The 288,358-nt window shown below is 36.3% G+C and overlaps 2 protein-coding genes across 5 annotated transcripts; both read left to right on the top strand.

The window, feature by feature from the left end:
- Nucleotides 1–1,796: 1,796 nt before the first annotated feature.
- RAB3IP (RAB3A interacting protein) lies at nucleotides 1,797–54,633 on the top strand. Of its 4 annotated transcripts, none has more exons than XM_074226125.1 (12): nucleotides 1,797–2,000; nucleotides 22,983–23,066; nucleotides 25,588–25,857; nucleotides 26,192–26,450; nucleotides 37,314–37,409; nucleotides 40,176–40,253; nucleotides 40,811–41,014; nucleotides 44,660–44,788; nucleotides 46,027–46,139; nucleotides 52,301–52,400; nucleotides 52,496–52,565; nucleotides 54,275–54,633. In XM_074226125.1, exons 2-12 carry the CDS (start codon nucleotides 23,056–23,058, stop codon nucleotides 54,355–54,357), a joined length of 1,413 nt encoding a protein of 470 aa, XP_074082226.1. In that variant the 5' UTR covers nucleotides 1,797–2,000; nucleotides 22,983–23,055; the 3' UTR covers nucleotides 54,358–54,633. The 4 variants fall into 4 exon arrangements, 3 of the variants coding, with proteins under 3 accessions (XP_074082226.1, XP_074082227.1, XP_074082228.1); XR_012476154.1 differs by lacking the exon at nucleotides 1,797–2,000 and adding an exon at nucleotides 52,998–53,095 and having other exon boundaries at nucleotides 54,275–54,361; XM_074226126.1 differs by lacking the exon at nucleotides 22,983–23,066.
- Nucleotides 54,634–63,796: 9,163 nt separating this feature from the next.
- On the top strand, nucleotides 63,797–237,239 carry MYRFL (myelin regulatory factor like). Its single transcript, XM_074221048.1, has 25 exons — nucleotides 63,797–63,842; nucleotides 86,916–87,006; nucleotides 107,265–107,332; nucleotides 107,430–107,658; nucleotides 109,174–109,268; nucleotides 115,457–115,613; nucleotides 120,780–120,975; nucleotides 122,917–122,993; nucleotides 126,326–126,436; nucleotides 128,817–128,907; nucleotides 143,460–143,660; nucleotides 152,793–152,901; nucleotides 156,605–156,714; nucleotides 175,626–175,789; nucleotides 178,237–178,301; nucleotides 183,360–183,432; nucleotides 185,836–185,907; nucleotides 185,990–186,042; nucleotides 186,147–186,335; nucleotides 210,466–210,528; nucleotides 211,657–211,744; nucleotides 215,528–215,602; nucleotides 224,067–224,187; nucleotides 236,943–237,017; nucleotides 237,153–237,239. The coding sequence occupies exons 1-25, from the start codon at nucleotides 63,797–63,799 to the stop codon at nucleotides 237,237–237,239; spliced, it is 2,706 nt and encodes a 901-aa protein (XP_074077149.1).
- The last annotated feature ends 51,119 nt before the right edge of the window (nucleotides 237,240–288,358 follow it).

The following is a 288,358-nucleotide window of genomic DNA, read 5'->3' on the forward strand; positions in this document are numbered from 1 at the left end:
CTAACTCAAATTGAATTTGTAGTCCACTAAAATCTTTAATTTTTCCTGTTTCTTAGTCTGTGTTTTTTGTTTTGTCCTGCTTATTTTATATTTTAATCTCAAGTGGAGGATGCTATGTTTGTTAGTATTACATTTCACTTTTTACAGATTCAGAGTTGGAAGGGAACTCAGAGACTAGTCTAACTCATATCTCATCAACAATCTCCTCTATTGCAGATCCCCACCAACCTGGTCATCTTGGTAAAGATCCCTAAAGTAAAAAATAAAAGGTTGTCTGGTTAGTTTGGGCTCATTATCCCAGCCTGATCCCAAGCACCAATAGGTAAGCACTAATAGGTACTCAATAAGAGTGTTTCCTTGAATGACAACAAAATGAATCATGACTTCTCATTATCAGATTGCTAGGATGCCAAGTGGAGAGGAGGAATCATTGCTGCATACCTTTCTAATGGGTTAGGCTGATGGTAGGTGACTTGGAGTGGCCCCCAGACAGAACCCTGTTCTGGAATGTTTACCATTTCCTGTACACCTACGGTGTCCATATTACATATTTATAAATATATATATGGCTATACATATACATATGTTTTTTATTTATTATATATAAAACATTCACATGTGAGAGAACTACTATAACAATTTCTACATAGCAAGGCTGGGACTGATTTTTTTTGTTGTCCTTGTATCTTCAGTACCCAGGAAAGGTATTTAATAAATGTTTTTGATTGTTAATTTGTAGTTTGCTTATTTAGTGTTGGTTGAATTGAATTGCCTCACATTCCAAGGTAGTGTGTCACCCATACATGTACACATTATTGTATATGAGTCATATTAGCTAAATGTGAACCTTGTCAGATGCTAGATGAAGTGGCTGAAATGGTTGGCTTCTGAGGTCCCTTTCAGTTGTAGATCTATGTATGATCCTGTATAACTATAATATTCTTTTTTTTTTTAGGTTTTTGCAAGGCAATGAGGTTAAGTGGCTTGCCCAAGGCCACACAGCTAGGTAATTTAAGTGTTTGAGGTCGGATTTGAGCTTGGGTACTCCTGACTCCAGGGCTGGTGCTCTATCCACTGCATCACCTAGCCGCCCCTATAATATTCTTAATAGCACATCTGAGGCACATAAATTAAGTGTGAAGGTTGGCTTAGATAGCATCTGGAAAACAGACTAATTTTTTTCCCTTTGTATTCTTGATTTTTGGCATGGTGTCTGTCACCAAGTTTTTTTAATTATTTATTTTGCTCTGAACTTATGGGGGAAGACAATTGTGCACAACACTGGAAATCTATTATGTATGATTTGTTATTGCTTTTAAATAAATAATAAAGATATTGTGTCACTTTTTTCTTTTCTGAATTCTTTTTTTGTTTGTTTTTTTTGCAAGGCAATGGGGCTAAGTGGCTTGCCCGAGGCCACGCAGCTGGGTAATTATTAAGTGTTCGACATTGGATCTGAACCCTTCTTCCCGCTTGCTCACAGGCCACAGACTACGGCGGCCCCGGGTGCCCGGCCTCTGGGTCCCGCCGGCCCCCTCCGAGGCTTCCCGCCTCGCGGTCCGGACGAGAGGAGCTTTCAAGGAAAGAGTCACCTGCGGGCGCGTTGGCGCTCCCGGGCCGGCCGGGCCGCTCTGCGCAGACTCGCGCCGGTTCCCGGGGAAACCAGCCCAAGCTCCAGGCAGCCGGGGCCCGGGGAGCCCGCGGGGGGCGCCAGGGGGCGCCAGGCCCTGCCGCCGGCGGGAGCCCGGGCGGGGCGGGGCGGGGCGGGGCGGGGCGGGGGGCGCTCCGTCCCTCCCGCCGGCCCCGGGCCCGCGGCGCAGGCGCAGTGCCCGGCTCCTCCGACTGCTCGGGCTGCTCCCCCGGCGCAGTGCGCCGAGCTGGGCCGGAGGCGGCGCGGCGAGGGCCGGGGGCGGCCGGCCTCCACTCTCCCTGTGCCTGCGGCCCGCGGGCGGCCGGGCTCCAGGCGGGCGAGGGATCCCTCGGCCGGAGGTTTCGGGCAGGTGAGTGTCAGCCCCGGCCCCGCCGCGCCCCTCGGAGCGGCCTCCTGGCCCCCCCCCAGGGAAGTTGCGGGGCGCGGGGGGGGGCAGCTGCGAACCCCCCGGGACGGGGGAGGGGGAGGAGGTCCCGCGCTGCGGCCCCTCCCCGACACCCGGGAGTTACCTGAAAGTGCCCCCGGGCGGCGTGGAGGAGGGGCAGGACCCGCCCTCGGCCGGACCCCGGGCATGGGCCCGCGCGCAGCCGGGAGGGCCCCGGGGCAGCGGGGGCACCCGGGTCCGAGGCGGCCGGCGTGGGCCACGCCGGGCCGGGGCAGACCGGGCACCGCCTCCGTGTGCCCGCGACGAGCCCTGAACTGGTCAGTTTGGTCCGAGGCGGCTGGCATTGGTCACTACGACCACCCCCTCGGTACAGCCGAGGAGACTTGAACTTGGCAGTTTGTGTGGGAGGCCGGCTTGAATCGTCCCGATATGCCAGAGCTGGGACTTCAACTCTGCTTTTTCTGACTTTTTTTTTTAAATGATCAGTTCTTTATTAATGGGAACTTTTTATTCTGAGTTCCATTTCGCTTTAGAGTTTTGAGCAGACTGCTATAATAAAACTCTGTACGAAGACCAAAAGTGATAGGTAAACATAAGAACCCTGGGAATAAGAAATATACACCACCAATATCAGAGATTTGCTTTTGAGGGGCAGCTAGGTGGCATAGTGTAGAGAGCACCAGCCCCGGAGTCAGGAGCACCTGAGTTCAAATCCAGCCTCAGACACTCAATCATTACCTAGCTGTGTGGCCTTGGGCAAGCCACTTAACCCCATTGTCTTGCAAAAAAACCTAAAAAAAAAAGAATTTACTTTTGAAAACAGATAAGTTATTCAAAAAATTTCCTTCCCTTAAAGCAAGAAATTTTTCTGCAATATGCAACCTCTCAACCCTACTACTCAATGCAGCCTAGTCTGTCAGCGTGTGTATGCTTTAGATGAAAAGAGTTTATTAGTATATGTTCATGGTAGTTTCTCCATATGGGAACTTTATTTGTGGCATATTTATTTATTTAGTGCTGTCTTTTTGAGAGTTCCAGTTAATGGGCAAGACAAAGTCACTAAGGTTTAGAGGTGACTCTTGAGGTTTCAATGAATCAGATTTCTGGTGGGAATAAGAATAGGGGGAAAAATAAAGCTTTTAACTGAGGACACTTTACTGAGTGAGAGAAGAGAGTAAAAGGGAGAATCTTGGACACAAAATTTAACTTACCCCTGATGTGTCTTTGTACAATTTGTAAATGAGAATTGTAGAATAGCTTATTGTTTTCTTTTTCCATGGAGTGTGACTTATGAAATTTAATCAGGATCTCTGAGTCCTTGAAGAAGGCAATATTATTTTGGAGGAAATTTAGCAATTGTCATTTATTTCTAGGCTGTCTGTATTGATTGCTTCCTTTTCTGATTGTCACCCTTCTATGGAAAATGGTTATATCATTTTTAGAAAGATAATGAGATGTTCCGAACTCCTGGGTGGCTAAATACTTGTTTTCTCAAGGTGCACCTTTGTTTTCCTTTTTTATTTTGTTCTTTTTTTCCTTGTAATTTAAGTTTAAAAAATTTTTAAATTAATTTAACTTTAATTTTAGTTATTTTTAATGATGACTTATTTCCAAATTCAAGGAGAAAATAGCCTGAGTTTGGAGAGGAGGCAAAGTAAACAATTGTTGCTCTTAATATAATACCAGTTTCATAATATCTTGTTATGGTAACACTTGTTAGTTAACTGTACTGTGCATGTCAATGTTGTTTGGGTGACATTTGTTCCATCTCAGAAATAATAATGTGATATGATGAATTTATAATTATCATTGTAATAATTATACAATATTCAGTATTTGAATTCCTCTAGCAGATAAAAAACTCCTTGTTCTTGTTTTTGGTTATACTAAAAAACAAATATTGACATGCTCCTTTTTGTAGAAAAATTTTCTGGTATAGATCCATATGTTTATTTTATTACCTGAGTTTTATCACATGGTAGCTAATATTTTAAGGAAAAAGAAGTTCATCATAGCTGTTATGTGATCAGTAAATAATTGACATTGTAGTTCCAAATTACTTTTTACATTTTATTACAAAAAAACTTAGTTTGAACAGTGTTTGAGATAACTGCTTTTTAGAAATCAGTGGATTTCTTCTTAGATTCTACAATAATTTGTAAATCAATGTCCTCAATTCAGTTGCTACCTCTACTTTAGTTATGAGAGTTTCAGTGCTGAATTGATTTTAGTTTATAGGATTTAGAGCTGGAAGAGACCTTGGAGACAGTTTAGTTCAGGTCTTTTATTTTGTAGTACAAGAAAAGTGAGGCCCAGAGAGACAGAGGTAGGTAGATAGATAGATGTTCGCAATCATTGGCAGGTGGTTAAAGCAAGAGTTGGAACTGAAACCAGGTCTTTTGAGGAGAAACCCTATACATCTACGTATCTAAATCTTCCTTTGCCCTGTAATCCTCACACACATTTTTACACTGGCAAAAGGAATATTATTTGGATCTGTCCTTTTCATCCTATGTGATTCTTATGTAAATCTTATGTGATTCTTGGTGTAAATTCTCCATGGAAGAGCTATCCATTGTGCTAGAGATAATTCCTCTTTAAATATATATATGTATGTATGTATATATATATATATATCTATCATTAATTCCATTGTTGTTCTAGGATTGCCCATATTTTTCAGTTGTCAGTACATAGGGCACATCTCCAATACCAGTCACATAATAAACAGGCATTATTAAACATGTTCTGTATACTAGGCACTGTGCTACTTACTAGGGAAAAAAAACAAAAATGAAACAACCCACTAAGGAACTTAACACTATTTTGGGAGAGACATTTACATATACGATTATGGACGACTTACTCACAAAATAAATACAAGGAAGTTTTGGTTTTTTCTTTTTTTGGTGGGGGCGAATTTACCTGTCATCTTTAAATGGTTTCTGTCTGGTATAAAAATATATATACAAACCAGATAGCCCCTGCTCTCAATGAGCTTAATTCTATTTTATTGAGAAAGTACCTAAAGATGAACCTGATGGGGGAGAGAGGGATGAAGAGCATGTCCTGAAAGTGTGGTTCTTGGGTAGATCAGGTCTGCCTTCACCTCTCAGAGCCAGTCCCGCGGTTTTGGTTAGGAAGTCATTAGTGCTACATTTCCCCTCATACCTATCATATGTCTTTCCATGGCCCTTTGTGTGATCTGCAATTTAAGTATTTTGAGATTCTGAATTTCATCATTAGTAGCCATATTATGTTACTAGGAGAATATAAATGTTAAATGACTTTAAATCAGAAGTTCTTCACCTGAGGTCTTGGCTAGATCTCAGGGTATCAGTGAACTTGTATGGAAAAAGTAATCGAGTCTTTATTTAAGTATAATTGGTTTCTTTTATAAGTCTATGTATTTTATGCATTTAAAAATATCATTGTGAGGTGTTTATAATGCTTTTCCAGACTGCTAAAATGTTCTATGACAGCAAAAAAGGTTAGCAGACCTATTTTATATTAATGTCAAACTTAACATCGTAGGAGTTACCCTAGGCTCATTTCCTCTCTTCTCCCCTACCCCCCATATTTAAGCCATCGCCAAGACTGCCGACTTCACCTTTGCAACATCTCCTATATATGCCACCTTCTCTCCTCTGTGCTTGCTCTCTAGTGCTAGTACTCATCACCTCACATTTGGACTATCAAGAGTCTGTTGATGTGTCTATCTGCTTCAGATCTCTCCACACTCAAGCCAATTCTCCATTTAGCTGCCGAAGTGATTTTCCTAAAACACAGGTCTGATCTTGTCATCTTCAATTGAATTAATATTTTATTTTTCCAGTTACATGTTATGAATTCAGCATTCATCCACATGCATATATACATATTTATAAGTTACATAATTTCCTTCCACCCTCCCTTCCCACCCCTTTCCCTGAGCAGCAAATATTATGGTGAACATTGTACACATACATTTGTGTTTAATATGTTTATAGATTAATCGTTTTCTGTATGAGAAATTAGAACTAAGGGAGAAAAAACCATGAGATAAAGAAAGACATAAGAAAAATTTTTAAAAAGTGAACATGGTGTCCATTCAGATTCTATAGTTTTGTTTTTCTTCTTCTGGAAGAAATTGTCCATAACAGGGTTGTCCTAACTTTGAAGTACTGAGAGGAGTGGCATTCATCAAGGTTGATCAACTCCCAGTGTTGTTGTTAATGTGTACAATGTTCTCCTTGGTTCTGCTCCCTTCACTCAACATCAATTCCTGTAATTCTTTCCATAGTTCTGTCACCTTTTATTCAACAAACTCCAGTTGGCTTCCTTTTGCTTCCAGGATCAAATATAAAAGCCCTTTATAACCTAGTTACCTCCTACCTTTCCAGTCGTCTTCCTCTTTACTCCTTGAAGAATACTCTTCACTGTGTGCTGATCTCCATGGTCTCTCAAATTTTTTACCTTGTAAACCTTTCCTCACCCCTCTTATTTCCAGTGCCTTTCCTTCTTATCCTGTATAGAGTTTGCTTTGTATAAATTTGTTTGTATATTATCCCCCCATTAAATTTTGACCTCCTGGAGGCAGAGACTACCTTACCTCTTTTTTGTAGCAGGATGTCTTACACTTAGCAACTATATCTTAGGGGGGGTAAAAACTGAGAAATAGTAAAAAAAAAATTCATATGCTGATAGATTTTCCCTCCTGAACAATAATTTATATTTATATAGTGCTTCAAGGCTTACATAATACTTTTTTGCAATTAGTTTATGAGGTAGGTCAAAATTGTAATAATAGCTCCATTTTATAGATGACAAACTGAGACTCAGTTTAAATGACTTGTCCCGGATTTACACAGCCCTTGTCAGTAGTAACTCTCAAACCCAGATCTCTGACTACTAATAAATGTAATTTCTTTTATGGTGCTACCTTGAATGTTTGCTGAAATTATGAGTCTGCTAGTAGGCATTCAAAAACTTATAAATTGTTAAAGTACAAATTAACTTTAGATAATTTAATTTTGCAGCATTTTTGAGAAGCAGAATTCAAGGAAAAAGAATATATGCTTCAAAATTTTTTGTGTTAGAATTGGAATCCTGGCATATGTAAAATAAATACCTTTTGTACAACTGAAAACTGATTTTTTGAAAAACTAAATAAAAAACTTGGACTAAAACTATGAAAGTTTGTAATTAAAAGGTAAAAATCAGTTAGAATCTTGAGTATCATTTTATAAAATTTAGCCATATTATATTTGTAAATAGTATAAATCCTATAAAATTTTGCCTTCTCTCTACCCCACTCTCAAACAAAATACATAAAAGTACATGCTTTCTTTTATCAGCCCTGAATTTGTTCTAGCATTTTGTTCTGCTTAATAAGCATTTGAAAGGAAGTTCTTTGCTTACAGAGTACAACTTTTGCCTTAAATTTATGAAAGCATTTCCATTAGCAAAGATGAAGGCTTTTTTCACTTATCACTTTAATGGGACAACTCCTAAAAGATATTAGTGTAAATATATAAATAATCTGTTTCATAGGAAAATTGAAGAAGAATTAAACAAATTACAGGAAGTTTCTTAATTGGTCACAATTTAGGTTAGAATTCAGTTTATAGGTTGCCTTTATTTTAGATTTACTACTTCTGTGAACTAACCTTCAGTTTATAAATTGCCTTTCTTTGAGTTTGACACTTTGAGAATAGTGAGTGGCATCATATACATTTTTTGCATCTGAAAGTATATTTATATTTTAAAGAGGTGGAAGGTTGGATATTGTGTATGATAAAGGTACACATCTGACAAGGATCCCGTGAACATTTGGAGACTGGATTGATTCTGATCTAGCTCCAGGACCGCAGGTAAATTTAATAATTAAATACTTTGTTTAAGGTACTGTGCTAGGAAATATTCTGCCCTCGGAGTTTATGTTTCATTGGATCTGGATAAGTCCTTATGTTTTGGTTTGCTGTTTGCAAGATCAGATTATTTATTTTCCATCTCAAGGAGAGAATTTGGTGACTGATTCAGAGTATTGCTTCCCTGGCAAAATTGGACCAGTAATCAAAAGACCTGACTGCAAATGCCAATTCTATTACTTATTAACATGTTGTAGGGCTTTGGAGAAAAAAACCTGATCCTGAACCAGTTTCCTGATCTCTAAAATGAGGAATAGATTAATATCCACACAGTGTTGTGAGTATAAATTTAATAATATATGTGAAATTTCTTTGTTAAGTGTAAAATAATTTGCAGGGACTTACCCACTGTAGAGTGAGAGAAGTGATTCACACTCTTTAATACAAGTAGCAAGATCCTTTGTTGCTGTGATACTTACATTGGGTGAGAATGACTCTGAGTTTCAATATCAGTCAGATTTGTAAAATAAATGTTAACATTCTCCAGACACACTTCTGTTGCATCATTCAATCACAGATGTAAAATGGGTGCAAGTCAAGTTTAGCAGTCCCTTTGAGCTTTAAGCTTTGGTAACACTTTGAGGATCCACACTCTTGCACCTTTAACAGGAAGTAAGTAGGAGAGGGCAGGGGGGAGTGATACCAGAAGTAGTATTGAATTTCTTGTCCCCTCTTTGACCAGGTTATTAAAGAGACTGGATTAGTAACAAGTAAGGCATCTGATAGATACTGATCTAACAGGACAAATCAGGTAAAGGAGCTTTGGAGTATGACCTCTTGGGGTGGAGAGAAGTTTCAACTTCAGGGGTCCAACTTCTGACCCTTGGGGCTCAGCAGAGGACTATACACACCTCAGGCAAACTTTATGAGGACTCCAGGAAGGCAGAAAAGAACTTCTATCCAGCCTATGACTGTAGTACTCTGGCTTTGAGTTTGTGGGAGAGTATGTCACAGACTTTTGGGGCAGAATTTTTGGTTCAGAAGATTCTTGTTCTAACTTTGCTACCTAGCTAATCCTATCTATGATCTTCAGACTTAGAAATTTAAACATGGGAGAAACAATGAAATTCAACATAGATAAAATAATGCTTTAAAGAAAATATTCTTTATTCTGAAATAAAGTAGGTATCTGCAAAACAAAGAGGATATTAGGTTAAAAGACAAATTGGTTAAGCTATTTGTAGTTTGACCTGTTGTAGGAAAATGTTGATGTTTGAGGTGTGTTTTGGGGAGTGCCTCTTTGGCAGATGCAGGAACATCAGGAGTGCTGAGGGAAAGAACAAACAAGGATATCCATTTAAATGATAAATATATGATTTAATGAGACAGATAGGGACTGATCTAGGATTTCATTCCAGCAACCACTGGAACTTCTCTGAAAGTTTTACAGTGACTTGGAGCTCTCTGAGAGCTTGGGCCTCTTGCCCAGACATCCACAACCAGGAGGTGTTGGAAGATGAAATTTCAACCCAGGTTTTCTTGACTTGGAGGTCAGCTTCCTTGCTCCTGTGCTATGTATATTGTTTTTCTAGCATGCAGTATAATAAGCAAAGAATAATCATAAGTTTATTTGAAATTACAAATACTTTGAGAATACTTTTACCTTTGAAAAAGAAGTTACATTGTAATCAGAAGCTGTGAATGGCTCTCTTGAACTCTTATGATTAACTATACCTAATTAAATATCAGTATGGTCACCAGCTTAGCTTGCCTTTCTAGAGCAGATTAGAAATGGGACTTGTCAAAGTTTTCAGGGTGAGCAGTAGTGGGATCAGACCATGAATATTCCTTGAACTTTCAACAGGAGTGAGACTGATCTAAAACATTCTTTCTTGATTTTGCTAAACACTCAGGCTATGGTATCACTTTCTTGTTGTACCTCCTTTACTACCAAATTCTTAGAAAGAATAATTTGTAACTGGATCGATTTCATTGTTCATTTACTTCCTCATCATCCTTTTACAATTTGACTTTCATTTCTACTACTCTTCTGAAATGGTTCTTTTCAAAGATAGTAAGGATCTCCTAATTAAAGGCAATTAGAAGTGAAATGGGTTTTAGAGTTATGATAGGATGGTAGAATTAAGGTTGGAAATGATTTCAGAGGTCATTGAGATATAAGATCATAGATGTGAGTTAGCATCTATATGGTGCTTTACTGAAAGTTTGTAAAGTACTTGTATTGTTTTATTCTCACAAGGATCCTTGTGAAAAAGGTGCTTTTATTATCCCCATTTTATAGATGAGGAAATGGAAGCAGACAAGTTAAATGACTTGCCCAATTAAATGGAAGACTCCTGTGGGCCTGTAGATACACATGGCTAATAAATGTGATAAGATTTGAACTTGAGTCTTCCTGACTCCATGACTGGAATTTGAAAACAGGTCTTTGTTCTTTCCATTGTGCTATGCTGTCATAACTTAGGTCCTGTTAAGTGGGTAAAGCAAGGATTTTTAGGCTCATTTTACAGACTAGGAAACAGACCCAGAGTGTTCATTGACAAGACCAGAGCCCCCCAGTGAATGAGAAACACAGCTGGGCCAGGTCTCCTGATTCTGGTCTACCTGCCCAATTGACAGAGTAAGAGGGGCAACCTGGGAGGACAGACCAAAGCTGTCTTCTTATATTGTGCTAAACGGATTTTCTCTGGTTTTTTTGATCATCCATGATATTTCTCAAGCACCTGTCACTTAAATAGGATGAAAGAAAGGAACGTTTATTTATTCATTCATTCATTCATTCATTCATTCATTCATTTATTTAATTATTTGCAAGGCAATGGGGTTCAGTGGCTTGCCCAAGGCCACACAGCTAGGTAATTATTAAGTGTCTGAGGCTGATTTTGAACTCAGGTACTCCTGACTCCAGGGCTATTCACTGCACCACCTAGCCGCCCCAGAGCATTTATAATACAAATGAAAAAGAAAGGCAGTTCTTGCTCTCAGGGGGCTTGTGGTCTAATTGGAGTGCTTCAGTTCCAATTCAGATGAAAGCCCCCTTCAGGTGATGCATGGTAAGACTGCATAGATTTTGGATGCCACACCACTTGACAGTGACTTGGACTTTGGAGAAGACTTTCTCTGGCAGTCCTTCATTATCTGTGACTGCAGAGTAGAGTATGAAGGTCACAACTACTTCACATTTCCACTTGACTTGGAAAGGCAGAGTTGGGGGCTGATACTATCAGAATTTGGAACAAGGTGGTCGTTGTGGTTGTTTTCCTAATACCTGCTGCCCCTGATAGTTTTTCTTTTGTCTTTAGCAATACTTTAATCTGCTGGCTCTCTGAGGTTTATTTGAGTTGGTTTTTTTTTACCCCTTGTTACCTCTAAAGTATGGAAGTCCCCTGATTCTCTGTGCTCGACTCTCTTCTCTCTACATTGTTACCTTTGGTGATCTTGGTGATCTTGGGAGATTTCCAGAGGTTCATTTTTCACCAATGTGCACATAATTATCAAAACTATGTATGTAGCCTTAAACTCTCCTAAACTTTTTTCTTCCAGAAGTTTTCTCTTGACCTTCTACCTGATTTTTTCCCACTAGTATCTCAAACTTAGAGGGTCAAAATTTGAACTCATCACCATCTTCCTCATAACTTGCTTCTCAAATGAACAATATACTTAGATGGTCTACCAGAACCGTGCCAGGAAATGGAATCACTTTTATTTGAATTGTCTTAGGAAGATTCTGAAGATTACCTGGCAGGATAAGATACCAAAAACCAAAGTCTTTTCTTGAACTAATGAGCAACTATTCTAACTCTATTACAGAGAGCAAATTCTGATGTGTTGGCCATGATGTTCAAATGCTAAATGTATACTTGCCAAAAAGACTTTTATGGATAACTTATATAGGGCAAGTATTTACCTAGTGATCAAAAAAAGCAATACAAGAACACTCTAAGTTCTGTCTTAAGAACTTGGAATTGATTATATGACCCTACCACAGCATGGCATACCCTCATCAGAGAAGGTTGCTGTGCTCTATGAACAAAACAGAATTGTAGTAGTGCAGAAGAAACAAATATATTATTTGAGAATGTTCACATGAACTATTTGTGCCTGACAGTAGTAGAGCATTCCAAGCTAGTATTGGCCCATCAGCCAAGCCCTGTAACTTGACTCCCACATAGTGATGTTAATTTGGTATTCTTTGAAGATGAAGACCAACAACTGACCAACCAGCTAACCTCTTATAAAACATATCTATTTTAAAATCGACAACCAACAAGCATGAACAAAGGACAGGGGAAAAAAAGATTGGGTAGGAACCACAAATCTATTATCTATAACTTTTTTAAAAAGGTGGCTCAGTGGATGGAGCACTAGTCCTGAAATCAGGAGGACCTGAATTCAAATTTGACCTCAGACACTTAATACTTCCTTAACTGTGTAACCTTGGGCAAGTCACTTAACTCCATTGCCTTGCAAAAACAAATAAATATAAAAAATATGTATTTAATATGATAATATATATATCTCTAAACTTTGGACTGCATGCTTTCAGAGATTTAAAAATGTTTTGTTAATGTGCTTTCTTTTTTTGTATCCTCCACTGACTTCATTTAATTGAATCAGCTTTTATTAGCATGCCCAGGTTTCTTTGCATGTGTCCCATTCCTTCTTAGATCATGATGTTATTTCATTGCATTTATATGCCATAATTTGTTCAACAATTCCCCAGTTGTTACCCATTTTGCTGTAAAGAATATGTGTCTTGGAGAAGCAAATGGCAATTCACTCTAGTAGTCTGCCAAGAAAACCCCATAGAGAATTTGGTCCATGGATTTATGAAGAGTTGATCATGACTGACAACTGAGCAGTAGTCACAAATATGCAGCTTAGTGATTATTGGGTCTAGTTCCAAATTGCTTGTCATAGCTTCCCTAGAAGGGCATTAGTATTCTTGAGTTCCCCCAGCCCCTCCAACAGTTGTGATTTTCCTTTTTTATCATCTTTGTTAGGATCCTGGGTATGAAGTTGAACATCAGATTGCTTAATATGCGTTTCTCTTGTTAGTAATGTAGACCATTTTTTTAATGTGACTATTGATAACTTGCATTTCTTCTTTTGAAAACCATTCACTTCTTTTGAAAATTCATCTATTGGAGAAGAGCTCATTTTCTAATCTGTTTTATAATTTTATATAACTTGGATTTCACACTTTTATCAGAGAATTTTGATGCAAAGATTTCCTTCCCAGTCAATTCCAAGGGAGGAATAAATAAATTAATCTTAATTGCAATGGTTTTGTTTATACAAAAGTATTTCAATTTTGTGAAATCAAAGTTATCCATTAATTTTTAAAAATTTTCTTAAATTATCTTGATAGTAGGGATTGTATTCAAAACCCCAAGTCCAGCATAGAACCTTGAACATAGTAGGTACTTCATAAATAGGTGTTGAGTGATCTTTATTTCCTGCTTGTTTAGACATTGGCACTGCACTGTCACCAGCTGGGACCTGGCTCTGTGCCCTTACTGAGATCCTCTGGCTTGGGTGCCATTTCCTGGAGGCCTCTTTGGGTTCAGGCCTTCTTGGCAGGGCCTAAACCAGAGCCCCACACAGATTTAGGCCATATGGAGGAGTTGACTTTATTATTCATTGCTTCATCTGCCCTTCTTTTACATCTTTGATGAGGACACAGGAGAGCTGGGTTTGTCTGTAGCTTTTCCTATTACCATCTTTATGGGAAGTCCGACAGATTTTTACTTGATATACAGTATATCAGAAATGTGACTAATGCGACCATTATCTATATTTTATTAAGTAGGTGTTGTTTTACCAGTTATTACTAGGAACCTTGTAAGTAAATGTAAGTAAAGTAAATGTGAAGCAACAGTTATATAGAGATGGGAATAATGGAAGAAAAAGAGAAAAATTGCAGAAAAGGATACAAAAAAGAGAAAAATTGCAGAAAAGGATACAAAAGGAAGAAAGGGAAGTACTGGTAACTTTACTTGGCCACAGAGCTCAGTCTCAGTTTCTCATTTGAAAAATAAGATGAAAACCATAAAGTACAAGAGTTGTTTTTGAACAAATCTTCATTTGTCTGGGGAAGATGAATTTTTTTTAACCTTTTATTATATCTACTTTTTTGGTTACTTTAGGGTATATAAAAATCAATTTTATTCTTTTTTTAAATGTTTTTGCAAGGCAAATGGGGTTAAGTGGCTTGCCCAAGGCCACACAGCTAGGTAATTATTAAATGTCTGAGACTGGATTTGAACTTAGGTACTCCTGACTCTAGGGCTGGTGCTTTATCCACTGCACCACCTAGCTGCTCCCTAAAAATCAATTTTATAAGAATAAAAACCTTAAATTCTTTTTAAAAATTAAATTATTTTATATAAAACATACATGAAAAACATTTTGTGTAAAAGCACATAAATGTTGTTATATAATTTGATTTATAACACTATATAATCTTTTGAGAAATTATAAGCAAATCCCAAAAGGTCATTCATTTCAGTAACTCTGGTTCATGATTCTTTATACACATGTCAAGCAAGTGTTGAAGATTTAGTTAAGGAATCAGCTATGAAGCATGGAAATTACTACTAGATGCTTAATATTTCATAATGCTCAAATATGAAGCATATGTAAAATCATCCAAGAAATATTTGCTGATGAACTTCAAAAGAAAATTATATAATTGTTATGAATGAAAAGAAAAGCCTGCTAGAGTGAAAGAAAATTGTACATTTTATTCACGAACCTTGCAAGATACACCTTCCAAGTATGGGTACTTCACCTAGGCGTGAAGCATGAATTAGTCTTCAAAGTCAGGTAATTTGTGGTCTTAAGAAACTCTTTTCCCTCCCTCTTGGATGTTCATAGGCTCTCAGAGTTTGAGTTACAATCTAAGAGGTCCACCCATTCCATGACATGCCCCTAATATGACCCCCCCCCCCCCACATTATCTGGTGCATGATATGCTAAAGAACCCCAGTCATCACAGGGGTGTGTGTGGGTTAATACTCAATTACCTAATTGCAAACTAGGTCAAGATCTCTAGGTCACTGGACCAGTTGAGAATCCGTTTGGGGTTTGGTATCTCTGGAATGGGATTAGGAAAACTTCCAGTCTTGTGATTGACTGGGCCATTCCCCCTTTGTAATGGATTCCCTAAGGGCTCCCCTCCACACCCAGTGAAGACCACCCTACATTTCTCTTAATAACAAATCAAGTTTGTTTTTTTTTTAAGAATTTACTATATGGGTGGACCCTGTGCTAGATTCTAAATGGACAAAGAACAGAAGTGATACAGTCCATGTATTCAAGAAATTTACTTTTTTTATTTAAAATTTTTTATTTTTTTAACATCAAATAAAATGAGTATTTGCATATACATTGTAATGATGACAGGGTAACTGAGAAAGAACTTAAATATCAGAGTTTGCATAGGTGAAAAATTTATAGATTGACCCTGGAGATGTGAAAGCTCAGACTTTAATTCACAGACCTTCAAAGTTTACATATATTACAGACCATAAATGGTTCACAGATTAAACTTCTTCTGGAGAATAGGCTTCTTAAGGTCAGGTTGAAAAACCAGAATGGGTAAAAGGAAAGGAATAGGAAAACAGCCTTAAGGAATGAGTGGATTTAGATCTGTACTGGTCAGCATGGAGGGGAATGTGGGCCAAATTTTTATACTGGTGCCTACTTGTGCAGGGAGGAGTTAGGGGGAAAGGGGGTCAAAGAGTGACACCTCTCTACTGGGTTCAAGTATCCACTTTGGAAGACTGAGAATCAGGAATGTGGAGGAGGGATAGAGGGATGGACTGAAGTTGCACTTATCTTGGCAAATTTACATTTAACAATGGATAGTTACATTGAATTTACATTTAAAAGGAAACCTTTGCAGAAAATTTGAGTGAGAGGCTCACAGAAAGTATTAGGTAAGCACAGGCAATATTTCCTTAATATTAAAAAGCTTGCAAATATTTCTCCTTCAATAATAGAATAGAAAAAGAGAGTTGCATTTGAAACTCCTTGTTCTGTCATAGACAGCTTTCCTTTTAGTTTTATAATTTTACCTAATAGCTTTCAAAGACAAGCCTTCTGCTTGTCTGCTATTTTCTGACCTTCAAAAAGTTTCAGTGATCCTCTTACTTTTTTGCCTTTTTTTCATTCTTTGCTATCTTATGTCTTTCTCCCCATGAATTCATATTCTGAACTCTTTTGGGTGGCAAATGAAAAGAAAAATAAACTCCTTATGACAAATATGCATGGTTAAGCCAAATAAGTTCCCATATTGACTCTGTCTGGGTATGTTTTTTCTGTCTTGAATTCATCACCTCTCTGTCAACAGATAGGTAAACATACTGGTTGTAATCAGAATTCTATAGTCTTTCAAAGTTGTTTCCAAAGTGAGCCTGTTTTCTCACAACCCATCTAACAATTGTCATTTTATATTTTTAGTATGTCTTCCAAATCTGATGGTTCTAAAGTAGAAACTTAGAATTGCTTTAATTTGCATTTCCTCTAATTATTAGTGAGTTTGAGCATTTTTAAAAAATGCTTGTTGATAAACTGGATTTCTTACTTTATAGTATTCTTGAATCGTGCACTGGTTCTTGTTTTTATATATTTTAATTAATTTCTTACATGTCTTGTATATGAGACCCTTATCAGAGAAACTTGTTTTTTTTAAAGTATTCTTTTTTATTAAAGATTTTATTTGAGTTTTACAATTTTTCTCCCAATCTTACTTCCCTCCCCCACCCCACCCCACCCCCACAGAAAGCATTCTTGTCAGTCTTTATTTTGTTTTCATGTTGAGTGTGATGAGAGAAATCACATCCTTAAGGAAGAAACAAAAAGTATAAGAGATAACAAGATCAGACAATAAGATATCTGGGTTTTTCCCTCCTAAATTTAAGGGAATAGTCCTTGAACTTTGTTCAAACTCCACGGCTCCTTATCTGGATACAGATGGTATTCTCCATTGCAGAAAACTCAAAATTGTCCCTGGTTGTTGCACTTTATGGAACGAACAAGTCCATCAAGGTTGAACATCACCCCCATGTTAGGGTATACAGTGTTTTTCTGGTTCTGCTCATCTCACTCAGCATCAGTTCATGCAGATCCCTCCAGGCTTCCCTGAATCCCCATCCCCTCTGGTTTCTAATAGAACAATAGTGTTCGATGATATACATATACCGCATTTTGCTAAGCCATTCCCCAATTGAAGGACATTTACTTAATTTCCAATTCTTTGTCACCACAAACAGGGCTGCTTTGAATATTTTTGTACAAGTGATGTTTTTACCCTTTTTTTTCATCATCTCTTCAGAGTATTGACCCAGTAGTGGTATTGTTGGATCAAAAGATATGCTCATTTTTGTTGCCCTTTGGGTGTAGTTCCAAATTTATCTCCAGAAAGGTTGGATGAGGTCACAGCTCCACCAACAGTGTAATAGTGTCCCAGATTTCCCACAATAATGATCATTATCCTTTCTGGTCATATTGGCCAGTCTGAGAGGTGTGAGGTGGTACCTCAGAGAAGCTGTAGTTTGCATTTCTCTAATAATTAATGATTTAGAGCAATTTTTCATTTGACTATGGATTGCTTTGATCTTATCTATAAATTGCCTTTGCATATCCTTTGACCATTTGTCAATTGGGGAATGGCTTTTTTTTAAATATGACTCAGTTCTCTGTATATTTCAGAAATGAGTCCTTTGTCTGAATCATTAATTGTAAAGATTGTTTCCCAATTTACTACATTTCTTTTGATGTTGGTTACAGTGGTTTTATCTGTTCAAAAACTTTTAAATTTAATATAATCAAAATCATCTAGTTTGTTTTTGGTGATGTTCTCCATCTCAGAGAAACTTATTGCAAAGCTTTTTTTCCCTTAGTTATTTCCTTTCTAATTTTAACTTTATTGGTTTTGTTTGTGCAGAAACTTATAATCAAAATTGCCCATGTTATTTTCTGTGATCTTCTCTATCCTGTTTTATCATAAACTTTTTTTCCTTTTCATAGACCCAAAAGTAATTTCTTCCTTATTCCCCTAATTTGTTTTTAATCTTTCTCATTTATCCATTTGAAGTTTTCATTGATGTATGGATACTAAGACAAGACTGCTTTGAAGTTTGTTTTCAGTTTACTTTTGAAATGTAATAGTCTAGACCAGGCCTCAGATTGCCAAGGACCACATTTGGGAGATACATCAGAAAGATTAAGAAAATAAAGTTCCTCAAAAACAACCAATAAGCATTTCTGACAGTATGTGAAGTATTCTATACCCATATCCCACACCTCCCCAACTTCTGTAATTAAGGGAAATGAGTTAAATTTTCTCGTCATTAGAATTAAATAGCATTGCTTAATTTTATTTTTCCTTTTTTTTAACATTGATGTAGTTGTATATATGTAATTTTTTGGTTCTGTTTATTTCACTGTATAAATTTATATGTCTTCCTTTATTTCTCAGAATTCTTTTTTTTTTTTTTGCAAGGCAAATGGGGTGAAGTGAAGTGGCTTGCCCAAGGTCACACAGCTAGGTAATTATTAAGTGTCTGAGACCGGATTTGAACCCGGGTACTCCTGACTCCAGTGTTGGTGCTTTATCTACTGGGCCACCTAGCCACCTCCCAGAATTCTTAATACATATATATTTTCTTATAATGCAGTAATATATGCAAAATATATTCCTATTCATATTTATAATAGTAAAAATTAAGAATTCTAAGAAAAACATCTACATTACATTAATTTAATGTTTTAATTTGGATTAGCTTAAATATTAAATTTATTTAAATTTTTAAATAAAAAATATTTTTAAGGCAATTTAAAGGTCATATTTTGTGATGGTGGTTATATTAGTATACTATGGAAAAATATCTGTCAACTACTTATGATGTTCATGGATTTAATTTTTTAAAATTTATTTAAGGCAATGAGGTTAAGTGACTTGCCCAAGGTCATACAGCCAGGCAGTTATTCAGTGTCTGAGATCACATTTGAATTCAAGTCCTCCTGACACCAGGGTCAGTGCTCTATACACTACGTTGATTATTTTTTCAGGTTTATTTTATATCTTTCTAAATTGCTGAAGATATCAATTCTTATTTAATTCTGAGTGACTTGTTAGGGTTCTTTAAACCATTATGCTTTCAGAAAAAAGCAACTTTGTTTTCTTCTTTTTTATCTTTATTCTTATTTTGTACAAATGATTTTTTATATACATTACTAAACTATTGTTGTTTAAGAGTAAGCATAATGCCCCCTCCCCCCAAGAAAATATAGACCCACATAAGCGATAAAGTTAAGGGGAGAGGAAAAAATTAAAATAACAATAACAACAACAACAATAATAATAATAGATATAGTCAGGTAGCACAGTGGATGGAGCACCGGCCCTGGAGCCAGGAGCACCCGAGCCCAAATCCGGCCCCAGACACCCAACAATCACCCGGCTGTGTGACCCCATGCAAGCCACCCCAACCCCATTGCCCTACAAAAACCAAAAAAAAAAAAAAAGACCCAAAATCAAATAATAGTAATAATAATAATAGTAGGGGGCGGCTGGGTGGAAGACAGATCACTGGCCCTTGAGCCAGAGCACCCAGGTCCAAATCTGGCCTCAGACACCCAACAATCACCCAAGGTGTGTGGCCCCAGGCAAGCCACCTAGTCCCTTTTGCCCGGCAAGACCCCCCAGAAAATAATAATAATAATAATAATAATAATAATAATAATAATGCTTCAGTCTGTGTTCCAACACCACCAGCTCTGTCACGGGTGGATCACATTCTTTAGGATAAGTCCATCACAAAAGTTACTTCCATATTTTTCCACCACTGTCATTGCTGATCTCTCCATTCATACTTCTCTACTACTATGAACTATATTTTTTCTCTCCTTTCACTCTGACTCTGCTGTAGGGTATCTGAGTGGTGCAGCAGACAGATCCCTGGCCCTGGGTCCAAGAGGCCCTGAGCCCACATACCACCCCTTACCCAGCATCCACCCGGCCCTATGGTCCTGGACAGGCCATCCAATCCCAGCCCCTTGCAAGAAGTAAAAAAGAAAATGTGTTATATCTGACCACTCTTCCCCCATGGTCCATTCTCTCCTCCGTCATTCACATCCCCCCTTTCCCCCTGTCCTCCCCACTCTCCTCTTACTCCAGATGCCTATACCCCATTGAGTATATATGCTGTTTCCTCTCCTAGCCACTTCTGATGAGAGCGAAGATTCCCTCATTCCCCCCCTTCGCCTTCCCCCCTTCCATATCATTGAAATAGCTCATTGTAATAAAGAAAATCTTATTATATGAAATATCTTAGCCTATTCCTCCTCTCCTTTTTTCTTTCTCCCATTACATTTCCCTTTTATCTATTGACTCCATTTTTATACCGCAATATATCTTCAAATTCTTCAAATTCAGCTTTCTCCTGTGCTTCACCTATAAAAGCTCCTTCTACCTGCTCTATTAACTGAGAAGGTTCATATGAGTATTTATTATCAGTGTCATTTTTCTGTACAGGAATACATGCATTTCATCATCATTAAGTCCCTCATATTTTTCCCTTCTCCTCCCATCTCTATGCTTTACCTGAGTCCTGTATCTGAAGATCAAACCTTCAGCTCTGGCCATTCCAACAGGAACATTTGAAATTCTCCTGGTTCATTGAAAGTCCATCTTTTCCCTGGAAGAGGACGTTCAGTTTTGCTGGATGTTTTCTTCTTGACATACTTTATTTACATTTCTTTTTCTTGTTTTACTGCTATAGCAATGCTGGGGGTGAAGGTAGGAAGGATTATTAGGAAAGGTTCATGTAGAAGATGGTGCCTGAGAGCTATAGTTTAAAGAGAGGGACATTCTCTGAGACCTTTAGAGTTCAGTGCAATTTGGCAGAGAGATGGAAGATGGAGCAGTGGATAGGAAAAGTTCCAATGAATTAGGAAGATACATTCTTTAAAAAAAGATGGCCTTAGTAATTACAGACAACCAACTTAACATCAATAGCAGGAAAAAAAAAAAGAGTTCAATGAGAAAATAGCCAGCTGGAATCTGAATAGTAAACCATGCCAGATGAATTTAATTTCTTCTTGTCTTCCATAACCTACTGGTTCCCAATTTCAGAAAGGTTAGACTTAATGGCGTTACACATATCTTGGAGGAAGCAACATCAGTCTATTAGAGAACTTCTAGCTTATTTTTGTTTTTTGTTTTTTTTTTTTGCAAGGCAAATGGGGTTAAGTGGCTTGCCCAAGGCCACACAGCTAGGCGTGTCTGTCTGAGACCAGATTTGAACCCAGTTATTCCTGACTCCAGGGCCAGTGCTTTATCCATTGTGCCACCTAGCCACTCCTATTAGAGAACTTCTAAGAGTTGGAAGGGGTTAAAGGTATTATCTAATCCAACCCCCTTGTTTTATAAATAAAGATAACTGAAGTCCTGAAAATTGAAGTGATTTCCAGAATCACACAAAGATTAATTGGCAAAGTCCGACTTTAAAATTCAGAAATGATGTGGACATGCCACTTAATTTCTTTTTAACTTTTTTAAATTAAATTTTATTTTCATTTCTGAATTTTCTCCTTCCCCTTTATTTTTACTTTTGAATCATATCCCCTCCCACCCACAGATGAGGCAAGAAAAAGAAAACACATTACCAATATGAATAGCAATATATTATTAGGTGTGTCCAATAAAAAAGAGAAGATAATATTCATCAATATGTCATCTATGTTCTTTGCCTATCTTTCTGAATGAAGGTGGATAGGATTGTGAATCTTCTGAAACTGTGGTTGTTCACTGTGTGGATCAAAATTATTACATCTTTCAAAGGTGGTTATCTCTACAATATTGTTAATGGTTCTGCTCAATTTTAGTTTGTCTAAGTCTTCCTAAATTTTTCTAAAACCATCTGTATCATCTTGTCTTCTGTCACAGTAGCATAACATTACAATATAAAGTAGTATATATTCATATATTAAAACGTGCTTAACCATTCCTAGCTGATCAATACAACATGCTGGATACATAGTAGGTACTCAATAAAAGTTTATTGACTGACTGACTGAGGTAGACACACAGAGCAGATGGACCAGAGGGAATTAAAAAACCAGCTTCACAAATTAGGGTGAGGTTTAGAATGATTACTTACTGAACGAGGAAGGATATCGTGGTAAACTTTTGGGACAAAAACCTAGTAACATAAATAGCAGGGAAATATGACTAAAAGATCCTAAGAATTGTAGTTGAACAAAACAAAACTGAATGGTTTCACAAACTAGTGCCTACATAATTCCCTTGTGACAAATGTCCGACTTACTAATACTTTATCTACTAATATGTACATTCAAACATCCCATTACAGATTACCTTTTCCCAAGGATTCTTGGTTCTTCCCTCAGCTCTTAGATTGACAGGTTTAGCTGGTCACATGGGAGTAGACTACTATTCCAAATGTGGACCCTCTAGATGTCTAGGAAGCACATATAAGCAAACCATTAAAACTTTATTGGGGGGGGGCGGCTAGGTGGCATAGTGGATAAAGCACCTCAAATCCGATCTCAGAATCTTAATAATTACCTAGCTGTGTGGCCTTGGGCAAGCCACTTAACCCAGTTCGCCTTGCAAAAACCTAAAAAAAAACCCAAAAAACCCTTTTTTGGGGGGGTGGCTAGGTGGACCAGTAGTGGATAGAGCACTGGCCTTGGAGTCAGGAGTACCTGAGTTCAAATCTGACCTCAGACACTTCATAATTGCCTAGGGCAAATCACTCAACCCCACTGCCTTGCAAAAAACAAACAAACCAAAACTTTTTCAGGGTTCATTATATGAAAACCATATTATCTTTTTTTTATCAGAATAGTTCACAAAGCTGTACATATAGTACATCTCAATAAATAAATGGTGGTCAATTTGGATTGATCAGTAATAATATCAATATGTTCTGGCAGGATTCTTTGTACATATATAGTTTCAAAATAATGATCTGATTCTTTTTCATAACATTTTAAGTACAGTGAGAAAACTATGGAGTCTTTGTTTTGTTTCCCTTTCCAGGGCAGAAGAAAGGCGTTCTGGGCTGGATTTAATAAAAGGAACCTATTATCTGAAGGGTCATGGGAATGGTCTGATGGAACTCCAGTAAGTCTTTCCTAAAAGGAAAATAGGTGATTTAGGACATTAATTTGAAACAGGTGGTACTCAAGCCTCCTGGTATATAAGTGAACATCAGAGTAACTGTATATTGACCAGCCACAGCCAAACCTCCCATGACCCATATCCCTGTTTTGTGGGTTAGATTTAGGGAGCTCCAGGTCTGTGGTTTTTATATTGACTTTGAAAACTACAAATTAACACTAACTGTATTGTATTTTTATTTATCTTGTTAAACACTTCTCATTGCTTTTAATCTGGTTCTTAGGCAAATTTTGACTTCTGCTGTTGACTAATCTTAATGTATTTGTTGGTATTAGGGAGATCAGGGAACTTTATTTATCCCAGTAGGGCCTTCACCAGTCTTTGGAGCTACCTTTTGAAAATCTCAAGGAACATCAGAATTTGTAGTGAAATCATTAAATCATGTCTTCTATTAATGATCTCTTTGCAAGATTTGAAAAATAGAGCTGTTTCCTGGCCATTGACATCCATCTTCAGATATTTGAAGGACTGTCTTGCTTTGATTGACCATAGACAGCCTAGTAGTGGGTGGAAGATGAAGAGGCTTCCTGACAGACAAAGTTAAAAGTGAATCAGGCTACCTCAGGACACAGAGGTTGATTTCTTATTCACTTGGGTTGATTAAAGTAAGGCTTCTTGTTGAGAATGTTTCAGAGGAATTTTTTTTTTTTTAGGTTTTTGCAAGGTAAATGGGGTTAAGTGACTTGCTCGAGGCCACACAGCTAGGTAATTATTAAGTATCTGAGGTCGAATTTGAACTCAGGTACCCCTGACTCAAGGGCCAGTGCTGTATCCACTGCGCCACCTAGTCGCCCCCAGAGGAAATTCTTATTGAGAACCCAGTTGAATTGTGGTCTTTGAGATCTTTTCCAAGTCAAGATAGTCTTTTCTTTTCCCTCAAGGTATGAGCACACAATCTGTGAAAGCCTTCTTTCTTTGTTCAGAATCCCTAAAGCAGTTTCTCACTTGGTGTGTGTGGAGGGGATGAGGTAGATGCATTCTCTTTAATTTTCTCCCTGTGCTTTCTAGTGCTTACTTTATTTTGAAAAATTAAATGGGAATGATATGGTAGAGTGAAACGTACACTGAAGTAGAAGTGAGGAGACTGGGGTGGGCATACCTTTGCCCCTGTACACCCTTGCTTACTTCCTTTTTACCTTCATTTATAAAACTCCCTGTAAAGTAAGGTAACTGAACTGTTTTAGGAGCCATTCCAATTTTAGCATCCTATGATGCCCCAATAAAATATATTTGATTCTAAAACTTGTGATCTGGCACACTGGAAGCAACCTCAAGAGCTGGCTAAAAACATCCTTATTTTGCCAATAAGAAAACAAAGGCCCAGGAGTTTAAGTGACTTGTCCAAGGTCATACAAGAGTTAAGTATCCCAGTGGGATTTGATCCCAGTTCTTCAGATTCCAGAACCATTGAGTATTCTTTGCACCTTATGTTGCAGGCTCATATTTCTGTTGTTTAGAACTAGGAAAACTCTGGTTTGATTTCATGGTATACAACAATTTATTGTTTGTGGAATGAAAGTAAAAAAACAAAACAAAACAACTTTTAGTCAAGCTTCTCTGTTCTTAATTTATGCAAATACTGTGACTTTTCATGTTAGGGATACTTAAGGTTATTTAAAAGCAAAAACAAATTCTCAAATTACAGTGTAATATAAATAAGAATTTATGGTAGTTTCTCTCATTTTTTAGTTTGGACTATTATTAATTGTTAGAAATGCTATATATAAAATCCAAAATGAGTTAATGAACTAATCTTTTTTTTCATTGTTAAGGAACTATTTATTTTTGTAGTTATTATTAATTTGAATTTTTTTGAGACACTGAAATGACTTCCTTAGAAAATTCCCCTGTCTGCCCTTTTCTAATTTTGATTCTTCCTCTTTTCTACTATTGCACGTTTACTGCCTATTTGTATGCCTATAATACGAGGAACCTTTGATGTACCTAAATAAAAAAAGACATAGCGTTCCCACCATGATCTTGAGAAGTGAGAATCTAAAATTTGTTGAATAGCAGTACTATTATTTTTTTACTTTGGATCTTTATGTGAAAAACTTGTGATACACTCTTTAGTTTTCAGGAAGAATTTCAGGAATTAAAAAATTTTGGGTTTGGATAGCAGTTTTATTTTGCAGATGGTGAAACACTCATATGATAGTTTAATTGAGTTGGCCAAAGTCATAAATGACCTTGTATATGACATATTTGACAAGGTAGTATTCTTCCATGTATCTCTGTTTATTCCATTATTTGTATTCAATATTGAATTGTTTTAGTAGGAAAATGTATTGCCCTCTCAGGTTATTGTTGATTCAAAAAATGAGAAATCTTGGTTTTTATTTTTTTTATCCTTTGTATTTAAATACTAAGCCATTGTCTGTTCCTATATTTGTTTAATCTTTAGTATTTTATCCAGGTAAAAATGTATTTATCTTAATGCTAACTACCTGCTTCTTTTTTTTAGGGTATTATATAATGAAGCATTTACTATGGCTAATGACCCCTTGGAAGGTTTCCATGAAGTAAACCTAGCTTCCCCTACATCACCAGATCTTCTTAGTGTCTACGAGCCAGCAACTCAGGAGCAAACTACCTCACCAAGTGTTATCTACCGACCATATCCTCTGTGTTCACCACCTGTTCAGCCTAACAACTTAAATGTGTCTGACCTTCCTACACAACCTGTTTATTCATCTCCCAGACATTTGAATTGTGGAGAAATATCAGGCATTAGGTAGGTCGATAAAAATACTTTTTTATTTTAGGATAAAATATAGGCACAGTCTTGAAGTATTCATTTTTGAGTTGCATTATCTAAAGCAGTAGTGTCAAACAAATGGAATATTGGGGCACATATTGATTAAGAAAAACAAAAATTAATATCTGTTTTTACTATCACATTTTAATCTGGTTCTGCAGCAAACTTTGATGCAGTTCTAAAGAATAGAGAATTCTGTTTGTAATTTTACAAAAATACTAGCCAAATTCTAGTGATTCTGTGTTTTATATGCTCAAAAGGTGAAATCCTGATACTTTTGTGTATTAAATCATATATTTTTCCTTTGCAGTATCCATATTGCAGACTCAGTCCCTTGTTCTGCTGCTGGAGTCTCAGCTGGTTTAGCTAAACCACTGTCCAAAAAGGACAGCAACAATGCCGAGAGAGAGTTTTTACAGGATGCTACTATTACAGAGATTTCTGATGGCAATGATGACTTTTTTGGATTGAGTACTGATAGTCTGTCTCGTTTACGGAGCCCATCTGTTCTAGAAGTAAGGGAAAAGGGTTATGAAAGATTAAAAGAAGAACTTGCAAAAGCTCAGAGGGTAAGGAAAAAATAATTTTTTCCCCCCTTAGATACAACACTCAATTATTTATGTTGATGAATGTGGAACAATGTGGTAGATTTTTTTCATAGAGATCAATATTGTCTTTTACTTATCCATTATCTTTTACTTGGTGGTGTTGTTTGTGAGGCCCTCAAACCAGCTTTATCTGTCAGAACTGAATGTTACAGAAAGATTGATTGATTGAATAAATAAATATTCATGTGCTGTGAGCTTAGTCGATCAGAGAATTGTAGGAATCATTTAGTTTCTTAGATCTGCAGTATTTTTTAAAGTTATAACATTTTCCTTGTTCAGAATATTTTGATTTTTTTTTAGAATTTGACCACAGCAACTTTTCCTTAATAATCTACTTCCATTTACTTTTACTTTTTAAGATTCTTCTGTGTTATAAGAAAACACTTTGTTCTTTAATTGCTATCCATATTTTATAATTATGTGAGATTTCTATAAATTGTCACCCTAGTTTTCATTCATGATCAGATTTAATATGCTATTAAATTTTGTCCATTTTGCATTTTCTCCATTTAGTAGTTTCTTTCCTCATTGGACATTAATTTCTTTTACTTTGATTTTAGCTTTTTTCCCTATATTTCTTTCAGATATCTATGAGATAGTTTTTATTGATATTTTGTAAATGGTAGAAAGATCATTGGACTGCGAATCCAAACATCTGACTTCTACTCCTGACTTTGTTGCTAAGGATTTGTTTGAACTTAGGAGAGAAGTCATTGAAACTCTGAACCTTTGACTATTCTAAAACTCTCAAATCATGGATTAATTTTGATCTCTGTCAGGAAAAGGAAGGTCCTGTGCTGGTTAAATTAAATCAACCCATCATTTAGGTCCATCTACCCACTTTTATTGGGGACAATACAATGATGAGATTACTAGTCACAACCCTACTATATATCTAACATTAATGTTCCTGTCCATAGCATTTCTAATTTTTATCAGTAGTTTTTCCTAAATTGATTTTTTTAAGTATGGGGATGGAGGGAATATTTTTTAAAATTATAGAATCACAGCATCCTAAGTTTGAGAGATAATCGAGTCCAACCTGTTATCTGATTGGGAAAACAAATCTCTATATGTGTTTTTTCCTCTGGATCTAAACATACTAATTTTTTATTGTTTTTTGAATTTTACAATTTTTCCTCCAATCTTGCTCCCCCCCCACAGAAGGCAGTCTGATAGTCTTCACATTGTTTCCTTGCCATACATTGATCAAAATTGAATGTGTTGAGAGAGAAATCATATCCTTTAGGAAAAAATAAAATATAAGAGATAGCAAAATTTCATAATAAGATACCCCTTTTTAAAAATTAAAGGTAGTAGTCTTTGGTCTTTGTTTAAACTCCACAATTCTTTCTTTGAATACAGATACCCTAAAATTGTCCCTTGATTGTTGCACTGATGGAATGAGCAAGTCCATTAAGATTGATCATCAACCCCATGTTGCTGTTAGGATGTACAGTGTTATGGTTCTGTTCATCTTGCTCAGCATCAGTTCATGCAAATCCCTCCAGGCTTCTGAATTCCTGAATTCCCTCCTGGTTACTAATAGAATAACAGTGTTCTGTGACATCCATAGACCACAATTTGTTCAGCCATTCTCCAATTGATGGGCATTCACTCAATTTCTAATTCTTTGCCACTGCAAACAGGGCTGGTAATTAATATTTTTGTACAAGTGATAAACATACTAATTTTTAATAATAACATTTGTGTTAATACTTTCTAAAGTTTATGCTTTACTTATTTGAGCCTCACAACAATGCTGTGAGGTAAGAATTCTTATTCTCAAATAAAATTTAAAGAAAAAAGTTTATTATTCCAATTTTACCAACAAGGAAACTGAATCTTTGAGATTAACTGTCTTGCCCCAGTCATTCACCTGAGTGTCAGGTAGGATTTGACTCTTGGTCTTCCAGCCTCCAAGCCCAGGACTCTCCTTTGCCATTCTGTTTTCCTTCAACTTTTCACCCTCCTGATGAGGGTGACATTCAAATTTCACAGTCTTCTACCTAAAAGGTGACTTAAGTCAGAGAGCATATGAGTCCAGATATCTCTGGTCAGAGCAAAACTTAATCGAATTTATACAACCCTTATTTTGCTCATTTTTTTTTTGATGAGGGACAAGATATTAGAATTTTTGGCCTATTGCCATGACATTGTGGAATAATACCGAGTTTGTAGTCTTCTAAATCCCGCAGATCTATTAGCACCTCTCCTTACGTGGTTGATTTTTAACTTAGCTATAGGACTTAATTTACAATGGTCCTAATTGCAGTTCATCTCCTTAGATTTGGCCTGTCATTATAGGTCATCAGGATGATTTTAGATCTTGCCTCTGTAATTCACCTGATAATTATCTTCCACTCCCACTTTTGTGTCATCTGCATGTTTGATAAACATGTGCCTCCATCTAAGAACTGTCTTGACTCGTGACCTCCTACTTGTTTGGCATGAATCTATTTATTAATCACTACTTTTTGGATGTGATCATTCAAGCAGTTATGATTCTAATTAACTTTAACATCAACTAGCCCCATCTGTCCATCTTATCTACAAAGCTTTGCTGAATTAGAGATTTGACATATCAGTGGCATGCCCTTGATCTAACAATGTATTGGGAAAAAAAGGTTTGTTTGATAAAATCTATTAATGATGAATTCTTGGTCAACTCACTGTTTTTGTTCTGTCTTCCCAGTCTATATGTTATTCTCTTTGACCAAGAAAGTGGAAGCAAAAAAAAAAACAGTTGAGTAACCATGTTCTCCCTCTCCAACATGTTAGCATTGTCCCATTCACCTAAACTGCTACTTTATTGTCTTCTGTGATCTTTGCCTGCTTTTTCCCACCTCCCTCATAACCTTTTCCAATAACCTAAACTCTTTGGGTTGTCTTTAATAGCTTTGGATCATTCTGAATATAACCCATTCTCACACTGTTCTCAGAGAACCATGCTGCTCTTTGATGTTTATTGTTAGTTATCTGCTATGCTATCCAAAAGTCTTTCATTCTTATGTTGAAATGATGTCCTACACAGTCTTAATTAGCTTGTTAAAACATGAAAACATCACTCATGCTCTCAAAATCTTTTTTTTTCTTGTTCTGGCTCATTGATCCATCGATAACAACTGAGGACTGCACAAGTGAAAATAAAATAATGCAAATTATTTTTATTTTCCCCCTTCTATGACATGGAAATATATTTATATCACTATTTTAAAACATTGAGAATAAAAATTATAAATTTTTCAGCTAGTAATTAAAAACTGAGATATACTTTTATGACCTAATGACCAGGTGAGGTAGAAAGAAATATTTATCAAATATTTATTGAATGCTTGCTGTGTATAAATCACTGTGTTACATCAGTGTGAGTTGTAGAATGGATAAAAATAAGCAAAGGACATTGTTTTTGTCCTGCTTAATATAACTAATGCTTTAGAAGAACAAAGGAAAAAGAGAGAACAGGAAATAGGAGAGGAGAAGAAAAAGGGAGCTGCTGGGATGAGAGAAAAAAAAAACTTTGGAAATAGCACAAAAAAAGGGAGTGATGTTGAAAGGAATAGATCATACCCAGAAAGATATGTAGTAAGAGGCCAAACATTTCCTCCATCCTAAATTTGAGATGAAAATGAACATAGATATTTTTCTTATTAAAATTTTCCCCTACTCTGTAACCTCCAAGCTCCTTTTTTGTTTAGCCTCCTCTATCCTGTCATAAGTTCCATTTCCATTCTTCTCTCCAGCTTCCTTTCTTTTCCAATTGACCTTCTTAAACCTCTTTGCACTATCTAATTAGAATCTTCTTTCTGAAATTTTTCTTTTTAAAGGATTTAGCACTGAAAAAGACTATGATCACTTAGTCTTGCCATTCATTTAAAAATATCAGGTTTAATGATTGTGCAAAGTCACATAGTACAAATATCAGGAGAATTTGAACCCAAGTTTTCTGAGTTTTCTTCTTCTTCATTGACCTTACTGTGAACCACACAGGCTCCATATGAATTGTACTCATGTCTGAGACTTACTAGGTAATACTACTTTTGTTTCCCTTCAAGGAAGGGACAGCTAATGAAAACAGATGAAGTTGAAGATCTAATATGACCTAGGGGTTAGAGATTTCCTACATTTTTATGAATTGGGGGACTTAAAATTATTATTCATTTATGTGAATAACTATTTTAAATTAACTGTCTCTATCAAAATATGACCAATTTCTGTTAAGAGGTAGCCTTTCACCTTACCATAGTAAACCTCTGCCCATGTTCAGATGATCCCATCCTGTCCCATCTATTCTAGCTTATTGCCCTCTCCAACATCCCAACTTGTTCTTTTATTGTCAAATCTTTTCTCGTGTGCTGATTGCCTCCCTGTTGCCTGTAAACAGACCCATGTTTCCCTCATCCTCAAAAATCACTCACTTGATTTGGCTATTACCCATGACTCTTGTCCCATATCTCTTTTTTTGTGGCTAAACTCCTTGAGAAGGCTATTTTTAATAGATGCCTCCACTTTTCTTCTCAACCCTTTTTGACTCTACATTCTGACTTCTGACCTTACTCTCCAACTAAATTACTCTCTCCAGAGTTACCAATGATCAAATGATATTTTATTCAGCCCCGTACCCTTCTTGACACGTGTGCAGCCTTTGTCACTGTCCATCACCCTTATATTGGCACTGTATAGGTGAAGAGTAGGGACAAGGAAAAGACCCTAGGCCCCCTGGACACAATGTGTGATGTGGTTTCTAATTGAGCCCAAAGCAGAAGGGGTGGGGGTGGGAAGAATGACATCTCCTCCCCTGACCCTTGACTCCAAGGGATCAGTGTTGCCACACAAATACCCTTCTCCCCTCAGTGATGCCAGGCTCTTAATTCCTGTGAAAACAACTTTCAGGTACTTTGAGAAACTCTATAGTCCTTAGGCTTTTCCTTTGAGAAAGGAGGCTTGATTCCCCCCCCCCCCCCCTTCCTTGTTGTTTTGGTTTGGGGAAAGTAAGTACAAGACAGGTAGTTAATCTATCAGAACTTTATAAAATGTTTATTTGTTAGATTGAAACAAGATATATTTGAAAGAATCAAAAAATGATTATTTCTTGAATGTTTATGAATTATGCCACCTCACTGGGAAAGACATTCAAAAAATATAATGCTGAACTTGCCTAAGTCAGTGGCGAATTTTGCCAGACACTCTCCAGTAGGTTTTTTGAGAAGTATTAGCTATTATCCTGTGGCCAGAGTATTAGGGTTGGGCTCTCTGGAGACAGTAGTATTAAATGGCTCTCCTCTTCAAAAGCTATTCCAAGAACCTGAAGGAAGCAGTGTACAACTTCCCCTGAGTTCACAAGCTGCTAAAATGAGGGTGCTGGACCAGCTTCAGAGCCTTTGCTGTAATGATTTTCAGCAGCAATAAGTAAAGTTAGTGACGGGATAGGTTTGGGGCAAAGGAGATTAGATAAATATAAATTCTTTTGGGACACACTGAGTTTGGTATACCTAAGGGATATTCAGGGGGAGGTGTCCAGTTAGCTGTTAGTTAGAAGTGAATTTGGAAGAGAAATTAGGGTTCTCTCCATATAGAGTGTAGTCATCTACATTTTTACTTGGCTGTTTACTTGTAAAGATCATGCCTGTTAAAGAACATGAGTATTAGGGTAGAGAATAGACCTTTTACTTTTTATGCTAGTTAGAATCTCTGGTAGGTACAAGAGTGACATTGAGCATAACACTATAACTTTTGAAAAACAAATCATTGGAAGAAATGTGAAGCACAAATCTTGAGACTTTAGGGTAAATTGACCTTTTTTTAAAAAAAACTATCAGTGGAGATGTTAGGGACTGTGTTGGTTTTGTGCTATAAAAGATATTCATTTATATTGAATGATATCCAGAGGAGAGGGTAAAGTAAAAGCTATCTTCCAGTTGTTCATGTGGCATTAAAAATTGGTGGGGGGAAGGTTTCAAAAGGAGATTATTCTCTTATTTTCTGATATTTAATTCCTTCAATGCTATTTTAACCCACATGAAATTTATTTAGAAGTCATTGATATTATTCAATAGACAACCTTGATTAATTTTTTTGTTAAAGGGACATTTTGGTACAATGGCAAAAAGTTCTGGCTCTGGAATCAGGAGAGTAGCTTCATATCCTGTGCCTAACACTACCAGGGAGTCTCTCCTCAACCTGTTGGTTCAGAAGAGTATTTGAGGAGAAACAGGTCTTTACTTACAATGCATTTTGAACATGAAAAAAGAAATTATGATCTTCTGCTTGTTCAGAGTAGTGAGACATTTTGTCATATCTCTCTTCTTTGGATACCAGCTTTCTCTGTATAATTTACGAAGTTAGGTTTCAGGTATTTTGGTGGTATTCTTTCCATTTACATTGTTGTAATAATCATTGTACATGTATATTGTTTTTCTGGCATTGCTTACTTTGCATAAATTCATGCTTTTTATTTATCAAATTCATTGTTTCTTGTGATACAGTAATATTGCATATCATTCATGTATCACAATTTATTTAGCCTTTCCACAATGGATGAAAACCTCCTTTGTAGTTCTTTACTATCAAAAAAAGACTTTACTACCATACAGAGTAGTATTTTGTCCTTCTTATGACTAGTGTGACTTTGATAAATATATTTGTATAAATATTTTCATGTATATTGATATTTTAGTCACTTTACTTGCATAATTTCAAGTTGCTTTTTTTTTGAATGGTTGTGCCCATTTATGGTTCTATCAACAATGTATTAGTGTTCCTTTCAAAGCCCCTTTAACACTGACTGATATTCATGATATTTGTTATATGACACTGGTATATAACCGTACATTTAAAGATTTCTATTGAGATATTCCCTTTTTTTTAAGGAGGATACAAAGTACCTATTACTAGGGATATTTAAAAAGAAAGATAAATGAAGAGTGGCTCTCTTTGAAGTCATCCTTACTTTGATAGATAAGTCAAGGATATTCTTTTTTTTTAAGGGTATTCTTAGTAAGATATTTTTGACCTTGAATATTTTCTACTAAGTAGGCACTGAGTTCTCAGCAGTGACCAGAGTGTCCTGGTTGAGAAATGGTGTATTTTGGTGAACTCTGTGAACCCCTAGAGATGGGCAGTGTCTGCAGTCATAACAATCACAAAGTTACCATATGTGCCCTCTGATCCTTTATGACATTTCTCCCCATTTGTTATTGTTCAGTCATTCAGTGTGGTGGACTCTTCATGACCTGCTGTTCATGTAGTTTTCTTGGCAAGGATGCTGGAATGACTTGCCATTTCCTTCTTTAGTGGAATAAGGCAAATAGAGGTTAAGTGGCTTGCCTAGGGTCACACAGCTATGAAGTATCTGAGACCGAATTTGAACTTGGATCTTCCTGATGCCAGACCCAGCACTCTATCCACTGAGCCATCTAGCTGCCTCTCTTTCTCTCCCCCGACCCCCAATATCGTCCCACAGATCTTCTATCGAGGCTCTGCCCAAGACAGCAGAGGGCCTTCCATAGTTCTTTTACTATTTTGCAGATGCCAGTGCAACACAAAGGCTGTATGCTCAACACTCAGTATTAGAGCTTGCACCATTATTGAGTATCACAGCTGAAAGACCTTTGTTCAAATTCTTGCTTTGTATTTCTAATGACTTGTGTGTTTTTGATCACGTAACCTTGCATCTTTATCATTTACAAAATGATGGAGTCAAATTAGATGACAGTTGAGGTCTCTGCCAATTTTAAATCTATGTTTCTCTGACCATGGGAAATTTGCCTTCAGTCATTAGCTCTGCTCCCTGCTGCTCTTGTGACACATACCTTTCTTTAGACCTTTTGGATTATTTGCAATTTTGAAGACTTAGGCATTCTCTTGTTCACAACCAGAGTATCCTGGATTAGAGGTGGCATCCAGAGAGATTGAATGTCTTGTCCAAAGAGGGGCCAGCATCTGAGCCCAGCTTCTTCCAACTGCATTGGCCATTTACTTATTGATACCTCTGAAGCCTAATTGGAGTGTATGAGTAGCTTGTGCTGAAGCCAAACTGTGTGAAAGTAGCTTCTTCAGGGGACCTAATGGAGTCTTCTCTTCCTTTTTATGTCTAATTCCTTTGGATGACCTATTGGTTAACTCTGTCTAAGATGCACAGATTGCTTCACTAATTCCACAGCAGTTGTTTTGACACTTTTCTTTCACAGAACAGTGCTCTTTGTTGTGAGAAAACACAGTGCACAGGCTTTTAAATTTGGTAGAGTTAGGAGACTTGAGTTTGAAAAGTTTTTTGAGGGGGTTAAGTGACTTGCCCAAAGTCACACAGCTAGATAATTATTGTGTTTGAGGCTGGATTTGAACTCAGGTCCTCCTGAATCCAGGGCCAGTGCTCTATCCACTGCATCACGTGACTGTCCCCACAAAGTTTTAATTCAATAAACTTATCTTTTTTTATTGCATTTTTTTTTATTAATTCACAGTCTGGTTAAACAAAATTATTTACAAATTTTCTTTTTTATATGTAATATTTTTAAGATTTGGTAGTTCACAGCTCATCTAAAGAAACTTGCTGTGAGAACCATTCTTCCTGAGGCTTTGTGTCCAGCTACTTACATTTGAACGATGAATTCCCATGTTTCTCCTGTGTAGATCTGAGTGGGCTCAGCTCTTGAACATCTGCTGGATTTTATTGGAAGAGAAGTTTTTCTTTAACTGTTCACATGTTCAGTGCTGTTAGAAGGATGTCTATAGGATTTAGGGAAAGAACTTAGCCATCAAACAAGAATCTTTGTTTTGAACTTTACATAGAATGTCAGCTGAGTACTAGCAGGGCCTTAATGAATATGAACATATTTCCCCTTTTAATACTTACTTAATGATGCTGATCAGCAGATGATTGAACAGAGTCATTTTAGTTGTTACATTTGGCAATCATCTTATGTGATTTTAATGTACATGGAGGGAATATCTTTTCTGATGAGCCTTTAAGACTCCATTTTGCCCTTGAGGTAATTCAATACACATAGTGGGATCTTAGATTCACTATTGTTCTTATTCACTTATGTGATAATAATGATATGAAAAATAGACTTTAAAATGCTTATCTGTTATATTCTCATTACTCCAGAGATAGTTCATTCTCATGATTGCTATTGTTACTTTAAATCAATGGTTTTGTTCTGTTTTTTGTTTGGGACCCCTTCATGCCTTTTAAAATTATGTTGTCCTCACCATGAATTTTTTTATATGTGCATTTGGTTAGTTCTTACCCCTTTTCTTGGCATAATCTTCTGTGCTATGATCCTATTCTCCCCCCCCCCCCACCGATAAACAGATTTTATTTACTGCTCTATTTGCCTCCAATTTTTTTTAATTTAACTTTTTTTCCCAATGCATGTAAAGATATCTATCATTATTCATTTTTTTGTGAGATTTTGACTTCCACATATACTCCCTCCCTCCTTTCCTATCCCCTTTCCAAAATGGCAAGTAATCTGATATAGGTTATACATGTATAACTGTGTTATTTCCGTATTAGTAAGGTTGTGAAAGAAAAAATGAAAATAGTATGCATTGGTCTGCACTCAGACTCCATAGTTCTTTCTCTGGATGTAGATGGCATTCTCCATCACAACATTTTTGGAATTGATTGATCACTGCATTGTTGAGAAGAGCCAAGTCTGTCATAGATCATTAGGAAATGTTGCTGATACTGTTACTGTTACAGTGTTCTGGTTCTGTTCACTTCATTCACCATCAGGTCTTTCCAGGTTTTCTGAAATCTGCCTGCACATCATTTCTTAGAGAATAATAGTACTTCATCATATCCATATCCCATAACTTGTTCATTCATTCACCAATTTATGGGCATCCCTCAATTTCCAGTTCTTTGACATCACTAAAAGAAATGCTATAAATATTTTTGTACATGTGGGGAAACCTTTTGTATGATCTCTTTGGGCTAGAGAACTAATAGTGGTATCGCTGGATTGAAGAGTATGTAGAGTTTTATAGTCCTATGGGTGTAGTTCCACATTGCTTTCTAGAATGACTGGATGAGTCACAATATCACCAACAATGAATTTGTGTCCCAGTTTTCCCACATCTCCAACACTGATCATTTTCCTTTCTGTCATCTTAGTCAATCTGAAAGGTGTGAGGTGATACTTCAGAGTTGTTTTAATTTGCATTTCTCTAATCTGTAGTGATTTAGTATGAAGGTTCTGCTCTTATTGTTCATAAGAATAGGGAGAATACCCTTGAGCAAGTCTATTTAACATTGAATTTCCTTTACCATTACATTCATTGAGAATAAGTGGTTTAGTTGTACCTCATGCCAGCCATGTAGTTTGTTTAATCTTTTTTCCATACAGTGGTGCTTTTAAGACCCTTGGGTTAAAAATTGTTAGTCAGTGCTCTACCTCTACACTCTCTGATATTAGCATCTTCTGATTCTATCCCTGCAAACATTCCTGGAGGCTGAGCCTTTTTTTTTTTTTTTTTTTGCTTTTTGGTGAGTTTTGCTATTCTCTACTTTTCCCTTTTCCTTCTTCCCATATTATTACCCAGGGATCAGCCAGATTCAAGCAGCAAATCTGCTATGAATTCAATTTAGTCTTTGGACAAATGTCATGGAATCTGCTTACCAGTCTTTTCAGCTTTAGGAACTTGTGCTCTGATATTAGAACCTTTGAGAAGCTTCAGTAAAATCTACCTCCACATTGTGAGGAGGTGCAGCAGATATCTTCAGCAGAGAAAGTAAGGGGAAATGTCAGAATTTTATAAGATTATCTTAAGTTCAATTTCATTTGTAAGCCTACTAAACTCTCATATTTTTCATAGGAACTGAAACTTAAAGATGAAGAATGTGAGAGACTTTCAAAAGTACGAGATCAACTGGGACAAGAATTAGAAGAACTCACAGCTAGTCTGTTTGAGGTTAGCCACTTTTTAGTTACTCTGTAAAAGAATATGCATATTCTTTTGGTTGTGATGTATTTTTTTTTGGTAAAAATTTGCTCAGGATGTGAATGTTAATTTACAGTGGAAATAGATTATTTTTTATTGACTATTCAAAACTATAATGTAACCTGGTATATTTCTGCACCTAGAAGACTTGTAGCTCCATCTGGATATACTCTCTCTGATGCTGCAAGTCACCATCCTTAGCTCATTAGTAGACCATAGCAAGTTGCTGTGATCAAATAATCTATCGCCTCTTGCTCAGCCTTCTAGTAATGAACATTTAAGGGCTTAGCCAGCTTGGTGCTCAGATAACACATGTCTACTATGTTGCCACGCTCATATTTGTCACCTTTACAAGTTAGGCAACACTGGTATAGCCTTTGGGAAGCTCAGGAACAACTCCAGGCCATCCTATTAGAGAGACCTGTTAGTATTTCCATGGAAGGTTAGCATATCACAAGGTTGATCTTCATGAGTAAAGTAGATGACTTCTAGTCACCTGACATAAAATATCTTCTTCATTAACATGATGCAGTTATTTGGATTCACAGCATTAGAACTGGAGGAGAAAGCATTAGGTACAAAACTAGGTCACTAACAAGCCTAGATTTCTCTCTAGTGTATGAATTTATAGATCTTGTCATAAAACACGGTATCGCTAAGATTTGGCTGGCTTTAAGAGTTGGACACAGTGTCTTTCTAGGCACAGAAGTATACAATTTGTAAGAAAGCAATGAGACAGTTTTAAAATAGAGAACCTTAAGCTATCTTTTATTATACTAACAAATCCTTGCAAAAGGCAAGAAGCAGGTAAACTAAGTAAATGGAAAGGGAGAGGTTTACAGTGAGATCTGAGACCAGCAAGACATACAAAAAAGAACAGGCATAAAACTACTATGTAAAAGAAAGTTATAATTTTGAAAAAAGTTATCAAAGCCAATTCTATAGTTGCCTCCTATAAATACTAAAGAAAAAAACAAATTGGAGTTATGTAATGTTAGGAAATTAAATTTGGAATATAAGCAAACTGACTTAAATGAAGGAATTGTCAGTCATACCACCTTTTTTCTAGTTGTGTAAGGGTATTGTGTAACTATATGTGAGATGATGTTGCAGAAAAGCAGGCCTTCCCTATTTCTAAGTTTTCTAGAGTGATCCAGACAGGTGTCCATGGCAGATAAATAACAACAAATTAACTCTATGATTGTTTTATATGTTTCTTGTCAATGACACTCTCTTAAGTTATTTTTATCATGTATTACTTATATGTATATTTGTAAATTTGTAATATTATTTCTGTTATTAAGAAAATAGTATCTAAAACACAAATGAATATATATTAAAAATAGATTTTCATAGTTTTTTTAGTGGTCTCCTTTATTTTTTCTCTTGCTTGGAGACTTTTGATGTCTTTTCATTTTTAAAAATTAGATCAATGAATTCTTTAAATGTATTATCAGGTATCTTGCATATGTACCTTATTTAAGTACTTATATACTTTATTGATTCTATCAGTAAGTTTGATGAATAGTAAATTTCCTCAATTTTTAGATGGTTGTGAATAATGTACTTGAATGTTGATTCTAAATCTTGAATTTAAATATTGATCCATATATGTACTTTAATTAGACTTGTTTTGTTTTTTAAAGACTAGCTTTTGGTCTTAACCTACCTGGTGTGTGTGTGTGTGTGTGTGTGTGTGTGTGTGTGTGTACGTGTATACATATATAAACATACAAAAGCAGAGATCTAGGACTAAAAAAGACAAGGTGCTGTAATATACATCCTATACTTTCTTTAAAGGTTAAATAGTATTTTGAATTTGCATATTTCTTTATTTTTTTATCTATTCAGGAAATATTTATTGAATGCCTATTGTGTGCATCACATTATTATTTTGTCCTTATAATATCCTTCTGAGGTATATAGAACAGGTACTATGATTTTACAGGTGAAGAAACTGAAGCTTAGAGAGTTTAATTGACTTGTCCCTGGTCTCACGCCTGGTTAGTGGCAATGCTAGGACCACACTCGAGGTCTTCTTACTTTTAATGTAAGTACACCAAAGAAAGGGAGCAAATTAGTTATTTATCTGTGGTACTAATACAAGAAGACCCTTTAATAAACTAAAATGTCTTAGGTTCCAATGCACAAAACACAAAGTAGCTTCATATAGAATTTCCTGATCTTTTAGATCTTAAAATGCTAAGTAAGACCTTTTAAAGAGACTCACATCTATAAATTACATCCTTATTCACATGTTTATGTCTTTACATTTTCTTTGTGCATGTATTTGCCTATGTTTCCCATCAGTGAAAACTAATTGCAAGTGATATAACTGCAAAATTGACACTTGGGCCATAATGTATAGTATACATTCTCATTCTTAACATTTATTCAGTTAATTAAATTGATCCCATAAGTTTTTGCGTCTGTTTATTATACTTTTACCTTATTGTTTTTGTTAGATGTACAAGTTGATATATTTATTTTTAAAGGACATCCTATTTCATGATCAGAAATGATTCCCAATATTATGTAATTGCACATTAATTCCAAAAGTTGGCATAATACCTTCTTTCCAGTATATACCCTTTTAATATTTAGTGGCTTTATCATACCATAGTTGGCATTTGGTTTTTACCTATCTTTAAGGCAAAAATAACTTTAAAAGTTTTTTAAAAGTGAAATATTAAGAATTTTTTATTCCAAAATTTGCACTATATTAACATTTTGTAGGAAGCTCATAAAATGGTGAGAGAAGCTAATATCAAGCAGGCAACAGCTGAAAAACAATTAAAAGAAGCACAGGGAAAGGTAAGTTTTTACTGTATGTAATAGAAAAATAATAGAAGTTACTCAAGCATTTTAAGAGTAAATGTTACTCTTTTTTAGAATTATTTAATATATTTTATATATCATCTAAAGGGATTAAATAATCAGTTTTTGTCATAGTATCTTCTATTAATAAATAGGACTGTTTACATTTATTGAAAACATATTATATGCAAAGGCACTGTTGATATTTGATACTTGAAAACAGATCACTTAAGACAGGCAGCATCCTTTTTATTTTGAGATGAATTGGAACTGATCTTGAGCTTTTGATTTGAATCTTTAGAAATGAAACCAAATTTTAGTTTTCTTTTAAAAAGTGATATTTTTCCATTTAGATTTGAATTTTGAAAATCTGAATGGCAGTTGTATCTAAGCCAGAAAAAAACCAAAAAAACAAAAAAGGATTTATTTCCCTCTACTGCTTTGAAAGAAGTATGAAAAAAAATAATTACCTATCCTTGGAGATATGAGGTATATCTATATTTGTCAAAAAAAAGTAATTAGTAGATAAGTAATTGTATTGCACTTTTTCCAAGATTGATGTACTTCAAGCAGAAGTTGCTGCCTTAAAGACACTTGTGTTATCCACTTCTCCAACATCACCAATTCAAGAGCTTCCGCCAAGTGGAAAGGCTCCTTTTAAAAAGGGACATGCAAGAAATAAAAGTACAAGCAGTGCTATGAGTAGCAGTCATCAGGACCTCAGTGTGATGCAGCCTATTGTAAAAGACTGCAAAGAGGTAACTCGTCAAGGACTGTACCCCCTTTGATGCTTACTAATTTTCATCACTGAGATGTCACTTAGGCTTTTTGTCAACAAATTCTTTGGTACAAAATACAGTATATATACGTATATATGTATACGTATATATACGTTATATATACGTATACATACGTATACACACACACACACACACACACACACACACACACATGAGGCTTTATGTAGAGCTGACTTCTTTCAGGGATTCTCCAGTCCCCTTCTTTTCTGGCTGACATTGGAATACCAACTGGAATCTTGGTAAGTTTTTGCATCTTTCTATTTCATTTAGGGAAGATCTTTATATTGTTTGTGTTATGTAAATGAAATTTTCTTGGAGGATAGTAATTTTTTTGCTAGAATAAAGTCTGAAAATGAAAAAGATTTGAACTGTTTTTTAAAAGTTTATTTTTTGAATGATACTTTATTTTTTCCAATTATACATAAAGATATTTTTCTCACTCATTTTTTTGTAGGCTTTCGAGTTCTACATTTTTCTGCCATTCTCTCTTCCCTCTCCACTTCCCAAGACAATGAGTAATCTGATATAGGATATACTTGCATAATTACACTTAACATACTTCAGTATTAGTCATATTGTGAAAGAAGAATCAGAAGTAAAGGGGGAAAACACCATGCAAAAGAAAGAAAAACATAAAACAAGTTTTAGAAACTGAAGGTCTGCAGTCAAACTCCATAGTTTTTCTCTGGATGTGGATGGCATTTTTCTCTTACAAAAGATTTGCAGAATTAACATTTTTTACCTCAGCAAGGTTTAATGATTTACAGTTTGAATTTTTCTAAAAATTGGTGAGATGTAGAACTTTTTTTAATCAGTGTTTAGGACTCTGGAATTAGAACCTAGGACCTAGATTGGAGCTGTTATTCTTACATTACTTGTCACAACCGTGCCTAGAAAATAGTAGGTGATTTTGTCATTGTGTTGTGATGTATTTTTGAAGATAATGAGCTTATTTGAGTAAAATTTATTTATAAACATTGAAGTTGTGAGGTTATTTACAGATTACATATTGTTGAAAAGCATGACTCCAATGTGTCTAAATAAACCAATCCATTATTTTAAGCAGCCTCTCTATATCTCTTAAAGTCACAAATTAAGTTTTTGAATTCAGTCCTTAGTGTAGGAGTAAGGTTACCCCTTATTCAGTTAAGTTTGTAAGCAGAGGCTTGTAGTTAAATAATCAAAGCTGGTGTGATTTCATTTCATTGGACAATGTTTTAGGTGGGGAAAGGGTGTCACTAATTAGGGGGAAATTATCTTTTAAAAAATGACAATAGAAAATGTTCTTTGAAAAGTCATCATTTGGGCAAATCTAAGTATGGCATAAAATTTAGAGTATGAAAATAAATGTTTTATAGAATTTGTTGCATTGGTTTCTGCTGCCCATTTAAGAGATTGTTTTAAATTTGTTGCTCATAATTTTATTATATTTAGACTATATTTTCCATTTTGTGACGTATTAACTAATTCATAGTTCTGGGAACATTTGCATTCTTCTTACTGATTTTTATGTTTGAATATACATTTTTTTCTCCCATTGTACCACGTAATATTCTAGGTTATCTTTAAGTACCATTGTTTAAGTGCATTTGTAAAGTTTTATTTTTATCTTTTGAATGCTTTGAAATGTACGATGGGACTATTACATATTATAATTAAAAATAATAATAAATAAAAACTTTATTTAGCCATACATGCTGTTTTACAAAATTGTAAAAAATGTATTAACCAAAGGAAATTAAATTTGACTTGACTTAGTATCTAGAATAAGTAATAGCCAAAACTTTTCCCTGTCCACAGGAAATTGTAATCACACTTGAATTATGGCTTTAATGGAAACACATCTGCAAGATGAAAGGGCCCTGGCTTTTCTTATGTTCAGACCACTTAGTTGAAAGCTTTTGAGGTGCTGTATAACCTCACAGAATTTGTAAATGACTCCTTAATCCAAAACTTTCTCCAAATTAGTGGTGCCTGAAAGGGTTTTTTGTTATTGATGTTGTTTTTTAAATAAAACACATTTACAAGTATTTTTCTCTACATTTTAAACCTAATTCTGCTCCTTCTTGTGGTTTGGAGTATCTTCTGGGTCTTTGAAAGCTTAACTAGTGGTATACATACTCTATAGGCTCTACTGTTCTCAAATGATTTCAATATACTGACTCAGCAATAAGTTATTGTTATAGGAAAAACTTTGCTAAATTTCAGAAACCTCTTTTATCAGAAACTCATAACACGGGTTGTGGGAGTTGGTCATAGCAATTTGTGGAACACTCTACTAAGGCATGAAGTGTTGCCATATGTGTTGGTAAAGAGTAGCTCCCATCAGTGAAATTATGAAACTTGAAATGTTGAAAGAAGCATCATATAATCTGGAGAAATAGGAATGAAGAAAAAAAAACGTTGATCATCATTTTAGAGCTTGAAAGAATGTAGAAAATCATGTCGTTATTGAAATATCTGGTAGGTACAATCAGCCTTCAATTATCTGCATGGCTTACCTGTAGTTCAGGTGAACAAGTCTCAAAGCTAGTATGTTCCTGATGGTGTTCTTAGTATTCTGAGCAGCATGGGAAAAGCCACAGTGTGAGAGAGAACCCTGCTTCTAGGGTCAGGAGAAGGAGACTTAAATTCATTCTGCCTCTGGCAGCTTACTGCTTTTGTGACCTTGGGTGAAAAGTCACTTAATTTCTCTGGGTTTTTTAGAGTTCTCCTTTGTAAATAACAAGGTTTATCTGTGTGGACCTTCAAAGTCCTTTCCAGCTCGGAATTTGTTATTCTAGGGACAGGCTATGATATATGTCATGGGTGGAGAGTTCTGGTTCTTTGTTGTTAAATGATGAGTTGAGGTTGAGGTAGTCTGAACAATTTTTTTCAAAACACAAGCTAGATAACATCTATTAGTTTTGGAAGAAGAACTGAAAAAAGAACTGTAAAAAAGCTAATTATTACTGATAATGCCAAATGGAAATTACTAGGAGTGACTATGACATAATGGAGCCTAAATAAACAGCAGAAATACAGTTGAAAATTCAAATGAGTAATCACACTTATTTAAAAAACATTGCTGTTGCTCAAACTATTTTCATTGATATCTTCTTTGGAATGGTCTTCAGTATCGACAAAGAAATAAATTCCATTTATAGGAATATCTCTATTTAGTCATTTATTGTAATAATCTACATTAATATATTCTCTAAAGCTTGCAAGATATACTTTAAATACATTACACAACCCACATTATTAGCTAGGTGTGGTTCTTAATTAATTTTGACTGTGTCCAAAACCAGTTAAATTGCCAAAGAGCATAAATGTGACATTTAAAACATTCAGAAAAATGGAGTAGAAGATGTGAAGGCAGTCCCTATGGAAGGCTTCCAAAAATACTTGGTGTAATTGCAGAAATCTTGAATAAATATATATCTGAAATTATTAAAATTACTTGTTTATTATGGTATGGGTACATTTGTGAAATTATTTTTGCTGTTTTATATTCATGCCTCATAATGTTGGTAATGAAAAGTTGTTAGATGCTTTGGATTTACTTATAAGTAGATATAATTGAGGGTTTTGTTAAAAATATTTTCTGAATTTGTTTATTAGGCTGATTTATCTCTGTATAATGAGTTCAGATCTTGGAAGGATGAACCTACAATGGACCGGACATGCCCCTTCTTAGACAAGATTTATCAGGAAGATATATTTCCATGCTTAACCTTTTCTAAAAGTGAGGTAAAAAATTTTTTTTAAGTTTGAGTACATGGATACGTTATACAACTATAGTATTGTTTAGGATTGTTTTTGTGTTTTCCACATTTTTAAAATATATTATTTGTGTAAAACACATTTTTAATATAGATAGCTTTAAAATGTTATGTATTTGTTTATAAAATTCTCTGGACTCTATTCTGTCATACAGGTCTTCCCTTCCCTATCTCTCTACTTTCCTCACAGCATTATGGTAAATTCTGAATACTTGAACTCCTGACCCTCTTACTAATCTTGAGCAGATGGCCCTTTGAATTGAAATATGTATTTGAGCGATGAAATGTTAAATGTGAAATGGGAACTAGATTAATGCCTGAGATATAGTCCTAGAGAAATGCTCAATTTTTATGCTCACACATCATCATCAAAAACCTTGATATAAGACCAAGAGGCTTGCTTAGGTTATTAAAAATAAAATAGAGATACCAACTACCTCCTAGGCCTCTTGAGGATTTTGTGGGATAAGGAATGTGAAAGTTTTTCAGATATATAAAGAAGTATATGAATGTGAGTGATAAGGATCTTTTATGCTTGAAGCTTTTGCAGTGTCCAATTACAAATAACTGCTAACATGTAATCATGGCAGCTCTCTGCAGGAGCTATGGTCCAATCCCTCTTCTTCCCACTTCTCCTCCTGATCAAAAGGGTCTATATAGTAAGAATTTAAGAGTCAGAAAATAGGGCCCATTGTTGTTAGAAATTTAAAGAAATTATAATCTTATATTTTGTCAGTTTCCTAGATGAAGAGTTATGTGACTGTACCCATCTCTTCTTGACATTATTTTGTTCTGTGCTATATGATTATCTCTTTTTAGAATCTTGTGATCAAATATTAAAGCAGAAAATATGTAATAAAAAACAAAGGTCCTATTGACATTTAAAAGGAAAAATTTTAATCCTACAGATTTGAATCAAGAAGATAAGTCTGTGCCATATCTGGAATGAATAAATTACCTTAATCTGAAAAAAAGCTTGTTGAATTAATCAGTAAACATAGTTAAGCACCAAACTGTTGTACATACTATTTTAAGTTTTGAGATAAAAATACAGAAAAGAGCTTACCAGGGAGCTTACATTCTAGCTGTGGTTGTCACATTTCTTTTCCTTGCTTAGGACCAGTGACACAATTTGGGGGCTTGAATTTTAAAGTAGCTACATATCATGAAATGTTGATATTTCTCTATGGATTTTTTTTTTTTAAGTTGGCTTCAGCTGTTCTGGAGGCTGTGGAAAACAATACCCTAAGCATTGAACCAGTGGGACTGCAACCTATTCGATTTGTAAAAGCTTCTGCAGTTGAATGTGGCGGACCAAAGTATGTTAGTCTAGTTATATAGATTGTGAAAAATATTGAATGCTTTTTAATATTAGTATTTAATATGGGAGGATTTCATGTTATTCCTTCAAAATGAACCCTAGAAGCCCAAGGACTCCATTATCCTCAAATCAGCATAGAAATGTATATTATCAATATACATTATTATCAATTATCAATATATCGTAATAGTTTTATTCCTTAATATCATGAATACATGAAGAATTCCTGCTGTGTTAAATAGCAGAGCCATAACTAATACAAAGAGAATGGGGCTTTGGTCCAAGGCAGTGAAGAAAAACTTCCTCCTTTCATTGAGGAAATACTATTTCCTTACTATTGTAGCTACCATATCCACACCTTGCATGGGAATCCTCTGCTGGCCTGTACCATACGGCGCCATCATGTCCATGTTGTCCCTTCCAGGGACCTGTCATTAAAGTGTTCTTCTTGGGGACTTCCTCTTTTTCACTCCCTTAACCCCCCCCCCAGTAGAGATAAGGCTCAGACTGTGGGAGATGACTGTCATCTTTCCCAACATGACTGCTCCCAATATTGTTTGTGTTTACCATTATTGTTCCTTTTCTCTCTCTCATCCCTAATTATATTTGCCTCATGTTGCCTGTTAGAGTTTTACTAAATATGATTCCTGCTGAATCATAGAATATTAGGGCTTGAAGGAACCAGAAGTCACCTTGTCAAAAGTCTCATTTCATATTAGGGTATCATACAATGTGAAGAGAAAGCTTTCCCTGGTTTTTACTATATGGAAGGGAAATGTCCACCCCAAAGCTTACATAATCATGGTCTTTCCATGCGGGATCAGGGATAGAAACAGAAATTTACAATATCACTGAAAGTAGCTTCTTCTGCTCCTATGTCACCTTTTTATAGGGTTGGGAAAGCCATTGGGGAAAAAAATTGCATTTGATTTTTTAAGTCCAGTCCAGCTTAGGACAGCAGACCTGAAGTAGGAGCAGATTTTTCCCCTGTTGTAGGACACATTTTCTAGACAGAAGAAAGAAATTAGGTGTGTCAAAACAATGATGGGAGCTTTATTTTAAAATTTAATATGCGTATAATTTGTCATGGTAGTATTTTGTTGATTGCTCATCGAGGCATTCATTTGTATTTATGAGCTTCACTTCCACTTGAAGCCAGATGCTCAGTCTGATATTCGTCTAATGCCACTTTAGTTCAAATCTTGAACATGGGGGGATATTTACCCCATTTAATAAACACTAGAGAATTTTAAATTGGGCTTAATATTTCCAGTTCTCTTTCATACCTTAAAATTTCACATATCATAATTATTACTGTGTTATAATTTAGTTTACCTCTTCAGGGATCCCTGTAGGTCACACACATTAGGAAACTGCACACTAAATTATCTGTGTTGTATTTTATTTTTATTTATTTTGCAAATCAATCCCAAGTGCATTTTAATTTGATTGGGGCCACATGGGAGCAGCTTAGTTGGACATCTCTGCTCCTGGATATATTATGCAAATACTATAATCCAAAATAGCAGCAGAGTTACCAGTCAGAATTTAATTTTTATTATATTATTACAATAAAAATCATAGAATGTTTGAACCAGAAGTTTAGAAATCATCTGGTCAACTCTTTTGGTTTTTTTGTTTTTTGTTTTTTTAGTTTTTGCAAGGCAATGGGGTTAAGTGGCTTGCCCAAGGCCACACAGCTAGGTAATTATTAAGTGCCTGAGGTTGGATTTGAACTCACATACTCCTGACTCCAGGGCCAGTGCTCTATCCACTCAACCACATAGCCTCCCCAGGTCAACTCTTTAATTTTACAAATGAGAAAACTGAGGTTAGGACTCAAGTAGGAAAGCCAGGATTTGAGTCCAGGTCTTCTAACCTCATGTACTCAACCCAGATACGTTTTCATCAATAATGTGCTTGGATTGAGACTTTAAAAGATTTGAGAGATTGGAATTTGAATGTGTAATGTATATAAGCCCCTATAACAGGTACTTTAAGACATAAGAAAGATGAGGTCTCTGTTCTCAAATTTTCAGAAATCTAGATGCCAAGCTAGGTGGTGCTCATGCACAGGGAATGATGATACAATAAAGCAAATAATTAATAAACCGGTCCCTCAAAGTCCTCCAATTTAGGCTGCCTCCAGCATGAGCCTTCACTCCATACTTGATCCAGTTTGTCTGCTTTGTTCCCTAAAGAGATCACTCATGCTTTTATTTGTTGTTTTTAAACATTCTATGCAATTTAGACTTCTTTGTCTATACTTCATGGACAATGATATTAGAGACATATTAGTGGTGATCCTGTCTGTAATAGAGAAAAGAGTTTGTTATAATAATTTTTGCATATCTTTTCCATTTTTCTTTTGTATTTAGTACTTTTTCATTTTTATCCCTGAATACCCCTGAAATGACATAGCTTAGTCAGATATCTTGCTTTCTTTAGACTGATTTTACTCTTCACTGATTCACTCAGTTTTATGAGACTGAGCCATTCATAACTATCTGTCTACTTTCTTTGTAAGATTTAACACATGACTTCATAGTCTGGCCCAGTGTTGCCTTTGGCAGCTATCTCTGTCCATTTGCAAGTCAGATGTTTGCTGACTAAAAGCTTTTTCTTCATTCTTTTGGTCTCCTTGTAGCAGGTAATTTACAATGGTTTAATGAATGTTTGTTAATGACAAGTAACTGTGATTCTTTAGTATCCTCTGCCTCCTTTTCCTCTCCTTGGCTACCATTACTGCAGAAACAGAAGGTCCAGAGCACAGGACCAGGACCATTTTGTGTTTTTCTTTGTTGGATGGATTGCCTTTGCCAAAAAAAAAAAAAAAAAAAAAAAAGCCCATTAAAAGGTAGGTGATGTAGGTGATGAACCTTTCCATGATTAGCAAGACTGGTCCTCAGTCTGTTCACAGATTGTACTTATAGCTTTTCCAATATGGAAGAACCTGCTTGAGGTTGCCAAGCCTTTGCTGTCATAGGCTTTGAGAAGCCAGGATCACCTTCCCTGCCTATTGATGCAGCAAACTAGGATTTCTATGGTATTACCTACAATAGTATTTTATATCTTCATATCCAGAGTACCCCAGGACTGTGAAAACATCAAATACTAGACAAGAGTTTTTTCTATCTTTAGGGAAACAAATGGAAAAATGCTCTTATCTAAAGTAAGATTAATTTGGAAGGTGATTATTCATATTACATGAATAATTACATTATTCATATTTTCAAAAAGATAACAATGCAAAACCCCTTTATAATCTATTTGAAAATTTAGGGATTCTTGTAATTAAGTAAAAGCCCTTAAAAGTGGACTTGGACTAGGGATAGAGGAAAGGAATATGCTGGAAAATATAGATAATATGAAAATAGTTGTATTCAATCCAATATAAGGGCATTGAGAAATCAACTTATTTTACTAGATATTTAAAGAGAGGATGTGAAAAAATATCTTCTATCTTATTGGTTCTTAAAAAAGTGACCAAGAAAACAATAGGTGGCACAGTGGATAGAGCACTGGCCCTGGAGTCAGGAGTACCTGAGTTCAAATCCAACCTCAGAGACTTAATAATTACTTAGCTGTGTGGCCTTGGGCAGGCCACTTAACTCCACTGCCTTGCAAAAAAAAAAAGAAGTAAAAGAAAACAGCAACAACTGCTCTCCCACTGATCCACAATCTTTATGAGGGTCTTGTATGCATGGATTGAAGATATCTTTATTAAGCGGATTTGTAGGGAGAAAACAAAAATATTCAACAACTGATTACATTTTTGCTATTACCCTTTGTTGATGGCAAAAAAAGGCATTCAATTTAGATGAAATGGCTTCTTAGGAGTTCTTTTAGAAAAAAAAGTTATTTCCCATGTTTCTGTGGAAGATGTCATAACTCAAATAGTCCATATTCAGAGACATCCAGGAATAAACATCAAGTGAGGTATAAAATTGGTAGAATTATGCTCACCCATTATATTTACCACTGTGGTGGAGGCAATCTAGCAGAGAGTCCAGGTCAGAGAAGAATTGCCAGCATGTGAGCAAGACTTCTTGTTGCTCCTGATTGGGGATGACATTGTATTGATTGCATTAGGCCTCACAATATTTCAGAACTTTCTTAGAAGAGATCTGTAATCACTCACAGGAATTTGCTGTGTCCATTCACACAATGAAAGATTCTGTGAATGAAAAATGTCTCTTGCCCAGATGTCAGCATAAACTTGGATAGATAACTACAGAGATTGTTTATATATTTTGGGACAGACAATATGGATAGGCAGTGCCCTGAACCCAGATTTGAAAAGGATGGAGAGAGAAAGGCTAGATTTCTTTTAGGAAATAGCAAAACACTTTTACTAACCTCAGCAAAGGCCCATCTTTTTAATACCAAGATTTTAATGTTGTGACTCTATGACAGCAAGATATGGATTAGTCCTGCCTCCAAAAACCTAAGGGTGAGCATCATACCAATGAGAGTGGGCTGCAGTATAATTATTATTCAGGAACTCTGAAATTAGAAGAGATCCAAAAGATGTCATCAAAGAAAGGCATAATAGGCTAGCCACATAGTGAGGGATCAACTCTTTTGATGTTGGAAAGAAGGAAGACCTCCCAACACACTGGGTGGATTCCATGCAATGAACTTTAGGGAGCTATGGATGGAGCAGGCATGGATGGCCTGTGATCTGTGTCATTTTGGGGAGCACCCAATTTGATGGATTCATAAATCCATTTGAGTTTGTTGTGTACCCTTTGGAATAACCAAGAAAGTGTTTGCGCATGTGTGTTTGTGTGTGTGTGTGTGTGTGTGTGTGTCTATAGTTCAGTGTCTTTTTTCCTTATAATTTGAAATATCAGTACTTACAACTTTGGCTGTTTAATATTATTTATTGAGAGGAAACTTGTTATAGTGGAGAGAGTGAATGAAAGATTTGGAAGTGAGACCTGGTTTTGAATTCCTCCCCAGACATCAACCAGCTATGTGAACTTGGCAAGTCATTTAACTTCTCTCAGATTCAGTTTCCTTAACTGTAAAAATGATGTTAGTGGCACCTGCTACACAGAATTATTGTAATAATTAGATGAGATAATATGCAAACCTTAAAATCCTATAGAAATGTTAGCTTCTCTTACTGTCATCATATGGCTATACTTCTGTAGACTAGCCATGATGATAAAAGTATCCTCAAAATTAAAGTTGTAGGATTTTTGGTGTTATAATCGTTAGGGTACATATAATTTCTTTGCAATTATTTTAAAAAACAGTCTTTAAAACTACACCCTAATAATTTAGACCCTTAAATGAAATGTCAGCTAATTTATCTTTACCATCACCAAAATCCTATCTTGAATTTCTGCTGATTGATTCTCATTCTCTCTCTCTCTCTCTCTCTCTCTCTCTCTCTCTCTCTCTCTCTCTATATATATATATATATATATATATATATATATATATGTTTTTGCAAGGCAAATGGGGTTAAGTGACTTGCCCAAGGCCACACAGCTAGGTAATTAAGTGTCTGAGGCTAGATTTGAACTCAGGTACTCCTGACTCCAGGGCCGGTGCTCTATCCACTGCACCACCTAGCCGCTTTGATTAATTGTATTTTAACAAATATTGGAATCATGGTCAATTTTTCATGTTAAAAAGGAGAATGTTGTACCCCAGATCTAAGTACTGTCCTGTTTTTCTCTTTGTTTATCTCTCATTTTTGCCCTATAGGCAGCTCTCCTCTAATACTTATCATCCAGATGGAAATCTTTTTGTAGCCAGTTGCTAGCATTTTTAATTCATTTCTAGATGTGATAGAATTGAACTCCCCACAGCATTCCTTCCCCCGAGGCCAAGCATGCCACCTGTATTCTACTTCTTAACTGTAGAGCATCACCTGCCAATTAGCATTAGAGATCACATTAGTATGGAGTCTAACCAAACACTTTAAACAATACAGATCTCGCTGTTTTAATTCAGTGTTCTTGGGGTGGAGATTGTTACAAATATTAAAAAAAATACACAATTAGAAAATTATTGTTATGTTGGGTTTCAGAAACTTGCCCCAACATTGTTATATCCCACATTGTTCTGCTCTCATTTCTGTGAGGGATGGAGAGTCTAGATACTTTCAACACTACATAACTTAAATGTGTAATTGTTTTACAGGAAATGTGCTCTCAGTGGTCAGAGTAAATCATGCAAACACAGGATTAAATTAGGAGACTCGAGCAACTACTACTACATTTCTCCTTTTTGCAGATACAGGGTATGTAATTGGTCATAACTTTTTTCCAAGCTTACCTTCTATGTAAATGCACATATAGCATGTTGACCTTTTGTGACATTTTATTTTGGCTTTAGATCACATCAGTGTGTAACTTTTTTACATACATTCGCTATATCCAGCAAGGACTTGTGAAACAACAGGATGGTAAGTTCCGACCTTAGAAAATGCTTGCATTTCACTAGGCTTCAAAAACTTGGAATGTATTTTTATTACTAGCCATAATGTCAAAACAAGAAGGAATACTGATATTGGCATTTTCTTGTGTTACTCAAATGATAATAAACTAATCTATAAGTTAGGAATTAAGTGGATAGTTTTTTTATTGTTTTGTTTTTCTTGGTATGAGTGTTTATTCATCTCATCTTAATTATCCTGCCTCCAGACAGGAGCAGTTTTCTCTTCAGTGATGTGGTAAGTCAGTGTATGTGAGGGGAGTACACAGCCCATTGAACTTCTACCTCTGAAGGAATAGAGCAGAAGTTAGAAGTAGTCAGATTTGTTTTAATTGGTGAGAAACCATGAGAGAGCTAACAATACATTTTTTTCCATATTTTCTACTTACATGTATGAAATTAGTAAAGCCATTGTGAGGACAGTACTGAATGGAATAAAGATTACTGTTTTCTAAATCAGGAGAGATGTGCAGATGATATACCTGGGGGAACCAAATTCAAGCAAGTGTCTTAATTTTTAATATAGTTTACTTGATAATTAGCAATTAATAATTTTCAGGTTATTCAAGTTTCAAACTAAAAAATTGAATATGGTCTCAAAGCCCAAGAGAAGTCTTATGAATTGGACATCAGCTCATAGCAGATGTTGGACTAGAGTAGTGTATCAACATTTCCAGGGCCATATTAATTTTATAGTGGGTAAAATGCAATTTTTATGAACCTTTTACCTGTTCATTTTTCACTGCAGACAGAAAATCTTCCTTTTCTTGAAATAGAGGTTCATCCAGATGAACCAAGTTCATTCTAATATTCTGTGAAACAAAACACGTTAGTTCAAAACTAAACTATCCTCTCCTTTGTTTAGGTGTTTTAATATGTTTTTTCCTATACAGATAGAATTGTAATTCTAATATGTAAATAATGTGGGGAATTCTCAGATTAAAAGCTTGTATTTTGTATTGGTATACTTGAGTTTCTGTATAATAGATTATGTAACACTATTGTCAGACACCTGTTCATAGAACTAGATCATCAAAGACATTTTATTTTATTTTTTTGCAAGGCAATGGGGTTAAGTGGCTTGCCCAGTGCCACATGGCTAGGTAATTATTAAGTGTCTGAGACCAGATTTGAACCAGGTATTCCTGACTCCAGGGCCAGTGCTTTATCCACTGTGCCACCTAGTCACCCCATCATCAAAGACATTTTAAAGACTTTTTCTAAGTTGAAAAACAAAATACAAAGCAAGATATAAGGATTAGATAAGTTCTTATATAATTGAGCATTCATTGTAATTATTGATGATGACAGCATTTATATCACAAATTATATTGATGTCTCCTTCCTCATGGAACAAAGTAACTTTTAATATATGTAATACCACAAAACAAGCATAGCATTAATTTCTGATGAAATTGGATTACATTTAAAAATATTATGGCATATCTACTATACTAAGTATTTTTCAATGTTGGCTGCAACCATTACAAAATAAATTTAAATAAAGAATAATTTTTAATGAAGAAGAGAAACATGTTTATTCAGATTTCTTGTGTACAGACCTTAGTGATGGGAATTACACTAAGCCTTTGGTTTTAAATGTGCTTCAATGAAAAATTAAATGATAATTTAGAATGATCTTTCTTTAATAATTTATGTCTTTTTTTCTCTTATGTGCAGTTGACCAGATGTTTTGGGAAGTTATGCAATTGAGAAAAGAAATGTCTTTGGCAAAACTGGGATATTTCAAGGAGGAACTTTAATTCTCTATGTGAATATGCATGAACTTCACTGGATAACTGAAATGGCTGAATTTTTTTATGGTCATGATATTTATTTCCAAGGAGATGGGTCCAAGATCTTTTATCCTCTTTTGCAAAACACTAAGGAGTACTGTGAATTGTATCAAACTGACACAATGCTGTGTACGCTTATGTAAAACTTTAGTTGAACACCTAAGATGAAGACTTGCAGGTTTACTTGTGATTGTAATTTATAGTTGCAAAAAGCAAATCTAATTAAATAAATGTTAGATTGAAGATGTGTGTTTGCTTTCTCTTCTAGTTCTTCAATGCCACATGAAGGGGCAGTTCATTATTTTAGAATTTCAGATCTCTGACACTTGAAGAAATTTTTTTGTTTAAAATGCTAAATTACTTGATGTATTTTGAACTTTCACTATCTGTTTATCAATGATTTTTCTATGAACCAATTATGGAAGATTAGCTAGTTTTGAATTTTACAAATCAGTCAATGAAAGTGTACTTCATTACCCTGGAAGATACAGGAGAATGTTACAGGTGGGCCAAGTCTTCACAGAACTTGTGGTTTAAGTAGGGAGACAATCCAGTAAATATGGAAGTTAGATAATAAAAGACTAGAAGTACCCAAGTGGGATTGATGAATGGGAATTGTTAAGGTTTGGAATTCCTTCATAGAAAAGGTGGAACTGGGGCAGGATCGAAGAGCCAGAGAAATGGAAAAAATGAAAAATAGCAGGAATTGGAATGGAACATAATAAAAAAAAGGTAGCTTGAGTCATACCGAAGGGACTTTTTTAGTGAAATAATTAAAAAAATTTTTTTAATGTTTTTAAAGGTTGAGTGAGACCAAATTATAGATTACTTTGAATGTGAGGCTGTGACATTTTCATTTGATGTAGTAGAAAATAGCAATTAACTGATGTCAGGTTGTTTTGGCCATCCAGTTTAATTGCTTCCTTAAGCAAGAATTCTTTTTGTAAATGATTTGACAGATGACTTTTCCCATCTGAGCACCTCCTATGATGGGGAAGGTCACTACTCTTTGACTGTGGAAGGACTTTAGTTATCAGTTTTTTCTTATATTGAGTAATGCTAGATCAGGTACACACAAAGTTGTAGCTCTTCCTAGTAATGGTTCACCAAATATTTGAAGAGAACTCTTGTGTCTTCACTAATATCTTTCACTCAGATGAAACATTCCTACTTCCTGAAGCCATTCCTCCTATAACATGCTGTCTCAGTTTGCCATCTGGGATTCATTTTGATTTCTCAATGACCTTAATGTATCTAGAGAGATGTGATGTGACCAGTGAAGAATATAATGAGATTATTAGTTTTTTAAAAGGGGCACAATACTTTTATAAGGTTGTCTCAGATTGTTTTTAAGCAATGAAAATTATGCTTTAGGAAAATATTAATTATAACTAATATTTTGATAGTATCTTAAGGTTTACAAAAACATTTTACTTATGATAGCTCATATACTTCTCACAACTGGTAAGGAGCTGGTATCCTATTTGATGGATAAGGAATACTGAGGCTATGAGTTCAGGTAACTTTAACAGGGTCTCCCAGCAAGTAAAGACCTGAAGCAGGATTTAAATTCTGGTCTATCCTGTCTCCAAGACCAGCATCTATCCATCTTGCCAGTATCTGCTTCCTAATCTGGCAGGACAGGATATGCAGTGTAGTTCAAAGGGAAAATAAGGCTTTGAAGTTTACACTGTATTATTTAAAAACCAGTGAAAATAAGCAGTTACAGATGTTACAGATAAAGAAGCTGAAATCCAGGGGTTAATTTACCAAGACAGTTAGATGGCTAGTCAGGATTTGAATTCAGATTATCTGGATTCTGGTTGTCTTGAAGGCAGACCAACTAAGAGATAGTGACATGAATGGAGAAAATGGGATCAAATTTGAGAGACAGAATGAAGACTCAAAATGATTTTATAATTGGTCAGACAAAGGATAAAAGAGAGGAAAGAGGAATTCTAAGGTCTATTCTGAATCAGAACAGCCCACAATGCTCCCTAGTTTGACTAGATTTAAATGTGATTAGAACCTGCTTAACCAAAACAGTAAAACAGATAATACTTACATATGATTTGCTAAAGCAATATATGGAATTTGGTTTATTGGCCCTTGTTTCCATTTGAGTTTTAACAGCACTGGTGTAGATAACTGCCATCTAAATGGGGGGACCAGGAAAGGGAGCTGGATTTGGGGAAGTAGGAGAGAAAATGATGTGTTTGACATGATAGGAAATCAAGGTGGAGGTCGAAGGTTTAGAGCAACTGGCCTAGTGTCAGGAAGCCCCAAGATATCATCTCAACTCAGATAGCACTAGTTAGCTGTGTAACCCATTGGCAAGTCACTTAGCTTCCAGGGTCAGGATAAAATGAAACAGTATTCTAAAGAAACTAGCACAGTCCAGCTACACAGGAGATCGTCTTGTGTAATCAGACAATGAAGGTAGCTAAATTTGACCCAGAGATTCCAGAGGCAGATACCCTACCCAACAAGGTCAAAATCAGAAAGCTAGGTCTTCTATGCATCAAAGTGCTAATGACCTAGAAACAGAAGCAAAATAGATAGAAGCCCATAGACTGGGGAAGTGCTAAGCAAATTGTGGTCTCTGTGACCCTGGGCAAGTCTACCTCTATTTTCTCAACTGCAAAATGAAGAATTTGCATTTCTAAGATCCCTTTAAATTCTAAATTCATGATCCTAAGATTCTTCTGCATCATAAAAAAAAATCTGAATTCTGAAAAATTCATCTGAATGGAAAGAGAAGTCTAAAATAACAATATACAACGAAATGAAAGAACTCTAGAAGACAAAACAAAATTGAAAACCAGGAATTCTTACATCCAACAGGGGGAGTATGAGAAATTGTATCTTATATTACGCATCAGTGAATGGTTTGTGGTATGTGACTGCTGAAGTTTCTGTGTCCTTTGACAAGTAGAGGGACAGGACCCCCTATGGTAAAATTTTGGAAACATTAAAAGTCACAAAGAACTAGAAGGCAGGAAAGAGTTGAGATTTGTCTCACTGGAGGTAACATCTCACATTGGGAATCACAGATCTAAGCATTTGAAGATAAATTTCCATATGAAATTGCTATAACTGTTAAGACCCGTTACTGTATCTAGTGATCTTTTCTCTTCCATCCATCTCACATTTTTTGGCATCAAAAATTCATTTAAATAGGCCACCTTGGAATTATTACACATTTTTAGTCTCTATATTTTATGACTATACTTTGTTTTGTACTGATTATGAATTTTATTCTAAGAAATAAATTGTTCAACTGTTCAGAAATAACTTATTTTTTAAATTAGATTTTATTTTAAATTAGATTTTATTTTATTTTTAAAAATTTAAATATTGATTTGTTTTTCCAACTACCTGAAAATGAGAGTTTTTACCAGTCTTTTTTTTTTTTGGCAAGGTTTTGAGTTTTACAATTTTTCTCCCTCCCCTTCCCTCTCTCCTCCCCCTGACAGAAAGCAATCCGATATAATCTCCATATTTATAATCTTGCTAAACAGATCAATATTGAACATGTTGTGAGAGAAGAATCAGATCCAAACAGAAGAAAGGAAACATTAGAAAAAAATAATACATAGAGAACTTTTAAAAATTGAAGAGGATACGCTTTGCTCTTCATTTAAACTCCACCATTCCTTCTCTGGATATGGATGGTATTTTCCATCACGTCTTTGAAAATTGTCTTTGATCTAGTACTGCTAAAATGAATAAGTTCATCATGGTTGATCATCACCTCACATTATTGTTAATGTGTAAAATGTTCTTGCATCAATTCATGCAAGAATTTCCAGGCTTTTCTGAAATCCTGTCCTTCATGATTTCTTTAGGTATTTTTTTTGTTTTTGTTTTTTTAGGTTTTTGCAAGGCAAATGGGGTTAAGTGGCTTCCCCAAGGCCACACAGCTAGGTAATCCTTCATGATTTCTTATAGAACAATAGTATTCCACACATATGTATAATTTATTCAGCCCCCCAATTAATGAGCATCCCCTCAATTTCCAATTCTTTGTTACTTCAAAAAGAGCTGCTTTGAATATTCTGGAAGACTTTGTGCTCCCTTACTGGGTGGGGACTGTTTTTATGTTTTTGTTTGGACCTGGTGAGCATTTAATAAATGCTTGTTGGTTGATTGATTGATTTCTTACTCCCAGATCATGTTTGTCAGTATTTTCTTCGTTAATTTCACCTACATTTATCTTTTTTTTTAGGTTTTTGCAAGGCAAATGGGGTTAAGTGGCTTGCCCAAGGCCATACAGCTAGGTAATTATTAAGTGTCAGACCGGATTTGAACCCAGGTACTCCTGGCTCCAAGGCCAGTGCTTTATCCACTACGCCACCTAGCCGCCCCACAAAGAAGTAGTTTTTTGGGTTTTTTTTAGATTTTTTTTCCCCCAAGGCAATGGGGTTAAGGGGCTTGCCCAAGGCCACCCAGTTAGGTAATTATTAAGTGTCTGAGGCCGGATTTGAACTCAGGTATTCCTGACTCTAAGGCCAGTGCTCTATCCGCTGTGCCACCTAGCCACCCCTACATTTATCTCTTTTATGAAAAGTATAGGTTTTCTCTATCACTTTATTTTCTGCAATAGGTACATAAGCTTAAGTGATTTTTGTCTCAGCAAATATTTATCATGAGCCCTGCAGTATGAGATGATCACTTATTCCATGAAATAATATTTCTTCATGTAAAAACCAACTCTGTCAAGCCAACTCCTTTATTTGCATCCTCTAGGGAAAACTCTTCCATTTAGCTGCAACTTACTGATAGCCTCCTCTCATTTATAGCAAGAATGTTAAAACTAATCCTATGCAGTTTCCTCCATTCATGGCCAGGAGGTTGTCATTGAACATATATAATACCAACAGCTAAGTTAATGTTTACAGAGTCTAGAAAGTGGTTATTAAAAACTATTGGCCCTGTTTTCTGCCTCTTTGTCACCACTACTAAAAAATTGGAAGGGATATAAAGTCATTTACAATATTGTCTGTTTCATGAGTTGCCATGGCCAAAGAATTCATTACCCAAGTAGCCTTGGAAAGCAGGTAGGGTCTTTTGCTGGGACCATATTCAAACTTTTAAGAGCATTTTCTTTTTTAGGTTTTTTGCAAGGCAAATGGGGTTAAGTGTCTTGCCCAAGGCCACACAGCTAGGTAATTATAAGTGTTTGAGACCGGATTTGAACCCAGGTACTCCTGACTCCAGGGCTAGTGCTTTATCCACTGCGCCACCTAGCTGCCCCTTTTAATAGCATTTTTAAAGAAATCCTGCCAGAGTGTTTGTTTTCGTAATATAGTTTTTGAGAACCTACCTCTACCTCTGTCACCACTCTGATGTATCAGAGTAGGATTTTGTAAAGTATTAATCTTTGTAGAGTAATAATCTATTTATTAAGTGTATTAGGTTTACCTCAACTGCACCCAAGAGGCAATAGAGAGGAGCATGATGGGTTTGAGTAGGCAGCAACACCTTATAAATTGGCTTCCACTGGTATCTCCAGTGTCAGGAGATCTAGAACAAGACCCTCGCTACATTGGGTGGGCTCTTTACAGAGGATTTACATATGACAAATTAAAATTACTGAAGAGCATGCATAGATGAGTTGTGCAATCTTCCCTTGATTTGGTTATTCATGGGTTGACCATTGATAATTAAATGATAATTTGTGCAGGTTTGCATCATAAAAAAATCACAGATGATGTGCATTTAAAAAAATTGGTTATATGTAAATCTTGTATATTAATCCATTTTATTTATTAGCATAACTATATACATGAATTCAGTTAAATGTTAAGTTTCAGTGCTCTAAAGAATTATGCACTCTCTCTTTGTCTACCATCCAGACTCAGTCACATAATTTGAACTATAGCCATCATTGTATCTCATACTCTTCATAAAAGAAAATTTGTGAAATAGTAGCTGCAGCTACATCAGAGGCTGAAGACTGCATAGGGTGCAAAACTAATCTATAATCTGTAGAAACTGCAAAAAAATAAATTTATGTGACAGCTAGATGGCGTAGTGGAGAACTGGCCCAGGAGTCAGAGGACTCGAGTTCAAATGTGGCCTTAGACATACCTAGCTACGTGACCTTGGGCAAGTCACTTAACCCCACTGCCTTGCAAAAAAAAAACCCAAAATTTTTTTATGGTTGCAGTGTATTGTTTTACTTGTTTTTTAACTGTTAAATATAATCAGAAGTCATTTTCAGTTTTTCCACATTTGTAGGGATCTTGTTCTTGTAAAACCTGTCAATGATGAGGAATGACTACTCTTAGAGTATAAAGATTGATGAGATAAATTCCAAAGGACTCATGATAAACATGCTGTCCACCTTTTAAGAGAGACCTGGTGGATTCAGAGTACAGACTAAAACATCTTATTTTCCTTTCTTTATCCTTTCTTTTTCTCTTCCCCCCATTATCTTCATCTAGAGGAACAAAAGGTCAAGAAATTCAAGGGGAATAATTTTTAAAAAGTGATTAGGAAGAGCCCAAAATATATGAGTTTTCAAATTATGTTAGCAGTAATTATTGAAATTAATACTAGGTGAAAAAAATGCAAAAATGGATCAGGTTAGAAATACAAAATCCAGAAGTAATGAAGAGTACTAATAAATCAGCAAAGCCTACTGATAAAATTTGAAAGCAACCTACTCAAAATTAGTTTTAGACCAGCATCTCATAGTATATACCATAATAAACTCAAATGCCTATGTATCCTAGATGGAAAAAGATATGTCATGAAGATCTTAAAGGAGCAGAGAAGGAGTAATCTTTCTCAACTATGGACAGAGGAAGAGTTCTTTCACCAAACAAGGGACAAAGAGGATCACAGAAAATAAACAATTTTGCTAAATAAAATAAAAAATCTGTAAAAAATTTCAGCTAACATTAGAAGGAAAATAGTTTCCTGGGGGGAAAATCTATGTTGCAACATTTTCTGAAATCTCAGATATAAAGAGAACTGAACAAGAGCTATTCCACAAAAGATAAAAGGACATCAACAGTCTCAAAAAAGGAAAAAAATTATCGAGTTATATGGAAAAAAAAGTCTAAAGATTACAGGTTCAAGTCACTAAAAATGAAAAAGGACAAGAACTCTGATATTCCACCTTATAACTATCAAATTGGCAAAGATCACAAAAATGGAAAATGACAATTGTTGAAAGGGATAAAAGAGAATAGATGACAAGAGAGTTGTAAAGTAGATTAACTTCTGGAAAACAACTTGGAAGTGTGGTTCATCAATCACTAAATTGTGCATGCTTTTTGACCAGGTGATATCATGGTGGAATAGATGTGTATCCATATACTCACATATACATACACCCTATATCTCCATTTGGAAGTAAAAGAAAGATCCTATTTTGGGTTTTTCTTGCCAAAGAAATTGCTGAGATTAATTCCAAAAGACTCGTACTGGATACTGGATACTGAAGTAGTTTGCCATTTTCTTCTCCAGCTCATCTTTCAGATGAGGAAACAGGTCAAACAGGGTTAAATGACTTGCCAAGGGTCACACAGCTAGTAAGTATTTATACCTGAACTCAAGAAGATGAATCTTTCTGAATCCAAGCCCAGAACCCTATCCATTGTGCCACCTAGCTCCCCCCAGCATGTGCATATATACATACATACATCTATATACATATATATACATATAATTATATATAGTTATATATATCTATACAAAAATAGTCATAGTAACACTTTTGTTATAACAAGGAACTGAACATCAAACAGAACCCCTCAACTGGGATTAGTGGAAGAAATTTGGCATATTAATATGATGAAATATTGTACCATAAGAAATGACAAAGGGATGGATTCAGAGACAGAAATACCTGTAACTAACTAGTGCAATTTTAAATGAGTAGAAATAAAACAACTTTGAAGGACTTCAGTACTTTGGTGATTGGGGTGATGAACCAAGACTTTAGGGACAACCAAAAATGATGTATTTTTCCTACCTCTTGACAGTGAAGTGGTTGGCTACAGGTATAATATGATATCTGTTTTTGGACATGGACAATATGTGAATTTTTTACTTGATCAAATGAACATGTTACAAGGTAACATGTTGCATCATGGGGGCAAGGGGAATGATAAGTAATGCCATTGAACCATTTTGAAAAAGAAGAGAGGAGGAGGAGTTATAAAGAGGGGCCATTGACAAGTGGGGTAGTCTTGAAGGTAATGATCTGAACTTAGGATATATATTTTAAAATACCAGGTTTTATATCACGAGAAAATAAAAAAGATTTTGTGTCTGGGGTGGGGGGATGTCCTTTGTGTAAGGGAAATTACCTGGGCTTTTATTGGGAAATGTCTGTTTTGTGAAAGCAAAATGATGTTTTTTAAAAAAGAAATTTTTATATCCATTAAATTTCAGATTTATAACAACTCATATTTAATAGCATTTTCTAATATAGAAAGTGTTTTCCTCACAACAAACATGAGGCTATTGGACAGTAAGATTTTTGAACTTCACATTTTATAGTTTAATAAGAACAATTTTTTCTTAAATGGAAGAAGCAGCAACAGAGACTCAGATATTTGTCCTAGAACTATTAAAACTCCACAATCCTGTCTCATTATAGCTATTTATTTGTCTTGTAAAGAACTCCATATATGATAACTAGTTCAGTACAACCCTGTGATGTAGAGACCATTATTATCTCTACTTTATAAATGAGGAAACTGAGATCTCTCTCTCTCTCTCTCTCTCTCTCTCTCTCTCTCTCTTTTCATGACCCGGTGCCCAGAGTCACACAGCTAGTAAATGTTTGAAATCAGATTTGAATTCAGATCATCCTGACTCCAGGGCTTTCTCCACTGTGCCACCTAGATGCCCCAAGGGCATTTCTTAACTATAGTATTCTGACCTCAGTATTTGACAGAAATGAGTCACAGTCACTGCTTCCTGCTCTCTTGAAATGGGCCCCTCCTCTGTCTTAACTTTACCATGTTTTGTTGTTTTAGAATTATAAATATCCTGTTCTAGAATGAGGGAGGAGATAAGACTACATATTTATTGCCTATCTATATAACTGCATGTGTCACTGAGGCCAAAGGTCCTTAAAACAAAGAAGACATGCAGAATAGAATATTTTCTGTATTAAGAGTGGAAGATGGATTTGCTCCTGCTTCCTTCCTCCACCTGGTAACTTTTGCTTAACACTTTGCAATGTATCCTGCTTCTTAGAGCAGGACGGGTTAAGATCATATGTCTCTTTACAGGACCAGTCATTAATTTGAAGATCTTCACTTCTTTAGAACAATATGAGTCTTTTTCAAGTTTCCTGGTAGACCTCCAACAGATGGAGGACAATAGTCCAACTTTCTAAAGTTTGACGCTGTTTCATTTGGCCAAAATCTGTGTTCTCATCATGGATGTGGTGGGAGAGAATGACGCCTTGCAGCAATTCTTTGAAGGTAAGAAAGCTTCCAGTTTACAGCAGGGAATAAGAGATTTCCAGCAGGGAAGATGACTAATCCCCCAGCTCAGTTTATAATTTTATTTAAATATTTTCTTCAACAAACACCTTGGAAGAAGTGTCCATGTCAAGGGAATTCTGAGAATGGATGCTTGGTAGGAAGAAATTGTCTTGTGAGAAAAAGAACAGCATAAATAGAATTCTTGAATGTTCTAGATTGCAGTTGAAGAGATGCAGCTGAAGTTATTGAATCAGAGGTTTCAGAACTGAAAAGAAACTCAAACATTTTGATCTAATAATTTCTCGAGGGGGCGGAGCCAAGATGGTGACAAGAAGGGATCCAGTCTTAGGCGCTCTCTGACAAAACTTGAAACTAAGGACTCTAACTAAACTTTCGAGAGACAGAACCCACAAAGGGACCCAGAGAGGCAGTTCTCTAATAATTTCTCATTTAGCAGATCATGAAATTGAGGATAAACCAGTTTTCCATAATTTTCTGCTGTGTGTGTGTGTGTATGTGTAACATATAGACCCATACTTAATTTTTACATTTTATATATGAAAATGTTCACTTGAGAATATAGGCACATAATATACTTAAAATACATGTGTATGTATATATATAATATATGTCATATGCTGCAGGTATATTGAATATATTTGTATAATATGTTCAGAGCTATGCACATAATATACCCACAGTAGAAGTATGTTATCTACATTTTATATATGTAGCCATATATAATATATATATATTATAAATAAATACATATATATTCAGTTTACTTGATCACTGAAGTATGGCATAGTAGATGGAAAACTATCCTCAGAATTGGGAAGACTTGAGATCAGATACTGTATTTGAAAATCAGCTTTGTTTCCCTACCCCCAAGTTTCTTTATCTTTTCGTACCCTAGGTAATTCTCTAAGATGTGCTCAACAAGATCCATAAACTTTATAACCAGATTCTTTTTCTTAGTCCTGTGATTTTGTCTTAGTGTTTGACTTAATGTTTCTTGTCTTGTGGAAACATTAACTTTTGTTTTATCCATTGTCATTTTCAAGAAACTTTTAGTTTTCCTTCAAATCTCTCATTTCTTTTCAAATTATTTTTCTCTAGTGTTATTTAATTTGTGTTATCACTTAAAAATTCTGTAGTGCACTTAATCATCCAACTAAGAAAATTATTGGTGAATGGAACATAAGCATGGGAACAATTAATAATAGCTGGCAATTATATTGTGCTGGTTTTCGAAGAATCAGAAGAACTAGAGACCAAACTATTAACATTCAATGTATTATGGAGAAAGCAAGGGAGTTCCAGTAAGCACCTACTTTACATCAGGTGTTATGGTAAACTCTTTTTTTTTTTTGCAACTTATAAAGTTGCCAAGACAGAGAAGTGATTTTCTTAGTCTTCCATAGCCAGTATTATGGTAACCATGGGACTTGAACTCAAATCTTCATGTTTCTGAGACCTGATCATTCTTCATCCCCCCATAGCTGCCTTTCCATAGTTCTAGGTAGATATATTTAAATAAGTGTGCTTTAAAGAATTTAATTGGAGAGATTTATTTCCTGAAGATTGAAGGTATCTACTTTGAGGTAGTATATGGTGACTTCACATGTGAAGATACTGGACTTTTTCAATGCTTAGTTTCTCTTGCAGTGGATTGATGAGCCTCTAGATTATGGTCACAGAAGTATGTCACTAACACTTGAGTCGACTTCAAGCTCCAAATGCAATTTTTTTTAAAGAACTAGAAGATATTTTCAAGAAGCCAAATAAAATAAAAAAACCTTTATCTGAATAAAATCAAAGCTACTATGGAAGCTTAGGAAATGCTAAGAGCATTGAAAGAAAGCACCATTGGGGCAGCTTGGTTGTGCAGTAGATAGAGCACCTGCCTTGGAGTCAGGAGTACCTGAGTTCAAATACGTCCTCAGACACTTAATAATTACCTGACTGTGTGGCTTTGGGCAAGCCACTTAACCCCATTGCCTTGCAAAAACCAAAAAAAAAAAAAAAAAAGGAAAAGAAAAAGAAAAAAAGAAAGAAACCACCATTGCCTGGGAAAAGACCAACCTTTGGGAAGCCAGCTACCATATTAGGTATTCTTCATATACTCTGTCTTCAAATGCCGTAGAGCAGATCTTGTCTTTTGTCACAAAGTAGATACCTGCCTTATGGCCCTATTCCTTCCATCCAGGGATTGCATAGATTTCTCAGTGGAATCAGGAAAGTGATAGTGCCCATTGCCTGAAAGCATTGAACAAAAACATTTGGGCAACTTCCTTTTATGCCTAGAGCTCTCTCATAGTTACTTGAGACATTAACTTGAAGAATTTAGCTGGGAAGTAATTAAAAACCAGGCTGCCTTGGCAGACAGTATCACATACAAAAAAATTACTGACTTGGAGCTTCTGCAATCTCTTTGTCTTTCATGCTTCATATCCCAGGGTATAGTAATTTAATTGGACTTTAATGTTTTGTCATAACAAGAACATTCTGGCCTCATGTTCATTGTGGATATTCTATAATTCAGACCATCAGAGGTCTGGCCTAAATGTTCCTAGTGGATGTTCTATATTTCAGACCATCAAAGGTCATTGCTCTCTCCTGGGAGTCTTGAAACTCAGCCATCTCCAACAGTCTATTCTATTCTATTCTATTCTATTCTATTCTATTCTATTCTATTCTATTCTATTCTATTCTATTCTATTCTATTCTATTCTATTCTATTCTATTCTTAAATTCTCCTGGGAAGGAGACTCAGTTGCCATCTTTGATAATTTAAACCTTTGAACCCCTATGTTTAAGAACCTTATGCTGATGTGGATAGCATGTCAAACATGTCATCAGCAGGTTCAGTCCTTTGGTCATTTCTGACTCTTCATGACTACTTCAGCCATAGCATTCCAGTGTGTTCTTTACAAAGTTATTGAAATGATTTTCCATTTCTTTCTCCAGTAGATTAAGAAAGGTTAAGTGACTTGTCAAGGTTCACACAGCTAGCATCTGAGGCTGGTTTTGAACTCAGGTCTCTCTTACTCCAGACCCGGCACTCTATCCACTGAACCAGCTAACTTTCTATCATCAGTAAGACCTAAGTTCAAATTCCATCTTTGACCTTTACTATCTGTGTGACCAAGTGCATCACTTAACAACTCTGGGTCTTAGTTCCTCAACTATTAATGTGAATAATAGAACCTATAGTACCTATTCCTGGAGTTGTATGAGGATTAAAGGAGATGATAATATACATAATTTCACCAAAGATTTAACAACTTAAAGCTGACCTAAACCATTTGGAACAATGTGTATATAAGGATTTTTGCAAAATTAATGTGCTCTCTTTTTAAAACTTGTTTTATGTTTTTTCTTTTTCTCATATTTTTCTCTTTTACTTCTGTTTCTTCTTTCACAACTTGATTATATGAAAATATGTCAAACATGATTGTACATGTATAATGGGAAGAGGAGGGAAGAGAGGGAGGGAGAAAAATGTGAAACTTAAAAGTTTACAAAAGGATGAATGTAGAAAACTATCTTTTCATGTAACTGAAAAATAAAATAACATTCATAAATTAATGTGATATGTATTAGTCATTATTATTGAGTCTTGGAAGTTTTAGGCTGGATGTATAAGTTTAGTTTGCTCTCTGACTTTGAAAAAGATGACAACTTCCTGATTCCTGCTAGGGGTATATGCTCATTTATTCTCTTTTAGACTAACGATCTTAAGATCATAGATTTAGGGCTGGAAGGGACTTCTCCAGCAATCGAGCTCAGCCCTCACATTTTACAGATGAGGAAGATCAAGGTCATTGAGATTAAGTGACTTACCCAAGCTTACACAATTAACATGCATTAGAAGTGGGGCTTGAAGCCTGGAAATCAAACAAACAAGAATGGATTTAGATAGCCAGATCTGGATAGGAACAGGGGAAGGAAAGGTAAGGGAATAAACATATATTAGGTAGCTACCATGTCCCAGATAACTTCACAAATATCATGTCATTTGTTTTTTTACTGTGTTGTAGGTGATATTGTTATCCTTATTTTGTAGTTGAAGAGGATGAAGTTAAATGATTTACCCAAGGTCTCATGGTTACTAAGTGTTCAGCTCTGGTCCCAACCGAAGGGCTTTGGGATGATACAGTAATCCTTTATTGTTCCCTTTGACTCTGGAGAGATCTGGACCTGATGAGTGACCAAACCCATTTAGAAGAGGACAAGAAGAATTGAGAAATAACAACCTTATCCCTCTTTTGAACACCTTTTTTCAGTTGGGGGGAAAGAGATTCTCTCCAATTCTGCTCCCCAGCAGCAGCTATGGTATCTTAGATGGGAGTGAGAACATGTATTGGCCTGGAAAATGTGACCCCTAAGACTGGACCTCAGTTCTTGGTGGGCTCTTCTGTTTTGTGTTTCTTTCTCTGAGCACACAGGGCCAAAGGTCAATACTAAGAAGCCTTGACCTAGCAAGCTTAAGAGTTTGGGAGTTCCAGAATCAGGAGCAGACTGCAAATAAACACCCCCACCCCCACACCCCCATGAAAATTCTGCAGCTTAAGGGCTAAAACCCAAGCTTTGAACTGGGCCTATGAAGTAGTCAGTTGTACAGTGAATTATGAATACCAGACCTGGAGTCAGGACCACTCATTTTCCTGAGTTCAAATCCAGCCTCACATACTTACTAGCTGTGTGGCAAGTCACTTAACCAGCTTTGATTAACCTCTTGAAACAAAGTCTGTCAAGTAAACCATGGGATTCTAGAATTAATCTTAATCCTATTTGCTTCAATTTCTTCTTCTGTTAAAAAAAAAGAAAAAAGAGTTTAGAGAAGAAAATGGCAGACCATTCTGCCATTTCTGCAAGAAAACCCTATTGTCAGACACAAGTGAAATGACTGAACAACTACAACAAATGTTCTGGCTTACTAGACAGTCTGGAGTTATGAGATACATAGGCAGCCTAAGTCAGAGATGACTATAAAAATACTACCACAATTCCAACATGTACTTCATGTTTTAATTATTTTTTATTCATCACAGATCATTATCTTACTTCACTAAAACCACAGGATGGATTCCTGGCAGAGGAATCAACCCTGGCTGACAAACTGACCTTTCTGAAAGACAAAGAAATGCCTTCTTAAAGTTGAATTTTGATAACTTTTTCATCTGTACTTTATGGATGAGATCAAGCCAGATCTAGTGCTGCAGAGTGCCTCAGAGGTTACCTTATCCAACTCTTTCACTTTACAGATGAGTAAAACAATGGTGTGCAAAGAACTGACTTTTCGGGGTAGCTAGGTGGCGTAGTGGATAAAGCACCGGCCCTGGAATCAGAAGTACCTGGGTTCAAATCTGATCTCAGACACTTAATAATGACCTACCTGTGTGGCCTTGGGCAAGCCACTTAACCCCATTTGCCTTGCAAAAAAACCAAAACAAACAAAAAAAGAACTGACTTTTCCAAGGAAGAAGGGATAGTGACAGGGGTTGTATATCATCAGTCAATACTTCTTTTGGGCACACTTAGATTTCTTTTCTGTTTTAAGCATTTCTTTCATGGTGGAGGAAATAGTTGTCCTATATCTTCTATCTATTACTTTGTATAGAGTTCCTTTTTCTAGAAGGGACCCTATTAATCCACCTTAGATACAAGTCAAACCAAGACTTTACTTAAGATATTCTGTTGTAGGGGCAGCTAGGTGGTGCAATGGATAGAGCACAGATCCTGGAGTCAGGAGGACCTGAGTTCAAATTTGACCTTAGACACATGATAATGTCCTAGCTGTGTGACCTTGGGCAAGTCACTTAACCCCACTGCCTTGCAAAAACTAAAAAAAGAATAAAAATATTAAATAATAAGATATTCTGTTGTAATAAAGAGGAGCAAAATAAATTATGTAGGAGAAGAGCCTGAACTTCTCTTTTTAAAGAAGTCAGAGCCTCTCAAGACTAAATTTGGGTTCACTTGAACTAGAGTCAAGGCTCTTTGGCTCTGGTTTCCAAATGATATTGACTCTCTGTTATGCTAGATCTAGTATTTAAAAGTCCAGCAAAAGCTCCAAATTCTTACTTTTCTTTATTTTAAAACAAGAATGAATGCAGGAAGCATCCCTGTTTTTGTGCTCTTCTTTTGAAAGACATATTCTCTCTCTCAGTAGTTGTAACCTGACTTTTATAAATTGACATTAATTTCAGCACCTTTATAATCATAAAATCTCTTTATAGCCTGTAGTTGCCAAGCAATAAAGGACAAAGTACTGAATCTTTACTTTCCTGACCAAAAAAAAAAAGGGTTCCTTTTCTCCATTTTGGTCTTGAAGTAATTAGTTTCTAGAAAAGTCAAAGGATTAAGATTAATTCCAGAATCCCATGGTTTATTTGCCAGACTTTGTTACAAGAGGTTAATCAAAGCTGGAAGGAATAGGTTTATGGTCTTAATCTGATGACCTCATCATTCTAGAGTACTTTGGTCCTATTGTCGAATAAATCTGAAGTTTTGAACAGAAATAAACTTCAGGGAGAGAGAGTATTGTTCTTTTTTTCTTGAGTACAGTGATTTGGAATTTCAACCTCCATTTCTCCCCCCCCCCTTTTTATTTAGTCCCTCATTTACATGTTTTTAATTTTGGTTTTCTAAAATTTTGAGTTCCAAATTATTTCTCTCTCTCCTGTGTCCCCATCTCCACAATTTAATATAAATTATATTATATATTATATTGTATATTATATTAATATAAATCATACATGTGCAGTCATACAAAATGTATTTACAGATTAATCATATTCATAAAGAAAACAAGGAAATTAAAGAAAGTTTTAAAAAATTATCTTTTATCTCTATTCAGACTATAAATTCTTTCTCTAGAAATGGATAGTATTTTTCATCATAAGTTCTGAGAAGTTAGCTGAGAAGAGCTAAGTTATTCATAGTTGATTATAATATATTATATATTATTATATATTATATATTATAATATATCATAGTTGATTATAATATAATATACTGTTACTGTGTGCAATGCTCTCCAGGTTTTGCTCAATTTACTTTACATCACTTCAAATTTTTCTTAAAGCATTCTTCTTTGTCATTTCTTTTAGTATAATATTATTCCATCACAATCATATGCATAACTTGTTCAGCTAATCTCCAATTCATGGACAATCCTAATAAATATTTTTGTATAAATAATTCCTTTTATTTTTATCTCCTTGAGATGCAGACCTTGTAGTGTTATTTCTGGGTCAAAGTGTACTCTTTGGATAAAGTTCCAAATTATCCTCCAAAATGGTTGGTTTAATTCACAACAACACCATCATTGCATTAATGGCTCCATTTCCCCACATCCTCTTCAACAGTTGTCATTTTCCTTTTCTGTCATATTAGCTAATATGCTAGGTATGAGATGGTATCTCAGTTATTTTAATTTTCATTTCTCTGATCAATAGTTATTTATAGCATTTTTTACAACTATAGATAGCTTTGATTTCTTCTTCTGAAAACTGTTCATATCTGTTGTTGATTTATCAATTACAGAATAATTTATATTCTTATAAATTTGACTTTGATCTCTATATATTTGAGAAATGTGACCTTTAGAGAAAATTGCAGTAAATCTCCTCTTATCCCCTCCCCACTTTCCTGCTTTCCTTCTAATCTTGGCAGAATTGTTTTTGTTTGTATGCAAACTTTTTAATTTAATGTAATCAAAATTATCCATTTTGCATCCAGTTCTCTATATCTCTTGTTTGGTCATAAATTGTTCCCTCATCTGTAGATCTGACAGGTAAAAATTTCTATGCTCCCCTAATGTGTTTGTGATATTATCCTGTATGTTTAAATCATATACCCATTTGACCTTGTCTTGATATATGGTGTGAGATGCTCGTCTGCTTCTCGTTTCTGCCAAACTACTTTCTAGTACTTCCTGTCAATATTTTAGAGAGTTCTTGTACCAAAAATTTGGATCTTTGGGTTTATCAAACACTAAATTATTATGGCCATTTACTACAATCTATTGTGTACCTAATCTATTGCACTGATTCACCACTCTATTTCTTAGTCAGTACCGGATTATTTTGATGATCACTGCTTTTATAATACTGCATGAGATTTGGTACTAGTAGCCTATTTTTTTTTTTTTGCAAGGCAAACGGGGTTAAGTGGCTTGCCCAAGGCCACACAGCTAGGTAATTATTAAGTGTCTGAGACCAGATTTGAACCCAGGTACTCCTGACTCCAAGGCCGGTGCTTTATCCACTACGCCATCTAGCCACCCACATTTTTTCTTCTTCTTTGATTCTCTTGATATTCTTCCAGATTAATTTTGTTATTTTTTTCTTGCAATGTAAAATAATTTTTGATAGTTTGATTAGTATAGCATTAAATGAATAAATTAATTTAGGTAAAATTGTCATTTTTATATTGACTTGGCATATCCATGAGCAATTAATATTTTTGATTGTTTAGATCTGATTTTACTTGCATGAAAAATCAACCTCCCTTCAGAAAAACTGAACTATAAGAAGTAACTAAATAATTGTAAGCACCTCTTTTTCAGTCAAGTATTTAATGAGAAAAGTCAAGGGTGGCTTTAAAATAGATTGAAACATTTTGCCTTTGACTGTCAAACATGTCACTCATCTATAGAGTGTCAGTTTGGGAAGAAATGAATTCTGAGGGATAAATTAAATTCTTTACTCGTTGAAATGGTACTCAAAGAAATACTCAACTTCTCTCTGAGGAACAAATCAATTAGTTACTTGTTACTGCAATCAATTCAAGAAAAGTGAACAAATTAACATTGGACCATCAGAAACATTTTGCTCAGTCTACAAATTTTCTCAAACTTGTGGGACTCTCGTAAAACTCCCCAAAGACTGTAAGAACAACTTTATTTTTATTTGATTTGCAAATTCTACATTCATAAATCTCAAATATTGAGTAAACAGAATAAGGGGTTCTATTCCTCTAGTTCTGGGTCTCCATTGTATTCCTTTTTCCTCTCTATATATACCATTTGTAGTGGAGCTTTTGTTGACATAGACTCACTGATCTTCCCACTCTCTCTGAATACACCCTCTTTATAACTTGTAGTGATAATTATTAATTTTTTATGGACCCTTGTGATTTCAGGGGACTTAGGAGCTCCCAAAATTAAAATCTCTCATCAATATAGATTCTCATCAATTCTCATCAATTCAACTGCCTTAGTTGCCTGAGACATTGAAAGGACCAGTATGTGTCAGGGACTTGAACTCTGGTCCTGTTGATATAAAGGTCAGTTTTCTATCTCCTACACAAAGACATAGACACACATACATGCACACACATAATACATCACACACCACCACTAATACTGGCACCACTCTGTACCTCTCATTTTAGTAATAGTTAATATTTATGAGCCATTTTTAAGATTTGCAAAGTGTTTTTCATACATATTTCATTTTTCACAACAATCCAGAGGCAATATTTCCTCCATTTTACAGATGAGGAAACTGAGGCTTACCCTTGGTTATAATAGGTCAATGTCAGAAACAGCATTAGAACACAGGTCCTCTTGACCTTAATTCAAGGGTTGTTCCTCTTTCCACAATACCCCTCTATCATATGGAGTTGATTGAGATTCATGGAGATAAAGGGACAATATATCTGGTGGGATTTGAAACCATGTCTTCCTGATTCCATCTGAATCTAACCCCTCTGGACACTACATTACTCTTCTTCCCTCTCTCTTACAAATATTTTTAAAAAGAAAATGTGGAGAAATGTTCTTTTTTTAAAAATTGAATTAAAAGTTACTTTCTAACTTTCTAGTCACTCTAAAAATAGATCTGTTGATATCATTTAAGAGGCTTTAACAGTCTAAAGAGACAAAAAGGACTCCTATAAGTTGTCCCTTGCAAAGTCCATGAGTTAACCTCTAGCCTCAGTTTTTTTCCTATGGTTACCCTCTTGAAAGACATTTTCTTGTGTTTCCGTATATAAACATAGGGTTCAAATCTGGAGCTATTTAAAGAAATATGCCTTTTGAAAGTAATCAGATATAAAATTTAATGTGTTAGGAACATTGATTAAATAAATATTGTATCCATATGTTCCAAAGAATATTTTGGGATCTATAGATATATAGCATTTTCATAAAGGAAGGACAGATATATACCTTCTGTGACCAGAAACTTGTCAACAATGTTATGGTGAGTGATTGTTGAATTAATGTTAGTGCAGAGCCAACCTCTATTCCTCTTCCTGTGTCACAGGAGCTAATAATTAGGAAAACCCTTAGGTGTGGAGGAAAGGTAATCATTACCTAGGACAGTGGAAGAAGAATGGTTGAGTTGGTAAAAGAACAGTAAGGAATCAAAAATCCAGGTCAGGCTGGTTACCTGGATGATTGAGATCCAAGGGGCTAAGAGAGGGAGGTTGTCAGTCAAGGATTCACACCTATGGGAACCTAGGGGGAAACCTATGGGAGCTGTAGGAAATTAGGAAATCCAAAGAATATTCGGGAATTGGGTGGTTTTTTCCAATTCAACAAAATTTTCTATACTTTTGATATTATTTATTAGTGTGGAAACTTATAAACTGAATCCCTTGTTATCTGCTGGGCAATGGATGAATATACATATTTAAGCTCACATGATCACTAATTTTTACATTTATTTTCTTTGCAATTAATTCTTAATCCCAGTCCTCCAATAATATTTTATCACTTTTTCCTTTAACTAGCAACACTGACTAAAATATTAGAAATGACATGTAAGGGGCGGCTAGGTGGCGTAGTGGATAAAGCACTGGCCCTGGAGTCAGGAGTACCTGGATTCAAATCCGATCTCAGACACTTAATAATTACCTAGCTGTGTGGCCTTGGGCAAGCCACTTAACCCCGTTTGCCTTGCAAAAACCTAAAAAAAAAAAAGAAATGGCATGTAAGATTTATTCGTGATCTGATTATTGAGTTGTTTCAGTCATATCTGATTCCCCATAATCCCATTTGGGGTTTTCTTAGCAGAGATACTAGAGTGGTTTGCCATTTCTTTTCCCAGATCATTTTGCAGATGAGGAAACTGAAGTACACAGAGTTAGGTAATTTGCCCAAGATTTCATAGCTAGTATGAGGACAGATTTGAACTTGAGGCTTCCTGACTGATAAGATAAAGAGGTTAGTAAAACAAAGGAAAGAAGTGACTTGCCAAAGATTATGTGTGTGTGTGTATGTGTAAATAATTATATGTGCAAATATATGTACTAAGTGGCAGTGCTGAGACACAAACCCAAATCTGCTTTTCCAGTATAGTGCTTTTCCTTTATTCCATATTTCTCCACTAAAAAAAAATTGAAGGACAAGTAGTGAAAGTGATCTATCATTTAATTCATATTTTGATTTAGCTCCTTCCTAACTGGGAAAATAATATGTAGAAAATGAATTGTTGCAGAAATTCTTTATGTCTTAAATTCTAATGTTAAGCATTTGCTGCCCTGTGGCAAAATAAAATAAATCTTCTGGAATTGTAACTTTTCATCTGAGACTTGGATTTAATCAAAAGATCTAGGTTTGAATCTTGGTTTCACTACTTTACTACTTGCACAAGTCACTCTCCCTCTAGGCTTAAATTCCTTTGCTATAAAATAAGGAAGTGGGAATATAGGTCTTTTTTCAGTTCTAAATCCTTTGAAGTTATGAAGACAGTGAGATATATTTCAGAGAGGGAAGGGGGAAGACAGTAATTATAGTTGCATGGGGGCAATACATCTCAGTTGAATGGAAACTAGTATGTTTGATTTGGGAACTTGATTTTTATCTTTTGTTAGGACTTGGGAGGCTAGGGGGTTAAGATGGTGAATCACCACTTTGGAAAGTTCCATTAAAACATCTCATTGCAAAGGTGACAGCTGGGGAGGGGAATTATTGATTTTCATTCTGCAGAGTATTTACAGTGCCAGGAAATAGGTAGATGGCTGGCATATGACCTAGCACTTGGAGAGCAGCCTTACTGCTGAGGTTTGTGGATAGAATTGTGGTGAATAGATTACCTTATTGGGTGTGAGAAGATTAAGTGAGAGCTGGAGACTCCACACCCTCTACTTTACCTTCCTTATATATTGGATCTAAGTAGGTTCTCAAAGTCCAAGAGGTTTGTTAACTGCTCCTGCTACTTTTGCATGTGAAAGGAAGGCTTCTAGAACAAATGATTTGAGGTGGCAGGAAATTGGCTAGGAACACTTCCTCAGAAGCCTTTCCTTCCCTCCTCCCCCTCCTTCCTCCCTTCCCTCCTTCCTCCCTTTCTCCATTTCTCCCTTCTTTTCATTCCCTTCTCTCTGCCCACATAGGGTATCACACTTGTAGATTTCTTTTTAAGGACCATTCCTTAAACCCAAATAACTTTATTTCACATTGATTGGCCAATAATAAGGTCCAGACCAAGCCCCACTTGGCCACTCACTGGTTCAGCCCTGATTGGCTTGGAATGAACATAAAAAAGTTGTTTCTATTCTGGCCAGAAACCACAAGGTCTTCCCTTCTTAGACTGATTTTTCTTTTGACTAGATAAAAGGCCAGTCTTTGCCTCAATTCTTTCTTATCTAGCCTCAGTGTCTGATTGGGCATGGCCTCAGGCAACCTCAGATCTGTTAACAACCTTAGCTTAGAAAGACCAAGGTCTCCCACTGCATCCAGGGCCATTTCCAATTATCCTGATTTTTAACTGGCTTCTGGCCTCATCTAGCTCTGGAGGAAAAGGTGAGGCTGGTGACTTTGCACAGCCCTCCCTCACTTATATTCAATTCGCATGCTTGCCATGGCATTAACTTCCTGACATCACGGTCCTTTTTGAGAACAACAACACCTCCCCCCATTGCAGACCCAGATGATTTTGTAGACGGGAGGAGTTAAGATTCACATAGCTTTTTGTTCTTTATTAGCATGGAGCCCCCTCAAAAATGTCTTGAAAAGGAAACACAAGTGGAAAATCAAGGGCTCCCTGAAGTTAAAAGGAGTTATCTAACTCTAAATCAAATAGACCTTAAACCTTTTCATGTGACGAAGTCAGTAGAAAAGACAAATCAAGTCTACAACTATCTGGCTGGGCTAGGCTCCAAAATATCTTTTTATTTAAGGTTGACACTAGGAATTGTAAAAGAAGGAAAGAAGAAGGGAGGGAAGAAAAAGAGGATAGGAAAAAGGGAAAGAGAGGAGGGTTAATGTGTTATAGTTACTTGCCTTACTGATAGTTTTTATCATCTAACTGACTAGACATATTGATAGGAACTTTTGAACTGTGTTTTGATGCCAAACAACAGTAAGAGTAGCAACAATATAGCCATAGCTGAATCAAGAAGAGAAATTATATTATACTTAAAGGCTTCTTGGATAATAAAACAACATCAGTATTTAGTATATATGCACTGAGTAACATGGTAAGTAAATATATGAAAGACAAATCAATGAAATTAAAGGAGAATCAGACATTAATAACTAATTAATAATAATCAATTAGACATTAATAGTTGGAGACCTCAAAGTGACCCTTTCAGATGGAAAAAAACCCAAAACAATAAATTAAGAACCTTGGAAAATTTAAATCGAACAAGCTCTCCTTCTCTCTCATTGGAGAAAGTTTAAGGCAGATATTGCAAAGATCCTCCACCATTTAAGAAGGATTCTCAAGGCATTCACCTCGACCTCGACTTAAAAAAAAATCTTCAGAAACTCATCAGTTGGAAAGATAAACTCAATGTCTTCATCACTACATGCTCCTGGGGTCCTCCCTCCCTTGCTAGAGAGGGTGAAAGGTGAAATATTAGAGAAATCCTCCAAGATCCTCCACCATTTAAAGATGCCAGGGCACTTTACCTTAGCATTTTGAACTTCCTGATCCAGAAATGGATCATTCTACAAAATGACATCAACTCTGTAACTCATCCCTCCTTGGATCATTTCCTACTCTGCCACAAGATTTTTATAATACTGGATACCGTTTAGATTCTCTTTCAGTTTCTTTTAATGTGTTATCTTCCCCCCCTTTGAGAGTTCCTTGAGGAGAGAGAGACTATCTGATGTATTTCTTTGTATCTCCGTCACCTAATGTATTTTTACATGTGTTCTACCTATGTAATATATCCCATATTTCAAAAATAATTTATATACTTATATGTATTTATATGTATAATATTATATATTTTTTATTTGTATATATGCTGAACATGAGAGCTTTACAAAAATTAAACTACAAATGCTCCCTCAACGCTGTAATAATGACAGGGATCATAATTAAGTCAGAGGATATGGGAGTGGTTTTATTAAGTTTTGATTATCTTAAAGAAGAAAAGGCAAATCTTGGGGGGAGAGGGAAAGGGAGAGGAAGAGTGAGTGAAATAATTTCCCATAATTGGGGTATACAAGTAGCAGACTATACAACAAGGAGGAAAAGTTGGGGAGAACAGTTGAAACTTGAACCTTACCTTTAATAGAATGTTTTTGAAGGAGGTAGAGGCAGAGCAGATAAAGTACTGGTCCTGGAGTCAGGTAGAATCCTCTTCCTGAATTCAAATATGACCTCAGACACTATTTATGTGACCCTGGACAAGTCACTTAAATTTGTCTGCCTTATTTTCCTCATTTGTAAAGTGATCTGGAGAAGGAAATGACAAATCACTCTTCTATCGCTAAGAAAACCCCAAATGGGGTTAAGAACAGTTGAACTTAACTGAAAAAATGACTGAACAAGAATACATATATACATAGACTTGAGTAGAGAAATATATTCCACTTAATAGAGAAATTAGAGATTATGAGGAGAGGGAACAGGGAGAGTAAGAAGTAGGGTATATTTAAGGAGGGTTTGGTAATAAAACTAACTGAGAAGGGGGCATTATGACTTGGGTTTTTTTTCAATATTTAATATTTATTCTCATTTTGTACAAATAATGTTTTTTATACATTAATAAAATATTCTTGTTTGAGTCAACAAAATACCCCTCCCCCTAAAAATATAGATTCACTTGAATGATAAAGTAAAGGGGAGAGAAAAAAATTAAAATTAATAAAAATAATAATAATAATTGTAGGTATGGACAGGTGGCTCAATGGACAGAGTACCAGCCCTGGAGCCAGGAGCACCTGAACCCATATCCGGCCCCATACACCCAACAATCACCCAGCCATGTGACATGCAAGCCACCCCAACCCCACTGCCCTGCAAAAACCCCCCAAAAGAAAAAAAAGACCCAAAATAAAATAAAATAGTAATAATAGTAGGGGTGACTGCGTGGCAGACAGAGCATTGACCCTTGAGCCAGGAGCACCTGGGTCCCAATCCGGCCTCAGACACCCAAAGATCACCCTGCTATGCAGTCCCAGGCAAGCCACCCAGCCCCATTTGCCCTGCACCTGCCCCCCCCAAATAATAATAATAAAAAATGTGCTTGAGTCTTTGTTCCAACACAAATAACTCTGTCGCGGGTGGATCATATTCTTTATGATAAGTCCATGGCAAAAATTACTTCCATATTTTTCCACCATTGTCATTGCTGATCACAACTCCCTCCTTTCTTATTTCTCCACTACCATGTACTATATTTTCTCTCTCCTTTCACTCTGACTCTGCTGTAGGATAGCTGAGTGGTGTAGCAGACAGATCCCTGGCCCTGGGGCCAAGAGGCCCTGAGCCCCCCTACCACCCCTTAGGCCCAGCATCCACCTGGCCCTATGGTCCCGGACAGGCCATCCAATCCCAGCCCCTTGCAAGAAGTGAAAAAGAAAATGTGTTATATCTGACCACTCTCTCCCCATGGTCCATCCTCTCCTCCATCACTCACATCCCCCCCCTTCCCCCTGTTCCCCCTTCTTACTCCAGATGTCTATACCCCATTGAGTATATATCCTGTTTCCTCTCCTAGCCACCCTTGATGAGAGCGAAGATTCCCTCATTCCCCCTTGCCTTCCCCCCTTCCATATCATTGCAATAGCTCATTGTAATACAGAAAAATCTTATTATATGAAATATCTTGGCCTATTCCCCCTATCCTTTTTCTTTCTCCCATTACATTTCCCTTTTTTTCTATTGACTCCATTTTTACACCATATTTTATCTTCAAATTCAGCTTTTTCCTGTGCTTCAACTATAAAAGCTCTTTCTACCTGCTCCATTGACTGAGAAGGCTCATATGAGTATTATCAGTATCATTTTTCTATGCAGGAATACATGCAGTTCATCATCATTAAGTCCCTCATATTTTCCCCTTCTCCTCCAATCTCTATGCTTCACCTGAGTCCTGTATTTGAAGATCAAACCTTCTGTTCAGCTCTGGCCATTCCAACAGGAACATTTAAAATTCCCCTGGTTCATTGAAAGTCCATCTTTTTCCCCTGGAAGAGGACATTCATTTTTGCTGGGTAGTTGATTCTCAGTTGAATTCCAAGCTCTTCTGCCTTCCAGAATATTATATTCCAAGCCCTACGAGCTTTTAAGGCATTTGCTGCTAAGTCCTGTGTGATCCTGACTGCAGCTCCATGATATTTGAATTGTGTCCTTCTGGCTGCTTGTAATATTTTCTCTTTGACTTGGGAGTTCTGGAACTTGGCTATAATACTCATGAGGGTTGGTTTTTTGGGGATCTCTTTCTCGGGGAGATCGGTGGATTCTCTCCATTTCTATTTTGCCCTCTGCTTCTAGGATATCAGGGAAATTTTCCTGTAGTAATTCTTTTTAAAATGATGTCAAGGCTCTTTTCCTGATCATGACTTTCAGGTATTCCAATAATTTTTAAATTATCTTTCCTAAGTCTGTTTTCCATATCAGTTGTTTTTTCAATGAGATGTTTCACATTTTCTTCTAATTTTTCATTTTTTTGTTTTTGAAGTAATGAGTCCTGATATCTTATAAATTCATCAATCTCCCTGAATTCTATTCTTTGTCTGAAGGATTTGTTTTCCTCAGAGTTTTCTTATCTCTTTTTGCTTTTTAAAGCATTCTTCTCCTCAATAACTTTTTGAACTGTTTTATCCATTTGACCTAAGCTGGTTTTTAGCGTGTTATTTTCTTCAGCATTTTTCTGGATTTCCTCGACTAGGCTGCTGACTTCATTTTCATGTTTTTCCTGCATCTCTCTCATTTCTTTTCCCACTTTTTCTTCTAACTCCCTCATTTGATTTTCAAAGTCTTTTTTGAGCTCTGTCATGGCCTGATCCCAATTTCTGTTTTTCTTGGAGTCTTTAGATGCAGGAGCTTGTGCTTCCTCATCTTCAGACTGAGTATATTGATCCTTCTTAGGATCATAGATAATGTATTTCTCAATGGTGTTCCTCTTTTTTCTCTGCTTGCTTATTTTCCCAGCCTAAGCCTGTTTTGGGGGTACTTCCTGAGTTTTTGGGACACTCCCACAAGGATCTCAGTGTGTGAGGCTCTGTCCTCCCTCCTGGTCTGTGAATGACAATATGTGCCCTCCTCTGCCACAGGGCTGAGGGGGGGGGGCCCTTGCTATTCTATGGGGGGGGCCTAGACTGTGATCAGGATCTGAATGTGTTCAGAGCCCCAGAGTCCTATTCCAGGGGCAGAGCTCTGCAGTCTCTCTCTCTCTTCACTCCCCTCTCTGAGTTCAATGCGCTCAAGCCCTGGGGGCTCCTGCTTACCAGCTCCACCTGCTTCTGTTTCCTGGATCTGGAATGTGGTGGCCATGCTGCTCGCTGTGTGCCCTGAGGGCTGGATGTCAAGTTCTGGCTCTGGCAGAGGTCCCCCCCTGTTCCTCCAGGTTGTGCCTGCTGGTCCCTGGGGTATAGCTCAGGAAACTCCCCTGTTGCTGTGAGCCCGGGGCTCCCAGTGCCCTGGGGCTGCCTCTGCGAGGCTGAAGTTCTTTCACTCTGGTGGGCCACCCCTCTGGCGGGCTGCCCCTCTGACCCCGGGGAGCAGAGCCTTTCTGCTCTTTTCCAGGTTACCTTGAGTAGGAGAACTGCTTCACTGGGTCCATCTGTGGGTTCTGTCTCTGGAAAATTTAGTTAAAGTCTTTACTTTCAAAGATTTGTGAGAGCGCCTAAGACATGATCCAATCTTGTCAACATCTTGGCTTAGCCCCCCCCCCCCCCCCCCCCCCCCCATGACTTGGGTTTTAAAACAAAATAAGGAAACTTTAAGAATATATGGCTGGAGAGAAAAGAATAAAAGCAGGAGAGTGGAACCAAATTGTATTAAGCATAGTGCCCTGATGGCAAACACATTTTCCTCTCTTATTACCATCTTTTTTGCTTAGAAATAAAGAGAGGAAAAAAGTATAAGGGAATGGATTGGAGGGAAATGCAAAATTAATGGACATAATTGTAAATGTGAATGAGATAAATTTGCTCATAAAACAGAAGATGATAGCAAAATGTATTAGGAATAAGAATCCACCAATATGTTTGTATAAGAAATACACTTGAAATATAAAGATTCATATAGAGATAAGGGTTAGAGCAAAATATGAAATGATAGAGATATGTCAGACAAGTCAATAGCAAAAAAGAGACTTGTTTAAATAAAATAGGAAATTATGTTATGCTGAAACATATCGTTAGCAGTGCTTATCATATGAGACATGAATGGCAGAGTGGTTAGATACCTAAAAAAAAAGTTAAATGAGCTAAAGGGAAAACATACAATGCATTTTTAATAGTAGAGGATGGGAACCTTATTTATCTTTTCAGACATAGACAAATCTAACTAAAACCACATTTAAAATTAGTTTAGGTCCCTAATAGAATTTTAGAAAAGTTAAACTATAGACTCCTATTTATTATTGAATGGGAGTAGAAATGGATATACATATTTCTCTGAAGTATTTTGTACCTTTACACAAATTGGTTGTGTATTTTAGAGCATAAAAACCTCACAAACAACTGCATAAAGATAGGAATATTTAAATGAATCTTTTACTGACTACAGTGAATGAATGTATTATTATTAGTAAAGATCCGCTGAAGAAATGATTAAAAATCATCTGGAAACTAAATAGTTTAATCCTAACAAATGGTACATTCAAACAACAAATCATAGAGATAACAGATAATTTTACTAATGATAATAACAAAAATGACACAACATACCCCAAATTTTAGGATATATTTGAACTAGTTCTTAGGGAAAATTTATGCCTCTAAATACCTTCAATAGGAAAGAAAGACTACATAAATGAATTGTGCATGAGACTAGAAAATTAAAAAAGCGGCAAATTTAAAAACCTCATTTGAGCAAAAAAATAGTATCCTGAAAAATCTAAAAAGAAATGAACAAAAATGAAAGTTTAAAGAACTCATTAAATTAATAATTAAACTAGAGTTTAGTTTAAAATTATGATTAAATAAACCAATAGGTAATTTGATGTAAAAAAGGAAAATAGTATGAAAGAGGAAAACATTTATTTATTTTTTTATTTTTTGCAAGGCAATGGGGTTAAGTGGCTTGCCCAAGCTCACACAGCTAGGTAATTATTAAGTGTCTGAGGACAGATCTGAACTCAGGCACTCCTGACTCCAGGGCCAGTGCTCTATCCACTGCACCACCTAGCCACCAGAAAACATTTTAAAAAATAGTTTTATTTAGTTGTTTTTCCTACAACATGCAGCAGTAGTTTTCACCAACCATTTTTTTACAAGGTTTTGAGTTTTACATTTCCCCCCTCCCTCTTTTCGTTCTCCCCTCCCTCTGATAGAAAGCAATCTCATAAAGGCCAAAGAAGAAAATTTATAACAAATAAATAAAGGTAATTTTTAGGACTAATTTGCCAATTATATGCCAATAAAATTGACAACCTAAATAAAATGGCTGCATAGTTATACAAATATAAAATGCACAGATAACCACAACAAGAAATAGAGACTTAATCTCAGAAAAGGAAATTGAACAAATGATAAATGAATTTCCAAAACCAAAAAAAACAACCAAGACCAGATGGTTTTACTAGTGAATTTTGCTTAAAATTCTAAGAAAAACTGATTGCAAAATTACATGAACTGCTTGAAAAAAAGGAAAAGAAAGGGTCATATCAAATTTATTCTATGACATCAATATGGTCTTGATATCTAAAGAGGAGAGAGTCAAAACAAAGAAAATTATAGAATACTATCCCTAATGGACACTGATACAAATATTTTAAATAAGGTATTTAGAATGATTAAAGTATTTCTTAATTATTAACACATATAATCAAGTTGGATTTGTATCAAGAATTCAGGATTACTTTAACAGAAGGAAAACTATTGCAGTGATAGATGAGATTACATGCAAAAACAAAAATTATATCATTAAATGTGGGGAAAGTTTTTGATAAAACATAGCATCTATTTCTGTTAGAATAGAACTATCTTTAATTTGATAAGTAGTACATATCTGAAACCAAGAGCTGTCATTTTGTATAATGCAGATAAGCCAAAGGCCTTTCCAAGAAGATCAGGGATAAATCAATCATGTAATAAAGTAATCAAGAGAAAAACTAAAACAAGAGGATAAACATATGCAAAAGGTAATCCAAATTTTTACTTTTTTTAGATATTTACTTAGAAAATTCTAGAGCTTCAACTAAAGAATAATTGAAGTAATAACTTCAGCAAAGTTGCTGTTTATAATTCCACATAAAATCTTTAGCATTTTCTATGTTACCAACAAACTCCAACAGAAAGTGATAGAAAAATATACTATACTTAAAATAACTATAGGATATATAAAATGCTTTAGAATTTTACCTGCTAAGATACAAAGGAACTATAAAAGTACAAGAAAAGCTCTCTTTATGCAAAAATCAGATCCAAGTAATTGAAGATGTAAATAGCCCATGAGTAGGTTGAAATTAGTATCTAAATTAATTTATTTATTAAGGACCTTAACAATCAAACTATCAAATGATTATTTTAAAAAGTCAGAAATAATTTTGTGTTGATTTTAGTTGTTTCCAACTCTTCTTGACCCCATATGGAATTTTCTTGGTGAAAACACTTGAATGGTTTGCCATTTTCTTTTCCAGCTCAATTTACAGATAAGGAAACTGAGGTATTTAAGGTTAAGTGACTTACCCAGGGTCACACAACTAGTAAATGTCTGAGGCCGGATTTGAATTCAAGAAGAAGCATCTTCCTGACTCCAGGTCCAGGACTACTTAGTTGCTCAGAAATAAATTAGCAAAGTTTATTTGGAGGAATTAACTAGGTGGCAGAGTGGATAGAGCAATGGCCTGGAGTCAGGAGGACCCCTGTTCAAATCCAGCCTCAGACACTTAATACTTACCTAACTGTGTGACCTCAGGCAAGTCATTTAATCCCATTACCTTGTAAAAACCAAAAAAACCCCCCAAAAGCAAGACACTCCAGGGAAAATAATGGGGGGAAAAGTGGAAAGGAAGCGGATCTAGCAGTTCTAGATTTCAAATTTTACTACAAAGATAAATATTGGAATTATTTATTACTAGTTATGATATAGAAAGATTAATCAGTAGAACAAATTAGGTATATAAACAAGCAAAGAAGCATAATAGTCTTGTGTTTAATAAACCTCCAAAGTCACTACTGGACTATATTTCTGAGAAAACTGAAAAGCATTCTGGCAGAAACTATATATGGTATATGTCTCTCTCTCTCTCACCATATTCCTAAGATAAACTCTAAATGAATATATGTATTTGAATACTGTGGTCATTTCATTGGTCAGTGTTCTTTTACTTTCATTAAATGAAATGATGTTGGGCTTGTTCCAAAAGTATAACTGAAGTTTTTTTTAATCTCCTTATCATGTTCTCTCTTAATGTCTATCAATTTTCATCAGTGTAAATTTGTAGGACAGTGTCTTCTTATGGCAATGCCTTATGGCAGTCTTGGGGTAAAAAACCTCATGTTTTATTAGGATTCCTTCTAAATTTATAATGGTCAACTTCATAGTTCTAAAAGTGTAAACTAACAGTTCAAATCCAATCTCAGAGACTTACTAGCTGTGTGACCCTGGGCAAGTTACTTAACCCTGTTTGCCTCAGTTTCCTCATTTGTAAAATGAGCTGAAGAAGTAAATGACAGATCATTCCAGGATCTTTGCCAAGAAAACCCCAAATGGAATCATGAAGAGTCAGATATGATTGAAAAGACAATGAATTACTAGGTGGTAATCTAAGGGTTTTGCACCATGAGATCAAACTTAGAAGGTGCTAAAAGTATTTCTAGTCAGTCAATAAATATTTATTAAGCGCCCACTATATGTTAGGCACTATACCATGCACCTGGGATGTAAAAAGAAGTGAAAAGTTCCTCAGTGCTTGAGAGAGCTAGGACAACCCTGGGAAACCTGTTATGGAAAATGGTATCCTCGTCCAGATGAAGAAAAACAAAACAAAACAAAACAAAACAAAACAAAACAAAACAGAAAACAAAAGAATCTGAATGAACACTATGTTCACTTTTTAAAAATTTCTCTTATGCTTTTCCTCCTTATCTCATGGTTTTCTTTCTTTTCCCTTAGTCCTAATTCCTCATACAGAAAATAACTAATGTAAACATATTAACCAGAAATGTATAGGTACAATGTTCACCAGACAGTTCGATGCTGAGGGGTGGGGGGGGTGGGAAGAGAGGGTGGAAGGAAATTATGCAATTTACAAATATGCATATGCATGTGGGTGAATGTTGAAAAACTTTTGTAGCATGTAAGTGAAAACAAAATAAAATCTCAACTGGGAAAAAATAGAGATGAAAGACAAGGAACCCTCAAGGAATATAAAGTAACAACAAAGCTTAGTGTTTGGATGTGTTGTTAAGTCATTCAGTAGTGTCAGACTCTTTGTGATCCCATTTGGGGTTTTCTTGGCAGAGATCCTGAAGTGGTTCATCATTTCCTTCTCCAGCTCATTTTACATTTGAGGAAACTGAGGCAGACAGGGTGAAGTGACTTGCTCAGGGACACACAGCTAGTAGGCATCTGAGGTCAGATTTGAACTCAGGAAGCTGCTGCCCTTCCCAGTGGAGTGGAATCTCCACTACAGTCCAACTCCTCCTGTTTGTTACAACTTTTGCTGGAATCCTTCTGTCTTTGCTTGGTTTTTCAGCTCATGGAACTAATGAACCTCTGGGGAACCCAGTACTGGATACACATCTGCTGGAAGAGTTCCTGAGAAGTGATTTTGATTTGGGAGACTTGTGAGTAGTAGATGCCATTCTGACTCGTTACCTTTGGACCTCTGGGGGTTGTGGGGGGTGTAGGGTCTGTCTGTACAATTGGCACAAAAACTACTCCTAATGTCCCCCCAAGGGATTCCAGTACTACAGAATCTTCTACCTTTCTGTAAACAGAGCTTACTTATATGTTCAATCAGTTGCGGGAATATTGACCTTGGGTTTTATTTAAATGATTAAATTCACAGAAGGGAGTTGTATAATCTTGGATTTTAAGGATGGCTTATTTTCCCAAGGATCAGGAAATCATTGCATCTTCGTTTTTGAAACTTTGCCACATAACTTCAAATTGATAGTGTCTGACACATATTAAGAACATAATGAATGTTTATTGATTCTTAACTGATTTTTAAATGAGGAATTAGGTTTCTCTCTCACAAGAAATAATTCTTTGTTCTTTTATTCCATTTTCTAATTCCCCACCCTGGCCCCTAAATCAAATCTTAATGATGCCTTTATTGAGGTAGGGGTAGAAAAATTTCAAAATGTTCTAATTCACTTCAAACACACACACACACACACACACACACACACACACACACACACACACACACCTGTGTCTTTAATACTAATTTCCTTTTTGAAAATACTGAATAAATCACTTTTTATAAAATTTAGGACTATAATGAAATTGTATTAGATACAATTTTAGGAACCATGAATCCACTGAAAACCTTATCCTTAAATGGATTCCTAAGTAGTAATCTTGCTACCTAGAATACAATCTACAACATTCATCTGGGAAAGACCTTGAGCCAAAAGCCCTAGGGGGAGGAGGGAAGATATCAGGATAGATGAGGCTGCTGTCAGGGAAGCAGATAGAGTAGAAAAGGTTTCAGTAGATTATTAGATTATAATATATATGTATATACATTATAATAGATATAATAATTATAATTATAATAATAATCTTATATAAATCACAATTACAATATAAATCATATGTTAGCTAACTCTTCTTGCTTCCTGAGTTATAATCTTAGTTGGTTCTTCCCTTTGAAGCAATGCAAATCCACTAAGTGCTTTCTAAATTTTGGCAACCCAGGACAAAGGTCCATTTGCCCTGCTTAGTGCCTTTTACCTAGTTCATCCTATGACTCACCAAAAATTATATATGTAGTCTAGCTTATCTAGACTCCATAGTATTTCCAGTCATCTGAGAACAGTATTTAGATACATGTGATATCCTTGAATTAGGGATGACTCTCAGGCATACATGTCTTATTTAATTAGGTTTTAGCTGAATGTGGAATCAGCCACTTACTTGGAAAATTAGTAAAAGGAAAAAGTGACCACTTCTTGGAAATCTTCAAACCATACAGAAATTATACCTGGCACCTTAGTAAATTCCAGGGATGCATTTTTGGTTTATTATTACTGGAATTCTGGGGTCTTCTATACTCTTGGTGAAGAAATACCTAAAACCTCAATTGTGCAGGATTTTACTTGCTGGAACTTGTACCTCATGCTCTCAAATCATTTGCTGACTTCCAGCTGTCATACCTGATTGACTTATGGCCTCAGTTTTCTTATTTTTTTGACTGCTCATCTGTAGCAACGGGGGTAAGTAGATGCCTTCCATCAGAGGCAAATTACAAAGTAAAATGAAGGAATTCTTGTCAGGAAATGGAAGGGCTTGAAAGCACAGATATTGTTTTCACCTTTTTTTTTTTTTAATTCAACATCAGATCTTTGGAAGAGAAAGCAAGAGATAGGAAATGAACCACTATCTAAGTAAATGATTTTGAAGAGTCAGGTTTGGTTTTCTTTATTAGAGACTAAAATGGCAAATGGTAAGCCAAGGGCTGAATTTCATGGTCCCCTGGATCTCAGTCTGTAAACATGGAGGAGAAAGTTTGTGTCCTCAATTAGCAAGAGATTTATAGGTGCCTGTCACAGCAGATGAGTGTGATGTCTCAACAAGCTTGAAGGAAATAAAGACAGGGCTAGTTTCAGTACAATGGTTTAGCTAGAGAAACCACAGATGAAGCAGTGGACTTGTCCAAGCACAAAGCCAAGATTCCAGTGAGAAGGAAGAGACCAGATCCAAGAAGCTGCTTAGGTTGGTTCCTCACTCTGACATTTGCTTTGTGTCTATGGATCAAATGAGATCCTGACTGTATAAAAAGGCAAATAGGAATATTAGCTGCTAGGATTATTATTATTATTATTATTATTACCTAACTTGTCTCAGTTTTTGATTCCACAATTATAGTTGAGCATAAAGTCTGGCAGGTTTTCCCAAGTTTGAAAGGCTGTGAGTGTAGACTGATAGATGGAATGTCCATTGTCTGAGGACTGCCTCTAATAAGTTTGGAGAGGCTTACCATCAGGTAGGTAGTAAGTAGTATGATGGATTAGTTTGGTCACAACATTTCTTAAAGTCCAGTTATTGAAAGTGGTAGGAAGAGCTCAGCAATATTATAATTATGCACGTGCTTTTTAAAGTTTGAGTGTTTTTTTTCCTCTGGATTGTATATACTTATAAGATGTAATTTCATAGATTTGGGGGGGGGATATTTTGTACCGACTATTCTTACTATTATTGATGTTCAGTCATTTTTTTCAGTCATGTTCAACTCTTTGTGACCGCATTTGGGGCTTTTTTGGTTAAAATACTGGAGTGGTTTGCCATTTCCTTTTCCAGCTCATTTAGAGATGAGAAAACTGAGGCAAACAGTGATTTGATCAGGATCACACAGTGACCAAGTATCTCAGGTCAGATTTGAACTCATAAAGATAAATCTTCCTGACTCTAGGTTCAACCTTAGGCAGTATACTACCTCATTAACCAAAGTACTTTAAAATGTATTATATTCTTTTTTTTTTTAAGGTTTTTGCAAGGCAATGGGGTTAAGTGGCTTGCACAAGGCCACACAGCTAGGTAATTAAGTGTCTGAGGTCAGATTTGAACTCAGGTACTCCTGACTCCAGGACCAGTGCTCTATCAGGACCAGTGCTCTATCTACTATGCCACCTAGCCACCCCCCCAAAATGTAATATATTCTTGACTTGATTTGAGGATAAATTTATCTCTTAGTTTCTATTTTTTTTAACTGCTTCAAGCCTATGGAATATAGGTTTTTATTGTAAGGCAGGGTTTGTTCCCATTAGTTCTTAGTGGGGGCAATTATGCCTGAAGGATTCTTAAAATATGCTATAGTAATTAAAAAAAGTGCTGAGCCAGAGGACCTGTATTCAAATCCTGACTATACCCAACCTTCATGACCCTGGGCAATTCAATTTGGCTTTTTTCAGCTAAGTGTCCTCATCTGTAATATGAAGGAATTGAATTTTGATGGACTTGGATGGTAACTAGATAGTATAGTAGATAGAATGTGAGACTTGGAGTCAGGAAGGCTCATCTTCCTGAGTTCAAATCTGTCCTCAGACACTCAATAGCTATATGACCCTGGGCAATAAACTTTACCCTGTTTGTCTCAGTTTCCTCACCTATAAAATGAGCTGGAGAAGGAAATGACAAACCACTTCAATCTCTCAGCCAAGAAAACCCCAAATGGGGTCACAGTTGAGTGTGACTTAAGCTCCTGAATACAGTAATAACCAAGTGTACTTCATTTCTAAATCTATGATCCCATGATTTATCCAAAAGGTTGCTCACTCTTTTTCTTGTTCTTTTTGTGGCATTAGGAGTGGAACTGAAGGAATTTCAAGAGAGTTAAGTAATTCCAATATTTATCTACCAGCTTTCATAACTGACCTGGGTCACAATTCACAAAGATTGTTAGAGTTCAGGGTCATAGAAACAGATACTTGGGCTAGGATCAGATAATCTGTACTTCATTTTGATAACATTTGTCAACGTAGACTATTAGAATAGCAATAAAAATCAAGGGGAGCAGAGCAAAAATGTGTGCAGTCCTGAATGGAAGTTGATAACAGGAGGACTATACAGTTCAATGACCCTGCTCCACCCCACAGCAACATCATTTTTTAAAGCAGAAAGGCAGTTTGAACTGGAATAAATTAAACATATGTGATATCTGCTTGTTCATGACATCCAAGAAACAGAGCTAAGCTGGAACCCCAGAAAAAAAAGATTCATTTTGAGATTCTACAGGCAGATTTTTCAGGGCTCTAAGATTTTTAAAAATATAATTAGTGATCCTCTAAGTCATATTATTTTTCTCTTGTGAACTAATATACAAGATATGGCTTGGGGTCATGAGCTTAGTTTAATCCCTACTGCATTTTTCCTTTGAATATCACAATCATCTTCTTTCGTTATTATTCAGAGTATGGTGTCTCTTTGTATCATCTCCATCCTAAAAGAGTTTTCTCTTTCTTAGGTCTATGCAGTCTCATTGCCTCATTATCTGTTGAAAGTTTATGACTATAATAAAAATATTACTTATCCAAGGGATGAACAATATTTTGAGTCATTACCAACTATTAATATCTTAGGTGAAGATTATTTAGACCAGCAGGTTCTTGAACATCTTGGTGTTAGGACTTCTTTATTCTCTTGAAAATATTGAGGATCCTGAAAGAGCTTTTTTTAAAAAAAATTATTTCATTTTCAATTCAGGGAACAAAACAAGCGTTTCTATAATACATTATGATAAAAAGATGATTGTACATGAAACTATAAATCTACTATGTGCAACATGTTATTCCCTCTAAATAATGCAGCAGAATTATCATGCAATTTTTTTCTTTGTTTTTTATCTCCTTGCCCTATAGATGACTACCATTAGATACGCACACTCAAATGTATGTATATATACATATATGTAAAATAATTCTAGAGATACTTCTATTTATCTGTTTATTCTTGGAATGCAGATGGTGTTTTTTTTCACATATACTTTATTTTTAATTTGAATATTATGATGGTCAAAATAGCTTAGTTGCTCAGTCGTTCTTAAAACACTGTTGATCTTGGTTCTGCTCATTTTGTTCTTTGTTATTTCATGCAAGTCTCTTTATGTTTTCCTAAGATCACTGAGTTCACTATTTCCTATACTATAGTAGTATTTCATGACAACCATATATCACAGCTTGTTCAACCATTACCCAATTAATGGAGATCCCTGTGATTTCCATTTCTTTGCCACTACAAAGAGAACTTCTATAAATATCCCATTCACATTCAAAATTATAATTACTATTTGTGAATTTTTCTCTATCTTATTTTTAACTACCACTTTCTTTCTTAACCTCTCTTTTTTGGCCTCTTTTTGCTCTTTACCTTAACTTCTCTTTCCACCCCAGCCCCCCACTTCATCCATTCTTCCAAGAGTTCCCCCATCCCCTCCCCAAATCTCCCTAATCTCAAGCTACATATTTCTCTAAAAAGTCCTTCCCCAACTCTGTTCTCAAATTTTCTTACTTCTCTTCATGTTCACAAGGCTTCTATACTTTTCCAGATATGCATGTTGTTTCCTCTTCAACTGACAGTTCAGTGTAAGCTTTCATTACTAGCCCTTCAGTCCCTCTTGCTTCCTCTGTATTAGTCCTTCCTTTTACACCCCATTTTTATAATATAATGTTTTTACTTTTTCCTACCCAATTTTGTTTTTTAGAATCACCCCATCATATACTTTTCTAGCTTTTATTTATGGAGTTATATCTATTGATATTCACTGTATCATATTTTAAAACATACATTTTAAAAATGTTTATTAATTCATTTAAAATAAAAATATATTAACTGTAAATATAAATAACATTTTATGAAAATATTATATTCTAATAACATTTAGAGAGAAGAATGGCATTTTTTTTTGCAAATCTCTTAGATGTCTGATTTAATAGAAGACAGCTGGAATGTCATATCTATTTCTTTTTTCAATCTGTTGAGATATGTTGTTGTGGTTGAAGAAATTCAGCCTCACACAGATATGTAATTAGGAAAGGGAAGAGTATTTTTTATAGGCATGAACTGACTTAGTACTATTATGAAAATAGTCTTGACCTCATAGACCCCCCCCAAAAGGCTTTCAGGGACCCCCAGACTTCTGAATTGGACTAATTGAAAACTGCTGAATTGGACTAATTGAACCTGACAAAATGAGAAACAGGATGGATGAATTTTTATGAGGAAAGAAGAGAACTTCAGGAAAGATATAATCCAGGATATGGTTATAATGGATTTGGATCAGGAGAATACTATTTTGCTACTAGTAGAGAACGCTAAAGATTGAAAAGGGAAAAATCTCCACCATTTTACCTCCCTGTGAAGTTGCACCCTTCCTTTAGACCATGGTGTTAACCTGAGATCCATTAACTTATTAAATATATATATATATATATATATATATATATATATATATATATATATATATATATATATGTGTGTGTGTGTGTGTGTGTGTGTGTGTGTGTGTGTAATATAGAAATATATATGTTTGAGAATTATTTAATATAATTAGTTTCTTTTGTAGTTCTGAATGTTTAGTTTATACAATTAAAGAACTCCAAGAATGATTTCAAGGGATTGCAAAAGGTCCATGACACAGAAAATGTAAAGAATTTCTGCTTTAAACATTGTAAACATCCAAGCAATTCTCTATGGCCAGTAGATACAGGAACTGTAATAGGTACTTGCGATATTTAACTAAAAGACAGAAGAGAGTAAGAGACATAACTGCAAAATGGAAGAGAGGGTTTGGACTATGCTTAACCAAAAAGCAAAGTGATAATTAGTGCAGGAAAACTTCCCCCCGGTATAATGGATTTTAGGTATGCCAAATTTTGAGGGCACTGAAGTTAGCAGAGTTTAAGCTTTAATTAGTAAAAATAATTAGTTGCATTGGAATCTTCCACATGGCAGGTTATTTATTTTTTTAAGATGCCTTACTTTCCCTACTTACAATTGAGGGTATTGTCCTGAATACCATTTGTTTCAGGTGCAAAAATTCCTAGTTATTGCATTGCCAGAAGGTTACCATCTGTGAGACACAGATTAGGCTTGGTAGTGGGAGCAAGACCAGGAAGTCAGGAACAAGTGAAATGGGCTTCTGGTTTTCTTTTGTGTATCAACTAGACCTCAAGCTTGGCTTTAAGAGTTTAGAATATTCTTGTTCTAGGTTTTAGATTCTCATTATCAGTGATGTATTTCAGATCCTAGACCTTTAAGTAAAAGACTGATAGAGAAATAGAAAATAAGAGAAGCAATTAATGTGGGTAGTTCTTTGAGAAACTTATTTTAGGTTTCTGGACCCATAAGACTTTTTAGGTCTATAGTAAAGGGTTGACTGATGAGCAAAGAAATTCTGGCTTAAAACACAGTGCTTGATTCGTTTCTCAATTTATTTAGACATAATCACATATAGAGTCTTAAAGTTTGAATTTCTTAGGCTCTTCAACACCCCCTTTTCTTATATTGACTAGAGAGCGTATTATTTTTAGCCATTAAAAAAGTTGAACAAAATAATTTTAGAACATAAAAGTGCCAGGTGTTTTGAGGATTGAGAAATAGATTGTATCAAATCTCAAAACTTGATTGAAAGTCTAATCCATAAGGTTCTTTTCTCTGTTATCTTCAATTTTCCCCTCTGTCACTAATACTGTTGTAGTTTCCTTTCATTTTTCTACTTTGTATCTTCATTTCCTATGTTTATATTTCTTTTCTTTCTTTTAGTTTTTTTTTTTGTGTGTGTGTGTGTGTGTGTGTGCAAGGCAATGGGGTTAAGTGGCTTGCCCAAGGCCACACAGCCAGGTAATTATTAAGTGTCTGAGGTCACATTTGAACTCAGGTACTCCTGACTCCAGGGCAGGTGCTCTATCCATTGTACTAGCTGCCCCTCTTTCTTCCTTCTTTCTTTCTTTCTTTCTTTCTTTCTTTCTTTCTTTCTTTCTTTCTTTCTTTCTTTCTTTCTTTCTTTCTTTCTTTCTTTCTTTCTTTCTTTCTTTCTTTCTTTCTTTCTTTCCCTCCCTCCTTCCCTTCCCTTCCCTTCCCTTCCCTTCCCTTCCCTTCCCTTCCCTTCCCTTCCCTTCCCTTCCCTTCCCTTCCCTTCCCTTCCCTTCCCTTCCCTTCCCTTCCCTTCCCTTCCCTTCCCTTCCCTTCCCTTCCCTTCCCTTCCCTTCCCTTCCCTTCCCTTTCCTTTTTTTATCATTTTCCAATGACTCATCCTACTGTAGTAGATGCCCCTAGGTAAAAATTAAGTCCAATCAAGCAAAGTAAATTTGTAATACCTAAAATGATAGTTCTTTAAAATATATGCATCATTTTGCATACCATTTATCTTTAATTTTTTTAGAAATTAAAATTTAAAATATTTTTAACAATACTAAATAAAATGAGAATAACAAAAAAGATGTTTGTACATAAATTTATAATCTATTATATAACTTTCTTTTTTATCATTTTAAAAATTCTGACTTTTAATACTCAATGAAATATTCATTTCCATATGTAGAGCAAAACAAAAAATAATGAATTTGTATTATATGCAACTTTTTTCTTTTAAATATATAATAAATTCAATATAATTTTCAAAACTATCCAACTCACTTAAATTTTTTTCTTAAACTTCTTTTTGTTCTCTTTTGTACATCATAAAAGTTACTTTAATGACTTTTTCTCCTCTCTTCTCTTTTTCTATTACTCATTTGCCTCTTCCTTAGATCTTCCAATCCACTGGGGAAAAAAAGATATGTATATTCAAGAAAAATAAAACCCCATATTGTTCATGTCTGAAAATAGAGTCTGTCACTTCTCTGGTAGGAGGTAAATGGTATGTTTCATCATTGATCATTTGAAATTGGGGTTGGCTATTCATGAACACAATTTTTTTTTTTAGGTTTTTGCTAGGCAATGGGGTGTCTTGCCCAAGGCCACACAGCTAGGTAATTATTAAGTGTCTGAGGTCACATTTGAACTCAGGTCCTCCTGAATCCAGGGCTGGTGCTCTATCTACTATGTCATCTAGCCACTCCAATTCTTAAGACTTTTAAAGTTTTTTCTTTAACATATTTTATTTTATAAATTATCCTCTTATTTCCTTTTACTTTATTCTTCATCACTTCACATAAAACTTCCTAGATTTTGCTGAAATCATGCTTTTCATCATTTCTTATGACAAAATAATGTTGTATTCCATTTATGTAAAATAATTTGTTCAGGTATTACCTGGTTGATTGGTCTCTACTTTCACTGTTCAAAACTATAAAAAATAATGCCATAAATAAAAATATGAGTAAGTATGATATATATATATATGTATATATATCTTCATCTTTTACTGGCTTGGGGCATATGTCCAGAAAGGATTTCATTGGCTTAAAAATGTATACATATATATCTATATATAGACATGTGCATATATTAGTGAATTTTTAAATATTATTCCAAATGGCTGGACCAATTCATAATTCCACCAATAACAACTGGTGTTGAAGAATTCCTTACATTTGCACTTCTCTACCTATTATCATTTTCACCTTTTGTGGCATTTACTAATCTGATGGGTGTGAAGTGACACCTCAAAGAGGTTTTCATTTGCATTTCATTTATTAATGATTTGGGGCATTCTTTCATGAAGTTGCTCATAGATGGCATTTTTTTCTTTTGAAAAGCTCTTTGCTTCATTTCTTTTCTCAAGAAGCTCTTCAAAGTCTGGAATTTAATCTTTTGAATATTATATGCTATTCCAGAAATGTCTAGCAGAGGGCTAGATAGTCAATGATCAATGAGTGTGAACTCCAAGTGCCATCTTTAGCAATATCTACTAAATAAAGTCATCTAAACAACAACAGTAGGGGACTTTGCATGGCACTTGACAGTTTGAAAAACACTTTATATAAATTTTATCTTTTGAATTTCATACAACCTTGTTATTTGGATATTATTTGTTATTAATTATTCCCATATTGCAGATGAGGAAAAAGTCTCAAGGCTATTGAGTGACTTTTCCATAGTCACCCAGCTTGTAAACAGCAAGATCTAAATTCCAATTTTCCTGGCCTCACATATGAAAAAGCTGCTCTATATCATATTTTAGGTTTCTGTATATGTGTGTATGTACATGTGGGCATGTGTGTACAAACTTTTTATAGCTGAGGTAATGTCTAATATTTAGACCCACAAAGAAACATTTTTTTTGCAAGGCAATGGGGTTAAGTGGCTTATCCAAGGCCACACAGCTAGGTAATTATTAAGTGTCTGAGACCAAATTTGAACCCAGGTACTCCTGACTCTAGGGCTGGTGCTTTATTCACTATGCCACCTAGCTGCCCCTACACAAAGAATCATTTAACAAAGCTCCTCACCAATTCTTCAACTCCCTTATACTTGAACAGCTGGATATTACCATAGATAGAGCACTTCATTTGGAATCAGGAAGACCTGAGTTCAAATCCAGACTCAGATACTTATGAGCTGTTTGACTAAATCACTACTTGTTTGCCTCAATTTCCTCATCTGTAAATTGGGGCCAATAATAGCAATCACCTATCAGGGTCATTGAGAGGACCAGATGAGATAATATTTGTAAAGTTTTTAGCACAAAACCTGTTTATGTAAATACATAAATATAGGTGCTGGATAAATGTTTATTATTTTTATTAGATTATCATTGTCATCACTGGGATGATACTCTATCCTATGCTACTCTTCATAAAGTGACTCTGATCATCACACTTAACCAACTATGTGTATTTTTGCCAGAGTAACTCTCTATTTTTTTCCCTTAGTGGTGTATAAAACCCCCAACCCATTCCATCAACCTCAAGTATCTAAAAATTTTTTATTGATATTTTCTTTTCACATATACATGTTATGAAAGTTTTTCAACATTCACCCATATGCATATGTATATTTTTAAGTTACGAAATTTTCTTCCACCCTCCCTTCCCACCCCCCCTTCCCTTCAGCAGTGGTCAGGTTAACATTGTTCATACATATATAAACATGTTTACAGATCAGTCATTATTATTATGAGGAATTAGGATTAAGGGAAAGAGATACATAAGAGATTTTTTTTTATAAACTTTTCATCAGATTCTGAAGGGTTTTTTATTTCATTTTTAAAAAATTTTGTTTTGTTTTGTTTTTCTTCCTTTGAATGGAGATAGCATTGTCCATAGCTGGTCTAACATGGTTGTCCTAGCTCTCTGGACTGCTGAGAAGTGCTGCTTCCATAAAGGTTGCTCATCCCACAATGTCGTTAATGTGTAGAATGTTCTCTTGGCTCTTCTTCCTTCATTCAGTATCAGATCCCATAAGTCATTCCATGCTTCTCTATAGTCCAACCATTTATGATTTCTTATAGAACAATAATATTCCATAATATTTCTATACCATAACATGTGCAACCATTTCCCAATTGATGGGCTTCCTTTCAATTTCCAATTCTTTGCCACTACAAAATGATACAATGTGAATATTTTGGAACATGTGGGAAATGTCCCATTTTTTATGATTTCTTCTGAATATAGACCTAGAATTACAATTTATGTGTCAAAGAGTATGAACAGTTTTATTTCTCTTTGGGCATAGTTCCATATTGCTCTCCAGAATGGGTAATCCATTCACAACTCTACCAGCGATGCATCAATGTTCCAATCCTCCCATAGACTCTCCAATATTGATCATTTTCCCTTTTTTTTCATCTTTTCCAATCTGATAGGTGTGAGGTGATACCTCAGAGTTGTTTTAATTAGCATTTCTCTAATTAATAATGATTTGTAGCATTTTTTCATATGATACTATGTACCTTTAATTTCTTCATTTGAAAACTGTCTTTATATCCTTTGACCATTTATCAATTGGGGAATGACTTGCAACCTTATAAATTTGATGCAGATCTCTATGTATTTTAGAAATGAGACCTTTATCAGAACTCCTAGCTGTGAAGATTGTTTACAAGCTTTCTGCTTTCCTTATGATTTTGGCAGCATTGGTTTTATTAGTGCAAAAACTTTTAAATTTAATATAGTCAAAGTCATTCATTTTGCAGTTTATAATGTACTCTACTTTTTTTTAGTCATAAATTTGGTAGCCAAGTATTTATTGAAACCCAGGTAGTCAGCCAGTGATGGTTAGAATATTGGCTCTACTTTTGTATTTGTAGCTCTAGAATCTAGCACCCAGTAGGCCATTAATGCATGATGGATTGATTGGTATCTTCTCATAACACATCAAGCAATTAGGGAATAAACAGAACAGTATACAATTAAGCCCTAATTGTACTGACCAAAAACATTAGAAAGGGAGTGATTACTCTGAAGACAGAAAAGAAGGTAAAGATGAATATAGAACTGAGTCTGGATAAGTTAAGATAGATAGGATGTTGGTAGAAACAAAAAGACCAGCTACCACAAGGAGAATACTGCTTTTCCTCCCCATGGAAAGTTGGATTATGCAGAGATAGGCAAGAGTGGAATGAGTGGAAATTAATTCATTAAGACTATGAATTCCACTATGAGGTGGAATAGCTAGGTGGTGCAATAGATAGAGCCACTAGCCTTGGAGTCAGGACTGAGTTCAAATGTGACCTCAGGTACTTACTAGCTGTGGTACCCTGGGCAAGTCACTGATTGACTCACAAAAATAAAAAAACAAAATAAACCAAAAGGAATCTTCTAATTTTTCATTCTTTTGGTTTTGAAGGATTGTATCTTGATTTCTCATAAAAACAGCAGCCTCCCTCAGTTCCATTCTACATCTGAAGGATTGGTTTTCCTCAGAGAGCTTTCTTATCTCTTTTTTCCATCTGTCCAATTCTGCTTTTTTTTTTGGAAGGCAATGGGGTTAAGTGGCTTGCCCAAGGCCACACAGCTAGGTAATTATTAAGTGTATGAGGCCGGATTTGAACTCAGGTACTCCTGACTCCAGGGCTCATGCTCTATCCACTGTGCCACCTAGCCACCCCTCAATTCAGCTTTTTGAAGCATTCTTCTCCTCAATAACTTTTATGAACTGTTTTATCCATTTGACCTATGCTGGTTTTTAACATGTTATTTTCTTCAGCATTTTTTTGGATCTCCTTGACTATACTGCTGACTTCTTTTTCATGTTTTTCCTGCATCTCTCTCATTTCTTTTCTCAATTTTTCTTCTATCTTCCTCACATGATTTTCAAAGCCTTTTTTGAGCTTTGTCATAGCCTGAGCCCAATTTTTGTTTTTCTTTAGATGCAGGAGCTTCTACTTCCTCATCTTCAGAATGAGTATTTTGATCCTTCTTGGGATCAGAGGCAAAGTATTTCTCAATGGTGTTCCTCTTTTTTCTCAGCTTACTCATTTCTCCAGCCTGTGCCTGGTTTTGGGGTGCTTCCTGAACTTTTGAGTATTATTGGGACAACCCCCCACCAGCATCTCAGTGTGTGAAGCTCTGTCTTTCCTCCTTGTCTGTGAATGACCACAAGTACTCCCCTCTGCCATAGGGCTGAGGTGGGGGGGGTCCCTGCTGCTCTATGGGGGGGCCTAGATTGTGATCAGGATCTGAATGTGGTCAGAGCCCCAGAGTCCTGCTTCAGGGACAGAGGAAAGACCCTACCTAGGTTCAGCATTCATTCCTGGGGGCTCCTGCTTCTGGTTCCTGGATCTGGGATGCTCACTGAGTGCCCTGAGGGCTGGGCTTCACTGTGCTTGCTCTGGCAGAGGTCTCCCTGCTGATCCCCCAAGTTTTGCCAGGTGCTCCCTGGGGTGTAGATCAGGAGACCTCCCCCCCCCATGAGCTCCCAGTGCCCTGAGGCTGCTTCCAGGAGGCTGAAGTTCCTTCTCTCTGGTGGACTGCCCCTCTAACCCCATTGAGCAGAGCTTTTCTGCTATTTTCCAGGTTACCTTGGGCTGGAGAACTGCCTGACTGGATCCCTCTGTGGGTTCTGTCTCTCGAAAATTTAGTTAGAGTCGTTACTTTATAAGTTTGGAGAGAGAGCACCTATGAGATGATCCTCTCCTGTCATCATCTTGGCTCTGCCCCCCTAAAAGGCATCTAAGGAGAGAATTCCCTTAGAAGAAATACTGATAATTTTGGAATTTATTCTATTCTAATAATCTGTTCTAGAAATCTAGGAATTTAAGGGGTATTTTTTTTTAGGTTTTTTGCAAGGCAATGGGGTTAAGTGGCTTGCCCAAGGCCACACAGCTAGGTAATTATTAAGAGTCTGAGGTCAGATTTGAACTCAGGTCCTCCTGACTCCAGGGCCAGTGCTCTATCCACTGCACCACCTAGCCTTCCCCTTAAGGGGTCTTTTATAAGAGTCAGTGTAATCAAGTGTGTAACAGGACTTTATTACTTCACATTTTTTAAAAAAAATTTTATTTATTTTGAGTTTTACAATTTTCCCCCTAATCTTACTTCCCCTCCCCGCCCCAGAAGGCAATTTGTCAGTCTTTACATTATTTCCATGATATATATATTGATCCAAATTGAGTGTGATGGGAGAGAAATCATATCTTTAAGGAAGAAAAATAAAGTAAAAGAGATAGGAAGACCAGACAATAAGATATCAGGGTTTTTTTCCCCCTAAATTTAAGGTAATAGTCCTTGGTTTTTGTTCAAACTCCACAGTTGTTTCTCTGGATATAGATGGTATTCTCCATCACAGATAGCCCCAAATTGTCCCTGATTGTTGCACTGATGGAATGAGAGAGTCTATCAAGGTGGATCATTGCCCCCATGTTGCTGTTAGGGTGTACAGTGTTTTTCTGGTTCTGCTCATCTCACTCTATTACCTCACATTTTAACTCACACAAGAAGGCTCAAGATTGAAAATGATATACCCAGGAAAAGGACATGGGGGAAATAGTACAAAAGAAGTGTGTTGACAAAGAATACAACTAAATTTCAGTCTTTAGTGGACAACCACTGGGTGTAATGGTCTTTAGACACAGTTGAAATTGGAATAGGAGTCAATTATGGTCTTTTGGAGAGGCTACATTAATATTTGACTGAGGATTTTCCAGTTCCCTCACTGATAAAATGTCTGAGCCTTTAGTTTCTCAGCTTGCTGAGGCAATCAAGAACCAAGGATTTTATTCATTTATTTAGGAACCTCTAGTTGTCTTTGTACCTCTGAGATGCAAGGTGTATATCAGACAAAATCTTAGAATGTAAAAACATGAGGCATGGAAGTTTCCAGTAAATGGTAGGATGAAGGCCATTAGGCAGGGGAAGGGGACATGCCCAAAGTAAGCTTGTCCCATGTGAACCTTATGGGTGTCAAGGTTAGGGAATGCAGAACAGACACTGGACCTATGATTTTATAGATATAGAAAATTCCTTCATGAGGAAGTTCATTCTGTCGATGCAAATCATTATCTTGCCTGAAATTTATGGTCCTAGATAGTTCCTGGAACATTGAGAGGTTAAGTAACTTTGGTCAGAATCAGAGTCAATATATGTGGGACTGAAAGTCAGATTTTTTTGGCTCTGTGGAGCTCTTTGTTCCCTTGGAGGTAAGGAAAACTCAAAAGAAAGTATGTTCAGTAGCATATTCAAATATATTCAAATACCAGGAACCTATCTTTCAACTTAAACTAGGCAATAAAAGTCAACTAAGATCCTCTTGTACTCCACCCCCCCCACCCTCCTTCTTTTGTTTCTTCAGACTGTTAGAAGGAAGATTCTTAAGATCAGGTCCTCCAGAGACAGCATGTGCAAGCTGACAAAAGCAATCTGTGTGTATCTGCATGTGTATGGGATGCCACTGTAAGATGAAGAACTTAGGGGAGATTTGTGCCAATTGGTAGCCACTTTCCCAATTACTCTATTCTTCTGCCAGGAGATGCCTGTCCCCAATCCTTTTTTAAAATTTTTTTTATTTAAGGCAATGGGGTTAAGTGACTTGCCCAAGGCCACACAGCTAGGCAATTATTAAGTGTCTGAGGTCAGATTTGAACTCAGGTCCTTTGGACTCTAGGGTCATTGCTCTATCTACTACACCACCTGGCTGCCACCTAGCTGCTCCCCCCTTCTTATAACTCCCTTAGAACTTGAACTGAAGATAGAGATGGTCATTCAAGGAATAAGTGACTCAATGATGTCACTTTTTTTTCTAGAGTCAAAGAAAACAGAAGAGATGTCAATGGGTGGACATTCCTTTTGTCCAATGGACATAAGCTTGGCATGAGGAATAAAAGCAAACTGGTGAACATTAGTGAGATTCTCAAAATCATGGCTGTGAGGCTGCATTGAAAAACTAACTTAAGAACTTCTAGCATGTGGGACTTAAGATAAATTTTTGTAGTGGTAAATAATTGGAAACAAAGTAAATCCATTGTGAGATAGCTAAACAAATTGTGACAGGCACAAGAAGGTAATGGAATGTTACTTCATTGTGAGGAACAAAAAATATGAATATAGAGAAACTTGGGGTGACTTAGATGAACTAATATAATATAATGCAATAGAACTAGGAATAACAATTTAAAGTGACTTGTTCATTCATTTCAGTTGTGTCTTGACAGAGATAATGGAGTGGTGTGCCATTTCCTTCTTCAGTTCATTTTACTGAAGAGGAAACTGAGACAAACAAGTTCACACAGTCAATAAGTATCTGAGGTCAGATTTGAACTAGGGTCCTTCTGACTCCAGAGCTGGTGTTCTATAAATTGCACCACCCTGAGCCCCATGGTTAAGAAGGACATTGATAACTGGAGAGTATCCAGAGAAGAGCAACTAGAATGGCGAAAGGCTTTGCATCCAGTCATATAAGGACTAATTGAAAGAACTGGGAATATCTAGCCCAAAGAATAGTCTTGGGGTGGTGGTGAGTTGTTACATAATGATTATATATAGGGGCAGCTAGGTGGTGTAGTAGATAGAGCCCCAGCCCTGTAGTCAGGAGGACCTGAGCTCAAATCCAGCCTCAGACACTTAATACTTAGCTATGCGACTTCGGGTAACTCACTTAAACTCTGTTGCCTTGCAAAAGCAAACAAACAAATTAAAAAAACATGATAGTTCTGTACAAATATTTGAAAGGTAGTCAGTGTGGAGGCCTGAGAATACAGAACCAGGAACAAGGGGTAGAAATTTCAATTTGATGTCATGCAAGATTTTCTGACATTTAGAGTTATGCAAAAAGTGTAATGGAATGCCTCCAGAAGAGACCCTCAAAAGGAATGATGACACTTGGGAATGTTATAGTGAAGATTCTATTTGGCTAAGAATTAGACTAATAGATCATTGAAGTCTCTTACAACTCTATGAGTCTATGGATTGGAAAATTTTACAGATGTGAAGAATAAGACTCTAAGAGTTTAAACAAAACCTACAAGGTCTGAGACAGAATTGGCACTTGAGTCTCCTCAACGTGAAGCCTAGCATCTCATCCTCACTGCCGTGTTGTTTCTCCACATTGAATTTGAAATGCTTATAATTGGGTATGCTTGACCAGATGGAGCTCAGGACAGAAACTAGAGATGGAGAAAGAAATCTGCGAGTCATTGGCAGAGAAATTATAAATTCATAGTAGTTACCATTTGATAGATTCTAGGGAGAAAAGTGATAAAGTAAAATGTCTGAAAGAATATTTACAGTTACAAGGCATGCTATAAATTAGGTAGGGAAAAGAGGGGCAGCTAGGTGGTTCAGTGTATAGAGTGCCAGTCTGGTGGTCAGGTAGACCCATCAGCCTGAGTTCAAATCTGGTCTCAAATGCTAATTAGCTGTGTAGCCCTGAGCAAGTCATTTCACCCTGTTTCCTTCAGTTTGCTCATATGTAAAGTGAAATAGAGAAGGAAATGGCAAACCATTCTACTATTTTTTACTCAAATAGGGTCAGGAAGAATTGGACACAACAACAACTAAATAAGAAAGAATCAACATGGCAACATGATCCAAAAAGAGTACCTTGTTTAAGGCCCCAAATAGAAAACAAGAATAGGTTCTGAAGGTCAAAATCAAAAATTCATGAGATCTGGGTTTCTAGGCAAGAAAACATGGTATAAGTCCAGGAACAAGGAGGTCAAAGACAAGATAGGACCAAACAGAAGAGCATTAGGAAGAGAGGAGGGCAGTGCTCCATACAGATAAATATGTTGGGGGACGCCCATGAATTTGGGAATGGCTAAACAAATTATGGCACATGAATACTATGGATTATTATTGTTCTATAAGAAACCATAAATGGTCAGACTCTAGAGAAGTGTGGATTGACTTATGGGATCTGATGTTGAGTGAAGGGAGTAGAACCAAGAGAACAATGTAAACATTAACAACATTGTGAGATGAATAACCTTGCTGGAAGCAGCTCCTCTCAGCAGTCCAGAGATCTAGGACAACTGTAGCTGACTGGCTATGGACTATATTATCCCCATCCAGAGGAAGAAAAACAAAACAAAACAAAGCAAAACACACACACACACACACACACACACACACACACACAAACAACCCTCTAGAATCTGATAAAGGCTTTATAAAAATTATCTCATGCATTTCTTTCCCTTAATCCTAATTCCTCATACTGAAAATAACTAATACTAATCTGTAAATATATTTATCAAAATATGTATATACAATGCTAACTTGACTGCTTGCCGCTAAGGGGAGGGGATGGGAAGGGAGAGAGGAAGGAAATTTTGTGACTTGAAAATATGCATGTGCAAAGGGATGAGAATAAATAAATTTTTAAAAAAATAAAAAAGGTAAGTATGTGGGTAGATAGAGCTTAAAATTGAACTAATAATTTTGGGGGCACCCTGTACAAGCAAAAGAGACAGTCCATAACTTCAAGGTACTTACATTTTAATGGGGGAAGACAACATGTAAAATAAAATTTATGAAATGATGGTTCAGTCTAGATATTCATCAATCAGAAGAGAGGGCTTCAGGACTTAGAGGCATCTCCAGTATGATCATGGAAGGGGATGGAAAAATCTGGAGACGTAGACGTGGAGTTGGGAATGTAAGGCAACACCATTCTATATCTAAGGAGCATTAGTCAACTTCCCTCTAACTGTACTACTAGCCATCCCCAACCAAGCAGAAGACAATTGTGGGCTCTCCCAGAAGGGCAATGGAGACCCCTTAGAGATCTCATCTTATCTCACCTTTTTTGAGATAGATTCCATTCATCCTGATTGGTTTTTGGAGGTGACAAATAGAAGTATTATGACCTGACTCTTGTCAATGACCTGAGAATCACTACAATTGGTGTTGTTCCTATTTCTAACAAAGTTTGAACACCATTTTGTTGTGTGGTTTTTAAAAATATTTATTTTTTTCCAACTATACACAACAGTAGTTTTTACCAATCATTTTTTGCCAGGTTTGAGTTTTGCATTTTTCTCCTTCCTTCTCTTCCCTTGATAGAAAGCAATCTGATAAGCTCTATATTTATAAACGTGGTAAGCATAGTTCTATAGTGATCATGTTGTGAGAGAAGAATCAAATCCAAATGGAAGAAAACAATAAAAAGAAAAAATAATAATATATAAGACAACTTTAAAAATTGAAGTTAATAAGCTATTGTCTTCATTTAAACTCCACAGTTCCTTCTCTGGATATGGATGGTATTTTCCATCACAAGTCTTTCAAAATTGTTGGGGGCAGCTAGCTGGTGCAGAGGATCCTGGAGTCAGGAGAACCTGAGTTCAAATCTGACTCAAACACTTAATAATTGCCTAGCTGTGTGATCTTGAGTGTCACTTAATCCCATTGCCTTAAATAAATAAAAATTTAAAAATATTAATCAAAATTGGCTTTTGTTATTGTATTAGTGAAATAAAAAAGTCTATCATAGTTGATCATCATCCCATATTGTTATTAGTGTGTATAATGTTCTTATAGTTGAATGCCACTTTAGATCTTGGGGACTGGGGTGGAGAAAGCATTTAGGAATGGGTCAAAAGTAAGGTCACCCTGGGGTGAAGCAGCTTCTAGTCTACCATCTCATGCCCTTCTAATTTAACTCTTTATTCTTGCTAATATAATAGGAGTTTGAGAACTGAATTATCCTAGGATTTATAATTCCTAGGGATTAGCATTTCTTTATATCCCATATACTCACTAGACCCTAAATTCAGTTGTTACTAACTGCAGACAGAATATAAATACTGTCAGCACCCTCTAAATTCCAACACCCTAGGGAAAACCTCTGTCTTCCTCATCCTGGTTAAGCATTCTTTTTAATTATATTTATTAAGTCCTACTATTTTTTGAGGTACTATGTTGTATGCTAGGAACACAAAGGTCAAAATGAGAACATCGTTGTCATCGGAGAACATGTATATTATTTCAAGAAGAGGTGGCACCTTAGTGAAGAAAGAGATGGGGAAAAAATAAATCCTGTGTCTGTTCCCTAGGCAGAGCCAGTTACCTGACACTCCACCTTACTCTGGATCAGATCCCAGCTCTCCTCCCCAGGTCAAAGGTGAGTGAAATCTATTTGTTGAAATTTTACTATCATGGTTCTTTTTTAATGGATGCTAGATTGTGAGAAATTGTATCTTATTTATTCTTTCTTGCAGGTGCTGATGCTAGACCTCTTGCTTTGTTACAGCATTCCACACCTGGAAAGATACTTCCTAACCCATCTGAGAATATATATGAAGTGAACTCCTCTGGGTATCCTTCCTGTAGGTTTGATGACTGTTGCCTGAAGATCAATACCCCTGTGGCTCCTTGGGATCAACCCTCATCCTCCCATTCAGCCTCAAATTTTTCTTATGCTCAACCAAGACTACACCACAGCCCACGGTAAATGGCCTGATAATTTTTATATTAGGCTTAATAGCAGAAACAATCCCCAAAGTTATTGTGATTCTTAAAAGTAGTGACTCTAGAATTGAGTATCATAAGCTCCTCTGGGAGATGCTGAGGGACCCTTTCTAGGAAGAATGTCTTTAAGTGAATCAAATAAAATACATAGCTTTACAAAATAAATAAATTATACTGAAATGAAGTTATCAAAACATGTGGAAAAGTCAAGCTTGTAGACTCTACAGGGTTTGTGAGTAGATTTCAGGGGTTCATGAAACTGAATGGGAAAATATTTTATTTTCATTAATCTTAATTGAAATTTTGAGTAGATATAATTCAGGGAAGGAGTTTCTATTTCAATATAATTGTTTTCCTTTGTAATTAAACTTTTTTTCTTTTGTTCACTTAAAAGCATTGTTCTGAGAAAGGGGTCCAGAGAGATCCTTCACACACATAAAAGGATAAGAATCCCTGGTTCAGAAAAATAATGGGTGTAAACCTTGCCAGAAGATGGCACTGTTGAGACATTTATGAGACATTGCATTAGTCCATTGTTCTTGGCTGTAAGAATGTTTAAATAGAAGTCTCAATAAAACCCCAAAGGTCTCTAATTGAATGAAGATGTAAAAGGTTAGAAAAATATAGGGGGATTCTGGATGCCCAGGGAAGCATTGTTTATTTGGCTTTAGCCAGGATGCTTTAGGGATTCAAAAAACTAAAATCTAACCAAGGAACAAAAAAGCAACCCTCTTGAAAAAGCAATTAATTTTAAACATTGAATTATACTTGTCCCCATCCTTTTTTTTTTAAAGTTCTAAAATAGAAATTCTTAATCAGAGGGTCTATGAATGTTCTTTAAAAATTAAATTACCATATTTCAATATGATTGGTTTACTTTTTAGTCCCATGTGTTTAATTATATTCATTTAAAAACAGTATTCTAAGAAGGGACCCACAGGCTTTTCTGATTTGCCCATCACACAAGAAATATTAAGAATCTCAGTCTATAGGATGATAATAAGATTAAAAGAATCAGAAATGATACTCATACTTTTGATGAGGAAGTGATTATCTGCAAACATAGTTAATTAAACAACACTGAGATTATGTCCATATCTTTCTCTAAGTGAGCTCTGGGAACTTGCAGTGCCTTCTCAGATTACTTTTTTACAGCATTATACATATATAATATATATATTATATATATACATACACATAAGTGTGACCTACATGAACACAATGGACACATGTTATGAACATATACATGATGGATTTATATATATATATGTGTGTGTGTGTATATTTATGTGTGTATATATCTATACACATTCATATCTATCTATTTATATTTCTATTTCCTTTCTGGAAAAGAGATAGAGAGCATGAGGGGTCAGGGTTAAATGGAAATTGCAATTAGGTGTTGAGATTAGACCTGACTAATTAAACTTGATTTGATAAAACACGAATGGAGTAAAAGAAAAAAGACTAATGTTTGCACTGTTTTCATGTCAGGGTCTTACCACCACCAACTAAAAAGAGAAAGCATTCTCAGATGCAAGAAGAGGAGGAGGAGAACTGCCTGTTGTGGACTAGAGACTACAAAACAAGTGAGCAAAATACAGATGAGAAAAGAACTCCTCAGTCTTAGTAAATACACAGGTCCTTTTTCCTGCTATTGGAAGATGCTTCTGTTCTTGGCAATGAGGTGCACCTATGTGCTTTTGTCTGTTAGAAGTAATGTTTTCATGCATAATCTTAGACAGGGTCATTTGCTTTTCCAGGAAGTGCTATTGTTCTTTGAGTTCCTTCTCCCCCTCTAATATGGGGGCAAACCTCAGAGCCTGTGTTTGAATAGACAGTCATTATCAGGGGTTGGGAGATGGAGCCCAGGTTCTTCTGGCCTGAGGTGACCAGAACAGGATAAAACTTGCTATTCAGTTTGTCCCTAGTAGATGGCAGGAAGACTTTTCAGTTCCTTTTCCTCTCTTTAGTATTTGGCCTAAATCACTAAATTCCCAAGATCTATTTTTATCATAATAAAGCAATTCATAAGGAATACAGAATTCCTGTATAGAAGCCAACATCTATCACCTTCCTTACTCCTGCTGGTTGAGGGAATGCTGGGCTTGAAGTTGGAAAGATGGTTCAAATCCCAATGCTCACCAACTAGGTGGCTTAATCTTTTTCAATCTCAGTTTATTTGACTATAAAATGGGGTTAATAGTGACTGAATCACTTACCTCATAGAATTGTAATAGAGATAATGTATTCAAAATATTATCTGAATCTCAGTTGTTTTAAAAACAATAACAAGAATTTTGTATTTACAGAACTGGTAAAATTAGAGCTATTTAGTTTAATGCAATAATAAATCCTGAAGCAGGAGTTCTTAATGTGGGGTTTGGAAAATTGTCTTAAGAATATTTTGGTAAGGATTTAAACAATTTTATATAAACAGGCAATTGATCTTATATACATATGACTAATATTTTTAACAATACATGATCATATAATTATATTGTGTGTTTTTATATATATATATATATATAAATCTATATTTACATATACACATACAAAGTGATATACAGATATTATAAACCTATATACTTTGGCAGCTAGGTGGCATAGTGTGCTAGGACCAAAGTCAAGAAGACTCATATTCCTGAGTTCAAATGTGACTTTATGGATATACTAGTTGTGTGACCCTGGGCAAATCACTTAACCTTGTTTGCCTCATCTGTAAAATAAGCTGGAGAAAGAAAGGGACAACTTCTTTAATACCCTTGCCAAGAAAACCACAAATGGGATCATGAAATGTTGGATATGACCAAATAATAACAAAAGTAGGAATGAACTGCCTTGGTCATGTCCCACCTCACTAGGGATCTTTACAAAGGGGTAGAATTAATAGGGTTGTCATAAAGGAGAATTCCTATTTAGGTAATAATAATAATAATAATAATAATAATATCAATATCAATATACCACTTTAAGGTTGACATATATTAACTCTTTTGATTAAACATGTGAGGTAGATTTTATTATTATCTCCATTTTACAGGTGGGAATGAGATTCAGAGATTAAGTGCATTCTCATTAGAATGTACACTCCTCGAAGGCAGCTAGGTGGAACAATGGTTAGAGAACCAACCTTGGAGTCAGGGGGACTTGAGTTCAAATGTAATCTCATACACTTGATACCTATTAGGTGTATGACCTTGGGCAAGTCACTTAACCTCATTTCCTTGCAACCCCTCCATAAGCTCCTTCCTTCTCTTCTTCCCTTCTTTTCTCTTTCTTTCTCCATCCCTTTGTCCCTCTTCCCTTCCTTCCTTCCTTCCTTCCTTCCTTCCTTCCTTCCTTCCTTCCTTCCTTCCTTCCTATAGCTAGCAAGTGTCTGAAGTAGTATTCCCACTGAGGTCTTCCTCCTTCCTTCTGTATTGTACTATTTAGCTGCCTCACTACCAACTGGACTAAGGAGACCAACCTTCTCAAGGTCACATAGCAAACTGGTGGCAGAGCTGAGACTAGAGCCCTAGTCTGGTATTTTCCATCATCTGATGCTATATTCAGTTTATTAAGGGATTTCCTTCCCTCTCCCTCATCCCCACCCTCATGAAAATATAGTTCTGATTTTAAAATAGAAGTCTACAGAATTCTCTTTAGAGGCAGATTAGCAGAAATGAATCCATTCCATTAAACTAGTAATACTTATTCTATTATTATAATAGTAATACTATAATAGTAACTACTGTAGAAATACTATATTTTATTGCTAAACAGTAGGAAATGCCAGTTTTTTAAGGCAGAGGCCTGTTGTTCAGACAGGGAGTGAGGAGCGTGAGAAATCCAGTCCCATCCCATTGGCCTGGGTGTGACCAGACCAGACTGGTCTTGGTCATCCCTCCACAAGACTTCCCTTTCTGCTAGCCAATTTTTGTAGTTCAGGGACAGGATACTCAGACTTTACATATTACACACACGACCCCCTCTGCTCCTCCTGATTAATAGCTCATTCTTTCCATAGTGTCCTGGGACCTGCCCCTCCCTCCTCTCTCCTCTCTCTCCTACCACCCCATTGCTTTTCATAGTCTCTAGAGGCCTAGAAGTTTCATAGCCAACAGGAAATCCTGAGTTACCTCGTTGGAAGTCTTCTTTAAATGTCTGCTCCAGGTCACTGAAAAGGTCTCCGAGGATAATTGCTACCCGAAAACAATGGGAATACTAAAATGAGCAGGTCAGGTGTTCAGATTCTAAAGAAAGACAGACAGAAAAGAAAAGAAACTGAGCAACTAAGACCTGTCTCTTCTTTTGATGGCCCTTTTGTTGGCGATGTGGGAGAATTTACATATGTGGGCGAACTGTGGTACATTTTTCCAGTCTGAAACCTAGAGAGGCAAAGGAGAGGGAAGGGGTGCCTAGGGAGAGTGCAGCCTTTGTCACCATGGGAAGGAAGAGCCCCAGGCAAGCACCTGGTGATCTATTTTTTAAAAATTACATTCAGAGAGGAAGCTTCAGTGATCTGCTGTTGTAGAACAATGTCCTATGCCAGGCTCACTGAATGTCCCAAGGTTCACAATTGTTAGGTGGAATGGCAGCTGAAACATTCATTCCTGAAGGACCAGGTGGAGGTGGAGGGGTTGTAGGAAACAGGGGACCTAGCATGTTTGTTTTTTTAAATTTTTAAAATTTTATATTATCACAATAATCATGTTATGAGTAAACATAACCCCCCCTCCCCACCCCACCCCCACCCCCAAGAAGATGAGAAACCTCAAGAATAGTAAGAGAGAAAAAAAATGTACTTCAGTCTGTGTTCAGATTCCAATGGCTCTGTCTTTGGGGTGAGTTGCTTTCTGTACCATAAGTCCACCAGAGAAGATGCTTCACCATTTCTCCCACAGTTGCTATTACAAGCTGTATATACCTCCCCACTCTCATTTATTCTATTCTCTCGCTCTCTCTCCTTTCATCCTGTCCCTGACAAAAGTGTGTATCTGAGTACCCTCTCCCACAATCTAGCATGTTTTTTAATATGAACCCCTGACCATGGTCCCAGAATCTCAGGATTGTTAAAAAGTTCAGAGGCCATTTGGTTGCTTCTCCATCACTGATGCCCTTCATACTGTACTTAGAGACTGTAATAAAGAGCAGACCATTCCATTTTGAACCACTGATTGTTAGGAAGGTAGATTGACCAGATAAGCAACCCCTGAAGTTTCTACCTATGATTCCAGTTTTGTCCTCTAGAGTCCTTAAATCAAATTCCTTTTTTAACATGAGTCTTCAAAAAAACAACCATCATGTCCCTCCCAATTCTTTCCTCTAGCCCTTTTCCCCCTTTCCATCCCTTTTTCTCCCTTCCTTCTCCCTCTCCCCCTCATTCTTTTCATCCTTCTGTTCCTTCCTTTTTTCTGTTCCCCTTCCTTACCTCACTCTCTCCTTTCCCTTCTCCCTCTCCATCCTTCTGCCCCCTTCTTTCCTCTTACTCTCTCCCTTCCCCCTCACTCTCTCCCTTTGCTTCTCTTCCTCATTACTCTCTCCTCATTACTCTCCCTACTCTTCTCTTTCTCCTCCCCCCATTTCCCTCTGCCTTTCTTCTTCCTTTTCCTCTCCTTTCTCCTTCATCCTTTATGGTTCCATTTCCTTCACCTCTCTGAGGCTCAATTTTCCCTTAGTAAAATAGGGTAGCAATTATATTTTACTCAGGGTTGTGAGGTTCAAAAGAGATAATGTATATAAATCCCTTTTCAAATTTTAAAACTCATTTTATTAAACGCAGCTATTAATACCTGTTATTCTTATTTAGCTTATTCTGGCTCTGGATTCAAGGCAATCAGTATTAAGTGACCTGCCCAAGGTCAAACAGCAGGTAAGAGGTTGGATTTGAACTCAGGTCCTCCTGACTCCAGGCAGGACTGGTGGTCTATCCATTGTGCCACTTAGTTGCCTCTGGGATGGTATATATATTTTAATGTAACTTCTGTTTTCTTTCCCCTCCACCTCTCTCTGTTAAAAAAAGAATTCCCCTTCTCTTTGTTTTCTTTTTCATATTTTGGACAAAGGGTCCTTCTCATTCCCTAATCTCCTCTCCCCGTTGGAGAAAAAAAGAGAACCAAAGCCCTTGTTTATGTATACATACATGTTTATGTAAACGTGTATGTGTAGGTTTTTATGTATGCCTATGTCTATGTTTGCATGCATATATACATATCTATATCTATCTATACATACATACATACACAGACATACAAAATTCCCCCAATAACCATAGTCAGAAATATAGATCTCATTCTGCATTTGGAGTCTATCCTTTCCCAGGTAGGAGTTCATTTTATAAAGTCCTCTGGAATGGTGCTTGGCCATTGCATTGATCAGAGTTCCTGAATCTTTTAAAGTTGTTTGTCTTTACAATATTGTTTATTATGTAAACTTTTCTCTAAGTTCTGCTGATATCACTCTGTATCAATTGATGCAAGTCTTCCTGGGTTTTTCTGCAATTGGTCTTTTCACTATTACTTAGAATTTAGTAGTATTCCATTGCATTTATAAGCAATAATATGTTTAATCATTCTCTCAATAGAAGGACGCCTCTTTGGTTTTTATCACAATAAAACAGCCAGAAATCTATTTGTACATATAGGTACTTTTCCTTTTTCTTTTGGGATATAAACTTAGTCTTGTTATCACTAGGTCAAAGACTACACACAATTTGGCAATATCTTATCTTTTTTAAAAAAGTCAACTTTGTGCTTAGTTGACAGGTAATAACATTGTTTCCAGCAAAAACATTTTGAACATCTCAGGGGGACAAAGTATCTCAAAACAGCTGCTTTTGTTTAGTAAGTTATGACAGAATTACTAGTAAGGGGAAAAAATCAGATGAATAAGGAGAAAATAAAACATTTGCAAAACTGCTGTAGGCTAACTATATTTTCTCTAAAAGAACAAAACATGCAACACCTCTAATATGAAGTCTATATGCTTATCCCTGGTTCTGTGGCTCCACCATTTTTTGGAATTCTCTTCTGCTAGAAAGGGTTTGGGTCAATGAGGTAGGTTGAAAGGAAAAGAGAAGTGAAAAGTTGAGGTGATGAGGACAATGAATGGGCCAAATACAATGGGATGAAATTTAATAGACATAAATGTAAAGTTGTAATTCAGATTAAGAAATCAACTATACAAGGTCAAGATGAGGAAAGTATAAAAAGAGCAGTTTTTGTTCAAAAGATTGAAAGGCATGAAGGTACTGAAAATTCAGTATGAATCAAAAATATGTGACTTCTAAAAACAGAGAGGAATAGTATTCAAATAAGGAATCATAGAACTGAAAGGTATATTTGAGATCCTCTCATTTTATTTATTTCTTTTTTTGCCTTACTTTTTAGACAGTTCTGTGTTATTACTGAGCAAATGGAGGTCAATAATTTACTCAGGTTATTTGTTGTGGTTCAGTTATGTCTAACTCGATTTGGGATTTTCTTGGCAAAAAAATTGGAGTAGTTTGCCGTTTTCTTTTCCAGCTCATTTTACATATGAGGAAACTGAGGCAAATACGATTAAGTGACTAGTCCAGGATCACACAGCTAGTAAGAGTCTAAGGCCAGATTTGAACTCAGGAATATTCCATGTCTGGTCCTCTATGCACCATGCCACCTCAGGACTAAGTGTCTCAGGCTAGATTTGAACTCAGATTTTCTTGATTCCAGGCCCTGGGCTATATCTCATACTATGAATTTAAATGTGGTTCCTGGAAAAATCCTAGGGGTGATCTAATGTGCCTCTTTCTCTGCAGTGGTGGGCAGGGATTATACTGCAGAAGCTCATGAAAATGGTGGCGATGGTGATGGACAGAATGCAGCCTCTTTGGATAAGGGCTGCCCTTCCCTGAAATGGCAGCCATATCATGCTACGCCCTGGCACAGTTTACTGAACAGTCATTATGAACAACTGTAAGTGCCCTTTGTGAAACTCTGATTCTCTACCGAAACTGTTGAGCTGAAAACAGGAAGTGGAAAGATTGTAGAGATAAGAAAACTTCCCTTTTTAATCTATTCCTGAGCAGTGAGATTGGAGAAAATATTAACTTTGAACTCAAGTTGGAGCTCTAGCCCAGACTGAATTTTCAGATTTAGGCAGAGATCCTTGTTAAAATCTCAGATTTTTTTTTTCCCCTTTTGTTTTCCATCCCTCATCTCTACAAAACTAGGGGCAAGAATTCTTCAGGACTAAGCTCACTGTACTTATCTACATTTTGCATTTTTTCCAGAATTTATTACTGTTTTACCTATAGTAGGTGAGATTAATCAATGCTTATTGAATGAAGGAATATTTAACAAATATTTGTAAATGAATGAAGGAATGAATTGAACTCAGAGGCCATCCTCAGTTGAACAGTAAAGTGTTCATTCCATCTCTAAGTTCTTTTGGATCACTTGTTCTGAATAAAGATCTGGGAGTTTTAGCTATTGAACTAAACTTGATATGAGCCAGCTTGTGATGTGGCAGCCAAAAAAAGCTAATTTAATCTTGTAATGTATTAGGAGTGGCAGAAACTCCCAGAATTTGGAGGTATTAGTCCTAGTATACTCTTCCTCAGTCACACTCTAGTTTGGAGTATTGTATTTATTTTGGGGCATCAAAGTTAAAGGACACAGATAAGCTGCAGAGTGTTCCCAGAAGAGTAACCAAGATGATGAAGGGCCTTAGATCTACATTGATCCCCTCATCCTCACCTCTGCAGGAAAGAGTCCCCCCCCCCCCACTCTAACCGTGAACCGATTTCCCACTTGCCCTTCCTTCAATTTGCCTTGTGGCTGCTCATCTTTGGTGGAGGATTAAGGAGTAACCTGTTCTTTCTTTCTTTTTTTCCCCTTAAGGCCTATTATTGCCTTTTGTTTTTATTTCAGATTCAATTCCCATTAAACCTCTCAATTGGATCACCCTTGAACAAAGACCCTTGTCTGATCCATAGAGAAAGTTGATATTTTTGACAGGAGTATGCTAAAATACAGACCTTTCAATTTCAGCTTTACCCTTAGGTTCAGAGCCCATTTTTATTTTAAATATATCCAAATGACTTATTTGAGAGGTATTAAATCCCTCAAAAATAATATTGCTAAGATTTTGAACAAAAATGTGCTTAGATTCTTCAGGCCTTATTATCCTGATTTCTAAAATTTACATTCTAAGCTCAGTTTCTACAAAATTTCTGATTTGCAAAGCTGATATGCAAACTCTTGTTTCAATAAATGCTAATCTGTAGTCAGAAACAGAGTTCATTTCAGAATAATCATCAGAAATGCAAACTTTTATTAGTCTGAGACCCACAATCTGTTTTAGAGATTGTTTAGCCTGACCTCCCCATCTTACAGAGTTGAAGATTGAAACTCAGAGAAGTGATGAGAGTCTCAAGGTCATAGATAATGTAACTGATAGAGCCAAGATTGAATCCAGCCTTCTGCTTACAATCTGGTGTTCCCTCTGCTTTCCTAGGTACACAACTCTTTCTATTAGAATAAATCTAACCCGACTTCCTCTCTGCTGTGAAGTTTCTGCCATGCTCTTTTGAAACTTTCCTTTAAATTGGATCAGTCCTGTCGTTTTTGTTTCCTTGATGGAAAAGCTCTGATTAAGGTTATCACAAAAGGATTTTTCCTTTTTCAAAACAATGCTGTTTTGAAAACTATACAATCTGATGCCCCTTGTCTTAAAGTGAAGAAATGAACAGATTAGTTCAGAAAACTAAGTCAATAGAAAGTTCCCAGATGATGTAAGACAAGTGTTCATTATCATTCTTTTCATTGATGGATTTTTCTTCCTCTGGCTTCTACTATAATTACATCTCCTCATAATGATCTGCTAAGGTTACTCAATGAATCTGGGATTAGAAACATTTGATAGCATAGGTATATTTTTTTCACAAGCATGTTCAATCTCTTTCTGAGAAATCCCTAAAGTTTTATGCTTTTAAGTTACAGAGAAAAACATTTTTTAAACCCTTCCTTTCTTTCCTATTAAAGAATTTTAAAATGGACTTTATAAGTCACAATATCTAAACTATACTAGCTATGTAAATGTTTGTTGAGCTAATTAGAATCAATTAGATAGTGGCCTCCTTGCTGTTCCTCACACAACACTGGGGATTTTTCATTGGACCTGAAATACTCTCCTTCTTCATTCCATCTTCTCATTTTCTTGAGTTTTTCCTTCAAGTCTCAGCTAAATTCCTGCCTTCTACCAAAAGTCTTCCCTAGTCCTTCTTAATCTTAATACCTTTTCTCTGTGACTATCCCCAATTTATCCTTTAGACATCTTGTCTGTAGATTGTCTTTCCTATTAGATTGTGGGTGTCTTGAGGCAGGGACATTTTTTCTTTTGATCTTTTTATCTCCTATTTTTAGTTCAGTGCCAAGTATACTAAAAATACTTGACTGGATTTGACTTGAATCTCTTGGTTCAATATTCTCATTTTTTTGTTTGTTTTTAGTTTTTAGTTGTTTTTTTTTTTGCAAGGCAAATGGGGTTAAGTGGCTTGCCCAAGGCCACACAGCTAGGTAATTATTAAGTGTCTGAGGTCACATTTGAACCCAGGTACTCCTGACTCCAGGACTGGTGCTCTATCCACTGTGCCACCTAGCCACCCCCAATATTCCCATTTTTACAGATGAGGGCTAGAAAGGTAAATGTTTCTTACTCAAGTTACTAACTTAATGGCAGAATCAGTATCAGAATTCAGGACTACCAGTTCTGCACTCTTTTTTCCCTTAAGACTTTTTATTGTTTTTATATCAGATTCATTTTCCCTTAAGCCTCTCATCCAACCACAATTGAACGCTCTTTTGTAAACAAAGAATAAATCAACAAGCACAATACCAAGACAAAAATGAAAATGTTCTTTAGGTCACAGTTGACCACAAAATTGTAAACACAGGTGATTAGAAAGAGTGGTACTCTTGGAAAAGCAGAGAAGTTCAATAAAGGGTCTAGTTTTGAGAGAAAGATGTTAAGTTCTGCCTTGGCAATGGTGAGTTTGAGATGCCTATGGCACCATATGGCTTGAAATTGGTAATATTGTACAGAAGCTATGTAGGTAATCTAGAGGTACATAGGTAAATTAATCATTTGTGTGGTTAATTACACTATGGGAACTGATTTTATCAAGAAAAAGAAAAGGAAAGGACCCAGAACAAGACCTTTGGGAACATACATAATGAGTGAATATTCTATAGATGATTGGTCATACATGGAGGAGGAGAACCAAGACTGTCATGAAACCTAGAGAGGAGAAAGTAATCAACAATTTTAAATGTTACAGAAAAGTTAAAAAAGATGAGGGTCAGGGAAAAGAAATTAATGGACAAAGATTGTTTTTATCAGCATCTAGCATATTCTACATTTGTAGGCACTCCTCTACTGAGAGGAAGGAACTGAGCTTTGATTGCCAGGGCCTGGGAGATTGGTCATTACAGTTCATTAGAATTTGGCTGCTTCTTAAACTTTTTTTCATTTGTATTGTTGTAGACATTTTTCATATTGTTATGATTCCTTTGTTCCATATGAGTTCATATGAATGGGAAGCCATACTTTTCTGTATCCTTCATATTCATTATTTCTAATGAACCAATAATATTCTGTTTTATTTGTGGACCACTATTTAATATTATTTCCTCAGTCAATGGCCATTCACTTCGCCAATTTTTGTTATCACAAAAAGTGTGGCTATGAATGTTTTGGGATGAATGGGGATTTTTGTACTGATTTTTACATTCTTGGGATATATGACATAAAATATATTCATGATGCCAAAGATCATGAACAATTTAAAGACTTTTATCAGTCAGGGTCCTTTGCACCTCAATTTATTGAGATGTTTAGTCATTTTGCAAGGAGATCCATGATAATGGAGAATATACAAAAGAGTAAGAAGTTGATATTCTAAAGCAGAAATAGCATTATCATATATCATATCATATCATATCATATTATATTATTATATAATAATACATGAGGGTAAAAATCATACCACTGAATGGTGCAATGGAACAATGAAAAGGCCTTGTATTTGGAGTCAGAAGATCTAGGTTCAAATTTTGATTGTTGTTTACCACCCTTAGACAAGTTATTTCTTCTCTCTGGGGCTGTTTCCTTTACTATAAATTAAGGGGTGTTGATTTGATGACTTTTAGGTTTCTTTCCACTTTATGATCCTATGAGTATGGGGAAAACTACCCAAGGAATCTCACAATCTCTAAGTTTCTTCCTACCCTCATAGGCTAAAATATGTAATTGTAGCTATTTACTAGATATGAACTGATGATGGGAAAGATGAAAAAGAATTGGGAGTGAAGATTCTCTAGCAAATGGAATGGATAAATCCACTCAATTTCTTCTTTTTTTTTTTTAGATTTTTTTTTTCAAGGCAATGGGTTTAAGTAGCTTGCCCAAGGCCACATGGCTAGGTAATCATTAAGTGTCTGAGGTCGGATTTGAACCCAGGTACTCCTGACTCCAAGGCTGGTGCTCTATTCACTGCGCCACCTAGCCACCCCAAATCCACTCAATTTCAAGCCATTCTTGGCAGTACTCACTTCTGAAGACTGCCTTTTTTTGATTTACATATTAATATGCTCAAGTAATCTCTTGTTTAAACGTGTGGTCTTGGGAAAAAATTAGGGATATTCTATTTTAGATGGAAGGAGATGAATTCTTCCTGCCTGGCTGAGTTCTGCAGCAGTTTTAATTTCTAGCCTCCATGTAGGGCTCTGTTATATGGGTGATGAGTCACAAGTAAGTCAGCTCAATTCAACAGACATTTATTCAGTCTGTAGAATGTACAAAGGCACATAAAATAGCAGCTAGCCATATTTTCAATTTGACAGGAACCCTACTTTTTACCTCTAAGAAGGTAAAAAAAAAGCATGAACTTCTATTAGCTGTGATTTGAAGGATTATTTTCATTTTTTAGGGGGAAAATTAAATTGATTAAATTTAACAAAGGGTAATTTTCAAAGTATGTTTTTCCTTGAAATGGTTTTTGTTTTAACCAATATTGTTAGGGAAATGAAATGGGGAGGAAATATTTCCCCAACTGTTCTCTCACCTCTTCTTTGTCCTAGCCCTGATATAGGTTACAGTGTGGTCACAGACAAAGGATTTAATTTCTCTGTGGCAGATGAGGCTTTTGTTTGTCAGAAGAAGAATCACTTCCAGATCACTGTACATGTCCAGGTTTGGGGGAGTCCACGATTTGTTAAAACTCAAATGGGACTAAAGCCAATAGAAATGTTTTACTTGAAAGCTTTTGGAGTTAAGGTAAGTTTCTCTTATTAGCCATTCTTAATAAAAAGGTCTCTTTGGTGTATTTGAATGGATTTTGTTGACACTGTACATATGTAATGTGTTTTAACTTTGGTCCTACTGCCTGAAGGTCAAGTTGGTTCATTTTACTTCCGTTCTCCTCCTCTCTGGTATCCTGACAGGACTGAGGAGTCTGTTTGCCTGCCATGGACTTGAGACCCCACTAACTATGTTCCCCTCATTTTTAAGATCCTGGTGACTAGCAGCCCAGTTCCATTTAACCATTTAACCATCAATACACATCATATTAGCTTCTGAAAGTAATTTACTTCAAAGATAAAGAAGAAACATGCAAACATCTTCCCCCACTCAATTTCTTGAGTCTTTATACTACTTTCTCTATACTATTTTAGTCTTTGGGGATTAGAAATAGATTAGGTTAATAGTTTAACTGCCTTCCTATATAGCATATATAGACCCAATTCCAGTCAAAAACCCACTGGCTAGCAATTCAGGACCTTTGTTTTACAGGGACCTCATGCCTGCCTTGGACTTCTGGGATCCTTGATCCCTGTCCTTATGTTTCTAGACCAAAGACTCCTCTCCCTATGCCTGAAATAGAAAAGGATAAAGGAAAAGTAAATGAAAACTTACTTCTCAGGGCCAATTCACTTGCTCCCCTCTGTCATAATTCTAACCATCATCTCTGTCTCAAAACTCTAGTATTCCTGATATATATCTCAAAAAACTCCATTGCCATATTTCAATTTAATAAGGATTTATTAAGTGCCTACTCTATATAGGGCACTGTGTTAGGTACCTTCAACTGAACCTGCTGGTCACCTATACTGATTTAGCTTACTGTTATCTCAAATTCAATATCTCTGTTTAAAATCAAGCTCCCTTAGGGTGGTGCATTGGAGAGCTAGAACACTACTCCTGGAGTCAGGAGTCAGGAGAACCTGAGTTTAAATCTGGTCTCAGACATTTACTAGCTGTGTAACTTTGGAAGAGTCACTTAACCCCAATTACCTGCAAAAAAAAAATAAAAACAAAAAAAAAATAAAAACAAAAAAAAATCAAATCAAACTCCCCATTTGATCCACAAAACCAGTCAATCCTCCTGAACTTCCTGTATCCATTAATGATTCCATCATTTTTTAGTCATCCTGATCCATTGGGAACTTATTCTTTCCCTTTTTATATCCTATTTCCCTACCCTGCATCACCAAGTCTAGTTGACTTTTCCTTTTAGCTTTCTTTGTAGTCTTCATTTTCTTTTCATTACTTTCACCACCACCCTAGCTCATTACTTCTCACCTCAACTAATTAGTCTCTCTCTCTGCTTCTAAATTTCTTTTCTTCAATTGGATTCTGTATATCACTGCCCAAAACCTAAGTGCAGGCTTTGCTCATATATCATTTCTCTTTTTAAAAAAAATCTCCAAAGGGTTCCATGTTTCCTCTGGAATGCCTATTTATGGTCCCTTTCCACCATTCCAACTTTATCTCTCTCTTTTTCCCTTCCTGAACTCTCCAATGCAACTAAACTGATTTACTCAACTAGCCTTCAAATATCCTTTCCATGTCTTTGTTCATGACTTTTCCTTAACTGTTCCAAGAAGTCTTGCCATTTAAATCTACTATTGTTATTTAACTTTTCAGAAATTTATTTCTTTTCTCAACAAGGAGGAATGTAAGCTCTTTAAGGGTAGAGATTATTTTTGTTTTGCCTTTTTATCCCCAATGCTAAGGATAGTGCCTTACTCACAGAATTATCCTTAAAAGATGATTATTGAATTTAATTGGATAACTAGATGGTGATTTGAAGACTTCAGTATTTTTTTCATAGTGTATGGCATATAAAAAACACTAAATGATTATTTGTTGCTTAGATTTGAATATTTTGAAAATTTTCTTTGTTCTATGGCATTAACTTTTGGGTCTTCCAAACAGGTAGAGGCCACCAATCAGATAATTACCATTGAACAGTCCCAGCCAGATCGAAGCAAAAGAATTTTCAATCCTTACAAGTAAGAGGACACTTTCACCCTTCACACCACATTTTCTATGAGCATTTCAGGGAAAAAAAAAGAAATGTCTGTCAGTCTCTCATTGGAATTCAAAGAGAAATCCACTGGGAAGTCTGATTTGAAATGATGGAAAATGTAAATGCTTGCAAACATGTGTTTGTCAACAAAACAATGTTCATAAAAATGCATTGAAATTCTGGAGAGGAAGTATTATAAAAAGCTGTTCTGCATTACTGTTATTTTTATACTCATTTTGCTCTGGCTTTGGCTCCTTAAGATAGACAGCATTCAGATTTTTCATTTTCATTTTCATTTTCATCATTAACATGCTGACAGAGTTAATTTCAGAATTTGGAATGCCTGCTGTGCTTACGATTCAGACTTTATTACTTTTTTGTAAATGTTGTTTTTGAGAGGGCATTGGAAGGGCTCACACTCAGAAAACACACATGGCTGATGCCAAGCTAGGCAGACCACAGATGCCATCTGAAGGAGGAATGACTTAGGCTTGGGCTTGACTTTTTGACCTATTCGATGAAAGGAGAGATGGACTATTTTATTTATTGATGTTAATATAAGCCGTCCTTAGGGCTACTATGGCAAAGTCAGTTTATACCAGAATTTGAAAGCACCTTAAACTGATGTGCAGGTGGGATTATGCCACAGCATGCAACTGGTTTCTCATATTAATAGAAAAGAAATCCTGTATGGAGTTTGACCTCTTCTTGCTAACTCCTTAGAGCAAGATCTCATCTAATGCTGGGTTAGGAGAAACTAAATATGAGACAAAGCTGTGAAGACCCCTAAGAGAAGTCTAAATGTGGCATCTCAGGACACTTTCCCTTCTTTCCTATGGACTACTGTTAGGACAGACCACTAGATGATGACAACCCTAGGTTTAAGGGATTTTGAGGAGCTACATTCTTAAGACTATACCTATGTAATGTGTTTGAGGGCAGCTGAGTGGTTTAATGGTTTGAGTGCTGGTCCTGGACTCAGGAAGACCTATATTTAAGTCCTGCCTCAGATATTTACTACTGGCCAAGTTATATAATCCTGTTTGCCTCAATTTCCTCATCTGTAAAATGAACTGAAGGAGGAAATGTCAAACAACTCCAGTATCTGCCAAGAAAACCCCAAATGGAGTCACAAAGAGTTGGACACAATTGAAAATCATTAAGCAACAGCATTTCCAAAAAATATGTTTACCTTCTATAGAGTAAAAAGAGGACACTATTAGTTTGAAGTGATGGAGTTGAATATAATAACATATTAAGGATAATTATAATAAAACATTTCTCCTAAGAACCTGGGGTACTATCTCCCAAAAAGGGGGGCATGGGATACCTATAGGGAGCAAAAGTTTAGGAGACACTTGTTAGGATCATGTTTGGTTCACACACACAGAAGATTTTAGATGAAAATTTGGGGTACCTCATAAGAAGAGTGGGCTTTTTCATGTAAAGTCACAGACTTTAAAATTTGATCTTTAAAAAAAAACAGGAAAATTTGCCTTAGACAAACAAAAAAACAGGCAAATTTGCCTCAAATAAAAAAAACCCACTTTCCTTGTGGGAGGAGAAAGGAAGGGATTTTTTAAAGTTTTTTTCAAGGCAATGGGGTTAAGTGACTTGCCCAAGGCCACACAGCTAGGTAATTATTAAGAGTCTGAGGTTAGATTTGAACTCAGGTACTCCTGACTCCAGGGTGGGTGCTCTATCTACTGCACCACTTAGCTGCCCCCAAAGGAAGGGATTTTTAGTTGTTTTTTCCTCCCTCTTTGCAGCATAACTTGTCTCATTCCCTTCAGAATCTTGACCATGCCACTAACCTCCAATAGGAGATTCTCAAAACTAAGTCACAACAAAGAACCTGACTGAACCTGACTCTAGCTAATGTCCTGGCATTTGTTTAGTTTTTCTTTGAAATGAACTTCCTGATTGTTGAGCTTGGTGTATCCCAAAGTTATCTCAGTCTGGTTCAAGGGTTTTAAATATTTTTTCTTTAATAGACTGCTTTGGCAGCCGGATGGGCCTCTGAATCCTTTCAGAAAATAATATTTTAAATGCATAAAATAAAATTCATTGGATTACAAAGGAAATCAATTCTATTGAAGTCCAACTTTTCAAATATTCAAAACATAAGTTTTCACACTTCAGGTTAGGAACTTTTGCTCTGGTTCAGGTTGATTATTCTCTATGCCCCTTGATTTTCCTCTCTGGAGGTAAACCTATAATGGAAGCCATGTAAGGGTTATTTGTTCCAGAACCACTAAAAACTCTGGGGTTGCAGTTTCCTCAAGTTCCAATTCTAAAATCTCTTCTATTTTCCCATGTAGATGAGTGGGTAGGGGAAAAAAAGCATAGTGACATAGCAAAACCCAGGAGGCTGGGTCTTTGTCTCTTGTGCTTGCCTGGCCACATTCCTGGCTTTTCATATGCAAATACTGCCAGTCAAAGCCCTTTCAAGGGGCATTGAGCTCACCTTTATCTCAAAAAAATCCTTTACTTTAGAAAAGAAGCCAGAGTAGAATAAAGGGAATTTCTGTTTTCCTCAGATTCATAAGGAAAAAAAAATCCTTATGAAAGATGATTACATGAGCAAACAGAGATGTCATAAGAGCCACCTCCTGTTCAGATGACCCTTACTTGGTTATTGAGGAGTGAGCCAGTGTCCCACCCCCCCAACAGCCAATTGTTGATCGAGTCTAGATCAATGATAGGAAGAACCTTTCAGAGTGTAATGAGAACCTGGAACTGGTATAAGATGGAACCAAACATAGAAAAGGAGGAGAATGGAAAGACTCCATTTTGGAGTCAGAGGACCTGACTTTAGGTTAAAATTCAGGATTCCACAGCTTGTAAGTGTCTGAACTCAAATTTGAATGCAAGTCCTCTTGGTTCTGGCATCTACTGCCTTAGGGCTGGGTTTTTATTTTTTGACTAATTTGATATAAGAGGAGTTGGGTTATCTTATACTTTGTTTATTGTACTGTTCCCAAGATTGAGATGAGATCAACATCTTTCTCAAGAAAGATGGCAAAGTCAGTCCATGTCTGAATATGGCAACTCATTTGATGCACAAGTGGGATTATTCCAATTCTACTGGTACTAGGGTACACCTGGTTCTTCATATTTATAGAAAAACAATATAGATTAGGTAAATCCTTTAACAAACTCTAATAAATAAATAAATAAAAATAAAGATGGACTATTGTTTCTTTTAGTTCTCAATTAATGATCTATATATGTGTGTGTGTGTGTGTGTGTGTGTGTGTGTGTGTGTGTGTGTGTGTGTGTGTATAATCTTTTTCTCTCTTCTGTTTTCTTTAGAATTGATCTACAAGGAGACCAGATAACCAAAGTAACACTGGGAAGACTACATTTTAGTGAAACAACAGCCAATAATATGAGAAAGAAGGGAAAGCCCAACCCTGACCAGAGGTACTAAGCATCAGCATGTGGGAATCATTGACTATCCATGGGGCTACTGTTGAAAAATAGTTGAGCATTTCACAAGAGCCTTGCCAAGAATCCATTACATCAACCTTGGCCCATTTCTTTGCAGTTTGGTCTCATGGGTTGGAAGACAGGGTTATGAGACTTTTAAATTAGTATCTGAAGGTTACTTTTTTTAAAAATAATTTTTTCAATTAATGAACATTCTTTTTCTCTTCCTCCCTACACTGGAAAAGCAAACAAAACTCTTTTAAAAATGTGCACAGTCAAATAAAGCAAACACTCACATTGGTAATTCCAAAAAATATGTCTCCTTCTGTGTATTTAATCCATCATTATGGTAACTGTTGACACTCCTATTGGGGGCACCCTGGACCTCCAGGAACCATCCCCCCCCTTCTTTGTCTAAATCTACCATTTCCTCAGTCTGTTTCATTTGTAGTCTTCCTTGCTCCCCCCACATCCCAATTCCTTCTCCCACAAGATTTAGCTTCTATTTTATGATAGTATTGGATTTTGTTTTCAGAGAACAGAGAGAAGGCTCAAGAAAGAACACCTGGTTAAGCTGGAAATACATCACATGGGACTGCTTTGTAAGAAATATGCTACCCACTAGCAAAATGTTTTCAGTCCGGAACCTCTTTTGTAGGCATATTTTTTTGGTATGAAATAATTTGGGAAGAAATGCTAAGTTTTGTTAAGGCCTATTTTGTACGAAATACTAAACAATTTAATCCCTAGAAGGGTTTACTAAACTGGAAAGGTTTTAAGTATTATCTGGCACCAAAACTGCGTCTGTAGTCTGAAGTCTTGTCTAGTTAAGTTTGGAGACATATATCCCCAGAGGAGAGAATTGGTCACTGGGTGATAATGTTTTTGGCCACAGCAGCTCAGGAAATCATGTACTAAGACACTGGAGAGATTTAAATCTGTTTCTGGAGGAAAAAAAATAACTCTGCAAAACCAAGGATATTTAAATATAGTGAAGTTAAGTTTTTTTTTTTTCACTTAGCCTTCTAATTCCCTTGGGTCTTAGACTGCATTTATTTATTTATGATTTTATTTTAAGTTGAGTTCTTTTCCTTCTTTCCTCTCCCTCACCCATTGAAAAGAAAAAAAAAAACAAAACACTACAAATATGTCTAGCCACACAGAAAAAATTCCAACATTAACTGTGTCCAAGGGAAAAAAAAGTATAGAAAGAAAAGAAAATATGCTTAACTCTGCATTCTAAGTTCACTGGTTTTCTTTCTGGGGGTAAATGATATGTTTGAGCCTGAATACTCAGAAATTGTAGTTGATCATTATATTGATGAACTTCCTAAACCTTTCAAAATTTATTATCTTTACAATATTGTTGTTATCATGTAAATTGTTCTCCTAGTTCTGTTCATTTCATTTTGCATCTTTTCATATAAGTCTTCTCAGCTTTCTTTTAAAACCATCCATTTCACCATTTCTTATAGTAAAATATAATCATATCACATTCATATGCCATAAATAATTTAGACTTCCTTTAGCTAGACATTGAGTGTGGGACTAAGGAGGTGTTAATCCACTGTACTCTGGTCAGATGACAAGCAGAGTATTATGCTCATTTCTGGATGCCATATTTTAGAAAGAATTTTATTAAATTAAAAAGTGCCCAGAGGAAGAAGTCTTGAACTGTGAAGACTCTTGAGATCAAGTCATATGAGAATTGACTGAAGAAATTGGGTTATTTAGTTGGGAGAAGAAAAGAACTTTGGAGGAATTCTTAATTGTCTTAAAGAATAAAGAGTTAGCATTGATCTGCTTGATTCTAGAGGGATGAACTAGGAATATTTGGTGAAAGTTGTAAAGGAGCTAACTTAGATTAAACATAAAGAACAACTTCCAAGTGATTAGTGTTATCAGAATATATTAATAACATAAATGACTTGCTGGGATGTTTTTCACTTTTTCTGTGGTCAGTATATTATATATTCATTGAGAAACAGTGAACTTGGTATATTCTACCTTTCTTTATTAAGTAAAAAAAAAAATAACAGGTGTTAGAACTGTCCTCAAGCCCAAATTGAGGACCAGAACCAGAGGTTCCTTTTATATAGGTTCCCTTTATGGAATTTACTAATTGTATTAAATGACAATATTTTTAAAGCACTTAGCACATTGCCTGCCTATTTCCTTCCCTCCTTGTACCAAGGGCTAATGGAGAATGATAATAGATGAATCAATTGTAATATTCTTTCTCAATGGAGACAGTTTTGTCCTTGGGAGGAAATGAAAGAATTCTGTATGAAGTGGCATATCATAGGTCAAATTATTTGTGTTTCAGATGAAGTTATAATGAATTTCTCTAATGTTTATACTTTTCCCTAACCAGGTATTTTATGTTGGTGGTTGGACTCTATGCTGCTAGTCAAGACCAGCTCTTCTTATCAACTGCTCACATCTCTGAGAGGATAATTGTTAGGGTAGGTTCAATGTCTTCACTTTCTCTCAGGCTCTAGCTTCTAGAGTCTCCTTTCTGCTCCCAAGAGAGAATTCAATACTTTCCATATGTGATTACTTGGAAAATTATCATTCAAGGAAATTTTGTGAGAGTTATATTGAGGAAGAGAATGTGCATAGACCATGGGGGGCCCAAGGAACTGACCTTGGAATTATCCTGCCTTAACTATGAATGACTTATGTGATCAGAGGCAAATTGTTTCACCTCTTCAGGAAATGCTCTGAGATTCTAAGTTTTGGAACAGTTTCCCATTTGCATTAAGGAAAGAGTTCTCCCCACACCAATGAAATCCCATATCTAGACCCCCCCCCCCAAATATGCTGAGGATATACCTTCAGTATTTTAATAGTCTTGGAGAAAATGAGAGAACCATCAAAAGAAGTTTATAAATAAGAAAGAGTATGGTAGAGTCCTGATTTTGGAGTCAGGAAGATTAATAGCATGTGACCATGGGCAAGTCATTTAATTGCTTTCAGCCTCAGCTTCCTAGACTGTAAATGGGAATAATAAAATGCTAAAGAAACTACTTCAAAGAGTAGCTAAAGTGCTTCAAGAATTTTTAAAATTAGTGTGGTAGAGGACTGGTTAACATTTAACATCTGACTGAAGAAGAAAATGAGTGTTTGACACACATTCAATCTGCATCATCATCATTTTCTTTATCACTATCTTAAGCTTAAAAATTAACAAAACAATCAATCAAACCCTTATTTGCAGCTTTTGCCAATATCCATGTTGAAAATATTCACACTGAAAATTTAAATCATCTCTTGAGAGGAAGATTGAGCTGATTGCTACAGATTCCTTTATTGGAGTATCTTTACTCCATTAATATCACTTAACTCAAACCCCCATCAAAAGAGTTCCCCTCACTGGGAAGAGTCAAAAACCCCCCAGTTCCATTCAACCACAAAATGGTGGATAGCTTTTACAAAGAAATGTGAGCTCCTTGAAGGGGGAAACATTATTTTTGTCATTCCTATGAAATGTTTATTGACTGATTGATTCTGTTTTCATAGGGGAAAAGACATTTTTTGGAGACATTATCTCCTGGGGCCAGGGTGTGAAGGCTTAGCCTGTTACCAATTTTTTGTTTGGAGTTAAGCCAACAAGCATTTTTAAATGCTTACTTTATTTTATTTTTTTTATTATATAAACATTTTGTTTGTTTTTCCAATTACATACAATGGTAGTTTCCACCAATTTTTTTTTTTTTTTGCAGAGTCTTGAGTTTTACAATTTTTCTCCCTCCTTCTCTGGCTGTGAATGGTATTTTCCATCACAAATCCCTTAAAATTGTCTTTGATGATTGTACTGCTGAAATGAACAAGTCCATTCTGGTTGATCATCGCCTCATGATGTTAGTGTGTATAATGTTCTTCTGGTTCTGCTCATCTCACTCAGCATCAATTCATGCAAATCTTTCCAGGCTTTTCTGAAGTCCTGTCTCTCATGATTTCTTATAGAACAATAGTGTTCCATCATATACAATTTGTTCAGCCATTCCCCAATTGACGGACATCTCCTCAATTTCCAATTCTTTGCCACTACAAACAGAGTTGCCATGAATATTTTTTTGTACATGTGTGATTTTTAACTTTTTTTCATTATTTCTTCAGGATAAAGGCATAGTAGTGGTATTGCTGGATCAAAAAGTTTGCACGTTTTTATTGCCCTTTGGGTATAATTCCAAATTGCTCTCCAGAAAGGTTGGATCAATTCCCAACTCCACCAACAATGCATTAGTGTCACAGTTTTCTCTCATCCCTTCTAATACTGATCATTAATTTCTTTCTAATGATATTGGCCAATCTGAAAGTTGTGAGGTGATATCTCAGAGTTGCTTTAATTTACATTTCTCTAATCAATAATGATTTAGAGCAATTTTCATATGACTATAGTCAGCTTTTATTTCTTTGTACGAAAATTGACTTTGCAAATCCTTTGACTATCTATCAATTGGGGAATGAGTTTTTTTAAAAATAAATTTGACTCAGTTCTCTATATTTTAGAAATGAACACCTTGTTGTAGAAATTGTTTCTCAATTTACTACATTACTTTTAATCTTGATTGCAGTGGTTTTGTTTGCAAAACCTTTTTAATTTGATGTAATCAAAATTATGCAGTTTGTTTTTATAATATTATCTGTCTTTTTTTGATCATAAACTGCTCCTCTTTCCATAGATCAGACAGATAAGCTATTCTTTGTTCTCCTAATTAGTTTATAATATTATCTTTTATGTCTAAATCCTGCACCCATTTTGACCTTATTTTGGTACAGGGTTTGAGATGTTGCTCTAATCCTAGTTTCTGCCATACTATCTTCCAGTTTTCCCACCAGTTTTTGAAGAGTGAATTCTTATCCCAGAAGTTTGAATCTTTGGGTCTGTTAAACATACTATAATCTATATTACATAATTGTTTCCTGTTCTTAATCTATTTCACTGTTCCACCACTCTATTTCTTAGCCAGTACTAAATAGTTTTGATGAATGATGCTTTATAATTTTAGATCTGGTAAGGCTAGACTGCCTTCCATTGCATTTTTTTCCACTAATTCTCTTGATATTTTTGACCTTTTGTTCTTCCATATGAATTTAGTAACTATTTTTTTCTAGCTCATTAAAGTAATTTTTTGGAAGTTTGATTGATATGGGATTAATTAAGTAATTTAATTAGGTAGAATTGTCATTTTTATTATATAGCTCGGCCTACCCATGAGCAATTAATATTTGCCTGGTATTTAGATCTGATTTTATTTGTGTGAAAATTGTTTTATAGTTGTTTTCATAAAGTTTCTGAGTCTGCCTTGGCAGGTAGACTCCCAAGTATTTTACGTTGCTTGAAGTTATTTTAAATGAGAATTCTCTTTCTTTCTCTTGCTGCTGCATCTTGTTAGTAATACATAGAAATGGTGAATATTTATCTGAGTTTATTTTATATCCTGCAACTTTGCTAAAGTTATTTGTTTACAATAGTTTTTAGACGATTTTCTAGGATTCTCTAGGTATATCATCATGTCATCTGCAGAGAGTGAGAGTTTTGTTTTTTCATTACAGATTCTAATTCCTTCAATTTCTTTTTCTTTTCTTATTGCTCAAGCTAACATTTCTAATACAATATTGAATAATATTGGTGATAATGGGCATCCTTGTCTCACCTCTGATCTCACCTCTGATCTTACTGGATAGGACTAGGGTTCTTAAAATTTTTTTGTATTATTGATTTCTTTGGCAGTCTGGGGAAACTAGTTAGTGTGTATAATGTTCTTCTGGTTCTACTCATCTCACTTAACATCAGTTCATGCAAATCTTTCCAGGCTTTTCTGAAGTCCTGTATCTCATGATTTCATATAGAACAATAGTTTTCCATCATATACATATATCTCAACTTGTTCAGCCATTCCCCAATTGATGGGCATCCCCTCAATTTCCAATTCTTTGCCACTACAAACAGAGCTGCTATGAATATTTTTGTACATGTCCATTCTGGTTGATCATCACCTCATAATGTTGTTAGTATGTATAATGTTCTTCTGGTTCTGCTCATCTCACTCAGCATCAGTTCCTAATCCTAACCCTAACTTTAACACTAATTCTTAATCTTAACCCTAATCCTAATTCTAACCTTAAACCTTAACCTTAATCCAACCTTATGAGGAAATCTATGAATCCTTTTTTAGAATAATGTTTTAGAATAATTCAATCCCAAAGGAAATCAAAGGTTAGAGAAAACAAAAGCATGAAATAAATAATAGGTAAAATAAGGAAATAAATTTATATATATATATATATATATATATATATATATGTATATGTATATGTGTATTTCCTCATCCAAGGGGACCGTGAATGCTTGGATTATATGTCCTTTGAGGTTGTTTCTAATATGCCACAAATTTTATAGATTACTCATGAGTGGAAATTCTTACAAAGTTTCACAGTTTTAATAAGAATGAAAAAACTGATAAAACACTTATTTTTGAAGAATACACCAAGAATTAGTGTAGTACTAGTCTATTCAAATCATGGACATGTAATAACACCTCCACTGAGACAAATATTTGGGTGGTAGCTATATGATTCTTGAAAAATGAGACTCTCAGGTGGAGACAGGAGGGAGGGGAAATCCATTCTGGTTTGGAATAATCTGGTGGCAAAGCAAAAGCTTAAAAATGTCCACCATCACCCCACCCTTATTTCCTTAATATTATTCCTAATCAGGGCGGCTAGGTGGCGCAGTGGATAAAGCACTGGCCCTGGAGTCAGGAGTACCTGGGTTCAAATCTGGTCTCAGACACTTAATAATTACCTAGCTGTGTGGTCCTTGGGCAAGTCACTTAACCCCATATACCTTACAAAACCCTAAAAAAAAATTATTCCTAATCTACCTGACCATTTTAAAAAAGTTGGAGTTGCCATTGAAGTGTAGTATAGAAAGAATTCTAGATTTGTAGGCAGAAGATCATTTACTATAAAACCTCAGGGAAGTCACTTAGCCTGGCCAGGACTCATTAAAGAGTGATAAAGTAGTTTATTTCAGTCTAGTTTCAGTTAAGTGACAGTATGGGGAAGTGTTGGAATGCTGGGGTGGGGTTCCAGAAGACCCACTTTTGCTTCTAGCTTTATGATTGTGGGTCAGTTGCTTAACTTTTCTAAGCCTTAGACAACTCTTTAAGCCTAAATTCTTAACTCTTGGAGAACTGGGGGGGGGTAATTAAATCTTTGTTTGAATATAATTAGTTTCTTTGTAATCCTTATTTTTAAAAAATTTTTATGCATTTCAAAATATCATTCTGAGAATGAATGAATGAATGAATGCATGAAGCACAAAAAGGACATAGCCCTAAATCAGGAGGAGCTGTTGAAAGGAAAGGTTAAGCTTAAAGGGTATTTACTTTTTAGGTTTATATTTTGCCTGGGAAATGGTGATTCTTGCAGCTTGATGTCTTGGAGGAATAGAACTGAGAAGGCTTTTAATATCTTTTTAAAGAATTATTTTCTTGGGGTGGCTAGGTGGCACAGTGGATAGAGCACTGGCCCTGGAGTCAGGAGTACTTGAGTTCAAATTAGACCTCAGACTCTTAATAATTACCTAGCTGTGTGGCCTTGGGCAAGCCACTTAACCCCATTTGTCTTGCAAAATCCTAAAAAAAAAAGAATTTTTAAATTTTTTATTTATGGGATAAAAAAAAATTTCCAAAACATAGTATATTTAAAAAAGATGATTGCTCACAAAACTAAAAATCTATGTATGTAACTTGCTATTTCTTTTAAATATATAATGTAGCTATCATCTAAATTTCTTTTTCCCTCTTCTCTTCTCTTCCCACTGCCCTAGAGATGGCCACTATTAGACAAAGATAGATATACATAGTTTTATATATATATATATATATATATATATTATATATATATACACATATATATGTATATATAAAAATTATTCTATACATACTTCTATTTATCATTTCTTTCTCTAGATAGCAATTTTCTTCATATGTAGTTAAGTTAGGTATTTATATTAGCCAAAATCACTTATTTGCTCAAAGTCATTCTTAACCAAATTACTAATTCTTATACAATACTCTCTTGGCTCTATTCATTTTGCTCTTTATTATTTCATGCAAGTCTTTCCATTTTTAAGATCATTAATTTAATTATTTTTAATGGCACAGTAGTATTCCATCACAATCATATACTACAACTTTTTCAGTCATTCCCCAATTAATAGGCATCTCTGCTTTTAATTATCTTAAGGAAAGAATTCTTGCTTTTCCTGAAAAAATTCAATAGTCTCCCAGGTAAGGGTTATATCTGATGATGGTAGAGTCTAGAATTGCCTAGTGAGTACCAAGCTCAGGGAGTTCTAAGAGAATGACTTGTCCAGCAGCAATGCTTTGAATCATGAGGAGCAAGGCCAACCTAGCAAGAGAGCAACCTGTCCATGTCCCCTTTGTGTGTTGGATAATAAGTCAGTAAACATTTATTACATGCCTATACTAAGCACTGGGGATAAAATGGGGAAAAATGCAGACTCTGCCCTTAGGGAGCTCATAATATGCCTTATAATCATTGTTCTTTAAGTATACCTACTCTTCCTGTAGATACTGTGTTCATTTAAGGAAGAGTGCACCTCAGTTTAAAGTAGGAATGTTTTATTGCTACTATTCTTACTATACAATCTGAATTAAATGCAAGTTTTTCAGTTAATTGTGCATATTAACTGGTTATTAAAGAGAGGTATTGAAAGAGGATCTATGAGCTGTGTAGTAGGAGTCCAGATCACTAAGAATCAGTAACCTAGGCATCCAATTTGTAAATCCATAAGTGCTACATATATTTTCTATTAATATCTCATACCAATAATCTTTATGGTTAAATATGGATATATTATCATTGGATCACAGAATAAGAAATTACACTTGGAACCATATCTTTTTAAAAATTCTTCCAACATATAAAATATCATATCCTAAACAAAGGATATTATTTTATCCCTAATCCTATCAAACAAAAATGTTATCCCAGTGTCCTTATACACTTCATTTTTTTTTTAGGTTTTTGCAAGGCAAATGGGGTTAAGTGGCTTGCCCAAGGCCACACAGCTAGGTAATTATTAAGTGTCTGAGACTGGATTTGAACCCAGGCACTTCTGACTCCAGGGCTGGTGCTTTATCCACTGCGCCACCTAGCCACCTAGCCCCCCCCACCCCCCCAGTGTCCTTATAAAAAATGATCTTAGATGATGGAGTAAAGACAGGGACTTCCCTCAAAATCCACTCCAAGTACCTTTAAATAAGGAATCTAACCAAATTCTAGAGTGGCAGAACCCACAGAAAGACTGAGTGGAACAATTTTTCAATCCAAGACAATTAAAAGAAGAGTGCAGAGCTGCTAGAGTGAACTGGTCTCAGCCATTCAGGAACAGGAAGCTGGACAACTGGATCAATGGTTGGGTGGCAGTTTCTAGCACAGAGATTGACAAGGTCAACTTGGAAGGTCATCAGGAAAACTCTGCTGCATCCAAGTGAGATGGAAGACAGTCTAGCCACAGGCTTCAACAGTAGAGACTGACCCCAACACTATCAGGAGCAGGCTTCAGGAGCTATTGCATCAGTAGCAGCAGCTGATTCTGGAGCTCCCAGCCCAGACAGTAAGAGGGAAGGAGATTACAGGAGTCTTTTTGCTACTACTGGGGCAGGACTTTGTTGCTTTTGCCCATGTTCTAGATCTAGGTTGCAGTCTGTGGCCCCAGTTTCAGCAAAAAGAGTAAAACCACAACATAGTTCACTGCTTGCTGCAAAGCAGGGACCCTCCTCACAGTTCCAGAGCAGAAGGGAGTGCTTTTGGCTACCCATAGACTAGAGCACAGACCAGAGAGTAGTCTTAATGTCTCATAAGATCTTGGAAGAGTTGAAAACTTGGAGATCCTTAGAAATATCTCTGAAAATACCTGCAAAACACCTAATAGTTTGGCACAGTGCATCCTCCACCCTGGAAGCAGAGCCCCACTTGAACAAGGAGTTAAAATTAATCAAAGACTGGGGAAATGAGTAAGGAACAGAAGAAAAAAAATCCAACTATAGGCAATTACTATGGTCATATGGAAGCTCAAAATACACACTCTGAAGATGATAACAAAGTCAAAATTTCTCCATCCAAAAACTCCAAGAAAAATATGAATTGGGCTCTGGCTAGGAAAGACCTCAAAAATGATTTTGAAAATCAAGTAAGGGAGGTAGAGGAAAATTTTGGAAGAGAAATGAGAGGGATGTGGGAAAATCTTGAAAACCAAGTCAGCAGCTTGGTGAAGGAGATATAAAAAATGTTGAAGAAAATAACTTATAAACCAAATTGTGTCAAATGGAAAAAGGCAATGAGGAGAAAAATACATTAAAAAGCGGAGTTGGTCGAAAGGAAAAGGGGATCCTGAAGAAAACTGATCTGAAGACAATTCTTGATCTGAAGAATTTCTTAATTACTTAAAATTCAGAATGGAGCAAAGAAGCTGATGACTTTGTGAGAAATCAAGAAATAATAAAACAAAATCAAAATAATGAAAAACTAGAAGAAAATGTGAAATATCTCATTGCACAAACAACTGATCTGAGAAACAGATCCAAAAGAGATCATTTTAAAATTATTGGATTACCTGAAAGCCATGACCAAGAAAAGAGATTTAGACATAATTTTCAAGAAATTATCAAGGAAAACTGCCTTGATATTCTAGAAGAAGAGGCGGAAAAATAGAAATTCAAAGAATGTATCGACTACCCCCTAAAAGAGATCCCGAAATGAAAATTGCCAGGAATATTATAGACAAATTTCAGAGCTCTCAAGTCAAGGAGAAAATATTGCAAGCAACCAGAAATAAATAATTCAATGTTTTGGAGCCAGAGTCAGTATAACACAAGATTTAGTGGCATAATATCCCAGAAGGCAAAAGAGGTTGAATTACAATCACCCAGCAACTAAACATACTCTTTCAGGGGGAAAAGATGGCTATTCAACGGAATAGAGGCTTTCCAAATTTTTCTGGACATTTCATCTTCAAATACGAGACCCAAGTGAAGCACAGGATGGTAAATGGGAAAGACAAATCATAAGGGACTTAATGATGTCGTGCTATTTATATTCCTACATGGGGAAAATGATACTGACAACTCGAATGAACTTTCTCACTTATTAGGGAAGTTAGAAGGAGTGTATACAGACAAGACATGGGTGGGAGTTGAAGTTGAAGGGATAATATATTAAAAAGATGCAGTTAAAGGGTGAGAGAACAATGTACTAGGGAGAAAGGGCTAATGTTATTTCATATACAAGAGTCAAAAAAGATGTTACATTGGAGTGGAAGAGGGAGGAAGTGAGAGAGAGTGACTGAGCCTTACTCTCATAGGAATTGACTTAGAGAGGGAATAACATACCCAGTCAATTGAGTATAGAAATCTATCTTACCCTAGAGTAAAAGAATAGGAGAAAGGGGGCATAGGTGATAGAAAGGAGGGAAGCTTGTGGGAGGGGGCAGTCTGATGCAAAATACTTTTAAGGAGGCAATGGGTGAAAGGAGGGAGAGAATAGAATAAATAGGAGTGGGGGGGAATAGGATATAGGGAAATACAGTTAGCAATAGCAACTGAGGGAAAAATTTTTGAAACAAGTTTCTCTGGTAAAGGTTTCATTTCTCAAACAAAGAACTGAGTCAAATGTATAAAAAAACCCAGCCATTCCACAATTGATATGATCAAAAGATATGAACAGTTTTCAGATGAGGTTATCCATGCTATCTGATTAAATTACTTTTAAAAATAGTGTAACCAACTTTTGACAGGAGAAATGTGACTTAGAACAATTCTGAGGTACTACCTTATACCTATTGGATTTTCTAATAGAAAGAGAAAATGGCAAATGTTGGAGGGAATGAGAAAAAAAATGAGACATTAATGCATGGTTTGGGGGAGTTGTGAAGGGTTCAATAATTTTGTAGAGCACTTTGGACCTATGTCCAAAGGGCTATAAAACCATGTCTACCTTTTGACCTGGCAATACTAATACCACTACTAGGTATATATTCTAGAAGAGATGAAAAACAGGAAGGAAAAGGACCTATAGTATAAGAATATCTATAGCAACTCTTATCTTGTGGCAAGGAATTGGAAATTGAGGGGATGTGTCCATCAGTTGGGGGAATGAATGAATAAACTGTGGTATGTGATTAAGATGAAAAGCTAATCTATTATAAGAAATGATGAACAGGATTCTCTTAGTAAAAAACTTGCAAGAGCAGATGCAATGGAAAGTGTATTATATACAAAGTAACAGCAATGTTGTAGGATGATCAGTTGTATTGTGAATGACTTATTTTTTCTCAGTAACGCTGTGACTCAAGAGAATTCTAAAGGACTTATGATAAAGAACATTATCCATCTCAGAGACAGAGTTGATGGTGTCTGAATATAGATTGTAACATACCTTTAAACTTTATTTTTATTGAGGTTTTTTCTTTGGGGGAGGAGGGGTTATATTTACTTTTACAACATGACAATTGTAATATTTTTCATGACTACACATTTTTAATCTATATCAAATAGCCTGCTTTCTCAATGAGGGCACTGAGGTAGGAGGAAGGGAGAGAATTCAGAACTCAAGGTTTTAAAAGTGACTGTTGAAACTTGTTTTTCATGTAACTGGGGAAATAAAAAAAATAAAATACAAAAAAATAAAGGTGATCTTAGAGAAGGTCACCGATCTTAGAGAAGTATTAACCTTCCTTTTTGGTGCCAAGGATCCTTTAATTTATTTATTTACTTTTAAAAATATTTATTTTTTAACATACATGTTAAAAAAATTTGAATTACTCCCTTCCCCCAGTCTCTCCTTTACCCATTGAAAAGGCAAACAAAATGATACCTTCCCATCATGCAAAACGTATTTCAATATTAGCTGTGTTGCAAAAAAAAACTCACGAAAAATAAAGTGAAAAATAATATTCTTCAATCTGCATTCAGAATTCATTAGTTGTCTTTCTGGAGGTGGATAGCATTTTTCATGATGAATCCTAAGGAATTGTCTTGGTTTGTTGAATTGATCAGAATTGCTAAGCCATGATTGATCATTGTTAGAATATTGCTGCTATTGTGTGCAATGTTCTTCTGTTTCTGCCTCTTGAAAGGACTTTTTTTTAAAATTTATTTTTATTTTTAGATTTTTGGCAAGGCGAATGGGGTTAAGTGGCTTGCCCAAGGCCACACAGCTAGGTAATTATTAAGTGTCTGAGACCGGATTTGAACCCAGGTACTCCTCACTCCAGGGCCTATGCTTTATCCACTGCACCATCTAGCTGCCCCTTAAATTTATTTTTATTAAGGATGTTATTTGAGTTTTACAATTTTCCCCCCAATTTTACTTCCCTCCCCCCCACCCCTCCCCGCCATGGAAAGCAATCTGTCAGTCTTTACTTTGTTTCCATTGAAAGGACTTTCTTAAGGGTCCATAAATAAAAATGAATTTTATGGCATCATAGCTCTTAGGTTTACAACTGAAAGATGTCTTCAGAGGTCATCTACTGCTGCTGCCCCCTTGAAGGACAGGACTGGCTTTGTCTCTTTGTTTCCCAAGAATGCAGCACCATAGCTGGCTCATAGTAGGCATTTAATAACTGTTTCTTCAATGCGTTATATGATAGATAAAAAACTTTCAATCATTTATTTTGAAATTCTATAAGTAAGCAATATTAATTGTGTCGTATATGAATTCCATATCTTAATTCCAATCAATGCTAGTACTTTAAAAGCTGCTTTTGAATATTTCATTAATGATTCCACAGAGGAAAATGAAGTTTATGTATCTTGGAAAGAATACTATTTTCTATTATAGATGAGGCTATTCTCTTTAGGAAACTCAAGTCTGCAAATATCTCAAAGATAGCTGTGGCTTTTGTAAATGTGATTTGAATAGAAATAAGCTTTTTAGATGTCTCTGAGTTAACAAAATAGGTTCCTACAAATCAGATCTATTTATATCTATTATACTAGTTAGAAGGTACCAACTTGATAATTATTTCAATCTCATTTGAAAAACAAGGAAACAGTTGTCATTGTTTTGTTGTGTTTTTCTGTGATATATCATTGTGCTCAGGATATAGCAAATATATAGGCCTAGTTGTATCATGCTTTTGGATATGACTTGAATGTTTGCAGGAAGGGTGAGGTACCTTAGACTTTTCATTGCATTCCATTAGTCATTCATCTGCTCTACCTGGATCCTGAAGACACCAGTAAAAAAAAAAAGCTCTTTTGTTCAAATGGGTTCACACAAAGAAGTCTTCACAAAGCAGCTGCTTTTCACTCCAGCCTTCTTTGCCTCTCAAAGTCCAGCCTTTCTGGCAAATCAAGATAAAATCAGAGGGAGGATGAGAGGAAACTGAAGACTTCTGACTTTTTACAGAAACATCAGCTGTATTGAACTTCTGAAATTCCACTGCCCCATTTAATGTGTAAGAACAGAAATTGGCCAAGGAAGTTTCAAGTTGAGGATGACTTTTCAGATTTGAGTCTTTGTTGTTTTGTTAAACTAACCCTAAATCCCTACAACACACACCTAAAGTATTAAGTAGTAGATACTATAAACACTGATGGTCATAAAATGAATGTCTGAGAATTTGGAGAAAATTTAGAAGGTAGGTTTCTTAAGAATAGGGAGGGCTTTTTTTTTAAACTCCTAAAATGTAATTAGCATAGTGTCTTACACAGAATAGAAGCTTCATATATATTTGTTGAATTGAATTTCACTATATCCTGTAAAATAGTTAGAAATACTGAGAGGGTGAGATTAAGTGGAAATTGCTTCTTTATAGAATGCTTTATATAGTTTTATTGAAGAAAAAAATTTTAATCTTATGTTTTCCCTTTTTATTTTTTAAAATATTTTTTAGTGATCAAACATTAATTTTGTCCTCCTTTCAACCTTCTCTCTCACAAGAAAATCAAAACTCTTGGAATAAACAAGCATAGAAAATAAAATCACATATTGGACATTTCCAAAATTGTTATGTCTCATACTGTACATTAGTCAGGCAGGGGGTAGAATTATTCATCATTGATCAACATGAGTCACTCAGGTTCACCACCTGAGAGTCATTTTGGATTTGTCACTTTCGATCATCCCCCTATTCAACCAGTCACCAAATTGAGGAGAATTTGGAATAGTGAAGAGTGTTGGACTTGTAATCAACAAGACCTGGGTTGAGACCAGCCTCTGCCATTTTCTAGTTGTGTGACCAGGAACAAGTCACTGATTTCTCTAAGAATCAGTTTGCTGACTTATAAAATGCAAGGGTTGGACTTGAAAGTCTCTAAGGTCTCTTCCAGCTCTAAATTTGATTGTTACTTAGCTCTTAGTGGAATGGACATTGTCTTAGATAGACTGAGTCTTGGGAAAGACTTTAATTTAGAAAAGTCACTGCCTCTTGGACCATTGCCAGTTGCTGGACTTCTGTCTTGCCACTGGACTCTGTTGACCCTGAAGGAGAGAGGCTAATGACTTTGTAAAACCTTATCTCACATCCAATTCATTCCCAGATCAAGACATAATCTTTGTGATGTCATTGTTTCTTTTCTAAAATGAAGGACAAATAATACATTTATGGTTCTATCAATTCTAGTCCAATCTCTTCATTTTATAGATGAAGAAGTTGAAACCAGGGAGGTCTTGCACCCTGTTTACCCGGTAACTTCTGTCTGATTACTTCTTTCTACTCCCTTATCATTTGCCCTTATCATTTCTTGCTGAGAATATTACAACCATCTCCTAACTGATTTCCCTGTCCCCAATTTCCTCTACAATTCATCCTCCTCCATATAGTGAAAAACTTGATATTCCTAAAGTGCAGATCTAATCTCCTTGAAGAAACTTCAGTGGCTTTCTATCGCTTTAACAAATAAAGTGAAAATTCCTTTGGCTTTAAAAATTCTTTGAAATCTAGCTCCAACTTTTTTTTTTTCTAGGCTGATCTTTGTATCTCTCTTATACATTTTGTAGTTCAGTTAAACTGGCATATTTCCTAGTTCTGAATACAATATACTGTCTCCTCATTCATTCATTCATTCATTCATTCATTCATTCATTCATTCATGCCTCTATGCCAGGGACACTCCATTCTTCTGTTGCTTAGAATCTTTGATTTCTTTCAGATCACACTTTCTAGATGAAGCCTTTAATCTCTCCAAGTATTAATGTTTTCTGTTACTCTCCAAATTATTTTTTATTTATTCTGTGTTTTTATATGTATTTATCTGAACTTGCATGACTCTCTTTGTAATAGTATATAAGTTCCTTGAGGTCAGAAATTGTTCTGTTTTTGTCTTCTATTGTTAGGAGCTGCTATAGTATCTGACCTTTAGTAAGTAATCAATGAAAGGTGATTGTATTGGGACATTCATGAGGGACACCCTGACTTATCCAACTCTTGGTAAAATTGGGAAGGAGGTAAAATTGTCTTGAAGTCTTACTATTCCTCCATTCTCCGAATGAATATGTATGTAAAGAAAAAAAATTGAGAGACATATATTTCAGTATCAGATTTTGTATGTCATTTACAAATGAGGTAATGGATATAAATGGATATAAAAACTTTACTGTTTTTTAAAATAAATCTTTATTGCTATTTTTGTTTTTACATTTCTTAAATTATCTTTAAGCTGAAATGATCATTCTGGGTTCTTCCTCAGAAAATGTTCTTTTTCTTTGTTTCCTATTATTTCTTCCCATCTACCATTTTAATAGACCTAGATCCCTCAGATATTTTCAAAACATGCCAACTAAGAGAGCAGAGAAAGAGATAAAGGAAGCCATCAGAGACCATTCTCTTGCTGATCCCAGGGTCTCAGCACCATTTATACAGGTTAGGAGGACCAAGGCAGGCTATTTATTTGTAGAAACAAAAGGAGATGTTTTCTCTTCCTTTGATTACATCATCTACCGCTTTATCTTAGACTGTAATTTTTTTTTCCAGGCATCTAACCCCGGGCAATTTGAGAATGACAGTGACTTGTTATGGCAGCGAGGACATGTCCCAGAATCTGTTGTCTATCATGGGCGAGTAGGAATTAACACAGATACTCCTGATGAAGCCCTGGTTGTCTGTGGCAATATGAAAGTGACGGGGACAGTCATGCATCCATCTGACAGTCGGGCAAAACAGAATATCCAAGAGGTGAGAGCTGAGGTAGGGTCAGCGCACCTCCACTGACATGTGGAGGCTGCTGGGTCACTGAGTCCTGATATGCTGATGCTCCTGAATGTCTCTTTAAAACTCAATGCTTTTTTGTTCTGGTTATTGGCTCGAGAAGAATAAACTGTTTAAAAGCAGTTAAGTGTTGGGGAATGGAGAGGCATCTGTGTTGAAAATCAGAAAACCATTTTGGTGTAAATGAGGACTCTACCTCTGGTTTGTATGACAGTAGCAACAAGCAAGGACACAATAGCAGAGAGCTCTCCAATAAGAAAGTTCTGAATTTCTTTGGGCAGGTACTGACCATGACAAAGTCTAGAGATTTTTAAGGGGCAGGGAGTGAGTGAGAGGATGATGTAGAGGCAGGAGGGCATAGCAGATGGGAGTCAAGAAGGCCTCAGACATTTACTAGGTGACCCTGGGCATGTCAATAATTAATAATAATGTCAATAATGGTGATAATGATAGTCAACACTTACTATGTGCTAGGTACCATGCTAAGTTCTTTCTGACTATTATCTTAGATGATCCTCACAACAACACCCATTTTATAGGTGAAGGAACCAAGACAAATAGAGGTTAAATGACCAACCCTGGAGCAAATTAATTATTGTACAAGGCTGGATATGAACATTCCTGATTTTACTATGTCACCTGTTTCAAGTATAAACTCCCTGATCCTTATTTTTAGACAGCAAAATGGGAATAAAACTAGCACCTACTTCACAGGATTGTTAGGAGGATAAAATGTTATATGTAACTTGTTTTGTTAACCTCTAAGCACAATATACATCTGAACCATTGTTATAATTGTTGTTGCTATTATATTTCCCAAATTCAAACATATCTCAAAAAATAACAGCTAATATTTATATTTGGGGATGCTGGTAAATGTTTAACTCATTCCTCCCCCAATTCTGTCAAATGTATGAAGGATTCCCTTTTAAGATTAATCTGAATTATTAACATTTTCTCCATCACTTTCCCGAGTCTAAACAATCAACAAAACAAAAGCTTAAACTCTGATTTGTAGCATTTGCTAATTTCCAAAGTACAAATGCTCACACCGAAAATTTAATATTGGTTTTTGTGAGTTCATTGGATTCAAGGATGGTCCATTGAAAGCTGGCAAAGCAATATATATATATATATATATATATGTATATATATATATACATATATATATATATATATATAATTTGAATCCTGTGATATAGGTAATATAAGAATCATTATTTCCATTTTAGAAATGAGGAAACTAAGGATCAGTGAATTAAATTGATTTATCCGTGGTCATATAGCTAATTAAGTGTCAGAGGATTTGACTCTTCCTGGCTCCAAGTTCAAAATTTTATCTCTCTCTCTCTCTCTCTCTCTCCAAACACAGACACATGTATATATAAAATGATATTTCAACATAGTATATATACATACAATCACATACATGTGTATATATTATATATAATATATTAGCTCATATACATATAGATATACACACTAGGTTGCCTTATCATCCTTACATCAGTCATCATTATTTATCCTTTATAGAATCTATATATTGATGATGCCAATCTTGTTCTTTTGATCTTTGAGGAAAATCTTTTGTCCAGGATTGAAGAGTAAGATTCTCACAAGAGAATGAGAGATGATATAATCTAATGGAAAGGATCTGAGTCTGAACACCAATCTTTGCCATCAGCTTATTAACCTTTCCAATCTCTCACTTGCCTTCTTGGTGCCTCAGTTTTCTCAACTGCAAAATAGGAATAATATCTGATCTTCATACCTCATAGAGTACTTTTGATAATTATGTTAGATAGAAAATGTGAAAGAGATAGAACAAGTAAAGAACATTATAAAGATATAATGCATGGCCCAGATCCTCTAAGTTTTGGGTTCACACTGAGTCTGACCTTAGAAACTAATGTAAAAGAGTAATTTTTTTGGTTAATTGTCTCTCTCCTCTCCACCACTTGACTTTACTATGAGTTTGCTCTGGGAAACCTCCAAATATGCTCATGTCTAGGTTTCTATACAACTATAGATAACAAGGTCTTGCTTCCTTTTCAGGAACTAAAGTTTTTCTACATATACATTCATATATATATCTATCTAGATATAGATCTCTATATATCTAAATATATATCATCTGTGTATATCTATGCATCTTATATCTATCTATGCCTATATATATACATACACACATATTTGTGTATGTCTTTATGTATTTTTATGCATGAGTGTGTTTGTGTGTGTGTGTGTGTGTGTGTGTGTGTGTGTGTGTGTGTGTGTATGTGTGTGTGTGAAGGGCAGTTAGGTAGCATATTGGATAAGAGAACTTGACCTCTTCTTCAGTTCAAATCTGGCCTCAGAAACTTACTAGCTGTGTGGTCCTGGGCAAGTCCTTGAATCCTTTTTGCCTCAGTTTCCTCATTTATAAAATGAGGCAGAGAAGGAAATGGTAATTAACTCCAGAGTTTTTTCCAAGAACACCCAAATGGCGTCACAGGGTCAGGCACAAATGAAATAACTGAACAACAATATATCAATATGTGTGTGTGTGTGTGTGTGTGTGTGTGTGTGTGTGTGTGTGTTCATTGATCTACATATTAGGTAGAGTTCAGTCTTTATATCACTTCATTAAAAATTCATATGGAAAAAAAGTATTCATTGTAAACACATAAAGAACATATGTCAGCCTATAAACTCCCCTTGGGGGGGAACTGCATTTGGAGGTGTCAGTTGGACCACTCTCTGATGTGTTGGTGTGTCCCTACCTTTCCTACAAAAATCTCCACAACAGTTTCTCCCAGACAGGTTGCATGATGTTATGCTTAGCACTCTTTTTAGAAGGTAAACATATTTTGGTGCTGTTGGACAGGCAGGTCCTTTCCCCTTTCTACCTCTCCTGTCAGAATCATAAGAAATAGCAAGGAGTAAAGAACACTTCTTGTACACCACATGATGTGACTTTAGACCCTTCCTGATGCTTCGGTTGGTAGGGAAATACGTGGTAATCTTTGCTCCCTTAGAGGGATAATATTCAGGAAATGTTTGGAGGAATAGTTCTGAACTTGGGGGGGGGGGTTAGTTTCTTTTTATTTTTTTGCAAGGCATGGGGTTAAATGGTTTGCCCAAGGCCACACAGCTAGGTAATTATTAAGTGTCTGAGGTCAGATTTGAACTCAGGTACTCCTGACTCCAAGGCTGGTGCTCTATCCATTGCGCCACCTAGCCACCCCCATGAACTAGGGGTTTTTAAACTGTTTAAAAATATTTTGATAATTATACTTCAATATAATTGACTTCCTTTGTAATCCTATGTATTTTATTTATGCATTTTAAAACATTTTTCTGAGAAGAGGTTCATAGACTTTGTTAAGACTGCTGACTGAGTCCCTGTCATGAAAAAAGGTTTTGAGACCCAGGACCTTAAACTTTCAGACTTGGAGCTTCTCATGAGGCAAATCCCAAAGCCAGTGATGTCTAAGAATTATCCCTGCTTGGGGAAGAAGGCTGGGTTCTGGGAACATGCTGGATGAAATTTCCCACTTGGGTCACATGGGCAAGCATTTATCTGCTTCTTCATTGTAGTATCTATATGCATTCTTTTAAAAATATATTTTATTTTTCCCAATTACATGTTAAAATAATTTAAAGTTTTTAAAAAAGTTTTGAGTTCAAAATTCTATCTCTCCCTCTATCTCCTCTCCCCTCCCTGAGACAGTAAGCAGTCAACTCTAGATTATACATGACTAATCATATAAAACTTTTTCATATTAGTCATTTTGTCTAAAAAGGACAAAAAAGTAGATGAAAGAAAGATATTATCTGTACTTAGATAATTCTTTGGAGGCAGATAATATGCTTCATAATTAGTCCTTTGGGATTATTTTTAGATCATTGTAATGCTGAGAATCTATATGCATTCTTGATATCTTCTTACTCCCTAGCAATTCTCATCCCTTGATCTAGGACTGCTCACTTTCTGTGCTTTGGACTCTGATCTGTGGTCCAAAAACTATTAATGAATCCATTTGTTTCTGCCATGAATGTTTGGTAGGAGAAACTCACTCTTCTATCCTGCCCCTTCCCACTTAAAATCAATCTGCTGTGCTCTAATCTGTCCTCCAACCATGAAAAACTAAAGAAGGAACCTATCTGTTGATTCTTTTTTTTGTAAAATGATTCAGCACAGAGAGATGGTTCCTTTGACGAGAATCCACCTTTCCAAGGAGCCTAGTCAATTAATTCATCTTGGGGAAGGCTTATTGAAACATCCCCCAGGATGTTTTAGTTCATCTCTAAAACCTAATCAGAGGCTATCTTTTGTCCTCTTAAGGAGGGCAAAGTAGACAAAAAGACATGTCCCTATTTTATGAGGAAAAAGTTCTCTCTTTTCTTTCCCTCAGAACTCACTCAATTGGTGATCTCATTAGCTCCCATGAGTTTGGTTATGACCTCTCTGCATAGGATTCCCAGATCAATAGATCCAGCCCTAGCATCTCTCTTGAGGTCCTGCCTCACTAGATGACTGTTGAACATTTTGAACTAAATGTTTCTTGGACATCTCAAATTCAACTTGTGAACACCAGAAATCATTATCTTTCCCCCCAAACTTTCCCTTTTCTAAATTTCCCTATTATTTTCAAGCTATCTTATCTTGCCAGGCAATCTTCAAATCTTCCTAAGACAATTTAAGTGGTAATGATTCAGCTTCCTGGCATAGGGTTAGTAGACTGAACCAGGTTTCACAGGCATATAACAACGAGGTCAGCACAATGGTTCTGTAGCCCTTCAGTTTTGTAGGCAAGCCTAATACCTCTTTTCTCCCATACTTTCTTTTGGAGTCACTTGGCAAGATAAGGTACCAGAAACTGAGGTCCTTCCTCTTGATGAATTATAAAGCATTCAAAATCCAACACAAAGAGCGCAACTCTGATGGGCTGGTCATATTATTCAAATGCCAAACATAGTTTTTCTTAAAAGATTATTCCATGAAGAACTCACACAAGGCAAATGCTCACATGAAGATCAAGGACATTCTTTTTTTTTTTTAGGTTTTTGCAAGGCTTAAGTGGCTTGCCCAAGGCCACACAGCTAGGTAATTATCAAGTGTTTGAGATTGGATTTGAACCCAGGTACTCCTGACTCCAGGGTGGGTGCTTTATCCACTTCTCCACCTAGTTGCCCCAGATCAAGGACATTCTTAAGGTCTCTCTCTGAAGAACTTCAGAAGTGATTATGAGATGTGGGAGTCACAAGCATAGGACTGCTCAGCATGGTGTGCCCATATCCTATATATCTATAAGTAAATACATAAGTGAAGCAGAATTTCAGTAGCTCAAAAGAAATGTTAAATATACAGATTTAGAGACATCACTCCAAATGTTCATGTAAACTATGTGCACCTGACCAGTGATAGAACCTTTCAAGATCATTTTCGTCTGATCAGCCACATGTCATTTTGGTTCTCTTTGATTACAAAGGACAACAACCAACCTGTCAAGGGCACCACAGTCCATGTTCACAGCTTTGGTGACCCTTGGTCATCCTCATATCCAAATAGGTTGCCAAATCTCCTCCTTTCTATCTTTGTAATAGTTCTTACATCTGGCCCCTTTCTCACTTTCTCATATGGGTTGTCATCTGAGTTCAAGCCCTTATAATCTCTCACCCAGATTACTGCAAAAGCTATATATTTGATCTCCCTGCTCTTTTCTCTGTAGTTGTCAAGATGATATTCCTAAAATGTAGGACTAAGCTTTCCATTCCCAAACTCAATAAACCCCAATGATTCTCTCTTACCTCAAAGATTGAATATAATGACTTAAAGCTTTTCACAATCCATTTCCTTTATTCTTTTCCAATCTTCTTATACTTTATTCCCCTCTACATCTTAGATAAGTCAGTGACAGATCTCTGACATTTCCCATCTCAATGCCCTCATACCTGAACTATCCTCTTTCTCTTCTCAAAATCTTTCTCTTCTTCTTAAAATCCCTGGCTTCCTTCAGATTATTGCTGAACTACCACTTTCCATAGGAAACCTTTCTAACCATATCTAGCTATCTTTCTTCTCTTTAATGTATCTTATATGAACCTTTTTATTGATATGCTGGATTACCCATTAGATGTAAATTCCTTAAAGGCAAGATGTAACTTTTGCCTTTCCTTGCCTCTTTAGAACTTTACAAAACTTCCAAGATAGAATACATGCTTAATAATTACATGTTGAATGACTAAGAAGTCCTAGACATATTTATGATAATACTTGCATTGTATAGCTATTACATATATATATATATATATGCATATATATTCTAACAAAGTCTTTGGACCTCTTTTTCATAAACACACACCCATAATGTTATATGTAATATATATTTGTATTATTTGCATACAAACATTTTTGTATATATTATATATTTATATCATATTCATGATCTAACAATGCATAAATTAAATATATTATTATGTATATATTTTGTTTAAATCAGTATATAACTAAAATATTTATGTAAATAAATACTAGACCCCAAATATTTATATGAACAATATATTATATATATAGTTTAATTAATTTACTCATTGATTGATCATAAATAAGCATATTCTTCACATTTTTAGAAAACATAGCTATATGATTCACTTTTAAATTCCAGTTTGTGCCTGGAAAGATATTTAGTAAATGCTCTGTACCATCATAAAGAAAATAATGCTGTATTTGGAATCAGATTCCCTTAATTCACTTCATAGCATAATGGAATCATAGATTTAGAATTGGAAGAAACTTCAGAAGCCATCTAATACAACCCTTACCTTTACAGAGGAGAAAACTGAGGCTCATAGAGAGTAATAGATTTGCCCAATATTTCTCTGTTAGTTCTAAGTGGCATAAGCAAGATTTGAACCCAGGTGCTGACTTCAAATGCAATGCTCTTTCCAGAATCCTGACATTACTTGCCTGGATGACTTTGGACACACCATTTGAGTTTCAGGTCCCTTCTTTGTAGGTTGAGGGGGTTAGACTAGTTCATCTCTACCATCTTTCTTGACTCTAAATCTCAAATCCCATAACTGAATTTTGAATCATTTTCTTTTTTTTCTCTAACTATATAAAGGAGCCAATAACCTTCTACATACTCTAGAATGTTGAACATTAATGAATTAGAACATATCCATGAAAATGATATAAATGGATCACTTTTTAAGGAAGTTTGAATAGGGTTCGAGACTGACTGGCTTTTGAATATACTGTTGCAAAGTTTAAGAAGTTAACACACTACAACATAACCCAAAATAAATGTCTGCAAGTTTCTGCCTTGATCTGACAGCTTGCTCATCACTCAAGATGTCCCAGGAAACACTGCAGAAAGTCACCAAAGGAGTTTTCTATATGATAGATTATGATGAGAGAATGCTGTCTTCAGACTGGCTTAGTTTCAACATTCACATCCAAGAAACCAAGGGATGAAACCTATGTGGGTAAAAATTTTTAAGTCAAATTACTGGAAATTAAGTCAGCAGATAAAATGAAGAGTTAACATACTTTCTCCAATACCAAGTCTAATCCTATGTTGATGCTATGTGGAAATAAAACAGATTAAGGTCTATTTAGATAGATAAGGTGTCAGGCTAATCATACCAGGGACTGAGGATCAAGGAAGAAAGGAAGGGATGAAAATAAATTAGGAAATAGAATTGAGTCAAATGCTAGGGATACCCAGGGGGTATTTAGTTCCATGATGAGATCATGGGTTTGTCTGGGAATCTAAAACAGGGTCTAGCTTGGACCCCTCAGTTTCATTTTTTTAAAGTGGCAAGACACCTCTTTATATCCTATCACCAAAAATGCTTCAATATCAAGAGAAAATTGCAGACAAGAAGGCTTAAGTTTGAAGAAGGGAAAGATCATTATGGAACAGAAAGCTCCATGAAAGTTTTATGGAGAAAGAGAGAACTGAGTTAGGTGAATGGGGTAGTAAACTGATCCAACTTTGATGACAGATGGGTTATTTTTTGTTAATCTATTACTATGAAGACATTTTTTACCAGGCTGGAAAAAAGATATGATTCTAGTATTGTGGATTGAACTTTCACTTGTATATAACATCTTAGGATGGGTTTGCCAAGATTATTTATACAGGAAAAATGAAGTGGATGAAGAATACTCATATGCAGTGAGATAAATGATCTAAAGAACTCGTCTGTCAACATATGTCTTGGATAAATTTTGCAAATGAACAAGGTGGGTCCAAGATTAAGCAGAAGAAGAAAAGATTGGATTGCCTTTGGGAAAAAAGCAAAATTCTCTTAATGACACCAAATTCCTCTCTCAAAGACTTTTTAATGCTGATATTCTATCAGCATTTTTGAAGGACTGAGTCATGGCACATTTAAATTGTGTGTCATCAGAGGACAAAAGAAAAGTGCATTGTAGGTGTAAATAGACTGCAACATATCATAGACAAGGAATTTTGGAGAATTGGAGTAAATGACATCATCAAAGAAATGTATGAGTAAAAAAAGGGATGTTTTGGTCACATGGTTGAACAAGGAATAATTCCACTGGCAAATTCTTGATAACATGCAAAAGCAAGGAAAGCCCCAAGTATGTTGGATGGCTCCATTGGCTCCAACCATTGAGTTTACATGATAGGGGTTAAACAGAATGGACAGCAGTGGATGGTTTGTAATTTATATCCCTTAATGAGATCAATATCTGGGTCAAGTAGAGATATGAATTTGCCAATGATATCCTCCAACCTTACAAGGACTTACATAATACTCCCTATTTCTTAAGGTGAAGAGCAAGTTCAAAGAGAAGAGCTAAAAAATAAGAGTCTTGGGTAGTGGGTAGGGTTTTTGCTTTGTGACATTGAAAATTGAACCTCTTTCCTATAAATGGAAGTCACTAATTTCAACCCTTGAGAGGGCTTCTTCTGAACTATAACAAATTTAAGGGTAAAACTAATTAAAAAATCTGTTTGAACTCTGGAAGGAATAGTTTATATACCAACTCTTCTTCTCTTCCCAGAGAGCCCACAGCACTGACTTGAATAGGGAATATCTAAACAAATGAAAACTGATGGTCTCTTTCGATTAAATTAGGTTGACACAAATGAACAGCTTCGAAGAATAAACAGAATGAGAATTGTTGAATATGACTACAAGCCAGAATTTGCATCAGTGATGGGAATAAACAGTACTCATCAAACAGGTACTCAATCAAATTTCTTCCCCCCTACCCATTCTCCATTCTAATTTTCCCTGTCTTTTTGACTCTGATTCCATTATGTGCTATAGTGATTGAGGATATCCTGATGAGTCATTCTGTGCTTTGCGAAATACAAAAAGGATTTGGAATTGGAAGAGTTAAGAATTTTTTTGTACTCAGATGAAACTACATGGAGTTTTTGAATGAATGGTTTCCTTTTACTTGTGAATCTAGAGGAAGAAAAACTGTTTCAAGTTCTAATCTTTTTAGTTTATACTTTCATGCTTTCTTTGTGAGTAGAGGGCAATGACTGATAGGTCTTTGAATTCTGTGATCTAAGGCAATATGAGACTTTTGGAGACTAAGTAGGAACAGGAGGGAGGGAAGCCATAAAGGAGTTGACCTATATACTCTCATATTTTATTTTTTCAGTCTAGAGAAGGGTAGGATAAAAGTGGACTGTGAATTAATTCACCTTACTATAATATTGGTGGGTATTTCTCTGGTAGGGGACATGAACCAAACCAACCTTGATAATAGGTGGTGGATTTTTTAAAAAATCTGTTATTGTGAAGACATTTTTATCAGGTTATAAAATATCCATTGCTGACTCAGTGATGCTGTGTTAGAAACCTGAAGATGCATAATTCTGGTAGTGTGGATTGTATTTTCAGTTTTTATGTAAAATTCTGGCTCAGATTGGCCAAGATTATGTACAGAGAAAAAAGTCTAGTGAATAAAGAATGATTATTGGTCTGATTATATATGATTGTATGTAAGTATGCACACATATTTAGATAGATGGCCTAAAGAGCTCATTCATCATTTTGTATCTTGGATAAATGATGAAAATGAACAATGAATTAATTGGACCCAACATTAAACAGAAGGAGAGAAGGGATATGGGGGAAAAAACTCTCTTAACAATCCCAAATATCTCCCCAAAATAATGGCTTTTTAATTTAAAAATTCTGACAGAGTTTTGTGAACTATGATATAAATGTCAAGCTAACCAGTGGTGAAGTATGTGGGACCATGCTAATCTGGAGGAATCATGTTGGCAAGAGTATTGAGATTACAGATGCAAATGTATTTCAGTGGTCCCCCCCCCCATAAGGACAGAGTTTAGAATAGGAGAAATATAACTGCATAAAAGGAGAAGTAGATTAAACTCTTTTCTCCATTCTTCCTTCCTTTTCTCTTATTCTGTCCATTCTCCCTCCCCCCAGGTAGAGCTACCACTATATCCTAGGACAAACTGGAGTTGGGCCAGCCTCTTTCCCAACTTGGGTGTACCTGTTTCTTCACATGGCCCTTTCAGTTAGAGAGAGGAAGTTAGTTGGTGCTACCCTACCTTATATCTCTTTATAGGAATTTTGTGGCATTTATTCATTTTTTTCCCCTACAGAAAAAGTTTTTGCATGATCATACCATTCTGACTCATGGTAGATATTTCCTTTACCCAAATTTCACAATTACAAAAAAAGTATAATTATAAATATGTCAAAAATACTTATTGTCTGTATGACTTTTTGAGGGATATGAATATAGGTTCTTGTTTTTTCCCCTCTTTTATTTTGCAAAAAAGTACTGGTTCTGGAACCCTAGGTCCTGAGCTTGAATCTTTATCTGGAATGATTACTTCTTGTGTGATTTGGGGCAAATCAAGTAATCTCCCAGACCTTAGTTTCCTTATCTGTAAAAGGAAGGAATTGGAGCATATAAGAAGATTTATAGTTACAAAAAAAATCTTATAAGTCATAAAATCTAAACAGCTCTGGAAATTTTGGCCCAGAAGGGTGAAGGGACTTGTTAATAAGTGCTTAATATGCGATTTTAATCTTGATCTTCCTGACTCTAAATTTGTTGGTCTTTCTACTATACCATGATGCATCTCATACCCAAAACAATCTCTGAAGATCCTTCCTCCTCTTGTTCTATGGCTTCAAATATCATAATTCCTTAACCTGGGGGTATATGATGTCTCTGGGTTTTTCCAAATCAGAGGCAGCATTGAACAATGACATGAGCCTTGGATTTGGAATGAGAGACCTTGGTTCCATTACTGGCTATTGTTTTCTACCCAATGATACCACTTGACCTCAGGACTCAGCTTCAAAATATGTAAAACAAGGGGTTGTTATAGATGGATGACCATAAGGTCCCTTTCAGTTTTAAATCTTTGCATCAATATTTCTGTATATATATATATATATATATATGTATATATATTTATATAGGATGTCTCAAAAATCTTTCATATTAAGTCTAAGAAGTTAATTAAGCAGGGCAGTGAAAAGATGAAAGACCTCTGATAATTGTAGATTTAGAGCTAGAAAGGGTTTTCAGGACTGTTGAGTCTCATCTTTTCATTTTATAGTTATATTATAGGTAGATTCATGGAGAAAATGAAGAAAAGTCCTCATCTTCTTACTGGAATGATAAATCCACATTCAGAAGCAGGCAGAGTAAAGTATTAAAAATGTTCACAATTAGTGATTTTTCTTGTGTAGATTATCACAGGCTGAGAGCAACTCTATCCCAGGGAGTACAATAGAAGTGTAGGAAGAACTGAGTTCAAATGCAGCCTCAGACATTAATTAGCTATTTGACCATGGGCAAGTCACTTATCCTTTATTTACCTCAGTTTCCTCATCTGTAAATGAGAATAACAGTACCTAGTTCCCAGGGTTGTTGGGAGGATCAAATGAGATAGTAATTGTAAAGTGCTTAGCACATGGTCTAGACCATCATAGACATTTTATGTTGTAGTTCAGTTGTTTCAGTCATGTCAGATTCTTCATGACCCCATTTGGGCTTTTCTTAGCAGAAATACTGGAACAAGTTTGCCATTTCTTTCTCCAGTTCCTTTTACAGATGAGGAAAATGAGGAAAACAGGGTGAAGTGACTTGCCCAAGGTCATATAGCTAGTAATGCCTCAGGCCAGATTTGAACTCATTAAGATGAATCTTCCTGACTTCAGGATTTCATGAGCACAAATTCAGCCTATATAAATACTAGATATGACAACAATGACAATTGCCATTATTATTATCCTTTTGCCTCAAACTATTCTAGATTCTTCCTAGGGAGGAAGACAGACTTATTTTATTTCAGCTGGAGCAAGTAGACTGAGATATAAAAATCAACTATCCAAAAGATATACATGAAAATGTTTTTGTTTCTATCCATTGAGAAACAAAATGGAGTTCACTTGGTGGGGTCTATCTCCCTCTCTTTCCTTCACTCTGGGGAATGACATCTATACTTAACAGATTTCAGATTAGATTGCAATAGTGTATCTCAGAAGAGTTAGCTCTTCTTTCAATTTATTTTCAGAGAATTTAATATCTGTATTGCTGTTTCTTCATCCCACCTTGGGTGCTATATAGGGATATTCCAATAAATGTTTAACCACTGGCTCTCTGAAAAACAAACAAACAAGTGACACATTTTGAAATTTAATCTGCATTATTGCCATTTTTCCTCCATCATTTTCTTAAGACTCGATAATCAACAAACAATAAATAAAATCCCGTTTTATAGCATTTACAGATTTCCAGATGTTAATGCTCAGATTGAAAACTGAACAAATTGACTTTAGCATGCCTCTGGCTCTGTATGTATTTCAGAGAATTCATTTCTCAGGATCCTAAGTGTAATTAAACCTGATGTTTTGCTTTTTTTTTTTTTTTTTGTAAACAGGAATGATAGCCCAAGAAGTACAAGAGGTCTTGCCCAGGGCAGTCAGAGAAGTTGGTGATATTACATGTGAAAATGGAGACAAATTGAAGAATTTCCTTATGGTTGATAAGGTAATTATAAACAAAGAAATATACTTTTTTTGGGGGGGGATGCAATTAGGGTTAAGTGACTTAGACAAGATCACAAGATCACTTGAACTCAGGTCCTACTGATTCCTGGGCTGATTTTCTAATCATTATACCACCCAGCTGCTTCAATAAATGTTCTTTTATGAAAACCAGTGTATCATGATTGAAGGAGCACAGTAGTCTTGGAATTGGATAACATGGGCCTCTAGTCAAAAATTGAGGAAAATTCCAGTAGGTTCATATCAAGTCTTCTCCATGGATCCTGGCCAAAACATTACTAAAGGGTATTGCTATTTGAAAAAAAAGAAGCAAAGCCCAATAAATAAGGCATCCTACAGAATCAGTTATAGTCACTTCATTCTCTTGACCTCATCTATAAAATGAAACATACTTCAAGGCTGAGGTGCCTCCCAACTTTATAGTTATAGTCCTATAAACTGCTCTGGAATAGAGGGTGAAGGAAATAAGCATTAGCCAGGTTTTAGAAGCTGCTATTATCCCCATTTTACAGCTGAAAAAACTGAAACAGAGATTAAATAACTAGTAAGTGTCTATGGTTAGATTTGAACTTTGATTCTAGGGCCAGGACTCTATCCATTGTGCCTCTCAAAATCATTCTATAATGAAGGTCCATTGAAAAACTTTTAGCCTAACTAAAATAAGACTTGGCGTATGGGGAGTGGGAATAATCTGGTCTCTAAATATTTGAAGGGTGGGCATAAATATGCAAAAGGAAGTTTATTCTGATCAATCCACAGAGTAGAACAAAGAAAAGTGGGAATTAGAAAGAGGCAAATTTCAGTTCAATCTAAAAGTAACTGAATTAAAAAAAAACTACCTAGAAACTTTAACTATAAGAAATGAAATGGGTTTCCTCCTCAAATGATGATAATATGAATCCCTCATGTCTGGAAACCTTCAACTTGTAAGAGATGACCTCTCTATAGGTTAGAGAAAGGGGCTCACTAAATCCTTCTGAATACTGATTCTATGACCTGAAAAGTCCTTTCTATGATTCTAAGTGTGAACCCTAGGAAGGTCACTGGTCAAATTCCTGCTTCAACTGAGTTTGAATGTCATTTGAGTGAGAAGTCATAGCCAGGCTAAATTAAATTAATATTGGAAATACATGAATAAATGGAATTTATGGCAGTGAAATCCATTGGGGTATCATCAAGGTCTAACTTCTACAAAATTAGGAGCAGCTGGAGCTAGCATTGTTCTTACTCTAGCTAAATTTTTGTTTCTTTTTTTCCTGATTCTTTCTGATCTCTAGTTGCTTGCTTAATCTTAACCACATTTAAATTTTCCTCTGATTTACTTTAGGAAGCTTATAGAATCAAAGGTCTTTTAATTTTTTAAAGGTCTTTTTAATTTTCTCATGGAAACCCCAGGAGATTTTTTTTTGTCTAGAAAGTAAAATGTCAGAAAAGAGTCTCTTATGTCATCCTCTTCACTTTTGTCATCCCTTGTTTACTCAAGGAACAGGATAGGATATTATGAATAATTACAGTTCTGCAAATATTGTTTGAGTTCTTATCTAGTGCTTTCTTTACTAAGAAACTAGAGATGACCATAAGTCAAGTAGCAAGACTTTTAATTAGGGCAAAGTATCAAAGTAAATTACCTGGGCATATGAAGTAAGGGAATTTTTACCTACCCCTCATACAAGAGCACAGTCTTCCAAAGATTCCCTTTTTTGGTGGAAGAAGATACACACTTTGGGAAACTCACATTTTTTCATAAAAAAAGATAACATCATACCTGGTATACTTCCTTCCATTTCAGCATATTTATGTTTCTGATGATAACAGAAACACTTGTAGCTATCTATCTCATTACTGATGTAATTAATGCTGGAGGGGATAGAGATTTAGAAAGAAGTTTGATCTCTTTAATGAGATGAGAGACACTATCTTTCAACGCATGCTTGGGAACATTGGAGGGGTGGACACATTTCCTGTTTGAATTTCTCACAAGTAAGAAAGATTTACTATAAGAACTCTCACCCCCAAATCAAATAAAGGATTCCAATAAACAGAAGGATATAATATCATAAACTGTAATTGATATGCCTCTAGATCTAACAGATAAAAAATCTTTGAAGGGAAAACCATTTAAGTACCTACTATGTTCTAAGACACTAAAATATCTCATTTGATCCTCTTGTTGAATTAAGTGCAATTATTATCTATTTTTTTACAATTGAGCAAACAGAGGCAAACAGAGTTGAAGTGACTTGCCCAGGATCTTACAAGTATCTGAGGCTGAATTTAAGAACTCAGTTCTTCCTGACTTCAAAACCAGTGCTCTATGACCTGCACTACTTAGCTGTGTTTGAGGCAAATGAGAACCTGGGGAAAAATAAACTTTTTTGAAAGGGGCATCATGAACTAATCCCTCTTTGATTGGCAGCATTGTGTGAGGTGACATTAGGAAATTCAGAGGATACTAAGTTCTGGACCCCTTCTTCTATATGTCCTCATACATGTCAGAGAATTTTGAAGCTGGAAGGGGCCTCAATGACCATCTAGTTCAACCCCTATGTGAAAGGAATTCCCTCTGTAACATGCCTGGCAAGCAGATCTTCAACCTTGATATAAAGATATCCAAGATGAAGAAACTCACCACCTGACTAGACATGACTAAACATGAATTTATCTTTGATCCACTGTTTTAGTCTCTGGAATCAAAAGGAGAAAGTCTAATCCATCCTTCTCAAATCATGTTTATGCTACTTTTCTTCAGTCTAAACATGCCTATGTCAATCCCTTAATCCATAAATATTTGTTAAGTGCCTAAGTACTAGGGATGCAAAAGGGGTAAAAGACATCTCCTGCCTTCAGAAAACTTATAATCTAATGCCTATTTGCCTCAATTTATACTCATTTTATGGAAACTCAAGGCCTTTTACCATTGCTGATTGATCTTCTCTTGATATTCACTGGTTTAATAATATCCTTAGAACATGGTGCCTAGAACTGAACATGGTGACAATAAAGTACAGTGGGACTGACTCTCATCTCCCTTCTTTTTCTGTAAGCTTTGCTCCCCATAATGTAGTATGATTATATTAGCCTTTTTATGCTGCTGCACCACCCTCCCAACTCATATTGAGCTAAAAACCCAAGATTAGTTTTATAGAGCTCTCTAACCAGGCTTGAAGCTGTGGAATTGATTTTTTATGCCAAAGTGCAAGCCTTAACATTTATCCCTACTGAAATTCATTTTATTAGATTCAATGCAATGTTTAGTTCAGCTTAATGTCTGACAGACAGTAGGTGCTTAATAAAAGTTTATTGATTGAATGCACTATCCTATCAAAATTCCTTCAGATGCTGATTGTCATCCTGTGTGTTAGTGATCTCTCTCAGCTCTGTGTCATTGCAAATTTGATGAATGTCTTATTCATATCTTTATTCAAGCCCTTGATAACAATATTAAATACAACTATTATGGATAAAGCAAAATCCCTTGGATGCTGATTCTATCATCCCTGTGTTATCTACCTCTCTCAACTCTATGTCATTGCAAATTTGATGAATCTCCTATCCATACCTTTATCAAGCTATTGGGAAAAATGTTAAATACAACTATTATAACTTAACCAAAAGTTATAAGTAAGAAGGCTTTGAATACATCCATAAATTTTCAGACTTTTCTGTGTCCTGGTCAAACCAAAATGACATTCCATTATTTGTTATAAAAAATAAAGCCTTGCGTTGGCAGTGCACATACTCCTGTTATATTCCATTTTGCCCTGGTGATAAATATAGCAAATAACAACTCCCCTTTCCTCTATATTTGTCATTTTATTTGTCTGTTGGAAATTCTGCTGCCTGGATTTCTATATTGGCTTCAACTGCAGGCATGTATATAGCTGACCCAGGCATTACACTAGAATGTCCTTCTTAATGATGAGGTCAAGCTAAAGAATGGGAATGTGGATTAAGGACAGATATAAGCTAGAGAACCTAGCCTCCCTGCCCTTTTAAAAAATATGAATTTTCCGGGAAGTGATAATGAAAAATACAAGTCTGTATTGAAGCATTTTCTTTTCTCTCCCCAAAGTCAGACCATTTCATGAACTGCTGGTTTTGTATTATTTGTGGATTGCTTTTTCAATTTCATTTTTATCTATGATTTATAGATTGTGAATCAAACCATGCCAAGTTAGAGGAGATAGCTATCAAGATGAATGCCAGGTGGCTTTGTTTTCTTTCTTCTCTTATACAGTGATGACCTTATAAGATAGCAATAATTTATTGAAAGTTATCTTCTTGGAATATTTAAGATATACCTTGTGTGGCTCCCCAAAGGTTGCTTATAGCCCCATCTTTAGGAGCAGGGGGCAAACCAGAACTTGAGAGAATTGCTCTCTCTTCAGAGACAGGGAATAGGATTGGGATAAGATAAAGGAAGAAAAGGCAAACCACTCTGAACCCTATGAACAGTATTGAAGTGATGAAAAAGACAACACTGAAAGATGAATTTTTAGAATAGAAGGGTACTCTGGCCCATGGGATCAGGAAGAGTTGAAAACAACTAAATGATCAAACAACAACAAAGGGAGAAGAAAAGTCAAAAGTTGTCACGAAAAATACATTGATGAACCTTTCTCTTGACAATCTAGGTGTCAGGAAAGACTTTTATGATCAAGAAGCACCTTTCTTGAGTGGAGTACAGTGGTAAAGGGTAATCAAAGAATGAATGGCCAAGTAAGTCAGTTCCTTGAAGTAAGGGCTCCATCTTATTTAGCACCTAGGACAGTGATGTGCAAATTATAGACCTTTGAGACATGTTTGTTGAATATATGATCAAAAGAGGAAGTCTTGAGAATCTTTCAAATATTCAATCCATATTGTAAGCATAGAGAAAAGTGCAAGAGATACAAAAAGAGGCAAAAGGCCATCCCTGACTTTAAGGAATTTAGAATCTAGAGGCAATGCCAGGATAAAGACTAACCCCTGAAAATTTAATTCATAACCCTTTTCTTTTTTTTTGTTTTATGAAATATACAACAAAATTAATCACATTCTGCTTTTCTATGTTGTTTTCTATGTTATGACTTTTCATAGGAATATAGATTTAGAGTTGGAAGGGATCCTGGAGCCTTTAATTTCACATAAGGGGAAACTGAGGCATAGAGAGAGGTTAAGTGACTTGCCAGGGGTCACAGAATTAATAAATGCCTAAGGTAGGATTTGGCCTCGACTTCCTGACTCCTTCCTTTTGCTATATCAGAAATGATTTCTATTTTTTATGTGCCCTTAAATACTATCTTCCATTTAATAGATGAAAATTTGACTCAGAAATGTGATTTATTTAAGGTCATAAAGCCAAATCCAATTCTGCGAATAGACTATAGCTTTCTATTTCTAGCTCAGTGCTCAATTCACAAGACCAACACCATCTTGACATTCAAGGATTGGGGATTTGTTATTTAGCAAATTGTCTTTATGAGTTGCTGTGGCCAAAAGCATTTGATCATTTACTATAAAATAACAATGACAACAACAGTAATAAGCTCTAATTAGTGCATTTTATCTAACTTCTTTCATTTGCTCCTCCCAACAACCCCATGAGGTCCTGAGCTACTAACATGATCATTTTCCAAATAAGAAAATCGAGGTTGAGTGACCTGCTCAAAGTCACAAAGCTGAAGACTTCATGCAGCAACTTATTTATTATGCTTCCATACTAACCATGTATAAAATCTTCTGGCAAAAAGCTTGGGTTAGATTTCAGATGAGACACTGCTCGCTTTTAGGTCATTCATCTTATTGTGGCAGCAATTATAGAAATTTGAATCAAGGATGAAAAATGATTGATTAAAGGTCTACTATTTGGTCCAAATATTGGAGATACAAATGACAATGCAGCCTTCCCTCAAGGGAACTTATTTTCTGAGGTTCAGGGGAAGACTTAAATGAACTGGAAAGTGGGTTTAGGATTGATGGGACCCAAAATACCTGGAGACATGGTTTGGAAATGTCAGAGAAATGTGTAGTAGCCTGGTTTGGGACAAAATATGGCAAAAGTTTATTTATTCATGTCTAAAGTTCCTCTAGGAGGTTGAGGTCAAGGTTCCAGTGGTAAGGGAAGATTATATTCTTTGAGTTGTTTTTGTCCTTTAATCTTAAAAAGGACCATGACATCAGTAAAGTGAGGCCATGACAGGCAAATGAATTGAATTTAAGGGAGGGAGACTGTGTAGAGTCACCAGCCTCACTTTTTCTTTGAGTCATCTGTGTCCAGCAAACTGGAAATGACCTTAAAGATCCATACTTCAAGAGTCATTTGTTTTTTAGGTTTTTTTGCAAGGCAATGGGGTTAAGTGGCTTGCCCAAGGCCACACAGCTAGGTAATTATTAAGTGTCTGAGATCGGATTTGAACTCAGGTACTCCTGACTCCAAGGCTGGTGCTTTATCCACTGCGCCACCTAGCTGCCCCTCAAGAGTCATTGTTTTGCCATTCTGCAATTGAAAAGTATCCCCTAAATTTCCAATTCTCTGCCATCACAAAAAGAGATTCTATAATTATTTTTATACATGTGTGTCTTTTCCCCCTTTTTTATGATCTCATTGTGATACAGACCTAATAGTTATATTGCACAGTTTTAGTGCCCTTTGGGCTTAGTTCCAATTACTTTCCAAAATGATTGGAAGAGTTCATAGCTCTACCAATGGTGCGTTGGTGGTCCACATCCTCTCCAACAATGATCATTTCCCTTTTTTGTCATATTAACCAATCTGATAGGTGTGAGGTGGTACCTCAGAATTGTTTTTCATTTTCATTTCTCTAATAATAGTGATTTAAAACATGTTAAAAATAGCTTTAATTTCTTCATCTGAAAACTGCCTTTTCATATCCTTTGATCATTTATCAACTAGGGAATGACTTATATTCTTATAAATTTAATTCAGTTTTCTATATATTTTAGAAATGATTCATTTATCAGAAACTGGCTTTAAACATGGTTTCCCAGCTTTCTGCTTTCCTTCTAATCTTGGTTGCATTGGTTTTGTTTGTGCAAATTTTTCAATTTAATTTAATTTAATGTCTATTTCTTATTTGGTCATAAATTCTCTTCTCCACAGACCTAAAAAGGAAATGATTCCTTGCTCTTGTAACTGGCTTACAGTATTACTCTTTATATCTAAATCTTTTACCTATTTTGACCTTATCTTGGTACAGGGGGTGAATTTTGACCTAGTTTCTGTCTCACTCTTTTCTAGTTTTACCAGAAGGTCTTATGAGTTCTTATCCTAGAAGTTTGAGTTTTTGGTTTTTTATCAAATCACACAAATTTTTATCAAATTTACCAAATTGTTGCAATGACTTCCGCTTTAAAATATAGTTTCAGATCTGGCAAGGCATCATTTTCATTTTTTTTCATTAATTTTCTTGATATTCTAGATCTTTTGTTCCTAAAGATAAATTTTATTATTTTTCTTGCTCCATAAAAGAATTGTTTTTGTAGTTTGATTAGTATGACCCCGAATAAGTAAATTAATTTAGGTTGATTAAAAGATGTTTCTTAACTTTTCTATAAAAAACAAAGCAAAACAAAACAATCCCTAAAATGCTAATTTAGGCATGTTGTCACCTGATGGTAGTAGGACCTTCATTAGAACTGTCAGATATTTTGTATGTGATTCAAATTGAAACTGTCTTCTCAGACATACAAGGGAAACTACGTGACACAGTGTATACAATGCTAGACCTGGAATCAAGAAGACTCATCTTCCTGAGCTCAAATTCATCTTCTCAATGTGACCTTGGAAAAGTCATTTAAACCTGTTTGCTTCAGTTTCCTCATCTGTAAAATGAGTTGGAGGATGATATGACACACTACTCCATCCTTTTGCCAAGAAAACCCCTGCATTTATAAATATGTAACTGCCAAAACAGCTAAACATTAAAACTTTAGTACCTATTAGTTCTAAAGACAATGTTTTGAATAACTCTCAGAGACAGACTCTCATATCCCAATTTGGTACTCTTCTCATCAATCCTTAAATTTTCCTTTATCTGCTCAGTCTGAATCCTCATCAATTATAAACTAATATCTATCCTACTATGCCACTGAAGCGAATAGGGTTAAACACTTGCCCAGGATCGCACAACTAGTAAGTGTCTGAGGTCCAATCTGAACTCAGGAAAATGAGTCTTCTTGACTCTAGGCCTGGCATTCTATCCATTGTGCCACCTAGTTACCTATATAACTTTGGTTGATTCTCCAAATTTTTCGTAAAGAATTTATTATTTAGCTTCATATGTTCATAAACCATGGCCAGAAGGTCTTTGCAACTCCCTCTCTCTCAGATCTGACTGTTGGCCCCAGATCTTCCCATTCTCATTCATTTTTGGCATGTACTAGTCTGCTATTGGGTACACCTCCCTCCCTACTCCTTGTCTCTGCTTTGGGATTTGTAATGAAATCAATGCTACCATTGTATCTAGAAAGAGAATTTCAATCTAATCTTCCAAGAGCTTCACTCCCTATCCCTCTGAACTTTTCCAAAGCTAAAATACCTTTCCCTGGTCACAATTCTTTCTATATGCATGCCTACATATGTGTATATATCTAAAAATGTATATGGATATAAATATATATATTCATATATCTTTCTCCCTCTGTCTCTCCTATTAGCATGCAAGCTCCTTGAAGGTAAGGTCTGGCTTACAGTTGCATTTGTATTCCTGGTACTTAGTATATTTCAGTGTGTTAACAAACACTAATAAATTCCTAAAAATGCTTTTCTCCTCATTCATTCAGCTAGGATGTACAATATGCTTTTTACTGAGAGACCCTCTCTAACTTCTTAACAATAATGGCAATGATAATAATAAATTCTGATAATTTATTATTTTATTAATAAATCCAATGTCAAGTTTACCTGACTGCTCTCCTGTTTAGGAAATGTCAACATATTCTATGAATGTCTTTGTATGGGATGATGACAGAAAACGGCTCCTGAATTATGTTGGTAGATAGATTATGATGTCCGGGGGCAGAAGTCTAGCTATTGCAAGATTCTTAATAGGCACCCATACATCCATAAAGGACTTGGTAGATATTGCTTGATGATTTTCCTTGGCATCCTCAAAATTGATGCCATAGGGATCGATCAGAAGGGCAGTAAAAGCCTCTCCTTTATTATCTCTTTGATAGGGACACTTTAGTTTATTTACCAGGTGAGTTATTTTTTTTACCTTGAATCTACCCAGAGGCAGAGGTAAACCAGTGTTGAACAAAGTGCTGCTGACAGCAGGCTCATCTCACTGTTGAAATACAGACAAGTAATCAGCCTCTCCCCAGTTCAGCCCCTCATCAACTCTTACCTGGACTATTATAATAGCCCCCTGATTGATTTCCTTGTATCTATTCCCTCCTGGCTGCAATCCATTCTCTGCATAGATGTCCAGCTGATTTTCCTAAAGCACAGATGTGACAATGTCACATCTCTGCTCAGAAATCATCAAGCATCTTCTGGAATAATATAGAAAAATTCTTGGTCTTGCTCAGAAAGCTCTCCATAATTGCCCACATCTACCTTTTCATTTTTATTTCATGTTATACTCTCATACATTTCCCCAACCTAGACAAACTAGCCTGTTGACTGTTTAACATATTCATCATTCCACCTTCTGTCTTCACATCTTTGAACAGGCTGACAATACTTTCCCTCCCTTCTTTTCCTCAGGTTTACATGTAAATTAGAAATGATTTTTATTAATCTCTCTCTCTCTCTGGCTCTCTGTTTTTCTCTTTGTCTCTCTGTCTTTCTCTGTTTCTCTGTCTCTGTCTCTGTCTCTGTCTCTCTGTCTCTCTCTCTCTGTCTCTCTCTCTCTCTCTCTGTTTCTGTCTCTGTCATTGTCTTTCTCTCTGTTTTTCTGTTTCTCTCTGTCTCTATCACTTTTTGTCTCTGTCTCTCTTCTTCCCTCTGTCCTTTTGTTGGTCTTTGACTCCCTCTTCATGCCTCTCTCTCCCTCTCTTTTTCTCTTCCTCTCTTCTTCCCAGTTTCTCAGTTCATATTATTTTAGATTTAAAAAAAATCTGGACGAATTATTTCATTGACATAAGATACACCTAGTGAAAAAAATCTTACTAATTTAATTCAGTAACTCATCATCTTCAGTGCCTTCTTATCATCCTCTCCTTTGCCTCATAGATCACTAACTTCCCTCAAAGGTAAGCTCAGGTTTACTTGTAAATTATAAATGAATTGCTGATCTGTCTTGGTGAAGGATTTTTTTCTGTCTCAAGAGTTGCCTACTCTAATTAAATCAGATTAACTCTTCTATCTGAAACTTTTCCTGATTTTCCTCCCTCACTTAAGTTGTTAGTACCCCCTCTTCCTCAAATAATTTATATTACTTTGTATTTTTAAAAGGGACAGTTAGGTGGCAAAGTGGATAGAGTGCTGGGCCAGGAGTCAGTACTCATCTTCTTGAGTTCAAATCCAATTTTAGATGCTTACTAGCTATTTGATCCTGGACAAGTCACTTTACTTGGCTTTGTCTAGGTTTCCTCATCTGTAAAATGAACTGGAGAAGGAAACAGCAAATCACTCCAGTATCTTTGCCAACAAAACCGCTACAAGTTGGACATGACTGAAGCAATTGAGCAACACCTTTTTATTTTTATTTTATTTTTTTTTTTGCAAGGCAAACGGGCTTAAGTGACTTGCCCAAGGCCACACAGCTAGGCAACTATTAAGTGTCTGAGACGGGATCTGAACCCAGGTACTCCTGACTCCAGGGCCAGTGCTTTATCCACTGTGCCACCTAGCTGCCCTAGCAACACCTTTTAAAATAATTTAGACCTATGATTTCACTGGAGTGAGGAACTCCCAATGTAAAAATTCCATCTACCAATGTAAATTAGCAATTAGAGAGGTGCCTGGAGACACCTCTATGATCTTATAGATTTTATTTATCAAAGGAAGAACTAGGACCTAGATTTTCCTGACTCCAAGTTTGGTTCTCTGTCTTACATAATTGTCTTTCATTATTTTGTATGTTCTTTTAAATTTCACAATTATATTTGTGTAGCTCCAAAAGAATGTAAGTTTCTCGGGGGTGGCTAGGTGGTACAGTGGATAGAATACTGGCCTTAGAGTCAGGAGTACCTGAGTTCAGATCCGGCCTCAGATACTTAATAATTACCTAGCCGTGTGGCCTTGGGCAAGCCACTTAACCCCATTGCCTTGCAAGAACCTACAAAAAAAGAGAATAATGTAAGTTTCTTGTGAGCAAGGAATCTTATTTTCGCCTTTAGAGTCCCATCCTCTGGCATAGTATGCGGTATAGAGTAGGTGCTTAATAAATACTTGTTGAATTTGAATGTCCTCTGAGACCTCTTCTGGCTCTAAAGCGGATGTCATAGGAATTTTGCTTTTAAGTTGAATGATTTTTTTCCCCCAGCAATATCATCTAATGTCACATGAGTCTCATAGGTTCATTGTTCCTGGTACATGAACAGTCAAGTCAATAAAAATGTTCTGATTGTCTGAAGAACCAATTGTTAACTGTGCTTCGATGTTCCTCCTTCCTTGGAGATAACTAATAATAATAACAGTTAGCACTTATAAGATGCCTACTGTATTCTAGATACTATAATAAAAACTTTATAAATGCCATGTCATCTTTATTCTTACTACAATCATGGGAGTTACATTCAATTATTATCCCTATTTTACAATCGAAGAGATTGGGGCAGACAGAAGTTAAGCTATTTGCCCATGATCACACAGTAAGTGTCTGAGGCTGAATTTGGACTTGTCTTCTGGACTCCAGGCCCAGTGTGCTATCTACTGCTCCTGGTGTGGAAAATCCCTCCAGCAGATTATTTCAGTCATGCTTCAGTAACAATTTCAGCCAGTGTGTGTCAGAGGAAAGATTTGAACCCAGATTTTCATGGCTCTTAGGCCAGATTTCTATTCAATCAAATGAAGTCAAGTCAAATACCCTTTCCCCATGGGAATGATATGGATTACATTCCTATCTGTGGACTGGCTGCCCACTTTTTAAAAAATATAAAGACTATAAGCATATTCAATTATTTAGTCAACACACAAAAGTCATCCAAAATTGGTTGAATGAATGAGCTATTAAGGGTGCAGCTATACAATGCATAATATAGAGCTCTATTAAGAATATAAAATAGATTTAATAAATCAATATAATAATCAAACTATATGTATATATATATATATATATATATATATATATTTAATATGGAAAGCAGAGTGAAGTGGGGTGGAGGAGGACCGATGAGTCTTGGATTTGTTGTCCAAGCACTTAGATTGAAATTCTAGCTCTGCTATAGTTTACCTATGTGACATTGAGCAAATCCCATCTCTCCAGACCTCAGTTTCTTGATGTCTAAAAGAATTAGGCAAGATGACCTCAGAAGTCTCTTCTAGTTCTAGCTGTGACATCGGACAAAAGAGGATTCTTTTCTAACACCTTTCCTAACCCTAGCTTAATTCTAGTGCCTTTCCTCTGTTAATTATTTCCTATTTTTCCTGTTCTATCCCATTTGCACATAGTATCTCCTGTCAGACTGCAAGCTCCTTGAGAGCAAGGATTCTTTTGCCTCTTTTTCTATCTCCTGAAACTTAGTATAATACCTTGGACATAGTAGGCACTTAATAAATCTGTATTGATCAACTGAAACCCTAGTCTGAGGGCTTATTGACTGATTATACTTGAGTTCAAATGTGATCTCAGATATTTACTAGCTGTATGACCCTGGGCTAGTCATTTCACTCTGTTTGCTTCAGTTTCCTCATTTGCAAAATGGACTGGAGAAGGAAATGACAAATCACTCCATTATTTTTGACATGATAACCTCCACAAATTGTACATGATTGAAACAATTCAACAACAATGAAACAATCAGACAATCTGAATTTGTTTCTTATCTGGGGAGCACAGACTCTAGATTCTAGAATGCCCTATTAAATTGGAAAGGCTTAGAGTACTGCCTTGGTAATGAATGAAGCATGACTATTATCTGAAGTTTAGTCTAAGAACAAAGAAGCAAGAATGCAAGATTCATTCACCATGATCATTCATGAAACTAGTTACTAATTAATTGCAATCTGCATTGGTGGAGGGAATAGCCACAAGGATCAAATTATAGAGTCTATTTGGATAATTCCCTTCAAGGCTCACCTGAAGCTGCATCTCTGGCATGATGAGGCTTTACTAATTCCCTCAGCTTGTGCCTCTTCATCCCCACAAATTACCTTGTGTCTACTTTGCATTTCTTTACTTTTTATATATTATATAACTCTGTATATGATGTTCCTCCAGCAAGAAGTTAACTCTTTGAGGACGAAGGGAGAAGTAGGGAAGTGGAAGGGAGGCCAGCCCAGCTAGCTGACAGTCCTCAGACTAGACTAGACCATATTCCCAGGGAAAATTCCTCCTCATCCGAGGAGATTGCCTTGGCACTCACGCCTCCTTAATATCCTCAGTACTCTCTACTCATCTGATTGGAAGGCCGCCAGGGAGAGCAAATAACTTCTCCAGGGAAAGAGGATTCCCAGACCAGCCTCTCTTCATTTGCTATCAGTTTGCACTCCTTGGACCAGCTTCCACAATCCTCCCCTTCCCTTCTTTCCCAGTTGCTTCTCCTTTTCCCTTTTGTGTTTCTAAATTGTGAACTTTTTAATGGCAGGGATTGTCTTTCTCTTTCATATTTGTGTTTCTATATTTATGTTTGCTTAGGACATTGCCTGGTGTATATTAAGGGCTTAATAAATGTTTATTGATTGATTGAATTAAGGGTATGACCTGTTTCATTGGTCTTTGTAACCTCCAATGTCTACTACAGGGTCTAATTCATAGCAGGTGCAATCAATATGTATTGATCATTTGTAGTACTTTAAGGCTTACAAATATTTTCTTCTGAGTAAATCTCCAAGGTAGATTTTACAGATAAGTAAGTTAAAGCGCTAGGTTAAGGTCGTACAGATAGACACATTTTGAATATGGGGTTCCTGTCTCCAAATCCAAAATTCCAGTACTAGGCTGCCCTTGGAAGTACCATATTATATTGAACAAAGTCTTTGCCTTGCTTCCTTGTTATTCCTGTTTCATTTATTTATATATTTACATACATTTACATATTTGTTTACTTTTATTTTGTGTTTATTTATAGATGTACTCACATATATTTATTTGCATTCATCCATTTACTTATTTATATATTTACTTACATTTACATATTTATTTGCTTATATTTTATATTTATTTATATATGTACTCACTATATTTATATATTTGCCTACATTTAAATATGTATTTGTTTACTTACATTTATTTTTATTTATATGTGTACTTACATTACTTTCATTTACTCACAATCATCCATTTATTTATATATTTGCTTCCATTTACACATTTGTTTACTTATATTTATATTTATTTATCTATATGTACTCACACTACTTATATTTATTCACATTCATCTATTTACTTATAGATTTTCTATTTATTTATATATACATGTGTTCTCACAAATATATTTACTCATATCCACCCATTTATTTATATATATTTCCATATTTGTTTACATCCATTTTACATATGTACTCACAGTTGTACATGTTCACTTACATTCATCCATTTATTCATATATTTACACAATTCATATGTTTATTTATATACTGTTTCTTTTTTCTTCTAATCAAAGATAACAGCTGACAGTCCTCAGTGTAACAGCATCAATCAATCAGTCAGTAATTTATTAAGTGATTACAATTTGCCAGGGACCTTGCTAAACAATGGAGATATAAATAAAATATAAAGAAAGGCAAAATCCTGGTCTCTGCTCTTCAGGAGCTCACATGCTAGTGAGACAGACAACATACCAATAATTGTAAGCACACACACTCATACACACTACACTAGATGTATGGGAGGGAACGTTAGACTGCAGGGCCTAGCTATAGAAGGTACCTAGAAAAACTTCCTACAGAAGATGGAGGGGAGGGAGGGAAAGAAACATTAATATGGTATTTACCATGTACAAGACATGTACAAAATGTTTTACAAATATTTTCTCATTTGAGCCTCACAATAACCCTGAAGGGAGTAGGTGCTGTTATTATTTCCATTTTAAATTGAAGAAACTGAGATAAACAGAGGTTGTGACCATCTCATGAAGAAGTTGAGTCAGAGACAGGCTTAGGTGACTTGTCCAGGGTTACAGAACTGGTAAGGATCTGAAATTTAGATTTGAATTCAGGCCTCCTGATTCCAGACCTAAAATTTCACTCTCTGAGAGCAGTTTTGAGAGGGGAAACCCAGGAGGAGAATATTTCAGAGATAGGGATCAGCCAGTGAAAACATATAGAGTTGGATGTTCGAGTGTTCTGTGTCAAAAACAGCAGTGAGACCAGTGCCACTGGATTGCAGATTCTGTGGAGGGAGGCTGAAATGTGAGAAGTCTGGAAAGACAGGAAGGGTCCTTAGGAAGTGTTTTAAATGCCAACCAGAGGATTTTAATCTAATCAGAGACAAGGAATTCAGACAGGTTTTTCCAGGAAGATTTTGCCAAATAGTATAATTGAACTTTAAGTTATCTAATTCATCATTTCTCTCTCTCTCTCTCTCTCTCTCTCTCTCTCTCTCTCTCTCTCTCTCTCTCTCTCTCTCTCTCTCTGTCTCTCTCTGTCTCTCTCTGTCTCTCTCTGTCTGTCTCTCTCTCTCCTCCCTCTCCCCCTTCCTCCTTCTCTCTCCATCCATTTCTTTCTTTCTTTCTTTCTTTCTTTCTTTCTTTCTTTCTTTCTTTCTTTCTTCCCTCCCTCCCTCTTTTCTCTCTCACTCTCTCTCTCTTTCTTTCATCTATCATCTGTCTGTCTGTCTGTCTTGCCTATCTTGCCTAGCTTTCTTTTTCTCTCAATCCTAGAATATTTGCTTTTCTGATTTTTATTTCCTAATGTAATGACAGCCCAGAGTCCGTAGATGCAGTACCAAGCTTGGAGTTATTAAGATTCATCTTCCTAAATTTAAATCTGACCTCAGACATTTACCATCTGTGTGACCATGGGCAAGTCACTTAACTCTATTTGCCTCAGTTTCCTCATTTTTAAAAAGATCTGGAGAAGGAAATGGCAAAGCACTTTAATATCTTTGTCATGAAAACCCAAATGGGCTCACAAAGAGTCAGACACAACTGAACAACAACAACAACAATTTCTTGTTATAAATTTCTTTGTAATAAGGATTAGGATCATAAAGTTAGCAGCTTATTTTTCTGTCTTGGAAAACTACATTTTTCAGTTTTCTTGAACTTCTTGTGGTATATTTGCTTTGGAAATTCATGAACTTATAACAACCCATACTGATTTTTTCACCAATCTTTTTTTTTTTTTTTTTGCAAGGCAGTGGGGTTAAGTGACTTGCCTGAGGTCACACAACTAGGCATATTAAGTGTCTGAGGCCGGATTTGAACTCAGGTACTCCTGACTCCAGGGCCAGTGCTCTATCCACTGCACCACCTAGCTGCCCCTTTACCAGTCTTCTTGATCCTTTACTGACTTTGCTTTATAAGTTTCAGAGAAAACTCAGAGAGTTGAATTGAAAAGTGGCCAAATCAAAGACCAAATCTACTCTATTAAAAGTCATTCCTCTCAGCTCTCCATGTTTCATTTTAGAAGAATGGATTGTAATCTTCACCAGAACATTTCCTTCTACCCACTTTTTAAAGGATTAAACCTTAGGTGTGACTCAAACATAATGAGACTAGTTTTAAAACAAATCTAAACTCAAATAGTTCATTCCCTTTAAAGTAATTGCTATGCACTTTTCTATCGATGGGGTCATAAATCAAAACCATGTGGTATCATGTAGAGAAATAGTCTTGACATCTGAGTCATCTGTTTCAACCTGTCGTCAACCAAGAATCTGGTCTATACCTCTCCCCAAAAGGGACCATCCATTTACTTGAAGATGTCTACTGAGGAGGTAGACTACTATTTCCCAAGATGACCCATTTAAATTATTAGAAATTTTTTCTCTTCCATCAGTCTTATAGTTGTTTCTCTACAGTTTCTACCCTTTCCTTAATGGCCAAGTGGGGCTAAAGAGAACAAATGTAAATTCTCTTTTACACAAGAGCTCTTCAAATACTTGAAGAGAGCTATCCCTTCCTTCCCAAGTCTTGTCTTCGCTCCTCTTCTCTGCCTAAATGTCTGTAGGTGCTTTAGTTGATTCTGATGTGATATACCCTCTAGGATCCTTCACCATCCTAGTTTTTCTGCATTAAGATACAAAGAAGGATCACATGCTATTAACTGATCTATTTTTTCTTGTCCTACCAGGTGTTATTCAGTTGTTCAATTGTGGCCAATTCTTTGGAACCCTGTGGACCACAGAATACCATTGCTCTTGATGGAGCTTTCTTGGCAAAGATACTGCAGTAGTTTGGCATTTGTTTCCTCTAATTCATATTACAGATGAGAAAACTGGGGAAATCATGGTTAAATGACTTGACCAGGTTCGCACAGCATTCTGAGATCAGATTTGAACTTGGTTCTTCTCGACTCCTCACCTATCTACTGGGCTACTTAGCCACCTTGCTAAGCTGCCCTTATTTTTGTTATTGTTATTCAGTTATGTCTAACTCTTTGTATTCATTTGGGTTTTTCTGGACAAAGATACTGGAGCAGTTTGCCATTTATTTCTCTGGTTCATTTTACAGAGGGGAAAACTGAGGCAAACAGGGTTAAGTGACTTGCCAAGGATCACATAGCTAGTAAGTATATGAATTCAGAATTGAACTCAGGTCTTCCTAACTCCAACTCCAGCACTATCCAGTGTTACCTAGCTACCTGTTTCTGTCTTTTCCAGCTCTTCATGAAAAAGACATTCAGTCACCTTCTTTAGTTCTGAGGAATCTAAGCATATAGTCTAAGGGCTTAGGTCAGAGTTAAGTCAAACATAGCCTATATGATTCATTTCTCTTATCCTTCATCTAGACAGCATGATGAGAATCTTGTCATTGGTCTGAAGCCTAGTTTTGCAAAACTTTAATGAAGAAAGCATAAATGAATATTCAGAAATCTCTTCTGTCTTTTAAAAATGAATTTAAAATATACTATAGCACCAATTCAAAAGAAAATTAGAATTCAAAATTGGATGATGCACCTTCCCTACTTGACTCTGGGCTATGAGGACAATTATTTTCCATTTTATTGCAAATTGAATATAAACAGTTTTACAGAGTAGTTGGCAAGCTATCTGGAATGCTCTTCATATTACAAGCCTCCTCAGATGTATTCTAAAAGAACTTGGGCATTCAGGGGCATAGGCATTTTTAAATGACATCTGGGCCAACTAAGTGGCAAAGTGGAGAGTATGGTAGGTCTGGAGTCAGAGGGACCTGGATTCAAATCTTGTCTCAGAAACTTACTAGCTATGTGATCCCAAGCAAGTTACTTAATCCTGTTTGCCTCAGTTTCCTCATCTGTAAAATGAGTTAGAGAAGGAAATCCAGTATCATTTTTAAAAAAATTTATTTATTTATAGCAATGGGGTTAAGTGGCTTGCCCAAGGTCACACAGCTAGGCAATTATTAAGTATCTGAGGACTAATTTAAACTCAGGTCCTCCTGACTCCAGGGCCAGTGCTCTATTCTAGCTGCCCCTCCAGTATTTTTTCCAAGAAAACCCTAGATGGAGTTGGACAAAGAATTAGACACAACCGAAATGGACTGAACAGCAATAAAGTGGATGGGCACAGCTATCCCTCTCTGTACTGAAAGATGGATTCCTTATTCTGGTGAAATTCCAACCCCATTCCCCAAATCTAGTCTTTTTGCTTTGGTACATTATGAATTTTTCTATGTTACTGTTTTTTCTTATTCCAGGATCAAATCTTCATGGAGAATGTAGGTGCAGTTAAGCAGCTCTGTAAACTAACGAATAACCTTGAGGAAAGGATTGAAGAACTTGAAATATGGAGCAAAAAGTTGGCCCGGTTAAAGCGTCTTAGCAGCTTGAAGTCCACAACCAGTGGAGGGAGTTCACTCAGGTATCTTAGAGCTAGGGTAATAAGAACAATCATTTATACTCATACGGGGAAATTTCTGATTCCAAGGGATAGTTATTACTATTGGGGGTGGGGAAGATGGAGGTGGAGGAGCTGTCTGACATAGGATAGCAGCATGGTAAAGTGGAATGAGGGCAGCTGGGTGGCACAGTGGATAGAATGTTGGGTTTGTAGGTAAGAAGATCTGAGTTCAAATTTGACATCAGCATTCACTGCTGTGTGACCCTGGACAAGTCACCTAACCCTGTTTGCATCAGTTTTCTCATCTGTAAAATGAGTTGGAAGAGAGGGCAAACTAATATTTTTACTAAGAAAATTCCAAATGGGGTTGGAAGAAGAGTTGGATACAACCAAAATGACTGGACGGTAGCAAAGTAAAATGATTGTTGAACATGGTCAGTAGTCTTGAGTGAGAACTCCAACTCTGATATTTACTATTAGAAGTGGGGAGGGGGGAGGGAAAGGAAAAGGGAACAAACATTTATATAGTACCTGCTATATGCTAGTTTGCATATTTTATTTTATCTGATCCTCTTAACAAGGAAATGTTATTATCTCCATTTTAGAGTTGAGGCAATGAGACAAACAGAGGTTAAGTGACAAGTCCAAGGACATACAGCTAGTGAGTGTCCAAGACCACATTTGAACTCAGGTCTTCCTGATTCTAGATCCAATGGTCTTTTCATTTCTGCACACTAGTACTAAGGAGATTGCTAGTGGAGGAAGAATATAGAAACTCCAAATCCACCTTCACCTCGCTGTTTCAATCCTCTCTGAACCTCAGGCAGTTTTGTAAGACACGAGTTTTCAATCTGGAAACTAAAAATTTAAAACTGTTTTTTTTGAAAACTGTGCTTCAAGATAATTTTGTCAGTTGTTTCAGTCACGTCTGTCTTACTCTTTTCAACCCCATCTGGAGTTTTCTCAGAAGAGATACTGGAGTGGTTTGCCATTCCTTCTCTAGTTCCTTTTATAGATAAGCATACTGAGACAAAGGGGGATAAATGATCTGCCCAAGGTCATACACCTAGTAAGTATCTGAAGCCAGATTTGAGCTCAGGAAGATGTCTTTCTGACTCCTGATTTGGTACTCTACTCACCATGCCACTTAATATAATTGGTTTCCTTTATATTTCTGAGTACTTTATTTCATGCCTTTAAAAACATTCTAAGAAGGGGAGTCTAAGGGTTTTGCCATTTGACAAAGGAATCCATGACCCACAAAAAAGAACTTCTGCTTTAAAAAAAAGGAAAAAAAGAGAAAAAGTAAAGAACAAAAGAACCTCTGCTTTAGGTTATAGCTATTGACACAAGCAATCATAGCTTTTGAAGATATTGATATGACTTTATAGAGAACAGGATACAGCCATTTTTACTATTTGACTTTTAAGAAATAATGAATGTTGATTTTAGTGGAAGGGAGTAACTGCCTTAATTATTCTGCATACAAACTTTCAATGATGATTTATATATTTAGAATATCACATAGAACTCAGTTCTGAAAGGGGAAACTTTGCTTCACTGATTCAGGAGGTAAGTATACAATTTCCCCATTATTTGACTGGAAGAAATGAAAGATAAGGCTGAACAGCATTCATTTGTTCTTACCAAAGTCTCTGTCCATAAAAAGGAGTTAACCCTCTTGACTTTTCTAAATTGACTTTGAGAAGAAGTCTGACTCCAAGTCACCAGGAAATCAGAGTAACAGCTTAGGTAGAGAGCCAAGAGGCAATGTGGGATGTTGTATGCAATACTGAACCTGGATTCAGGAAGATCTGAATTTCAATCCTGCCTCAGTTGCTTACCAGTTGTGTGATTCCAGGGACCTCAGTGTTCTCATATGTAAAATGGAAATAATGCATTGTACTTCTCAAGGTTAATTTTTTAAAAATGCTATCTTATTATGTAATTCTGCTATATCACATACCACATGTTTCTTCCTTAAAGATATGATTTCTCTCTCATCACATTCAACTTAGATCAATGCAAACTATGGGAATTATGTAAAGACTAACAAATTGCCTTCTGTGGGTGGGGGAGGGAAGCAAGATTGAGGGAAAAATTGTAAAACTCAAAATAAATAAAACTTTCTAAAATTAAAAAAATTAAATGAAATAATATATAAGCTGATTTATAAACTTTAAAGTGCAAAGGTTAGATACAGCTATTAATGGCTTCAAGAATACTAATAACTAGCATTTATATATTGCTTAAAAATTTTTCAAAACACTTAAAAAATATTATCTCATTTAATCCTCATAACAACCCCGGGAGTTAGGAGCTAATTGAGACAGAGGTGAAGAGACTTGTCAGAAGTTACACAACTAGTGTTTGAGGACAGATTTCAACTCAAGTCTTCCTGATTCCAGGTCTAGGGCTTTGTTCACCTCTAGAAGTATTTGAATAGTAAAGAGTCTTCTCTTTTTCAGCAAGTTTAGCCCAACCATGAGTATTTCTTCTGTAAGAAGAGCTCCTTCTAAAACCAACAAGGTAAGTAGAATTAAAGGCATAATGAATCTATGTGATTGTGTGTATAAGTAATTGTTTCAGAGAACATGCAAAATAAAAATTGATTTGAATGAAGTGGTTTTCTCCCCACTTCCTCATCTTGACCTCTTGGTCAAATTCCACTTGACCAGTTCAACTCTAGACTCTACTCTCAAGTCCTTTACCCCGCTTTCTGTCTAGTTGTTAAACTGTGTCTGACTCTTATTAAGGAATCTATTACAATAGCAAAATCTATAGAAGATAGAGGAAGGAATGATCACTTTTAGGTGGTTTGAATCTCTGATGAGAAGGAAGAACTGAGATCTTGAAGTATAAATAGCTCTTATAGAAAGAACTATTGGGAAAAAGTATTTCAGGTGGCAAGAATGGCATGAGTAAAGGTACAGAGATAGGACATCATCAACATATTTGGGAAATGACAACTAACTGTTAGGTTGGAGAGGAGGGTATGTGTAGGAAAATATTAGGAGTGATTGGAAAGGTGGATTGGTTCCAGAAGACCTTGAATTTAAGACTGTAAAATTTGGACTTACCCATTAGATATTTATTAAATATTGAATTTCTTTTGTTTTGCAGTTAAATTTTTTTTGTTCAGTCATTTTTGTCACATTCAAGCTTGTGACGCCATTTGGGGTTTTCTAGGTAAAGAAACTGGGTTGGTTGGCTATTTCCTTCTCCATCTCAAATAAAGATGAGGAAATTGAGGCAAATGGGGGGAAGTGAATTGCCTATGGTCACACAGCTAGTAAGTGTCTGAGGCTACATTTGAACTCAAGTCTTCCTGACTCCAGTAGTGTTCTATCCATTGTACCACTTGGCTGCCTGGTTATTAATAACATGATAAAATTATAAGAAAATTGCAGAGAAATAATATGAAAGCAACCTGAGCTTTGAAAAATGAATTTGAACAATGTAAAACCAATTGGAGAGGGATTACAGATAAGAAGACTGGAGGTAGCTAGGTGGTGCAGGGGATAGAGTCCAGGCCCTGGAGTCAGGAGGACCTGAGTTCAAATCCAGTCTCAGACACTTAATAATTGCCTAGCTGTGTGACTTTGGGCAAGTCACTTTTGACCTCATTGCCTTAAATAAAAAAAAGAAATTAAAAAAAGAGATAAGAACTAAGGAAGCTCTTGTGGTTGTTCCAGAAATGTCTGTCAAGAGCCTGAACTGGGATGGTCGTAGTGACAATGGAAAGGAAGGGAAAGATAGTGGGGAGGAATGGATGGAGGGAATTACAATCAGTAACAGCAACTGTGGAAAAATTTCAAAGTAACATGTCTGATTGACTTATGATAAAGAATATGATCCACCCCAGAGACAGAGCTGATGGTTATTGGAACACAGACTGAAGCACATTTTTTTTCTCTTTATTTCACTTTATTTTCCGTGAATATTTTTATTTTTGTTGAGGGAGGGGGGATTATGTTCACTCTTACAACAAGACTATTTTAGTAATGTTTAAATAAATAAAAATGTAAATTAAAAATAAATATATAATACACTATTAAAAAAAGAAAGGGAAAGAATGGATAGCAGTGAAAAGGAGAAGACAGAATGGGCAGAACTTGGACTTTGAGCAGTTATGGATAATGAGGAAAAGAGAAGAAGCAAAGATGTCATTGAGGTTTTGAAACTGGGCATCTAAAGAGGATGATAGTACTATTAACAAATAGAATAGTGAAATGAGTCTTGGCTCCAGTCCAAGGACTTGAGTTCGAATCCCATTTCTGATGCCTATCACTTGTGTGATCTTAGATAAACCTCTTAGCTTTTCTAGGCTCCAGTTTTCTCATTTTTTTAAATGGGAAGATTGGATGACATGATCTCCAAGGTCTCTTCTATCCCTAATTTAAGGGATATGGGCTTGAGGAAGTGATTTGGGAACAGAAAGCAATGTGCTTGGTTTTAGACATGTTACTAAGGTGCCAGTGAAACGTGAGCCTGTAATTTAGGAATTCCTGGATCACATAATCCCAGAGTTGGAGGAGACCCCAGAGGCAAAAATGCCTGGGACAAATCCCTTCTACCATAGCCAAGAAATACAATTTTTTTTATTATATTTCAAAACTTCTTTTAGTTAGATGGGGAATTTGAAGGACAGAGTTTAGATGACTTGCCAAAAGGTCCTTCAGGGATCAGAAATAGCATTCAAACCTGGTCTTCTCATTCCAAATCTGGGATTATTTCTTCTAACAAGATTGCCTTTAAAAGATTGGAGTTGGAAACCTAGTCTTGGAAGATACCTTTGTAGAAAATATAGTTGACTTCACTGAAGTGAGTGACATCTTCAAAGGAGAGAGTCAATTTTTATCAGGGGAATTTTCTTGTGAAAGGGAGAGATAACCTGTGCAATTGAGTCACTTTGGTGCCTTTAGAAGGCACTATTCATTCTTTCACTGATTTCTTATCCTTAGGTTCTGGTACCAGTTAGAGTTCAACCTTTGATGTTAGGATCACTAGTAGGTGCTTAGTGTGCACAAACAAGATTATGGAGGTTCAAAGGTCTGCCAGTTTTTATCCGTTGAGATTCAGATATGGCTATCAGCTCTACTTATGTCTGACTCAATTAAATTTCATTCAGACACAGCCCTGAGGATCCTCATATATGTTTGAAGACAATTATGTTAGCCATTTTCTTTCTTTTTTGACTCTCTTTGAATTGATGGATATTCCCTTAAGTCAGAAAACTAGACGGAGAAATTTAATTTGAATTCAATTTTGTTTCATTTCTCTCTCTACCCCTGCTATCTTGATACTAAGAGAATAATGTCTCCTATATCTTTCAGAGGAGGAAGACATGTCACTCTCCCCTTCAAACACTCCAGTCCAGCTAAACTGCTCTTTCTGCTGTTTCTCATATATGACATTTTATCTCCCATCTTGATCCCATTGCATAGACTTCTGTCCTTCATGTTATAAGAATGTACTCCATCCTCTTCTCTGACACTTAGAATTGATAATTTCCTTCAAAGCTTAACCCATATGCCACTTGCCTTGCTGTTTGTGTTTCCCCATCAAAAAATTACCTTGGGGGCAGCTAGGTAGTGCAGTGAATAGAGTACCAGCCCTGGAGTCAGGAGGACCCAAGTTTAAATCTGACCTCAGAGACTTATTAATTACCTAGCTGTGTGACCTTGGGCAAGTCACTCGACCTCATTGCCATGCAAAAACCTAAAAAATTAACTATATTTAATAAATGTTTAAACATGATGTCTGCCCCTATACTATGTAAGTAACTTGAGGAAGACATTTCATTTTTGTGGTTGTATCTTAGCTCCTAGCATGGGGACTGATGTGCAGTTGACAGTTTGCTTGTTTCTAAAGGGAAGAAACCCCTCCATCCATCCAATATCCCAGATCCTTTACTGATTTTGAATTGTTGATGGGTGAAAAATTCTGGACCTTCATGTAAATGGAATAAATAGGCATTTATTTAATGTAGTCTTTCTCCATCTGAATACTATTGCACCTGAAATCCCACAATTAGAGAATCTTTTCATTGGATGTAATAGATATTTTGTTTTTCCAGTAGATATTTAATCTGTTAAGCAATGCATCTTAAAGTGAATGCCCCATGAGTGATTACAGATAATGAGGGTTCAGAAGAGAGATTCAGTATTGGACAGTCTAGGAAGACTGAGGTGGTGAGATTTGAATTCAAAAGTTTCCAAGCCATCCTTCTGTCTCTCAGCAAAAATTGACTTTGTCTCTTACTTTAATGAGAAGATTGAGACTTGAGCATCATTGTTTTCCTCCCTCTACAGTTCCAAATCTATCCATGGTTTAACTCATTCATTCATTCATTCATCTAGTTTTAAAGAATGGCCTAACTTTCCCTCTTGCCAAAATTAATTCTTGCACTTATTTCCATGATTATAAGACCCTTTTCTTCTCATCCCCTACTGAGTCTTGTTCTATTCTTAGCTATCGAATCCCTTTTCCTATTTTCTCCTCCTTTCATTGACTATTTCATCTCTTCCTCTCTACTTATTCCTTCTTTAATGACTACAAATATGCTTGTCTTTCCTATTATGAGAAATAATAGGAAAGATTTAACTTTGTCACCTCCTGAACTATTGTCTTTTCATCTCCATTCCACTGCTAAACATCTAGAAAGAATGGTCTGTATTCTCTTGCCACCATTCACTTCTTATGTTGATGGAATCTAGTTTCTGAGACCCAACAATTTTGCTGAAACTACTCTCTCTTCCAAGTCACTTATTACTTCTTAATCGCTCAATTTTCTGTTTCCTTTTTCTTATTGACTTTTTTGCAGCATTTCACACTATTGTCAATTGTCTTCTCCATAGTCTTGTTCCTTGGATGCTGGAATGCGACTCCTCTTCCTTTTCTGATCACTTATCAATTTCTTACCTTGATTCATCTGCTCCCTCTTACCCTCCAAGTGTGGGCATGTTTTCAAAAACTCAATTTTTGATCCTTTTCTCATCTCACTTGCCTCTTTGAGTGGGAAATCTCATCTACTCTCATGACTTCTATAGAAATGATTCTCCCATCTGCAGGTACAGTGATTATGGTGGATTTATATCAGAAATACCTGTGTTCAGAGTCCACCTATGACACTTACCAGAAGCAAATCATTCAACCTCCTCATTTATAAAATGGGAGTAATATGCATAGAAATAGTAGTAAAAAACAATCACCAACCAACCAATCAACCAATCAATCAATAAATATTTATTAAGCACTTTGTAATAGGCACAATATAAAGTGCTGGAAGAAAAAAAGGCAGAAGGCAGTCCCAGCTCTCAAGAAGTTTTCAAACTAAAACTTGGAATCAAATATTTCCACTTCATGTCAATCAACCAATTACCAAACAATAAGCCCACCTGACTGACATCCTGCTTAGCACCAAGCCTATAAATATAAAAAAGCAAAAGAGAGACCCTACCTTCAAAGAGTTTATATCTGAAGGGGGAAGACAATATTTCAAAATTGCAGAGTTGACTTATTGCTCCATCAGTTCCTATTAAGAATTTTCTTTCTTTCTAAAAAAAATTTTTTTAGCTTCATTTTTCAGGGAATAAACAGGCTTGTCCCGACTGGATTTTCCAGATCTTGGTTATTACTCTGATTGCTGTGATGGCATTCTGGTAAGAAAATTCCTTCTATACTCATTATTCTTCTTCTACCCCTTCCCTTTTCCTGTCACACACAACACACACACACACACACACACACACACACACACACACACACACCCCTGAGCAAATTCTACATTCTCTGGATTGTTTTATAGGGTAGGTGGGAGAATCCTCTTGAGGTATATATTGAAGAAAAAAAAAAGAACAGTCCTTAAATGTGGTGTTGCAGGCCTCCTCAAATACACATAGCTTATCAATGAACAAATATGTGAATGCCTATTATATGACTAACACAGTCTGGAGTATTCTTAATTGAGTGTATATCAAAATCACACTTATAGGCAATTTCCAAAAATTGTATAGACACAAAAAAGATTTTTACAAATCTTCAATTTTTAATTATGGCTATCATGAATAGGGGCAGCTAGAGGGTTTGGTGGGCAGAGTGATGTACCTGGAGTCAGAAAGACCTGAGTTCAACTCTTGCCTCAGACACTTACTCGTTATATGACCCTGGACAGGTCACTTCACTCCCCCCCCCCCCCCCCCCCCCCCCGTTTGTCTTAATTTTCTAGAGACGGAAATCAAAGACCAATCCAGTAAATTTGCCATGAAAATTCATAGGACAATATGTTCCATGGAGACACAGTCAGACACTACTGGTCAGCATTTCTATAGCAATTAACTATATGTTAGGTACTGTGCTGAGTACTTTGTATTTATTTTCTCTTTTGATTCTCACAACAACCCTAGGAGTTGTTATTATTATCATCATTATCATTATTATCCTTATCTTTATCTTTATCATTATCATCTCAATTTTACCATAGACTGAAGTTAAGTGATTTAGCTAGGGTCAAACAATAAGCATTGAACTCAGGTCTTCCCTAGTCCAGGTTCAGAGCTTTAGCCACCACACCATCTAGTTAGATATAGTCTACATGGACATATTTTTAAAAAGTCATTCTCAGTCCTCAATAGTCACATCTTGTACAGTGTAAGGAGACATTAACCATTAGTTTCATTCTTTTAGTTTAGCACTTCTTGATCTTGTTTAGCTGTTTGTACAGAATAGCCATAAGGTATAGGAAGAAAGGAATTGATTAGTTGCAAAACAATGGTGCCCTTTGGATCTTTGATGTTGTTGATGGTAATCACTTGCATTGCTCCACCATGACTAAAGATATCCTAACAAGTGGACTACCATAGGACACATCCTTCAGGGAAAGGGAGAGGGTGAGTGGATAACAAATAGATAGCTCAAGTTAGTGCTTACAGGAGGAAGCAGACATAACTTGGCAAGAAGAAGAAGAAGGCATGAATGAGTGATGATCTCCACCACTAGAGAGAATGCCCAGATGCAATTAAAGAATTATTGATTATTAAACTGCAGGCATAATGCCAAGTGTTGGGGATTAGAGACAAAAAATAGTCCCTGCCCTCAAGCAATTTAGGTTCTACTGTGGAAAAAAGAATATGCATGCAGTATATTGTTCAGTTGTTTCAGTCATGTCCAACTCTACATGACACCATATGGGATTTTCTTGGTAAAGATACTGGAGTGTTTTGTCATATCCTTCTCTAGCTCATTTTATAGATGAGGAAACTGAGGCAAAGGGGGGCTAAGTGACTTACCTATAGCTAGTAAGTGATCTGAGGCCAGATTTGAATTCAAGATGAGTCTTCCTAATTCTAGGTCTTGTGTTCTGGGTTTTATGGCAACACCTAACAGCCCTCTGTATACACAGGTATATACAAATATATGTTCAGCACATACAAAGTCATTTGAAGGGGTGGCTAGGTGGCCTAGTGGATAAAGCACCGGCTTTGGAGTCAGGAGTACCTGGGTTCAAATCCGGTCTCAGACGCTTAATAATTACCTAGCTGTGTGGCCTTGGGCAAGCCACTTAACCCCATTTGCCTTGCAAAAAACCTAAAAACAAAACAAACACAAAATCATTTGAGGGAAGGATTTTATTATGAAAGTTAACATTATACAGTAGAAAACATGCTGGATTTGAAATTAAGGGACCTGTGTTCAATCCTCAACTATCCTTCTCACCTGCCATCTCTGGACCTCAGTTTTTCTCTACACCTATAAATACTATGAACAGATCATTATTCTTGTTATATACATATTACACTGGTTTCAATGCCTGCTGAAGGATGGAAGTAATACTGAAATGTTAGACATTCTGGCATCCCACAGCAAATTTCCAGGTATCTCAACCTAGTTTTAGCTCTGATCATAGCATGGAACCACCTCTTTTATCCAAGGTAGCAGCAGCCAATCCTCCCAGCAATGTTCAGAAAGAAAAGTCTCATGACTGTGACCCTTTAGCAAATTACATGCATATTACATGCCTTGGGTCAAATTGTTAAATAATTCTTCTTTTCCCTCTTTTTCCTCAGTGCCTTGACGATAGTCTCTCTTTATATACTTAGTTTACGGGATAGAGTTTGGAACCAAAATCTTACTTCTGGGTAAGGAATTCTATTCTTTGTTTCTCTTGGGGGAAGTAGTTGATTAATTAGCTTTCCTATTAACCATTGTGTTTTTCTTTAGCAATGTAACCAGCTCTCTGCCGTCCATCATTCCTGCATGTACCACTCCAGCAGGTACTGTCCTCTCTGGCAGTTCATCCTCATTTCACCTTTCATTGCACAACCCATAATTATCTTGGTAACTTTTCTTCCCTCATTCCCTATCCCCTCTCTTGCAGTTCCGAATACATCTCTTACAACTATCACACCCTCCTTCCTGGGTCTCGAAGTCACTTTCTGTGAGATATTGCCTTGCCACAATACTTATTGTTGTCCTGTGAATGAAGCCAAAAGAGACCAAAGAAGTTCTGTGGGAACAAAGCTTAAGGAGGAGAAGATCATAGGCAGTGATCAATGGCAATCTCCAGGTAAGGGTTATTCAAAGAGAAAAGGTGAACATTTCTCATTCTAGTTTTATTCTTGCCCATTACAAGTTGCGTGATTGATGATTCAAGAACCAGGCTGGTGCCCCGATATGTCAAATCTTTAGAAAGGACCCCACTTTGGCAGCCAGTCAGTGATAGAAGACTGGACTTGGCATTGGAAAGACCTGATTTTGAAAACAGTGGTCAATGATTTAACATCTCTCAGTCTCACTTTTCAATAGTAGTGGTGGTAGTAGAGGAATAGTAGTAGAAAAAGAATAATAGTAGTAATAGTGGTAGTAGAGGAGTAGTAGTAGTAACAGCAGCAGCAGCAGTAGTAGTAGCAGGAGTAGTAGTAGTAGTAGTAGTAGTAGTAGTAGTAGTAGTAGTAGTAGTAATAATAATAGTAGTGACAGCAACAACAGCAACAGTAGTAGTAAAAGTAGCAGCAGAAGTGGTAGTACAGTAGCAGTAGCAGTAGCAGCAATAGTAGTAGTACAGTAATAGCAGTATGGAACTGGAAGTAGACTAGTAGCATAGTAGTAGTAGTAGTAGTAGTAGTAGTAGTAGTAGTAGCAGCAGCAGCAGCAGTAGTAGTAATAGTAGTTAGTAGTAGTAGTAGTTAGTAGTGGTAGTAGCAGTAGTAGTAGTAGTAGTAGGTAGTAGTAGTAGTAGTAGTAGTAGTAGTAGTAGTAGTAGTAGTAGTAGTAGTAGTAGTAGTAATCAGGGGAGCTGCCTACCAGTCAAAACAGTGAAGGAGGTGAAATTTTTCTTTGGGTTCTTCATCCTATTTTTCATCATCCTTTCCTTTCTTTTTTCATACCTTTAATGCTATCAGATCTGTGACTGTTTTAGGGTTTTTTATGTCAGGAAGAGAGAAATTAAAAACAATGTGTGGGTGGTAATTACTTCAATATGTTGGCCCTCTGTATATACTTTAGAAAAGAGAAGTCCTTCAAAGGGATCAAGTGAAAAGAATGAATCTCCAATGGTGGAATTCAAAACATCAGTGATATAGGAAGACTAGGTGGGGAGACAGTTTGGGGAAAGTTGAATCTTGCATCCCTGAAATCATACCTTTTAAGGTCAATCCCAGTTAAGCAATAGGCAATTGACTCTCAGATAATATGACAATTTTCTAATTTGTAATTATTCCTATTAAAATTCTTTGGTCCCACTTCCAAGCAGTTACCAAGGCTGCAATTCTATCACCTTACTATATTTCACATCCAATCCCTTTTCTGTTGACTGGTCTTGAACGTAACTCTGATTACTTCAAAATTTTTTCTTTCACTTCTACTGTACAATATCTAGTTTGAGGCTGGAGACTGCACAACCCTCCCGTACTTCAAATCCAATTCACTTGCAAGTCATGGCATCACCTTCCTGAAGTCTTGGACAAAAAACAACCACCACAATACAACAAGAGATATACAATCAATTATGATAGTGACTCTGTTCTTAATGATTTCAGCTAGGAGTCACCTTTTCTTGAGGAATGCCTGGCCATTGAGGTAGGGATAAGTGTATTCCTGAAACATCCATTCCTCCATTTAACGTGAATCTAGAATCTGCAGGCTGTCAAGGTCCTTTGACTTCTGATGGAGACAGTCCTTAGAGAATAGGAAAGAATTCAGAAGATATTGTTAGGGACACAGCTGACAATGACCTCATGCCTTCCCCACTCTGGCCTCTGCAATAACCCTAACCTTGATCTTCCCAGTCCTGTGGGACTCTCATTCAGTGGTCAAGATCACCATTAACTTACAGAAGAGCCCAGGTCAGGAAACTACTCCCCTTGACTTTTTTTCAAGCCAACTAAAATCCCACCTTCTACACTTGGCCTTTCCTGGTCTTTTCTCTTTTCCTCTTGATACCTTCCTCCTAAAATTTCCTCCTATTTCCTCTACCTTGAATGAATATAGTTGTTTGCATGATTTCTCCCTTATAACAGCTCCTTGTCATAACTAATATTTATAGGGCAGCTACCATGATCCAGGTAACATATTAAGCATTTTACAATCATATTATTTGGGCTTCACAACAACCCTATTATTTCATTTTACATGAAAGGAAACAGAAGCAGATAGAGATTAAGTGACTTGTCCAGAGTGACAATGTAGGTTGGATTTGAACTCAGGTCTTTCTCCCTCTAGACTCAGTACTCTATCCACTGTATCACTGACCTAATTAGCTGCTTGAACCATATTTGTTTGTTTGTTTTTCCTTTCACTGCATATCCAGAACTTAGCACAGTGTCTAAGGCAATCAAGATTAATAAATTCTTGTTGACTGTTCTATGTACAAACAGAAGAAAACAAACAGAGATACAGGGAAAGGCATCCAGGGTTTTGAACTTTCCCTTCTCTACCACAAAGAAGTCTCAGCTGACTCTTTGCTCACTCTTCTTTCAACACACTCAGTTCTATAAATTGCTGTATAAAGAATCTAATTAATGAGTCCTCACTTAGATATCATTTATTTAATATATAGCTTAGAGGCAGCCTCAGAGGCAGTGCAGTGCAGTGGTTAGGAATCCACTCTTTGCATCTGGAAGACCTGATTCAAAGTCTACTTCTGGTACATCCTGGTGGTATGATATTGGGCAGGGCATTGACTCTGGCAATTTTTATAAGATTATAAATTGCAGAGCAGTGGCTGATCTTCCTTGGTAAAACTAGAATGTCCTATACAAATAAAATGATAGTTCCAGATTTAAATATACTCTCACAAAACAACAACAAAAGAAGGCAGTCTCAGAGTAGGAGGAAGGAGGGTACCTTCATTATGGTATCTGGCAGCAATTGCTATCTTTTTTGCATTTATAGCTCAGCTACCCTGCCTCCTGGATTATGGTAACTCAGAGGAATTCTCCCTTTGTCATCTTAAAAAGCTTCTTTTGCCTCCAGGCTTGCTTTCAGAGAAAACTCAGAAATAATTTGGGGAATATGGGGCTGGGGACTGAGGGCTCCCAGGACTAAGAGTCCAACAGACTTCTGGATCAATATACTCAAGGGTATCCCAAGCTTTGACCATGGAAGGGATCATTCCCTTTTCAATCTTCCATCTCTGCTTTGGGTGGGCATTGCTTAGGGATTGAAATAAGGACTCTCCATGAGTCCTTCCCCTCTCCTTGAGTCCATCTCCCTCCCTGAAAGTCTTAAATCCTAAAAGGTGGGAAGTCATGCAACCACTTCTTTTAATTAAGCATTTTTGAGGTTTCAGAGACCAATTAAAAGGGGGAAAACTGGAACAGAATTCCAGAGAGTAAAAGCTTATTAAAATAAAAAGTAAATGTAAAACAAGCTTATAAATAAGCACAAACAATTTCCTGGCTCCAATAGCAGTTTTATGGACCTACTTTACTCAGCAATAATACTGGTCATAAAATAAATGAGGTGAAATCAGCATTTTGATAACCTGACTAGCACAAATCATTACTCTCCCTGTGGGTGAAGATCCTATTTATGAGTCTGCAGAATAATCCAGAGTATGTTTCAAGATGGTTATTTCACTTTCCTAAAAAAAAGGACTTCTATCAGGAAAATTAATTGGGTCATTGGAAAGAAGACCCTCAGTTCTGAGCATCACCTCTGAAGAACCAGCTGAGTAAGGTTTAATTGGGGTTGGGGGATGGGAGGAATATTGTTTGTCATTTCCTACATCAAATGCTTCCTGATTCTCTCATTGAAGAAAATCTTCACGACACACATGTGGAAGACTTTTAAATATGCTCTATACAATTTGAGCTTGATTTATTTTATCATCCCAAATCATATTTTTTAACTTTTTGTCTTTCTTCCCCATGCCTATCTTGCGTAGAAGTCATCAAGGTTTATGATGTTCTAAGTCTTGCTTAAGTTATTCATAGTTGCATGTTATGACAAAATAACAATAGTATTTGGCATTTACTTAGCATCTTAAGCTTCACAATGTATTTTTATATCTGATCTCTACAATAACACTGAGAGACATAGATGCTGATTTTCACCATTTTACAAGCTAGAAATATGGTAAAGTGACTTGTCCAGGTCACATGGCTAGAGAGTATCTGAGGCAGGATTTGAACTTACATTTTCCTGAGTTCAGGTTTAGTTTTTTGTTGCAGAGGATGAAGGAGCAGAGAAATATCATTCATGATTCTATGCTCACTGTGAATACTTAAGGATGATAGGACCCAATATGTAATAAAATGGTGTTTCTTGTTACTTTTGAGTGTGGGTGATAGCGTCAGATTCGTTGTCTTTTTCAAGAAGATTCCTTTCACTTAAGTTCATAATCTGATCCCCTTCCACCCAATCTTTTCAGTCTTTCACCTTTCTAAGCATCACTTAGTCTTCAGACACTGACTTAGACATTCTAAAAAAGACATAACATTTCTTGGCTCTGGGCATTCTCATTGGCTGACTTCAATGTCTGGAATGCTCTCCTTCCTCAACCTTCTGGTGTACCTTCCTTTTTTCAAGTCCCATATTATACAGGAATATATATACACATATTTCAATATGTTGGCCCTCTGTATATACTTTAGAAAAGAGAAGTCTTTCAAAGGGGTCAAGTGAAAAGAATGAATCTCTAATGGTGGAATTCGAAACATCAGTGATATAGGAAGACTAGGTGGGGAGACAGTTTGGGGAAAGTTGAATCTTGCATCCCTGAAATCATACCTTTTAAGGTCAATCCCAGTTAAGCAATGGGCAATTGACTCTCAGATAATACGACAATTTTCTAATTTGTAATTATTCCTATTAAAATTCTTTGGTCCCACTTCCAAGCAGTTATCATGGTTGCAATTCTATCACCTTACTATATTTCCTCCATTAAATATTTCCTATTTATCCTCTATGTAGCTTGCTTGTAATATATTTGCTTGCATGTCATCTTCCCCCATTTTATTGTGAGTCCATGAAGGCAGGAGCTTTTTGTCTCTCTTTCCACCCTTTCCACCCTGTGCTTAACCCAGGGCCTGGCTCTTTACAAATATTGAATGATTAATTGAATAGAATACTAACTCATTGATAATTGAATGAAGATTAAATATGTTGAAAGTTATAATTTGTAGCCTTTAGAAACTATAAGTTTTATAAGTCACCTTCTATCTCCTAACACTTAAAAAATTCACAAAGCTTTTGAGAAAGGGAAAATAATAACTAGAGAGATAAGGAAAGACTTCCAGAAAGTAAGGAAAGGAGCAATGTGAGACTGATGGCTATTTCATGTTTTTAGCTATTAAATGGATTGACAAATAATTTATTGCCTTGTGGTCCAAATTCTTTATGCTGAACTAGGATGGTTTTTGTACATTAGGTACAGTCTATCACCAGAACCATAATGGAAGCCCTTCCAACTGGATAGAAACTTCCAGAGTTTGTGGTTCATTGGCAAGAGTTTGTGAGAACCCAGGATCACCTATACTCCATTATGACCTAGATGACTTTGTAGATAGAGCCTGGAATCAGGAAAATCTGAGTCCAATTCCTGTCAGAGATACTTATTAATATGTGACCTTGGACAAGGCATTTAACCTCTGTCTGCCTCAATTTCTTCATCTGTAAAACTAGTGATAAGAATAGCACCCACAAGATTGTAGTGAGGCTCAAATGTGGCAATACTTATAAAAGTACTTTGCAAACTTTGAGGAGTTGCATCAATTCCAGCTAATCTTCTTTTGATAATGAATCTTCTTATCAAACTTATGATCAAAAGCAAAAATAATATGCACACACATACACATGCATGTGCACATGTGTGTACGTGTGTGTGAAAGCACTTTGTAGCCTTTGGAGTGCATTCCTACATTATAGAGTAAGAAGCATTAATATTTCCAGCTCTGTTTTAGGAAAGTTCAATGCATAGCACTAGCCTTCAAAATAAAACTAGCAAATGGTTTAGGATAGTCCTAAAAACAAACAACCCCCCCCATCACTCCAATCACTTTATTATTTTTTTTCCAATCACTTTAAATACAACAGATGCCTGGTTTCACAGGTTTCCTGTGGCATGATTAGTAGTGACAGAGGACTTCTCCCAGGAAGGTTTCCTCTTTTTTTCAGGAACTCAGACACCTTGTGATGTTCCAGGGTGAATCACCCTCACCCCCTTACAGTCAGTTAACCAGTCAATCAATAAATGCTAAACCAAAAAAAAATAAATGCTAAACCATTATTAATAAACATTGAAGTGCCTACTATAGTCAGACACTGCTGCATGCTGGGAGTACGAGAAAAGGCAAAAGATTGTCTTCTACAGCATATGCTAAACCAGCCTCTGGATTACTTAGTTTACCACAGATAAGAAATTGTTACTTTAAGTTTATTCAGTGAATGAGCAATTATTAATCGCTTCCTATATATCAGACAGTGTGCTGAACACTAGAGAAAAATCAAGGAAAAAGTCAAAACAATCCCTGTCCTCAAGGAGCTTCCATTCTAATGGGGAGAATAAGTGAAGAGAAGGAAGATTATCTTTGAAAGGAAGAGTCCAGGAGCAGAGGTGACTTGCCAAGTGAAGGAAGCCAGAAGTGAAAGACTAGAACATTCCAGGAGGGGTGCACCAGAGGATGAAGACAGAAGCTGGGGTGTCCTATAGCAGTAGCACTAGTAAGCAGGTTGTGTCCTACTAAGAGCAAATTCTGAGATTTGGAATCCCAGGACATCTGTGTTACCATGGACATGTGCAAGGAAGGGAAACAATGAAAGGAATTTTCCCCAATCCCTAGTCCTCTCTGAGTCTCTGGTTTCTCACCTGTAAAATGGGGGGGGGGGTTACTCAATGTCTCCAAGGGTGTTTTTTAGGTCTAAATGGATGTTTCTAGGAACTAATTCCTTAATTCCTACTCTGGAAGACCATGATAACTCAATAGGTCAGTTCAGTCAAAGGGAAGGAAATCAAGACCAAATGTAATCTAGCTAGAACTTTGGATGGCATCAACCAGCCTAGAAACGCCCTGGTATTCATCCCATCCCCTTTCATTGATGATTATAGGAGGAGTTGTTGTTATGAAAAATAATGGAAGACAAATTTAAGGAGCCATTATTTTCTTTTTCTAAACCAAAATCTTTTAAGCCCTATGTCTGAAAGAGATTGTTTCAAATTGTTCATAAGAGGAGACAGCTTTGTGTTAACTATGGGCTAACTTTTAATTTATTAATCTGGGTTTCTTTTTTCATTGTATTGGAGAGGAGAGAGGATTTTCCCAGTTCTCTGAGTGAGAGTTTCTAGTGACCTGGGCTAAAAGTGACCTAACAAAAGGCCTTGTTGTTAAGAAATAAAGTCATATATAGGCTGCTGTGAAGCCTGAGAAAAGGCTCTTCCACTCAGGAATTCTGTCATTATTCTCCTCTATATGTGACTGATTCCCTTTCTTCTCTCCCCCATCCATTTTGTAATTTAAAATTTTTAAACTTTCTTGATACTTTTTGTTTTCAGATGATGACTTTCAAAAGATACATCCCTCCCTAAATACCTTTTGCCTTATGACAAGGGAAAACAGCTAAGCAAAACCAACTGAGTAACTGAACACTTCAACATACATATACACACCCACACACAAACCCCCCACTTCTCCATCAAAAGAAGAGATATATACATTTCCTTAGTCCTCAAAAATTTATCATCAACCTTACATATCCTTAGGTTTTATTTAATATTACTTTTCTTAGATACTTAGGTAGCATGATGATCTTGGTGTCAAGAAGACTTGAATTCTTTTTTTTTTAATTTAAATTTATTTTTATTAAAGATGTTATTTGAGTTTTACAATTTTCCCCCCATCTTACTTCCCTCCCCCAACCCCCATGGAAAGCACTCTATCAGTCTTTACTTTGTTTCCATGTTGTACCTTGATCCAAATTGAGTGTGATGAGAGAGAAATCATATCCCTAAAGAAGAGACTAGAAGTCTAAGAGGTAACAAGATCAGACAATAAGATACCTGTTTTTTTTTCTAAATTAAACGGAATAGTCCTTGAACTTTGTTCAAACTCCACAGCTCCTTACCTGGATACAGATGGCACTCTCCTTTGCAGACAGCCCCAAATTGTTCCCGATTATTGCACTGATGGAATGAGTGAGTCCATCAAGGTTGATCATCACTCCCATGTTGCTGTTAGGGTGTACAGTGTTTTTCTGGTTCTGCTCATCTCAGCATCAGTTCATGCAAATCCCTCCAGGCTTCCCTGAATTCCTATCCCTCCTGGTTTCTAAAAGAACAATAGTGTTGCATGACATACATATATCACAGTTTGCTAAGCCATTCCCCAATTGAAGGACATTTACTTGATTTCCAATTCTTTACCACCACAAACAGGGCTGCTATAAATATTTTTGTACAAGTGATTTTTTTTACCCTTTTTCATCATCTCTTCAGGATATAGACCCAGTAGTGGTATTGCTGGGTCAAAGGGTATGCACATTTTTGTTGCCCTTTGGGCGTAGTTCCAAATAGCTCTCCAGAAGGGTGGGATGAGTTCACAGCTCCATCAACAGTGTAATAATGTCCCAGATTTCCCACAACCCTTCCAACAATGATCATTATCCTTTCTGGTCATATTGGCCAATCTGAGAGGTGTGAGGTGGTACCTCAGAGAAGCTTTAATTTGCATTTCTCTAATAATTAATGATTTAGAGCAATTTTTCATATGTATATGGATTGCTTTGATCTCCTCATCTGTAAATTGCCTTTGCATATCCTTTGACCATTTGTCAATTGGGGAATGGTTTTTTGTTTTAAAAATATGACTCAGTTCTCTGTATATTTTAGAAATGAGTCCTTTGTTGGAATCATTAGTTGTAAAGATTGTTTCCCAATTTACTACATTTTTTTTTGATCTTGGTTACAGTGGTTTCATCTGTGCAAAAGCCTTTTAATTTAATGTAATCAAAATTATCTAATTGGTTTTTGGTGATGTTCTCCAACTCTTCCTTAGTCATAAACTGCTTCCCTTTCCATAGATCTGACAGGTAAACTAGTCCTTGATCTTCTAATTTGCTTATAGTATTATTTTTTATGTCTATGTCCTGTAACCATTTGGATATTATCTTGGTAAAGGGTGTTAGGTGTTGGTCTAATCTAAGTTTCTTCTATACTAACTTCCAATTATCCCAGCAGTTTTTATCAAAGAGGGGGGTTTTTATCCCAATAGCTGGACTCTTTGGGTTTATCAAACAGCAGCTTACTATAATCATCTCCTGCTTTTACACCTAGTCTATTCCACTGGTCCACCACTCTATTTCTTAGCCAATACCAAACAGTTTTGATGACTGATGCTTTATAATATAATTTTAGATCAGGTAGGGCTAAGCCACCTTCTTCTGCACTTTTTTTCATTAGGCTCCTGGCAATTCTTGACTTTTTATTTCTCCATATGAATTTATTTACAATTTTTCTAACTTATTAAAGTAATTTTTTGGAATTTTGATTGGTAGGGCACTAAACAGATAGTTTAGTTTTGGTAGAATTGTCATTTTTATTATATTAGCTCTACCTATCCATGAGCAGTTGATATTTGCCCCGTTATTTAAATCTGATTTAATTTGTGTGAGAAGTGTTTTATAATTGTTTTCAGAAAGATTCTGAGTCTGTCCTGGCAAATAGACTCCCAAGTATTTTATATTGTCTGAGGTTACTTTGAATGGGATTTCTCTTTCTAGATCTTCCTGCTGTATCTTGCTAGACATATATAGAAACGTTGAGGATTTATGAGGGTTTATTTTAGAACCTGCAACTTTGCTAAAATTGCTAATTGTTTCCAGTAGTTTTTTGGATGATTTCTTGGTATTATCTAGGTAGACCATCATGTCATCTGCAAAAAGTGAGAGTTTTATCTCTTCCTTCCCAATTCTAATTCCTTCAATTTCTTTTTCTTCTCAAATTGTTGAAGCTAATATTTCTAATACGATATTGAGTACTAGTGGTGATAATAGGCACCCTTGTTTCACCCCCTGATCTTATTGGGAATGCCTCTAGCCTCTCTCCATTGAATATAATGCTTGTTTGATGGTTTCAGATAGATACTGCTAATTATTCTAAGGAACAGTACATTTATTCCTACACTCTCTAGTGTTTTTAGTAGGAATGGATGCTGTATTTTGGAAGATGTGAATTCTAATCCTGTCTTTAGACACTTGTCAGCTATCTGTGCCTCAGTGCCCTCATCTGTAACAATTAATGAAGAAAATAGCACTTACCTTACAAAGTTCTTGTGAGAATTGCATAAGGTGATGTACAAAGCATTTCACAAACCTCAAAAGTGCTCTATAATTAATAACTATTAATGGGCTTTTTATTTCTATTGTTATTTTATATATTGTTTTCCTGGCTGTGTTTCCTTCACTCTATCAGTTTAAATCTTTCCATACTCTGAATTTTCACTATTTTTTTCTGTTCAATAATATTTTTTTTGCAAGGCAAATGGTGTTAAGTGGCTTGCCTAAGGCCACACAGCTAGGTAATTATTAAGGGTCTGAGGCCGGATTTGAACTCAGGTACTCCTGACTCCAGGGCCAGTGCTCTCTATCCATTGCACCAACCTATTCTATTCAATAATACTTTCGAACATTTGTATACCACAGTTTCTCTAGATATTTCCCAATCAATAAATACTAACTTTGATTCTACTTCTTTAATACTATGAAAAGAGATACTATAAAAAGAGCTAGTATAAATATTTTAGCATATATGGAGCATTCTTTTTGTCTAGGAGGTTATATGTATCATGGTCAAAAGATCTGGATGGGGCAGCTAGGTGGATAGAGAATTAGCCCTGGAGTCAGGAGTACCTGAGTTCAAATCCAGTCTCAGACCCTTAATAATTAGCTAGTGTGGTCTTGGACAAACCACTTAACCCCATTTCCTTGCAAAAAAAATAAAAACCTAAAAAAATAAAGATTTGAATAGTTCATACCCTGTTTTTGCCAATGATCTTTCCAGAATGGACCAATCACTTTGAGTTTTATCAACAATGCATTAGTGTGTCCCAAGTTCATCCCAGTATCTACTATTTCTATCATTTGGACAATTGGATGAATTCTGGAACTGAGATAAAACCTCAGTCTTATCTTCATTTGCATTTCTCCTATTAGTTTAGAGAGTGGTTTTTAGAGGTGTTTTCCTGTGGTTGTTGGTAATTCCCAACCCCACCAATCCTTTATCTTCTTTTGAAAATTACTTGACTACTCAGCTGAGAGATGGTGGTCTACATTTTACATATATAAATATGTAAATAGTTTATGTACACAATATATGAATGCATTCATAATATATGAATTTATGCAAATATAAATATAATGGATATCAGACATTTGCCTAAAATATTTAATACAATTGCACTGTCCATCCTCTTAATCTAGTATCCTTTGATTTCATTCATCCCAAAGTTTTAGTTTCATGTGTTCTGAATTGACCATATGTGTATGTCTGTTTATCAAATATTCACCTCTTTCCCATGTTTGGTTAAAGATTCTCTCCCAAGTCACAAGTGTGAAAGACTCAGAAGTATGTTATCCCTTTTGTTTATTTGTTTGTTTGTTCCTACACCTTCAGTTCTCTCTCTTTCTATCCTAGAAAGTTACCTCCAGATTGTGTACTGTAACATGAAAACTCAATCTTAACAGAGATAGTTCTTATGTCTGACTCTTTGTGATCTTGAATGGAGTTTTCTTGGAAAAGATATTTGAGTAGTTGGCTATTTTCTTCATTAGTGGATTAAGGCAGACAGAAGTTAAGCAACTTGCCCAAAGTCACAGGATTTTTGAGTATCTGAGGTAGGATATGAATTCAGGTCTTCCTGACTCCTGGTCCAATGATTTATCCATTGAGTCATATATTTGCCTCCTGAATCACTTAGTTACATCTGGAATAGAAACAGTAGTATTTAATAATTAGTGTTGATTTGTAATTTTAAATAGGAATTCTAGGAAAGTGGAAATTTTTGAAATATTGGAGAAATTAGAGAAAAGGAAATATTCCATCTTTTGAAAAAGTCTCAAATAGAATCTTCTAAGTAAAGTTTAACAAAATATCTGGGCACTATCAGTATAAGTAAGGAGTGATATCTGTAGCATTTGGTGAAGTATGGCCTAATGAATAAGGAGATAGAGAATTAGATTTGGGAAAACCAGAGTTCATAGTTCACATTTTGCAGTCATAGGTTGACCAAAGGTAAATCACTCTCCAAGCTTCAGTTTCCTCATCTATAAAATGGGAATAAAAATACCTATAGTACCATTCTCACAGGGTTGCAGGAAAGATCCAGTGAGACAGTTTAGGTAAAGAGAACCTTGAACTTTTAAGTATGAATTTAAGTTGTTAGAAAAAAATTATTCCTCCTTTTACGTTCAGTGATTTTCAGATAGAATTCTTCTTTTCATGTTCAATGACATTCAATGGTCCTGAAGCAACAAATCAATGAATGCAACAAGTTAATATAAAGTTCGTAAGGTTTTTTTTTAGTATTTTACAATTGGCACTTAGTAAGTTACTTTGTATCAGGCATCTCTGGTGATGCAAAAACGAAAAGAAAGTACCTGCTCTCAAGTAGCTTATATTCTAAAAAGGAAAGACAACACAAACAGGCCAGGGGATGATCAGAGAGGATTGTTATGGTCAGGTATCTCAGAGGAATGGTCAGTGGAATTCAAGGACAAGTCTAGAAGTGTGAGACGTTTCTGAGCTTGGAGTCCTGGAAAGCCCTAGAAGAACCTTGCCCACCACAGCCTGAGGGGGTTCTATTTCTTTGGCCTCATTTGTTTTTTTATCTGGGACAGGGATGATATGTTTTCTCCTCGACTTTCAGGATTTATATTCATCCCTTCCACAGTAATATGGCTTTCAGGGCTGACCCCAGAACAAGGTGGGTAGAAAGGGGGAGGGAAGAAGTCCTTACATAGTATGATATGAAAATGGGACATGAATTTGGGCTGGGCTAAGATGGAGAAACATTCCAGGAGCAGCCCAATGGTCTAGAGTAAAGGGAGCCCAGGGAGAGATCAAAGGGTCATGAAATGGAGAGTAACAGGGAACCTACTGTTAACTCTTGTATATTTAATATTCTATGGACTCTTGCACAGGTGGATAAAATAACTACTTTTGTCATTGAATCAAAGGATTTGGATCTGAGCTCATCCTTCATCTACTGACTAAAGGCATCCTAGGTAGAACTCCCAGATAGGATGATGCATGATTTTGATCATTTTAGCTGGGTCTTTCTATTTCAAAAGCCTTTGATTTCATACAATTATAATAAGTATTTGGTGGGGAGCATTTCTAATGCTCTTCTTAAGTTTTTGGATCATTGTTGTGTCCAGGCAAGTATGCATCTGGATAATTCAATCAATCTGATGAAAATGCTGCTCAATCAGATAATATTTTGGTTCTAGGACAGTTTATTGGTGAGTTATATGGATTAACACTTGTCAGCTCATTAAAAAAAATGAGGTTCTGAGCACCATGGTGTCTTGCTGGATATTTGCTAGCTATTATTATTATTATTATTATTATTATTATTATTATTATTAATATTGTTATCATTATTGGGTTATTTCAGGCTTTGTTCCTGGCCTTTGAAGAACATAATCCTCATAGAGTCCCTTCCAACTGCTCAAATAAATTTTAGGCTTTTCATTTTCTCCTGTATTTATATTTCAAAGTTTCTACTCAGCTCTAGTCTTTTCATCAGAAAGGCTTGAAAGTCTTGTGAACTATTGAAGGTCTATATTATTTCCTGAGGATGCCATTCAGATTTACAGTAGGGGACTTTTTATGACAAGCCTACATATTTTTGGAATGTCATATTCCAACATTTCTAATTTATAGTGGCAGATGCCCATTTTTTGATCCTAATAATTATTCCTTGGTACTTGGATTTTTTTGTTTCTAGATGCTTGTGATACATTTTTTCTTTGTCCTAGAAACTGAATTTTGTCTAAGACATTCCTGGCACTTTTTAGATTTCTTTCAGATGATTGGTGGAATCTTTCTTATTTTAACTTCTTATTTTTAGTAGATCTATGTCATTTTCATTTATGATTTCTTGAAAGTGTCAAGACTTTTTCTGATGATGGTTTTTGTAGGAGTTCATGATTTTTAAATTATCTCTCAAATTGTTTTCAGTTATCTTTGATATCAGGCATCTTAAATTTTCTTTTTCTTTTCAATCTTTTCATTTTTCTCTAATGTGGGGTCCCAAATTGTAAGGACAATCTTATTCAGACAAAAACTATTCTAAGACTTTTGGGGTACCTTACATTTCTTGTTGTCTTTTAAGTCACTGAATTGCTTTACTTATTCAAATTTTCAGAACATATAAATTAGTATGTTAACTTTCTGTTCTATGCTTTTTAGTATTTTTAACTTTTTTCCTCTAGAGCACCCCACTTATTTCTTAGATTCATGGGAAATTTTAGCCCATTAGTTAAAGATGCTAAACAAATCAATGATTAAAATGTGGTGAAAGTCTAATTGGTGAGAATTTCAGGATATTTGCCAGGCCTTTAAAACCACCATGATGGTTTCAGGGTACACTAGTCTCCTGCTATACATCACCCTGGCTTGTATTTCCCAACTTTCCTCTAGCTCTTGTAGACCCCCATCACCCAACCAAAACCTATCAAGGGCCACACACAGAGAGAATTCAATACCCAGTCATGAATACAATGCAATCCATACCACCAATAAGCACAACAATAAATGTGATGGGTAGACTGAAGGATGCAAGACATTCCAGATCTAGAGCTTGTATTAATTTTTTTCTAATGCTTTTTTTAGAGGTATTTATGTAGCCTTTGAGGAAAATTCATTTTCTCCCTTTCATTTCTGCTTTCAGTTGTATTTTCTTTCTTTCTTTCTTTCTTTCTTTCTTTCTTTCTTTCTTTCTTTCTTTCTTTCTTTCTTTCTTTCTTTCTTCCTTCCTTCCTTCCTTCCTTCCTTCCTTCCTTCCTTCCTTCCTTCCTTCCTTCCTTCCTTCCTTCCTTCCTTCCTTTCTTCCTTTCTTTCTTTCTTTCTTTCTTTCTTTCATTTTTGCAAGGCAAGTGGGGTTAAGTGGCTTGCCCAAGGCCACACAGCTAGGTAATTATTAAGTGTCTAAGACCAGATTTGAACCCAGGTACTCCTGACTCCAGGACCAGTGCTTTATCCACTGCACCACCTAGCTGCCCCCTTTCTTTCCTTTCCTTTCCTTCCTTCCTTCCTTCCTTCCTTCCTTCCTTCCTTTCCTTCCTTCCTTCCTTCCTTCCTTCCTTCCTTCCTTCCTTCCTTCCTTTCTCTGACTATGTACTCTATTTTATTTACTTAAAAACATTATTCTGAAAAGAAATCCATAGGTTTCACCAGATCCAAGAGGATCTATGACAAAACATAGGTTAGGAATCAATGAAATGTACAATTAACATTTTAGTATGAATTTTTAGATCTCTCCTGAGTTATAATAATTTTTTCTTTTCTTTTTTTTTGGATGCGACAATGGGTTAAGTGACTTGCCCAAGGTCTCATAGGTAATAAATATTTTTTAGGGTTTTTTTTGCAAGGCAAATGGGGTTAAGTGGCTTGCCCAAGGCCACACAGCTCATAGCTAATATATATTGTCTGAGACCAAATTTGAATTCCGGTCCCCCTGACTTCAGGGCCTGCTCTATCTATTGTGCCACCCAGATGCCTGTTATAATAATTCTTTGAAGTGACCATTGCCTTCTTCTGATTACTCATATCTGCAGCTTTAGCTCCAGAATTGGATCCTTGTAATTGGACTAGACTCCTTTGTACTAATCTGGATTTAGGAATGATGTTAATTATTATGATTATCCTTTCTTAGCCAGCCATACATTATTGTGCATCTTGGAAACTGAAACATTTGCTAAAAGCATTAGGAAATCCTCTCTTGTGACTGGTGAGATTTGTCTGCAATTGTCTTATGGCAATGTACTGGCGTATAACAAAAGTATTTATGTCTTCAGTTCATTTCATGTGCAGGTATGGTTTGCCCATTTTTGCATTCAGTACCACCTGCATCTGAACATTTCCAGTAGGAAGAATATTGGTATTTCTGAATTGTTGTGATTTATCACTTATCTTTTTGTGTCACTGGAAAATGAAGGAGTACCTTCCATATCAGGGTAATCATCATGATAATTTTGTGCTGGACCAATCTGCAAACTTACTCCACCACACTCATTTTTTAAATTCATGGGAAATTTTAGCACATTAGTTAAAGATGCTAATCCAATCAGCGGTTAAAATGTGGTTAAAGCCTAACTGGCAAGAATTTCAGGATTTTTGCTAGGCCTTTACAACCACCATAATGGTCTCAGGGCACATTATGATCCTGTTGTATATTACCCTGCCTTGTATTTCCCAACTTGGCTCTTGAACTTGCAATTCATGACATGATTAAATATGGAGAGAATGGTTTTTTTATTGTTTTGTTATGACTTATTTACAAGGCACTTTGCTAGACTTTGCAGAGGATGCCTAAAGGCTATTTAAGCAGAAAAAATAAATTGTACAAAATCAAATATTAATTACTTATGAAATAATAGTGTGGCAAAGAAAGATATGTTATTGTAAGAAAGAAAAGAATCATTACTCTTTTCTGTTATATCCCTTTAAATACTATTTTGCAATCTTTCAGTGAAACAATGTGTATGTCTATAATAGAAATTTTCAGAGATTTACAGCCATAAATTGTGTTATAGAATATCATGGTTAAATGAAACTTCAGAAGTTTTTCGATTAGGCAACATTGTTTGGTGGAAGGAATGCTCAAATAGGAACCAAGGGACCTGGATTGAAATTCTAATTCTGTTACTTAATACTTTGGATAAATTACTTAACATTTCTGAGCCTTAGTTTTTTTTTATAAACTGAGGTCTGTTGGACTAAAAGATGGCGAAGGTCCCTTCTTATTATGTGATTCTAAGATCTATTCCAATATACATACATAAATGAGATTCCCTTCTCCAATATCCAATGTTCAATTAAAGCATTCTAGGGATATCAAAGTCCTTAACTCTTAGTTGGCTCATTCCATTCTCAGTTCCACATTTTTCCTTTCTGTTAGACTTTTCCAAAACTGAGAGAGGGTTATTGAAATCCCCTACCACTGTTGTGTTATATCTTCTTAAAGCTCAGATAATATTTATTTTCTGAATTTAGATACTAAGGCATTTAGACTATATAAATTTATTACTGATATTGATTTGCTGTTATGGTTCCCTTCTGCATAATATAATTTCTTTGTTTATACTTATTATTTTTTGAATGTTTGCTTTTTCTGTGTCAGTTAACTTGATTACAATTTCTGCTTTCTTGATTCACTTGATGCCTAGTAGGGTTTTTTCCCATCTTCTATTATTTTGTATATGTATTTGTTTTTTAAATATGTCTTTTGTAAGCAACAGATTGTAGAGTTTTGTTTTCTTATTCAATCTGTCACTCTTTTTCATTTTATTGGATTGTGCAATTCGCTCATATTTAAAGTTATAACAGCTAGGTTATATTTTCCTTCATCTATGTTTAATATTGAAGGTTGCTCGTTACATTTTTTCCCTTTTTCTTCTATGAACACAATATTATGTTTCTTCAATTACTTTAAATTCTTTTTTCAGGAGGTTCTGTTCTCATAGGCTTTCTTCCTCTCCTTTCCAACCCCCTTTTCTCATTTGTTACTCTTTCCTTTGGTCCATTCTATTTTTAGAAAGCTCTAATTGTTAGTATACTTTTCCTGAAACATAGCTAAAATCTGTTTCCATATGGGGATATCCTATTGATTCTAATTCTTCCCACTGGGCCCAAGCTGAAAAAATATGTGTAAAATGTTAAAACAACAATATCTTTGTCTGAAAACATTCTGATTAGAAATATGAAATGAAGCAGAAAACAGGAGACATATGCTCACTCAAGGTGTTTCCCACTGTTACAGAGTATGTTCAGGACAAAATCCTCATAGAATACCTTTTAAATGTTAAGGTCTATTAAATGCTAGTGATTTCATGCTAATTACTCTGAAACCCAGAACTTCCTATGGCCTTATAAATGAGATCCATAATCACTCAAAAGAATTGATCTAATTATCAACAAAGAACCACTTATCGACCAGTGAATAAACAATGCCTATGACAACCTGCAAAATGAATACATGAAGTATTAATATCTTGGGGGAAAAAACTATGGATGGACATTGAACTGGTCTCAGAATTAAATGGGAGAAGGTAATCAGATTTGATTAGATTTAGAAATTGTTATTGTGTTTTTAATAACCTTGGTTTCTCCTTGAATCAAAGACCCAGCTTTTTTCCCTAATTTTATCATTTTTTATTCTGAGCTTAAACATTTAATAGAGTGTTTTCATATACCCTGAAAAAATATAAAAAGAGGGAAAGAGGGTTCTACTTGCTTTTTTAAGACACACACACACACACATACACACACACACACACACACACACACACACACACACACACACACACATATATATATATATATATATATATATATATATATATATATATATACTTAAATAATTTTAAAAGGCCTATTAAGAAAGAAGCAATCTGGCTCCAGAGAAAAATAGAAGTATGTATAGTTTTATACACACACACACACACACACACACACACACACACACACACACACACTTTTTTGTGTCTAATGGTAGGGAGAGGAAAGAGGGGAATAATATGAAAAGTGCACAGCTGAGAATAAGAGAAAATTTAGAAGGAAGCATAGAAAGTAGAGTGGATTTGCAAACAATTTTTGGTACATAGTTTTTCAAAAAAAGTAAACAGCATGAAATGTAAAATCATGGCTTCATAGTGAATCATCTTTTTACATTTTGCTAGTACATGGAAATGTTCTTTTTTTTTGGTCTTTATATATTTAAGTTCAAAATGATTTTTTAAAAAGCATATAATAAATTCCCCATGCAACTTTCAAAACTGTTCTGCTTGTCAGTGCTTCCTTTTATTCTCACCTTCCATTAAAAATTAGTTTCTGTGGTACTTTTTTTCTTGGCATCATTATTAATAGGATCTTTCTACTCCTAAACTTCATTCCCCAATTAACAGAGAAAGTGAAGGGGGAAATCCTTCCAATAGATTAGCATACTAAAGCAAAAGAAATGCACACAGGGCCATGTCCAAAAATATATGTCTTTCTACCTCTTGTCCATGGTGTCTGGCACATAATAGATACTAAATAAATATTTATTGACCAATTGTGTTTGCTGAATGACACCACCTCTCTAAAAGGATGTATGTAAGACATGTCTTTTAAAAATATTATCAATATACAACTTGTGATTCTACACAACTATGAAGAAAGGAATCTCATAGAATTGAAACTGTAAGTGACCCAAAAGGTATTGGAGAGATGCACAATGAATGTCAATAGGCAGCAGCATATTTCCAAAGGAAGATACTCTCAGAAAAAAAGGATAAAAAATATTTTCAAAGAAATGTATAATTAGAAAAAGAAATGGATTGTTCACTAAGTAGCTACCCCAAGTGCAACAGAAGCCTTGAAAATAATAATAATAATAATAATAATAATAATAATAATAATAATAATAACTAATACTCAAATAATCTTCACAACATCTATGTGAGGTTGTGTAAGTATTTTAATTCTATTTTAAAGTTAAGAGAACTGAGATTCTGGGAGTGATTTGTCCAGTGACACACAGATAATATATAGATGAAGTCAAATTTTTAAACTTCATTTCCTTGCCTCTAAGTCAACATTTTGGCAACCCATACTCCCTCCATTTCAGCACAATCTTTGATAACTTTGGCAGAAAAATCATGTACTTACTCATCTCCTTCCATTGTCCTCCCCCTTTCTGGCTAGCAGCCTCTTTTATAGTTTGCTTATTTATTCCTTCCAATTTAGGCTACCAACGGCAGGGGTTGTTTAGGGGAGACATCAAGTTCTTAGGTTTAAGTCACACTTCTGACACATATTGTACTAGCTGTGTCATCCTGGGCAAATGACTTAACCTCTCAATGTCCCCGAATAATTGTCTAAAAAAACTAAGTTGCAGAGCAGATGTCTCTGTGCATTGTCGAAGGTATTTTCTTACTGTGAGTTCCTTTCAATTTTTTTTGAGGTCCTGAAACTGGTAGAGGATTTTTGTTTATTTATTTTATTTAAAAAGATTTTTTTCCCCAGCTACATGCATAAAGCAAGTTTTTTCAAAATTTATTTTCAAAACCTTGAATTCCAAATTTTTCTTCCTGCCTCCCACTCTACTTCCCCCATTGAGAAAGCAAGTTACTTGATGTAGGTTAAAAATGTGTAGCCATGAAAAAATATTTTTACAACAGTCATAACTCCCCCCTAAACACAAAGAAAGAAAAAGCTCAAGAAAAATATTGTGAGAGGAAAAAAATATATACTTCATGAATTCAAATACCATCAGCCCTGTCTTTGGGATGGATCGTATTCTTTATCCTATATCCATCAGAGAAATTCCTTAAATATTTCCCACCATATTCCCCAAATAGTTGCTATTTATTCTATTTTCTCTCTCCTTTCACCCTGTCCCTCCTCAAAAGTGAGTTGTATCTGATTATCCTCTCTCATGATCCTCCCCTATACCCTGCTCCCCTCTTCCTGTTCCCTTATTCTCTTTCCTTTCCTATTTTCCTGTAGGTTAAGACAGACTTCTATATCCAATTGAGTGTGCATGTTATTCCCTCTCTGAGCCACAGCTGATGAAAGTAAGGCTCACTCCCTCTCCCTTACCTTCCCCCCTCTTTCATTCCTCTGTAAAAGTTTTTCTTGGCTCTTTTATGCTTACTAACTTAGCCCATTCTAATTCTCCTTTCCCTTCTCCCAGTATATTCCTTTCTTCCCCATTAACTCCATTTAAAAATATATTATACCTTCAAATTCAGCTCTCTTCTCTGCCTTGTCTATATATGGTCCTTTTAACTGACCTAATAAATGAGAAGATTCATATGAGTTTATAGTATAATCATCTCCTGCAGGAATATTATCATATTATATATTGTCAACATCATTGAGTCCCTTGTGATTTGCCTTACGGTCTACCCTCTCTATGCTTCACTTGAGTCCTGTATTTGAAGATCAGACTTTATGTTCAGCTTTGGTCATTTCATCCAGAAAGTTTAAAAGTCACCTATTTCATTGAATGTACAATTTTGACTCTGAAAGAGTATGTTCAGTTCTGCTGGGTAGTTGATTGTCAGTTGTAATCCAAGTTTTTTTGCTTCCAGAATATCATATTCTAAGCCCTTCAAACCTTAATGTAAAAGTTACTAAATCCTGCATTATCCTGACTATAGCTTCAGGATATTTGGATTGTTTCTTTCTGGCTGCTTGTAATATTTTCTTCTTGACCTGGGAGTTCTGAAATTTGACTAAAATATTCTTGGCAGTTTTCATTTTGGGATCTCTTTCAGGAGGTGATAGGTGGATTCTTTCAATTTTACCCTTTGCTTCTAGGATATCAGGGAAGCTTCTTGGAGAATTTAATTTATTTTTAGGTTTTTGAAAGGCAATGGGGTTAAGTGGCTTGCTCAAGGCCACACAGCTAGATAATTATTAAATATCTAAGGCCGGATTTGAACTCAGGGACTCCTGACTCCAGGGCTGGTGCTCTCTCCATTGTGCCACCTAGCTGCCCCAGAGAATTTCTTGAAAAATGATATCTAGGCTCCTTTTTTGGTCATGACTTTCAGGTAGTCCAGTAATTTTAAAATTATCTCTTCTGGATCTGTTTTCCAGGTCATTTGTTTTTCCAATGAGATATTTCACATTTTCTTCTAGTTTTTCATTCTTTTGGTTTTGTTCTATTGTTTCTTGATTTCTCACAAAGTCATCATCAGCTTCTCTTAACTCTATTCTACATTTGAAGGAATTATTTTCTTCAGGGAGCTTTTGTATCTCCTTTGTCATCTAGTTAATTCTGCTTTTTGAGACATTCTTCTCATTGACCTTTTGAACTGCTTTTTTTCTATTTGACCCAAAGGTTTTAAAAAAAATTTTATTTAAGGCAGTGAGGTTAAGTGACTTATCCAAGGTCATACAGCTAAGCAATTATTAGGTGTCTGAGGCTGGATTTGAACTCAGGTCCTCCTGACTCCTGGGCCGGTGCTCTATCCATTGTGCCAGTTAGCAGCCCCCCCAAAGTTTTAAAGATATTATTTTCTTTAAAAAATTTTTTTTAGTTTTTTTTGCAAGGTATTGGGATTAAATGGCTTGCCCAAGGCCACACAGCTAGGTAATTATTAAGTGTCTAAGGCCAGATTTCAACTCAGGTACTCCTGACTCCAGGGCCAGTGCTCTATCTACTGTGTTACCTAGCTACCCCAAGATAGTATTTTCTTCAATATTTTTTTGTAATTCCTTCACCAAGCTGCTGACTTGGTTTTTCAATGATTTTCTCACATCACTCTCATTTCTCTTCCTAATTTTTCCTCTACTCTCTTATTTGATTTTCAAAATCTTTTTTGAGCCCTTCCAAAGTCTGAGACAAATCCATATTTTTCTTGAAGGTTTTGGATTCAGGAACTTTGACTTTGTTATGTTCCAAGTGTGTATTTTGAGCCTCCATCATAGGACCAAAATAATTACCTATGGTCAGATTTTTTTCTTCTGTTGTTTGTTTCCCAGTCTATGACTTGACTTTAATTCTTTGATAAGGTGGAACTCTGCTTCCAGGGTGGAACACTCATTGTCCCAAGCTTTTGAGGATTTCTGCAGCTGTTTCCTGGGACACCCTCCAGGGACCTGCAAGTTCTCAATTCTTCCACTTGGGGAAGGTTATGACTGCTCTCCTGGGCTGCTTTAGTCTGTAGATGACCACAAACACTCCTTTCTTCCCTGAACTGTGAGGATGATCCCTGCTCCATTGCAGGTGGTAAACTCTTGTGCTTCTACTACTTTTCCTGAGACTGGGGCCCCAGACTGTGACTTGGATCTGAGTATGGGTAAAGCAACAGAGTCCTGCCTCAGGAATAGCAGACACATCTGCAATCTCTTCCAACTTCCCTTACCATCTGTGGGCTGAATGCTCTGGAAGAAGCTGCTGGGTGGCTCCCTGTTGGGTGACTCTCCAGGTCTTCTCTTGGTCTCCTGGGATAGGTCTGCATTGAGACCTGTGCTGAACTGGGCTCTTCCTACTGAGCTGTTGTCCTTGGCAATCTCTGGGCTGAGAAATCTGGAAACTGCTGCCACTGACCCAGGTGCTCCCAGAAGCCCAGGCAGCCCATGGTCAGTTCCTGTTTGCCCAGTTGCAAGCCCTTTCTAATCCCGGGGTAACACATCCTTCCCATGGATCTTCCAAATTGTCATGGGCTGGAAAATTGTTTCACTCAGTCTTTTTTGTGGGTTCTGCCACTCTAGAATTTGGTTAGAGTCTTTATTTAAATGCATTTGGAGTGGTTTGGGGGAGAGCTCACAGTGTTCCTGCCAGTTACTCCACCACCTTGGCTCCCCCGCCCATGCCCCCACTCCCCCACTCCAGGGAGTTCTTTTCATTGAAATCAGAGTTTGGAGTCTTCATCTTTACCTTCCCCCAAATGGAAGCCCTCTCTGTGTCTATTTTCATGTGAAAGATTAGTTATTGTACCAAAGTAGCAATTTATTTGTATCTTTCCATTCAGTCTCATTGACCCAATCACTAAGAATAAGGAAAATAGGGGAAAAACTTGGATTGGACAAACCTGACTCAAGTTTCTGATTTCCCTGGGCTCTTGTTTTGTAGAGATATTAGAAGAGTCTAATCAATCAATTAACAAACCTTTATTAAGTGTTTTCAAATGCTGATTGGGTGAGATCAGCCACAGTTGGACACACTGTACCTGGAACTCAACATAAAGATGTAAATTTTGTTCTCTTTGAGAATAGAAAATAGCCAACCACTATAGGCTAGGTATTAGGGATCCAGTACTTATCATTATTCTAGTTTTGGCTCTTCATGAGAGTTCCCTTTTAGAAATAAACTAAGGGACCTGTTTTTGATTCCCTCCAGATGGTGAAATAGAATGAACCTACCAGGATATCTTTTTAGTAGAAAACTATAAAGAGCCCAAACAAAACCCAACACTGGATTTTCTTTATGGCTGACATATTGGAATTGATTGAATATTAATAATTTACTAATTTCATTCTATTCTAGGAGAGAGAAGAAAAGCAGTCTTTGGACAAGATTCACTAACTAAACCTGATTGGGGAAATGATTGTAAGTCCTCATTTACAAAGAAAGTGCTTTAAATTGTCGTGCCCAATAAAATGTTTGAGTCTATGTAAGTGAAGAAGGAAGTTGGGGACAGCACCCTCTGTATGGGAAAATATAATTTAATAACCTTCCTGCAATTACCTGATGCTATCTTGTGTGTTTAATACCAGCCTAGTCATTAGTGAAGCCTTAGAAATCTTGAAAGTTCTTGGATTTCTGGGAAGAATGTTGTTTATTTGGTATGTGTTGGAAAATCATTGGTTTCCTTTTGTGGCTTACCTACTTTCAGTTGCCTGTCCAAATTCTTAGTATTGTTTTCAAGTGTTCATAAATGGCCAAGTCCTGGTTCCCTTCGCACAGTCTTAGTATTAACCTTGTGAAACCAGTAGGAACTATAAAATATCCCTGGATAGAGATTAAAGGATGTTATGGAGAATGGTCATGATGGAAAGTTAGCGTGGGACAATGGATAGAGTCTAGGTCTAGAAGTAAAAAAGATCTGGGTTCAAGGACTGTCTTGGACATATATTGGTTGACCCTAGATAAGTCATTTAATTCTTTGTTTACTCAGGCAACTCTCTAAAACTAGATTTCTTAACTATGTTTGTGACATGGACCTCTTTGGCAGTCTAGGGAAGCCTGTGAACTTCTCCTAAGAATACTTTAAAATCCACAAAATACCTAGTATTCCAAAGGAAACCAATTATATTGAAATTGCAGATACCAGAATATTGATTTTATAAAGAGTTCACAGATCCCTGGTTAAAAGCTACTTTAAGAAGAGTGGCTGATTTGAATTCATAGAAGGAGTTTCTTTCATCAAGAAAATCACCAGTGAGATATATATATATATATATATATATATATATATATATATATATATATATATATATATATATGGTTTTTTTTAAAGAGAGTGGTTATTAAGTTCTGAATTTTTGAGTGTTGTTTTTATATCTACTGTGACAAAGGGACCCTTTCTTTAACTCTTATTTTAATGGAGAAAGAAAGTCTTAGAAACTCCTGTTTTTTCAGTTCATTGTCTCTGGAAATGAAGTAGGGGACAGATTCAAGCTAACTCTTCCTTCCTTAAAGTCTTGCTTCCTAGTCTCGTTTTTAACTTGCTTTTAGGGATTGATACGACCATCAGTTCCATTCAGATTATGGAAATTCAACACAAAATTGACCACCGGTATTGCAGTAAAAGCCTCCAGTGTGGGTGGGTAAGCTTTTACTTCTTATGGTAACTTCACTTTGTCCAGTCTTAGGACTTTGTCTTTTTTTGATGATCTTTCTTCCTTCCTTCCTTCCTTCCTTCCTTCCTTCCTTCCTTCCTTCCTTCCTTCCTTCCTTCCTGCCTTCCTGCCTTCCTGCCTTCCTGCCTTCCTGCCTTCCTGCCTTCCTGCCTTCCTGCCTTCCCTCCTTCCTGCCTTCCCTCTTTCCTTTCCTCTCTATTTCCTTCCGTTTTTAATTTTGCAAAAGGGTTGATGCCTTTTGCAAAAAAGAGAGGGAGAGATTCCTATTAAAATTAAAATCAGTCTGTGCTCATATTGCTTTTTTTTGTTTAGTTTTTTTAAAATTTTTTTGCAAGGCAATGGAGTTAAGTGGCTTGCCCAAGGCCACATAGCTAGGCAATTATTAAGTGTCTGAGGCCGAATTTGAACTCAGGTACTCCTGACTCCAGGGGTAGTGCTCTATCCACTACACCACCTAGCTGCCCCTCTCATATTGCTTTTTAATTGCAAACTCTGTTTCCTAAAATATAATCATGGGCAGTAGATAAGAAATTTTCAATAAACCCTGTGCCAAGCTACCCTAACCCTCCCTTCCCTTCCCCCCCCCTACCCCAGTTTAACCAGAAGTTCAAATGTTGCAGCCCAGAGGCATTTCTGAAAGGCCTGTTGTTTGCTTTGACCATCTGAGTGCAAACAACAAAGTACTGAGAATAAAATGTGGTCTCTGCCCAGCAGGTTTACTAATTAATTTTACAGACAGCAACGACATTGTTAGTGATGGCTCAGAGTTATGAGGGGGCTAGCATTGAAATATTTTAATAACAAGGGAGATCATTATTTTAATAGCTGAAATAGCTTATTTTAGTTTTTCTGTTGGGAGGAAAAAAATCTAGTTGCTGCAAAAATTTTTTTTTAATCAGCGAAATCTTTCCCTATGACTTACAACATATTAGCAATATTTCAATGATGATAGAGGTAGTAGCTGTTTGCATTAGGAAATTGAAAGTACAAAATAACAGACTTAGTAGGAAGAAAGTGCATTTTCAATTGCTATTAAAATTATTATTAATATACAATCTGACTTTTTTCTTAGTTTGCTATCACTTTTTTCCCCTTTATTTCCCCCCAGATAGTACATCTCTTTCTATATTGAAGGGGTAGTGAGGCCTTAGATTAACTTGAACCCTTCTCCATTTATCTGGTTTCCAATTATTTTACTCAGTACATTCAATAGAAATGTGTTATCTAGCTATATGGAGAGCACACATTACCCATCATGTGCTTTTAGCTAAACTGTTTTTCTTTCATTGTAATGTAAGCTTTTGGGGACTGGTTCTTCTTGGCAGGTTAAACTATAATTTAATATAAAAACTTTCAAACTCAGAACTGATGAAGTTTAGCTTTTAATTAAGGAATTTTCAGGTTGAATTTTCCAAATGTCTTTACCAAATTCACTCTATCTCTTTCCTCCCCCCACCACCTTCCATCTCTCTCCCTGTCTCTCTCTCAGTCCTCTTTTTTCTCTTCCTCTTCTCTCCTCTTCTCTGCTATTTCTCTTTATCTCTTGCAAAAGTCTCCTAATTGGTCTTCATACTTTGGAAACTCCTCCTCCAAATAAACTCTCTAAACAGTTTACCAAATTAGTATTCCTTGAAGATCCATTCTGGCCCTATCAACTTTACTCAAAAAATATCTGGCTACCTTTGACCTCTAAAATAAAATTCAAATTCTTGTATCTGTCTTTTAAAATCATTTACAATCTAATTCCAGTCTATCATTTTATCCTTTATATCACGCACAACACATTTCATCTATTGGCCATCACCTTTCCCTATTCTGTCCCAATACACAGATCACAATATGCTTGAAATGTTATCCTTCTTCCTGTAGAATCCCCAGCTATCTTTAAAGCACGGCTCAGATACCTTCCTATAGGAGGCCTCTTTTGGTCACCCCAGTTTAACAACTTTGAAATGACTTGTATGTAATTTCCTTATATTTGTATATGAATATCTATGTACATGTTATTTTCCCTTAGCAGAATTTAACCTTCTTGAGAGCAGGAATTGTTTCATTTTAATCTTTGCATGTCCGTCATGCAAAGTAGTAGGTGTCAAATTAGTTACTTCATTAAAATGAGGCAGGTTTTATGTCTGTCAGTTTGGGAAACTGATGATGACTTTCAAAAGACTATCAGAATCTATTAAAAAAATCCTCTAGATCCTATGAAATTTAACTAGTATTATTCTAATATATTAATAATTACATGAGAATAAACTATGCAAATATATTATATAATAATTAAATAAACATTTGATTATTTTATATATCAAGTGTTTGCAAAATTATTAATATGGTTGTTAATTATATATTGATCAAAATTAATTATTAACACGTATTTCTAAGGCTTTAAGTCACAGAGAAGTTAATGATCCGCATTAGTAGAGAAAAGTTCTTCATAAAGATTTCTCCATGACAATGAAATTGTAGATTTGGTTCTATGTTTATGTTTGTATATTTATCTGTATCTATACAAACATATGTTTGCATATATATATATATGCATTCACATACACATATGCCATATAGCATGTATGCCATATAGCAAATGAGTCCTAAATATAAACTATCTTGTCCTTCAAGAGGGAATTAGTATGAGAGTCACCATGTTAGATGATGACACTAATTGACAAAATGTAGAATTAAAAGTAACTCCACTAGAAATTGAAAATGAAAAGGCAAAAGGAGGAAGGGTATGCTAAATTAATGAATACCTATGTACAAGAGAGCTTGGCTTTCCAAATCTCCTGGGTATCTTGGAAATCTTCTGAAATTTCCCTCAAGACCTCTGACATTGGGTCACATATATTTTTCTCCAAGATATATTGTGGCTGGGAGTAGAGGAATTATTTAATTTGTGATATCCCACAGTCTGGGGAATAAGTTAGACTGATGAGGATAAAAGGAGGCCAATAAAAGATAAGATGCTATTTGAGACTGGCTAGAAACCTCTTTGCCAAAAGTTTTCTATTTGTTCTCTTGAAAATTTTCATCCATTTTTATGATATCTAGGGAGACAATACAATTTTCTTTAGAGAAATGTATTCAATGGCATGAATTATAGACCTGATTGTAGACCATAAAGCAAAAGGCACCTGTACTAGTCAAAGGGGATAGGATAAAAGAAGGGAGGGCCTCTCCCAAACATATTGGCAAGCATTTCCATTTTCCCATTTCTTTTTCCAATACTGAGCCATGAATTGTGGGTATGCTAATCTCAGTGGAAACCGATTCTGGAAGTATCTGGTAAGTTTATCCTGTTACTGTTTCTCAACAGGAGGAGAGTGTGAATTTATGGTGTGAGAACTGGCAGCTATGATTTCTAGCCCTTCTTTCCTGTGGGATTGTTCACTTGAAGGCTTTACTTCATTTCTCTGGGAGAATCTCTAAGTCCTTGGGAGATAATGAAATAATTTCCTGTTATTTAGTCCTGAGTATTTGGGCTGAAATTTGATTTTCCATTATCTTTTCTCTGAGTTATAATATACCACTCTGCTGATATACATTGTGTTGAAACTAAAGGAAATGATTTTGTAAACACCCAGCAGGCATGTTTCTGGGACATATAACAATGGATGATATTAAATAGTGGGACTCAGTCCAACATTTAAAAAATTAGCATATAATTAGTCATAAAGGATCTTTGGAAACTATCCCTGCATGTTTTGATGTATTTTTGGTTTTGTTTTTTACTTTTCCATACTTAGGTCTGGAAATTACAACTATAATATTCCTGTTAACAAGCACACACCTACCAATGTAAAGTTTTCATTGGAAATCAAGTAAGTGTCAATAGCTATATGACATGGATCAGAAAACAGTGATAATGAGAGGGAGTCTGGTAAACTATACAGAAAACCATTCTTAGAGGCAGCCACGGAAGATTCAAGCCCCATTTTGTAGTAGCTGTGTGAAACCTTGGTGACATCCCTTAAGGTCTCAGTGGCCAGGCAACTTTGTTATTCTAGAATGAATGAGTGAATGAATTTATAAGGATGGATGATTATTGATTTGACTACAGTTTTTGAACTGGAAAGTGAGATTGTGGGGCACATGGAAGGGGGGAAGGGAGAAACTTCACAGGCATCATGGGACAAAAATTTCATTAATTCTGCTCCTTATAATCCTCAGGGGTCTCTTCTCTGAGGCCTTCCATTCTTTAAGAAGCAGGGTCACAGTTCCAGGTTCCAGATTCTCTTCTTCCTGACTGCTACCTGACCCTGTAGCTGACCTCTCTGTTCCACTGGGCATTACCTTGGACTGCAAGATGGCATTGCCATGGAGAGAGGAAGGAGAGAACAATCCCTTCTCCTTTCTATTCTCTCTGAGAATTCTAGGGAAGAAGTGCAGAATTAACCTAGGGAAGACTTTAGAGCAAGGCCAGCTTCCTTATTATCTAGGCCACAGAAAGCATAACTGATAATATAAGTCAATCATTAGCAATTCCCCATGTTCGTCAATTAACTTAATCAATACCCCATAATTCTGTCAAAGTGATTGAAGAATTATTCACATTTTCCTATTGTATTATTTTGTTGTTGTACAGTCTTTTAAGTTGTGTCTACCACTTCATGACCCCATTTTGGGTTTTCTAGGTAAAGATATTGGAGTGGTTTGCCATTTCCTTCTCCAGCTCATTTTGTAGATGAGCAAACAGAGGCAAATAGTGTTAAATGACTTGTGTAGTGTCACACAGCCAAAAAGTGTCTGAGGTCACATTTGAACTCAGGTCTTCTTGACTCCGGGTCTAACATTCTAACTACTGTACCACTTATCTGTGGAATCAAGACCTGAATTCAAACCTAGCCTTAGACATTAGAAGCATGACCCTGGGCAAGTCACTGCTTCAGTTTCCTCATCTATAAAATGAGCTGGAGAAGAAAATGGCTCTAGTATCATTGCCAAGAAAACCCCAAATGGGGTCATGAAGAATCAGACATGACTGAGATAACTGAACAACAACTTTGATTTTTGGTGAAATTTAGCATTTTAAGTGATTATTAACAATTTGTATCCCATCTTTTGAAATCATTCTGTTCATATCTTTTGATCACTGACATTGCTTCTTTCATTGTTTCTCAAATGATAGTTATTCCTCCCCTTGGTTTTATCTCTAAAGTACATTAGAATGCTTCTTTCTGAATCAATTCTGAAGTCCAATCTTGGAGTCAGTCTCTCTTTTGGGACTTCAGAGAACTTGATATCAAAAGCTTCTCCCTTAGTTTGTTCTCTGTTTTGAAAAACTCATCTAAATCTCAGTCATATGCTATCTATGACTTTACTTTGTTTGGGTTCTTAGTATTCCAATTAAAGGAGAATCTATTTCTTTGTGTTCCTTTCCTCTCCTTTCCTCTTGTGTTTCCTCCACCTTTCCAGTTGACATCAGTAAGAACCAACAGAGAAAGATTTAAGTCACATAGGATATTCTAATGTCATCAGGGGAAGGCACTATTGCTTTCTTTTCTCACATAGGTTTCCTGCCAGATTACCATGCTGAGAGAGGTGCTGAAGCAAGTCCCTTGTCATTTAACATTCTAACTTCTTCAGCTGGTTTCTTCATACATGGAAATTTTATCGTATGCTGCTAACATTTTCCTGCTTTCGGGGTTATATATTCCTAAGTATTGCCTAGCAGACACTATCAGTTTTTGACTCTGGACACTCTTTCCTTTTTTTGCCATATGGAGTACATAGGATATAGAGTAAGAGGGACAGCAATTAATTCCTTCATTTAACATATGGAGAAAATGGAGCACAAAGAATGATAACTTGGCCAAACTGAAACATCTAAGCAGTAGCAGAGTCAGAATTTGAACTCATGCCTTCTGGCTCTAAATTGTAGTCATTCTACATCACCACTATGACTTTGACTGCAGAAAGGCTTAATTTCCAGTTTGTGAATTTTCCTGTGATTTCTTTCCTTTTCATGAATGCCTATCCTTGATCCGTTTCATACCTTATTGATTTCATAGTAGCTAGAAAATTTCTTTTCCTTTTTTAGTACTTAAAGATTGTACTTATTTTGAGTTTTATAATTTTCCCCCAATCTTACTTTCCTCCCCCCATCCCCCACAGAAGGTAATTTACCAGTCTTTACATTGCTTCCATGGTATACATTGATCTAAATTGAATGTGATGAGAGAGAAATCATATCCTTAAGGAAGAAACATAAAGTATAAGAGATAGCAAGATCAGACAATAAGATATCAGTTTTTTGTCTAAATTAAAGGTAATAATCCTTGGTCTTTGTTCAAACTCCATAGTTCTTTCTCTGGATACAGATGGTATTCTCCATTGCAGACAGCCCCAAATTGTACCTGATTGTTGCACTGATGGAATGAGTGAGTCCATATTGCTGTTAGGGTGTACAGTGTTTTTCTGGTTCGACTCATCTCACTCAGCATCGGTTCATGCAAATCCCTCCAGGCTTCCCTGAGTTTCCATCCCTCCTGGTTTCTAATACAACAATAGTGTTCCATGACATACATGTACCACAATTTTCTAAGCCACACCCCAATTGAAGGACATTTACTTTATTTCCAATTCTTTGCCACCACAAACAGAGCTGCTATGAATATTTTTGTACAAGTGATATTTTTACCCTTTTTCATCATGTCTTCAGGATATAGACCCAGTAGTGGTATTGCTGGATCAGAGGGTATGCACATTTTTTTTTGCCCTTTGGGTGTAGTTCCAAATTGCTCTCTAGAAAGGTTAGATGAGTGCACAGGAGTTAGAAAATTTCAAATGGAAAAGAGAGGGAAAGGAGCTCAAGTCATGTTGGTTAATTAATAGCTTTGAGAAAGTTTGATGGAGAAACTTAAAATGATTGAACAAAATGAAGGTAGGATTATCTGTGTTTCTATTTATTCATAATATAATAGAGACATTTATATAGCACTTTAAGTTTTTCAAAGCACTTAAATATTTTACATTCATAATGACTGTGGAAGGTAGATGCTATTCTTATCTCTATTTTATACATGAAAAAAATTGAGTCAGGAAGACTTGAATTCAAATTCAGCCTCAGACACTTACTAGTTGTGTCATCTGGGCAAGTCATTTAAACCTTGTTTGCCTAAGTTTCTTCAGAAGAAGAAAATGGCAGGCCATTCTAGTATCTTTGCCAAGAAAACCCAAAATGGGGTCATGAAGAGGCAGACACACCTAAAATGACTGAACAACTTTCTGACTCCAGGTCTAGCTTTCTATCCACTTGTCTTCCCTTATAGAGAAGAATAACAGATAAAATTTTGGACTTATGAATTTTTCCCCTGTCCCTCAATTCCAATTATATTATTATAATTATTTGCCAAAATTTTATCATTTAAAATAACTTAAATTTATAACTTTTGATTTAGAGAATGTCCTCACTGCATTATAGCATCTCCCTACTCCCCCTCCACACCTGCTCTAGGACCTTTATACATTTGAAAAAGAATGTAGTGTGTAATGTAGAGTCAAAAGTCTTTCATTTGAATTTGACTTTAGACATTTATTAAGTGATTCTTGCCATATCACCCCACTCCTTGTAATCTTAGATTTTTCATCTGGGTGACACCTGTGACAAAGGTGGGGAGGGAATTCATTCCCTAAGGAATCAAGTCGCAAGGAGAGAGATCAGACTTTTTTTCACACACTTTGGCTCATTATTCCCATCCTGGGGAGTACAGGGAAAAATTTTTTGGAGCTTATGTATGGCTTATTAAGTCCACTAAAAGTTATTAAAACAGTCCTCCTAGAAAAGATCTCAATGTACAAAGTACATTATCTATTTGTGCAATGTACAAAGTAATTACTTAGCAAGTATAGGGCAGTTTTGATTTCCTCCACCATAAAAGAAATGCCGAAAACAACAAACAAAAAAAGACTCCCAAGCATGCATTAACAAATCCTTAAAAGATGAAGCAGTAAATCACCATTTTCATTATATTTACTGGAGTGCTAAAGATAATATCTACCCAACTCAAAAGTCTCTACATCCTGCTTTGGCTTGATACATGGTAGCCTTTCAGTTACAGAATCTTCCAGGTGATGTTCTCTTTCACCAAGAAGCCCTGCATGTACAGGACTCACCTCCTGGTGGCAGCATCCCTCTCCTGAGCTCTGAAACCAAGGCTAAGGACATTAATCTCAAAATTGCTGCTCAGTTATCTGTTCTCAGGGAAAGAAACATGATGCAGAAGTGGCAAATGGAGACTTATGGACCTGACTCAGGCTCATCTTTGCAAGTATATGACTCTAGAAGCCGTGTGTGTGTGTGTGTGTGTGTGTGTGTGTGTGTGTGTGTGTGATAGTTACTAGTTAGAGAAAAATCCCTTTGCCCTCTTTATGTAAATTGAAGAGAAAACCTGTCTGATCTCAAGCAGCATATTCCAAAGTGACAGACAAAAACAGAAATGAGGTCATTTCTCAATTCCTCTTAAACCTCATTAAATCTCTTCCTGGTTCATTCTGCAGTCATCAGTAGCCAATTCTCAATATAGAAACGGAGACTGGACATTTGGGAAAATAGAAAACAAAACTCCTAGAACAACAACAGAAAAACCATTATGGATTAAGAAAAGAAAAGAGTAACTAACCATTAAGTATGAGTAGAGACTCAAAAATAAAGACTTGGTCATAAGAACACAAACAATGTATGCAATAAATGAAGCCAAAAAACAAACTCAATTTGCTAAAGGAGGGTTGTTGGAGTGCAGAGAAGACCCCAGGTGTTGATGATAAGTAATTAAGTCCCTTTGGCTGACCAGATTTTTATGTAAAAAGTAAAGGACAAAGATAACCCTAAGCAGGCTAACTTAAATCTATTTGGACCCACTTAGATCAATTAGGACCAGAAGGCAAATAAATAGAAAAAAATATACTTGTTATCTCCTGAAAGAAACTCCAAAATAAAAACACGCAGGAATAATATAGCCAAAACCCCAAACTTTCAAATCAATGAAATAATATTTCATTCAGTGAGAAAGGCTTCATGTCCTAAGGAACTACAGTCAGAATCACATAAGACTATACTAAAATCTTTATAAAGAAATATAAATCTTGGAATATTATATACCAAAATTTTAAAAAAAAAGAGATTTAGATCTAGAATAACATTTTAAAAACTGAGTATACTTCAACCAGGGAAAATAGAAGATATTAATTTAATAATAATAGAAAATTTCTAAGCATTCCTGATGAGATCAGAGCAGGTTAGAGTATTTGAGATAGAAATGTAGGAAGCAAAGAAACTCCAAAAAGGTTAATGTATTTAAACAATTAGAAGGTGCTTAAGTTCACCATGATGATTAATGTACTGGGGAGAAGGGAACAGTTTTTATTCATAGCTCTACTGTCTTCAAGAATCCCTAAGGGAATAAATTAAGATAAATAGCAGATTTCATTATAGTTTTTGTTAAATTCATTGGTTTTAAGAGAGAAAAGAGAAGGAAAAGAGAATACAGTAGATATGACATGAAACAGAAAATGGAGGAGTTTACTATTTTTCATAATTAGAATCTATTATACAAAAAAAAGGATTATGGGGTTGCAAAAAGGAGCCACCTACCTCTTATCTGAGGAATGGAGGAAGAAATGCATATATTTTCCATATAGAAATTTATTAAATTCAATAGGAGGGGACAAAGAGGAGGGGAAAGATAGTCAAGAGGGTAGATTTGAGTAAAATAACAAGCAACCAAGCTTCAACTGGGGAGGTCAGATTATAAAGTGGTTTTGTATTAATAGGAAAGGAAGAAAGCATAATTACCAGTAACTGGAGTCTAGTCTGGGTGAAGAGAAGAGGTAAAAAAGAGCAATCTTTATCCAACCTTCTTTTCATTTGACATGAGTGGGTCATAGAAATGGAAGAAAAATATTGAGGGTAAAATAAAGGTAGATAATATAATTAATAGTCATAACTGTGAGTGTGAATGGGATAAACTCACCTATAAAACAGAGGATAGTAGCAGAATGAATTAGAAAGCAAGACAGATAAAGAAAATTAAAAAGGATGTTATTGGAAGAAATTAAGGATCATCCAAAGAACTCAAATCAAGCCTTTTAGCTTGAATCTTCCCCCCCCCCTCCCCTGTGGATGACATATGCATAAAACAAGCATGAGAACAGGTTGTCCTTATGAAGAGCTATCCTTGTTTGTCCTTATTTGAGAGTAGGTTTGTCCCTACATATGAAAAGAGATTGTCTTTAGACAGGTGTAGCTAGCTTGTTTAGGGATGATAAATATTCCCAGTGAACAAAAATCCTCATTTATTATAGCCCACTGCAATTGCCTAAACAGATTTCTTGGATAGATTGGATTTTTCATAGCGTTCATTACAAAGATCTGCTTATAGTTTTCTTGTTACTTATAAACTATCTTTCTGCAGACCAGTGTGTGGCAGCAATGTAGGTTTTCTGTCTTTATGGTTTCTGGAAAAAAATGGAAAAGGAATGAAACTATATGAGTCATTGGGTAAATGAAGTTTCGATACCATAATAATTGTAATAAATTATTATAAATAAATAAAAATTATAAAACACTTAACATAATGCTTGATACATGTAAATACTATATAAATATTTGAATAAATATTTTTATGAATATTAATAATTGATATTTATATAGGACTTTAAAGTCTACAAAATTCTTTACAAATATTATTTTATTTTAATAACAAGCCAGAAGGTATTTGCCATCCCCATTCTTTACTGAGGAAACTAGTTAAGTGACTTACCCAAAATCACATAGCTATTATTGGAGGCTGGAGTTGAACTTAGGGCTTCCTGGTTCTAAATTCAGTTCTCTATTCTCTATGCCATCTAGCTGATTCTTAGGCAAAGGTTAAGTGACTTGCCCAGGGTCACATGGCTAGTAAGTGTGTCAGACTGGATTTGAAATTAAGTCTTTTTTTTTAAATTTTTGATACCAGTATTCTATCCACTATGACATAGAGTTTAGTTAAAAAAAAGAGTGGCAGGTTTGAAGTCTGGAAGACTTTGAAACATAGTAAGTGTGTAACAAGCTTGGATAATGTTGGGCACATTACTTAAACTTTGTCTTCCTCAGGTCCTCATCTATAGAATGGGGATTGTTAATGGCACTTTCCTAATAAGGTTGTTGGGAAGATCAAATGAGATATTTCCAAAGCATTTACCACAGAGTCTGACACATACAAACCACTTTATAATTCTTTGTCCCCTCTCCCTTTAAAATGAGTTAAAATACTGTATCAATGACAGTTTTTTTAGAATTTATAATCCAAGCTCACCCAGTTGCTTTTCCACATTTTCTTGTTGCTTTTTCCTCTCTATTTTAAACTTTAAGATGGATTCTTTGCATGTAATTCATCCTATGATGTTGAACTTTAAAAAACAAAAACTTTTGCACCTTCAGAATATACTAGAATTCATCTTTGACATGATGTATATTGGGGTTACGATGTACAGTTGTAGCCATCTGAGCCATAAGGGTTAGCTGAAGATGTTGCTGTTCATTCATATCTGACTTTTCATAGCCCCATAGAACATAGTTTGCTGATACCAATGCTAAGTTTTTTCTTTAGCAATGAAGTGGGTTGCTCATTTTACAGAAAAAGAAACTAAGGCAAATAGAATTAAATGACTTGTCCAGGGTACCATAGCAAGGAAGTATCCGAGGCCAGATTCAAACTCAGGTCCTCCTGCCTCTTGAGCATTATCCATTGCACCACCAAGCTGCTCCTGGTGCTCTCATTAAAAATGAGTAAAAATGTAGAGAAGAAAAGAAACATCAAAAGTTACCAAGCTAATAAATGACTGATGAAGCTAAAAGAACCCTGATTTTGGCAACAGAGGAACTGGATTCAAATCCAGACTTGGCCACTTACTAGCTAATGCACTGATGCAACTTCCCTTTGCCTTAATATCTTTAAGTATAAAAAGAGGAGGTTGGACTAGATGAAATTTAAAGTCTCAAAGTTTTCATCATTTTCTGTGTACTGTGCTGGGCTTCAGTTTCTTCACTTACAAAATAAAAGTATTGGAATAAATGACTGGTAAGATCCCTTCTCGTTCTTAATATCTGCTCCTCTTATCTACTGTACTATGTTACCACCCTACTGGAGGATATCAGCCAACAGGGTGCCCAGGGGACCAATGCCCATTGTTCAGTCTGAAATTATTTCCAGGTTATGTTTCCATTATAACATGTGCTAATCAAGGGTGTAGCCACCACTAACAGCTTTTCCATTTGCCCCTTCCCTCTGCTTTTGTTTCCTGAAGCACAACAGAGCCACTGATTGTCTTCCAGTGTAAAGTCCGCCTTGGAAATATATGTTTCCATAGGAAAAGGGATGCAAATAGAATCTATAGTCAGCAGGAAATTTTCCAAGAGACTACACAGGTAATGTTGCCTGATTATTTATTTTTTTTTATTGTTCAAGAAGGTGTCATCTTTTTTTTTTCCAATTGCTCATCCTAACCCCCCCCCCCCCAATTCAACTTCCACCTCAGGTCCACTGTGACTTTGTGTCTTATAAAGAGAACTTTTAGAAAAACAATAATAATGATTTAAAAGCAAGGCATTTCACTTTTTCCTTTTCACTCTTCCTACCCTCCCAAAAGCATTTCACTTTATTAAAATTTTCCTAGTGTCAGATTTTCAAGACAGACTTAAAACAAAAATAATTCACTGTTGTAATCAGAATCAGCAAGGCTGAACAACACACCTGTAGGGTAATGTAGGAAGGCAGTAAATGTTGCCAAGAGCCTGGACCACCCCTTCCCCATTCCTCCCCACACAGCTATCAGATAATCTTCCTACAGTACAGGTTTGTTCATGACATACCCCCGCTCAAAGAACATTAGTGAGTTCCTATTTCCTCTAGGATAAGATACAAAAACTTCTCTTTGGCATTGAAAATCCTTTACAATCTGACTCCCACCTATCTTTCCAGACTGATTTCATATTACTCCAGCAGTGTCCTGGAACCAACTCAAACCAACTCAAGAGCCAATTGTTAAATTTTCAGCTTGAACTTAAATTGGCAAATACTTACAATTGGGGTTTGATTTATTGCTTTAGTGATTGTTAAGGCAAGTGGTGTCAAACTCAAATAGAAAGGGGGTGCTAATCAGTTTGCCCACATGTTGACTTATTTTTTTAAATGTAATGTTATCTATGCTTTATTGTATTTTTTATTTATTTTTGTTAAATATTTTCCAATTACATTTTAATCTCACTCACCAGATGGCTTGTGTTTGACACCTCTGGTCTAGACTTAAGAAACTGATGGAGAAAATGTTAATAGTGCTGTTTAAGCTTAAAATTGGGTCATATGTACTTTTTTTAGGGGTTGAGTGGAGGGAGAGAGTGGTTGGGAAACATTTACCAGCACATCTCTTCTTCTTGTATACTATATTACAATTAAATTGACTTACTGTTCCCCAAACTTGATATTTCATCTTTCATCAGACCATGCCCTTTCCCTGGAGTATATTTTTTCTTTCCCTCCTACTCTAAGAATCTCTTCAAAGAGTAACTCATATATTGCTTAAAGAATGATTTTTTGATCTCCCTAATTTTTAGGATTTTCTTCCTCCTGTGGATGAAAGTTTTTCAAGTATAGAGTCTTACCCATCTGTCTTATACACAGATGAGACTTAAATACTTTGTGAAACTGAATTGTATGGGTTTGGATTGGCTGGTCTCTGAGGCTGCCTGTTGTTAGCATCTAATAAAAGTGGAGCAGGTACAGGCTTCTCAGCTGATGTTCCTTAAACTGGCCCTGACCCATCGGAGCTGCCTATGTGATTGAAAGGGAGAGCAAAGGAGCTAAGTGAGGTTTTTGTGTAGCAGCTCTGGGGAGTCTGCTAACTGAAGTGGTTCTTTTTCTGTGTGTCTTTGTGTTCTACTGTATTGTCTATGCATGTAAGTCCCTGGAGGGAGTCTCAAGCAATGAACCATATTCCAAGCTACTGGAAATCCAAAGGGTCTGACTGTGAGAATTACATGGTTCTGATCAGTACATTCTGGGCAACCCCTAAGCCCATGCCTTTTCCTTTGGATGATATACCAGGATCCTTGCAATTAGGGACTGAAAGATCTTTTTTTTTGACTGATATTTTATTTTATTTTTCCAATTATTTGTTATGAAAGTTTTTCAACATTCATCACTTGTATATTTTATGTTACACAATTTTCTTCCACTCTCCCTTCCCTACCCTTCCTCTCAGTATCTAACAGTTTAGTGAACATTGTAATGTACATTTGTTTTTTAACATGCTTATACATTAGTCATTTTCTATATAAGTATTTAGAATTAAGGGAAAAGAAAGAAAGCCATTGAATAGGAAGGAAAACTATAATAGAAATTTTTAAAAATGTGAACATAAGGTTCATTCAGATTCTGTATTGTTTTTGTTTTTGGTCTGAATGTATGATAATGTACATAACAGGTCTCCCAGAGTTATCCTAGCTCTCTGAACTACTGAGAGGTGTGCTTCCATCAAAATTGATCATCTTACAATATTGTTGTTAATGTGTACAATGTTCTCTTGGTTCTTCTCCCTTCACTCAGCATCAGTTCCTGTAATTCTTTCCATGTTTATCTAGTGTCTGACCATTCATGGTTTCTTATAGAACGATAGTACTCCTTAATATTCATATACCATCACTTGTTCAGTCATTCCCCAATTGATGGGCATCTCTTCAATTTCTTTACCACTACAAAAAGAGCTGCTATGAATATTTTGGAACATGTGGAACTTGCTTACCTTTTTTATGATTTCTTCTGGATATCAGTCTAGTATTATATTGCTGGTCAGAAGGTATGATCAATTTTATTGCTCTTTGGGCATAGTTCCATATTGTTCTCCAGAATGGTTGGATCAGTTTACAACTCTACCAACAGTGCATTAATGGGACTGAAAGATCTTGACAGCTAGAACCTCACTCTTCAAACCAGGGAATTTATTACAGTCAGAATTTGAGATAAGCTTGAGTCATCTTGGCAGCATATTCAATCAGTGTTTAGGAAATAATAACTAATATTTACATAGTACTTATTCTGGGCCAAATAATTTAAAATTATCATCTCATATGACCCTCCTAATAATCCTGGGAGGTAGATTTTATTAGGAAACTGAAGCAAACAAATGATGTGACTTGCTCAACACTATACAGCTAGTAAATGTCTTAAGGTTAGATTTTTATTCAGGTCTTCCCCATTCCAAGCTTGGAACTCTATCCACTGTGCCACCAATGGAGCACCAAGGATGATATTTAATGAGTTCCTAATATAAGAATATAAAAGGAATCATGGATCTAGGCAACTCTTCAGATACTTGAAGGCTACAAAATGAGGACCTCCTTTCAGTTTAATAGCAATTATTGTAGCTTGGTGGTGAATAGACAAGGAAGAAAAAAATTAAAAATGAAGCTGAAAAAATGGATTGAAACTTGATTGTGGAAGGCCCTGAATACCAAGCTGAGGAATTTGAACCTAGTTCAGTAGAGCAACTGAACAAGAGATGTTCATGGAAGATAATAATAATAACTAACATTCACAACACATTTTAAATTTCATGAAGTGAACCTCCAAGTGCCCAATGAGATGGCTACTACAAATATCCCATTTTACAAATGGGGAAACTGAAGCTCAGGGCCCTTAAGTTAAGTTGTCCACGGTCACATAAGCTCATAAGTTGTTCTGAATACAAGTGTTCCCTATTCCAAGTTCCAAACTCTATTTACTAAGCAGTATTGCTTCTTCATCTCATGTCATGGTATTATGAAGAATATTACATGGAGACATGAAAGATAACTTGAAAGGAAGAATTGCTAGGAATGAAGATCTAAGTGAAAGGAATGAAAGGAAGAAAAGAAGTCAAAATATGGTTTCAAGTATGGGTCATTGATAAAATGGTAGCACCACTTAAAAATGGGTAAATAATGAAAAACATCTAGTTTGAGGAAGAAAATGATGACTTTTTTTCTATATGTGGTGAGTGAGAAGTGCTGATCATTGGAACAGAAGAATCCAGTGAGCAATCAGAAATATGTCTTAGGGTTGAGATATCCATAAAGAGGTGAAAGTACAAACTGTGGGAGTAAATGAGATTACTGAGTCAAATAAGCCAAGACCTGTAGAGTGGATTCATGATTTGCCAGAGATTTTTAAATAATGTTTGAAATAACTTCCAAAACAAATATTCTTCTGAGCTGGAAAAGACCTTATTGGTCCATCATGAATTCAAACATGAGACACCTCTTACATCTTTCTCTAAAGCTATTATCCAGCCTCCTCTTGGGTATAGCCAGCAAGTGAATTTACAGGGCAGCTAGGTGATGGAGTGAACAGAACATCAGACTTGGAGTCCAGGAGGACCTGAGTTTGAATCCAAACTTGGATACTTGACTCTAGTAACTGTGTGACCTTGATACCCTGATTGCCTTACAACAATAGCAAAAATGCGAATTTACTACTTACCAAGATGATCCCATTTTCCTTTTGGATAGTTAAAAATATTTTTGAGGAATTTTTCCTTATAGGGAGCCAAACTCTGCTTTCCTCTAAATTTCACTCATTGTTTTTAGTTTTATCTCCTGCAATGAAACAAAATCCATATGATTGGTCTTCAAATATGGAATATGCCCCATTTAAGTCTTCTTCAGGGAGAGAGAGAGAGAGAGAGAGAGAGAGAGAGAGAGAGAGAGAGAGAGAGAGAGAGACAGAGACAGAGACAGAGACACAGAGACACAGAGATAGAGACTAGACCTGTGATTTCATTAGCATAGAACCCCTGGGGGGGGAGCTCCCTTAGAGAGTTAGAGCATTGAGAGGTTAATTAACCCAGGGTTACATCACACAGCTAGGGAGCTAATCTGGAGATTAGTTCTTCTTGACTATGAGGCCAGTTTTCAATCCACAGCCAATGTCTCTCTCCTAGGCTAAAATATTTATTAAATTAGATCATTGTATAGATTTTATGATATAGTTTTGAGTGATTTTACCATTCTTCTCCCTCTAGAGAGTCCATGCCCTTTTTAAAATTTGGTGATCATCTCTGTACATAGTACCACTGTTATGCTCATGGAAGATTATGGAAAGGCCTATTATTACTCTCATTCTGTATGCTTTTCTGCTGTAAATACAACCTAAAATGACCTTTGCTTTTTTTTTTTGGCAGTGACATCACAATGATGACTCACATGGCGCTTAAGATCATAGGTTTAAAACTTGGAAAGAACTTTAGAGGCAAATAGCTCTATCTCCCCATTTTACAGTTGAGGAGAGTGAGGATCCAGAGAAGTTAGGCAATTTCCCCAAGGTCAAAGAGACAGAGGTCAACTTGAACTGAGGTCCCCTTGACTCCAAATTCAATTCCTTCAGGCCAGTATAATTCCAGGCTCCTTTCAGAACTATTAAATCAAGTCTCTTCCATTCTGTACTAATGCTGTTGATTTTTTTTAAAACCAAATAGAGGACTTATGTTTATCCCTAGTAAATTCCAGCCCATCTGTTAGTACTCAGTACAGAGGCAGCAGGGGAACTGTAAGGCTGGCAGTATTTATATGGAGCAACACAGAGCCGTGAGCAACTGAGCCAAATTTCTGCTACCATTGTAGGCACATGGGGACATCCAGTACAGCAGGAGATTTATGGAGGAGGAGGAGGAGAGGCAGAGTTTCCTCACCAGTAGTTAATAAGCTGGCTGCTACTGTGGAGCCCTTGTCTTTTCAGTCGTCTTGGGAAGATGACTCAGATCCCCATCGGTCTCTGGGACTTGGGATGATTACAGTGGCATTGTGGGGCTTCCCTAGAGACTTCCCCATGGGTGGATCACTGTGTGTCTGTCTTCTTTGCAATGTCAGATTTTTTAAGAAGGTGACTTGCATTGTCATATATGTCAGCTCTTTTTCTTGCCCCCCCCCCCCAATTTCCTACTGTCCTCTTCTGGGACTTTTGTATGCTGAAGCCAAGCTAATAACCTCTTTGGCTAGCATTGGTTTTCCAGTACTAGGCATTGTCTGTGATGAAAAAAGCTTTTTCATGATAAATGTAGACTGTATCTATTATACAACATTGTTCTGAACCTCACCCAACCAACCTTGGTAAGGGTTTGAGGATCCCACCATCTCAAGTTCTTTTTGGGTTCTAATTTTGCCATCCATTTTATGAGTTATATTTCAAAAATTCCTGCTGTTGACAGACATTCTAATAAAATAAGGTCAAGTTTAGAATCCTGTAATACTAAACTAGAGACCTCCTTTTAGGGTGACACTGATACATCAATCACCACAATTGGGTTTAATCATTTAATCAAATATGAGTCTACATAATTGTACTATTATCTGGGCTATATCATTCCATCTTATCCACAAGCAAATTGGATGAGATTATATTGTCAAATGCAATCCTGAAATCCAGATTTTTTTTAATGTCTATGGCATTTATACAAACTACATAGTCAAAGGAAATGAATTTAGTCTGGCATGACTTTCATCTTGGCGTGACATGATGCCTCATAATGATTGGTGATTCTCTAAGTACTCATAGATCATCCCTTTCATATTCATTTGATAATTTTACCAGGAAATGACATTAAGCTCATCTGTCTTTATTCTTCTTCTGACTTTTGAGATTTGAGAAATGATATCAAGCTTATTTGCCTATAGAATTCTTCTGACTTTTGAGGATTGGGAAAACCTTTGCCTAGCTCCAATCCTGGAGCACCACTATTTTACCTAATTATTTCTGTTAGCTGAGTATTAAATTATATATATGTGTGTATATATATATATATACATATATATGTATATATATATATATACACATATATGTTTTTTCCTGCTGAAGAGCTGTGTTATTAATTTAGCACTTAGGAGCAAAGTCCAATTGCTCCACCCTTTTTACAATCCTGCCTTAGTTGTAGCTCTGCTAATGTAGTAGAAGAAAGAAGTTAGAGTTTGTTGGCATTAAACACCCTCTTCTTCTCCTCCTCATTCTCTGACTTCTAACTGAATCCGCTTTACTTCCCAATCCTCCTTCCCCACCTCCTTGCTATCCAACTGATTATGTCATATTTCTTTTTTTTTCATTCTAAATATCAACAGAGAATTTATGAGGAGGAAAATTGGTAGTGATAGTTTTGCTGGAGACAGAGAGTTCTCAAATTTGTTTTCATGGTAAAGAATTCTTCTATTCTAAAGAATATAGCCTTCCTTCAGTCTGCCCTTGTTCAATCTGCCATCTTTAAGAAACAAAAAACTTATTAACATATGCAAATGTAAGATATCATTACCTGTTTTAACCATTTGCAAAGTGCCCTTACATAATTCTTCATTTGATCTGCATGAAAATGCTGTTCAACAGGTAGAATGGTTCCACTATGGCAGAGGAGGAAAATGATGGTGGAGCTGGTCATTTGAGTCCAGTGCTCTTGAATATGACACTATTTCTAATTCCAAAGGAGTTGCTTTGCTCAAATGAGAGCCTTTCTTAATCTTGAGATCTTTGAGCTCTGAGTTTTTCTAATCTCTTTCCACCAAATATGCACATGTGGCCAAGGATTTATCTAGGAATGGACTGAAGAGAAAATCCAAAAACTCCAGTGGCACAACTAATCTATACTGTGTAGTTTAGACCTTTGTTAAAGACAACTGTACATAGTATTTGTTAATTGTTTCTTGTCAGCTTTATTTCCTAACTTGTAGGCTGCCAAAAGGAGCTGGTGTCTCCCACTTCTAGAGGATCTACAGGACTCGTATCTGGGTGATGCTCAAAGTAGACATCCAGATATTTGTGGGTTTGAATGTTGGGCAGACAACCCAGACCACAAAGTATAGTTTGTACCAGACATAAGTCAAAATTTTTAGGTCTGTTCTCAGTTCAATGTTCTATTTCTGTTCTATTTAGACAAGAGAAGCAGGCAGTTTAAACTGTCTCTGCCTCACTTTCTCCATGATCCAAAACAAAAATAGGTTTTTTTTTTTATATTTTAAAAAGGTAGTGGCACAGTAGAAAGAGTCCTAGACTTATAGTCAGGAAGATCTGAGTTCAAATTCTGCCCGGAAGAACTCACTTAGCTGTGTAAGTCATTAATCTCATTCACGCTCAGTTTCCTCATCTGTAAAATGGAGGTAATAATACCTTCCCAGAGTTGCTGTGAAGATCAAATAAAATAATATATATAAAGTATTTTGAAATCTTAAGGTACTATAGAAATATAAGCTGTTATTAATAATATGTTTAGGGAACATTATAAGGAATATGGTCACAAGAATATAATGTATGGGGAACATCATTGCTACAGATCACCCCTGTCCAGTTCTGGAATAAACCATCTGTGCCAAAAACTTTACACCTCATCCCACTGCCACCACAGCTACAAGGATATGGTTGCCCTAAGTAATCAAAATGGAGTAGGAACCTCTGGCATTTATAAGCTCGTATCTATTTTCCTTTTTCAGTGGGTAGAGAGCTAGATCTGGAGTCAGCAAGACCTGAGTTCAAATACGACCTCATATACTTATTAGCAGTCAAACCTTGGACAAATCTCTTAACGTCTTCCTCAGTTTTTACATTTGTAGGGTAGGAATAATAATAGCACTCGCCTCCCAGGGTTTTTGTTAAGACCAAATGAGATAACATTTGTGCTTTGTGAACCTTAGAGTACAATGGTACATACAATTTTATTTATTGCTGTTGCAGTAGTAGCAGTTATTGCAATTTGTATGTGATCTTCTTGTTATCGTTTGCCTTCATTCTTGCAGAGGACCAATGGCTTACACATGTCGATGTCTTGTTTCGCAAGTGAATTGGATTTAAGTAAGGCAGGGCTGAGCAATGTATCAGCTTCATTCTCTCCTCCAGAGTCAATGGACTCCAGGGGTATGCAACGTAAATATAATCCACTGGCAATGACCCAATATTCTAATCCCAGGAGTCCTGGGATGGTTAGAGAAGAGTTGGTAATGGCACTCATTAGAACTAAGATGGGAAAATTGGGTGAACTAGACCAACTGCACACAAAGGAAATCTGTGGTATAGAAAACACAATTATGAAGTTATTGAAGAATCAATTCCCAGATTACCTGAAATGAGGAAATGTGAGGAAATGCATTGAAAAAACCTAGACCTTATTAATGCTAAAAAGCAAGTATCAAGAGAACATCACTAGCTATCATGTGCATGATCAAGGGATAGATCATATGTTTAGGGCTGGAAGGGATCTTAGAGGGCATTGAATTCAATCCTTCATTTTACAAATGAGAGAACTTGAGGCTTAGAAAGCTGGTAACTTTTGCAGGATGACATAGCTAGTATGTGAGTCAGGTCTTCTGTCACCTTAGGTCTTCCAGACTCCAAGGACATCACTGTATTCATTATATTATGCTGGGAATCACTTGTACATTCATTGAGGGCATCCTAGATAAGAATGTTCATAGGGAACAAGAAGACTTGTGTGAATGATCTTTCGTATTCAGCTACCACTCCACAGTTGACTGAAATATGCAGAGCATGCAAGATTCCACTTATTATTACTGTTGCTGTTGATTATATTTGTTGATTATAAAAAAAAAACCATTTGACTTGGTGGAGCAATATGCTGCCTTAAAGATTGTCTTTTAACAAGATGTGTCCCATCCATAGACCAAAACAAAGCAACAGTTAACTTTGTTGGATGACTTTCTGATCATATATTGGAGAGGCATAAAAGAGGGAGAGGTATATTTATTAAACATGTTTACTATTGTGATGTTGGAGATCCAACCAAGAGTTCAAATGAAAAGAGAGATTCCCTGTAGATGATAAGGTTCTCTTCAGATGCTCCTTTTTGTGATTGGGTTGCAACAACCTCCAGCCTATTAGAAGAGATTTAGGACTACACATGAGAAGTGAGCATTGCCCAAGGTAAAATGTTAAGGGTGTCAAAAACAAAACAGGAAGCAAAGCAAAACCACAAAGTCCTATTCTTAGTTCTCAGACCTCAGTCTTAGCTCTCCAAAAAACTTTAGATGCCCTTACATCAGGGTGTTAGTGATAGACTAGTGGCAAGAAAGACTAAAACCAGACTTTAAGTACAATGTTTGAGAAGAGACGAAAAGCAATAGTCTTCCAGTAAGTCTCCTATATCTGGACTGTCAGAGGGTATTGGTTTTTATGTTATCTCATAATGAGCCTTGGAGGCCATTTTGAGAGATGAAGAGATAAATTTTCCATTTCCAACAACAGCAAGAAGGATCCTACTTGCTCAATTTTATGACCTATCTAGGTTAATGTTCTGTTTCTGACAAAGGTACCAAATGTCATGCTATTAAAATGTTCTGTTTCTGACAAAGGTACCAAATGTGGTGCTATTGATTGCCCTTGATACCATCAAAGGTTTCCTAACAACAAATGTCTCTTCTAATTATTGTTGAGTCAGAGGAGGAGGAGGGGGAGGGAATGTCTCTGACAGTCGCTTAATGCTCATCAGAGACAACCTGGGAGGATGAAAGCTAGTCTTGGTGCCAGGAAGACTTGAGTACAACTCCTAGTAACTGTGTGACTCTGGGCAAGTCACTTAGACTCTTGGCAAGATCAGTGAGTTGACTCACTAAGCCAATGAGTTTCAAGGAAGGTGCCAACCCTCACGGGCCTAGGTAGTTTCTTCACCTGAATTCCCTTTCCCAATGAAATCAAAGGTCCATTCCTATTCCCATCTCTTACTTGATTATTGCTAAAGCCTGCACTAGATTGAGGTGTTTGCTCAACTTATATGGGACATTACAATTGATTATTTTTTAAAAAATTATTTTAGCTATGAATATGTTGAGATTATGCTTGATGTCAATAGTGTTTTCTTTGGTAGAAGAGACTTCCTTTTTTCTTGCCAATTATGTGCTTAGGACATTGCCCCTAGCAGTTTTTCCATGAGGACCATATGCTGCTTTCTACATGGATGCAAATGAAATACTTTTAACATACATTAATGATGTTTTTAGAGGCTCAATTCAAACCTCTTTTTGCCATTTAAAAATATTTTATGCCACATATATTATTTTTATAAGATAATTTTTAATATTCATTAAAAAAATTTGAGTTCTCATTTCTCTCTCTCCTCCCCTCTCTCCTATCCCCCCTCCCTGAGATGGTAAGCAATTTAATATAGGTTATACATGTTCAGTCATGCAAAATATGTTACCATATTAGTCACATCATGAAGGAAGACACAGACCCAAAAAGAAAAAAACACAAAAAAAGTAAAAAAAAAATGTATGCTTCAGTCTGCAGGCAGACTCTATCAGTTCCTTCTCTAGAGATGGATAACATTTCATGAAATAGTTCTTTAACAAATGAAATACAATTAGCTCTCATTCATCTCCAGCCCTAGTTAGCAAACCTTATCTTCCCTGGAACTGATGATAGACTGGAGAAGCAAGAGAAAAATAAGCAAAATTATTACATCCATAGAAATTCAAATACCATGACAACAAAATCCAATTAAAGGAAGAAAATGTTTTGAAAATTATTCCCAAAGGCCAATGAACATCCCAGCTTCTTCAAGCACTAGACTATAACAAACTTCCTATACAAAAAAAAAAATTGGACAGTCAAATTGTTCCCTTGGAATTAATTGATTTAACTTAAATTCATAAAGCAGTTCTATAACAATTAACAATAATAAAGATATTTTGCATTCACATCACAGTTTGTAAGTGAACTCTCACTATAAAATATTAATCTGAAAATGCTTTGAGTATCCTATGTCTGTTAACAGACTAGTCAAGTTTAGTGAGTGAGGCTCTTTACCAGAATGGCGGCTCCTAGGTCATCACATTTTTTTTTCTTTTTTGGCTACAGTAAATTTGTGGAGGGAGTATTCTATTAATGGCAGTGGAGAACTTTTAATACATTGAAGTAAATATACAATTATGACTTTGCTGAGTCATAACTAACAATTTGTGCCTGAGGCAAGAACACAAATGCTTCTAAAATTCAGTTGGAGAGGGAACAGAAATTTTCTAGACACTATAAAATTGAACTTATTATGGCAAGTAAATTAACATGATGTAAAAAAAAATCCTTTTCTTACTATTATTAACTAGTGCTAAATCAATTTCTTTCTATTCTATTGAAAGACTAAAAGTATTATTCATAGCCTTCTAAATTTTGTACTATAGGGCAGCTAGAAGAGTATATATAAATCACTCAGATTGGAATCAAGAAGGCCTGAGTTCAAATCCTGAGTGGATACTTTCTAGTTATGTAATTCTGGGAAATTAATTTAATCAAAGCTGCCTCAGTTTCCCCATCAAATATAGAATAATAATGGCACCTACCTCCCAAGGTTTTTGTAAGTCCAAATGAGATAAAATTGTGTACTTTATTCAGTGTCTGGCAAACAGCAAGTGTTTAATAAGTATTTATTCTCTTGCCCAAGTTCCCTGACTTAGTGCTCACTTTGGAATTTTGCTAGTTAGAACTTTCCAGACTAAACACCTGCTCTAGTAGCCTTCAGGAGGCATCTTTCTCTCAAAAGTTAAAACCCTCTGAGGTGACCCAAAAAGACAAAGGTTAACTCTCCAGATCTGGTTCCAATTTAAAAGATTCCCACAAAGGCTAAGGCCTGGGCTCCTAGCTTCATCTTCCTTTCAGGATCTCCTCATGCTCCAGGAGAGTTTATTAACCAACTACAAACAGGATCACCCAGAACTCTCCAAAATGAGTTTCACTGTGACAAAGCTATATCCTGAACTTTACCTTCTAAGAACCATATTAAATTATACTGAGCTGTTTGGCTAATCTATATTATATTCTCACCTCTTCCCCCCATCCCTACCCCAACATCCCCCTATCTTTCCCTCCCTCCCTAGGGTGATTGCCACTAAAGCTGTGAAGGGCCCTGTTGTTCATAGCTGAGAGAGGAATTCATCAGTCTGATGCCAATCGTTCTCCCATCCCAGTTGACCCCATTCAAAGTGTTTGGACTCAGCATTTTCCTTGTGTCTTCAAGAAGTATTTAGCCTTCTTTAGACTCTGGCTATCAAGGGTTGTTATCACAGTTACTCATGCTGCAAGAGTTAGAGAAATGCTTTCTCAGCCCATCCTTCTCTCCAATTGAATGTAAAACGAGGTTATCAAATTTATCTCTCTCTAATTCATTCTCTAGGGATGTCAGCATATTTGGAGTCTCCCTGTAGCCCCATTTTCTGACAGTGTGTATCATTTCCGAGTAGCTGCACCGGTAAGGATTTCTTCTTTTTTTTCCTTTACTTATTCATTTCAAAAAAGTGTGCATGAGATAAACAATCCAAAATAACAATAATACTTTAACTAGAGTTACTTCTTACCTTAATTTGTTTTTCTTCTTCTTTCACAGGATATGGCAGACTGTTCCACAGACCCTTATTTTGCTGGGATATTTTTCACAGATTACTACTTTTATTTTTATCGACACTGCAGCTAAGTTATTGGAATTTGGTTGGGTTCTTTATCAAAAAAAAATAAAACAGGAAGGAATGCTACTTCAGGGTGCTCTTTCTGTTCTTCTTTCCATTCTTATTGCTGAAAGTTCCATCCTTATCTGGGCTTCACTGAATCGAGAAACATTAAGGAGGAAAATAAAGTGTTTGATGGATCCTGGGATTGATTGTGTGAACTTCTGTAGAGTCTCAATAGAGAAAATGTTTTTTTTTTCTTCAAATATTCAGCATTGTTGGGTCTGGAAATCTTGTCTCTTTATTTATTTATTTTTAATTTTTTTTTTGCAAGACAATAGGCTTAAGTGACTTGCTCAAGGTCACACAGCTAGGTAATGATTAAGTGTCAGAGGCCCGATTTGAATTCAGGTCCTCCTGACTCCAGGGTTGGTGCTCTATCCTCTGCTGCACCTAGCTACCCCACTGCTTCTTTATTTTTTAATGCTGCTCAGAGATGATACAGCAGCTCTGCTTTGTTTAGTCTCAAGATACTTGAAAATATTTGGGGAAAATGAGTAATTCTGTTTTGCTTACTCATCACTCACTTGCTAATTAAAAAAGTGTTCTTTGTATGAGGGACAGGATTTCATTTTTTTTAATTTATTTTTTATTCTCATTTTGTACAAATGTTTTTCTTTACATTAATAAAATATACTTGTTTACAAGTAAACAAAATACCCCTCCCCCCATGAATAGAGATAGACTTGCTTGGGCAAAAAAGTAAAGGGGGGAGAAAAAAAATTAAAATTAAAAAAAATAATAGTAATAATTGTAGCTATGGCCACGTGGCGCAATGGACAAAGCACCAGCCCTGGAGCCACTAGCACCCGAGTCCTTATCCAGCCTTGTAAACCCAATAATCACCCAGCCATGTGACATGCAAGCCACCAGATCCCCACTGCCCTGCAAAAACCAAAAAGAAGAAAAAAAAAGACCCAAAATAAAATAAAATAGTAATAATAGTAGGGGTGGCTGGGTGGCAGACAGAGCATTGGCCCTTGAACCAGGAGCACCTGGGTCCGAATCCGGCCCCAGACACCCAATGATCACCCTGCTATGTGGCCCCAAGCAGGCCACCCAACCCCACTTGCCCTGCACCCTCCCCCAAATAATAATAACAAAAAATGTCTTTCAGTCTTTGTTCCAACACCATCAACTCTGTCGTGAGTGGATCACATTCTTTATGATAAGTCCATCACAAAAGTTACTTCCATATTTTTCCACCATTGCCATTGCTGATCGCAACTCCCTCCTTTCTTATTTCTCCACTACCATGTACTCTATTTTCTCTCTCCTTTCACTCTGACTTTGCTGTAGGGTTGCTGAGTGGCGCAGCAGACAGATCCCTGGTCCTGGGGCCAAGAAGCCCTGAGCCCCCATACCACCCCTTAGGCCCAGAATCCACCTGGCCCTATGGTCCTGGGCAGGCCATCCAATCCCAGCCCCTTGCAAGAAGTAAAAAAGAAAATGTGTTATATCTGACCACTCTCCCCCCATGGTCCATCCTCTCCTCCTTTATTTACATCCCCACCCCTTCCCCCCGCTCCCCCCTCCTTCTTACTCCAGATGTCTATACCCCATTGAGTATATTTGCTGTTTCCCCTCCTAGCCATCTCTGATGAGAGCAAAAGTTCCCTCATTCCCCCTTGCCTCTCCCCTTCCATATCATTGCAATAGCTCATTGTAATACAGAAAAATCTTATTATATGAAATATCTTGGACTATTCCCCCCCTCTCCTTTTTCTTTCTCCCATTCCATTTCCCTTTTTTTTCTTATTGACTCCATTTTTACACCATATTTCATCTTTGAATTCAGCTTTCTCCTGTGCTTCAACTATAAAAGCTAAAAGCTCCCTCTACCTGCTTTATTAACTGAGATGGTTCATATGAATATTATCAGTATCATTTTTCTATCCATGCAGTTCATCCTCATTAAGTCCCTCATATTTCCCCCCTCTCCTCCAGTCTCCATGCTTCACCTGAGTCATGTATCTGAAGATCAAACCTTCTGTTCAGCTCTGGCCATTCCAAAAGGAACCTTTGAAATTCCCCTGGTTCATTGAAAGTCCATCTTTTTCCCTGGAAGAGGACATTCAGCCTTGCTGGGTAGTTCATTCTTGGCTACATTCTAAGCTCTTTTGCCTTCTGGTATATTGTATTCCAATCCCTACAAGCTTCCAATGTAGCTGCTGCTAAGTCCTGTGTGATCCTGACTGCAGCTCCACGATATTTGAACTGTGTCCTTCTGGCTGCTTGTAATATTTCCTCTTTGACTTGGGAGTTCTGGAACTTGGCTATAATATTCCTAGGGGTTGGTTTTTTGGGATCTCTTTCTTGGGGGGATCAGTGGATTCTATTTCTATTTTGCCCTCTGCTTCTAGAATATCAGGGCAATTTTCCTGTAGTAATTCTTTGAAAATGATGTCAAGGCTCTTTTCCTGATCATGACTTTCAGGTATTCCAATAATTTTCAAATTATCTTTCCTAAGTCTGTTTTCCATATCAGTTGTTTTTTCAATGAGATATTTCACATTTTCTTCTAATTTTTCATTTTTTTTTGTTTTGAAGTATTGATTTCTGATTTCTTGTAAATTCATCGATCTCCCTGAATTCTATTCTTTGTCTGAAGGATTTATTCTCCTCAGAGAGTTTTCTTATCTCTTTTTCCATCTGGCCAATTTTGCTTTTTAAAGCATTCTTCTCCTCAATAACTTTTTGAACTGTTTTATCCATTTGACCTAAGCTGGTTTTTAGCATGCTATTTTCTTCAGCATTTTTTTGGATTTCCTTGACTAAGCCGCTGACTTCATTTTCATGTTTTTCCTGCATCTCTCTCCTTTCTTTTCCCAGTTTTTCTTCTAACTCCCTCATTTGATTTTCAAAGTCTTTTTTGAGCTCTGTCATAGCCTGAGCCCAATTTCTGTTTTTCTTGGAATCTTTAGATGCAGGAGCTTGTGCTTCCTCATCTTCAGACTGAGTATTTTGATCCTTCTTGGGCTTATTTGCAAAATATTTCTCAATGGTCTTCCTCTTGTTTCTTTCTTCATTTTCCCAGCCTAAGCCTGTTTTTTGGGGTACTTCCTGAGATTTTGGGACACTCCCACAAGGGTCTCAGTGTGTGAGGTTCTGTCCTCCCTCCTGGTCTGTGAATGACCATAAGCACCCCCCTCTGCCACGGGGCCGAGGGGGGGGGCCTAGACTGCAATCAGGATCTGAATGTGGTCAGAGCTCCAGAGTCCTGTTCCAGGGGCAGAGGACAGAGCTCTGCAGTCTCTCTTCACTCCCCTCCCTCAGCTCAATGGGCTCATGCCCTGGGGGCTCCTGCTTACTGGCTCCACCTGCTTCTGTTTCTGGGTCTAGGCTGAGGAAAGACCAGGCTGCTGGCTGTGTGCCCTGAGTGCTGTGCTCCACGTGCTCGCCCCGGCAGAGGTCCCCTGCTGCTCCCCCACTCCGTGCAGGTGCTCCCCGGGGTGAAGCCCAAGAGACTCCCCTGCTGCTGCGAGCTGCGGCCCCCCAGTGCCCTGGGGCTGCCTCCGGGAGGCTGAAGTTCCTTGGCTCTGGTGGGCCACCCCTCCGGCCCGGGGAGCAGAGCCTCTCTGCTCTTTTCCAGGTTACCTTGAGTAGGAGAACTGCCTCATTGGGTCCCTTTGTGGGTTCTGTCTCTCAAAAGTTTAGTTAGAGTCCTTAGTTTATGAGTTTTTATCAGAGAGCTCCTAAGACTCGATCCCTTCATGTCGCCATCTTGGCTCCACCCCTCAGGATTTCATTTTGCAAAAGAGGACTAATGACTGAAAATCAAGTCACATTTCAGAAAATGTTTTTCAGTATATGGTTCTTAGAATGTAGTACATGGGGCAGCTAGGTGGTGCAGTGGATAGAGCACCAGCACTGGAGTCAGGAGTATCTGAGTTCAAATCTGACCTCAGACCCTTAACCTAGCTGTGAGGCCTTGGACAAGCCACTTAACTCCATTTGCCTTGCAAAAACCTAAAAAAAAAAAAAGAATGTACTACATGCAAGTCTACACCAGAGTTCAGGATATAGATTTGTTAGTGAAACTCATTTTGGAGAGTTATGGGCGATCCTGTTTGTAGTATCTGTTGGTTAATAAAGTCTCCTGGAGCATGAAGAGGTCCTGAAAGGAAGATGAAGTTATGAGCCCAGGCCTGAGCCTTTGTGGGGAATCATTTAAATTGGACCCAGATCTGGAGAGTTAACCTTTGTCTTTTTGGGTCACCTCAGAGGGTTTTAGCTCTCTTTCCCATGCCTCCCACTGGACATCAAACCCTACTGAGGCTAGCTTAAAGCTTTTCAGCAGAAATAGTTTAGGGTGCTACTAATCTACTCATAAACTTGAAGGTTAAAAATCACATAGTTCTCCTCCAAAAAAGGACCAGACTGCCCATATTTGGATAATTTACAGAACTGCTTTTCTGAGTGCATATGAGACCAAGGTTCCTTTATGTCACAGCTAATATACTTCCTCTGAGTAAGAAGGAAGATAGAATCTTTGCCTTTTCTTCATTTTTACAGTCTCCATTTATGCATCAGACAACAATAAGATAGCAGTTTGGTTTTTTACTATGTTGTTGTTTTTGTTTTCTTGATGAAGATCAGGACATCAGTGACATGATGCCATGACATACAAATAAATGCCATTTGAGTGAAGGGGTGTTGTACTAGGTTGCCAGCTTCACTATATATTCCAAAGTCATCTGAATCCAGTGGTCAGATAAAGATCAGGACATCTGTAGATGGTTCTGAATGCAGTTGGAGACCTTGGCCTTTTTAAGCCAAGGTCTTTCCCAGATCAGAGTTACTGGTGGTACTGAGTGAATGACGAAAAACATTCACTAAATCTCATTATGTGTGTGTACCATGCTAAGTACTGGAGCTAGAAATTCATATACTAAAGTGAACCAGTATCTATCCTCAAAGAACATCTATTCTTTCTTTTTATTTTTACAAGGCAATGGGGTTAAGTGACTTGCCCAAGGCCACACAGCTAGGTAATTATTAAATGTCTGAGGCTGGATTTGAACTCAGATGCTCCTGACTCCAGGGCTGGTGCTCTATCCACTGAGACACCTAGCTGCCCCAAGAACTTCTATTCTAATGGATGAAAGTGACACATTTAGAGAAATGATGGCCAGGACAGAGAAAGACACAAAGATGATGAATGGAACAATAGAGGGTTAATTCATACATGCTTTGGAATTGATTATTTTATTATAGTTAAGGAGAAAAGAAAATATATTAGAAAAATAAAATAGGAAAAGGAAAATTTTTTAAAATTTATGGACAAAAGAGTGAAATTGGTAGTGATGGTATGTGTCGGGGAAAGTATCATAGGATGAAGAGAAAGACTAATCAGAGAGAATATAACCAAGAAATTTTGAAGTTCGGAAGAATCATGAATTCAAATCTGGCCTCAGACATTTACTGGCTGTCTGATCTTGGGCAAGACACATAAGACATGTTTCTGAACTTCATTATCTTGCATTCTGATGAGGCTCTCTGATCCACTCAGAGTATCATTAGTTAAAAAAAGGAACTGAATTATAAAATAGGTAGACATATCAGAGGACCAGTGTGCAAAATCTGGAACTGCTACAAATGAGGTAATGTCTATTAAATAAAGTCATAAATATCAATTTGTAGATATCATCTTGTTCTTGTTTTTTGGGAAAGGGTTCAAAGTTCTGAAACAAGTTGATATACTGATATTTTTATTTTATATTTAATGTTCTATGGACTATTGGACAACCAGATAAAAGAATTGATTTTTATAGTTGACTAAATGTATTTGAATGTGAATGTATTATCTATAGGCTCATTTAAAGCATGCAAGACTCATGTGTACCTTGTCCTATTCTTACTTTATTTTGAGCTATGCTAGTTCTTTATAATTTAAGAGCTTTTTGTTCCATGCAGCTTGGAGATAATGAATATATGATACAACTAAATCTATTTTTAAAAGTTGTTTTAGCAAGACTTCTGGCCAAGATGGCAGAGAGAAACCCAGGCCCTGTGCTAAGGTCTCCTGATCTCCTCTCATAAACAATATTAAACAAACCTCTTAATGGAAATCCCATCAACAATGCCCAGAAAGAGAAGCTAGAAAAACAACATGGACCTTAAGGTCTGTCTTTGGGGTTCAGGGGTGTGGTGAGTGCAGAGAGCTGACAGCCAGTGGGGGAGGGGGAGAGCAAGACTAATCTAAGATCAGCCCTGGGGGCTTTCACTGTGGGAACCACTTTGCTCTGAGAACCACTTAGTGTGGGAACCGCTTGGCTGTGGGAAGAACTTCGCTCTGAGAATCAGAGAGTAGGGGTGTGGCTGTGGAGTCCGACTGACAGTCTGAGATTTCCAGGAGAGTAGGTTCCTGCCTCCAACATCCCCTACTAGCTACTCAGTGAGCAAAGCCTCCAGCATCCCCTACTAGCCAGCTAGAGATATTATACTCAGTGAGTAAAACCTCTAGGGATCTCAATACCAAACCTCTGTGAACCAGCCCCTCCCCAACACAAGATCTTAAGAAAGTGAAGAAAGGCCAGTGAAAAGGGGGGGCCATAGAAAAATTCCTAGAAGGAAAAGACCCTAATTCAGAGAGAGACATAGAGCCCCTGAGGAGAATATGATTTGGTCTCTGGCACAGAAAGATTTCCTTGAAGAAATCAGGAAGGAGTTTAAAAATCAATTGGAAAATTTGGGAAAAGAAACCCAAGAGAAAATTAACACCTTGCAACAAGAAAACAAATCCTGGGAAAATACAACTGGATAAATGCAAAAAGAAATTAATTCTTTCAAAACCTCAAATGATCAAAAGGAAAACTCTTACAAAAATAGAACTGACCAACTGGAAAAGGAGTTGCAAAAGGTAAATGAAGAAAATTCTTTCCCAAAAAAAGAATGGAATCTATGGAAAACAATGACTTTATGAGACAAGAAGAATTGGTTAAAAAAAAACAAAAAAATTGAAAAAAGAAAAGAAAATGTTAAATACCTCATCAGCAAAATCACTGACCTTGAGAATAGATTGAGGAAAAATAACCTAAAAATTATTGGTCTTCCTGAAAACATTGAAGAGAAAAAAAGCCTGGTCTTAATATCACAAGATTTAGTGATGGAAAACCTGCCCTGATATCATGGAACCCAGAAGACAAAATAATTATTTAAATAATACATCAATTCCCCCTGGGAAAAGGATCCCAAAATGAAAACATCAAGGAATATTGTAGCCAAATGCCATAACTATCAGATAAAAGAGAAAATCCTGCAAGCAGCCAGAAAGAAACAATTTAAATACCAAGGAGCCATAGTAAGGATTACACAGGACCTGGCAGCATCAACATTAAGGGGTCAAAGGGCTTGGAATGTAATATTCCAAAAAGCAAGGGAGCTTGGAATACAGTCAAGAATCCAATATTCAGCAAAACTGTGCCTTCTTTTCCAGGGCAAAAGATGGACATTTAATGAAATAGGAGACTTCCAACTTTTCCTGATGAAAAGACCAGAGCATAATAGAAAATTTGAACTTCAAACAGGAGACTCAAGAGATACATGAAAAGGTAAAATTTTAAAAAGGGAGGGATGGGGAAAAACTTATCAAATAAGATGAAACTGGCAATATCCCTACCTGTAAGAAAGACTTTAACAACTCTTGAGAATTATAACTCTATTAGAGAGAATTTAATTAGCCAGAAGAGATGGATACACATTACTTATTTGAGAAACTGTTTTCCAATAAGATGAAACTGGATATATCCTTACCTGAGAGAAAGACTCTAATAACTCTCAATAATTGTAATTCTAGCAGAGAGAATAGCCAGAAGTGATGGACACTCATGACCTTTTAACGACTCAAACAGAGTGATTTAAAAATAGTACCTCCTTAAAAAGGAGGAAAGTAAAGAGATAGGAGGATGGAGGAGATTGAATGAGGTAAATATCATTACATTAATTACAAAGAACTTATTGCAATAGAGGGGAAGAAGTAAGGAGGTGAGAACAGACTGGCTTAAGGTTAATATACTTACACTCAGTCAAGTTAGGAAACTTATCTTACCTTTAAAGTGTTAAAAAGGGAAAAGGGGAGGGGGAGGAAAGGGGGAATCGACAGAAGGAAGGGAAGGAAGAAGGGGCACAGGGAAAGGGGAAACGGGGAGGGGTTGGATATAGGAGGGAAAACACACTAAAGGTGGTGGAATTCGGAAAAAAACACTGGGGGAATATGGCTAAAGGGACAAAAGGGGGAAAATACAGAGGGAAGATAACATGGAAGGCAATAAAGAGTTAGTAATTATAGCTTTGAATGTGAATGGGATGAATTCTCCCTTAAAACATAAGTGAATAGCAGAGTAGATTAGACACCAGAATCCTACAATATTCTGCTTACAAGAAACTTGTCTGAAGTAGAGAGGTACATATAGAGTAAAGGTAAAAGGCTGGAACAAAATATATTTTGCTTCAGGTGAAGTAAAAAAAAGCAGGGGTAGCAATCCTTATCTCAGACAAAGCAGCTGCAAAAATAGATATTATTAAGAGGTAAGAAGGAAATTACATCCTCCTAAAAGGTACCATAGACAATAAGGTAATTTCAATACTGAATATGTACACATCCAATGGTATAGCATTCAAATTCTTAGAGGAGAAGTTGAAGGAGTTACAGAAATGCATAGACAGCAAAACTCTACTAGTGGGAGACTTCAACCTCCGGCTCTCACATTTAGATAACCTAACTATAAAAGAAGCAAGAAGGAAGTTAATGAGGTAAATAGATTGTTAGAAAACCTAGACATGATAGACTTATGGAGGAAATTGAATGGGTATAGAAAGGAATATACATTCTTTTCTGCAGTACATGGCACTTACACAAAAATTGACCACATACTAGGACATAAAAACCTAATAATCAATTGTAGAAGGGCAGAAATAGTGAATACATCTTTCTCAGATCATAATGCAACAAAAATCATATGCAATATTGGGCCAGAGAGATATAGACCCAAAACCAATTGGAAACTGAATGACCTCATTTTAAAGAATGAGTGGATCAAGCAGCAAATTATAGAAAGAATTAATTATTTTATCCTAAATAATGACAGTAATGAAACAACATAGCAAAATCTATGGGATACACTCAAGGCAACTGTCAGGGGATATATTATATCTTTAAATGTTTATATGGCTAAATTAGAGAAAGAGGAAATCAATGAGTTAAATATGTAACTTAGAAAATTAGAGAAAAACAAATTAACCCCCCCAGTTAAATACCAAAGTAGAAATTCTAAAAATTAAAGGAGAAATTAATAAAATCAAAAGCAAGAAAACTATTGAACTAATAAATAAAACCAAGAGCTGGTTTTATGAAAAAACCAAAAAAAAATTCATAAGCCTCTGTTCAATTTGATTAAAAAAAAGAAATAAGAGAACAAAATTGCCAGTATCATAAATGAAAACAGTGAACTCACTACCAATGAGGAGGAAATTAAAATAATAATGCAGAATTAGTTTGCCCAACCAACTCTATGCCAACAAATTTGATAATCTAAATGAAATGGATGAACATTTAAAAAAATATAAGTTGCCCAGGTTAAATGAAGAGGAAATTAAATATCCAAATAACCCTATCTCCAGAAAAGAAATTCAACAAGCCATTATTGAACTCCCTAAGAAAAAATCTCCAGGGCCAGATGGATTCACAAGTGAATTCTATCAAACATTTAAGGAACAACTGATTCCAATTCTATATAAACTATTTAGAAAAATAGGTGAAGACAGAACTCTGCCTAATTCTTTCTATGACACCAATATGGTGCTGATACCTAAACCAGGAAGAGTTAAAACAGAGAATAAAAATTATAGACTTATCTCCCTGATGAATATAGATGCCAAAATCTTAAATAAAATCTTAGCAAAATGACTACAACAAGTTATCGCTAGGATAATACATTATGACCAAGGAAGATTTATCCCAGGAATTCAGGGTTGGTTCAATATTAGAAAAACCGTGAGTATAAGTAATTATATCAATAGGAAACCTATCAGAAATCATATGATTATAGTAATAGATGCTGAAAAAGCTTTTGACAAAATACAGCACTCATTCCTACTGAAAACAATAGAGAGCATAGGAATAAATGGATCGATCCTTAGAATAATAAACAGCATCTATCTGAAACCATCAACAAGCATTATATGCAACAGGGATAGGCTAGAGGCATTCAGGGTGAAACAAGGATGCCCACTATCACCACTACTATTCAATGTCATATTAGAAATGTTAGCTTCAGGGGTAGCTAGGTGGCACAGTGGATAGAGCACTGGCCCTGGAGTCAGGAGTACCTGAGTTCAAATCCGGTCTCAGACACTTAATAATTACCTAGAGGTGTGGCCTTGGGCAAGCCACTTAACCCCATTGCCTTGCACAAAAAAAAGGAAGAAATGTTAGCTTCAGCAATTAGAGAAGAAAAAGAAATTGAAGGAATTAGAAGAGGGAAGGAAGAAACAAAATTCTCACTCTTTGCAGATGACATGATGGTATACCTAAAGAATCCCAAAAAATCATCTAAAAAGTATTAGAAATAATTAGCAACTTTAGCAGTCGTAGGATATAAAATAAACTCTCATAAATCCTCAACATTTCTATATATGACTAGCAAGTTGCAGCACAAAGAGCTAGAGAGAAAAATCCCATTCAAATTAATTTCAGACAATATAAAATACCTGGGATTCTACTTGTCAAGGCAGACTCAGAAACTTTTTTTGAAAACAATTACAAAACACTTCTCACACAACTAAAATCAGACAAATATCAACTGCTCATGGATAGGTCAAGCTAATATAATTAAAATGACAATTCTACCAAAATTAAACTACTTGTTTAGGGCCCTACCAATTAAAATTCCAAAAAATTACCTTAATTAGTTAGAAAAAATTGTAAGTAAATTCATATGGAGAAATAAAAAGTCAAGAATCTCCAGAGATTTAATGGGAAAAAAAGTGCAAAAGAAGGTGACAGCCCTACCAGATCTAAAAGTACATTATAAAGCATCATTCATCAAAACTGTCTGGTGTCCAGCTATTGGGATAAAAAAAATCTCTCTTTGATTAAAAACTTTTGGAAAATTGGAAGTTAGTATGGAAGAAACTTAGATTGGACCAACATCCCACACCCTATAACAAGATAAGATCAAAATGGATACAGGACCTAGACATAAAAACAATATTATAAGCAAACTAGAAGATGAAGGAATAGTTTTACCTGTCAGATCTATGGAAAGGGAAGCAATTTATGACCAAGGAAGAGATGGAGAACACCAAAAACAAACTAGATAATTCTGATTACATTAAATTAAAAAGCTTTTGCACAGACAAAACCACTGTAACCAAGATCAAAAGAAGTGTAGTAAATTGGCAAACAATTTTTATTGACTAGTGTTTCTGACAAAGAAGTCAGAACTGAGTCAATTTTTTAAAAAAAACAGACAAGCCATTCCCCAAATGACAAATGGTCAAAGGATATGCAAAGGCAATTTACAGATGAGGAAATCAAAACAATCCATTAGTCATATGAAAAATTGCTCTAAATCACTAATTATCATAGAAATGCAGATTAAAACATCTTTGAGATACCACCTCATACCTCTCAGACTGGCCAATATGATCAGAAAGAGCAATGATCAATGTTGGAAGGATGTGGGAAATCTGGGGCACTAATACATTGTTGGTGGAGCTGTGAACTCATCCAAACTTTCTGGAGAGCAATTTGGAATTATGCCCAAAAGACAACCAAAAAGTGCATACTCTTTGATCCAGCAATACCACTACTGGGTCTATACCCTGAAGAGATTATGTAAAAGGGTAAAACATCAAAAAATGTACAAAAATATTCATAGCAGCTCTGTTTGTGGTGGCAAAGAAATGGAAACTGAGGGAATGTCCATCAATTGGGGAATGGTTTAACTAACTGTGGTATATGTATGTGATGGAACACTATTGTTCTATTAGAAACCAGGAGGGATGGGAATTCAGGGAAATCTGGAAGGATTTGAGTGAACTGATGCTGAGCAAGATGAACAGAACCAGAAGATTGTACAACCTAACAGCAACATGGGAGTGATGATCAACCTTAATGGACTTGCTCATAGCAAAAGGGCAACACTCAGGTGCACAATTTTGGGATATTTGTGATGGAGAATGCCATCTGCATCCTGAGAAAGAATTTTGGAGTTTGAACAAAGACAAAGACTTTCTATGTACTTTTAATTTAATTTTAAAAAATTGTCTTATTATGTAATTCTGCTATATCTCATACTATATATTTCTTCCTTAAGGATATGATTTCTCTCTCATCACATTCAACTTAGATCAATGCATACTATGGGCATGATGTGAAGATTAACAAATTGCCTTCTGTGGAGGGGTGGGGGGTGGGGGGGAGGGAAGCAAGATTGGGGGTGAAAATTGTAAAACTGAAAATAAATAAATCCTTTCTAAATTTTTTTAAAAGTTGTTTTAGCATATGGATCTCATGTGCACTTTGTTCTATTATTTGATTTTGATCTCTTCTAGTTCTCTATATTTTGAGACCTTTCTATTCCAAAAAACTTGGAGATTATAAATTTATGACATAACTAAATCTATTTTAAAAGTTGTTCCTTGGGCTCAGATTGTAATAATGGTCCAATTCCACTACTTTTTATTGGTTAACATGATAGGCACTATATAAATGATAGTAATTTTTTCCAAGACATTTTGAAATCTGTATTTGTAGTATGGGGGAGATGTGTTAATCTCTCAGTTTATGAAAGATTTCAAGCTTCTGAATTTATAGATTTTAGTCATTAAGTTATACCTTGCTAGTTATTTGGTAGGTACTAAAAATTTTCAATTACAATAATAATTTGCATATCTTTATTGTTTCTTTGCAAGATCAGCATTGTGTTTATTCTTTCAAAAGATAACCCTTCTGCCATTTCTATAGGTGGTGTAGACAGATAGATGACACAGTGGATAAAGGGACAGGCCTGGAGTCAGGAAGACATGAGTTGAAATCTGGTGTCATATCCTCTGCATGACCTTGGACAAGTCTCTAACCTCTATTTAGCACAATTCTTCATCTGTTAAAATGTGGATAATAGCACCTACCTCCCAGGGTTGTTGTGAAGATCAAATGAGATGATTTTTAGCAGGGTTTGATACATAGTAGGCATTATATAAATAATAACTGTTATTATAATGACCATTTCAATTTCCTCATCTATAAAATGACCAAATGCTTGCCTAGGCTCCTGTCTTTATAGCTTCAGCACCTGAGTACCAACCTTATGTTCACAACATACTACCACTAACCTCACCTTGCCCATCCTCCAGTAAGTGGAGTACATAAGATCAAAGATTTGAAGGGACCTTACAGATAACCATAAGAATGGGAACTTCTTGAAAATATAGACTGGTTTGTTAGTTTTGCTTGTTTTTTGCCTTTCTTTATTCTCCAAGTACTTAGTATCATCCTTGACAATATGTTTATTGACTTGATATGATCTAATCCAACCTTTATCATTTAATGATACTGAGTCCCAAAAAAGTTTGTAAGTGACTTTTGTAAAATCACATATGCCACATGAGAAGAGTCAGATTTTGATCCAAAGCATCTGACTCCAAATCCATCATTCTTTCCAATGTTCTCTACTTCCTCCCTTTTGTCTTAGAATTGATGGCATTTTAGAGATCTGGCTGGAAATTCATGCTTCCATAAGCAAGATATTTTTTTCCAGATGTCAAAGATAGATATCAGGTAACATGAATATTAAAATATTTGGTGATTTTATCAGCTCTTCTAACAGAGTGAATCTATGGGGGGGTCAAAATGAGTCTATTTTTTCCATGGTGGGGTATTTTGACCTTCAGTTTTTCAGAACGAAGTTAACTTGTGACTCCAAGCTTGAATTTTTGAGTACAATAGCATCTTATCCCAGCATGACCTTACTTTCTATGCTACAAAATCCATTCTTTTAATGGACACTCAAATATTTAAAGTTGAAGAGATTTCATTCTTTCATCTTTACATTCTCTTGAAAGTAAAGGACTTTTTGCTGGCAGTAAAGACTAGTATTCTTGGGCTAATTATAAATTTTTCATTTCTGATAATAGAGAAAAAAATAATTCTAATTTTACATGTCAGTAGTAGTTTACTTGACTTTATTGTCAGGAAACATTCACTTTTAAGAACATCTCTCTTGGCTTCAGTTTCCTTACCTGCAAAATAATTATAACAGAGAAAGAAAAGAAAGGAGAGAGAGAGAGAGAGAGAGAGAAATGAAGGAAGAAAGGAAGGAAGAAAAAGGAAGGAAAGAACGAAAGAATGAAAGAGAGTAAGCAAACAAGCAAGCAGAAAAGAAAGGGATGAAGGAAGAAAAAGAGAAAAGGAAGGATGGTAGGAAGGAAGGAAAAGAAAGAAAGAAAGAAAGAAAGAAAGAAAGAAAGAAAGAAAGAAAGAGGAAGGAAGGAAGGAAGCATAGCTACTGACTACTTGGGTTCAGTTACTGCCATGCAAAGAATCATGACTCAGACCCTGGAATTCAGGTGTGGAAAGAAAAATAAACATTTATTAAAAAAAGTTACAACACATAAGAAAGCAAAGGGGGAAAGAGAGAGACAGAGAGAGACAGAGAGAGACAGAGACAGAGACAGAGAGACAGAGATCAAAGGACAGTCATGCAGAGTTGACTGGGCCAGAGAGTCAGATGACTGGCCCTGAACAGAGGTTCAACCCAGATTTTTATAGTCTTGCCCCTTATTCAGAGGACAAAAGGTGAATTCCTTTCCCCCTTACTGGACTGGGAATTAAGTAAAGGGTTGAAACCTGAGGAGATCAGGATATAAATTTTACATTAAATAATGAAACAATGGTAGTTGATTTATATCTCAAGAGTGGGGAACCTCCACCCAATTTAACAAGATTTAACTGCCTTTAAGATTACAAATTTTCTGGGGGAGGAGCCAAGATGGAGGCATGAAGGCAGCATTTCCTGAGAAGTCCAGCCCCTCAACCCCCGCCCCCCCCCTAAACAAACAAAAGATGGCTCCAGCCAAAATTTAGCAGGGCAGAATCCACAGAAAGACTGAGTGATACATCTTCCCAATTAACTTAGAACTTCCTCGGGAAAGGTCTGTTTCACCAGGACCAGGGGTTGGAAAAAAAGCTGTGGCCCAGCCCGGCCCAGCCCGGCCCAGCCCAGCCCAGCCCAGAGATCACCTGCAACAGCTTGAAGGAGCAGTGAGAGAACTCTGCTGCACCTGGGTGAGTGTGGTGTGAGGAGCACCGGCCACAGAATCTGCAGTGATAATCAGGAGAAAGCAGCCTGCACCCCCCAGAGACAGTAAGGGAAGTCCGCAGAGAATTCTCTGCTCTCACTGGGGTAGGACTGCTGTTTTCCTACATTCACATATTACAATTTGGGCCTCCATACTAAAAAACCAAGCTGGATCTCTCCTTATAATCCCAGGGTGGAGGGCAGTGCTGTGTTCATGTACATATCAAAGCACAGACTAGAGAACACAAGACCTTGGAGGAATAAAGGTCCCAGTGGGATGTCCCAACAAAAAACCCCCAAAGCCTTGGAAGTGCTGTAAATTAGTCTTGGACTGAGGAAATGAGTAAACAACAGAAAAAGAAGACTCTGACCATAGAGAATTACTTTAGTCCCATGGAAGATCAAAACATATACTCAGATGATGACAAAATTGAAGCTTCCATATCTAAAACTTCCAAGAGAAATAGAAAATGAGTTCAGACTGTGGATGAGCGCAAAAAAGACTTTGAAAAGCAATTAAGGGAGGTAGAAGAAAAATTGGGAGGAGAAATGAAAGCAATGCAGAAAAATCATGAAAACCAAATCAAAAGCTTGGTGAAAGATATACAAAAAAACTGAAGAAAATAATTTGTTAAAAACCAGTTTAGGCTTAATGGAAAAAGCAAAAAAAAAAAGGCAAATGAGGAGAAGAATGCCTAAAAAGCAGAATTGGCCAGCTGGAAAAGGAGACAAAAAAGTTCTCTGAAGAAAATAACTCCTTCAAATGCAAAAATGGAATTAAAGGAAGCTGATGACTTTGCAAGAAATCAGGAAGGAAATAAACTCTTCCAAAAAAGCCAAAAATTAGAAGAAAATGTTAACTATCTTATTGGAAAAACAACTGACCTTGAAAACAGATCCAGAAGAAATAATTTAAAAATTATTGGACTATCTGAAAGCCATGGCCAGGAGAAGAGCCTAGACTTCATTTTTCAAGAAATAATACAGCAAAATTACCCTGAGATCCTAGAAGCTGAGGGTAAAATAGAAATCGAGAGAATTCATCAGTCACCCCCTGAAAGGGATCCCAAAAGAAAAACTTCCAGGAATATTATAGCCAAATTCCAAAACTTCCAAATCCAAGAGAAAATTCTAAAAGCTGCCAGAAACAGAAAATTCAACTATCGAGGCTCCATATTCAGGATTACACAGCATCTGGCAGCATCTACATTAAGGGCTCGTAGGGATTGGAGTATGATATTCTGGAAGGCAAAAGATCTTGGTTTACAACCAAGAATCAACTACCCAGCAAAACTGATCATCCTCTTTTCAGGGGAAAAGATGGACTTTCAATGAAACAGGGAACTTTCAAACTTTCCTATAGAGATGACCAGAGTTGAACAAAAAGTTTGATCGCCAAGTACAGGACTCTGGTGAACCATATAGGGTGTGGAAGAGAGGGACTGACTATGAGGAACTTGATGATGTTGAACTGTTTGTATTTCTGCATGGGAAGAAGATATTGATAACTCATATGAACTTTCTCATTTATAAGAGCTGTTAGAAGGAGCATATGTAGATAGGACATAAGAAGGAGCAGAATATAATGGAGTGATGTGGTAAAGGGATGGAGTCAATGGACGATGGGGGAAGTACTGGGAGGAAGGAAAAGGAGAAGAAGAAGAAGCTGAGAGATTTCACATAAGAGTCAAGGAAAAAGCTTTTTCAATGGAGTGGAGGGGGGAGGCAAGGGGGAATGAGTGAGCCTTTATTCTCATCAGAAATGACTCAGGGAAGAAATGACATGCACACTTAATAGGGTGAGGAAATCTGTCTTGCCCTGGAGAAGGATGGGAGGAAAGGGATGGGATGAGGTGGAATGGGGGGAGGGAAGAGGGGAATAGGTGATAGAAGAGAGGGAACATCAAGGGAGAGGGTACTCAGATGCAACACACTTTTGGACAGGGCCAGGATGAAAGGAGAGAGAGAACAGAATGAGAGTGGGGAGAAATAGAATGGAGGTACAGCTAGTAATAGCAACTGTGGGAAAAATATTGAAGCAACTTCTCTGGTGGACTTATAAAGAAGGCAACTCACCCCAGAGACAGAGCTATTGGAATCTGAACACAGACTGAAGTACACTTTTTTTCTCTCCCTCTCTATTCTTGAGGTTTCCCATCTTCTTGCGGGGGAGGGGAGGGGGTTTATGTTTATTCTTATGTTTACTCTTTTAACATTCAATTTACATCAATGTGTGGCATGAAAACAATGTAGAGACTGTCAGACAGCCTTCTGTGAGGGGGGAGGGAGGGAGGGAGGAGGGGGAAATTGTAGAATTCAAGAGCCTTGCAAAAAATGATGGATATATATTACTATTGCATATAATTGGAAAACAAATAAAATGTTAAAATGTTAAACAAAAAAAAAGATTACAAATTCTCTATAGCTTTTCCATGGTAGTTGATTTACATCTCAAGAGTGGGGGATCTCCACCCAATTTAACAAGATTTAACAGCCTTCAAGATTACAAATATTGTTTCTGCTAGTTCACAACACTCTACATCTTTCCCCTGCATCAAAAGGAAGGAAAAGAGAAAGAAAGAAAGATAGAAAGAAAGAAAGAAAGAAAGAAAGAAAGAAAGAAAGAAAGAAAGAAAGGAAGGAAGGAAGGAAGGAAGGAAGAAAGAAAGAGAAAGAAGGAAAAGAAGGCATGAAGGAAGATAAAGAAAAGGGAAAGAAAGAGAAAGAAAAAGGAAAGAAAGAAAGACAGAAAAGGAAAGAAGGAAAATAAGGAAGGAAGGAAGGAAGGAAGAGAAAGAAAGAAAGAGAAAGAAAGAAAGAAAAGGAAAGAAGGAAAAGAAGGAAGAGAGAGAAAAAAGAAAAAGGAAAGAGGGAAAAGAAGGAAGAAAGAAGGAAAGAAACGAAGAAAGAAATGAAAGATAGGAAGGAAGGAAAGAGAAAAAGGAATGAAAGAGTCAGAAGGAAGGATGGAAAGAAGGAAGGAAGGAAGGAGGGAAGAGAAAATAAAGGAGCTAAATAGGGCAACTTGCCAGCAGCAGGCGGTTCCTATTACTCAAAGAGGTTGTTGTTTGTCCCACAAGTGCTATTTAAATTTTAGCTACTATTAAATATTAAAGATTAACAAAATAATTTTGTCCAGATACTTTGCAGAAATTGTCAACAAATTTTATGTTGATGCACACACAATTGAGTGTATTTGATTCATTTATAAACTATATGTAATTAAGAAGACCTGCAACAACACATTTAAGGATTGAAGCACTGTTCTTTTTCCTTCAAAATATGTCTCAAGAGGGTTCTCCCACCTACCCTATAAAACAATTCAGGGAATGTGGAAAATCAAACACTTGCTCAAGTGGTTTCTGTGTGAGAGGAGAAGGGGTGGGGTGGGAGTAGAAGAATAAGGAGGGTGGAAGGATTTTTTTTTTACCAAAATGCCATCACAGCATTTGAAGTAATAACTAAGATCTGGAAAACCCAATTTGGACATGTCTGTTTATTTTTTCTTTAAGAAGGAAGAAAATCCTTAGCTAGGAGAATGCATAGAAGAATGAGGCAACTCTGCAGTTTAAAGTTAGTGTCTTCCCCATTTGAAAGTTTCCTGAGGACAGGGTCTGCTTTGGATTTAGTGAACATTTAATAAATGTTTGTTGATTGATTGATTGATATGAAAGGCAAATGTTTAATTCAAGGTTATTATCCTTTGAATTGTAAGCTCCTTGAAGTCAGGGACTGTCTTTTGCCTTTTTGTGTGTCCCCAATGCTTAGGCTTCTAGTACATAGTGGACATTCAAGGAAATGAGCTAAAAAAAAAATGAGTGATTTTTCCAAGGTAACTTAGCTAGTAGGTATCAGGGTCCAAACACTTTAGCCTCTTAGTCCTATATTCTTTCCACCATAAAATAATTCTTCTGTACTATCACATATGAAAATTCCTTAAGCTTGTAGCTGTAGTTTATTAAAAAAGTGTCTAATGGATACTTTCCCAATTACATAATATCATGTTCTTTTAAATCAGTTTAAATTAAATGTGTAGTATGTTGTAGCCTACTTAAGCCCAAGATGAATGAGTTATGTGCAGGGAACATCATAAAGGATATGTCATCTGGTAAACATGATAAGAAGGTAAGGTGGACTGCTCATTTAACAAGAGCAATGAATAATATATGGACAGTACAAGAACAACTTTGGTACCCCCAGAATGTTTAAAGATCCAGAGGGAAACCTCCTCCAATGGAGGTCTTTTGGAAGACAAGAAACAATGGATGAGAAGGCAGGGTTGGTTGTAATCTTCACTTTGGTAATACCCACATTGGCAGACCTACTGATAGACTGAAGACATATCTTTGTTATAAGACATAAGAATATAGTAGACACTAAGCCTGGGATTTTATCTGCATAAAGAATACTCAGGTAAGGAAATTTCCTCTATCAATAAAAGTTGAACCTGCCCTCTGCAATTTATAATTTTAGGAGAGTCGACCATAGGACTGAGAGATTAAGTAACTTGTGACACAACTAGAATTTCAGAAGTGGGACTTGAATCTAGGTTTTCCTGGCTATGAGGCTGGCTCTCTATTCATTATATAAATTGCTTCTCATTGTAAGAGATTGAATTTTTATTTGAACAAACCTCAAGTATAACAAATATGCCTCCTATGTAGAGTTGCTGTATTCTCTTTGAGGTGTAGTAAAGACCATCAATACAATTGAGAGGTTTTTATAAGATTTTTAAAAATTTTCATCCATACGTACATGCATATTTTTAAGTTACAAAATTTCCTTCCACCCTCCCTTCCCAGCCCCTCCCCCCAGCGGCGGACAGTCAAGTTATTATTATACATACATCATTTGAGAAACACATTTACAGATTAGTTGTTTTTGGTATGAGGAATTAGGATTAAGAGAAAATTTTCATAAAGTGTTTATCAGATTCTGAAGGGCTAGGTTTTTTGGTGTTTTGTTTTTCTTCCTCTAGATGGGGATAACATAATCCATAGCTAGTTTCTTTTTAGTTTTTTTTACAAGGCAATGGGGTTAAGTGACTTGCCCAAGGCCACACAGCTAGGTAATTGTTAAGTGTCTGAGGCTGGATTTGAACTCAGGGACTCTTGATTCCAGGGTCAGTGCTCTATCCATTGCGCCACCTAGCCGCCCCCATAGCTAGTTTTATAAGATATTTTTATTTTTATTTTATTTTTTAGGGTTTTTTTTTTTGCAAGGCAAATGGGGTTAAGTGGCTTGCCCAAGGACACACAACTAGGTAATTATTAAGTGTCTGAGAACGTATTTGAACCCAGGTACTCCTGACTCCAGGGCCAGTGCTCTATCCACTGCGCCACCTAGCCACCCGCCCTATAAGATATTTTTAACAAAGGAATTACAGAAATCCCTTATAACCCCAAGTCATATTTTCAATCTTCTAAAGTATTTTTTTTAAATGAAATCAACAAGTATTCTTTAAGTGACTATTAAGTCCCAGGTGTACCATTAGGTCCTAGGGATATGAAAACAGTGATGAAGTAATCTCTGCTCCCAAGAAGCATACCTTTAAAAATATATATACAGTCTATCACATATGCTATTCTTGTTGTTCAATCTTTTTCAGTTGTGTCTGACTCTTGTGGTCTCATATGAAGTTTTCCTGGCAAAGATACTGGAGTCATTTCCTTCTCCAGTGCTTTTTAGAGATGAGGAAACTGAGGAAAACAGGGTAAAGTGACTTGCCCAGGGTCATCTAGCTGGTATGTTGTCTGAAGCTAGATTTTATCTCAGGAAGGTAAATCTTCTAACTCCAGGCCTTGCACTCTCTCCACTCTGTCACTTAGCTGTCAGTATACAACAGCCCATATGCACATCCACACAGAGTACAATACATTTAAACATATATAGTAATTACATTTACACATAAATATAAAGTACAAAAATATCTACAGTAAGTATGTTTATATATATATATATGTATATATATATACATATATATATATATATATAACCACAGGATAAATACAAAGTTAATATATATATATATATATGTATACACACACACACACACATATATATATTGTATATATATATATGTATATATATATACATATATGGAGAGAGAAGTTTGAGAGAATCATGGAAGAAAGGCTTCATTTAAATGGTCATCTTTCATCTTGGTCTTGAAGGAAGAAAGTGACGCTGAAGCAGAGGGAAGGAGTGAGTGCATTACAGACATATGGGACAGTCAATGTTCTTTTTTTTTTTTTGGAGGCAGTTGGGGTCTAGTGCTTGCCCAAGGTCACACAGCTAGTAAGTATCTGAGGCCAAATTTGAACTCAGATTTATGAGTTCCCCACTCTACTACATATGCATTTCTTTTGGGGGGGTTGGTTTTTTTTGCAAGGCAATGGGGTTAAGTGACTTGCCCAAGGTCACATAAGGTAGGTAATTATTAAGTATTTGATATTGGATTTGAATTCAGGTCCTCCTGACTCCAGGGCCACCTAGAGTGGAACTGTACCACCTAACTGTCCCTACATATGCATTTCTAAAAGAACTATTTAAAGTACTTTTGAATAAACTTAACCTACTTCTTTTCTTAGGATATTTTATCTTTTTTAAAAAATGTCAAATACAATTCTAGGCTTCCCCCCCCATATAATGTTTTAGAAGGCTTCCTTATTCTCATGAGAAAAACTAAGAAAAAGATTTGAAACAATTTTGTTATTTAAACCAAGGATGTCAAACCAGAGGTATCAAATATGTTATATACCCCATGTGACATGTAACATTACTGAGTGTGCTGAAACAAGATTAAAATGTAATTGGGAAATATTTAACAAAATAAATAGGAAAAATATGATAAAACATAGCTAAAATTACATTTAAACAGTAGCTCAATAGGCAATTGGCAAAGATTCTTGGGTATGGAAAAGTGGCCCCCCATTTCTATTTGAGTTTGACACCATTCATTTAAATTGTGAAATGATTCTGAGTTTGGCCATCAGGTATCACAATGATCCCTCAGTCTCCCCTCAATCAACATTTATAATAGTTGTCAGAATATCCTTAAGAATAATAAAACAAAAATATTGTCACAGATAATCAGGGGCTATTTTAGTTAGTGGCTTGTCCAAGAATTGGGCAGGTAAGTGAAATCCATGTACACTGTCCTTCAAAATTTACTCTCCTCAGCAAATCAACTAGGGTGAACATTTCTTCACATCTCTGATTCTGAAAAATTGTCTGCAGAATCAAGGGAGACACAGGCATTTGCCAACTATAGAAGGACAAGAAACTGGCAATACAAAGATTAAAAAAATCAAGATAAATCAATGTGTTTATTAAATAATAAAGGTTTGGTCCCTAGTCTCAAGCAATTTACAATTTGGCAAGGGAGATAAAATTTGCACAAAAAAGTCTTCTTTTTCAAGGCTGTATATGATGAGATCCCTAAAGGAGTTACAGGTTAGATATTATCAATAATATCAACAATAAAATAAAGGAATTTATTTTGGCAGGGAGAATGATCACAACCAGCCATCACAAATCCTCACTACAACCAACAGAAGATGATTTCTCTTTCCTTTGGAGAATACAGCTCCATACAATTCATTCAGGATAACAGAGTCTCTTCACTAGAATTCTGTTCATAAGACATAGCTTCATTATCCTTTCTGTGTATCCCACTCAATTTCTCTTTGGTCATAAGAGGAAAACAATTTCTTCACAGATGAATTCTCATGGAACAGTCATTACAACTATTTTCCTACTTGTTTCTCTGTTCATCAGAAATAGTTTCTGTCATCAATGTAGTCTAAGTTTTTGAAGCAGGTGTTAGGCAATCAAAGCAGCTAGAATAAGAAGTGAAACTGTCTTTTGGGAAAAAGTAAATCTTATTATTAATTGTCTTATTTTTATAAAAAGTCTCATCAAAAAGATATAGAGGTGGGGTGGCTAGGTGGCACAGTGGATAGAACACTGGCTCTGGAGTCAGGAGTGCCTGAGTTCAAATCCGGCCTCAGACAATTAATAATTATCTAGCTGTGTGGCCTTGAGCAAGCCACTTAAGCCCATTTGCCTTGTGAAAAAAAAAGATACATAGAGGATTCATCTGAACCTTTAAGAACAAAGGTCATTCCTCAAGCGATAGATTGCCAAAGGATACAAAGTTTTTAAAAGAAGAAATGCAAATTATCAACAACCACAAAATATGCTCCAAATCACTAATCATAAAAGAAATGCTCCTAAAAATGACTCTAGGGTTTCATTGCCCACTTATCAAATTGGTACAGATAATGTAAGACAGGAAATAGTTTAAAAAATGATAAAGCTAGGGACACAATGGATAGAGCACTGGCTCTGGAATTAGGAGGATCTGAGTTCAAATACAGCCCAGACACTTAATAATTACCTAGTAGTGTGACCTTGGACAAGTCACTTAGCCCTACTGCCTTGCAAAAACCATAAAAAAGTGATAAAGCTATAGGGAGACAGAAGCATTAATATATTTTTGGTGAATCTCTGAATGAGTTAGACAGTTCTGAAAACAATTTGTATTCTTGTACCAGAGATTCTGCCATTAGAACCCAGTACTGATCCCAGGGAGGTTAATGACAAAATGAAAGATCTAGATATAAAAAATATTCATAGCAATGATTTTAGAGCAGCAAAAATGTAGACAATAAAACGGATGTTCATTAATTATGCATGCTTGAACAGATTTCTGTATGTGGACATAATAGCATGTTTTGGTATTATGAAAGTGATAAATACAAGAAAGAGAAAATTAAGTCATATAAACTTATACAAAATGAAGAAGACAAGACCATATGAAAAATAGTTTAAAGGTAGAGAAACTGGAAAACAGAAATTAGGTATAAACCAATATCTTACACCATACAAGATAAAGTCCATATGAGCATATGATCATAAGCAAATTAAGAAGCAAGGAAGAACTTACCTGTTATGTTTATAGATAAGAGAAGAATTCATGACCAAATAATGGATAGAGAGGATCATAGAAGATAAAATGGCCAATTTTGATGGTTTAAACTTATAAAAAAATTTGCATTAACAAAACCTATACAGTTAAAATTAGAAGAAAAATGGGCCCATCAAATGGGGAATGGTTGAATTAAGTTATGATCTAAGAATGTAATGAAATATTATTATGATGTAAAAATGATGATGGGGACAGTTTCAGAAAAAGCTGTATGAACTGAAACAAAGAAAAGTAAGCAAAATGTAGTAAAAAAATTATGAAAGCAACAATACTATAAACATAAACAATTTTTTAGGTTTTTGCAAGGAAAATGGGATTAAGTGGCTTGCCCAAGGCCACACAACTACTTATGAAATGTTTAGGCTGGATTTGAACTCAAGTACTCCTGACTCCAGGGCCGTTGCTCTATCCACTGTGCTACCCAGCCGCCCCTAAACATAAACAATTTTGATAGAATTTCAATACAATCACCAACCATGATTCCAGAGGAGTCATCATGAAGCATGCCACCTACTTCCTGAAAGATGGATTCAGAATAAAGATTATGTTGAATACATACATATAAATTTATTAATTATAGCATATGTACATATATGACATGATCAATAAAATAATTTATTTTGCTTGATTTTAAGTATTTGCAAAAAGGATTTTGGTTTTCATTCTCAATTGGAGAAGAGCAAGAAAAGGCAGGTTTTCATTGATGGAAAAAATTAAAAAAAAAAAGAAAAATATGCACAAAGACAACAATGATGCAAATAAGGGTGACAAAGATACAAAAATAAACCCAGAATTCATGATTGCAATGAATAATCTTGACTCTAGAAGTCTGATTATAAAACTTATTTTCCTTCTCTAGGTAGCCAGGTGAAAGATTATAAGTATGGAATACTATCTACTTTGTCAGACATGATTGATATATCAATTTGTTTTGCTGAATTGCTCTTCATAAGGAAACTTTCTAAGGGATGGTAACTGGAAAGTGACGCTACACAAATTTTCAATAAAGCATTTTTAAGGCAAATTCAAAATAAACAAGTGAAGAGCCAGTCATATAGATAATAATGTTATCCTTCATTTTCGAAGAAGACCATGACATCATGGAGGTGATGCCATAACAAGCATGTGAATTGAATTTGAGTGAGGGGGATGCTGTGCTAAGTCACCAGTCTTATTTTCTCCTCCAGAGCCACCTGGGTCCAGTGGCTAGATCCAGTCAGGATGACTGGAGATGGCCCTGCATGCGGGGCAATCAGTTAAGTGACTTGCCTAAGGTCACACAGCTAGTAAGTGGCATGTATCCGAGGCTGGATTCAAGTCCTCCTGCATCCAAGACCAGTGCTTTATATGCTGCACCACCTAGCTGCCCTAGTCATCTAGACATATAATCAAAAAAACTAAATAAGAAGAAGGATTGGGAACACTTACTTCTTAGGAAGGGATTTTTAACCTAAGGACTACAGACTCGTAAATGATAAATGGATATGTTTCGGGAAGCCTATGAATTTGAAATTCAATGGGGAGGTGTATGTATATTTATTTTCACTATCCTTTGGTTTCCTTTGTAATCTTGTGATTTTTTTTCTTATGCATTTAAAGGTATTACCCTGAGATAGACTCCATAAGGCTTTGCTAGCCAATCAAAGGGGTTCAGGACCTAAAAAACTGAAAACTTCTTTCAGTTCTTTTGATGAAAGAAACCAACCAACACAGGTATTGATCCATCAAAAAGGCACTGAAAACCCTGCTTATTTTAAGTTTGGACTTCAGATTTCAAATATACAAGAAGATTTACAGGAATTGAAGTATAATAAGGAATGTAAATAATGAAGTTAAGAAAAACAATTACCAAAAAAATCAGAATTCAGGTTATTATATTGACTAGTCTGTATTCTAGAGGACTGATGATGAAATGCATTTCCTTCTTTCTGGTAGAAATCTACTTTCAAGCTGATTCATTGGAAGTTGTATTTAATGAGGAAAGAAGGAAGGGTAGGGACAAGTAATCCTATTGTGCATTTCAGGTTCTGCCTTCCATTGATAGATGCTGCCCTCAAGTTTACTTAGCAGCTCACTCAAGAACTCAAAAAACCAGCACATCACCAAAGAGTATTTTAGTAAAAACTCCATTTGGCAAAGTTAAACAATATTTTTCTCATATAAGACTCCAAGGGTAAGTTCCACTGATTTTTATGTAGTATTCTAAAAAGGTTGTTGAGTTTTTAAAAATTGTCTAAGGATTCCTCATCAAGATTAGCGGTTCTTAACCTGGGGTCCCTGGTTCTTCAAGGGAGTCAGTTAACTTAGGAAAAATATCTTTATTTTCATTAATCTGTAACTGAAATTTAGTAATTTTTTGAAAAAGAATATTCCAGGGGGCAGCTAGGTGGCACAGTGAATGGAGTACCAGTCCTGGAGTCAGGAGGACCTGTGTCTGAATCTGGTCTCAGACATTTAATAATTACCTATCTGTGTGACCTTGGCCAAGTCACTTAATCCTGATGCCTTGCAAAAAAAAGCAGAAAAACAAGATTCAGATAAGGAATTTATAGGCTTTACAAGATGATCAAATGGACACAGCCAAAATGTTAAGGATCCCTGTCCTAGAGTATACTAGAGGAGAGGCAGATTAAAGTAGAGGAAGGCATCTCACACACAAGACTCTTCAAATGCATTCATTTCCCTTGGCATTGTATAAAGAATTTTAAAAAGTTCCTAAATTGTAAAGTTGGAGGCAAGAAAAAAATATGCAGAAATTGCATTTCCCATCTCTCAGTTTCTTTATGGTCAAAAAAAGTGAGAATTAAATCCTATCTTTAAAAATAGGTCCCTGACAACACAAGTCTTTGAAATGAGGGGCTCCAGATAGTTTTTAATCAATAGAATTTAGTTCTATTTTATAGCATATTTCAGTAGTTAAAGACTTCTCTTGAGAGGAATGTTTTATTTTTATTTTATCTATTATTTATTTATTTGATGTTCTTCAGGACAGCTGGGCACTAAGATCCGTATAATGTGTCAACAGGTTTCATATCTTTTGTTGTATTTAGAAATTCAGAAGTTAACAGGAACTGGAGGGGAATCTGGAACTTCACCTCAGGAAGTCAACATATAGAGGGTTTGGCAGAGCTTGCAATCTTTTAGCAACCATAGAAACAACTTAGTTTAATATCTAGTTAGTATGACATATATAAAAATCTAACAGACATAACCTTTGGGTAATTAATCATCTTGTTCATTTTGGTTAGCAAATAACTAATAAGAGGATGACCATTTGGCTTTCTATCATAAACCAAAGGACTTCTCAGAGAGACCTCTTGATGCTAATATATTGTTGGAAGAATGAGTGTTCCGGATAAGTGAGATTAATTCTGATTGGTTAATAATTAATGAAAGAGTGAATATTATAATGAGAGGTGGGCTTGTTCTAATGAGGGGCTGATTCTGATAATGTCACTTTTGGACAAAGAGAGACTCATCTCAAACCAGACTTCACCAGTCATTCTGGTTCACAAGAACCAGATGACTCTAGAGAGAAAGTGAGTGTGATGATCTAGCACAACACCCCTCCCCACTCAAATCTAATTCACTTGCTTGTCATGGCATCACTTCCTTGATATCTTGCTCTTCTTCAATAATGAAGGAAAAACATCATCATCATCATCATCATCATCATCATCATCATTGCTCCCCAGATGTTCTAAAGAATACATTCTCTATCTGGTCACTGAAAAATGATCTATGGTGGATTAATTCTACCTGGATTAGATTCTTCTTGCAATATCTAGTTGAGTGGGGTAAGTAGAATTTGGGCAATTTTGTCTATCAGCAATGTCCTTCAGACATAAGCTATAAGAGCCTGATTTCTGAATGAGAAAATAGAAAGGACAATTTTTTTCCTTTCTTCTTTTTTTTTTGCAAGGCAGTAGGGCTAAGTGACTAGCCCAAGGTGACATAGCTAGGTAATTATTAAGTGTCTGAGGCCAGATTTGAACTCAGGTCTTACTGATTCCACTCTGCCACCCAGCTGCCCTGGAAAGACAATCTTAATCTCAGTTAACAACTGATTATTAATATAAAAGAAATGATCATTTCTCTAATAAAGGCATAAGTTGAACTCTGGTCTTCTTGACTTCAAATTTATCATTATGGTTAAGCATTAGAAAGGTTCTTAGTGAGCATCTAGTATGCTTTGCCCTCTTTTTCAGATGAGAAAATAAAAGTTCATGGAAAGGAAATTAGTATTAGAGCTGACACTAAGCTCAACCCTGAAACCCTGATTTCAAAGTCAGTGGTTTTCCTAACTTATCCCATTTTCTCAGTAGAAAGGAGGAGGTAAGAGGGAAGGGAAAGACCAAGGAAGAGTAACCTAAGAAAGAACTATGACTTTGGACAAGTCCCTTTCTTCTTCTCATCAGTGAAATGGGGGAGATATATTCTTTCCAATACTTCCAATCGTGGGAGGCTAATTAACTGATATGAGCTCCTTTGATCAATTTTCCCTTGCCAATTTGTTCTCCTGCTATCTGACATAATAAGATATCATTATGCTCTTATCAAAACATATGTTTTAACCACCAAAGAATAGATTTGTGAGCAGATGATTCATCATTTACAGTGACAGGACTCCAGGAACTTGAGATTGATGAATGACACATGACTGATTAATCGTTCATTAAAAAAAATCCAGCTGTGTGTAATTCTGCATATCACAATGGCAGAAATATCTAAGTTGATTGCTAATTAATTGTAAAATGTTTAAATGGCTCTTTAGCATTGTGAAGCAGCATGGCAGTAATTAGCCTGCTGTATTATTACCCATGAAGCTAATCTTTGGATCACAGATGTGTCACTCTGTGCAGTTATTGAGGGAGAGGGTTCCCCTCTTGAGGATGCCCTTTATTGATCCCCAAGTAAGAGCAGAACCTGGAAAACTCTGTAGTGTAGATGGTGTGTTGTGCTGGTTAGGCAGAAAAAGTTCCCCTGGAGCATAAAATTTCTGTAGAAAGAGCTCCTTTATCCCACAGAAACCCCTCAAATAAACTCTTACTTCCTTTTTTGGGGGGGTTCGATTTTTTAACAATTTCCCCCCCCCCCAATCTTGCTTCCCTCCCCCTACCCTCCCCCCCACAGAAGACAATCTGTTAGTTTTTACATTGTTTCCATGGTATACATTAATCCAAATTGAATGTGATGAGAGAGAAATCATATCCTTAAGGAAGAAAAATGAAGTATTGTGCCTGATTGTTGCACTAATGAAATGAGCAAGTCCATCAAGTTTGGTCATCATCCCCATGTTACTGTTAGGGTCCACAATGTTCCTCTGGTTCTCCTCATTTCGCTTAGCATCAGTCCATACAAATCTTTCTGGGATTCCCTGAATTCCCATCCCCCCCTGGCTTCTAATAGAACAATAGTGTTCCATCACATACATATACCACAGTTTGTTAAGCCATTCCCCAATTGAAGGACGTTTACATTAATTTCCAGTTTTTGCCACCACAAACAGAGCTGTTATGAATATTTTTTGTACAAGTGATTTTTTTATACATTACTAAAATATTCTTGTTTAAGAGTAAACATAATACCCCCTTCCCCCAAGAAATATAGACCCTCATGAGAAATAAAATAAAGGAAAGAGAGAAAAAAATGTGTTTCATTCTATGTTCTAATACCATCAGCTCTGTCTTGGGTGGATCACATTCTTTTATGATAAGCCCATCATAAAAGTTAATGCCATATTTATGCACTGTTGCTGTTGTTGATTGTAATTCCCTCCATCCATACCTCCCTACTACCATATATTATATTTTCTTTCTCCTTTCACTCTGTCCCTCTTCTAAAATGTGCTGTAGGGTAATTGAGCAGTGCAGCAGACTGGTCACAGGCCCTGGGGCTAAGAGGCCTCAAGACCACATACCATCCCTGAGACCCAACAATCGGCTGGGCTGGTGGTTGTGGACTGGACACCCAATCCCAGCCCCTTGCAAGAAGTAAAAAAGAAAATATGCTATAACTGACTATTCACTCTTATGATCTACCCTCTCTTCTATCACCCACACCCCCCCTTCTCCCTTCTCCCACCTTTTTACTCTGGATGTCTATACCCTATTGAGTGTGTATGCTATTCCTCTTTGAGCCATTTCTGATGAGAGTGAAGGTTTCCTCATTCCTCCTTGCTTTCTGCCTTCTATTTCATTGCAAAAGCTCATTGTAAAAAAAATCTTTTATATGAAATATCTTAGCTTATTCCACCTCTCCTTTCCCTTATCCCCAGTGTATTTCCCTTTTAGCCATTGATTCCATCATTATACTATATTATATCTTCAAATTCAGCTCTCTCCTGTGCTTCATCTATAAAATCTCCTTCTACCTGCTCTACCAAATAAGAAGTTTCATATGAGTGTCACCAGCATTATTTTTCTATACAGGAATACATGCAGTTCATCATCATTAACTCCCTCATATTTTCCCCTTCTCCTCCAGTCTCTATGCTTCACCTGAGTCCTGTATTTGAAGATCAAACCTTCTGTTCAGCTCTGGTCATTTCAACAGGAACATCTGAATTTCTCCTGGTTCATTGAAAGTCCATCTTTTTCCCTGGAAGAGGACATTCAATTTTGCTGGGTAGTTGATTCTCGGTTGCATTCCAAGCTCTTTTGGCTTCTGGAATATTATATTCCAAGCCCTATGAGCTTTTAATGTAGTTGCTGCTAAGTCCTGTGTGATCCTGATTGCAGCTCCATCATATTTGAATTGTTTCCTTCTGGCTGCTTGTAATATTTTCTCTTTGACTTGGGAATTCTAGAACTTGGTTATAATATTCCTGGGGGTGGTTTTGGATCTCTTTCTAGGAGCAATTGGTGGATTCTCTCAATTTCTATTTTACCTTTCGCTTCTTGAATATCATGGAAATTTTCCTGTAGGATTTCTTTTAAAATGAGGTCAAGGGGGGCAGCTAGATGCTACAGTGGATAGAGCACTGGCCTTGGAATCAGGAGTACCCGAGTTCAAATCTGGCCTCAAACATTTAATAATTACCTAGCTGTCTGGCCTTGGGCAAGCCACTTAACCCCATTTGCCCTGCAAAAAAAAACCCACTTAAAAATGAGGTCAAGGCTCTTTTCCTGATCATGGCTTTAAGGTATCCCAATAATTTGTAAATTATCTTTCCTGAATTTGTTTTCCAGATCAGTTTTTTTTCAATGAGATGTTTCACTTTTTCTTTTAATTTTTCATTCTTTTGGTGTTGAAGTATTGTGTCTTGACTTCTTATAAAGTCATCAGCTTCCTTTAGCTTCATTCTACATCTGAAGGATTTGTTTTCATCAGAGAGCTTTCTTATCTCCTTTTCCATCTAGCCAATTCTGCTTTTTAAAGTATTCTTCTCCTTAATAACTTTTTGAATTGTTTTATCCATTTGACCTAAACTGGTTTTTAACATGCTATTTTCCTCAACATTTTTTGGATCTTCTTGACTAAGCTGCTGACTTCTTTTTTATGTTTTTCTGCAACTCTCATTTCTTTTCCCAATTTTCCTTCTATCTCCCTTACTTGATTTTCGAAATCTTTTTTCAGCTCTGTCATAGCCTGAACCCAACTTCTGTTTGTCATGGAGACTTTAGATGCAGGAGTTTGTACTTCCTCATCTTCAAATTGAGAAGAATTCTTGGGATCATAGACAAAGATTTTCTCAATTTTTCTCTGTTTACTCATTTCTACAGCCTGTGCCTGGTTTGAGGGTGCTTCCTGAGCTTTTGAGTACTATTGGGACACCTGCTTTTCTTGTCTGGGCTTTGATATATAGATAACCACAGGCACTCCCTTCTGCCCTGGAGCTGTGAGGAGGAGCCCTGCTATCTTAAGACCAAACTGCAACCTGGATCTGAGTGTGGATAAACAGCAGAGTCCTGCCCCAGGGAGAGCAGAGAGATTTCTGCAGTCTCCCCTGACCCTCTTACCATCTGTGGGCTGTCCTCTGGAGGTGTAGGCTGGTTTCTCCTGATTCTTGATGCAGGTTCTGTGGCCGGTACTCCTCACTCCACACTCATTCTGGTGTAGCAGAGTTCTCTCATGGCCCCTTCAAGCTGTTGCTGGTGATCCCTGGGCTGGACTGGGCTTGACTGGACTGGGCTGGGCTGCGCTGCAGCCTGGCTTTTTTTCCAATCCCTGGTCCTGGTGAAACACACCTTTCCCATGGAACTTCTAAGTCATCTTGGATTGGGAAAATGTATCACTTGGTCTCTCTGTGGCTTCTGCTGCTCTAAATTTTGGCTAGAGTCATACTTTGTTGGCTTTTGGAGTTTTGGGGGGAAGGAGTTTCCTGGGAAATGCTGATTTCACTCTGCCATCTTGGCTCCACCCCCAACCCTTACTTCCTTTGACCCAATAATATTTCTGAATTCAGTGACCTCATCTGAGAGTGTGAGCAATATTTCACAAATATAGTAACTTCTACCTCTCTATAAAAACTCAAAGAAATATTTTATTTTCTTCTGAACTATTACTCCATTAGAAGACAAAAAGGAGAAAATTAAAACCAATCCCTTCTAACAAATAAGCATAGCTAAGCAAAACAAATTTGATTGTAAGCAAAAATGTTTGTTTCATTCTGCTCCCCAAATCTATCACCTTTCTATAATGGATAGCATGTTGCATTATTAGTTCTCTGGAATCACAGGTGGTTACTGTATTGACCATAGTTCGTATAGTTTTTAAAGTTGTTTGTCTTTACAATGTTGTTGTTGTTTAAATTGCTCACCATGTTCTGTTTGTTTTATTCATCAGCAGTTTATCAAAGTTCTCAAAACTATATTCTTATAATATTGTATTTGGCATGTACTTTCAGATTAGACATATTATTTTTACTTAATTGCTTTACTTTGTTACAAGAGACCTCTCCTAGAGTGGGGGGTATGCGTGACTAATCTGCAATTATTTGTAATGTGAATACAAAACACATCAATGAACTCATGCATATAAAATTTAAAATTTGCAAATTGAACCTGATTTTTAAATGCACTTGGGAAACTCCTATAATAAAACAAATGATCATTTCCCTCACTTGTCTTTTTAGAAATCCAGCTTGTCTACATAATAGATGTGCTTGAAACAAGGAATCTCTGGTATTGTAAAGGAAAACTCCCTGTTCTATGAAGCTCCTCTCCACCTCTAGCCCAGAATTTGATCCTGAAGGTAGGTATGGGATAAGTGTGAAGTGGTGCTGAGACATAAGGCAGAATTTTGTTGCTGGTGAATAGTCTGCTTCAATCAGACACAGGTGAACTGTTTAATCAGGAAAATTCATGGTTGATGGTAGGCTCCAAAAAAAGGTTGGGGGGAAGGAATTGGGTTAGAGAAACACCTTTAAGGGGGAAGTTCACTCTAACATAGAATTTGCCTTTCCTTGGTAATGGTTCAGTGATATGTGGGGGAAATAAGAAGTTACTCTATTAAAAAAAGAGATTTGTGGAAAATCACAGTAGGTTAATGACTTTGTATATGAAAAGTCATAAAAGATTGACTTTTTCATGACTAGGAGGTGTTTTCAGTATATAGTTGTTGGATGATTAAATTGATGGGGTTGTATCATTTAATTTATCATTACATGTTTTCCTTCAAAAGCTTTTCTTTTTGAAGGCAAATTTCTTCAAACTCTGATGTCCTCTTGTGAAGGGATTAGATTACCTTCCAAAGCTTTTGGACAGCTGCTTGAATTTAGCAAAGTGGTAACTTCCTTCATCTCCTGTTACCCTACTTCCTGGTTGATAGCAATCTCCCCTGACAATGACCCTGTTTGGTGATTCTATCTGTTAAATGGGGGAATTGACACCCATATTTCCTACTTCACTGGGTTGTCATGAGGAAAGCACTTTAGAGATACAAGTTGCTAGGATCATTCCCTCTTACAATCTATAGGAAAAGTTTGGTCTTGTCATATGCTCTCCTCAGGCATTAGCCAGAGCAGCTATTCCAATAAAGTCCATCATTTTTCTTCTGGCTACCTGAGAACCTGTTTGGCTAAATTGTCTTAGTAATATTTAGAGGACTTTCTTTGACTTGGGGAAGTCCTATCCATGGATTTTACCTCTAAGCCTGGCCCTATTCAAAATAGGAGTAATGGAACCTATTTCTTTCTAAAGCAGGGACTCAAACCAGGGTATATGAATTTATTTTCATTTTTAAGATATTGATATCTGTATATAATTTATAATCTGTATGTATTTATTGACAGACACTTGTGATATATATTCATTTATATTGACTATAAATTTATCTGTGTATCATTGATCTCATTGTAGTTCTTTGTATTTTATTTTATGCACTTAGAAATTTTAAGAAATGGTCAATCCATAGTTTTCATTAGACTGTCAAAGGGATCCAGGACATAAAATTGGTGAAGAACTCTTAAGAATAAAGAGGGCTTGCTTTGGGAGAGCTACTTAAATTTAGCAAAGCGTTAACTTCCTTCATCTGTTGCCCTACTTCCTGATTGGCAGTAATTTCCCCTGATTTTGAACTGACTAACTGCTCATTTGAGGTCTTTTGATATAGGAACCACACAGCTATCCTGGTCATCAGAATCTCTCCCTCCATCCTGCACTTCTCTAGAGAGATTCTCTATTAACTAACATAAACAAATCAGGTCTTGTATGGTGGAAGGCGATGTTGCTGGTTGCCTCTAACAGCTTTTAACATTCAATAATAACACTTAACCAGTTGGAATGCTAGCTGCCCATGCTTCTTTCAAGACTCAGTTCAAATCCTATTTTGTGGGAAACCTTTCCTGGTCTTCCAGATGTTAGTACCTTAACTTCTAATATGACCTCTAATCTATTCTATTTATATGTTGTATGTCCAAATGTAAGTGTATTGAGGGCACTCAGCTCTCACCTGTGACTCCAAGAAGTTAAAGCGTGCTCTGAAGCCATACCCCAGGAAGCCATCTTAGCAGATGGACTAAACAATATTGAGGATAACCAACAGACCACAAACCATGGGTGACTTAGGGAGTATCTACCTCAAGTATGTGAAGACTTCTACCACAGTAGAATGGTTGATGAGAATAATTTGTTTCAATGGCCTTGAAGACAGCTAAAGCAAGCACTATGAAAGGCTTAGAATTTGCTTAGACATCAAAGACAGTCATCCACTACAACCTAGGCCATCTGTAGTTTTCCTGACTTATGTCTTGCCATTGGACTTCAATGACTTCAATGAAGAGAGAAAGACCAATGACTTTGTGCAAAAAGTTTATTATTTTATTTTATTTAAATTCAGTTCACATGGAAGTCAAGACATCACCCTGTAATGTCACTGGTCCTCTACTCAAACAAAGGACAAACAACAAATTGCTCAACTTCCTATTACTAGAGATTATTAACCAAATATATAATTATGTGAGAGTGGTGTGGAGTAACTCTTATTATGTATCCAACTTCTTTGATTATGTATCCCATAAGCAAAAAATTTTCAATATATAGACCATATATACTTATTTATAAATTATATAAATATATTAATTATGCTAATAATTTTGATTTAAAATTCACACATAAATATAAAGTTAGAAAACATTACATAAAGATGAAATCATATTTAATTGTATAGTCAAAAGGAAGTCACTGGAGTTCACTGATGAGAAGAATGACGTGGTCAGATCTTATGGAAAATCACTTTGACAGCAAGAGTGATTCCAGGCAGGGAAATTAGAGATAATTGCAGCAGTTCAGGTGGGAGATGGTAAAGGTCTGAATTAGAGTGATGGCTGTTTAAATAGATTGATAGGGACATTTGAGGAAAATGTGAAAGTAGAATTAGCAATATTTGACAACTGATTGTATGTGTGGGATGAGGAGGAATGGAAAGCTGAAGATGACATCAAGGATGTAAATCTGTATTTCTCCTCTTGATAATAATAGAGAGGGCCATAACTTTAACTTATATCTTGAAGTTTGAAAGACAGGTGGGTTTTGGAGGAAATATAATGTATTTAGATCTGTGATCTGTCAAAGCTGATCTGAGTTTATGTATTTAGAGGGACTATGACTCACCCAAAAGTAAGAGGGGGAAGGAGAGGTAGGCGAGGCTCTTACCAGTCCCTACCTTAGTGTGCAGAGCCTGCCTTTTGTTATCTAAATCTTTTGATAGCTTCTCTCAAAAATATGACCTTCTCTCCTCTGACATTACCCTACACTAGGGTGGGCCCTCACCAATTCATGCTTGGATTATTGCTCGCCTGCTGGTGGGTCTGCCTATTACAAGTCCAACCCTACTTTAGTTCATCCTCCATTCAACCATTAAAGTGATTTTTCTAAAGCACAGCTCTGTTCGTGCATCTCCTATACTCAATAAACTTCAGTGGCTCCCTATTGCCTCCAGGACAAAATACAAACTCCGTTGCTTGTTGTTCAGAGCCCTTTATATGCTAGACCCCCTCCTACCATTCCAGTCTTCTTATACCTTTCTCCCTGATGTATACTTTTTAATCCATTGACACTAGTCTCCTGGCTAATTCCATAAACAAGACACTATCACTCAGCTCCAGGGATTTTTCTCTAGTTGTTCTCCATGCTTGAAACACTTTTCCTCTTCTGCAATGACTCCTCACCTCACTGATTTCCTTAAAAATTAAGAATTAATTAGCATTTATTTAGCATCATTCATCAGAGAGGGAGCAGAGTAGTAAACTCCCAAAGGGATAGCCAAAAGACTTTCCCATACTAATTCCTTAACCCAGCCAGTAAGAAGATTCATTTTTTTTTCATCCTAGGAGCAAGGTCTTATCATTTTCCTATTCCTTTTCTTGAGGTAACATAAGAAGCATGACTTTTGATCAGTTGTCACCCCTCACCACTCTGATTGTTTTGTGACTTTTTGCTCCTTAGGACCTTTCTTCCTCTCCTTTAGTACCATAAAATTTAAAGCTAGAAGGGATTGTTTTACTTTGGTTCCATTAAAATCCCATAGGAAGACTTCTGTAAACCCCTTTAATTCTAGAGTTTTCTTTCTATTAATTCTTTATTATTATTTATCCTTTATTTAGTTTGCTTGGTATATATGTTTAAATGTTATCTCCCCCAATAGATTCTAAATTCTTTTTTAAAAATATTTATTCTCATTTTGTACAAATAATGTTTTTTATACATTAATAAAATATTCTTGTTTAAGAGTAAACAAAATACCCCCTCTCCCAAAAAAATATAGACTTGCTTGAGCGATAAAGTAAAGGGGAGAGAAAAAATTAAAATTAAAATAAAAAAATAATAGTAATAATTGTAGGTATGGCCAGGTGGCACAGTGGACAGAGCACCAGCCCTGGAGCCAGGAGCACCCAAGCCCACATCTGGCGCTGTATATCCAACAATCACCCAGCTGTGTGACATGCAAGCCACCTCAACCCCACTGCCCAGCAAAAACCAAAAAAAGAAAAAAAAAGACCCAAAATAAAATAAAATAGTAATAATAGTAGGGGCAGTTGAGTGGTGGACAGAGTACTGGCCCTTGAACCTGGAGCACCCCGGGTCCAAATCTAGCCTCAGACACCAACAGTCACCCTGCTATGTGGCCCCAGGCAGGCCACCCAGCCCCATTTGCCTTGTACCCCCCCCAAATAATAATAATAATAATAATAAATGTGCTTCAGTCTGTGTTCCAACACCACCAACTCTGTCATGGGTGGATCACATTCTTTATGATAAATCCATCACAGAAGTTACTTCCATATTTTTCCACCATTGCCATTGCTGATCACAACTCCCTCCTTTGGTATTTATCCACTACCATGTACTATATTTTCTCTCTCCTTTCACTGACTCTGCTGTAGGGTAGCTGAGTGGTGTAGCAGACAGATCCCTGGTCCTGGGGCCAAGAGGCCCTGAGCCCCCATACCACCCCTTAGGCCCAACATCCACCCGGCCCTATGGTCCTGAACAGGCCATCCAATCCCAGCTCCTTGCAAGAAGTAATAAAGAAAATGTGTTATACCTGACCACTCTCCCCCCATGGTCCATCCTCTCCTCCATCATCCACATCCCCACCCCTTCCTTCTCCTTGTCCCCCTTCTCTCCTTCTTACTCCATATGTCTCTACCCCATTGAGTATATATGCACTTTCCTCTCCTAGCCACCTCTGATGAGAGCGAAGATTCCCTCATTCCTCCTTGCCTTCCCCCCTTCCATATCATTGCAATAGCTCATTGTAATAAAGAAAAAATCTTGTTATATGGAATATCTTAGTCTATTCTTCCTCTCCTTTTTCTTTCTCCCATTACATTTCCCTTTTATCTATTGACTCCATTTTTACACCACAATATATCTTCAAATTCAGTTTTCTCCTGTGTTTCATCTATAAAAGCTCCTTCTACCTGCTCTGTTAATTGAGAAGGTTCATATGAGTATTATCAGTGTCATTTTTCTATATAGGAATATATATGCAGTTCATCATCATTAAGTCCCTCATATTTTCCTCTTCTCCTCCACTCTCTATGCTTTGCCTGAATCCTGTATTTGAAGGGCAAACCTTCTGTTCAGCTCTGGCCATTCCAACAAGAACATTTGAAATTACCCTGGTTCATTGAAAGTCCATCTTTTTCCCTGGAAGAGGACATTCAGTTTTGCTGGGTAGTTGATTCTCGGTTGCATTCTAAGCTCTTTTGCCTTCTGGTATATTATATTCCAAGCCCTATGAGCTTTTAATGTAGTTGCTGCTAAGTCCTGTGAGATTTTGATTACAGCTCCATGATATTTGAATTGTGACCTTCTGGCTGCTTGTAATATTTTCTCTTTGACTTGGGAGTTTTGAAACTTGGCTATAATACTCCTGAGGGTTGGTTTTTTGGGATCTCTTTCTCGGAGAGATCGGTGGATTCTCTCTATTTCTATTTTGCCCTCTCCTTCTAGGATATCAGGGAAATTTTCCTGTAGTAATTCTTTGAAAATGATGTCAAGGCTCTTTTCCTGATCATAACTTTCAGGTATTCCAATAATTTTTAAATTATCTTTCCTAAATCTGTTTTCCATATCAGTTGTTTTTTCAATGAGATGTTTCACATTTTCTTCTAATTTTTCATTCTTTTGGTTTTGAAGTATTGAGTCCTGATTTCTCATAAATTCCTCAATTTCCCTGAGCTATATTCTTTGTCTGAATAATTTGTTCTCCTCAGAGAGCTGTCTTATCTCTTTTTCCATCTGGCCAATTCTGCTTTTTAAAGCATTCTTCTCCTCAATAACTTTTTGAACTGTTTTATCCATTTGACCTAAGCTGGTTTTTAGCATGCTATTTTCTTCATCATTTTTTTTTTTTTTGGATTTCCTTGACTAAGCTGCTGACTTCATTTTCATGTTTTTTCCTGTATCTCTCTCATTTCTTTTCCCAGTTTTTCTTCTATCTCCCTCATTTTATTTTCAAAGTCTTTATTGAGCTCTGTCATAGCCTGAGCCCAATTTCTGTTTTTCTTGGAGTCTTTACATGCAGGAGCTTGTGCTTTCTCATCTTCAGACTGAGTGTTTTGATCCTTCTTGGGATCATATGCAAAATATTTCTCAATGGCGTTTCTCTTGTTTCTGTGCTTGCTCATTTTTCCCATCCTAAGCCTGTTTTGGGGGATGCTTCCTGAGCTTTTGGGACATTCCCACAAGGATCTCAGTGTGTGAGGCTCTGTCCTCCCTCCTGGTCTGTGAATGATTGTAAGTGCCCCCCCTCTGCCGCGGGGCTGAGGTGGGGGGGCCTGCTGTTCTATTGGGGGGGGGGCCTAGACTACGATCAGGATCTGAATATGGTCAGAACCCCAGCCTCCTGTTCCAGGGACAGAGGACAGAGCTCTGCAGTCTCTATCTTCACTCTCTTCCCTAGGTTCAATGGGCTCATGCCCTGGGGGCTCCTGCTTACTGGCTCTGCCTGCTTCTGTTTCCTGGATCTGGGCTGCTGCAAGGCCAGGTTGCTCGCTGTGTGCCCTGAGGGCTGGGCTTCATGTGCTCTCTCTGGCAGAGGTCCCCGCTGTTCCCTCCAGGTTGTGACCGGTGCTCCTCCGGGTGTAGCTCAGGAAACTTCCTCGCTGCTGTGAGCTGTGGCTCCCAGTGCCCTGGGGCTGCCTCCTGGAGGCTGAAGTTCTTTTGCTCTGGTGGGCCACCCCTCTGGTGGGCCACCCCATCAACCCCGGGGAGCAGAGCCTTTCTGCTCTTTTCCAGGTTACCTTGAGTAGGAGAACTGCCTCATTGGGTCCCTCTGTGTTTTCTGTCTCTTGAAAATTTAGTTAGAGTCCTTAGTTTAGAAGTTTTATGAGAGAGTACCTAAGAGACTTTCCTCTCTTGTCGCCATCTTGGCTCTGCCCCGCCCCCAGATTCTAAATTCTTTGAAGGGTTTTTTTTTCATATTTCAATGCATAGTGGCCTGACATACAGTAGGTGTTTAATAAGTGTTTATCATGATGATGATGATGACGATGACGATGATAGCCAGTCTCAAGATCCATATGCCATCATTCCATTCACAGTACCTATCACCTGACTGTACCCATCCTCACTCTAAAAGAAGCTAGAAGGAAACTATTGGGTCATCTAGTTGAATCTGAAACACAGAGAGGTTTTTACTTGGGTCATTGAAACAGAAGCAACAGATCTGAAATTTGAATACATGTCTGAATCACTGAGCTTTTCCATGGCACTATGCTACCTCACGGATAGGATATACTTTGGTTCATCTGTACCAAACCATCCCACCCCAAACTGACTATAAAAAAAGTCATTATCATGCATTCTCATCATCATTGTATAGGAAATTTCAAGTCCTTAACCAGAGTACACCAGTAAATCTGGGGAAAAAATGTCAGAAAAATGTGTTAAACAGAATCAATGAAAATTGATTGGCTAGATGCAAAAGTATTCTAGTATATAAATGATGTGTGATTAGAGTTTTTAATGGGATTAGATTATATCTTGAAATTGTCAGTGATACACTAGTATAAAATAATAGTATTGAAAGCAAAGTTTCAATGTATTGAATTTTATTTCTAACATGTCCAAGGTAATATTGTCATCACCAAAGGTTTGTGGTTGAATTGTCTAAAAAAAGGAAATTCAAAGAGTAAGAATTACTTAGCATTTCTTTAGCATCATCTGTCAGAGAGAGAGAGCATAGGAGTGAACTCAATGGAGTAACTAGGCTCCTTCCCTCATCTTCCCCCAGAAGGCAATAATACTTCAGATTCTAGATACTTTATAGTTAAGAATTTTCTCTAGACCATAATTCACCAGCAATGGATTTATTCTTACTAATCTCCTCATATCTCATCTGGCTACACTACTTTGAGGTGTCCCTGGAAACTCCTTATAGAGAATTAGAGGCTCTACCTCATTACTTTGTACTGTGATTGGATGATGGAGTCATAAATTCTCAAACTTTCATTTAAAAGGGAAGGCTAACTAATTTTTCATCTGGCTGTACCATTTTGGAATGTTCGAGACTTTCCCATCATGCCCTGGGGTTGGTTATCGTCTGACAATTTCCCTCATTGCCCCTAACTTTTTTTTTGTTAGTTTTTGCAAAGCAATGTGGTTAAATGGCTTGCCCATGGCCACACAGCTAGGTAATTATTAAGTGTCTGAGGCCGGATTTGAACTCAGGTATTCCTGACTCCAGGGCCAGTGATCTATCCATTTCGCCACCTAGACGCCCCCTATCTTTCTTTTTTGTATGCTATCTTACCCCATTAAACTGTAAGCTCTTTGTGGTCAGGGACTATCTTTTTTTCATATTTGTAACCCCAGCACTTAGCACAGTTCATTATGCCTGTTTTGCTAATAAATTATATAGTTCAAATTGCCTCTCCAATTATTATTAATTTTCAGCTCGGAACATAGTAGTTTCTTAATGAATGTTTATTGACTAGTCAACCAGAAGACACACTTAATTTAAAGCAAAGGTAATTTTATGAATTAACACAAAAAATAATAATTGCAAAGCATTCCCTGCTCCCTCTCCTCCAATCTCCCCCCCCCCCATAAACTTCAAACATTTTGCTACAAATGCATACAATGAAAAGAAAGGGCATAGAGAGGACATGTGGGCATATATATCTATGACTAAAAAACTTACATTTAAGGATACACTCATAGAATACACAGCTGGCCAAGGGAAACACATGAACATTTCTTATACTGGAAAACTGTTGATATCTTCTTTGAAATTACTGATATGCAAGGTATTGTCTAACATTTCTCTGCAAGGACTATGTGTCTGTTGCTCCTCAGTAGGTAGATAGTAGTTCTTTGTTCCATCCTGTCTTCAGGTATCCATTTATCTACAGGATTACCTGGTACTCAATTCACCATCCACTAGGGATATTCTGCAGGGAAGACTATAATTCTCTCCAGTTGTCTCTCAGTCCATAGTGACTGATAAAAGAAGCCCTTCCCCTCAGTCAGCTGGTTAAAAGAAAATAACAGATGCCCAAGTTAAAATTATGTCTCTTCTTTGAACTCTGCACAAGTGTTCTTTGACCTCTTCTTTTTAACTATAGGCTCTCAAAACTTCCAGTCTCATCTAACTTAAGGTCAGAAACCCAATGATTCATAGATCACATCATACCCCACTCTCCCTCACCCAAGCATAAAATATCTCTGAACCTCTAATTCTATAAATGGAAAATGAACTGAATTGAACCAAGGTTATGCACCTATTTTAAACCACTCCTACCATTCTCATCTGCTCTATGCAAATAACAATGTCTGGGCTGGCAAAGATGGCAGAAAAAGTTATTTTTTTATTTTTTTATTTCATTTTTCTGTAGGAACACATCATAGCTTCTCATCTCTCTGATCTCTCTACATAATGTCTTGATGGGTTCCAGATGCTTACTGGGGTATCCATAGAAACATGCTGAAATCATCTTTTAAGACCACTAATTTCCTCAATCTGGTTGAACGTCTGTTAAACCCCAGGGCTTATCAGAAAAGAACAAAATATGGAGTAAGAGTAAACTACCAAGACCTCTCCTAACCCCAAGGAAAGAAAGTAGTATAAAAAAAAATCCAATTAAACTGCTATCCCCTTCACATCTCCCAAAGACTTTCCCATCCTAATTTCTTAACCCAGCAAGTAAAAAGATTCATTCTTTTTTTTTTCTCAGTAAGGTCTTATCAAGGCTCCTCTCCTTGAGGTACTATAAAAATATGACTTTTGATCAGAGTTGTCTCCCCTTACCACTCTGATTTGTTTAGTTACTTTTTTGTTCCTTAGGACTTCTTCCTCTCCCTTGGTGAAATTAAATTTAGAGCTAGAAGGGATTGTTTTACTTTGGTTCCATTAAGGATTTTTATATTGAGGGTCCTTAGGGAGTTCCTGAAAGTCATCTTCCTTCCCTCTCCTCCTCTCCTACCCTTCTGTTACTCACACTCACTACAACCCATAAAATATACTTGTTCAATCAGTTTTCAGTCAAGTTTGACTCTTTATGACCCCATTTTTGGATTTTCTTGGCAATGGTCCTGGAATAGTTTGCCATTTCCTTCTCCAGTTCATTTTCTAGATGAGGAAACTGAGGCAAACAGGGTAAAGTGATTTGCCCAAGGTCACACAGGTAGTGTGAGGCCACATTTGAACTCAGGAAGATGTCTTCCTGACTCTAGGCCTGTCATTCTTCGTACTATGTACTTAGCTGCACTTATTATACCTCATTTCCTTTCATATACACCAAAGTCCAGTCAAACTGGCCTTCTCAAGGTTCCTCATACACAAGACTCCATCTCCTAATTTTGCAGTGCATAATTATAGACACACATCACCCCCAGGTCTATAATGCACTCCCTTCTCTCCTCTGTCGCTTAGAATCCCTAATCTCTTTTTCTTTAGGTTTTTGCAGGCAATGGGTTTAAGATGACTTACCCAAAGCCACACAGCTAGGTAATTATTAAGTGTCTGAGGCCAGATTTGAACTCCAGGTCCGGTGCTCTATCCACTGCACCACCTAGCTGCCCTTTGTAATCTCCTTTAAGACTCAGCTGAGGGGATACATACTACATGAAGCCTATCCTGATCTCCACTGCACCCCAAATCACCTTGTCTTTATTTTATATTCACTTTTAGGGGTAGTTGTTCTCTCCCCAGACAGAATGGAAGTTCCCTGAAGGAAGGGACTATTCTAATTTTTTTCTTTGTATCCTCTCAGTGAGAAGAGCATAGTAGGTACTTTAAAATGATGAGTGGAAGTGTCAGCTATGGAGTAGTGAGAAAAGCCTGGGCTCTCTGTTCCTGACTCTGCCACTCCTTTGGCACACTTTGGGTTAGTCATTTTTCTAGTGTCTTCTGTAAAATGAATTGTTAAGCTAAAATTCCTAAAATTCCTTCTACTTTTAAATTCTGTGCTGACTAGAAAACTTAGACCTAGAAGTTATGAGGATTGACTCTGTTGGTGGCCTTCAAACACTGCAAACAGGATGGGGGCTCTCTAAAAGCCCTATTCACTGCCAAAAGTCAGGGCAATTATGAAGTTCTTTGGTTTTTTCTTTCTGATCCCAAGCACTCTCATCTCTGGGCTTTCACAGGTTTAGAGACTTGGTTATTGTCAGAATGCTCAGTTTTCATTCCCAAGAGCAAGTCCTCCTAGACCAGGATTTCCAGACTTAGTATATGAAATTCTTTTCTTCTTCTCCTTCTCCTCCTCCTCCTCCTCCTCCTTTCTTCTTCTTCTTCTTCTTCTTCTTCTTCTTCTTCTTCTTCTTCTTCTTCTTCTTCTTCTCCTTCTCCTTCTTCTCCTTCTCCTTCTCCTTCTCCTTCTTCTCCTTCTCCTTCTCCTCCTCCTTCTCCTCCTCCTCCTCCTCCTCCTTCTCCTTTTCTCCTTCTCTTGTCTTGTCTCCTCCTCCTCCTTCTTCTTTTCTTCTCTTTCTCCTCCTTGTCCTTCTCCTTCTCCTTGTCCTTCCTCCTCCTCCTTTTTTCTTCTTCTGCTTCTCTTTTTTCTTTCTGCTATTTTTTCTTCTTTTCTTCTTCCTTCTTCTTCTTTTATCCTTCCTTCTTCTGTCTTCTTCTTTCTTCTTCTTTTTTCATTGTTCTTCTTCTTTTTCTTCCTTCTCCTTTCTTCTATCTTCTTCCTCGTTTTTTGTTCTTCCTTCTTTGTTCTCCTTCCTTTTTCTTTGTTGTTGTTCTTCTTCCTTCCCTCCCTCCCTCCCTCCTTCCCTCCTTCCTTCCATCCTTCCTTCCTTCCTTCCTTCCTTCCTTCCTTCCTTCCTTCCTTCCTTCCTTCCTTCCTTCACTTTAGACTGCCTGTACTTTATCTTCATAATTAGTTATATGAAGTGTCCCTGAGGATAAATTCAAAAGAAAAAATAAGCTTTTAAGCTTTTAATACAGTCAGATAATGTGCAAATAAAAAGTAAGGATGTTTAAATAGGTCAGAGACATTTATAGTATGAATTATGAAGGGGCTAGTTATCATTTATACAAATCTGTTTTAAAATTCTGCTTAAAATTCCAATTTCAGCCTTAAATCTGAAACCTATTTATTGCCTGAGCTGCAAGATGGTACAGCAGATAGAACATTGGGTGTGGAGTCAGGAAGACCTGAGTTCAAATGTCCAGTCTTAGACATTTACTAGCAGTGTGAGTCTGGGCAAGTCACTTTACACTCTTTGATAGCAAAGAATTGAAACCAAAAAGTAGTTGTTTAATTGTGTCTGACTCTTTGTGACCCCATGGATCATACTGTCCATGGCGCTTTCCTGACAAAGACACTAGAGTGGTTTACCATATACTTCTACAGTGAATTAAAACAAACAGAGGATAAGTAACTTGCCCACGGTCACATAACTAGTAATTGCCTAAGGATGGATGTGTATTTAGGCCTTCCTGATTTCAGGCTCAAAGGTCTACCTACTGAGTTACTTACCTGCTTAAAAACAAAATAGATGCCCCTCAGAAGGGATGGATTGAACAAATTATGATACATGACTATAATGAAATTTATCCTTTCTGTATGAAATGACAAATATGTTGAATACAGAGAAGTGGGAAAATCTACTTAAACTAATGCAGAATTTGTAAGCAGAGTCAAGGAAGCAATATACATACAATGACCACAACAATATAAATGGAAAGAGCAACCTACCCACCTCCACCCCATCAATAGGAAATGAATGTTATAAAATTATAAAAGACAATCATGGTTTGAGGGAAGAATTAAATAGCCCTTTCACTTTACAAAGCCTAGAGGTCTATGAGTGATGTACATTGCACCCATTTTCAGACTTTAATGTCTTTCAGAGCTCTTCTGATTTTTTGTTTTATTATGTGGGATGGTTTTCTGGAAGGGGGAAGAAAAATAGGAGAAGCTATCAATATAGATTTGTTTTTCTTAATTGACTCAGGAGTTAAAGCTTCCAGATTACTTGGATACAAACAAACAAAATAAAATAAAATAAACAAACAACAAAAAGCTTCAGCCAGTCAAGACATCATTGGTTTTAACACCTCCCTCAAACTTCTGATGGCAGATCTAGAGTATGAGGGACCCCTGAAAAACCGTGTTCAGAAGAATCCAAGCTCTGGCCTCATTTGGTTAATTGTGAAATCCTCTATAAATATGTCCTTTTGTATCAGTATCAAATTCAAGGAACCATACTAGTCTCATTGGACTCTGTCTTCTTTCACATTGGATCTCTATAACCTATCCCATTATATCCTGGGAAAATCAATGCACTCTACTTTGAAACTGCTACCCTGTGACTAAGTAGATTTGAATGGTGGCTAAATTCAAGTTTAACCCAGTGCACTATCCTGAGTTAGGGGGTGGGGAGGGTACCATTCTTTGATTGGACAAGTTGGAGGTGACGTTTTAGATTCTAACCTTCCAATGCTCAAAACTAAATAAAAGCTGACAGTAGGCCTCCATTTTGGGGCATCTGACTCTCTAGTTAGATCCCACCCCTAGCCCCAATGCAGACCTGGATCATCTGAGCCTTAGAGAAATATCAATAAATGTGGTAGTGAACCTAATTCTGTTTTGGTCCTTAAGGTGAAAAACTTTGTTTACATTTGTCCCTAAATAGGACAAACTCTCTAACTTTTAACATCTGTCCCTGATTAGGACAAACTCTCGGAAGGTTAAAACATATTTATTTTCAGCAGATCAAAACTCAGTGAGGACCCATTCTCATTTGGGGGAATTCTTTCACACTAGACATACATAAATATAGGCCTAACTATATATACATCTAGGTCTATATTTATCTATATAATCTATATCTCTGCCTACACAGAGCTATAGCGAGCTAAATAGATATGGCTCCCCCTGCAGAAAGGGCATTGTGAAAAAAGAGCAGGTGAGTTGAGGGAATGGATCAGCCTAAGTCCTATTTTAAACATGGAGGCAAGCCAATCAGAGGAGACTACCCCCATCCATGTGCTAGGAGATATCCTGGGTTCCATGGTAGGCAAACTAGGTATCCTCAAAAAAACTCCTCAAAAACATCTCCATTTTAGAATAAGGCATGTCCAGAGAAGCCTGGGTTACATCAGAAATAAAAAAAATTCCCTAAAGTTCTAGAAGCAATGCAAATGAGAACTAACACAATAAATTGTAAGAGGCATTCTCGAATGATTAAATGACACATTTTAAGAAATTCAACAAGAATGAACATGCATAAGAAGATTACAAGACCAAATGAAAACAAGTATTTATAGAATAAAAATATCACTGGAGGAATGGAAGTTAGAATTAAAAGGTGCTAAAAAACATTATACATTTGAAGCCTTAGTGTCATTTAGTTCATTTTCCACATTTTTAAGTGAAAACTTAAAAAGATGAAATGACTTGATCAAAGTCATACAGAAGTCAGTAAGAGTCAAAGGTAAGATTTGTACCCAGGTCCTTGAATGCCAAATAGAAGATTGTTTCTATATTATAGTTTTCTGATTCTCTAAGAAGGAAGAAATACTTTTTTAAAAAGATGACAATATAATAGTAATAGTTAAAAATAAATACAAGAATGGACTCAAATTGTAGCTCTTAAGAAAATTTTTGGAAAAATAAATTTCCAAGGTATAACACAATTTCTGGTTGGCAATACTGAAGAATATGCATTGTTTTTCAATATAAAGAGCACCTTTACAAAAATTGATTTCCAGCACACAAAAATCATAAATAAGTGTAGAAGGGCAGAAGGATTAATCATAGCTATTAAAGACCCTCATGCAATAAAAGTCAAAATGATTTTTTAAATATGATCAAAAGATACAGATCTAGAGTGACTGAATAATGATTTTCTAAATAGTGACTTTATCAAAGAACAAATTATGGAAACAATAAATAATTACTTTAAAGAGAATAAAAACAATGAGGAAAATCCTAAAATATGTGAGAGGTATCTGAAGCAGTGTTTATTTAATTGAAAACATATCAACTAAATAGAAAAAGAAAAAAGATAATGAAATGAGATCAGAATTTAAAAAAAACTTGAGAACCGCCATATTCACAATTTTAAAGAAAACATAATAGAAATAATTTTTATAACCAGAACAGAAATAAATCAAAACCTAAGAAAAAACTAATGCTCATTATAACACAGCAGACTTACCCATGAAAATCCAATTTTTAAATATTAGAAGCAGGATTAGAATCAGATTGTACTGACTCAAGGCTATCATCTTTTTCATTTTTCCTTACTGTCAAAAAAACTGGGTAATTGTTTTTAAGATGAAGAAGATCATAGGAAAATTAGTAAAATTGAACCGAAAAAAAAAGAGGCAAATCAAATTTCCAAGGAAAAACAAAGCAAATTCATAACAAACAGGAAACATGAGAAATCATTAGAGACTACTTGATCCAATTGTATGTAAAAATTGTTACTTAAATTAAATGTACATGAATATCTACAAAATATGTAATATTCAAAGGAATAAAATAGGAAATAGATATCCTAAATAATCTAGTCTCAAACAAAGAAATTGGGAAAGCCATAAATAAATCCTGGTACAGATTGAGTAGTAAGTGAATTTTATTATATATTTAAGCAGCAATTAATTCCAATAATATGTAAATTGCTTTCAATAATGGAAAAAAACACTTCAGAATGATGCATGTTCTGTCAGTCAAAATTACTAAATTATTTGATTTGCTTTACTCTTCTTAGGGGCACATACTCTTGTGGAAGTAGGAAGTTATTGGGAAGTGACTTTTTCTATTAAAACAAAAAATGCATTAACAATTTTTTTAAAAGAGAAAAACAGGTGAGATTCAAAAATCTAAGACTTTGAAGGGGAAGTTGGCTGAAGAGAGATGTGAAACTCTCATTAAAGGCATTCTGGAAACAAGAAAAAAATAATTCTGATGAGGAAAGAAAAAAAGAAACACTTCCTAAAGAGTTCCAAGTGACTGCATAGGGCATTCAGTGAACTCAAAATTTAAAAGCCCTTGTGCATTCAACATTAGAAAAACAATATATATATATATATATATATATATATATATATATATATATATATATATATATATAATTATAATAAAAATTCCAAAAGATATGATTATATCAATATATATATAGAAACATTTTGGGACAAAGTATAGCATGCATTTAAATAAAAGAAAGCACAGACAACTTTTTAAAAAGTATTTTGTATAAACAAAAAGCTAGCATTAAATACAGTGGGTTAATACCAGAAGCTTTCCCAAGCAGGGATTCCTCCTTTCCACATTATAATTTTACTAGCAACAGCAATAAGTCAAGAAAATTTGATTAAGAAAATCTCATAGAAGGGGCAGCTAGGTGGTGCAGTGGATAGAGCACGGGCCCTGGAGTCAGAAGTACCTGAGTTCAAATCCAGCCTCAGACTCTTAATAATTACCTAGCTGTGTGGACTTGGGCAAGCCAATTAACCCCATTGCCTTGAAAAAAAGCTAAAAAAACCTCATAGAATTAGCAGTGAAATGAATTGAAATAATTAAAAACTTTAGAAAAGGATACAAGTTAAAACCACAAAATCAACAGAATTTTTATATACTGATACCAACAGCAAAGAGAAAAAAATAGAAATTACTTTTCAAAATTAATACAAAATGCATAAAATATCTGGGAGCAAGCCTCTCAAAACAAAATAAGACTTGTATAGCTGTAATTGCAAAATACTCCTTAAAGAAAGAAAGACTTAAACAATTGAAGGAATAGTGATTATGGCATAATATTTTCATAATATTCAATTTTTTAAAAAAAATTCATGATATCTAAATTTTCTCTGCTAGGCAAATTAATAACCATATTAATTTTGAAGCATTAAAAATATCTAGAAACTGGAGCTGCACAGTGGATAGAGCACCGGTCCTGGAGTCAGGAGTACCTGAGTTCAAATCGGCCTCAGACACTTAATAATTGTGTGGCCTTGGGCAAGTCACTTAACCCCCTTGCCTTGCAAAAACTTAAAAAAAAATCTAGAAATCCAAGGGAAATGAAGAAAAAAGTTGGACTGAAAAGGGAATAGCATTTCTAGATGTCAAATTATACTCTAAAGCAATAATCATTGAATTTATTTGGTAAGGATTAAAAAGTAAAACAGAGGGGCGGCTAGGTGGCGTAGTGGATAAAGCACTGGCCTTGGAGTCAGGAGTACCTGGGTTCAAATCTGGTCTCAGACACTTAATAATTACCTAGCTGTGTGGCCTTGGGCAAGCCACTTAACCCCATTTGCCTTGCAAAAACCTAAAAAAAAAAGTAGAACAGTATATCAGGGAAACTTGCTAGATTAAGGAAAATCAGAAAACCATTGAATTCAATTACTCAATATTTAATAAAATAAGAACATGAATTACTTGAGG

This window comes from Macrotis lagotis, chromosome 2 (assembly GCF_037893015.1).
Source record: "Macrotis lagotis isolate mMagLag1 chromosome 2, bilby.v1.9.chrom.fasta, whole genome shotgun sequence".
In the NCBI taxonomy this organism is placed as follows: domain Eukaryota; kingdom Metazoa; phylum Chordata; class Mammalia; order Peramelemorphia; family Peramelidae; genus Macrotis; species Macrotis lagotis.

What these genes read in the sequence shown, in the direction of transcription:
- RAB3IP (XM_074226125.1), top strand. An exon ending in AACTTGCAAAAGCTCAGAGG is followed by an intron (nt 26,451 to 37,313) that starts GTAAGGAAAAAA and finishes TATTTTTCATAG; the next exon opens with GAACTGAAACTTAAAGATGA. An exon ending in TAACCTTTTCTAAAAGTGAG is followed by an intron (nt 44,789 to 46,026) that starts GTAAAAAATTTT and finishes TTTTTTTTTAAG; the next exon opens with TTGGCTTCAGCTGTTCTGGA.
- MYRFL (XM_074221048.1), top strand. Translation starts at nt 63,797, where the DNA reads ATGGATGTGGTGGGAGAGAATGACGCCTTGCAGCAATTCTTTGAAG. An exon ending in AGAATTTTCAATCCTTACAA is followed by an intron (nt 122,994 to 126,325) that starts GTAAGAGGACAC and finishes TGTTTTCTTTAG; the next exon opens with AATTGATCTACAAGGAGACC. An exon ending in AGTAAAAGCCTCCAGTGTGG is followed by an intron (nt 211,745 to 215,527) that starts GTGGGTAAGCTT and finishes TTCCATACTTAG; the next exon opens with GTCTGGAAATTACAACTATA.